The sequence below is a fragment of the Homo sapiens genome, chromosome 3, assembly GCF_000001405.40.
Source record: "Homo sapiens chromosome 3, GRCh38.p14 Primary Assembly".
NCBI classification, from domain to species: Eukaryota; Metazoa; Chordata; class Mammalia; order Primates; family Hominidae; genus Homo; species Homo sapiens.
Genome location: NC_000003.12, coordinates 184,442,473 through 184,707,803, shown reverse-complemented (window position 1 = coordinate 184,707,803; position 265,331 = coordinate 184,442,473). Strand labels below are relative to the sequence as shown.

The 265,331-nt window shown below is 49.2% G+C and overlaps 1 protein-coding gene, 3 long non-coding RNA genes and 1 pseudogene across 4 annotated transcripts, besides 38 other annotated features; 3 read left to right on the top strand and 2 right to left on the bottom strand.

Annotated features, from left to right (window-relative positions):
• Positions 16,847-17,347: an enhancer, noted in NCBI's record as "H3K4me1 hESC enhancer chr3:184408245-184408745 (GRCh37/hg19 assembly coordinates)". NCBI's record gives its function as "activates a minimal SCP1, AML or CMV promoter by ChIP-STARR-seq in primed H9 embryonic stem cells {active_cell/tissue: H9 hESC(primed)}" and the evidence as "EXISTENCE:reporter gene assay evidence [ECO:0000049][PMID:30033119]".
• Positions 17,348-17,848: an enhancer, noted in NCBI's record as "H3K4me1 hESC enhancer chr3:184407744-184408244 (GRCh37/hg19 assembly coordinates)". NCBI's record gives its function as "activates a minimal SCP1, AML or CMV promoter by ChIP-STARR-seq in primed H9 embryonic stem cells {active_cell/tissue: H9 hESC(primed)}" and the evidence as "EXISTENCE:reporter gene assay evidence [ECO:0000049][PMID:30033119]".
• Positions 28,646-29,151: an enhancer, noted in NCBI's record as "H3K4me1 hESC enhancer chr3:184396441-184396946 (GRCh37/hg19 assembly coordinates)". NCBI's record gives its function as "activates a minimal SCP1, AML or CMV promoter by ChIP-STARR-seq in naive H9 embryonic stem cells {active_cell/tissue: H9 hESC(naive)}" and the evidence as "EXISTENCE:reporter gene assay evidence [ECO:0000049][PMID:30033119]".
• Positions 29,152-29,656: an enhancer, noted in NCBI's record as "H3K4me1 hESC enhancer chr3:184395936-184396440 (GRCh37/hg19 assembly coordinates)". NCBI's record gives its function as "activates a minimal SCP1, AML or CMV promoter by ChIP-STARR-seq in naive H9 embryonic stem cells {active_cell/tissue: H9 hESC(naive)}" and the evidence as "EXISTENCE:reporter gene assay evidence [ECO:0000049][PMID:30033119]".
• Positions 34,516-35,017: an enhancer, noted in NCBI's record as "H3K4me1 hESC enhancer chr3:184390575-184391076 (GRCh37/hg19 assembly coordinates)". NCBI's record gives its function as "activates a minimal SCP1, AML or CMV promoter by ChIP-STARR-seq in naive H9 embryonic stem cells {active_cell/tissue: H9 hESC(naive)}" and the evidence as "EXISTENCE:reporter gene assay evidence [ECO:0000049][PMID:30033119]".
• Positions 43,317-43,817: an enhancer, noted in NCBI's record as "H3K4me1 hESC enhancer chr3:184381775-184382275 (GRCh37/hg19 assembly coordinates)". NCBI's record gives its function as "activates a minimal SCP1, AML or CMV promoter by ChIP-STARR-seq in naive H9 embryonic stem cells {active_cell/tissue: H9 hESC(naive)}" and the evidence as "EXISTENCE:reporter gene assay evidence [ECO:0000049][PMID:30033119]".
• Positions 43,818-44,318: an enhancer, noted in NCBI's record as "H3K4me1 hESC enhancer chr3:184381274-184381774 (GRCh37/hg19 assembly coordinates)". NCBI's record gives its function as "activates a minimal SCP1, AML or CMV promoter by ChIP-STARR-seq in naive H9 embryonic stem cells {active_cell/tissue: H9 hESC(naive)}" and the evidence as "EXISTENCE:reporter gene assay evidence [ECO:0000049][PMID:30033119]".
• Positions 46,511-47,472: an enhancer, noted in NCBI's record as "H3K27ac-H3K4me1 hESC enhancer chr3:184378120-184379081 (GRCh37/hg19 assembly coordinates)". NCBI's record gives its function as "activates a minimal SCP1, AML or CMV promoter by ChIP-STARR-seq in primed H9 embryonic stem cells {active_cell/tissue: H9 hESC(primed)}" and the evidence as "EXISTENCE:reporter gene assay evidence [ECO:0000049][PMID:30033119]".
• Positions 47,473-48,435: an enhancer, noted in NCBI's record as "NANOG-H3K27ac-H3K4me1 hESC enhancer chr3:184377157-184378119 (GRCh37/hg19 assembly coordinates)". NCBI's record gives its function as "activates a minimal SCP1, AML or CMV promoter by ChIP-STARR-seq in primed H9 embryonic stem cells {active_cell/tissue: H9 hESC(primed)}" and the evidence as "EXISTENCE:reporter gene assay evidence [ECO:0000049][PMID:30033119]".
• Positions 50,394-50,453: an enhancer, noted in NCBI's record as "active region_20912". NCBI's record gives its function as "activates an Ori minimal core promoter by ATAC-STARR-seq in GM12878 lymphoblastoid cells {active_cell/tissue: GM12878}" and the evidence as "EXISTENCE:reporter gene assay evidence [ECO:0000049][PMID:35858748]".
• Positions 77,402-78,073: an enhancer, noted in NCBI's record as "H3K4me1 hESC enhancer chr3:184347519-184348190 (GRCh37/hg19 assembly coordinates)". NCBI's record gives its function as "activates a minimal SCP1, AML or CMV promoter by ChIP-STARR-seq in naive H9 embryonic stem cells {active_cell/tissue: H9 hESC(naive)}" and the evidence as "EXISTENCE:reporter gene assay evidence [ECO:0000049][PMID:30033119]".
• Positions 93,621-94,121: an enhancer, noted in NCBI's record as "H3K4me1 hESC enhancer chr3:184331471-184331971 (GRCh37/hg19 assembly coordinates)". NCBI's record gives its function as "activates a minimal SCP1, AML or CMV promoter by ChIP-STARR-seq in primed H9 embryonic stem cells {active_cell/tissue: H9 hESC(primed)}" and the evidence as "EXISTENCE:reporter gene assay evidence [ECO:0000049][PMID:30033119]".
• Positions 94,122-94,622: an enhancer, noted in NCBI's record as "H3K4me1 hESC enhancer chr3:184330970-184331470 (GRCh37/hg19 assembly coordinates)". NCBI's record gives its function as "activates a minimal SCP1, AML or CMV promoter by ChIP-STARR-seq in primed H9 embryonic stem cells {active_cell/tissue: H9 hESC(primed)}" and the evidence as "EXISTENCE:reporter gene assay evidence [ECO:0000049][PMID:30033119]".
• Positions 97,512-98,013: an enhancer, noted in NCBI's record as "H3K4me1 hESC enhancer chr3:184327579-184328080 (GRCh37/hg19 assembly coordinates)". NCBI's record gives its function as "activates a minimal SCP1, AML or CMV promoter by ChIP-STARR-seq in naive and primed H9 embryonic stem cells {active_cell/tissue: H9 hESC(naive and primed)}" and the evidence as "EXISTENCE:reporter gene assay evidence [ECO:0000049][PMID:30033119]".
• Positions 103,458-104,190: an enhancer, noted in NCBI's record as "H3K4me1 hESC enhancer chr3:184321402-184322134 (GRCh37/hg19 assembly coordinates)". NCBI's record gives its function as "activates a minimal SCP1, AML or CMV promoter by ChIP-STARR-seq in naive H9 embryonic stem cells {active_cell/tissue: H9 hESC(naive)}" and the evidence as "EXISTENCE:reporter gene assay evidence [ECO:0000049][PMID:30033119]".
• Positions 109,749-110,043: a silencer, noted in NCBI's record as "tiled region #3316; HepG2 Repressive DNase matched - State 9:DNaseU, and K562 Repressive non-DNase unmatched - State 21:Repr". NCBI's record gives its function as "represses a minimal TATA promoter and a strong SV40 promoter by Sharpr-MPRA in HepG2 and K562 cells {active_cell/tissue: HepG2 | K562}" and the evidence as "EXISTENCE:reporter gene assay evidence [ECO:0000049][PMID:27701403]".
• Positions 112,549-113,170: an enhancer, noted in NCBI's record as "H3K4me1 hESC enhancer chr3:184312422-184313043 (GRCh37/hg19 assembly coordinates)". NCBI's record gives its function as "activates a minimal SCP1, AML or CMV promoter by ChIP-STARR-seq in primed H9 embryonic stem cells {active_cell/tissue: H9 hESC(primed)}" and the evidence as "EXISTENCE:reporter gene assay evidence [ECO:0000049][PMID:30033119]".
• Positions 113,171-113,793: an enhancer, noted in NCBI's record as "H3K4me1 hESC enhancer chr3:184311799-184312421 (GRCh37/hg19 assembly coordinates)". NCBI's record gives its function as "activates a minimal SCP1, AML or CMV promoter by ChIP-STARR-seq in primed H9 embryonic stem cells {active_cell/tissue: H9 hESC(primed)}" and the evidence as "EXISTENCE:reporter gene assay evidence [ECO:0000049][PMID:30033119]".
• Positions 123,438-123,953: an enhancer, noted in NCBI's record as "H3K4me1 hESC enhancer chr3:184301639-184302154 (GRCh37/hg19 assembly coordinates)". NCBI's record gives its function as "activates a minimal SCP1, AML or CMV promoter by ChIP-STARR-seq in naive H9 embryonic stem cells {active_cell/tissue: H9 hESC(naive)}" and the evidence as "EXISTENCE:reporter gene assay evidence [ECO:0000049][PMID:30033119]".
• Positions 123,954-124,469: an enhancer, noted in NCBI's record as "H3K4me1 hESC enhancer chr3:184301123-184301638 (GRCh37/hg19 assembly coordinates)". NCBI's record gives its function as "activates a minimal SCP1, AML or CMV promoter by ChIP-STARR-seq in primed H9 embryonic stem cells {active_cell/tissue: H9 hESC(primed)}" and the evidence as "EXISTENCE:reporter gene assay evidence [ECO:0000049][PMID:30033119]".
• Positions 124,470-124,986: an enhancer, noted in NCBI's record as "H3K4me1 hESC enhancer chr3:184300606-184301122 (GRCh37/hg19 assembly coordinates)". NCBI's record gives its function as "activates a minimal SCP1, AML or CMV promoter by ChIP-STARR-seq in primed H9 embryonic stem cells {active_cell/tissue: H9 hESC(primed)}" and the evidence as "EXISTENCE:reporter gene assay evidence [ECO:0000049][PMID:30033119]".
• Positions 125,006-125,572: an enhancer, noted in NCBI's record as "H3K27ac-H3K4me1 hESC enhancer chr3:184300020-184300586 (GRCh37/hg19 assembly coordinates)". NCBI's record gives its function as "activates a minimal SCP1, AML or CMV promoter by ChIP-STARR-seq in primed H9 embryonic stem cells {active_cell/tissue: H9 hESC(primed)}" and the evidence as "EXISTENCE:reporter gene assay evidence [ECO:0000049][PMID:30033119]".
• EPHB3 (EPH receptor B3) lies at positions 125,396-146,019 on the bottom strand. Its single transcript, NM_004443.4, has 16 exons — positions 145,451-146,019; positions 136,422-136,486; positions 134,628-135,300; positions 131,819-131,974; positions 130,621-130,962; positions 130,337-130,461; positions 129,987-130,146; positions 129,798-129,906; positions 129,338-129,390; positions 128,205-128,327; positions 127,870-128,117; positions 127,187-127,402; positions 126,926-127,075; positions 126,639-126,832; positions 126,396-126,551; positions 125,396-126,290 (listed from the first exon to the last, which is right to left on the bottom strand). The coding sequence occupies exons 1-16, from the start codon at positions 145,566-145,568 to the stop codon at positions 126,182-126,184; spliced, it is 2,997 nt and encodes a 998-aa protein (NP_004434.2). The 5' UTR covers positions 145,569-146,019; the 3' UTR covers positions 125,396-126,181.
• Positions 131,283-131,885: an enhancer, noted in NCBI's record as "H3K4me1 hESC enhancer chr3:184293707-184294309 (GRCh37/hg19 assembly coordinates)". NCBI's record gives its function as "activates a minimal SCP1, AML or CMV promoter by ChIP-STARR-seq in primed H9 embryonic stem cells {active_cell/tissue: H9 hESC(primed)}" and the evidence as "EXISTENCE:reporter gene assay evidence [ECO:0000049][PMID:30033119]".
• Positions 136,689-137,635: an enhancer, noted in NCBI's record as "H3K4me1 hESC enhancer chr3:184287957-184288903 (GRCh37/hg19 assembly coordinates)". NCBI's record gives its function as "activates a minimal SCP1, AML or CMV promoter by ChIP-STARR-seq in naive H9 embryonic stem cells {active_cell/tissue: H9 hESC(naive)}" and the evidence as "EXISTENCE:reporter gene assay evidence [ECO:0000049][PMID:30033119]".
• Positions 137,636-138,582: an enhancer, noted in NCBI's record as "H3K4me1 hESC enhancer chr3:184287010-184287956 (GRCh37/hg19 assembly coordinates)". NCBI's record gives its function as "activates a minimal SCP1, AML or CMV promoter by ChIP-STARR-seq in naive H9 embryonic stem cells {active_cell/tissue: H9 hESC(naive)}" and the evidence as "EXISTENCE:reporter gene assay evidence [ECO:0000049][PMID:30033119]".
• Positions 138,925-139,437: an enhancer, noted in NCBI's record as "H3K4me1 hESC enhancer chr3:184286155-184286667 (GRCh37/hg19 assembly coordinates)". NCBI's record gives its function as "activates a minimal SCP1, AML or CMV promoter by ChIP-STARR-seq in naive H9 embryonic stem cells {active_cell/tissue: H9 hESC(naive)}" and the evidence as "EXISTENCE:reporter gene assay evidence [ECO:0000049][PMID:30033119]".
• Positions 139,438-139,952: an enhancer, noted in NCBI's record as "H3K4me1 hESC enhancer chr3:184285640-184286154 (GRCh37/hg19 assembly coordinates)". NCBI's record gives its function as "activates a minimal SCP1, AML or CMV promoter by ChIP-STARR-seq in naive H9 embryonic stem cells {active_cell/tissue: H9 hESC(naive)}" and the evidence as "EXISTENCE:reporter gene assay evidence [ECO:0000049][PMID:30033119]".
• Positions 143,287-144,039: an enhancer, noted in NCBI's record as "H3K4me1 hESC enhancer chr3:184281553-184282305 (GRCh37/hg19 assembly coordinates)". NCBI's record gives its function as "activates a minimal SCP1, AML or CMV promoter by ChIP-STARR-seq in naive H9 embryonic stem cells {active_cell/tissue: H9 hESC(naive)}" and the evidence as "EXISTENCE:reporter gene assay evidence [ECO:0000049][PMID:30033119]".
• Positions 145,994-146,053: a silencer, noted in NCBI's record as "silent region_14969". NCBI's record gives its function as "represses an Ori minimal core promoter by ATAC-STARR-seq in GM12878 lymphoblastoid cells {active_cell/tissue: GM12878}" and the evidence as "EXISTENCE:reporter gene assay evidence [ECO:0000049][PMID:35858748]".
• Positions 146,274-146,463: a silencer, noted in NCBI's record as "silent region_14968". NCBI's record gives its function as "represses an Ori minimal core promoter by ATAC-STARR-seq in GM12878 lymphoblastoid cells {active_cell/tissue: GM12878}" and the evidence as "EXISTENCE:reporter gene assay evidence [ECO:0000049][PMID:35858748]".
• LOC124909469 (uncharacterized) lies at positions 147,096-149,969 on the top strand. The gene is made up of 2 exons (XR_007096194.1): positions 147,096-148,482; positions 149,845-149,969. It is a non-coding gene; the product is annotated as an uncharacterized LOC124909469 (long non-coding RNA).
• Positions 149,970-150,885: 916 nt separating this feature from the next.
• On the top strand, positions 150,886-161,090 carry LINC01840 (long intergenic non-protein coding RNA 1840). The gene is made up of 2 exons (NR_046593.1): positions 150,886-150,992; positions 160,627-161,090. It is a non-coding gene; the product is annotated as a long intergenic non-protein coding RNA 1840 (long non-coding RNA).
• On the bottom strand, positions 154,941-231,904 carry LINC01839 (long intergenic non-protein coding RNA 1839). The gene is made up of 8 exons (XR_924788.3): positions 231,732-231,904; positions 216,422-216,573; positions 203,917-204,044; positions 202,625-203,368; positions 199,401-200,369; positions 199,105-199,278; positions 157,609-158,197; positions 154,941-156,932 (listed from the first exon to the last, which is right to left on the bottom strand). It is a non-coding gene; the product is annotated as a long intergenic non-protein coding RNA 1839 (long non-coding RNA).
• Positions 181,201-182,003: an enhancer, noted in NCBI's record as "H3K27ac hESC enhancer chr3:184243589-184244391 (GRCh37/hg19 assembly coordinates)". NCBI's record gives its function as "activates a minimal SCP1, AML or CMV promoter by ChIP-STARR-seq in naive and primed H9 embryonic stem cells {active_cell/tissue: H9 hESC(naive and primed)}" and the evidence as "EXISTENCE:reporter gene assay evidence [ECO:0000049][PMID:30033119]".
• Positions 182,004-182,808: an enhancer, noted in NCBI's record as "H3K27ac hESC enhancer chr3:184242784-184243588 (GRCh37/hg19 assembly coordinates)". NCBI's record gives its function as "activates a minimal SCP1, AML or CMV promoter by ChIP-STARR-seq in primed H9 embryonic stem cells {active_cell/tissue: H9 hESC(primed)}" and the evidence as "EXISTENCE:reporter gene assay evidence [ECO:0000049][PMID:30033119]".
• Positions 193,707-194,207: an enhancer, noted in NCBI's record as "H3K4me1 hESC enhancer chr3:184231385-184231885 (GRCh37/hg19 assembly coordinates)". NCBI's record gives its function as "activates a minimal SCP1, AML or CMV promoter by ChIP-STARR-seq in naive H9 embryonic stem cells {active_cell/tissue: H9 hESC(naive)}" and the evidence as "EXISTENCE:reporter gene assay evidence [ECO:0000049][PMID:30033119]".
• Positions 193,709-194,003: an enhancer, noted in NCBI's record as "tiled region #6101; K562 Activating DNase unmatched - State 20:ReprD". NCBI's record gives its function as "activates a minimal TATA promoter and a strong SV40 promoter by Sharpr-MPRA in K562 cells {active_cell/tissue: K562}" and the evidence as "EXISTENCE:reporter gene assay evidence [ECO:0000049][PMID:27701403]".
• On the top strand, positions 207,531-208,222 carry TEDDM3P (transmembrane epididymal protein 3, pseudogene; annotated as a pseudogene).
• Positions 214,945-215,888: an enhancer, noted in NCBI's record as "H3K27ac-H3K4me1 hESC enhancer chr3:184209704-184210647 (GRCh37/hg19 assembly coordinates)". NCBI's record gives its function as "activates a minimal SCP1, AML or CMV promoter by ChIP-STARR-seq in naive H9 embryonic stem cells {active_cell/tissue: H9 hESC(naive)}" and the evidence as "EXISTENCE:reporter gene assay evidence [ECO:0000049][PMID:30033119]".
• Positions 215,889-216,833: an enhancer, noted in NCBI's record as "H3K27ac-H3K4me1 hESC enhancer chr3:184208759-184209703 (GRCh37/hg19 assembly coordinates)". NCBI's record gives its function as "activates a minimal SCP1, AML or CMV promoter by ChIP-STARR-seq in primed H9 embryonic stem cells {active_cell/tissue: H9 hESC(primed)}" and the evidence as "EXISTENCE:reporter gene assay evidence [ECO:0000049][PMID:30033119]".
• Positions 240,906-241,405: an enhancer, noted in NCBI's record as "H3K4me1 hESC enhancer chr3:184184187-184184686 (GRCh37/hg19 assembly coordinates)". NCBI's record gives its function as "activates a minimal SCP1, AML or CMV promoter by ChIP-STARR-seq in primed H9 embryonic stem cells {active_cell/tissue: H9 hESC(primed)}" and the evidence as "EXISTENCE:reporter gene assay evidence [ECO:0000049][PMID:30033119]".
• Positions 241,406-241,907: an enhancer, noted in NCBI's record as "H3K4me1 hESC enhancer chr3:184183685-184184186 (GRCh37/hg19 assembly coordinates)". NCBI's record gives its function as "activates a minimal SCP1, AML or CMV promoter by ChIP-STARR-seq in primed H9 embryonic stem cells {active_cell/tissue: H9 hESC(primed)}" and the evidence as "EXISTENCE:reporter gene assay evidence [ECO:0000049][PMID:30033119]".

The window sequence follows — 265,331 nt, the reverse complement described above, 5'->3', positions numbered from 1 at the left end:
TGTATTTTTGCTCAAACTTAGCATATTTTGCCCTTACAAACTGTGTTTCCTCAGTCTTTAGTCTGCCCTCTCCACTAAACCTCAAATTAATCTTTCATGCCATGGAATAATCAAATAGCATTTGTGGATCTGCAAATATGACTCCCAGCACTGTTTCCAAATAATACAAAGGGCTGGCAGAACTGGTACCCTTGCCTCAGGATGAAAGACCTCCATTGCAGATGTTGTTATCAGCTTCCCAGAAGTGCTAAGAGTGTGGCCTCTGGGCCCGTATGTGGAGCAGACATTGGCCATGTTAAGGGCAAGACATAGATTCTTCTGTTGCTTTTGGCCACTCACATGAGGGAGAAGGATGGCCTAGATCCCCCATCCTGCCCCCTTCAGACACAAACAGAACTAGATCTTCCTGGGCGAAACACTGTGTGTTTGGGGCAGGGAAGATTTAGTTGAGGGAGTGTTGGCAGATGGATTACTCCAAATCATATTTATTATAGTACAACCAGAAAGCAAAGTCAGTGAAGGAAATTCCCTTGAAAACTATGAATCAGAGACTGATTTGAGTAATAATAAAACTCTGGTCTCTCGCACAGCCAGCTCTGCATGAATTACTCTTTCTCTATTGCAATTCCCCTGTCTTGATGAATTGACTGTCTAGGCAGCGGGCAATGTGAACCCCTTGGGCAGTTACAAATTTGGGGGCTTATCCGAGATACATCACTGGAGGAGGCCCAGTGAACCACGGGCAGGTAGCCCCCCTCCAGTGATGGATCCAGAAGCCAGCCCAAGCAGCCACCTAGTTCTCTTGGACTGGGGCTGACTCCCGTACTCTGTACTGGCGGGGCACTGCCAACCCAATGTGCATGGATTTAATTGCAATGGAGAAATAGTTCCAGGGAGACATCCCTTAACTGTAGGCCTATCACAGGGTGTCTATCTGTAGCCCCATTGTGGGATATCTGATTGGTGAGTATCCTAGGTGCTGCCAATGCCTCCTTCCTTCTCCTGACTGGTTCTGTAGCCCTATGGTGGGGTGTCTGTAGCCCCATTGCGGGGTGTCTGTAGCTCCAGCATGGAGTGTCTGTGTCTGTAGGCCCACCATGGGGTGTCTGTTTGGCTCCTGGGTGGGGGTCTTGGTTGGCTCTTTCTTTCTAGTAGGAAGAGTCCCGGTTTGGGAGACTTCTCCTCAATCAGGAAGATTTCGAGGAGGTTTCTCAGATGGAGAATAGGAGAGTAGCTTGGAAAGGATACTCTTGGAGTTCTTGGTTAGGGATCTGATTTGGAAGGCCATCTGTCTATCTCATCTTTGTGTGTGTTTGTGTATGTAGCAGGCATCTCAGAGGGGTTGCTGATGAAAGTCCAGCAGGCCTAAATCAGAGAATCCTCCTTATTTGTCTGGTCGCATTCAATGGGCTCTAAAGAAGGTTCAGCAGGCCTCTCGGGGTGACTATCTGCTCTTCCCCTTGCCTAGAGACCCCATTGTGAATTAGCGTTCAGAGGTCATCCATCCCCACCTGGAGTGGGTCAAAGACAACAGGGACCAATGGAAAAATTTTGAGCTTTGCCAGGCTGATACTGGGTGCTGCACGAGGTGACTAATGTCTGTTTTGTTATGTGTATTTTGCTGGGATGGAAAATGTTAATTCAGTTCCCCATGCAGCCCGTTGGGCAGCATCTTGCAATTTGAGAATCTTGTCTATGGTTCCATAAAGCAGGAAAAGGTGATTTTCTCTTGTAAAGTGGCTTAAACCCCGCAGCTATAGCACAAGCAAGCAGGGTCATCAGAAGCTGCTTCATTCTTCTGGAAGCTCCAGAGAAAGGGAATGCAGAAACCTGGTATCCCAAAAAAAAGGGCAAGAAATTCTTACCAACCAAGTTTCTGGTCTCTCTCTCTTTGGATAAACAGTAAACTATTTGTCTCCTCTGCAAGGATTTGATTAATAGAAAAAAGGACTTGTGAGACTAGTCTTACGCTGTAACACATCTGGTGTATTTTGTGCAAAGAATTTGTCTTTCTGTGTTCTGTAAGGGAGACAGGGGTATCACAGGATAGAATGTGGGTTTAGGACCCCTATAAGCCTCCTTTTCAAGTCAGCTTGGCAGGCTGGTCAGTTACAAACTTTGCTACCGGTCCCTGAAACCAATACTGTATGAAATTTCTCTGTCTTGTTTTGTGTCCTTAAGAGCTTAACCTTGTGACCATGTGTGGGTACTTTCTTTTGGTTTCCACCATCCAGAGCACAGGAATTTTGGGGTTCATGTCATAGTCCTAAACGTTTTTCTTGAGCAGTTAAAAGGCTTGCAAGCTTGAAATTGGCTTCTCTAGGCTCCTTCTGGGAAAAGCAATAGAAGCTGCTCCATGCTGTATAACTCAGTAGCTAAGGCTTTATCTTTTGACAGTGGTGGCCTGGGTTCAATTATCGGCTTCTGGAATGATTCCTTTCTGGTTTGTTATTTGTGGTTTGCCATTTATTGAGATTTTTTTCCCTTATAAATAGCTTCTGATTTCCTCTCTTGAATTTTCCTTTCTCTGAACTACCTTGTGGAGATTCTAAATCTTGTAAAAAACAAACAAACAAACAAACAAAAACTGCTTACCATGTCTTCGAAGCACCTAGGAGGTTACCTTTGGTAAAGTTCAGAAGCTAGAAATATTGGCCACTTGGCATGCTAAAGTTGGGTAATAATAGTTTTAAAAGGATTTCTTTTTTAAAGAGCACTATGGTTTAGAGTCAGCTTCATTAAAAGTGGATAAACAAGCTGTAGATGCATTTAAAAGACCTTTATGTGTTTCTCTTCTTGGAACTTGTTTTTCTGGAAAAATTCTTTCTTCTCAGTCGGCTAAATTATTTTTCTTCATTTTTTTTGTCTTGCCACTCTTAATGCACACAAGAGGCCCTAACATAACTTCTGGTAGCCTGGTAGCCTGGGACTCCTTGGGAAAAACAGAGGAGGCACCACACACCCTGTTTTGAGAAAACAAAAACAAAAACAAAAACAAAACCTCTGTTTTCCTCATGAAATGCCAGGAATTAAAAACGGATAGATCCCTCTCAAAATCAAAGGCTCTGTTCTCTTTTGCACTGTGTTATATCTGATGGTTTTGAGTTTTGGGGGTATCAGAAATTACTTCTCATGAGAGAGCTTTGGTGTGTAATAACTAGATAGGAAGTATACTTTAAGGGATGGCTAATAGTAGTTATGGAGGGATACTTGACTCTTGGCACACTTGGATCAGAGAAGCATGCTCAAGTTGGACACCTGGAAGATAAGGGAACATCCCCACCCCACAATGGAGATGAGACTCCCATGAGGGATGGGCTGATTGCAAAATGGGCTGATTGGCTTTGGGCTGCCTTGCAAAATGAAATGCAGAGTGGAAGCACTGCACTGTCTTCTCCCATAGTATTTGCCTCCTTTTGGGGATTCAGGAACCAGTATAAAATGGCACCGTTAATTTTGGGGATCTGTCTTTGCCTTCAGCTGCTTATTTGCTGCTTATTTGGCCCTGGAAACGCATGCTTTCCTGGCCCTGTTCCTCCACAGGCTCCACCCTGAAGCCAGTCATCCAATTAAGAAACTGGCAAATGAAAAATCTTACAAGTGCTGAATCTTCTGTCTGTTTGTGTATTTACATGTGTCACATGTTTCTATATAAAACAGCTCTGATTAATTGGCTTAGAAAAAGAAGTGCTTAAATCAAATATTTTGTCAGAAAAATAGAAACCTTAATGTCTTTTTGTTCGTGTGACTTTAGTACTCTTTGGGAAATAAAGACACTTTTAAAGATTATTGGTAAAATAAAATGTCTCAGAAATGTAGACATTTGATCTAAATTAAGGTCAGATATCAGATTTGCTAGATACTTTAAGGTCAAACTGTTTCTTTGACTTTTGAAAATTATTCAATTTACCTACTTTGGCGCATTAGATTATAGATAAGGCCTGGGGACATCTGGAGAGCCATGGCCACTAACTATGCTACAAGGATTCAGACCTTATCTTCATTTCTGTCTGATGTCCTAGGCTCCACCCCTAGTACATAATTAAAATTGCTTACTTATCAGGTTTTTCAGTAAAAATTAAAGTTGCTAAGAGTTAACATTGTAACATGTAGTTGAGACCACTGGAGAAACAGTTTTACACACAAGGTGGGTAGGGAATGTGTTTTTGGTAAGAGATTATAAGAAGGCATGGGAATATGGCTTCTGTTAAAGGGAATATAATTTTGTCTAGTTCAGAGGGTTTTATTTTATTTATTTATTTTTGAGACAGAGTCTCGTTGTTGCCCACGCTGGACATGATCTCGGCTCACTGCAACCTCTGCCTCCCAGGTTCAAGCAATTCTCCTGTCTCAGCCTCCCCAGTATCTGGGACTACAGGCGCATGCCACCATGCCTGGGTAATGTTTTTGTATCTTTAGTAGAGATGGGGTTTCACCATATTGGTCAGGCTGGTCTCGAACTACTAACCTCAGATGATCCGCCCGCCTCGGCCTCTCAAACTGCTAGGATTACAGGCATGAGCCACTGAGCCCAGCCCAGAGGGTTTTAAAGATTGTCTTAACCTAGAAGAGTAACGGAACAAAACTGAAGGTTTAAGCAAAGTGAAAAGGGCTTGAAAAGTGTTGATCTTGTAAAAATTCTGTGGGTGTAAACAAGTTGGCTAAGATTTAAAATAAACTGTTTAGCTTTTTTCCGTAGGTTAAAACATTAAAATCATACTGATGTGGGGCCAGAATCGGACCCATTTGTCAGAATAACAGGGTTTTCTTAGAAAATTGATCTGCTGTTTGATGGAAAGTTGTAAAGGGTTCTAAAAAGTTGAGGAAAATCTTACCTTATGGTCAAACTAATTAAAACTGGATAGAGATATAAGATGTTATTTTAAAAACTAACTTTAACATTAAAGATGCACTAATGCAAACATGAAATTTGGTTTTCTCTTTTGAAGATGATTTTTATGTAATGTTAAAAGATAATGAAAGGGTTTTGTTTTCTCCTTTGGGTTAACAGCAGGGGACAAAAAAGAGGAGAGAGAGAAGAGAAGATTCAGTTGGCCTCCTGCTATCTTCATTGGGTCTTGTTGGAAAGCTAAGTCTCCTCTATCAGAGTAAAGGTTTTTCTTTTTTTTTTTCCTTTGAGACGGAGTCTCGCTCTGTCGCCCAGGCTGGAGTGCAGTGGCGGGATCTCGGCTCACTGCAAGCTCCGCCTCCCTGGTTCACGCCATTCTCCTGCCTCAGCCTCCCGAGTAGCTGGGACTACAGGCGCCCGCCACCTCGCCCGGCTAATTTTTTATATTTTTAGTACAGACGGGGTTTCACCATGTTAGCCAGGATGGTCTCAATCTCCTGACCTCGTGATCCGCCCACCTTGGCCTCCCAAAGTGCTGGGATTACAGGCTGAGCCACTGTGCCCGGCCAAGGTTTTTCTTTTTAAAAAATTTTATTGGAATTATCATTTGGCCAAATGAATGACTTTATGGTGACCTGTGATTCTATTTTAAAACACTATCTGGTGTTTTAAACCTTTGATATTTGACAAACTTTCCAAAATCAGATCATAAATTACATCTCTTTCTAACCTAATATTTTAGATATTAAGTCCTCTAAAGTCCAGAATTGACATTTGGCTTATTTGCTACAAAAATCATACAGGAAGCATTGTCCAATATGAAATGGTGTTTGGCTTTCTTTGGTCTATATTTGTGTTAATGTGTTATTGATATGTGTTCTGAAATTATGTAAAATTCCTGTAATTCTAATATGACTTAGTATATGTTATCAGTAATAATTATAATTATTATGTTAACAGGCTGTATGCCACAGAGGTAACACATTTCCTTGTCAATCATGTCTTTAACTGTTGCTGCCCTAAAATGTTTTTGTCATTCACAGACAATTGTTGTCTTGTTTTGGTCTTCTTTAAAAGATGGTTTTATAATCAGCTATAAAATTTAACAGGTGCTCTTAAATTCAGGATTCTGATTAATAACTCTGGAGATTGTGACATTAGAATAGAGGAAAAACTTTCAAATAGAAGAGTGAATGGTCTTTGGTTCACTTTGGACTGCATTTGTATAAATATGTTATTAGTATGTATTCCAAAATTATGGGAAACTTCTATAATGTTGATATAATTTAGTGCACATTATTAATAATTATAATTATTATGTAAAATCGTATGCCACAAGTGGCCAGGCACAGTGGCTCGTGCTTGTAATCCCAGCACTTTGTGAGGCTGAGGTGGGTGGATCACTTGAGGTTGGGAGTTTGAGACCAGCCTGACCAACATGGAGAAACCCTGTCTCTACTAACAATACAAAATTAGACGGGCATGGTGGCATGTGCCTGTAATCCCAACTACTTGGGAGGCTGAGGGAGAAGAATCACTTGAACCCAGGAGGTGGAGGTTGCGGTGAGCCGGGATCGCACCATTGCACTCCAGCCTGGGCAACAAGAGCGAGACTTCGTCTCAAAAAAAAAGAAAAAATAAATGTATGCCATAATCAAAATTCTTAGTCAATTGTAGCTTTAATGGTGGCTATAGACTTTTGTCATCCACAGATATTTTGTCTTGCTTTGGTCCTTTTCAAAAGGAAGTTTATAATCAAATATAGGACTCTTAAGTGCAGGTCTCAGATAAATTTGATGACTTTAAAAATTGTGCTATTGGAATAGAGGAAAAAACCAAACTTCCAGGACTCTCATGGAGAGCTAAAGTGTTAAACATTGCTAAACTTTTTGTTTTCAGAGTCAAGAGAACTTATTTCTTTAGAGCTATTTGCAACTTTTAACAAGTGAGTAAAATGTACTCCTGTGAACAAAATTTGGAGCGTATTTGCTCTTCTCTACCTAATTTCTCCAGAATTTGGTAACTATTTGTGAACATTCTCAATTTATGGCAGTATGGTTAATTGCATAAGTGCAAAAAGAATCTGTTTTCTTTTGTAACAGGACACAATTGGAGAAATTGGTTATTTTACCAAGGCTTTGACCGGAATGGCATGCTTCCTTTAAAGAATCAAAGTTGACTTATAGAGCCAATTAAAGCCTGTTGGGGCCTCTGGTCTCATACCTTGTCCACACAGAGTCCCTGTACAAAATTCCTGACCTGTGTTAAGTAAAGAATGTCACTTTCTAACAGGCCCAGGAACCGCAAGTTATCTTGGGACCTCAAGAGGAGAGGAATTTGCCCACCACATAGGTATCTGAGGGTACAAACCCATGGCTGGGCTCGGCTTCTAAAAAGTCTTATCTGAGAGTCTACATGGAACAGAGTTCTGTCATAAGCCAATTAAAAAAGCCTAAGTGAAAAATAATTATTCTTGCTGTACATTATGTAAATAATCGGTAAGACTAAGGTTTATTTTATAAACAAATCAGTTCTATAGTGATTCGTGTTTAGTAAAAATAGGGACTGGAGAGAGAAAAATTATGCTTCAAAAGAAAAACTGTAGTACACTGTTGTTAGCTGTTCTTTTTTTTCTGCAGTTTAGACTAAATTCTTAATTCTTTGTGGGTTAGAAGTCCCCAAACTAATGCTTTCAAATCTTTGCTTTTAAAATTGGGAATTGTACTCCTCATCCTAGGACTCATTATTTACCTTATAGTAGGCTGTTTCACTTAAACACTGTAGTAAAACTGTAGATGAGAGTGCTAATGTTTTTGCCATGAAAGCTGACCCAGGCCTGCACGAGTCACTCAGAGAGTTGCAAAGCAGTTCCACTCTTCTCACCTTGGGGTTCACTCCCATTCCCACTACATCCCCTGTTAGCAAGAAGAAGACAGAGCAATCGATGGCCTTTTCCATCTTCACATCCTATACCTTAAGATTAAGGTGTTATAAAACCCAAAGGGAGGACTGAAACGGCCTTTGCAAAATTATGACTGAGACAGTGGAAGAGATCTGACTTAATTGACTCCATCTTGCTTCTAACCTCCAAGCTGTCCTTGTTCATTCCTGGGCGTAGGCTGAACTAACTTTGGGAGAAACTTAGTTTATAGTTTAAACAAAGACGGTAACAGCCCTTTCTCAAAGCAGACCTCCTTCTTGCCTGGGGACTAGATTGCCTTGGTAGGACTAACATTAGCCATTAGAAACCATTAGCCATTTCTGACCATTAGAACTTATGGTTTAGGAGTCAGGCAGCTGGAGGTTACAAGGTCCTGACCCTCCCTAAACTGCTCCTAAGATCAGTGCTTGAGATATTTTGCAGACCCTGCACTTGACGGATCAGCTGGCACCTCCCAGATCAATAAACTGGCTCATCTGATCCTGTGGCCCCCACCCAGGAACTGACCCAGTGACCAGCTCTGACTCCGTGTGATTTCATCTCTGACCAATCAGCACTCCCAGCTGACTGGCTTCCCCCACCTACCAAGTTGTCCTTAAAAACTCTGCTCCCCAGGCCAGACGTGGTGGCTCACGCCTGTAATCCCAGCACTTTGGGAGGCCAAGGCGGGTGGATCATAAGGTCAAGAGATCAAGACCATCCTGGCCAACACGGTGAAACCCTGTCTCTACTAAAAGCACAATAATTAGCCGGGCGTGGTGGCGCGCGTCTGTAGTCCCAGCTACTCGGGAGGCTGAGGCAGGAGAATCGCTTGAACCCGGGAGGCGGAGGTTGTAGTGAGCCGAGATCATGCCACTGCACTCCAGCCTGGCGACAGAGCAAGACTCCATCTCAAAAAAATAAAAATAAAAAAATAGAAAAATAAAAAAATCTGCTCCCTGAATGCTTGGGAAGACTGATTTGAGTAATAATAAAACTCCAGTCTCCTGCAATAAATAAATAAATAAACAACTCTGAATCATGTCTTGGACAAGGGGACGTTCTCTCGGTTCAGCCACACACTCTGCAGGGATCATGACACTCACCAAAGTCAGGACTTTTGACGCATTGGAACCGAGAGAGCCAGTGTTTGGAAACAGGCTCAGGTTGATTACAGACCTATATCCAGTAGGCACATAGTGCTCCAGAGGTGGCGGCTCATTTGTGGTCCCTGCAAATCCGGCCTCAATTCACAGCCTCAATCACAGTTTCCACTTGAGGTAATTATGCTTCATGCCTTGGTCATGGTGGCAATTGATACTTGTGCAAATTATTCCACAAATTGTGCAGCCCAGCAGAGAGGACAGCTACCTCCCAGCAGAAACAGTGTACTGACTAAGGAGGTTAGCTATTCTGAAAAGTGTCCCAATCAAAGCCTTTTCAAAGTCCACTATGTGACCTTGATCAGGGAAATTCAGTGTAAGGACTGAAGATTTAGGAAAGAGGTTAGTGGATTATTGGAGTAGGGGTCAGATGCCGTCCACATGCCACACACCATCCTACCAGCTGGTTTCAGACTGCCGAGTTCCCAAGCCAGCCATGACCAATAACAGTAGCAGCCAGCATTTATTAAGCTTTGTATGCCAGGCACAGTGCTAAGTATGATTAGCCCATTATCTCATGCATCTGCATGACAGCCCTATGAGGCAGGTTCCACATTTGCCAGCATTAAGATACTCCAAGGAAACCATGAGGAAGGAATAATTTCTTCCATTCTTTCAATGCACAAGTTAAATGACTTGGACAAGCTCACAACATAACCAGTGAGTGGCACATCCAGAACTTCAACCTAAATCACCTGGGATATTGCTGGCACTCCACCCTCAGAGGGTACTTAGGGAGCAGCCAGCTCCCATTACAGAAGCGGGGCTGTGGAGGGAGGAAAGAAAACCTCTGGCAGTGTTCATGTGCGTCACAGCCTAGAGCACCCAAACCGGAGGGCGGAGGCAACGACGAGGGAGCGGGGCAAGTTGGCTTCTCTGATTGTAGGGACCTTACTTGGGAGAGGAGCCCATTTTTAAGGGATGATGCCTCTGAGGCATCTCCCAGACCTGCTGCAGTAGCCCTGTGGGCCATGCGCTGGGGCAACCAGTGCAGAGGAAACAGCAACCTCAGCCTAAGAAAGACTTGGGAGGGCTGCTGTGTATCGAGCACGGTGACGGACAGCCACATACCCAAGCCACAAAGGTAGAGGAGGGCCAGGGGCAGCGGCTCACTCCTGTCATCCCAGCACTTTTGGGAGGCCGAGGCAGGACTGTTTGAGGCCCAGAGTTCAACGCCAGTGTGGGCAACATAATGAGACCCTGTCTCTACACAGAATTTAAAAATTAGGGGTGGTAGCATGCACCTGTATTCCCAGCTACTCTGGAGGCCTGGGCGGGAGGATCTCTTGAGCCCAGGAGTTTGAGGTTGCAGTGAGCCATGATTGCACCACTGCACTCCAGCCTAGGCAACAGAAACAGGAACCCTGTCTCAAAAATAAAAAAATAAAAAAAAAAAAAAAAAAAAAAGGAAGCCTCCTGAAATGGAAAGCTCCCAGAGCAGACGCTCCATTCCCGCTTGCCGTGTGATAACAGTGCGGCGTCAGCAGAGTTATATCTGACCTTTCTGAGCTCGGTTTTTCTCATCTTTAAAATGGAGATAATGCTGCCAACTCCTCAAAACACTGAAGACTGGGGGCGTTACTAACCACCTACCACAGGGTCTGGAATGTGGTAACTATAAATGTTGATGGAGCATCTTCCAAACGCCAGGCATGCACATGGGTAGTGCGATTACAGCAGACAACCCGAAATAGACGAAAACCCTTGCCCTCATAGAGCCTACATCCTAAGGATATAGATGATGACGTGTGTCTTAAGGAGAAATGAAGCCGGCAAGGGGGAAAGAATGCTGGGAGGGTGTACAGTTTTAAATAGCTTGGTCAGTTTGAAATGGCTTGGACCCAATAGAAGGGTCCTTTCCCTTCCAGCTTGGGAAAGCCTCACCGAGAAGTGACGTTGGAGTCACAGATGAAAGCCATAAGCAGGGGCCCAGAAGCTGTCTGGGGGGACTTGGGGGAGGGGAGCTGGCAGAGTTAACAGCAAGTATGAAGGCGCAGGCTGGGAGCAGGCCAGGCGTGTTCTGAGAAATAGCTCCAGCAAGCAGAGTAAGTGGGGGGTGGGGTCGGAAGAGGAGAGATATTCCTGATTGTGAAAGAGCTGGCAGAGCTGGCGCATGTACCTGCAACAAGAAATAGATGCTCATCTGCCCGGACTGAGTGTCAAGGCCCGCACCTGGGAGGTACTGTCGGCATGGCCACAGGCAGCGGGAAGGGGAAGGAAAGATAGAGTATCTTCTTTATTCATAGCTTTTGTTTTTCTAATTACAAATACTTATGGTGGAAATATTGGAAGGTTTCACAAAAATACAAAGAAGAAAAGGAATTCTCTACAATACTGGCACCCAGAGGCAACCATGGTTAACAGTATAGTATGGCTTTCTATCTCTAGTAATCTTGTTTTCACTTGCCCAGGGTATAAATGACTTATCGCTACTTTAACAGTGAGTTACAATGACACTGAGCCCACCTTGTACAATACTTTCCGCAAATACTTCTGAGAGCTCTAGTGGATGTCTCACATGATGTCACAAACCCATGTGTCCACTGCAGTCATAACTAGGGCTCATGGAGGCCCAGGAAAGGACCCTCTGCTGGGAGTGTGCCTTGAGGGGTCCCCAGCATCCATGGCTGCCGCTTCCTCTAATGCCAGTGGAGTTCTGGAGAGATGCTGGGTTCCCTCCAAACTGGATACAATGTCCTTTCCCGCAGTCTGTGCCAAGATATGTCACCTAGATCCCAAAGCAACAGTGCCAGGGCCCTTCAGCCTCCTCAGGAAGGCTGTCTCTGTTTCTATCTCTTGCATCAACTCTCCCAAATTCAGCTGAAAATAGCCGCCTCCATCGGGACAAGTCTAGGCTCCCTCCGTCCATAATTTCTCTCCTCAAACCTCAGGGTAAAAAAGAAGGGAAGGCAGACCAGGTTCCCAAGGCAGGGCCATCTCCATCGCTGAACCAGAACAGTTAACATCTGTATTTAGGCTGACAGTAACTATAGAGTTTTAGGTTCGTGTTGATTTTCCCAAAACAAAGCAAAAGTCTGCCCCAGAGGTGAATTAAATTCTCTACCTCTAGCAAACTGCTAGCAGTTTTGCTCCCTTCCCCCAGCTTTTTTTTTTTTTTTTTTTTTTTTGAGACGGAGTTTCCAGGCTGGAGTGCAATGGCACAATCTCGGCTCATTGCAACCTCCACCTCCCAGGTTCAAGTGATTCTCATGCCTTAGCCTCCCAAGTAGCTGGGATTACAGCTGCACACCACCACGCCTGGCTAATTTTTATATTTCTAGAGACAGGGTTTCACCATGTTGGCCAGGCTGCTCTCGAAGTCCTGACTTCAAGAGATCCTCTCACCTTGGCCTCCCAAAGGGCTGGGATTACAGGCGTGAGCCACTGTGCCTGGCCCCTTCCTCCAACTTTTCTAGCCTTCTCCTCACCCTTTTTTAAAACCTTAGGGTGCAGCTTAGCCAGGGATGTCACCTAGTGTTAAAGATGGTGAAAATGTAGGGGAAAGGTTAGAACGGGGAAAAGGATTCCAGGCAAGGGAAACAACTCCGCCAACAGTGGAAGGGTAGCCGGAGTGTGCATTGTGCCCCAGGAACAACGAGGGGACTGATTATGCTGGAGCCAAAAGTCTGGAGGAGAGGAGAGGGTGCTGTGGATGGAGAGGAGCCCCTGGGGGAAGCGGTGGAGGGAGGGAGGGAGAGCAGTGAGCTCATGGAGATGCTTGAGGAAGATGGACTGGCTGGTTGTGAAGGGGGAGGTTGGAGGCATGGAAGCCAAGTGGGAGGCCTCTGCAATAGTCCAGATGACAGCTTGACCAGGGCAATGGCAGCAGGAATGGGTGTGGGAAAGGATTGGCTGGGGGAATAACTTGAAATGGTTTGATAATGGATTAACTGTGGGAAATGAAATGGAGGAAGATGTAAGATATGACTCAGTGTTTCCAGCTGAAGCACCTGGAAGCGTGGCGGAGTCACTTGTCAGAACAGCTGGATGCCTGGGGAGATCTGGTTTGGGGGCAGGAAGGTGGATATGGCTTCAGGCACACTGAGCCTCAGTTGCTGAGTTGGACAGTCAATGGACACTTAGAAATGGGGCGGAGGAGGGACAGTGAGGCTGGGAGTAGACACTCTGAGTCACCTTTTTAGAGAACATAACCAAAATCATGGGCTTTCTCCTTGGGAGACAGTCTAGAGCAGGGAGAGCGGGAACGGGACTCACCTCTCTTCTCACTCTGCAGGAGGAAGCAAGAATGGTGGGAGTCCTAAGCGGATCACTAAACAATGCAGTTCTGCTCCCACAGTTGCCTGTTGAGGGCTGGTCCTGGGTTTACCTTCTAGATCCACTTTTACAAGTGACCTGGGGGATTCTGGGAGGGTCTCAGCAGGGAGCAGCATGGCCAAGATGTCACAGAATTGGGAAAGAAAAGCTGCAAGTTGGTGTAGGTGGGTGTCAGCAAGGGGTGGCTGAGGATTCTTTGTGTGCACTACAAACAGAACTGCAAGCGAGAGTCACGCTGCAGCTGGAGAGACTCATGACAGACCTAAGCCAAGGCTTTAACGGGCCAACTCCTAGGATTCCAGACTGAATGACCTTTTCTCTCTATTAGTGGGCCTCCTTGCTCAGAATGGAACAGGCAATGAATGCCACCTTTAGTGAGACCTGAGATATCTCTACAGCACAAGGCACATCCTGGGGGGAGGAGATTATCACCTGGGGAGAACCCACACATTTAGACCTCTCAGACACATGGGACACCCCACCCAGACACAAACACATACTTGGTATATACATGCAGAAACAGCTCCACCAACTCCATAGGAAACATGAAGAAAAAACATCGTTTGGCAACTATCATGTATCAGGTATTTTGCTTAGAGCTTTCCAAGCATTTGCATATTTAGTCTCACAACAGTTGTGAGAGAAAGAGATTATTTTCCCATTTTATGGAAAACCAAGGCTCAGAAAATATTTTGCCCAAGATCACATGCCTGGAGAATGGCAGATGTTTCCTGACCCAGGTCTGCCTGGGCACGTATGTGTTATTCTCCATTCCTCGCCTGTGTGTGCACCGTGGACTCATACACACAGCACTTACCCATCCCCTCCGGACACGAAATTCCCATCGACCTCACATTCCTCGAGTGCACGGATCTTCATTCTGTTCACAGGTGTATCCCTAGCATCTAGAACAGTGTCTGGCACATAATCCACACTCAGTAAATATCTTGTTGCTGTGTGAATGCACACACACACACACACACACACACCCTTCACATACACTTACATACACATACAATCTAGCATCTGAAAGGAGACCCCTGCTGGGAGAACCAGGCCTTCCCGGCTGCCCCCACTGGCCTACTCCTGGAAGGGAGGCCTCACACCATCAGGCCACAGCTGGTCCCCCAGTCTCCTTCCTGGAACAGGCGACCAGCTCTCTCTCTAGCCTTAGGAGGGTCCACCTCCTTCTTTTTTTAGCTCAGTGAAAACGAAGAGTTTCTCTAAAACATCTTTGCTGAGAGAGAAAGTAGAAGAAAATGAATCAAGAGACTATAAGCACTTGAGTGGGTGAGTTTACAAGATTCTTATCTTAAGCGATCCTGGCTGGGCTGCTGGAGCGATGGGCTCACGGAGACCGGGCCCTGGCTTGGATGCTCTGGCCTCATTAACTCAGAAGTGAAGGGGGTGGGCACAGCTGCTCAATCTGGGAGATCCTCTCTTCCTCCAGATCCTGCTGCCGCTCCTGCTCTCAGGCCATAGACCCTTCTGCCATTGTGGCCTTGAGCTAATTGCAATTTTATACCCTCCTTGCCATCTGCTGTGCCTTAGGCTGTAAACCAGGCAGCTCCAACCCAAACCATTCAGTTGGACTGTGTCAGTCCCCTGCTGAAAACCCCAGCAGTCTTCGTTCCTTCCTAGAGACCCAAGGCTCTGCCTGGGGTGACTCCTGCCTGGAGCCGCCTCATTCCACTCCACTCCTTCACTGGGTCTCCAGCTCCATTTGCAAAGCAGTTCTGAGTGATTTACCAGAGCCTAGGAAATAATCCAATCCTTCTCACACCCCTGCAGCCCCTGCCACCAATACACAGACACACACACACACACACACACACACACACACACACCCCAAGCCTTCCCAAGGCTCTACTCATTCAGACACCTCAGATGACTCCAGATCAGACTCTGGACCAACATGTCAATATCGCCAAGGCCTCTGGATTAAAATGTAAATTCCTGAGCTCTCCCAAGATCTGCTGAAACAATCTCTGCGGTGAGGCCCAGAAGCCAGCACTTTTAGCAAGCTGGGGAGCAGTGCTCACACTCCAAAGTCCAAGAGCACCACCCCGAATCTAATAATTCCACACACATCCCAATGCATATATAATAATAACAGCTAAAACATTTATTGAGCACTTACTATGTGCCAGGAAGTATTTTCACGTATTAACTTGTTTACCCTCACAGTGGAGTTGGGGGGCATGCTGTTATCCCTGCTTCACAGCAACTTGCCCACGTTCACACAGCCAGTTGGTGGGAAAGTCAGGAATGGAACCCAAGTCCCGTGGCTTTTGAACCTCCATACAGCCACCACACTTTTTCTAGTACACATAAGGGTACACCCATGCGGACTCCAACACCTACCACACACAGGACCCCACCCCTCAGATCTGCTCACCAAAGGGAGCCCGAAGTCCAGGGTGTTGTAAAAGGCTCCTGGTTTCTCTTTCACCCCAAGTCTGGCCTACTCGTGTCTGAGCTGAGAGCCAGCAGCCACAGCCAATGGGGCCAGGGAGTTGGTGAGCTGCGGCTCCAGGACTTTGGCAGCAGCCACAGGCCCCCAGGCCCAGCACTGCCTGCCTCAGTGAGTGTGCCCACCACAGGCCCTGACTGCCAGGGGCCCTGCACCCTGCCCGCCGGCCCCCCCTGCCCAGCGTGTCCTGGCTTCCCGAGACCTGAGCCCCCTGACAGGGCCCTCCCGGAATGCTGCAGTCAGAGAGCAGATGTGCTTGCAGCGCTCTCCAAAAACGAGTCTTCTTAGGAATCCTGCCATGGGGGAAAGGCAGGGGTTGGGGGAGGGATTGGAAAAACAACCCAAATACCATAACACAGAAAAGCAATCCAAATAAAAAGCAGCAACTGTGTGTCTGGAAGGAATAAACTGAGGAGGAGAGGCGCGGAGTTGTGCAGCGTGGCCGTGAGGCTGCCAGCCCTGGCAGCCCGCAGATGGGGGCTGGGCAGCAGCTGCCAACAGGCCACGGGGCTGCTCTGGCCAGGGGCTGGGGCACTGGTGGAGCAGAGTCTGGGCTGACTCGGGGGCATAAGGCGTGACTCGCAACCCGAAGCTTCCTCCTTCCCGGGGCTCCGGGTGCTGCCTTCGGCAGTCCCCAGTGGGCCACAGAGAGGAAGTGTGGTCTCAAAGGGGGCTTTTGGAGCCCCAGCCACCCCATGACCTATCTGGAGGGTTCTTCTCACCCTTCTCCACCTAAAGGGTCTGCTTGAGACCATGGAAAGAGCCAGAATGATGCCCCTTCACACTGGCATTCTGAGCATAGGGCAGGCGGCAGGGGTCTCACAATAAGGCAGGGGAGCCCTGACTGTAGAGGAGAGAGTGGGAACAATTTATTCTGGGGCCACAGAATGCAGAATCACAATGCTGGGGTTCCCACCCAGCCCTCTCCTGACGAGCAGGGTGACCTTAGGCAAGTCACTTACTCTTTCTGAGCCCAAATCTCCTCGATGTCAAATGGGTACAATGAAGTTTTCTCTGCTCACCTCAGGGTAGAACAAGACTGATAATGATCGTGAGAAGCATTTGGAAGCAGGAGCTGCTGTCAGCTCCCGCTGTCCTTAGAAGCTGGGTATGAGGTGCAGAGCCGGGCGTGTATCGCACCGCGATGCCTGTGTTTCTCTGAAAGAGGTGTCACTCCCATTTCACAGATGAGAACCGTAAGGCTCAGGGACGTTAAGGAACTCTGAGAGCTGGCAGATGACAGAGTTGACTCTGGAGCCCATGTCCTCTCTCCTGAGCCACATTGCTGGAGGGGAAAGTATTCTGATATTGCAGTCCAGTGGGCAGGAATGGGCAGTGTCACCACTGGTGAGCCCAGGGAAGAGGCAATGCCTAGAGCCCGGGCAGAGGAGACTGGCTGGGAAGGCTGGCAGCTGGTGGCAGGAGCCCTGTTTGGGCTCGGGCCTGGGTGAGAGGCTCAGTGGAGTGAGCTGTGCCCAGACCTGGAGGAGCCGAAGTCCCCAGTCCCCTATGAAGGCCTGGAGGCTGGCACACCAGCCGGGGTAGCCAGGAAAAGGGCAGCACCCAGGTGACAGAGGGTGTCAAGGCGCTGTGAGGAATTGTGATACAGGTCAGGGCTGAGGAACCAAGCAGGGAGCACATGATCTGCGAAGCGAGGCAGCGCAGCACCAGAGTGTTAAGAGAGGCGGGAGGAGCTGCACCGTCGATGGGGCCAACATGAAGAGAGGCCTAGGCAAGTCCCCGGGTTGGCCCAGGAATAAAATCCACAGCTGCTGCGGGGCCCTCCTCTCACATCACCTTCCTTCACTGCTCCGGGAGGAGGAGGGGGCTTCTCCAGGCCTGGGCTCGAGCACAGAAAGCAAGTCAGTGGTATGTCACAGGATGTGGAGCTGAGGAACGGGGTTTTAAGATGTACTTATGAGCTCTGTGACCTTAGAGTACACACTTACCCTCTCTGTGCTCAAGAGAGCCAAAACCTGGGCCAGGTGCAGTGGCTCACACCTGTAATCCCAGCACTTTGGGAGGCCAAGGCAGGTGGATCACCTGAGGTCAGTAGTTTGAGACCAGCCTGGCCAACATGGTGAAACCCCGTCTCTACTAAAAATACAAAAAATTAGCCAGGCATTGTGGCGTGCACCTCTGATCCCAGCTACTCGGGAGGCTGAGGCGGGAGAATCGCTTGAACTTGGGAGGCAGAGGTTGCAGTGAGCCGAGATTGCGCCATCGCACTTCAGCCTGGGTGACAGAGTGAGACTCCGTCTCAAAATAAATAAACAAAGATAAATTTTTTTAAAAAGCCAAAACCTAGACAGGAGCAAAGCCGAAGGTGCTTTCCCTCCAAGCCCCTGCCTGTTACCTCCTCCACGAAGCCTGTTTCTCTGGCAAAGTGAGTGAGCGGCTCCCTTTCCAGCGCCCTGTAGTGCCCCGCATGTCTCCCACAGGCCTTCCAGGCAGTTGTGACCGCTTCATTCTGGCAGCAGGTAGCAGAAGCGCATGTCTGTTGCCCCATCAGGGCTGTGGGCATCTTAAAGGAACCCCAGCTGGTGCCTGACAGAGGGGCTGGTAAATGCTTGAGAAATGGAGGGACTAAATGAACAGAATTTTATTGGGGAGCTTCCTAAAGGTAGTGGTTGGATCTTTAAGGAGTTGATGTTTTTGGATCATACTTTTTCTTTAAAGAAATCAAAGCTCTTTCTCGTTCCCAATGCTTGGTCTTAGCCGTACCCGTTTCTAAATGTTAGAATTCTCTTAACAATGTTTATTTATTCATTCCACAAATGTTTCTTAAGCATATACTATGCGCCAGGCTAGAAAGCAAAATCTTAGAAGACATGGCCTCTGTCCTCAAAGATGTAACTATGAAGTGGCCAGAAATGGGTGCAGACAAGCACGTGGATAATTTTAAGCTATGACCCTCTGGAGGATTCTATAGGAACCCATGAAGGAGGCTCCACCAAATCCATCCAGGAGGGACCAAGGAAAGACAAGGCTGCCACGTGTGGCTGCACAGGTCGTGCACTGCACAAGCCAGGATACCTCTTGGAGTTGTGTGATGCGGCGGTCTAGTCCTTCCAGGCCAGGAGCAACTGAAGCGCTGTTGCTGCCCCCACCCCAATGCCCAACCCCATCCATCTATCTGGTCCCAGAGCATCTTTCCCCTCTGGCTCCTCTCCTCAATAAAAATTCCTTTGTCCGACCTTCCAGAGGTTTCTTTAGAAAAACTCTCCAGTAGTTCTTGCTGTCCCCTTTCTCCTGCCAGCTCTATAAAGCAAGCTGGCTCCTCTCAGAGATTTACGTTTTTGGGGAGTGTGAGTCACGGGGAAAGAACTCTTTCCACAGCTTTCTAACCTTTGATGTGACCTCCAATACCCTGTGGCTAATACAGAGTGATCTAAATCTCACAAAGCTCATACACACAAGAGCTGCACTGCATTGGGCCGTGAAAAAGGCCTCTGGCTAGCCAGCTCCTGCCACCAGCTGGAGGAATGTTCTCCATTCCCACCTACACCAACAGCCCTCCTCCAAGATCCTTCCACTCTCCTGGCAGCTCCTGCAGGGGCAGTGGCCCAGGGCCCCAGTGGCTGGGAGAGAAGGTTTGCTAAGCCCTCCCCCGACCCCATGTCCCACCAGTCCATAGCTGGACCCAGAACCTCAGCTCCTCCAATTCTGGCAAGAAAGGCCTCAGTTGTTGAGCAAGAGAGAGAAAGACTGGAGAAACAGACATCTAAAATACAGCCTCCTTGATGAGAAGAACAGCTGGGACCAGAAAGATGCTTGTGAATTATGGGTGACATGACTGTTGAGGTCATGCCTGATGTGGACACAGGCGGCTATGGGCCTGGCTCAAACTGAACTTTCTGGAGGTTTTCCTGCAAAGCAGAACGATGTAAGTGAAATCTACTTTTTCCATAAAAATGATGGCTTTTTGAAGACCAATCCATCAGCAACAAATTTAATGAGCTAGAAATGACATGCCTGCTCTCCACACACTATACCTCTTTCTCAAGCAGGATACAGAACAAGCAAGGCAAGGTGGTAACTAATGAGATAATATCAATGAAACGCCTCGCCCAGTGCCTGGCCTATAGTAGGCGATCAATAAATGCTCACTGTTACTATAATGTTTTATTTTACTATTTGAGCAATCCCTGAGAGAGGAACTGAGTAGTGCAGAGAGAGGGGCTATAAAGTTTCCAGGAACTAGTCTGAGGGCCTGCCTGCCCGCGCGCCCGGGGAGGGGCCCGGGAGACCTCCGGCTAGGGTTTCACATCAGGAAGTTGGCTGACTGCGCAGAACGACACTTGCGCGCTACTACTGCTCATGCTGAAAATAGCACCACCACACAACCGGCCACAAAGGCAGGGGGACAGGCAGTGGCAAAACCGAAGTCATGGCCGGCTTCAGGATACTCAGTCTGGGATGGATGCCCTTTCCTTCCTCCCTCCCCTCCTCCCCATTCCCCATAGCAATCTGGAAGTCAGAGGGACTCAAAGCATGTCTTTGTCACTGGGTTTGGGCCCCACAGGCTGTGGGGTCCTGGGCCACCACACCCTCCCAGGGCAGGGAAATGGAGCCTGGGCTGGCTGCCAGCAACCTTCTCCTGGTCTCCGCAAACCCGCCCCATCCATCCCTCCCGTTCTAGGAAGTAGGCCACATGGACATTTGACCCAGACTCAAGTCAGGAGAGGGAGTTCCTTTCCTGCCCCTCTGAACACTGCGGGGGTCTTGCACCCTGGAAAGCCTTTTCAGAGGTTTCTCTTCTCCCATGGCCGGGATGCATCAGAAGGGACACAACAGCAGGAACCTTGGTTCTCTTTCCCGAGGGTTGAGGCTGGGTTGTGGGAAGGACTAGGTCATATTCTGCTGGGCAGCCACCTAAGAGGCCCCAGATGTGGCACCAGCTAATCCTCCGTACTCTCAAAACACCACCTTTGACATTGAGGCATCTGCCTTCTCAGCCTGTTAATCTCTTACCCAATACCCGGGGAAGATTACCCACTACGAGTGCAGTGGCGCGATCTCAGCTCACTGCAGCCTCCGCTTCCTGGGTTCAAGCAATTCTCCTTCCTCAGCCTCCTGAGTAGCTGGGATTACAGGTGCCCACCACCAGGCCAGGCTAATTTTTTTTGTATTTTTCGTAGAGATGGGTTTTCGCCATCTTGGGCAGGCTGGTCTCGAACTCCCGACCTCAGGTGATCTGCCTGCCTCAGCCTCCCAAAGTGCTGAGATTACAGGGGTGAGCCACTGCACCCGGCCTCTTTTTTTTTTTTTTTTTTTTTTTTTTTGAGATGGAGTCTCACTCTGTTGCCCAGGCTGGAGTGCAGTGGTGCGATCTCAGCTCACTGCAGCCTCCACCTCCCGGGTTCAAGTGATTCTCCTGCCTCAGCCTCCCAAGTAGCTGGGATTACAGGTAGTCCCACCATGCCTGGCTGGTTTTGTATTTTCAATAGAGACAGGGTTTCACCATGTTGGGCAGGCTGGTCTCTAACTCCTGACCTCAGGTGATCTGCCTGCCTCAGCCTCCCAAAGTGCTGGGATTACAGGCGTGAGCCACTGAGCCCAGCCTCCCCTACCACCAGTCTTGTTTCCCCACCTCCCTTTTAGTGAATTGCTCCCTTTCTCTACTGAACGGAGAACCAAAAGGACTTCCTTTGGGCATGTGCAGGGGCTCCAGACACAGGGAGAAGCCCCAGGAGGCTTCCTAGAGTTCATGTTTACTACACTTATGTTTAAATTCCAGGATTTGTGGTCAGGAGACATTGTTTTATCACTTACCTCTCATCATCATCGTCATTTACCCTTTAGAACCTCTGTGGCCTCATTTGTGAAATGGAGATAATAACGTCACCCACAAGGTTGTTGTAGAGAGGAGTAGATGAGGTACGAGAAAGTACTTTCCAAACTGAGGGGCCACATAATACTTATGATTATTATATTGCTGTGAGTTTATAAAAGCAGCCACTGTCCCTCAGAAATACCTCCAACGCTTGTGTATGTTGTTCAGGGAAACACTCCCAGAGCCTTCTAGACTGGAGACTGGAGTCTGTCCCCTAACTCTGAGATCCTATGGTGGGGCGTGGCCGGGGCTGGAAGGTGGGGAGGGGGCAAGGTCAGCCCCCTCACTGTCCTCATTCAACCTCCAGCAAGGACAGTGATTATAACCCCCTAAGAAACAGCGACATTCTCTCCCCAGGAAGAATGCACTTCTGAGGGATTACCTCACCCCTTCAGAGCCAAAGAGACACAAAGAAATGGCTAAATAGCCAGCCTGAAGTCACATGGCTTTCCCAGCCCCAGCCCCCCACACTCAGCCGTGAGAGCAGAGCATTAAAAGAGGCCAATCCCTAAAGTCAAGTCCAGGGTCCTCCCCCAGCCCCAAGAGCCTGGCTTAGGAGGGGCCAGGAAGACAGAGGCACCAATAACAGCTATTGTGTGTCGAGGCTGTTCAAGGTGCTTTATGTCCATTTTCTCTCCCTTGACCCAAATCACAGCCCTGTGAGACAGGAGTCATTATGTCATTTTCCAGATGAGGCTCTGACTGCATTTAATTTTCCTGAGGTTGTTCATTTAGTAAGTGGCAAAACTGGATGAGATTTGAACCAGGGTCTGATTGGGTCCAAAGCTCATGACCACTCCACCCACTGCCTGCTTTATCTGGGGACCAACCTAAAATGCCAGGGTGGGCAAGGCTATCTTCTGGGTGGGGCCTCCCACCACGCCGGGAAGAGGAGAGAGCCTCAGAGAAAAGGGAAAGTTGTTGACTCTCAGTGACCACAGTTCTGGACACCTATCAGCCCTGCAGGCACCAAAGACCATAGGGCTGCCTTTGCACCCGGCTGGGAAAAGGGTCAAGGTTGGCTTGCTCCAGAGCTGGGCTCTGAACCCAGGGGAGGCACTAGGAGCCCCATTAGGGGAAAGTACACCTGCTGCAGTGGTCTCCCACTTCCCCTCCTGCTCCCTGCAGAATGACAGGGACCTGTCCATGGGACCGAAAGGACCCTGTTCCTGGAGCACAGTTGGAGTGAGGATACAGCCCTTCTGTCTTCCACTGCCAGACTGGGTGTGGGAAAATCTGACCGAGTCACCACCCCAGAGCAGGGCCTGGTGGCCTTTCCAGCGGGCTCACAGAGCCTCCCACCTCTGTTCCTGTCCTCTTCTAGGAAGGTGTGGAGGAGACAGAAGATGAAGGAGTGCGGGTCAGATTCGATGGTTTTTGTTGGGATGGATTACCCCCAAAGGAATTTTTCTTTCCCTTTATTTAAGTCCTATAGACACATTACAGAAAATTTGGCAAATAAAAGAAATAGAATTACGTGTGATTTCACCATCATATCACAACTGCTGGGAACATTCTCATGTATTCCTCCCCCGCTCTCCTACCTCTTTATTTTCCTTTTTTTAGTGTTTAGTAATGGTGATTATGCTACTTTTAGAATGTGGATCGGATGCTGCCCCCACTTCGCGGCCATCATCCTTGTCTTTCCGTGCCACTGTGCGGTTTGCCCGTCCTCCTTCTGAATGGCTGCAGGTGAGTCCATCATGTGGGTGGAGGCACCTCTGACTTAAGAACATTTGTATTTGAAGTCTTACAAAAGTAGAAAAACTGAATCCCGTTTAGTCAAGCCTTTAACACACCACCTATTTTGAAAACAAAGCAATTACATGGACTCAGAGCTGGTCCAAAAAATCCAGGCAGCCCTTGGTGGTGGCAGATTGGGGAGGGGACCTGCAGGTGGTGGAGGCACTAGTAGGGTAGGGTTAGGGCACCTGCCACCCACCCAGGAGCCACCAGAGTCAGGTCTCTTGCCTTCTTGACCATGAAGGACCTGTGCTCTCAATAGTGTTCCTGGGTCAGAGAGTTGCTAAGAGAGACTGAGTGTGGGAGAATGATACATTAGAATCCAAGGAGCCTCTCTCATTCGCCCACTGTCCTTTTCAGAGCTGTCCTGTCCTTGTTAGAGGCCTGCCTGCGGAGGGCAGCCCTGAAACTCCCCTGGCTCTGAAACTGCTCGGCGCACAGCAGAGCGCAGCACAGACCCGAATCCTTATGGGCCCCGAGGCTAGCTCTCCAGCCTCTCAGCCTGCTTTTGGATACTCTCAAACAGGTACTCTGGGATGGAGGTGGCGGCACACCTGTAATCCCAGCACTTTGGGAGGCCAGGGCGGGTGGATCACCTGAGGTCAGGAGTTCGAGACCAGCCTGAGCAACATGGAGAAACCCCCGTCTCTCCTAAAAATACAAAATTAGCTGGGCATGGTGGTGCATGCCTGTAATCCCAGCTACTCAGGAGGCTGAAGCAGGAGAATGGCTCAAACCCAGGAGGCGGAGGTTGTGGTGAGCTGAGATCGTGCCATTGCACTCCAGCCTAGGCAACAAGAGCGAAACTCTGTCTCAAAAAAAAAAAAACAAAACAAAAATTAGTTGGGTGTGATGGTGCCCACCTGTAATCTCAGCTACTCGGGAGGCTGAGGCAGGAGAATAGCTTGAAGCCAGGAGGTGGAGGTTGCAGTGAGCCGAGATCATGCTACTGCACTCCAGCCTGTATGCTGTACGCCCAACCTGGGCAACAGAGCGAAACTCCATCTCAAAACAAACAAACAAACAAACAAAAAACAACTCAGGTACTCTGAGGTTTAGTCAGTATTTATCAAGGGGCTGCTGAATGCCTCATTTGAGAACTGTTGCAAACAGGAAGAAAGCACCCTACCCCTGGACGTGTAGATTCTTGTGACTGAATCACTGAAAGCAAAGGCAGCATAGTCTAGGGAGCAATGGCTGGAGTCAGGCTTGCCGGGGGGTTGAGTGCTTCCTCCTGGCTCCCCTCCACTGATTTAACAAGTAAGTTACTTTAACCTTTCTAAGCCTCAGCTTCTTCATCTGCAGAATGGGGTTAATCTAATTTACCTCGCCGAGTTGTGATAAGGATTAAAGATACTATACGTAAAGTGCCAGATGTTCAGGAAAGGTGTCCAGGTAGGCATTCAGGAAAGTTGGTTATCATTAAAGTAGCACAAAACACATGTAAAATGCTAAAGGGACAGCATATAAAGCACAGGGTCAGAGCATTGAGGGGTGAAGGAGCAACTGGTTCTTCTGGCGCAGGAATTCTCAACCCTTGCTATGCATTAGATTACCTGGAGCCCTTTAAACTATGCTGATGCCCAGGTCCCAACCTGACCAATTAAACTCACCCTGACTCCGATTAAGAATGGAGTCCGGCTGGGCGCAGTGGCTCACGCCTGTAATCCCTTCGGGAGGCCAAGGCGGGCGCATCACCTGAGGTCGGGAGTTCGAGACAAGCCTGACCAACATGGAGAAACCATGTCTCTACTAAAAATACACAATTAGCCAGGCATAGTGGTGCATGCCTGTAATCCTGACTACTCAGAAGACTGAGGCAGGAGAATTGCTTGAACCCAGGAGGTGGAGGTTGCAGTGAGCCAAGATCACGCCATTGCACTACAGCCTGCGCAACATGAGCAAAACTTTGTCTCAAAAAAAAAAAAAAAAGAGTCCACTCACGCCTGTAATCCCAGCACTTTGGGAGGCCGAGACGAGTGGATCACCTTAAGTCAGGAGTTCAAGACCAGCCTGACCAATATGGTGAAACCCCATCTTTCTAAAAATACAAAAATTAGCTGGGCATGGTGGTGTGCACCTGTAGTCCCAGCTATTTGGGAGGCTGAGACAGGAGAATTGCTTGAACCCTGGAGGTGGAGGTTGCAGTGAGCTGAGATCGCACCACTACACTCCAGCCTGGGCAACAGAGACAGACTCCCTCTCAAAAAACAAACAAACAAACAGAAAAAGAATGGAGTCCAGGCCTGGGCATATATATATATATTTTGTTGTTGTTGTTGTTGTTTGTTTGTTGTGTTTTTTTGTTGTTTTTTAATAGAAAACTTCCCAGGTGATTTCTGGGTGCATCCAAGGAGAACCAGTGCTCTAAAAAGTGTTTTGAAATGTGATTTGGAAAGGACAAGGAAGGAAACCAACACGTATTGAGTTAACTGCTCTCTGCTAGTAGATTTCACAGCTGTTGGCTTATCTCTTTCTCCTAGTAATCATCTGAAGCAGGTACTTTTAATCCCATTTGGAACAAAAGGAAATAGAGGTTTGGAAAGGTTACATACCAAATAGCACCGAAAGGGAAATCTGCCCACAACCCAGCCCAGGTACTTTCACTGCATGGTGCTCCAGAGCAGGCTGGCTGGTAGACATTACTGCAAGCCAACATGGGAGCCACATGGGTAATTTCACACATTCTAGTAGCCACATTTAAAATGTAAAAAGAAACAGGGGAAATTCATTTTAATAATATATTCTATTTAATCAAATATATCCATATTATTTTAACATGTAATCAATATAAAAATTATAAGCATTACTAATGAGATAGTTTACATTTCTTTTTTTTTTTTTTTTTTTGAGATAGAGTCTTACTCAGGCTGGAGTGCAGTGGCATGATCTTGGCTCACTGCAACCTCTGCCTCCCAGGTGTTCAAGTGATTCTCCTGCCTCAGTCTCCCGAGTAGCTGGGATCACAGGCGCCTGCCATCATGCCCAGCTAATTTTTGTATTTTTAGTAGAGATGGGGTTTCACCATGTTGGCCAGGCTGGCCTCAAACTCCTGACCTCAGGTGATCCACCCACCTTGGCCTCCCAAAGTGCTGTGATTACAGGTGTGAGCCACCGCGCCCAGCCTACATTACTTTTTTCATGCTGAATCTTCATTATCTGGGTGTATATCTTACAGCACATCTCAATTGGGATTGGCCACAAGTGCTCCATAGTCATGGGTGGTTGGTGGCTGCCATATTGGACTGTCTAAAGGGACGGGTGACCTGGAGCATCTTGAGCAGATAATAAGAGCAGGTGGTGGGGGCTGAGGACTTTCAGGCAGTAGGGAATAACCGCGGGTTCTTGAGTGAGAGAGTATCCTGGCACAGCGCTCTCACGCTGTGGAGTTTGGAGGCTGCCAAGGAGCTAGAACAAGAAGTTCAAGGACAATGAGAGATCGAAGGAGGAAACCCCAGCAGATGACCAGCCCCACAAGTAGGACTGGGAGCCTTGGCCCTTGCCCTCACCTGAGACTGGAGGAGACCCCAGACGGGGACTGTAAGTATGAATTTACCTCCATGGGGAGGTAGGCAGGTCACCTTGGCAGGCCCTGGTTGGGAGAAGGCTGTTGAGGACCCAGGGGCTGTTTTACGGTTCCTTTGGCTCCCCATTCACGGAAGCAGACTCACACCAGATCCCTCCTGCCTGCTCCCCCCACCACTCCTGCAGCCCATAAAGGGTAATGAAGCTGAAGTTAAAACAGTCACATGAAACCCACTCATTTGAAAGGGCACCTGCTTTAAAGGCCAAATTTCCTGAGCCCAGGTTTATACATTAAGCTACAGAAAGACCTAATTAATTCAGACCCCACTCACTCTGAATTTGGGATAAATTCTGCCTCGGGCTGGTCTGAAGTCTTTCCTTTTGCACTATCTATGAAGAAATGGTTTGCTAAGCAAATAAATAGTGCAGGCCAGATTACAGAGACAGGTCTGGCTTACTTAACTGTTTTTAAGAACTTTAAAAATCACTTTAGCAGCCTCATTCCCAGAAAGTTAATGAGATCATTACAGCTGGTCCTTATCTATTTATTTCAGCATTTCAGTTTTCCAAGCACCTTTATACCCATTAGTTAATGTGACCTGGGGTGGGGAATCCTGTTATTTCTCAGCTTCCAGCAACAGACTTAGTGCCTGGCACACAGTTGGTACTTAATGTTTGCTAAATGAAGGAAGTAGGCCTGGTAAACAATACTAGTCCCATCTTACAGATGAGAAAAAATGAGGCTCAGAGAAGTTAGTTATAATATATTCTGTCCTGGCCACAATGGCTTTGGGGTGTCCCTAGAGCTAGACCAGCCACATAGCTAGTTAGTGATGATATCAGAGCTTGAACCAATGCTGGTTGCGGGTTTCTCTCCACTCTATTACATGTTACCAGGGCTGCTGCTTGACAGCAGTTTATTATCTGAGTTTGAGGAACAGTCTGTTCTTAGGGACCACAACAAAAAAGTCCCATTTTTTTTTTTTTTTTTTTTTTTTTTTGAGACGGAGTCTCGCTCTGTCGCCCAGGCTGGAGTGCAGTGGCGCGATCATCTCGGCTCACTGCAAGCTCTGTCTCCCGGATTCACGTCATTCTCCTGCCTCAGCCTCCCGAGTAGCTGGGACTACAGGGGCCCGCCACCACGCCCGGCTAATTTTTTGTATTTTTTAGTAGAGATGGGGTTTCACTGTGTTAGCCAGGATGGTCTCGATCTCCTGACCTTGTGATCCGCCTTCCAGAGTGCTGGGATTACAGGTGTGAGCCACTGCGCCCGGCCCATTTTTCTTTTGTAAATTGCATTTTCCCCAGGGAAAGGAATCACTGCGTTCTGGAATGTGTGCCTCCGCACTAATCAGCAACAATCCCCTTCTGTGCAGCACCTGACTCTGACACAGGCCTCCTGACACCCGTGGCCCTTGGGATGTCAGGGCCAGTACAGGTCACTTTCCTCCCTGGGGTGGAAGAAATGGGGGCTGCTGCAAATCTATCTGGTCCTGGCTCCTCCGGGGAGTGCTTCCCGAGGCACAGGCCTCCCAGGAAGGATGGTCTTTGTCCTCTGGGTATACCCTTCCCCCACATCAGGGGAGCAGCCTCTGTGGGCTGGGTCTTTCTTGCCACTTATGGGGGGATAGGAAGAGGCCGGTCTCTGTCTCTCTGCCCTTTGTTCTGGAGGCTTGGCTGACTTGGAACACTGCGCAGGGAAAATTCCCTGACCGTGAGATCTGCAGGCTGCAGGGTCCCTGGGGAAGGCTGGCCAGGGGCTCTTTCGAGCTGCAGCTGGAAAGAGGGGTTGGGTTTCAGCGAGCCGGGCTCGGGGACGGCAGCCCGCCTCCCTGGCGGTAAGGGAGCTGGCCCGGCGAGCCAGCTGTGCCTGACAGCTTCCTGTCGAGAGCTGAGGGCCCACATGACCGCTCCCCACTTTGTGGATTAGGGGGCGAAAGGCCCAAGAGGGAGGGAGAGCAGGAGGGGCACTCAGGTGCTCTCTGGCCCAGCTGGGGATGGGGTGAGAAGCAGAGCACCAAAACATTTTTTGTGAAATGAATTCTGCGGGCTCCCGGTCACACGGTCCAGCAAGCTGGCTCGCCCTGGAGAGGGGGTGTGGGGCTGGGGATGCGGTGAGCCTTGGCACTGACTGGGGCCATGGACTGTTTGTTTAAAGTCCCCCTCCCTGCAACCTGACTACACACATCCCCACAGTGTCTGCCAGAGAGGCAATGTGGTAGCCACAGCGCTATGTGTTGAAGAGGAGATGGGATCTGGCCGTGACGCGGGAAAGAACCCAGGCCTGGATTAAAGGGCAGTGCACGCTCTGACCACCCTGGTCTCTCCCGAACTGGACCCCCTGAGCCAAGGGCAGCTGAGGCCAGAGAACTGGGCCTCCCACTGAAGCCGTCCTGACCAGGGATGCCAGGCCTGGCCTAGAGATGCCCCGTTCTGTCCAACAAGCGTTTATTGAGCACCTACTGTATATGGAAGTGTGCACAGAGATAAGTCAAACACAGCCCTGTCTTAAGGAGATACGCTTGAGATGATAAGCTCTGAGTATGACAGGGTGCAGTGCAGGCACACAGAGAAGCTTGGCACCCCAGGGTGCAGCCTTGGGGTTCACAGAGGGCTTCCTGGAGTCAATGATGCCTCAGAGGGAGGAGGAGGCCAGCAGGGCGGTGAAGTCCCTAAGGACCCAGTTTAGCAGTGGGTTTCTGGGGACAGTTGCAGATCCCCACCTCATAGGCAGACCTGTGCACACCTGCCCTGCCATCACCACGTAAGAGTGGCCTAGAACCCCAAAGGTCTCCGGTGAGGAACAGCAAACTGGGCACAGGCCTTGCCGGGGTTTCTGGGTCAGCTGAGCTCACTTCCCCTGTCCCTGGTCCACACACCTTGAGAATGATGCAATAGATGTCAGGGAGAAGGAGGGGGTGCCGTGCAGCCCACCAGGTGTGGGCCTTCCCCTTCACTGACCTCTAAACAAGACCCCACAGCCCTGGGGCAAAAGCCCCGGGCACCGACACTTCACTAATATCTGAGCTTTTGTGCTGTTGAACACCAAGGAGCCTTGGCCTCCTCCCTGGAGGGATTTCTGGTGCAGCTATCGGCCCTGTAGGTGATTTTTGTTCCAGCTCTATCTCTATTGTTTACATAGCTCAGAGTTCCATGGAGTGAGAGAAACATGCTTTCCTTTCCACTAAAGGTGCTATGAAAAACAGCCGGTCTGTGGAGGGGCAGGAGGGAAGGCCGTGTGTGCTGTTCGGCCCCTCATTCTGACAGGCTCTTCTGGTCTCCAGAGTCCTCTCTGTCCAGGATACCTGTTTGTCACGCTCTCCCTGGAGCTGGCTCAGCTGGAGGCTCTGGGACTCGGAAGGAGCCCCCATTCTAGAACTCTCACTGGGAGTTCTGGCTCTACGAATGGAGTTGTCCCTGCATGGAGTCCTACAGGCCTGGATGCCACCAAAAGAGGGGGCAGTGGAATGCTACTCCCCCTCTAATCTGGCCACCAACTGCCACCTTATCTGCAGGCCCTGACAAGGGTGACAGAAGCTGATGCCTGGATGTCCAGCAGGCAGGACGATGGGAGAGCGGAGGGGGCAGATGGTAGAGAAGGAGGCAAAAAGCAGCCCCACTCACCCTGGGGAGGGACCGAAATCTCCTGCTTTAAAGCCAGCAGGTTCCGCCTCTGGGTATTCTCTCCAGCACCATTTTTCCTTCTTCACTACAGAGATTTTATTTCTCTCTTGCTTGGTTTGAGAACTGTCCTGATGCAGCGGGCAGATGTCTGAGTACTTGAGGGCTCCGGTGATGACTCCTCAGGGTCTCCGCCTGAAGACTTGGTTCAAAGCTCCCAGCCCTCTAGCAGACCTCACCCCTGCCTCTTACCGTTTCCTCTTTCCTTCCTCCTGCAACTTCCCCTTTCTCTGCCTGCATGCAGCCCCTGTGTCTCCAGCACATTCTCCTTTGGGTCTCCGCGTCTTTGGCACTCACGTTCTGCATGTTACTTATCCTGTCCATCGGCCAACAAGCAATGGGTCATGTCACTTTACTTCCCTGGTTTTCATGTCTATGAAATGGTAAAAGTCATGGATGGTGGTGGGTTGTCTGGTGGTCTTGAGAGTCCCTGCAAGACCTTCTACCCTAAGATTTGAAGTATTTACTTATTGATGCCCTGATGCCTGAGCGGGCATTATGGAAAAAAAAAAAAAGAGGCTGCCCAATACCAGCCTGACCAACATGGAGAAAACCCGTGTCTACTAAAAATGCAAAATTAGCTGGGCATGGTGGCACATGCCTGTAATCCCAGCTACTCAGGAGGCTGAGGCAGGAGAATCGCTTGAACCCGGGAGGTGGAGGTTGCAGTGAGCTGAGATTGCACCACTGCACTTCAGCCCGGGCAACAAGAGCGAAACTCTGTCTCAAAAAAAAAAAAAAAAAAAGAGGCTGCCCAATATGTGCACTGGGACTCTCTACCCTTCTTCATTCGAGGCCAGCCTAGGGCTGAGGAGTGATCCCTTTACAGATTCAAGCTGCCACAGGTCAAATGATAGAATGGCGTGCAGCAGGATGGGGAAGCCCAGTGGGAAACGGGGCAGCAGGATGGGCTGGAACAAGCCTTCAGCCCTACCTCTCTCCTTTGACTACTCCAAATATTCTTGACTTCTGAAAAATTCCCAAATGTTTCCGAGCCAAGAATCCCCCAAAGGAGTGGCTCAGTGTCTGGGGTTACAGAGACTTTGTTACTGCAGCAAAGCATACTACAACCCATTTACTGGTTTAATTTAATTATTTATGATAACACTTCAGAGTAAAAACTACACTTGTCAAAATAAAGGGGACTTTGTGCTGCAGTGACCCAGATTTTATTGTTGCATTACCTAATGCACCGAAACCTGGTAATCGGCACCAGATCTCCCTGCCACTTGGGCAAATCAGCACTGAATGAGGAAGGCTGAAATGGATTACTGCTTCCTGGGGGAATTATTTTCAACGATTCAAACAAAATGGCATTTTGATTTTCTTCCTCCCACTCTAGTTGCATCCCCTTTCCCCCAAATAACCTGGTTTCTACACATATATTTGACTGTTTGCCGTTACCTCTGTGCCCTTAGATCACCTCCCTTTCTTTGCACATACAGTTTCTTCTGCCTAGGATGCCTTCTCCACCACTCACTAGACAAATCATTCCTAACCATGTCGGCACAACAGATTCCCCCATGCATTTGAGAAGAAATTCAGATTTGGCCAGGCACGGTGGCTCACGCCTGTAATCCCAGTATTTTGGGAGGCTGAGGTGAGTGGATTACCTGAGGTCAGGAGTTCAAGACCAGCCTGGCCAACATGGGGAAACCCCGTCTCTACTGAAAATACAAAAATTAGCTGGGCATGATGGTGCATGCCTGTAATCCCAGCTACTTGGGAGGCTGAGACAGGAGAATCGCTTGAACCCAGGGGTCAGAGGTTGCAGTGAGCTGAGATTGTACCACTGCACTCCAGCCTGGGTGACAGAGTGAGACTCTGTCTCAAAAAATAAATAAATAAATAAAAGAAACCCCGCCTCTACTGAAAATACAAAAATTAGCTGGGCATGCTGTCGCGCGCCTGTAATCCCAGCTACTCAGGAGACTGAGGCAGAAGAATTGCTTGAACCCAGGAGGCGGAAGTTGCAGTGAGCTGAGATTGCACCACTGCACTCCAGCCTGGGCGACAGAGCAAAACTCTATCTAAAAAAAAAAAAAAAAAAGAGAGAGATAGAAATTCAGATTCCCGGGAGCCACACTGAAGAACTCCCACCGAGCTTAAATCTTGCCTCTCTATGAAGCCACCCCTGGGGTCCATGCCCTGTCCAGCACTTTCTCCTCCGTGGCTCACCAGCCCTCTGCCCTTTCCCCGACAGCTTCTACTCCTTGACCATAAGTCCTCTGAGGGCAGGGTCTTTCTCTTTTACCTCTGTATCCTCAGCAAGCATAGTGTCTGCCCACGTGGAAGTTCAATAAAAGGTGGCCGGTTGCATGTTGGGCAGTATTTTGAGGAATTAAGACTTTGCTGGAGTTATTCATACTAAGGTCAGAGCACCAACTTCTGTCCTCACCCAGACCCTGAGCCCCTCTCCTTCCCACCTGGAACCTGCAGGTCCACATTCTTCCTTGGGCAGAAATGGCCTTTTTTTTTTTTGGTTGAAAGACCTTTGAGGGTGAGAAATTCCCGGCTACACTGTGTGATGGGGCTTAGGGAGATGTGGATTCACAGCAGGGTACAATGGGCATGTAATCTGGCCTCACCATTCACAGCAAGCCTGTCAGGACCAGCTTCAGATGCTTACTCCTTATTAATGGCCCTCCCCTGAGTCCCAAGGCTAACAGGTTCTCTCAATACCCTACTGCCTCCCTCAGCTCCTGACACTCCATTATTCACAGCAGTGACCGTGGTGATGACAGCCTAGGTGACCCATGGCAAAATCTAGTGATAAGTAAGGAAGGGAAATTCACCTGTGGAAGGCCCCATCCACCCATCCATCCATCCACCCATCCATCCATCCACCCATCCATCCATCCACCCATCCATCCATCCACCCATCCATCCATCCATCCATCCACCCACCCATCCATCCACCCACCCACCCATCCATCCATCCATCCATCCACATAGTCATTTATTGCTAAGTCAGGAGGACACACACACACACACACACACACACACACACACACACACGACAAAGGAGACCTGGTCTCTGCAATTAAGGTGCTTACAATCTAGTTGGGGAGACAGATAGGAGTTACAATTCCAGTGCCCCAATCTCCATCCTCAACAACTCCATCTGTAGTAATTTCCCAGCGTTGGTGCTTTACGTTCACAAAGCACTTCCCGTCTGAGCTGGGGGTCCTCCCAAGGAGAGGAGGAGCACTCCCCAGTTTTGCCATCTCTAAAACCAAGTTGGAAAAGGTGGGCTCTGGGGTCCCTTCCTGCTCCAGTCCAGGTGGGTTTCTTTAGGAAGAACTCCTGGTACAGGAACTTCTTGGGACCCACAGTCTGCAAACTGATGGCTTCCTGGAGGTGTTTCCTAAGCAGCCAGGACTTTTCAAAGAAGACCTGATAAGCCATGAGGTCAGAGACCTTGGGGCTACTCAAACCGATTGCTGCATGCTAGAATTGCTTGAGGGCCTGAGGGGAAGAAATGGCAGTGCCTGGAACCCAACTGAATCAGTAGTTCCTAAAAGTTCCTCTGGTGACCCCAGTGTGCAGCCGGGGTTGAGAGCTGTGGACCTAACAAACTCTTCTATGCTTGAGGGGTCTGAAGCCAGGAGAGGCGTAACTTGAGTAGAGACACATGTAGAAAGTGCAAAGCTCAGAGCACAGATGCAGCACAGCTGAGGCCCTGTTTCCCATGCTGCTGGCTGCTTCTCCATGTCTTGTGAAAGCTTAGTCCTTTCTCACCCCACTTCCAAAGACGACCAGGCCCTGCTGGCCCTGGAGATCCTGCTCTGTCCCCATTCTGAGGACAGTGGCTAGAGCTGCTCCTGACCCCTTGATGTGTCCTTTCCTAATGTCCAGAGGAAGAGGGACAGGTGGGTGGCAGTTGAGGCAGGCCTGGGCCTTGAGTCCAGGGAGCGGCTTTTGCCAGAGAAGATGGTGATCATTTGATTTAAACAAACGGGGCTTGTTCCTGGAAGACGTTTGTCTGCACGGGGCAGCAGCGCCATTCATCATGGCAGCTCTGAGGCTGGGGGCAAGAAGTCAGCTTTTCAGGGCCCCGGCCCACAGGGAGGAGCTTGGGGGCTGCTCTCCCAGGACCAGCCCCGAGAAGATGTTAGGAAAGCTAATGAGCAATGGGACAGCTGCAGCTTGTTACAGAGCGCCCGGGGCCCATTGTAACTGAGACCTTTAAATATACATTGTAGTCAAATAACCAGCATCCTCCCGCCCAACTGCAGGTCCACCAGGGCCAAGCTGGTCCACGCCCGGCCCACCCAGCTCCTCCCTCCTAGCCTCATCCTTCTGTCTGAGGGAGAAAAACCACTCTCCCACCCTCTTTGACTGGAAAGGAATCGATTATGACTGCAAGAGCTGGGTGTAGCCAGGTTCTCTGACCATCCTCACTCTTACTTCCCTCTAAATGGACACAACTGTAGCTCCATCACTGCCCTTGTCACCCTACCTAAGTCCCACTGGATTTCAGAAAATCAGCATGGCACTGTGGGTCTTTGGAGAACCTCTATAGGACGTATCTCCCACCAAGTCAGAACCTCCTGAAGCCACTGACAGCCAGCCTAAAATGCCTGTTCCGTGGTCCTCCACTCATATGCCTCCTCCAAAGCCCACTTCGGAGATTACCAACTCTGTCGAGCCTTCCCCGGCTTACCAAGGCAGAGCTGGTGGCCTGTCCCCTACACTGAATAAGTGTGTGGGTCATACCTCTTAGCCCAGGTGAAGCCGGGGGCCTGTGTGAGCTCCTTGAGAACAGGGACCAGTTTATATTCCCGTCTGATCCCCAGAGGCCAGCAGGTGCATGACACCTCGAAGACCTCAGGAAATGTGTGCGAAATGGACTCCTGTACTCCATCCATCCCATCCTTAATGGACGCATCCATCCAACACGTGGTAAGTGGGCTCTGCACAAAGGGAACTCTCACCCAGCAGCACACAGTGCTGGGAGCCAGGACCCCAGGTGAGAAGCCACTGGTTGTCCTCAGGGTCATGTCTGTAGGAGAGGTATTTTAGGTCGATTTCTAGGGAAGGAATCCTGAGCAGCGATGTCTAATTTGAAAGTGGAGTAGTAGAGGCAGGAAGAGAAGGCAGGGTTATGAAGCAGAAGGTAGCACTGCTTCTCAACAGAGCATCTGCCCTCACCAGTGAGCCTCCATTTACCACTGTACTCCACTACATCCTGGGGTACTCACCTGCCACGGTGTGCCCCACTTCATCATGGGGTACCTCAGCTCCCCACACTGTACCCCACTTCATCATGGAGCACCTCAGCTCCCCACACCATACTCCATCATGGGTAGCTCAGCTTCCCACACCGTACCCTACTTCATCATGGGCCTCCTCAGCTCCCCAACCATGCCCCACTTCATCATGGGGTACCTCATCTCCCCACACTGTACCCAACTTCATCATGGGGCACCTCAGCTCCCCATACCATACTCCATCATGGGTACCTCAGCTCCCCACACTGTACCCCACTTCATCATGGAGCACCTCAGCTCCCCACACCATACTCCATCATGGGTAGCTCAGCTTCCCACACCATACCCCATTTCATCATGGGGCACCTCAGTTCCCCACACCATACTCCATCATGGGTACCTCAGCTCCCCACACCATACCCCACTTCATCATGGGGCACCTCAGCTCCCCACACCATACACCATCATGGGTACCTCAGCTCCCCACACCGTACACCATTTCATCATGGGGCACCTCAGCTCCCCACACCATACCCCACTTCATCATGGAGCGCCTCAGCTCCCCACACCATATGCCATCATGGGTACCTCAGCTCTCCACACTGTACCCCACTTCATCATGGGGCACCTCAGCTCCCCACACCATACTCCATCATGGGTACCTCAGCTCCCCACACCTTACCCTACTTCATCATGGGCCTCCTCAGCTCCCCAACCATGCCCCACTTCATCATGGGGTACCTCATCTCCCCACACTGTACCCAACTTCATCATGGGGCACCTCAGCTCCCCACACCATACTCCATCATGGGTACCTCAGCTCCCCACACTGTACCCCACTTCATCATGGGGCACCTCAGCTCCCCACACCATACGCCATCATGGGTGCCTCAGCTCCCCACACTGTACCCCACTTCATCATGGGGCACCTCAGCTCCCCACACCATGCCCCACTTCATCATGGGGTACCTCAGCTCCCCACACCATACCCCACTTCATCATGGAGCACCTCAGCTCCCCACACCATACTCCATTCATCATGGGCACCTCAGCTCCCCACACTGTTCCCCATTTCATCATGGGGCATCTCAGCTCCCCACACTGTACCCCACTTCATCATGGGGTAGCTCAGCTCCCCACAGTGTACCCCCTTCATCCCAGGGTACCTCAGCTCCCCACACCATACCCCACTTCATTATGGGGTACCTCAGCTCCCCACACCATACTCCATTCATCATGGGCACCTCCGCTCCCCACACCATTCCCCACTTCATCACGGAGTACCTCAGCTCCCCACTGTGTACCCCCTTCATCCCAGGGTACCTCAGCTGCCCACACCATACCCCACTTCATCATGGGGTAGCTCAGCTCCCCACACCATACCCCCACTTCATCATGGGGTACCTCAGCTCCCCACAGTGTACCTCCTTCATCCCAGGGTACCTCAGCTTCCCACACCATACCCCACTTCATCATGGGGTAGCTCAGCTCCCCACACCATACCCCCACTTCATCATGGGGTAGCTCAGCTCCCCACACTGTACCCCCACTTCATCATGAAGTACCTCAGCTCCCTACACCGTACCCCACTTCATCCCAGGGTCGCTCAGCTCCCCACAGTGTACCCCAATTCATCCCAGGGCCGCTCAGCTCCCCACGGTGTACCTCACTGCATTGCAGTGCCAGTCAGCATACCACCTCATACTTCAGCATAAGTGCCTGAGAGGTGCCGTGTCCGGCGTGTGGCATGCTCTGTGAGGCTGTGCCGTGGGCAGCAGAGGAGGTCTGTCTCTAAGCCTGCTGGTTGGGAGAGGAAGAGAGGAGAGATGAGGGACCTCCGAGCAAGTGGACAGTAGGAATTTCTCTGCTGCAGATAAGAGTCTTTCCCGTCACCTGTACCAGCCCCAATGATATGGGCCAGGTGTCAGACCTCACTGATGTGGACATCCCAAACCAAGTGGTTGTGCACACGCATGTATTTGTGCATGTGAGAGAGAGAGAGAATGTGTGTGTGTGTGTGTGTGTGTGTGTGTGTGTGTGTGTGTGTGTGTGTGTGAAATGACATCCCCTGAACATTGGTTAGTTTGTACAGGCATTGTGCTGGGTGTTTTATAAACATCAACACATTCCATCTTTATCAACTCCTAGGGGGATGGTATAATTGAATCCATTTTACAGGTAGGGAAACTTGAGACTTATCCAGGATCACTTAGCTTATAAATTGTGGAGCTGGAATTTGAACACTGCTTTCTCCGACTCAAAAGTCTGTTACCCCGTGTCATAGATAGCCCAAAGATCATTATCTTGCTTGTGCTGACAGTGGGGAAGGCAGCACAAATCAGATGCAGCCAGGCCTGCCGGCCTCTGGTTAAAATTGGTTACAGGCATTCTGCCCCAGGGATAATTCAGAGGAGTCGAAGTTGACCGGCTCTCCCTGTATACCAGGCTTAGTACGGAGAGGCTTCACCTCCCTAAGGCGACCAGCAGCAAGTTGACTTCTCCAGGCAGCAGGCAGACTTCCTGCACACCTCACACAGGTGTGTAGTGTCCAGGTGCCTTCCTCCCCAGCCAAACCGGGCTCCTCCCAAGCCTGGACACCAAGTCAGCCCCTTCAGCCCCTCCCCACACCCCCGTGGCCTTGACCTGCCATTGGGTTTGCAATGAAGGCCCAAGTCCAGTCCCTCCTGCCATCTTTTGCATCCCTGCTTCCTGGCCTTAGAACCCCACAGAAGCAAAGTGCATGAGGTTCAGGGTCATGCTGTCGAAGACCTCCTCTCTCTTCCCCTGGCTCCTTCAACACTTGCAACATTAGATAGTTCAGAGCACGGACTGGTCTTCTATAGCTAAGAAAACTCTGCAGAATCTAGCACAGTGCCTGGTACACAGGGCTGATGATGCATCTGTGTAAGTTGCTTATAATATAGAGGCTGTCAGCCAAGTGGCCAGGTAGGGGTTGAACTCCCCCCTCCCACAGAGATATTGTTTGCTAGCTAAGCCCTGCACCCAGGAGACTGTATCTGCCTGGGAAAGAGGTAGTGTTTGTTCTCTGATTCACGCAAAGGCGCTATGTGTATGCTGGTGCTGAAGTACTGTACCTCGTTGAACAAACGAATGGTGAATAAGTCCAACCTATTCTCTAAACCTTAGCCATAGCAGGTGGGGATAGACCTGGGCGCTTGGGCTCACTCCCGTTCCCTCCTCCACTTCTATTTCTGTATCTCCCTTTCCCATCTTCACTCTGTGCTCTGGGTAGATAGGGTTCTGTTTTTTTGAGATGGAGTTTCGCTCTTGTCGCCCAGACTGGAGTGCAGTGGCACTATCTCTGCTCACTGAAACCTCCGCCTCCTGGGTTCAAGCGATTCTCATGCCTCAGCCTCCAGAGTAGCTGGGATTACAGGCGTCCGCCATCACGCCCCATTATTTGTTGTATTTTTAGTAGAGACAGGGTTTTGCCATGTTGGTCTCGAACTCCTGACCTCAGGTGATCCACCCACCTCAGTCCCCCAAAGTGCTGGGATTACAGGCATGAACCACTGCTCTTAGCCAAAAAGTGTTCTTTACACATTTCCAAAACCATCCCTGTTGGGACACTCAGGGACGGTCCTGCCATCCAGGAAGACTTCCTTCCCCACTTCTCCCCTACTTCTCTGGGAAGTGGGGTAATTCTTTCTACTTACCTATTTATTTTTAATTTGTTTAAATTATGATTAAAGTATACATAATATACAACTGACTATCTTAGCCACTAAGTTATAGATTGTTGTGCAACCGTCATCACAATGTCTCCAGAACTTTCATTTTCCAGACTGAAACTCTGTACCTGTTCAACAATAACTTCCTATTCTTCCTTCCCTCAGTCGCTGGCAACCACCATTCTGCTGTTTCCATGAGTCTGACTGTTTTAGATACCTCATATAAATGGAATCATACAGTATTTGTCTTTTTGTGGCTGGCTTATTTCCCTTGGCGTAATGTCCTCGAGGTTCATCCACGTTGGGGCATGTGTCAGAATTCCCTTCCTTCTTACGGCTGAATAATATTCCATTGTGTATATGTGCTACATTTTGGTGATCCATTCATCTATCGATGGGTGCTTGGGTTGCGTCCACCGTTTGTCTATTGTGAATAACGCCGCTGTGAACATGGGTCTTCCCTGTTTCTTAACATCCTCTCTATCTTTTTCTTTACTTGTTCCTTCCCCTCTGACTGGAAACCCACACGATAAACAACCTCAAAGCCTAGATTTGCCAGGACAATCCCACTTTCATAATTCTTTTTTTCTGTTGTCTCTACAATCCACAGAAAAGTCCTAGAAATTCCAATAAATTTTCTCCTTCTTTGCCTTTTATTTATTTATTTATTTATTTTTTTGAGGTGGAGTCTTGCTCTGTCACCCAGGGTGGAGCGCAGTGGTGCAATTTCAGCTCACTGCAACGTTGGCCTTCCGGGTTCAAGTGATTCTTCTGCCTCAGCCTCCCCAGAAACTGGGATTACAGGTGTGTGCCACCGCGCCCGGCAATTTTTTTATTTTTTATTTTTTATTTTTAGTAGAGACGGGGTTTCACCGTGTTGGCCAGGCTGGTCTCGAACTCCTGACCTCAAATGATCCACCCACCTCGGCCTCCCAAAGTGCTGGGATTACAGGCATGAGCCACTGCACCCAGCCCTTCTTTGTCTTATATTCAGAAAAGGCACAAAAGTCCTTTATAAGATCCTGATTTTTGATGCAGGAAATTTTATCACTTTCAAAAGTCCCTCCCACATTAAATTAAGAATAAACATCCCTACCTGGCCTGGCTGCCTCCGGAACCGCCTCTGCCCTTCCATGTCCTGCCAGCTCTCTCTCCGAGTGTTCCACGCACTTCTTCTGCTTCCTCACCCCCTGCTACTTTCTTAATGCCCTGCAATCTGGCTTGTCGGTACAGCTCTACTGAATCCACTCCTGCCAAGGTCACCAATGACTTCTTTTTTAAACAAGTTTCAATTGTTCTATTTCTTGGTTATCAAATAAATGCTCATTGTAGGAAATTTGGCAAGTGCAGAGCAGCCCATAGGAGCAGGAAAAGGATCAGGCATGCATCCTCACACCACCCAGAGGCAACCATCATGAGCATTCTGCTATATTTCCCTCCAGTCTTTTTTCTCAATGCCAAACGTTGTCTTATTTTTCACCATCCTCATCTTTCCTGATCCCTGTAGCACTTAATGCTATTGAATATTTACTTCCTGAAACTCCCTCCTCCAGCCTCCTTCTCTGGTTTCCGTTCCTATCCCACCAGCCATTTCTTTTGTGAGCTGCCCTCTAACTGAGCCTTGCCAGGATGTAGACGGTGCCTGAGTTGAGTTTCCACAGGGGTACCAGGACCCTCCCTGAACGCCAAGTAATAACCTCGGGCACGTCCTTATCAGAAGGCAGGAATAGAGCTCAGGTGATGCACCCCAGCCAGCAAATCTCAAAGTAAACAACAGTCGAGTGCTCCCATCCTCTTCTGTGTATGACAAACTCCCGTGATGCTTCACGTCACTTCTTCTGTAAGGTTTCATCCGACTGCCCCCGGCAGGGTTGGTCACTGTATCCTCTGATTCTCCTCATTTCCTCTCAGTGTGGTGCTGTTCATCTTTCTATTGCAGAAATAACTGCATTGACTTACAGCAATCTGTTTCTTTGGCTGTGTCCCTCTCTAGACTGTCAGCTTCCTAAAGGCAGGGACCCTCTATTATTGATCCTTACATTTCCTAAACCCAGGGGAAAGCTCACTGGCCAGTTTTGAGTCCCAGAAGCAAGAGGTGACTTACCCAAGTTCACAAGGCCACACGCAGGCTGAGAAACCACCACAGCCCGGTGAGACTCCTGGTCCTGAGTTTGTTCTTTCTTTCTTTTTTTTTCTTTTTCTGAGACGGAGTCTCGCTCTCACTCTCTTGCCCAGTCTGGAGTGCAATGGCACGATCTCAGCTCACTGCAACCTCCACCTCCCAGGTTCAAGCAATTCTCCTGCCTCAGCCTCCCAAGTAGCTGGGATTACAGGCACTCATGACCATGCCTAGCTAATTTTTTGTTTTTTTAGTAGAGATGGGGGTTTCACCATGTTGGCCAGGCTGGTCTTGAACTCCTGACCTCAGGTAATCCACCCACCTCAGCCTCCCAAAGTGCTGGAATTACAGCATAGCCACCGCGCCCAGCTGAATTCTTCCTATAACACCATGTAGGAGCCACAGATACGCAGCATTAAGAGGAAGGGTTTTGGTGTGGCCAGCACGAATCTCCAGGCCTCCACATGCACAGGAACACTGCGGGACTGTGAGGAAGGTGAGGGAAAGCAGAGGCCCCGCCGGGTCTGTACCTGTGCCTGATGCTGGGAGTGGGGGCAGGCTGTCCCCACACTCAACTCACCAAGAGCAGCATTTCTCTATGACTCACTCAAGCTTCCCAGATTGGGACTCAAGAATCCCCACTCTGAAATTTCATCCAGGAAGCACTTCCTTAAACATAACCCACCCTCTCTCTTCCAACCATTTGAGCCAGATAAATAGGGGAGGCCCCAGGTCCTACCTGCTACATGAAAGGCAGACAGAGAGTTGAGGGAGGGGGTGCACAGCTCTGGTTAGGAGATCAGCGGGGAGTTATGAAGAAGAGTCATCGGCGTCCAGTCCTCAAGGATGGGTAGGATTTGACATGAAAACAAATGCAAGAAGGAAACAGCACGAGCCAAAGCCTGGCCGTGAATTGGCCTGGGGAGCTGGAATACAGCTAGTCAGTCAGCAGCCTCCTGGGGCAACCCTCCTATGCTCTAAGGACATTCTCAGAATGACTCCCGGGTCCCTCCCTAAACTCCCTTCCCATAGATAAGAGCTATGCTGGGCCCTGGGCAGTGGGAGAACAAGACAAGGATTTCCAAAACGTTGACTGAACACCTGGGGTGTGGCGGCAGGAGCTTTAACACACCAACATGTAGGCAGCTCCAGCAACCATATGCGGGTGTGCAGAGGGCGGTGCGGGGATGGAAGGCAGAACAAACCCTTCTGCCCTTTATTAGTTCCCTGACTGTGGGCGAGTCTCTGAGTCTCTGTTTCCTCATCAGTAAAATGGGGATTATAATACTTACCCTGGGAAATCGTTGTAAGGATTAGAATGCCACAAACGTAGGCCAGGCATGGTGGCTCACCCCTGTAATCCCTGCACTTTGGGAGGCTGAGGCCAGCGGATCACGAGGTCAAGAGATCGAGACCATCCTGGCTTAACAGGGTGAAACCCTGTCTCTACTAAAAATACAAAAAAATTAATCAGGCATGGTGGCGGGTGCCTGTAGTCCCAGCTACTCGGGAGGCTGAGGCAGGAGAAGTGTGAACCCAGCAGGCAGAGCTTGCAGTGAGCCGAGATCGCGCCACTGCACTCCAGCCTGGGTGACAGAGTGAGACTCCGTCTCAAAAAAAAAAAAAAAAAAAAAAAAGAATGCCACAAAGGTAATAGGTACTCAGTAAAGAACAGCAACCTCACTACTGTTCCTGTTTTGAGAACGACCCTTTCACACGTAAACAACCCTGGGGAAATAACGCAGTCCCTGGAGGGGCTCGTTCAGGTTTCCCTGCCCGCACCCTCGCCCTTGGACTCCAGCCTTCTTCTGTCACTTCTGCTTTTGCTCTAATGAGGTAGAATCAGAAGATCTGGGATCTTATTCCATTTGGCTATGTGACTTTAAGCAAATAATTTCAACTCTTGTTTTCAACTCTTGTTGAACACTTGTAAAAACGGAGCTAGTGTCTCCTGCCCCATGGGCTTGTTGGGGGGATTCATGATGTTGGTGTGTTAAAGCCCCTGCCACCACTCCCCAGGTGTTCAGTCAACGTTTTGGAAATCCTTGTCTTCTTCTCCCACCTCCCAGGGCTCAGTATGGGGTCCAGGGCTGGGCTGCAGGTCTGAGTTGCTGGGTGGTGGAGTGGGGTGGGGTAGAGGCAGGGCCCAGAGATGAATGCGCAAATAACCAGCCATCCTGGTCTCGCTTCAAAAGTCCTGGTCTCCAACCCTTTAATCATGGAGCTGCTCTTCCCTGGCCACCTTCCAGGGCCCCGCCCGCCTGCTTCCCATGCAGAGAGAGCCCATGGAGGGAGCCTGCATCTTTTCAGCCCGCCTGCTTTGCGTGGCTTGCTCGCTAATCGATCCCAGGAACCCAAGATGCTGACTCTCTCAGCTGACTCACCCCATACCTCAAATCCCTCACCCCACGTGGCTCCCCCCGCCTCATAGGCTTGCCTCTGGGCTCCCCACCGTCACCACCCTCTCTGACCAGCTTGCCCTCTGACCAGGCCTGCCAGGGTAGAAAATGGGTTTGACAGGACAGCATCCTCCTCTTCCGGGTGACCTTATTGTACCAACCAAAACATCAGTCCCCAAGGCCCCAAGTTCCAAGTGTTCTTATGGGACAATGGAAACCTAATATTAGAAAGTGAGCCAGTCTCAGAAAATCCTGGACATGTGTTTGCCATGTTGGTTTCCAGCCCCGCTCACTGCCGGCGAACCTCTCTTTATGAAAGGCGGAGTGTTCCTTTGGGATCAGGAGTGAGAAGTATATTGGGGGTGGGGGTCGGGAGGAGGGTTGTATATGAAATCACATTTGGCAACTTGAATTGTATTTTAATGCACTAATAGAGTTGGCTTCTTGAAGAAAAGAACCAGTGATTCATTTTCGTATGGGAATGAATTCATATGGGAAAGAGCTCCAATAGAAGGAGCTATTTTTAGATTTGGGTATATTGGATTTGCTTAAACTGAGGCACACCGGTATTCAGTTTGCAACCCTTTCATGTGAGGTTTCCTTCTCTGAGTTTCCTTGGTACTAGAATTCAACTGCCGGTTCTGTGATTTGCACTCCTCCCTAATGGAGATGAGGTGTGGGTGGCATGGCACAGTGGATGGCACCTGGCCACTGACACCAGCGGGCCTGTGTTTGCATCTCTGCCCCACTATGTCCCAGCCAGGTGACCTTACTTCCACTACCTGATGGACTGCTGAGCTGGGATGGGGGAATACGGGGAGACACGGGGTGGGAAGTAGGGGGCAATATGCTCCCCTAATAGATCAGGTGGGATGATTAAATTAGGTCATAGGAGAGACAAGACCATAAGATTCCCTCCCCGCAGGACTCTGCCTTCAGAAGTTCTTAAGAAATAACATCTGCCAGCCGAAGGAGCACATCTGCCTGTTCCCCCCAGCACACCGTCGGGCCCCGCTAACCTGCGCACAGCTTCCCTTTGTAAATCATCTTCAACCAGGGCTCCCCTTATCCCAGCGGAGCTCCCCCCTCCTGAGTTCTGAGCTCTGGCAGACAATGAAACCACAAGATTAAGGCAGACCGAGGCACCTTTTCCATGAGAATCCCCGCTGATCACCACCTCCCTGCACCCAGGCATAGCTAGCCCAAGGCACTCTCAGAAGTCGCAGAATCCTAGAATCCCAGGGCCGGAGTGCTCTTAGAAAACCTTATGCCTCCAGCTCCTTGTGGTGCAAATAGAGAAACTGAGGCCAGAGGGGCATCCCTTCCTCAAGGCCCCAGGGCTGGTTAGTGGCAGAACCAGCAGGAGGGCAAGACTCCTGTGAGATGCAGTTTGTCCTCTCTCACTCCCTTTTCCCCCTGGAGGGCTGGCTGCAGGTCTGGCCGCCCTCAGAGCCTGCATTCTGCCCAGGCGAGGACGAGGACAGTGTCCTTCATTAGTCCACGCCCAGAGCTCTGAGTAAGTGGTGTTGGCTGATGGCTGACAACATTCTTCACAAAGGAAGAAGATTTTAAAAGAGCCCTGGAAACGTGGTTTTCCATCCTTGTCTTTGAGAGGCAGTGTGATGTTGGGAAAGAATGTGGACCTGGAGCCAAGCCACTTAGGTTCTGGTAGAAATGCAACAAGCTCACATATGCAAAGGACCCAGTGCAGGGCCCAGCACATGGCAGATGCTGGACAGTGGAGGCCGTTACCTGGAATGTTAGTCCTGATTCTGCTGCTGAGTGACCTCAGGCAAGTCAACCAACCTCTCAGAGTCTCGATTTTCTGGAAAATAGGAACAATAACACATCCCCAGCCTCCCTCCCAGGGGAGTTAGTTCTCCCAGGGACTCTACAGGCCTTCATAGAGCAGATGACACTTGAGAACTGAGATGAGCTCGCTACAAGTTCAAGGTAAAGGTGGGAGTTCCTAGGCTGGGCACGGTGGCTCATGCCTGTAATTTCAACATTTTGGGAGGCAGAGGCAGGCGGATCACTTGAGGTCAGGAGTTCAAGACCAGCCTGGCCAGGCCGGGCACGGTGGCTCATGCCTGTAATGCAAGCACTTTGGGAGACCAAGGTGGGCGGATCACCTGAGGTCGGGAGTTCGAGACCAGCCTGACCAACATGGAGAAACCCCATCTCTACTAAAAAAAATACAAAATTAGCCAGGTGTGGTGGCACATGCCTGTAATCCCAGCTACTAGGAAGGCTGAGGCAGGAGAATGGCTTGAACCTGGGAGGCAGAGGTTGCAGTGAGCTGAGAAAAAAAAAAAAAAAAAAGCAGCCTGGCCAACATGGTAAAACCCTATCTCTACCAAAAATATGAAAAATTAGCCAGGCAGGCGTGGTGGCGGGTGCCTGTAATCTCAGCTACTTGGGAGGCTGAAGCAGGAGAATCACTTGAACCTGGGAGGTGGAGGTTGCAGTGAGCTGAGATTGTGCCACTGCACTCCAGCCTGGTGTCTCAGAAAAAAAAAAAAAAAGATGGGAGTTCCAGGTTGAGGGAGCCACAAGGCAACAGTGATTCAAGGAGGAAACTATGGGATGGAGAAAGAAGGCCCTTTGTGGTAGCCACTAAAAACAAAGCCCTGAAGCTCCTATGTGCGCACTGCCAACCCTCGTGCCCCTCTTTGTCATCTAAGGACTGCGGTCCCAAGGGGAACCAACACTTCCTGAGCCCCTCCTGCCTGCCTGGCATGCAGCATAGCTTTTCAATCCTCCCACAGTCCTGGTGGGGTATCTATTATTCCTACACAATAACTTCACTTGCCTCAAAGTCACACAGGTGGAGTGTGGAGAAGCTGCAGTTAAACCCCTACCTACGGGCTTCCTGGTCTGTGGCCATCTTCCTGTGTGTCACAGGCCTGAACTTCCTCAGTCTTTCAGACCCTCCTCAGCTCCAGAGAGCTCTCCTCACTGCTATCTCGCACCCAGCCTCTGCGGCCAGAATCCTGCTCCCCTGGAAGGACTCCTAGCAAGGCAATGTCCCTGCCAAGACTCAGGAGCAGGACTTCACCTAGCTCCTGGAACACGCAGAACAGGTGTTTGTAAGACCTCTACACTCATGTGCAAACCGTGTGTGTGTGTGTGCGCGCGCGTGCACGCGCACATGTGTCTGCACTTTTCGATTTTTTTTTTTTTTTGAGACGGAGTTTTGCTCTTGTTGCCCAGGTTGGAATGCAGTGGTGTGATCTTGGCTCACCGCAACCTCTGCCTCCTGGGTTCAAGCAATTCTCCTACCTCAGCCTCCCGAGTAGCTGGGATTACAGGCATGTGCCACCATGCCTGCCTAATTTCGTATTTTTAGTAGAGACGGGGTTTCTCCATGTTGGTCAGGCTGATCCTGAACTCCCGACCTCAGGTGATCCACCCGCCTCGGCCTCCCAAAGTGCTGGGATTACAGGCATGAGCCACTGCGCCTGGCCTGTGTCTGCACTTTTCTGATACGCAGCCTCTAGTCCTCACCAGATTTTCTAGGAAGGCCGTGTCCCAGAATGGTTAGGAACCCCCAGGCCCCACATTCTCTGCAGGCTCAGTTATTGTTCCTCCACCCTGACACTGTGGGCAGGCCCTGGGAAGTGCAGGTGAGAAACAGGCTTGGCCCCTGCTGACTCCAGGCCCTGCAGCAGGAGGGCAGCGGAGGAAGCCTACAACTCCTTAGGCTTCAGGAATCTCTAGCCACCTCCGGACAGGCTCCACGCCCCTGTGCAGGCTGTTTCTTTCTACCGCATCCTATGTGGAGCTGGGTCTAGGCAGCAAGAGGCTGGGGAAGGCTGGCAGGTCCAGCACACTGGGACTGCAATGAAGGGGCAGGTTGGGTTTGGGCTTCTGGAGGCATCCGGGCGGGGTGTGCTGTCAGAGGAGCAGCTGGCCCTGGGCTGTGGGCACTGACAGAGCAGACAAGATCTGCCCTTCCCCCTTGGGTCTGGGCAGATGAGGAGTGAGTGACAGCAGCAGGTCCAAGCCAAGTGGCCTCTTCAGCCACCACGGAGGCCCCGGAAATACCGAGGCTGGGAGTGGCCATGGGGGGACAGAGGCCAAACCGCCTGTCACTTGGGTCTCTGCCAGGCCATCCTTCAAGCCCTGGACACACTGCCTGTCCCTCCCGGGCACCCTTCTCTGCCATCAGACCCCTGCCTTTCCCCCAGCCAGGCCCTGAGCTTCTTTTCCTATAGGCTCCAACACCATACTCAGAAAGACCTTGTATGTTTTTCGAATTAATGCAATTAAGAGCATTAAAGTTTGAGAACGATAGAGTTTTTCATTTTCCTTTTATTTGATTAGAGAAATTCCCACCGCACAGTTCCTCCAAATGAAACCCAGACCCGAGGCCCATTATTCTGGGGGCTTCCATGAGAATGTGTTACCTTTCAATCTCACACACTAATGTGTTTAGCGTTACAGTCCCCCCCAGGCGGCTGCAGGAAGGATCTGGAGGCTTGATTAAAGCGGCCTTTGCCGGGCAGGAATGTGGGCTTCTCCGCCTGGGAGTCACAGAGGGGCTGGATGTTTGCTCGGCAGAGCCTCTACTCAGATGGCCGACTGGGGACTGGGCTCAATGGCCATCGTGCCTGGGTGTAATCAGGCCTTTGTCCTGCTCGCTTGTCTTTCGACTGGGCCTCCTGCACCTCCTGCTGAGCCCCAGCACAGTCACGTGTCTAAAACACAATCCCAACCTCCCCCCAACACACACACACACACACACACACACACACACACACACACACCTCTCTTTTCTTTCCTCTCCTATCATCCTCCTCCCTATTCTTTTTCTCCTCTCTTCTTCCCATCTTCTGGTCTCCCAGTGGTCGCTTGGGCTTCGCGGCAGCCTCCCTTTGGCCAGTTCTGTTCAGAGGCAGGATTCAAGAAATCAGACTGCTCCTCCCTCGGTCAGGCCCAATGCTCCAAGGTAAAGGGCAGAGTTAGAGCCAGAAGTTAAAAATTGATTAGAGGAGTATGTAAGGAAGGCCTGGGAGAGGGAGGAGGGGGGTCATAACCCCTGTTAAAAAATTCGGCTAATGCCAAATTTAAACAGGATGTTAAGTCTACGCCCCTCCCACCCCAAATCACCAAAGGCTCAGCACGGGGAGGCCCAGGTTCCTTCCTCTTCCAACTGGGGCAGCTGGTCCAGGCCCCAGGGTGTCCAATGCCCTGGGACAGGAAGCTGGTGGGACTTCCCTGCCCCAAGGCTTGAGTCCTGCAGACCTTTCACAGCCCAAGCCAGGGTCCTAGGAGACACCACTAGGACCTGGCCCAAATTAGGCAAAACGGAAAAACAATCCGGCTTGCGAACTAGAATCCAAACTAAAAATAAGCCTGTCAACTCTCAGAGGCAGCTCTGCTACTCCTGGGTCCCATGGAATTGGGGAGAGCCTGGGAGAGAAATGAGATACATTCTCACCCCCGACTCCAAATCTGCCTTGACCCTGGGGCATTCCCAGATGCCTTAGAGTCATTCCACAAACATCCAGGGAGGCCCACACCTTGCAGAGCCCAGACAGTATTGTAGGGGCTTTAGAGAGGAGTGTTCTCCTCTAGGGGAGTTAAAGACATGGGCAGATGGCCGGGCGCAGTGGCTCACGCCTGTAATTCCTGCACTTTGGGAGGCCATGGCAGTTGGATTACCTGAGGTCAGGAGTTCAAGACCAGCCTGGCCAACATGGTGAAACCCTGTCTCTACTAAAAATACAAAAATTAGCCAGGCATGGTGATGCGCGCCTATAGTCCCAGCTACTCAGGGGGCTGAGGCAGGAGAATAGCTTGAACCCGGGAGGTGGAGGCTGCAGTGAGCCAAGATCATGCCATTGCACTCCAGCCTGGGTGACAGAGCAAGACTCTGTCTTAAAAAAAAAAAAAAAAAAAAAAGTGGGCAGCTTATGACTTCAGGTTGTCCCTTGTGATAACATTCTCAAAGGGCGATGAGTCCTCCCCCAAACCCCAACCTGGATCAGCAGGGACCAACCCACACTTGGAGACAGAAGACTTACCTGGCCCCTTCGCACTAAGGAAGGGGCCTAACCCAGACTGAGCCTCCACCTGCAATCCCCCTTCCAGTCTTCTGCTGAGCTGCGCATCTGGTTGTTCTTGGGTATAAATCCCAAGCAATCACATGCACAGATTTACTTTTTAAAAAGCTTACCCTAGGCCAGGTGCCATGATCCACACATGTAATCCCAACACTTTGGGAGGCTGAGGAAGGAGGATGGCTTGAGACTAGGCATTCAAGACCAGTCTAGACAACAGAGAGATCTCATCTCTACAAAAAATCTAGAAATTAGTCAGACATAGTGGCGCATGCCTGTGGTCCCAGCTGCTCGGGAGGATGACGTGGGAGGATCGCTTGAGCCCAGGTGGTTGAGGCTACAGTAAGCCGTGATCACCCCACTGAATTCCAGCCTGGGGAACACAGTGAGATCCGTCTGAAAAAAAAAAAAAAAGGCTGCCCTATAGGGAAGCTTGGAGATACAAGAGTGGAGGCAGGAAGACCAATGTCTACCTGAGTCAAGGAGGATAAAGGCTGAATTAAAGCTATGATGGAGGGGCAGGGATAAGTGGGAGGGAGAGAGGAATGACTCAGCCAGGTCCTGAACCAGATCTCCTCCTCCTACCTGGGTTGCTGCCTCATTTACTCTTCTCAGTGTCAAGGGAGATAAATAACATCACCACATGGGCTGGGCAAGCGGGGGGACTGATTTGCAAGGCTAAGAGAGGGGAATTCACTGTCCTTTTGTTCATTCAGACACTCAGGCAACACTTGGCCGATTAGATAAATCCACCTACACCTTTAAGCTGTACCTCCCCACGCAGGGCCTAGAAGGTCTAACCCTTGAATCAGTCCCAGGGTTCTGCCGCAAACATCTGCCAGGGCCAAGAGCCCCCAGGGAGCAAATACATAATGTGAACTGCATTTGGATGAAGAAGCAGTTAGAGAAGGCAGCATGAGGGAATCTGGAGCACAGTGGAAACTGCTCAGGAATTTGGCTTCATGTCTAAGTTGATTCTTCCTAGACAATCACCTGAACATGGGTATCTCCAGGTTACCCATGCTGCAGGGAAGACTGGGAAGGGGGCTGATGATGCCAAAGGTGAATAATCCAGAGACTATTTCTGATTATCCCTATTGGACTTTACCAGTTGGCTTTTTTTCCGCCTCTGCTGGGAAATTTGCTTCCCTAAGCAAGAATTTCTTTGACTATTTTTCAAAATTTACTCATGATTTCCAACCACGAGCAATACTTCCCCCAAGATGATCAGGCTTGGCTTTATCCTGAGCTCCATTCAAACCACACAGACAGAAAGCGGAGACAAAGAACCATGCAGGGCCACACAGAAGCCAGTGCCCATGCCCTGGGGTCCTCTGTGGCACCAGGAAAGGGCGGGGAAGACACAGTTAGTTCTCTAGCCCGTGCACATTGCTCCCTCCCCATTTAGCCCACAGTCCAAAAGGCACTGCAGCAAAGATTCATCTCTGAGTTTCAATTTTCATGGAAATGAACCATTTTATCTCAGAACACAGGGGGAAAGAATGAATTCCCTTTTTTTTTTTTTTTTTTTTTTTTTGAGATGGAATCTTGTTTTGTCACCCAGGCTGGAGTGCAGTAGCACTATCTCGGCTCACTGCAGCCTCTGCCTCCTGGATTCAAGCAATTCTCCTGCCTCAGCCTCCCCAGAAGCTGGGATTACAGGCGAGTGCCACCATGCCCAGCTAATTTTTGTACTTTTAGTAGAGATGGGGTTTCACCATGTTGGCCAGGCTGGTCTCAAACTCCTGACCTAGTGATCCGCCCTCCTCAACCTCCCAAAGTGCTGGGATTACAGGCGTGAGCCTCCGCGCCCAGCCGGAATTCTCTTTCCTTGACACAGATAGACTAAATCCCCCTTCACTTTCTTGCTTAAAAAAAAAAAATCCAAAAGCTGCTGCCATTTGCTGCGTTGGATGCTGGCTGATCATTCTGAAAGGCAGGCAAATAAATCCAGAGGCCAGGCCAGGCTCCTTCCCTGGTCCTAGTGGAGCTTCCACAGCCATCTCTTGGGTTTGGCAGGGGCTCAGGAAGGATGGGAGGAGGGCCGGGGAGCAACCTGACTTAGGAAAGCAATGGCCTTGAGAAGGAGGCCTGTAACTCTGAACCAAGAGCCCAAGTGTCCTCAGGAGGAGTTTCACAAAATACTGTCTGTCTAGCTGGTTGCCCAAGTCCCAGCCCAGGCCTGATGTGCTCCACTTCAACCCACAGGAGCCAGAAGCTTTGTCAGCCATGTGCCTTCTGCCTAGTGCTCCATGGCAACCCTGGTGCTGGCTCCTACTGGCTCTTACTCTGTGCCAGGCTGCATTCCCTCACTAAAGATCCTTAGAGTGGGTACTAATATTAGCCCCAGTTTACAGATTATGGAACCGAGGCTCTGAGAGTTTAGATCATCTCTCTTAGGTCACACAGCTAATTAGAGGCAGACCAGGATTTGAACCCATGTCTCTGATTCTGAGCGTCTGCTCTTCATTTCTAAGCTAGCCCATGTTTGACTGGGGTTCTGGTCCACCTTGCCAGCCTGTTCTGCCCTGTTCCTTAGACGGACGTTGCAGTTCAGCTCCATAAATGAGCCCCCTAATTTCCTCCTGGGCTGCCTCCTCTACCTGACATGCCCCTCAGCCTCACCTGCAACTATGTCATTCTACCCTGCTTCTGCGTGCCAAAAAAGACATCTCCCTCTTCTGGGCTCCTGTGGCATTTTGTTTATCTTAGTGGTTTTCAAAGTGTGTCCCTGGACCAGCAACATCAGCATCAGATCCCACCTCAGATCGGCTGCATCAGAAACTCTTGGCATGGGGTCCAACAATCTGGTTTGAACAAGCCCTCCAGGTGATCCTGATGCATGCTCAAGCTTGAGAACCACTGGGCTACCTCTTGTTTCTCCAGACCCCAACAAGTCTAGGTGACCATTAAGGGTAAGGTTAGCTCTTGTTGTGGTCTTTGACACCTGAGCCCAAGTCATCAGGTCTTTTATAAAGGAACCCTGAGTGACTAATAATGAAGTGGGTAAAGCTTTTTTTGGCCTCTGCTGCTGCTTTCCATTCCATTACCTGGCATCCTCTTCTGGAACAGCTGACAAAAGTAATCATTGCCATATGGACACTATCACCATGCCCTTCAGAACTGGTTCAATGCCTTCAACCATTGCTTCCTCACCCCAAGTGGGGCCTGAGGCTCTCCATAAAAATCACCTGAGACCATCAGTGTCTCAGCCTCAAAGAATCTTTCCAGTCTTTGTCATTAACTGCCTGCCTGACTCCCTCCTGGCCTCTTCCCTGAAGTGTCTTAACACAGCCCACAGCCCACAGCCCACAGCCCAGCCTTGGCCTAGGGAATGGCCTCCCAAACCCATATGTCCTGAAGGTGAAATCAGACTTCACCCTTACTGATGGAATCTCCAACTTTGATCATGGTATTTTCTGTTTCTTCCTTTAATTCTGTCAATTTTTGTTTCATGTCTTTGAAGCAGTGTTAATAGTTGCATACATGGTTATGATCGTTTTCCCTTCCTGATGAATTGACCCTTTCACCATAACAAAATGTCCTTCTTTTTCTCTGGTAATACCCTTTGTCTCAAAGTCTATTTTATCTGATATTAATGCAGCCCCACCAGCTTTTGAATGTATATAATTTTTCATCCATTTATTCTCATCTTACTTGTGTCTTTATATTTAAAATTCATCTCTTGTAGACTGCAAATAGGTCTTTTTTTAAAAAAAAAAAATCTTTTCCAACAATCTCTGCCTTTCAATTGGAATGTTTATCCTGTTAACATTTAATGTAATTATTAATATGGTTGAATTTCATTTTATTTCCCCCCTCTGTTTTTTATTTCTCTGTTCCTCCTTCCTGCCTTTTTTTTTTTTTTGGATTTTTTTTAGAATGCCATTTATTTTTTATTTTATTTTATTTTTTTCATTTTTTTTTTTTTGAGATGGAGTCTCAGTCTTGTTGCCCAGGCTGGAGTGAAATGGCGCAATCTCTCGGCTCTCCCATGTTCAAGCAATTCTCCTGCCTCAGCCTCCTGAGGAGCTGGAATTACAGGCGCACACCACCAGGCCCAGCTAATTTTTGTATTTTTAGTACAGATGGGGTTTCACCATGTTTAGCAGGCTGGTCTTGAACTGCTGACCTCAGGTGATCCACTCACCTCGGCCCCCTAAAGTGCTAGGATTACAGGCATGAGCCACTGCGCCCAGCCTGAATGCCATTTAAATCTATCTATTGGATTTGTAATTATACCTCTTTATATTAATTTTGAAATGGTTGCCCCAGGGATTACAACATATCGTTAAATTTTCACAGTCCACTTAGTTACTATTTCAAGTAAAATGTAGAAACCATTGCCCGCTACCCCCATCCTTTATGCTATAGTTATCATATGTATTACATCTACATACATTATAAAACCCATAAGACAATGTTATATTTTTTGCTTTAAATTATCATGTGAATTCTAGAGCAATTAAGAGGGCTCACTGCCAAAGGGAACCTCAAAATTAGAGGAGGCCTTTCTCAGGAATCTGATTTCGCTCATCAGTAGGAAAGGAAACCTGGATCTTTCAATGTTCTTTCACTTAATTCTAGCTGAAGGTGAGTTCTGGGGCCACAGATCAGAGCCACAGCTGATTCATCTTTATCTCGCCTTTGAGAGTCTTCATTAAGTCTCCTGGGCCCCGATCATCCTACCCAAAGTCCTTTACACTGTTTCCCACTGGTCCTTGGTGGTCAGACATGATGACCCAGAGTGACTATGCAGATTAAGACTCATCAGTATCCTGTCTTCCTCTCCTTCTCTCATAAGAGGCACTTTTGCTGATCTTTTTATGAGTTGTGTTTTTTTTTTCCTCACCTCTCCTCCTAGGTTATCTAGTTCCTGAAGGTAAGGAATCTGGTCTTATGCATAGTAGGTACTCAGACAACTTTACTGAAAGAGCAAATGAACCCTAAATGCATTTTCTGGCCCTTCTAAGGGCAGTCATGCACAGAAGGCAAAGTGTACAGGGAAGAGAAGGAGGCACATGGGTATCTGCCTCAGGAGTGACGGGAAATCATTTCCAGGGGCAGGAGGTATAGCCAAAAACATCACCGCGGATTGATGGCGGGATTGCAGAGAGCCTGGAGTTGACTGTGATGAAATGTACATGTGGGCGTTGAGAATGTGAAGGCTGCAAAACGGGGGAGGCTACCAGCCCAGGATGTGTGGGTGGAACCAGGATTTTCAGCATGCTTGTGTGTACCTGGAGGAAGTATGTCCTGGGCCACCCAGAGCTGCTGACACTGCAGCCTGGAGGGCTGAGGCTTTTTAGAGAAACCATTAGTCTGGTGACAGGGAGAAGAAGGAGAAAGTGGCCAGGGCCAGGGTAGGCACAGGGCTGGTTTGCAGGGCTGTGGGCCTCACCATAAGGGAGGCAAGTGGAGGGCATTCATCTGGGTGCTTGTGGGAGACATAGAGAGTCGGGGTTCAAGGGAGTGGAACTGAGACTGATCAGAAAAGGTCCTTCGTTCTGGAACAAAGGGTCCCAAGAGTGTCCTTTGACCTAAGCCTCAGGAGGAAGAAGGTTGTCTTGGCACAACAGGGTCTCCCCGGGGTCAGGATAAAGGAGGAGCCCATGACTGGGAAGAGGTGAAACTGGGAGTGTCTCTGAGTCATGCCCTCAGCCTGTGCCAAGCTAATTGAATGACATGAGACTTGCAATACCTAATTTCATACGAAATATGATAATGGAGTAATGGGCCAGATTTTTGCATGTGGCTTGTAGAAAAGCTGAGAAGGAGGAGAGATGGAGCAGGAACAAGCCGCAGCACGTTTCAGCTCATGAGAGCCAGTTAGCCAGTCTGCTGGGCACTGCCAGCTGCGGTGAATGAAGTGCCTGTTGTTTCAAGGCAGGGGAAAATGGGTGACCGTTATTTTTAGTGAGGAATTCATATCCAACATGGTGTAAGGTTAAACAAATCTACAAGCGAGACTCGACCTGTTATAATAATCTTAAGTGGTTTTGGCCCACAGCAGGAGGGAGAGGCAAAGGTACAGCTGCTTGTGAGACCTACTGTGTGCCCATCCCCACAGCAGGCTGCCTACTAGGAGGGTGCCACGCTCAGGCTTTGTGGGAGCTGGAACATGGACATTGTGAGAGTTTGGGGTTGCTGGAATTTTCCTATTTTATAACACAGACTAGCTAGCTCTTTAATGTATTAAACTTCTTCCCAACACTATATGGTCAGCACAATTTTGCAAAAAGACGGTGTTAGGCCTTCCATGAGGTTTCTGGGTATTCAAGCCAAGAACAGTGTGAACCCCTCCCCGCAACCCCTTTCCCATAAGGAAATGCCTGAGTATTTGAAAATGCTCTTTTACTTCCAATCCAGTCTAACTGCAGCTTCCCTTACATTCAAGGTGACTGCCATTGTGGTTAAGGGCCTGGACAAACTGGATCTTTGCAGAATTTAAAGCGGATTCAAACAACTCCTGAAGGCCACCAGCCTCCGTCAGGAAGCCTCCTCCAGTGTGGGAGTGTGGAGGCCACTGCTTCAGACTGATCTCTTGGCTCAGGGACAGATGTGGTGAGCTCTTTCTTGGCTGGAGCAGCTGATCCAATTCTGTAAGGTGGCCCTGCTTCTCTGCCCAATACGGGAGACAGCAGGGCTTATTCCTAGTCTTTATAAAGTGGGCTGCTCATCACTATGGGGAATTCTGAATGCAGCAAGGGTGGTCAGGATCAGCTGGACAGGAGTCCTTTCTGGACTCCACCATGAATGGTTCTGCCTGGACACTTGGAAGTTTAGGCAGATCCATCCTGCTTGAGGTTCTTCAGGGTCATCTTTACAACAAAGAAATTACTAAATTCCTGGTAAATAGCCAAATCACAGAAAAAATCAACTACAACTTTATCAAACGACTAAAGTAAGCATTTTGCTTAATTACAGATGTGCAGCATGGTTGTCTTTCTGGTTCTCATGGCCCATCCCTGCTCCTCCAGGCAGGGGTGGGTGAGCCTGCGTTCTGACCTGGACTCAATCGCCTCTCCATGTTGTCAGTTTGTTTTCTTCATCTGCCCATGTTGCCAGGGACCTAGAGACCCTATTTCTATCTCTTCAATACATGGTGGTTATACTGCAATGCCTGGCTTTGCAATTGGCAGCGGCTCATGAGGGCTTTTCTGCTGCCAACTCTGCGTGCTTCTGACCCCCGTCCCTCATCGCGTCACCCTCTGCTGGTTTGTCCCTCTGGCCTTGCTCCCCGGAGGTGCTACATCCAACCTCTCTCAGCGTCCCTCTCAAGGCTCCCTCCTGCAGGTCCACACTGTCTATGGCCCTCAGCTGTGAGGGCTCTGGAGGCTGGGTCATTGCTGCACAAAGCCACTTTATGACAGAGAGCCCTTCAGCCAAGCATGGAGGTCAAGGCTAACAGTTGGCATTTTGACACCTGCATGCTTATTTTTTGTTTTCCACTACACATCAGTCCTGCAATCACAATTATATACCTCAAATGTTTTCTAATTAGTCTATTGGCACACAAAAAATTCCTTCAGTATAGCATTATTGCGGTGACCGTCACGATCATCCCAAGCCATTAATTCATAAGTATCATCATTAGTAGTTTAATAGTTAACCAAATAGTAATATATTTTGTTTAATAATTAAAATAATTAATAGTGATTTATTATTAAATTATTACCATCGGTCTGTGCCTCTGCCCAACTCCATGAGGGCTTTACCTGGCCCTTGCAGGTGGCACCTGTGACAACAGGTCACACAGTGGAACTCTGACCGCAAGGGTGGCCAGGAACCTTTTGTCCCTTGTTTGGTGCTGAATGTTCATATTGCGCCCCAGCACCCACCACTTCCTGTGCCTCCTCCCCATGGCTCTCTTCATGTCATGACTGTGTGACCATCACAAGCTCCCGCACATGCACGTCACACAGGTCTAGGTGAGTGCGTGACCCCTGAAAAACAAAGAGGATAAAACTCAATGTTTCTGAAGGCTTGTTAGTGGGAAAACTCCCTATCTGCAGTGTGTATGAGGTCGATCATCTAGGTTAGATCTAGATGACCCATCTAGATGACCCATCTTACGTTAGCACACTCACCTAACGTTTCTGTGTGCAGGACTGTGAGGAAAAGGGGACAGGGACAGGCCTTTGGAAAGTACAAAGTGCTGGCTTTGATACTCACATCCCCGCTGTGAGGCACTCAGGGTGGATACCATCCCCCATTTCACAGATGGAAACTGAGGCCTCGAGAGATGTCATGACTTGCCTCTAGCCCCACAGCTGGTGGGACCAGGAAGAAAATCTGGGTCTTCTGTCCCTCCAGCCAGAGGTTTCCTATAGTTTGTTTACTGAAATGGAAGATAACACTAACCTGTTTCTTTTTTCTTTTTCTTTTTCTTTTTTTTTTTTTGAGATGGAGTCTCTCTCTGTTGCCTAGGCCGGAGTACAGTGGCACGATCTCGGCTCACCGCAACCTCCACCTCTCGGGCTCAAGCGATTCTCCTGCCTCAGCCCCCCAAGTAGCTAGGATTACAGCCACCCACCACCACGTTCGGCTAATTTTTGTATTATTAGTAGAGATGGGGTTTCACCATGTTAGCCAGGCTCATCCTGAACTCTTGACCTCAGGTGATCTGCCTGCCTTGGCCCTCCAAAGTGCTGGAATTACAGGCATGAGCCACTGCGCCTTGCCTTGCCTTCTTTTCTTCCTTTCATTTCTTTCTTCCTTTTTTTTTCTTTTGGTCCCTGGTTTCTGGGGAGATATAACTAGCTCCCAGTTGCTGTGAGGAGTGGGAGAGGCAAAAATCACACCGGCTAAGTGGGCTTGGGGCACTGAAAAAAGAACTCCTTTGCTTTCCAGAGGCTTCTAATAGGAGCGGGGGCAGGGCTCACATGGGACTAGAAGAGCGGGTGGAATCACTTGCAAAACGCTAATAAATCTGCAGGCCCAGCTGTTCCTCGTCCGATGATCCTGAAGGGAAAGTGTGAAATAGTAGAGATGCTGATGGGTCTGGGGGGCCCCTTCAAAGGCAACCCAGTTTTCCCAAGGTCCCTGGAGCTGGGGTGGGAAGTATCCGGAAACGTCTGAAGGGTGTTTGTTAGCATTGGGAGGCCTGGGCCCCTAGAGACCACGTGCACACATGGAGTGTGCCTGGGAACGCCCCAGGCTTGGAAGTTCTGGAGGGGTGGGCAAGTCCCATTTCCCAGAGCGAGAGAACAGGGCTGGCAGTTCGGCAGACCTGAGTTTCCCTAGCTGCTCCAGCACTGAGCGGCTGTGTGGGCTTCAGTGAGGTCTTTAACCTCTCTGAGCTTCCTGCCTGTCACTTATAAAGGGAAGATCATAACCCGCCCTGTGGGGTTGCTTGAGGATTAAATGTGCTAACGCATAGAAAGCCCTGGCACATGCTAGGTGCTCAATGTTCTTTCCCTGTCCTCATTCCCCTTCCCCTGCCCCGAATCAAGAAGGGCCTGGATAGGAAGTTCTTGTTAATATAGTGGTGAGTATTCCCACCTGTCATGCGGGAGACGGGGTTCAATTCCCTGATGGGGAGGCTGTTGATGATGCTTTGGCTGGGCGTGGCGGCTCACGCCTCTAATCTCAGCACTTTGGGAGGCCGAGGCAGGCGGATCACTTGAGGTCAAGAGTTCAAGACCAGCCTGACCAACATGGTGAAACCCCATCTCTGGTAAAAATTCGAAATTAGCTGGGTGTGGTGGTGCACACCTGTAGTCTCAGCTACTACTTGGGAGGCTGAGGGAGGAGAATAGCTTGAATCTGGGAGGCGGAGGTTGCAGTGAGCCAAGATCGCGCCATTGTACTCTAACCTGGGCAACAAGAGCGAAACTCCATATCAAAAAAAAAAAAAAGGTGGTGAGGGGAGCTTGGTCATGCTGACCCCTGAGGCCAAGTCCAGGGAGGAGGAGGGGCAGCCCCCAGCATATACAGTTATGTACAGACAGACGAGGTTCCCATCCTTGGTCTCTCCAGCCAAGAGCCCTGTGGGAGCAGGCCACAAGGAGAGTGCAGAGTGGCTTTGACCACTCTCAGCAGACAGGGTCTATGAACCTAGGGGCTGAATCCTGCTTGAACTAGAGGCTTCCGAGGCAAAGGGCACCCTCTCTGTAGCCAAGGTCTCTGGCCTGAGTTGAAAAGCTCTTAATTGGGTTCTAACTTCTCAATTCCCCAGAGCAGAGCCATCAATCCTCCCAGCAGGCAGGCCAGCCACAAGCCCAGCCTCAGAGAGCAGGCACAGGCCAGCCCAGGGGGATCTGGAGGCTACGGGCCAGCTGCAAGATCCCAAGGGTTGGGAGCATCCCAGGCTATTAGAGCTCGCAGCGGATAGAGCCAAGCCAGGCTTCTGTGCCTGGGTGCATGAAAACTCTGTGTTCTCCAAGGCCTAGAACCTGCTCTGGGCTGGAATCCGATCGTGCTGGGTCTAAGACTCAGCTGCCCCTTTCACCAGATGGGGAACCCTCAGGCAAGCCACATGAGCCTTCTGAGCGAGGATTCCCATTCTTTTTTTTTTGTTTTTTTTTTTGAGATAGTCTTGCTCTGTCGCCCAGGCTGGAGTGCGATGTCACAATCTCAGCTCGCTGCAACCTCCACCTCCTGGGTTCAAGCCACTCTCCTGCCTCAGCCTCCCAACTAGCTGGGACTACAGGCACATGCCACCACGCCCAGCTAATTTGGTATTTTTAATGGAGATGGGGCTCCACCATGTTGGCCAGGCTGGTCTCGAACTCCTGGCCTCAAGTGATCCGCCCGCCTCTGCCTCCCAAAGTGCTGGGATTACAGGCATGAGCCGCCGTACCCAACGCCCCATCCTTAAAATAGTAACACTCCCTGGAAGGGTGGCGAGGATTGCTGAGATCCACCTCAGGGGCCCCATGGATGTTAACGTCTGCACCCACGTATGTTAATTCCCTCTTGCATTTCTTTTCCACTTTTTCTTTCTTTGATTTTTCTCTCTTCTTGTTTCTTGGGCCTTTTTCAGCTCCAACTCTCTTCTTGGCACTTTCTTCAGTTCCTTAGGCTAGTTGCTTTTCTCCTTTCCACACACGGCACAAGTAGGGAAGCTGGAGAAAAATCTTCACATCTTAAACCATGGGACCCTGGACTCACAGGCCTGGCTGGCCCTGGGTCAGCTTTAGCCTTCCAGCTCCTGAGCAGATCATGATACTGCCTTCAGCACCTCCTTCCCTTCTCCTTCCTTCTAGAGATTCTACCTGGCCAAGAACAGGAAAGAAGTCAGGAGAGAGCAGGCTGAGATGCGGAGCAGAGGTGGTGCTCCTCTCAAAACACAGACCAGGCCGGGGGCAGTGACTCACACCTATAATCCCAGCACTTTGGGAGGTCGAGGTGGGCAGATCACAAGGTCAGGAGTTCAAGACCAGCCTGACCAATATGGTGAAACCCCGTCTCTACTAAAAACATAAAAATTAGCCAGGCATAGTGGCGTTCACCTGTAGTCCCAGCTACTTCAGAGGCTGAGGCAGGAGAATCACTTGAACCTGGGAGGCAGAGGTTGCAGTGAGCCGAGATCACGCCATTGCACTCCAGCCTGGGTGACAGAGCAAGACTCCATCTCAAAAAAAAAACATAGACCAGGGGAGGCTGCAGGAAGTGAACATGACCCCCTTGGGTGGCCGAATAATAGGGGGAAGAAGTCAGTCCATCTCTTCCCCTCCCCACATCACCGCCTGCTGCACCCCAAGCCCAGAAGAAAGTCCTTCCTCATGCCTAACTTGCACCCCTTCTGCTGCAAGTCCCGCTTACTTCCTTTTGGTCCATGTGGATGATGCTATCTCATCATCCCTCCACTGGTGCCTCAAAAGGCCTTCTCCTCAATCTCGTTCAGCTAGAAGCCCCAGGGGAGTGAAAACGAACTTTAAGAGGATGTTTAAAGTTTGGCTTCTCATCACCACATCTCAGCTGAGTCCATAAAACCGCCTTATAAAGCCCACTGGCCAGCCAGCTGCCCTCAGCCTCAGGGGCCTCCTGGTTTTATGATTGGCCCCAATTCAGACACCAGCTGGATGTAGGAACTCACTGGCTTTTATGAAGAGATGTTAACAAGAAGCATCTCTTCCCCTCTGCCTTGTTCCCAGAGCCTCCACTCCATCCCTCATTCACGTGTTCCTTCAGTCGATAAACATTTACCAAGGGCCTCCTCCAGCCAGGTTCTGGTGTAGGCCCTGGGGTGGGGGTGGGCACAGGTAAGGGCTGGGGGTGGTGCTTTCTTCCTTGGAAGGGCTGGCCCTGCAGGAATCAGCACCTGGGTGGCACCTCTGCAGTAGCTGGATCACACTGAGTTGTCAAGTTTGTAAATTGCACAGTAATTGTGAAACAGTGTTGGAAAAACAAACAATTACCAAGCAGCCTGATAAGAGCTGCCAGGAAGTGTGAGCCCAGAAGCCTGGAGCAGGAGACTCCAGCTGTGTTGGGGATCAGGGGTATTTCCCCAGAAGAGGTGCCCTTGCAGCGGGTGCCTGAAGAATGCTTAAAAATGTTCAGAGCAGGCAGGTTGGGGCAGGTGGAAGGCCTGGTGGAAGCCCTGGGCTCTCCTTTGCTAATGGACAGGAGGGAGAGATGGGTAGTTGGGGGCTGAGATGGGAGCAACACAGGGTCAAGTTTCTCCAGGGTGCTCAGTCTATCTTTAAAATGGATATAGTGTTGGTCAGTTAAAAGAAAACCCAGAAATTTATTTTTATTTTTGAGACATAGTCTCGCTCTATCCCCCAGGCTGGAGTGCAGTGGCACGATCTTGACTCACTGCAACCTCCGACTCCCAGGTTCAAGTGATTCTCCTGCCTCCCAAGTAGGTGGGATTACAGGCACACGCCACCACACCTGGCTATTTTTTGTATTCTTGGTAGAGATGGGGTTTTACCGTGTTTGCCAGGGTGGTCTTGAATTGCTGACCTCAAGTGATCCGCCTACCTCGGCCTCCCAAAGTGCTGGGACTACAGGCATGAGCCACTGCACCTGGCCCCCAGAAATATTTAATGACAATACCTGGCACATGTTGATAGACTTTTACCAGGTCCAACTACTTTCCTATGCATCATTTCCCTTGATTTCTGCAATAATCCTGTGAGATAGGCAGGACAGGTATTTTAACCCCCATTTTACAGTTGATGAAACTGAGTCTCAGACAAGTACAAAGACTTGTAGCTGGAGAAACAGCCAGCAAGTGGCAAATGGGGAGCTCTTATTCTCAAGTCCCTGCTCTTTCCCCTGGGGATAGCTTAGAGCTGCTTAGGGAAGTTCTGAGGGTTACAGAGATCCGTGGGGAGGGAGAGGCAAGGGAAGCAAAAGTGTCCCCTCTCGGCAGCATCTGTCATGGTGGCCAAACTCTCCCCCTCTCAGTTTGCCACCTAATGGGGAGGGAGGACTCAAGCAGGTAAGAGGACATGGACATGGACTCAAGCAGGTAAGAGGATGTCTTGGATCCTCTGGAGCAGGGGAAGAAGGAGGACTCCCTGAAGGGCAGATTCTGGAGAAGGAGGGGACTGGGAAGAATCACACTTACAGGAGATTGACAAAAAGAGGGGCTGCAGGCTTGGCATGGTGGCTCACACCTGTAATCCCAGCACTTTGGAAGGTCAGGGTGGGTGGATCACCTGAGGTCACAAGTTCAAGACCAGCCTGGCCAACATGGTGAAACCCCGTCTCTACTAATAATACAAAAATTAGCCAGGCGTGGTGGTGCTGGTGCTCACCTGTAATCCCAGCCACTCGGGAGGCTGAGGCAGGAGAATTGCTTGAACCCGGGGGGCAGAGGTTGCAGTGAACCGAGATCGTCCCATTGCACTCCACTCCAGCTTGGGTGAGAAAGCAAGACTCCATCTCAAAACAAACAAACAAACAACAACAACAAAAAAAACGAGAGGCCGCAGACTTGGAGGGAGAGGAGCTTGGGCAAAAAAACAGACTGAGGGTCAGTCATGAGCCCACAGGGCAGCCACTGTCCTCAGGTGGGGGTGCTGGGGGACTGAAGGCCTCCTTCCAGCTTGCTCCAGGTGGGAAGGTAGCCTTGCCACCCCCTGCCCCACTTTCCCGTTCCTCATTTGTAAGTGAAGCCCCAAGGACTAAGGAAAGAAGCAGACTACTTGATGCACCTCTATAGTGGGGCATTCAGAACCGAGGGGTGGTGGGAACAGGCCTCACACACAAGAATCCTTAGTCATGCAGTGTCACCTCGTTCAGACACTGCATGCAGATCTAGCCAACAGCAGATGCGTCTCATGCCTGCTCTCCCAGGCTCCAACACACACACCCCAAAGACACTCTATATACACCCAAACTCACACAACCAAACCCCTACTCCCCCCCACACAGGAGCCCACAGGCTCGCACACACATGTGAACAGTGCACACCGTGATTCACAGCTTACAAACTGCTTGTACTCACAAGCACAACATCCCCAGATTCACAAACAAATCCGTATTCACTTGCACACTGAGGTAGATGAATATGCGTGGAAATAATGCTCACACACACAGCCCAGGGGCCTTAGATAAGGGACCCAGAGAGCTCTGGAGTTGGGGAGTGGAGGTACTCAGCAAGGGTCCCCAGCCTGGCTTTCTTCAAGCCTGTCATTCTCTTCTCCGCCCCTCCACTCTCTCTCACCTCCAGCAGATAAGAGTTGACCAGATTGTGACCAGGTTCCCAATCCTATCTCAAGTCCCCATCAGAGGGCTTGGGACACACCAGGGACTCTGTTAATAGTGGCCTCCCCTCCCCCTACCATTCTACAGAGAGCCTGGGGCCTGAAAGTGTGGGGTCAAGAATGGCTGCCTCATCCTAAGGCCACTTGAGGGGGGTGGAAGTGTCACAGGAGCAGGAAACACTCCCACCAGGCCTCCCTCCCCAGGCCTAGGACTCCCAGGCTTCCCTCTGTGAAGCATAGGGCCTGGGAGGGCTGCTGAGGGAGGCGGCAGTACCCACGATGCAGAAGAGGTGGTATCTCCCGGCCAGCAGCCTCTGTCTACATCCCTTCACTCCACACGCACACACTTGCGCGCACACTTCCCCCACTGTAATTAGAATGGTTGCTCCAGCACCCGGGGAATGGCTGTGATTTATGAATGGGAGTTGGTGTAGAGAGATTCCGGCACCATCTGCTTGGGAGCAAACAGGAAGAACTTCAATGTGCTGCAGACCTGGGGGAGGGGGCCAGTTGGTGTAACAGGCTCATAAATGTAGTTCCTAATGGCCACAGGTGCTCCCCCACACCCCCATCCCCCAACCCCATTGGAGATCTACATCCCTGGAAATAGTTACAGCCTCTGCCAGGGTCCCGTGGCACATGCTCCCCAGCCAAGGCCAGGCTGCCTGGAGGTGGAGCACTGGGGGAAACAGCATGGAGTGTCCAGACCACCTGAGTGCAAATACCTACAGCTGCTTACAACTGGGCTTCAGTGTGTTCATCTACAAAACAGGATGATGGCAATAAAGAGCTGCAATGTATCACACATCTACCCTGTGCGTGATAGGGTACATCATCTTAGCTCCATCTCACAGATAAGCACCTTGATGCTGTGAAGGTTAGACTGTCCCAAATCTGCAGTAGTGAGCTGCAGGGCCAGGACCTGAAGTGGAGTCAGTGGAGGCCACTGCTCTGAACCATTTGTTTTCTGCACACAGCTCTTCATCATGGGGAAGTTGTAGAGATCAAATAAGATAAATACTCCAAGTTCTGGACATGATAGGTGCTCAGCATGCATTAGGTTTCTTCTTTCTAGATATCTAGCTCTAGAAACTGGAAGATTTAAAGACAGATTGAGAAAGAGAAAGAGATAGGGGGAGAGCCTCAAAGCACACTGAGGTTTCTTATTACTGTGATTAGCACTCATGCCTTGAACGATAGCCAGTCCTGAGATGCTTACAGTAAAATCTAACGTCACCTACAAAAACTGACCTTCACCTTTTAATGCCATGCCCAATTGTTATTGTGCTTTGCAGTGATTGGTTTTGGGTTGTGAGGAGGGCTCATAAGTGACTGTCATTTGCATACCCAGCATATGGCAGTGAGTTCAGCTTTTCTTTTACTACTTTGTTAGCCCCACAGCCAAGGCGGGTAGATCACGAGGTCAAGAGATCGAGACCATCCTGGCCAACATGGTGAAACCCTGTCTCTACTAAACATACAAAAATTAGCTGGGCGTGGTGGCCCGCACCTGTATTCCCAGCTACTCGGGAGGCTGAGGCAGCAGAATCGCTGAGGCAGCAGAACACTGTATTTCCCCAAATCATGGTTCTTGACCAGAAGATTCAGAACCACCAGAAGTTTCTACAAATTCAGAGGTCCTGACCCTTCCTCGCCCCCCTCATCTATCATATCAGAATCCCTGGGTGTTGCCTCTGTAATTTTGAAAGTTTCTCCAAGAGGCTTCATGGTATTCCCACTCCCCTCAACCTGCCCCTGGATCCACTGGTCTTCAATTTGCAGATCCTAGCCCTGGAGATCCAAGAATCAATTCGAATCCACCAACACTATGTTCAGAATGTGAGCTCCTTCCCAAAGGACCATGTCTTATTTGTACCCATGGCCCCTTCAGAGGCACTGACTTCAAGAATGAAGTCTTGTAGATACCATCACATAGAGGATGATGGTTAGTATCTCCAACCCCCAACTCCCCTTCATTAAAAAAATGAAGTCTTGGCTGGGCACGGTGGCTCACACCTGTAATCCCAGCACTTTGGGAGGCCGAGGCGGGCGGATCATGAGGTCAAGAGATTGAGACCATCCTGGCTAATATGGTGAAGCCCTGTCTCTACTAAAAATACAAAAATTAGCTGGATGTGGTGGCCCACGCCTGTAGTCCCAGCTAGTCGAGAGGCTGAGGCAGGAGAATCGCTTGAACCTGGGTGGCGGAGGTTGCAGTGAGCCGAGATCATGCCACTGCACTCCAGCCTGGGTGACAGAGCAAGACTCAGTCTCAAAAAAAAAAAAAAAAAAAAAAAAAAAAGAAGTCTTATAGAAAACACAGACTCTTAGCAACCAACTTTAAGATGGGTGAAAACAAATGCCAAATGGAAGGACCAAGAATCTAGCCAGCAAAGTAATTGACGTGGAGAAGGGAAGATCAGAAAGAAGGTGAGGCTCCCTTGATTGGGCCTTGAAGGCTGAGCAAGATTTTGATAGCAGGTGAAGGGAATCAGGTATTGCAGACGGGGTTCCAGATGCCATCAGGCCTCAGCCCATGCCTTAATATTCTTGAGGCTTTTATTGGCTTAATTTTCCATGTGCAAAATGAAGGGTAGAAAAGCTCCACATGTCCCAGGGAGATGGGGTAGGGGTGGAGGAGCCCAGCCTGCTGGGCCCAAAGTAGATGGTGTGGCTTGGCCCAGAGCAGCCCACACTTTCACTAACCCAAGCTGCGGTCAAGGCCTCTTTGTCCTGTGTCCATGGCCCATTTCTCAGAATACACTGGGGCCACAATACACAGAAGCCACAATCCACCCATGGGAATTCTGCCCAGTGATCTCTGGAGGAGAGAAGCAAATATTGGGGCTGTGGATACTCAAGGGTTAAATGGAGTCTTTCAGACTCAAAGAACAATGAAGGTCAAGAAGAGAGTGATCAGACGAGCTTGCTGGAGGTGGCACCTGGCCAGGCCGGACAGTCAGCATTCTTCCACCTCTCTCTGCCACCCAGTCCATGACTCTTCCTCTCCCACTCAAAACCAGACCTCCAGGTTCCCACCATCCAGCCACACACCCCTCACCCAACCTGGCTGGGATCACCCATCCACCCAGAGGTCACTCAACGTCTTTTGAGGACTTGGGCGCCTGGCTCAGGGTCTTCTTCTGTCTCCCACCTCCTGCTGTCAGTCTGGGGGACCTGAATGTCCACATGGACTTCCCAACACCCTCACCCTTGGCTCTCCTATCTCCCCTTCCCCAACGACCTTCTCTCCATTTCTGCCACCCACATATCACCTGAAACGTCTCCTGTGAAATCTTAAACTCCAGCACCCCCATCTTGGGCCACAACTTTTTCCTTCCTTTCCATAAAACCTGGTCTCCACTCGCAGAGATTCTCCAATTCTCCCGTTCTGTCTCACTCGTTCGAGCACCGGTGCTGCAGTGCCGGCTTTGGACAAGGCCTTCCGCCAGCGCATCTGCTCCTTCCTGGCTCTACTTTCTCCTCTCTTGACCTGCCTGTGATTGGCCACATCATTCATTTTCCCGACACCCTTGATTCCCACACCCCCTCACCCTGCCTTTCCCAGCCCTGGAGGACTCCAGTCATCTGCTTTGTCCATTGCAATTCCCAGGCTACTAGAAGGCATAGGAAAACCACTCAACCGTGCAAACTAGTGCCACTCCAGATTTATGGTCCCTGACTTCAGCCTGGCCCTTCAGCTCCTGGGCTGCTGGTGATCAGCTCCTGTTCTGAAACTTACCACCCTTTCAGGCTTCCGGCCTGTCCCCTCCGTCATGTGTAATTGACAGAGAAAATAGAGATTCTCAGAACTCCCTCAACTACCCTCTCCTCCTCTTCTTTGCTAACCACAGACCCAACCCCACCTCTTCCCAAGACCTAGTTTTCACTCACAGACCACCCAGCCCTGGTGCAACTTGCTCCTCCCTTAGCTGCTGCAGCACCACCCTCTCTTCTGGACCTTCTCTTATTTTCCATCATCCCTTCCCTCTCTCTCCCCTGCTTCTCCTCTGTCCACTGCCTCTATGTTGTGGTTCCTAGAGCTCCAATTCTTGTCTTGCCCTGCTCCTGCACCCCTGATATTCTCATCTAAACCCATGGCTTCTTGCTCTAGTAATTCTGATATCTGTGGCTCATGTCCAAGCTCCACATCCTGGTGAACTTGGATGTTCACCTGTGTATCCCTAGGCACCACCAAAGCAGCATGTCCCCAACTAGTCCTCTTAGCTCTTGCCTCAAACCTCCACCTCCGCAGTCTCTGGATGTTGAGTTAGAGCATCACCTTCCACCCAGCCGGCCAGCCAGAGACCTGGGAGTTGCCTCAGCTCCGTCCTGACCCCTCCCAACACCCCACACAACATCCTATGTATTCTGTCTCAGACATGGTTCCCAAATGCACCCTCTCTCTTCCGCCACACTGCTATGTTTCTTTCCTGCTGCATCATCTTTTGCAATAACCTCTAGTTGCTCCTTGCTTCTGACTATCTCTCACTTTTGTATTTAAGCCAAATTTCCTTCGATGGCCCACAGAGGCCTTCACATTCCAACACATCCAACCTCTCTCTGCTCACCTTCCCTGCCTCTCTCCCTGCCAGCCCCTAATCCAGCTGCCTCCTGGACAAGCTAGAACTGCTCTTAACCCCATGATCATCCATCTGCTGAACCCTCTGGATGGGATAACCTCTCTCCCGCTTCCTTGACTGGGAAACTATTCTTCCTCCAAGATCCACCTTCCCAGACACCCCAGCCCCTCAGGCAGAATTAACTGTGCTCTTCATTCTGTTTCTCTGTACTCAGTTTATCCAATCTACAGCTGTTGGATATTCACTGGTTCCAGTCTGGGGCCTTCATGAATAATGCCTGCCACGAACATTCTTGTACACGATTCACCTCTGGAGTACACATGTCTGAATTGACTGCTTAGATGCTGACCGGCTGCTTCTGAAGAGATATTTGAGAACTCCTGGTCCAGATCTTCACCAGCCCTTCGTTTTATCAGACTTTTACATTTTTGCTAATCTGGAGGGTATGTAGTAGAATCTTCTTGGGATTTTAATTTGCATTTCTTTGATTCCTGATAAGGTCACACACCTCATATATTTATAGCCATTTGGATTTTTCCATATTTATGCATTTGATCCAGTTTTTCCATTGAGTTGCCAATCTTCATACTCATTTGTGGGAGTTCTTTACACATTCTGGAGCTGAGCCCTTTGTCAGTTGCATGTGTTGCAAAACCTTTTCCTGCTCTGTGGCTTCCCTTTTACTCTCTTCATGTTGTCTTCTGAAGAACACAGCTTCTTCATTTTAATGCACCCACATTTGTCAATCTTTTTCTTTATGGTTAGTGTTATTTTTGTGTGTTGTTTAAGAAATCTTTCCCTACCCTGAGGTCACGGAGATTTTTTTTACATTGTCTTATAAAGGCTTTCTTGTTTTGCTTTTCAGATTTAGGTCCTTGCTCCACCTGCAACCCCACGGCACTTGGTACTTATTTCTGTAGCACTGCTAACTCCATCTGTTTATATGTCTGCCTCCTCCACTAAACAAAGACCTCCTTTAGGGCAAACTACAAATCTGTGTTTTAAATCTTTGTATTCAGAGGTCCTAACACAGTGCCCGGCACACAGTAGGCACTTTATCAATGCCCTTGAGTGCCTGGATTGCAGAACCGAGGTACAGCTGCTTCCAAACAGGAAGGCCCTCTCTTCTCAGGAGTCCCACTTTTGCTGACTCTTGCCCTCCCATCAAAAAGCACATGTGTATACTGAGTTCATGTGTGCTGAATGTATGGCACAAGTGTGTACTGAGTGCCTACTGTGTGTGGGTGCTGGGCACAGTTTTAGTGATGCAGAGCCAAAGATGGCGAAGTCTCAGCCTGTACAGTACTCATCACCTGGCACCTGCTTTCCTGACGCAGTTCAGAAACCCCCACACTGATCTGGAAAGCAGAGAGTCCTGGGTGCAAATCCCAGCTCTGCCTCCTGTCATCTGCACCACTCTGGGCAAGTCAATTCAGTATACTGGGTTTCAGCTTTCTACTTTGTCAAAAGGGAAAACAACAGATAACTTTGTGGGTTGTGGTGAGGACAGAGTGGAAGAATAAACATGAAATGCCAAGCGGGTGCTGGAGGCATGGTAAATGTCTAAAGATTGTTGAGTTGAGTAAATGATGGAATGGATGAGTCAGTGAATGAACTGGTTGGGAGGGGGGATGGGCAAGGAGAGCTAGAATTGGGAGGGGCAGTAGGCAGGAGGCAGGGGCTGCTGGGTTCTCCTGCAGGCCTTCCTTGTCATAGTAACTGCTGTCAGCAAATGTTTCCCAGACAGGAATCCCCTTCAGGGCTCCCTTCCCCAACCCACTGCATTTGTTGACTCAAAACCTCCCCACTGCCAATTTAGCCTGCAGTAAGGAAGCGGGGTGGGGAGGGGGAGAGAGGTGTAGGAGGGAGTAAAGCTGTGCAGAAAGGGGTCTTTGTCTGAGCACTGTGTGGCATTTCAGATTTCGGTGGAGGGGTTTTTGTTGCTTTTTTTTTTTTAACCTCCTAAAGAGTTGAGTGGGCTGCACTTGCAATAAGAGGTATCAGAATGAGACAGCAGGGAGGACTTCCAGTGGGCTCTCTGTATTGGACGGTGGAACAATGGAATGGACTGCCAAGGGCCTGGGGAGTCTCTCTGAGGCTTAGACACAGATGCAGGTGCGCTGTTCCCATGGAGGAACTCTGAGGGTCTCAGCCCTGTGCTCCCTCCACAGCTCCTCTCCTTGCTGAGGTGAGAGGTTCCATGTCCAGGAAGCTGTTTTTTTTTGTGTTTTTTTGTTTGTTTGTTTTTTGTTTTAAGGAACAGGGTCTCACTATGTTATCCAAGCTAGTCGTGAATTCCCGGGCTCAAGCGATCAGCCTCCTGAGCAGCTGGGACTACAGGCATGTGCCACGACACCCAGCTCCCAAGAAGCTGTTCTGAACCCAGTAGCCACTGGGCCATCCTGCTGCAAAGCTTAACTGGGGCCTCTTGCCACGTGCTGTTCTCTGGTTCCAGCTCCCTCTCCTGGGGCTCCTGTTGGGGCAGCCCTGGATCCTGGAGGGTTCACAGCTGGACCCAGGCTTTCCCCTGACCCCGCAGAGCCCTTCCACGCAGCCCTACTTCAGGCCTGCCCCATCAGCCTGCCCACCACCCCTGACTCACGTCAAGGAGAGGAGCCGACAGGCCCAGCCTCCCGCCACCCAACCCCAGGCCCTGAGCGTCAGGCCTGTGCCTTCTCCTCCCCGACACCCTCCCTCCACCTTTAGGTGGCTTCGTGCCTCCTCCACGCATGTGCGTGCCTGTGTTTATGGGCTTCTCTCGGGCTGCCCTGTGCCCTCATGTCTGTCTGTGTCTGTGTTTCTGTCCCTGCCTCTCTCTCCCCACGCTGCCTCACTCCTTTCTGTCCTCTCTGTCTGCCTTCCTTTTTGTCTTCTGGTCTGTGTGTCTCTCTCGGACCCTGTCTTTCTTTCCATCAGTCTGTTTCTTTGTGCGTGTCTCTAAGTCACTCTGTCTCTCAGTCTGTCTCTGAATCTGTCTGTCTCTCTTTCAGCGTATGTGTCTCTGTGCCCCCCTCTCCTCTTCTCTGTCTCTGTCCCTGTTGCCGTGTCTCTCTCTGTCCCTCTCACTCAGCGTCCCTGCCATGTCTCTCATGCTCTGGCTCTCCCTCTGAGCCTCTTTCTTCTGGGCACTCAGCAGGCCAGTGTCAGAGTCAGATCCTGGCCAGCCGCCAGACCACTTGCCCCGGTGGCCCGCACCTCTGGCATCACCTCTGGGAGCAGGTTTCCTCACAGCTGCCAGGCGAGAGCAGGCCTTGTGGCCCCCAGTCCTGCCCTGAGAGTGGAGTCCCAGGGGCCTACAACCTGCCTTCACTCAGCGCCTGCTAAGGGCTCCTTTCTTCCCGTCCCCTCCTCCTCCCTCTTCCCGACTTAAATTCAATGCCCTGCAGCCCCAGTCCCCAAAGTCGCTGAGTCCTGGCTGTGAGCCCAGTACCACTCAGAGCTCCACAGGGGCATGGCTGCAGGAACTCCACCCTGACACCCTCAGGAGCTCCCAGGCCAGCTGGGGTGGCCCCACACCCGCACGTAGAAAACAATGTGGACAGCACAGGGCAAAAGAGTCAGGGCCCAGTGTGGCCACAGACTGAAAATCCCAAAGGAAGGGAGACACGAGTCAACATCAGGGAGGTTAGATTCAAGCTGGACAGGACTGTGTCAAATGGAGATGGCCAGAGAGGACATACGCATGACAGGACCCTGCCTGGCACAGGCGTCGAGGATGGACTCATTAAGGGACCCTGAGCTGAAGGGTAGTGGTTTCAGGGCTGGAATTAAAGTTTGTACACACCCTTGAGAGTAAAAAGATTAAAAACGATTCTCATGGAGGTATGTGTGGGGAGGCAGAAGTTTTCAGAAGTGAAGATGATATCTAAATTGGATTCCAAATCCACTCAAGGTGAAGGAGAGGGAAAAGCTATTTCAGGCTAAAGAGCCAGCAGAGAGGAAGGGAAGGGCTCAGAGAGAGTGGTGGGAGGGACATGGGACAGAACGGGGGCCCTGGTGCGGCACCCCAGGGCTCTAGACTCTATCTGCAGCTGCCAGGGGAGCGTTTTGAGAAGGAGAGTGACACTATACGCTTTTATTTATTTTGGCTTTTTAATAAGTTACTGGCAGCTGTCTGGAGAAGGGATGGGCAGGAAGGGAGACTGAGGGTGGGAAGAGCAGCTAGCAGCTCCTGCAATAGTCCTGGCAAGAGCCGAAGAGGGGCCTGCTGGGGCTGGGTTCATGGGAGTGGGGACAAGAGGACACCTTCAGAGCACCTTCTGAGGCAGACCAGAAAGGGTGGGGCAAGGAAGAAGTGGGGGTTGTCTGAAGCTTCCGACTTCGGGACACCAGGGAGAAGGAGAGGTTTGGAGAAAAAGACCAAGCACCTTGGGGTTGAGATGTCCACGGGACTTCCTGGGGTGGAACTCCCTCCTTTCCACTCAGGGCAGCTGGACATAAGATATGGAGGCCTACAAGTGGCCCGGGTGGCAGAGAGAGGTCTAGGAGTTGGTGGTTCCTGAGGCCAAACAGAGGCTGAGCTTGGGGCCGGGCGAGGTGGCTCACACCTGTAATCCCAGCACTTTGGGAGGCCGAGGCGGGCGGATCACCTGAGGTCAGGAGTTTGAGACCAGTCTGGCCAACATGGTGAAAACCCGTCTCTACTAAAAATACAAAAATTAGCCAGGGGTGGTGGCGGGAGCCTGTAATCCCAGCTACTCAGGAGGCTGAGACCAGAGAATTGCTTGAACCCAGGAGGCGGAGCTTGCAGTGAGCCGAGATGGCGCCGCTGCACTCCAGCCTGGGCGACAGAGCAAGACTCTGTCTCAAAAAAAAAAAGAAGCTGAGCTTGGGTCTGATCTATTATGGCTGGTTCCAGCTCCAAAGCAAGAAAGGGGTACACAGTCACTCCAGAAAGCCCTGAGTCCACTTCCCCAGTGTCTTCTCACCCACAGCCCCACCTTCCCACACCCTACACACACACACACACACACACATATGCACACACGTGTGCACACAGAGAACCGGATCAGCAATGGCACCCAGTGTTTCAGGCCAACCAACAAGCATTTTCAAATGCAAATTCCCTCCTTCCACCCCCACTCGTTCCTCACACAACTGCTCTCTGAGCAGCTGGGGGCAGAGTCGGGGAAGGGGGGGATGAGGGGCAGCAAAAATAAATCCCATTTTCTGCTCCTTTTCAATGCTGGGCAGCAATCCCCTGCTGCCTCCCCTCCCTCTCCACAGATGGGGGATTAGACTGGCCTCAGGTTCGGCTCTGCCCGAGGGGAGGGTGACAGGCAGGGCAGGGGCTGAGCTGGGGAGGGGTGCAAGTGTTCAGTGACAGGGCTAAGAATAACAGCTTCCATCAGGCCTGACGCCCTCTCCCACTTGCCATGGCTCAAGTTGTTCCTGCGTGAGGGAGACAGACAGACAGATACAGGGCTGGGTGTATCTGTGCATGAGACAAAGACCAAAGCTGGGGGTGCAGTTGTAGGGGACAAGCTGGCAGGCAAATCGCATGGATGTGACTGGGAGAGGCTGGAGACAGAGTGACCGACCCATGTGACAGTGAGATGGCAAAGGAGGGAGAGCATGTTCCATGTGTTTGAGTGTGTGTGTGTCAGAGGCTGTGTGAAGGCCCTTGTGAGAGAGGCTGTTGATATGTGGAAGAAAAGGCCGCAGGCAGGAGCAGGTGGGCAAGGCTGGGTCTGAGCATGTGGGCATCCTCAGGGCATTTATGAGTGACCGAGATGGGGGCAGCAGGGGCGGCCTGGCAGCAGATCTTGCTCTGCTGGGGCTGGGAGGCCTCTGTGCAGGGCAGTCAGGTGGCGGCAGAGAGCGCCGGAATGCTGCCTTCTTCTGTCTGAAGGGCAAGTGGGGAGGGAAGGTGTGTGTGCACGTGGGTGTGTCTGAGGGTGTGGACTCAGTGAACAAGTGTGTGCTGCATATAAGGGTGTGTCTTGTATTCGTGTTAACTGTGTGTCTGTGTGAGAGTGTGTTAGGGTATGTCTCTCTTTGTACATGTGTGTACAGTTTATTTCTGAGTGTGTGTGCTTATGAGCATTTGTGAATGAATGTGTGTCTGTGTGTGAGTGTGTGTAGATAAATGGGCACATCTGTGGGTGAACATGCATGTGTATATATGAATGTGTATACATGAGTGTGTACATGTATGTGTATGTGTGTGTATGAGTGTGTGTATGAATGTGTGCATATGGCTGTGTGTGTCTGTGTGTATGTGTGCTTAAGAGTGTGTGTGGGGGCTGGGAGCGGTGGCTCACGCCTGTAATCCCAGCACTTAGGGAGACCAAGGCCGGTGGATCACTTGAGGTCAGAAGTTTGACACCTGCCTGGCCAACATGGAGAAACCCCATCTCTACTAAAAATACAAAATTAGCTGGGCGTGGTGGCACATGCCTGTAATCCCAGCTACTCGGGAGGCTGAGGCAGGAGAATCACTTGAACCCGGGAGGCAGAGGTTGCGGTGAGCTGAGTTCGCACCATCACACTCCAGCCTGGGCAACAAGAGCAAAACTCCATCTCAAAAAAAAAAAAAAAGAGTGTGTGTGTGTATGCATGCTTAAGAGTGTGTGTGCATGTGTGTGTAGGCACACGATGGGATCCCCAGGCCCTCAGCCTGCCCAGCCGCCCTCACTTGCCTGTGGCACCCAGCAGCTGGTGAGGGACTGTGCAGCCGGGTCTCTAAATCCATCTCCTGGTTTCCAGTGTAGAGCGAGCTAAAGATCAGGGCCACGGGCAGGAGGCTGCCTCATTCTCCTCCTTTCCAGGATGGAGCAGGAAGAGCCAGTGCCAGCGTTCCGAGCTTGCAGTGAACGCACCCAGCCGCCCGCCTCAGCCTGCAGTCATTAGCTGGCAGTGCAGCGATGCCTCCGTTTACTGACAGCATGTGTTCGGGGAGGGGCATACCATTTGAATTTTTGTACGTGAATCACAAACGCCAGGGGAGATCCTTAAAACAGACCTAGACCTACGACAGACCATTTCTCCTCCAGCCAGCGCTTCACGTAGCGTGTGGCGCCCTGGCCTCGTCCAAGCAGCTGTCTGGGAGGATGGCTTCTTCCCCGGATTTGCCCAATCTGGGCCCTCCGCCTTGACTTCAACAGCCAGTGAGGGTCCACCTCGCCCAGGTATCTGCCCATCTATAACATCACCTAGAGGGGTTCTTTAATTCAGGACCTTATGAAGCCAACTAAATGGTTCGTTGAGAATGACTAAACTCCACCTTGGAAAGAAAATCATAAACATTCTACTACCTGGCTAAGCCAAGCATGATTACATATGGAAACTATGGACGCTACTCAGTGGGATTTTTGGTATTAATTTCCAATTTCCTCTTCACTGAGGAACTGATGAAAACCCAGTCTCTGCGCTATCCAGGCTAGAGTCAGCTTCTTACATTGTCCGTCTAAACTCCACTGCTTCTGGCCGCGGCTTCCCCACTCCGGCTCCATGCTGGCTGCTCCTGAGTTCAGCTTTGGCCCTTAGTCTCCAAGGGGGCTCACTGGGGGTTCACTTAAGTACAACCTCTGCCCAGCATATTAAGGAGAGCCTCCAGCGGCCATTCTGTATGCACATGCCAGCCGCCTGCTGTCACGAGGAGTGCCTCCCCCGTGGGCTCCATGCTGAGCTCCTGCGCTCTGTCCCAGTCCTAGCACCTTGTGTGCTGTTTGCCAGTTTCTGGCCTGTTCTTCCTGCTCCTCGTAGGGATGCCATATTCTGCGCCCGTGGAATAAAGGCAGATGCGTGTTATTCCCTGCTTTGAGCAGGAGGCTGAGAACAGCTTGCCCCTTAGGTGGGAACAAGACACATCGGAGCTTTCTGTGTCATTCCCTCCCTCTGCTCTCTCGCCGAGGGGGCTGCCAGTCCATGAGCAATGTCGGGGGACTCCACTTCACCTCCGCATCGCATGAGACAGCAGCTCCAAGCGGGACCTAACTCTGCAGAAGGGTCTAGAACAGGGTTTGCGGGCAGGCACACCTCAGTTTGACTCTCCGCCCTGCATTGTGTCTTTGGGCAAGTGGTTTATTCTCTTGAGCTTGAGTTTCCTCATCTATATGAAGGTATATTCACACCTTTCTCAAAGGGACAATGAGAGAATGTATTAGCAGATAAAGCGCCTGCACCTCGTAGGCATTTGGAAACCGGGCTCATCGCTGTGACTACTAGACTGACTCAGGGGAGCCTGGACAGCATCCTGTGTTTCCCAAGCGTTGGAGGCGCATCAGAGCCACTTGGAATGCAGCTTAAAATGCAGATCCCTGGGCCCAAGGCTTTTGCATCAGTGCGTCAGGCCTCAGGCCCTCCATCTGCCCCGGCTTTGGAGTGCCAGAGCTACTTGTGGGAAGGCTGGGCTACCCCAGCCTCCCAGCCCCTTCCTGCATTTATTTCAGAGCTACCGAGGCCTCAACGTGCATAGGGCTCCCAGAGAAGCTGTCCCAGGTGAGGGCCAGATTGAGTTTGACATCGTCGTTGCCAGAGAGCACCCTGGCCGCCGCTTTGGTTTTGATTACAGGCGGCCCGGCACCGGGCTACTAGCCATGGCCTCTTCACCTGAACTGCCGGCATGAGGCACAGATGCTAATCACACGGGTAAGTACTTGCAGATTTCCCAGGAACAACAAAAATAATTTGTTTGCTCCATGGCTTGTGAGGAGGGAAGCTGGGCGCTGGTGACTGGGTGGCTTGTAGATTAGGCCCATGGCCTTTCACCTCCTCCTCCCCCTGCAGGCTGATGCTCCCAGCGGTGCTGATTAGAAGCAGGAGAAATTAAGATCCCCTTCTCACTCCCTACCCCCGACAGGCGGGAGAAGGTGGGGGAGGAGAGAGGGGCTCGGCTGAGAGGCTAAGCCAGGCTGCAGACATGTAGCCGCGGTCCTGCCCGTGCAGCCTGGGCCTGTGGAGACAGTAGGCCGTGAGCAGGAGGCGGGGGCCTTCTCCGCCTTCCCTCTGAGCGTGCTCAGCCTTGCTGTCAGTGCTGAGTGCGATGCCAACCGGCACCTTTCTTGGGGTCACAGCAGCTCAGTCCTTCTTTAGCTGAGCAGGGCAGGAGAGGGACAAGAAGGGATCACTCAAGGGGCTGCTGGGACTAGGGCTGCTAAGATCTCACAGAACTGTTGGGATTAGGGCAGCTGAGAACTCACGGGGCCGTTGGAACTAGGGCAGCTGGGATGGGTCACCCCCAGCAGCCCCAGGTGGTAGCCTCCGGGGCCTGATTATTATGGGGGGCAGAAGCGGCACCCTACCCAGCTGAGAAGAAGGTCAAGCCATCTCCTAGGTGTGAATGGCGCTATGCAAGAAGAAAGTGAATGTGGAAATTAGTCAGAGCCCATCTGCCCAAGAACAACAAGAATCTCTCTATGAGAAGTCAGTCATCAGGCTGGAAGGACGGCAGCGTCCTCCCTCCTGGCTTCCTTCTGCCTGGGTGTAAGGAGGAGGGCAGGATAATTGCCATAATTATTATTATTGTTGTTAGCTCTTATACTTTTATGTGCCTTAATGGTTTTTACATACTAATGGTCACTACTTATCAACGGCCTACTGTGTGCCAGACAAAGAAATCGGGGCTCTGCATGTATGATCTGGCCTAAAGGGTAGAAATCACTAGGTCCCTGTTACAGAAGAGGACACTGATGCTCAGTGAGACTACATACCTTGACTGAGATCAGAGAGGAAGATGCAGAAAAAGGATGTGCAACCAGGGCCCCCTGTCTTCCCCTCGTGTCAGGTGACAAGCTGTCCTTCGATGGGCTCTTCTCCGGAGGCCTGCAGGGGCCAAGTCACAACCAGAAGGCATCCAAACACAGGTGAGTGAGGGGACTGGGGGTACATGTCCCCTAAAGCAGTGCAATGATGAGCAGGCTTACGGGGGTTCCAACCTTATTCTGGGCTGGTGGAAACACCCTCGGAATAAGCTTGCTATGCTGCTGAGAAGAGGGTCCTTCCCAGGCCTCACACCGCTCTCTCCCTTCCTTCCCTGCCTTAGGCTGCAGGTGGCTATGGAAGGGAAATGGAAATTGTCTGTGCAGGGTAGGAACCTGGCCTCCCCCCAGTGCAGAGCTGGATAATTACACAGGTAAAGGGTCAGGGTAGGTGCAGGACCTGCTCTGCCAGTAAACTGGGGGCAGGGGTGAGTGAGTAAAACAACACTGTGTCCCTCCCACCATCAGCTCTCTGTGGCCCCTGGACTGACTTCTTTCTTTCTTTCTTTCTTTCTTTCTTTCTTTCTTTCTTTCTTTCTTTCTTTCTTTCTTTCCTTCTTTCTTCTTTCTTTCTTTCCTTTCCTTCTTTCTTCTTTCTTTCCTTTCTTTCTTTCTTTCTTTTCCTTCTTTCTTCTTTCTTTCCTTCCATCCTTCCTTCCCTTCTTTCCTTCCTTCCCTTCTTTCTTTCCCTTTCTTTCTTTCTTTCTTTCTTTCTTTCTTTCTTTCTTTCTTTCTTTCTTTCTTTCTTTCTTTCTTTCTTTCCTTCTTTTTGAGTCAGTTTCACTCTTGTTGCCCAGGCTGGAGTGCAATGGGGCAATGTCGGTTCACTGCAACCTCCACCTCCTAGGTTCAAGCGATTCTCCCGCCTGAGCCTCCCAAGTAGCTGGGATTACAGGCACACGCCACCATGCCCAGCTAATTTTTGTATTTTTAGTAGAAACAGGGTTTCACCATGTTGGCCAGGCTGGTCTCCAACTCCCGACCTCAGGTAGTACACTCGCCTTGGCCTCCCAAAGTGCTGGGATTACAGGCCTGAGCCACCACGCCCGGCCCCCCAGACTCACTTTCACACTGTATCCATTTACATCTTTTCATTCTGGTTTCACTAATCAATAGGCCTGTACAATCCCTTCAAAAATTGTTGAAAAGCTGCTAGTTTTGGAGAATTTGTTCAAGGCAAGTAACTTCTGACCAGGGCCCACCCCCTTCCACCTCTCTCCTTCTGCCCCTGGGCCGAAGACTTCTACCTCTCAGCCGTGGAGAAGGAGGTCTCTCCTGACATCATTCAGCCTGTCTGAGATGACCCTGTTTGCCCATATTTGTGTTCCTTCAAATTAAGGTGATTCATTAAACCTCTGGCAGATTTCATTTTTATTCCTTGATAAGAACTTTCAAATAAATATATTCAGCCATGGAAAGAATCCTTTGACAGAGCCATGTCCTAATTTTGGCTCGGGTACTGTAGTTGTCAAGTTGTCAGCTGGGAATGTGCAGGAGAGACCGGGGCTGCTTCCCACCCCCACCCCCCACCCCCACACTGCAGACTTTGTGGGAGGGAAGTGAGCAGGTTGACCTTGACTCTGGCTACTTGGAGGGATGCAGGGGAGGTCTGGCTCTACCTCCAGGGGCTTAGGAGCAGCACCAAGGTCTCAGCAGGCCCTGCAGTCCCCAGAGCCTGGAAGAAGACGTTCCTTCTTTCCCCTGGGAGCCTGTTCAGAACGTGCTAAACCCAGCCCCAGAGTAGCCTAGAGTTGCCTGCCCAGGGACAACCCCCGTCTGCAATTTCTATTCTGAGCAGGGCAGAACCTGCGTCACTCCCAGCATCAGGTGTCCACAGAGGAGGCCACATGCTATTGGAAGGCACCTTGACAGAGGCTCCACACGCTAGAGTCTATCCCCAGTTTTGCTACATGATGGGCTCTATTTATTTATTTATTTATTTATGTACTTTTGAGACAGAGTCTCACTCTGTCGCCCACGCTGGAGTGCAGTGGTAAAATCTCGGCTCACTGCAACCTCCGTCCTCCAGGTTCAAGCAATTCTCCTGCCTCAGCCTCCCGAGTGGCTGGGATTAGAGGCATGTGCCACCACGCCCAGCTATTTTTTTTGTATTTTTAGTAGAGACGAGGTTTCACCATATTGACCAGGCTGGTCTCGAACTCCTGGACCTTGTGATCCGCCCGCCTCGGCCTCCCAAAGTGCTGGGATTACAGGCATGAGCCACCGCGCCCAGCCTGTGATGGGCTCTTTGCCACACCTCTTTGAGTGTTCAAATGGAAGACATTTATTAGGCCCTTACCATGTTACCAGATTGGCAGTTCTAAATCTTCCAGCAACTCTGGCATCCCTATTTACAGGAGAAGACTGATACTCAGAGAGATTAAGTGACTAAGACCATACAACTGGGCTGGGTGCGGTGGCTCACACCTATAATCCCAGCACTTTGGGAGACCAAGGTAGATGGATCACCTGAGGTCAGAAGTTCGAGACCAGCCTGGCCAATATGGTGAAACCCTGTCTCTACTAAAAATACAAAAATTAGCTGGGTGTGGTGGCACACACCTGTAATCCCAGCTACTTCGGAGGCTGAGGCAGGAGAATTGCTTGAACCCAGGAGGCAGAGGTTGCAGTGAGCAGACACTGCGCCACTACACTCCAGCCTGGGTGACAGAGTGAGACTCCATCTAAACAAAAAAAAAAAAAGAAAAGAAAAAGAAAAAAAGACAATACAACATACAACTGGTAAGGGAAAGAGCCAGAAATGAATCCAGGACTCTTGGCTCAAAATTCTCTTGAGACCTCAAAGGGAGCCAGCAACAGTGTATCTTGAACACAAGGTCCTTTTTCAAGCTGCTCTTGAAAAAACAAACAAGGCTCAGGGACTATAGAAGCAGCTCTCAGACTCTGAGGGCTGTTGGGAGCATCCAGCATCAGAAAGAGGATTCCACCCACACTACAGGTGGGCAGGTGGTAAATGTCTTGAGCTGTGGAAATCCAAGTCACCAGTTCCGAGAGAAAACTTAAACTCTATCAGGACGGGAATCTGAATCCCAGGTGCTATCTGAGAGAGACAGGGCAAGGTGGTGGAGCCTTGCCTCTGTTAGGAAGCATTTGACTGCAAGTAACAGAAAATCTGACTAACAAGGGTTTAATCAAATAGGGAGGATAATTACCCCCCCAATTATCAAATAATGATTATCAAATAATCAAATACTTCTCCCACATAATAAAAAGTTAGAGGTCGATGGTATTGATTCAGCCACTCAAATGGTGATATCAAGAAACCAGGGTCTTTCTGTCTCTTTTCTCTCACCCTCCTGTGTTGCCTGTTTGTGCTAACGCTTGTCCAACCCTATAGGTGTCATGTGGCTGCCGCAGCTCCAGGCATCACATCTGCATTCAGGGCAGGAGGAGGAAAGAGAGATGGCATCAATGACATTTTCCCCTTTAATTGGGATATTAAAAACCTTCAACTTCCTAGTTCAAAGATTTAATAAACTGGTTAAAAACCTGAAAGGAAGGAAAGAATTCTTCCACGAGCCCAAAATGGAGTCACATGGTCACTTTTAGCTGCAAAAGAAGCTGGGCAAGAGATTATCTGGCTTTTACCTTCTATGGTGGGAGAATAACATGAAAGAAGGAGACTGTGAACGGCTTCTTAGTTTGCCAACCAGCAGAATCTGCCATAAAATTCTACATCTTGGCCGTGTCATGGTATTCAAAGGATAAATTGCAGAAGTCTGTCCTGGTCAATGCACCTTTATACATGCTGTTTCTTGGAATTGGGACCCCCATTCAATTTCTATACCTCTCATATTTGCCTAACAAAGCCCTCAGTGTATTCTGAAACTACTTTTAGAAGCAATTTGGCAACATGTTTCAAGGGCCATAAAAGTGTTCATAAATTTTGACCCAGTATTTCCACTTCTGAGAGTTTATTTGTTCCAAGGAAATAACCTAAAAGCGGGGGGGGAAAGACCCTACATGCTCAAGGATGTTCATTGCAGCATTAGTAATAAGAAACAACCTAAACAGCCAACAATAGGGGAATAGGTAATTAAATCAGAAGCACACTCACTGGATGGCAAATTCCATAGTCATTAACAGATGATGACGATACATATCACTTAGTAATGTAAAAAGAGGCTGTGATATGATGTTATACTAAACAACAACAACCAGCCAGGCACAGCAGAGCACACCCGTAATCCCAGCTGAGGAACCTGGGGCAGGAGGATCACTTGAGCCCAGAAGTTCAAATCCAGCCTTGGCAACATAGCAAAACCCTGTCTCTTGAAAAAAAAAAGAAAAGTGTGTGTGTGTGTATATGTATATATATATATATATACACACACACACATATATACACACACATATATATATACACATGTATATATACACATATATATATACACATATATATAATCAAATGTATTATTTGGATTGTATACTTAAATGATAAGTGTCTTGTGGACAAAGAATTGAAGGGAATTTACAAAAGTTGTTGGGTTAGGGCAGTGAAATTATGGGTGAATTGTTTTCTCTCCATTATTCAAAATTTCTGTGATGGTGTTATGTAGTTTTCAACATAATTGAGGTGGGGTTTAGGATTAAAATTATCCTGCTTTCAAGTCCCAGCTCAAACGTCACCTGCTCTAGGAAGCTTTCCTTGCATTTTCCAACCACATCTTTTCTGAAGTTTGTTTATTTATTTATTTACTTATTTATTTATTTATGAGATGGAGTCTTGCTCTGTTGCTCAGGCTGGAGTGCAGTGGTGCCATCTTGGCTCACTGCAACCTCTGCCTCCCGCGTTCAAGCGATTCTTATGCCTCAGCCTTCCGAGTAGCTGCCACTACAGGCACACGCCAGCACACCCAGCTAATTTTTGTATTTTTGGTAGAGACAGGGCTTCACCACGTTGGCCAGGTTGGTCTCGAACTCCTGACCTAAGGTGATCCACTTGCCTTGGCCTCCAAAGTGCTGGGATTACAGGCGTGAGCCACTGCGCCCGGCCTCTGAAGTTCTTCTTTTGCTGGACCATGTACTCTCCTGGGGCCATATGACCATGTCCAATTCTCCCTTATTCCCAACCCATGATAGGCACCAGGAATCAAGAAGGCCACACGGCACAGGCCAAGAACCCAGACTAAGAGCCTAGTATGATGGAGGTGGCGAGGGGTCAGGGATGGGGACAATCAGGAACAAGGCACAGGATCTAAGTTACAGGTCCAGGGCACCGGCAGTGAGTAGGGCTTGAGAAGTAGAGGCATAAAGCTGCCAGGCATTGAGTGACAGCTGGTCTTTCAAGTTATTTTAAATGCATTATTATTATTACATAAGTACAACACATATACATACGCACTGTAAAAAAGTTAAATAGTTCAGATAAAGCCCCCCTTGGCTCTCACACAGTCCCAGTCGCCTCCCTAGGGAGTGTCAGTTTGGTAGGTACCTTCTAGAGTATCTTTTCTCATGCACGGTTGTGAAGTGCGCATCCATGTTTATACAAACAGATCCATATTGTTTTGTGACCTGTTTTTCTCTTGTAATGAGACCTTTTCATTTCAGGATATAAAGGTCTCTCTCATTGCTTGGTCCCCAGAAAATCATTACTAGTGTACACATTCAAAGATGTATTTAGGGCTGGGTGTGGTGGCTTACACCAGCACTCTGGGAGGCCAAGGCGGGTGGATCACCTGAGGTCAGGAGTTCGAGACCAGCCTGGCCAAGGTGGTGAAACCCCATCTCTACCAAAAATACAAAAATTAGCCAGGTGTGGTGGCACGTGCCTATAGTCCCACCTACTTGGGAGGCTGAGGCAGGAGAATTGCTTGAACCCAGGAGGCGGAGATTGCAGTGAGCCAAGATTGCGCCATTGCACACCATCCTGGGCCACGGAGTGAGATTTTGTCTCAAAAGACAACAACAACAACAACAGAGATGTATTTGGCCCTTTCTCTACCGAGGAACATTTCAGTTGTTTCTGATTGTTCACATTTCCATCACTACTGCCACGACCCGAAGTGAAGGCGGCCCCTTGTACACTTGGAGCGTTTCTCTCGGCAGAGATTTGGAATTGCTCTTGCGAAGAGTTTGGGTGTTTTCCACTTTAGTAGGTACCGCCAGATCACACTCTGCAAATGCCAGGACAATTTCCATTCTTACCAATGGTGACGAAGGTATTCATTGCCCTTAGATTCTTCCCAACCGTGGCCATTGCCAATCTCTTTTATTTTTTATTTTATTTATTTATTTATTTATTTTTCAGATGGAGTCTTGCTCTGTCCTCCAGGCTGGAGTGCAGTGGCAGGATCTTGGCTCACTGCAAGCTCCGCCTCTCGGGTTGACACCATTCTCCTGCCTCAGCCTCCCGAGTTGCTGGGACTACAGGTGCCCACCATCACACCAGGCTAATTTTTTTGTATTTTCAGTAGAGACGGGATTTCACCGTGTGTTAGCCAAGATGGTCTCGATCTCCTGACCTCATGATCCGCCCGCCTCCGCCTCCCAAAGTGCTGGGATTACAGGAGTGAGCCACCGCGCCCGGCGCAAATCTCTTTTAAATTTTGCAAATCTGACAGGTGAAAACCATTAACTTGGCGTTATTTTTACTTGCATTTCTTTGATTACTAGTGAGGCTGGGCACGTTTTCATATGTTTATTGACTATCTGCAGTTCCTCTTAGGTGAATTGTCTATTCCATTCCCAGCACCCATTTTTTCTTTGGGGTTGTTTATCTTTTGCTTGTTATTGTAGGAATTCATTACAGATCCTGAATATTAATCTTTTTCTGTTGCATATGTTCTAGATACCTTCCAGTCTGTCACTTGTCTTTTAACAGTATTTACAGCGTCTTTTGTTATACACCAGTTTTGAATTTGGACATAATCAAATTTAGCAATCTTTTCCTTTATGGTTTCTGTGTTTTGTGTCTTGCTAAAGGAAGCCTTTCCTACCCCAAGGTTATAAACAAATTCTCCTATATTTTCTTTTAATAGTTTTATAGCTTTGTTTTTTTCACATTGAGCTCTCTAATCCATCTGGAATTTATTTCAGTGAATGGTGTGAAGCACGAATCTAACTTTATGGTTTTTTTCCACAAGGATAGCCAATTGTCTCTACAATACTTGCTGAAGAATCCCTCTTTTCCCGATTGCTTTTTTCTAGCTTTATTGAGGTCTAATTGACAAATAAAAATTGTATATATTCAAGGCCTACAACGTGATTATTTGATATACATTACATTGTGAAATGATTACCACAATCAAGCTAATTAACACGTTCATCACACAGTTACCTTTGTGTGTGTGTGTGTGTGTGTGTGTGTGTGTGTGGTGAAAACACTTAAGATCTATTTTCTGGGCCAGGCATGGTGGCTCACGCCTGTAATCCTAGAACTTTGGGAGGCTGAGGCGGGCGGATCACGTGAGGTCAGGAGTTCAAGACCAGCCTGGCCAACATGGTGAAACCCCATCTCAACTAAAAATACAAAAATTAGCCAAGCATGGTGGCACGCACCTATAGTCCCAGCTACTCAGGAGGCTAAGGCAGAAGACTCGCTTGAACTCGGAAGGCAGAGGCCACAGTGAGCCAAGATCGCACCACCGCACTCAAGCCTGGCTGACAGAGAAAAACTCCATCTCAAAAAATAAAAAATAAAAAACAAAAGAAAAACCGATTTTCCTAGCAAATTTCTAGTATACCATACAGTATAATTAACTATAGTCACCATGCTATACATTAGATCCCCATAATTTATTCATCTTATAACTGAAAGTTTGTTCTGCTGCTTTTAAATGCTACTTTATTACACACTGAATTCCTCTTAATGCAGAACCCCTTTTTCAGCTCTCTGTTCAGTGACATTGATCCATCTGTCTTGTCTCAGGCCAGCACACGATTTTAAAGAGTACAGCTTGGTAGTGTTTTGATATCTGATAGGGGAAGTCTCCCCTCATTGTACTCCTTTTTCAAATATTTTTTGTTTATTGCGACACAGTTACTCTTCCAGATTCGTTTTAGAATGGCCTTGTTAAATCTCTCCCCCGCCCTGCCCCAAAAACCCTGTTGTGATTTTGCCTGGCATTACTTTTTGAATTTAAAGAATTATTTGGACAGAGCTGACACCTGCACAGTATAAAGTGTTCTCACCCAATGGCTGCCTGTTTGCTTAGGGCTTATCATCTGTCTCAGGCCTGAGTCTGACTCAACCTCCCTGAGCCCCGGCTCAGTCATCTATGACACAGGAATACTATTTCCTGTCCCAGAGTTGGCGGAGGATTCAGTGAGAGCAAGCGTGAGAAGCACCTGATGGTGAGCTTCTAGAGGGCAAGCCTCTTCCTATTTAATTCTACAATCCAAGACAGGGAGTTCTTTGAACAGCCCCAAAGGGAACACAGTGTTTGTATTTAGGTAGACTCAGGGGCTATGGGGTGGAGGCAGGGGCCACTGGCATGGAAAAAGCAAACAACAAGCACATCAATTACTGTGTTTGCTACTTTACATATATTATCTCATCATATCATTTGTCCTCAGAACAAGTCTGTGAGGTAGGTACTGTCATCCTCATTTTATAGCTTAGAAAAACAAGACTCAGACAGTGGCCTGTCTGGACTCCGAGTCCAAGGCTCTAACAAGTTACCACCTGCACCCTCTGTCTTGCCTAGTTTGGGAGCTGATGGGAGCCTCTCCTTGTCATAAATGGTCCATAAGTGCTAGATGGTCAGCTGCTGCCTGTCCGAAGTCTAACAAGCCTAGAGTAGATTTAGCCCCCAAGATACCCACAGGAACATACAGCACTCAGCAGGATGTCCAGCCCATATGAGGAGCTTGTTGAATTGCGTGGAGACAAAGTTGAAATGCCATAATGTGAGTGCTCCAGATAGTGCAGGGATTGCTAGCTGCGATCAGAGGAAGAAAAGAGCTACATGGGCTAGGGAAACCGGGGAAGGCTTCCAGAGAATGTGGGACTGGAACTCGGCCCTGACAGAGAGAGAGGATTTAGACAAACAAGAAGAGAAGAGAGGATTCCAGAGTCAGAGTTAGTATAATGATTGCAGGTGAGCCCAATGGGCAGGATAGGCAGTAAGAGTAAGTAGAGAAAGGCATTTCCTGATGACCGAGGGCTGGCATGGGCTGGCAGTATCTCCAGGCTGGAGCAAGGCTGGGAGGCTGGAAAATCATGGACCTGATATCTTTTAGGCTCATTTAGCTCCCCACAGTGTCTTAAGGTTAAGCTTCACTTTCCACGTACAGCCCCCACAGCCAGTTGCCATGACACCAAAACATACAGACCAGCCTGGGAAGTCAGCAGGGAGGGGCAGGAAGGGGCTGCTTTCCTCGTGCCCTTTGTCTGCCCCACACTACATCCTGACCCTGTCTCTCCACCCTAACTTTGTCTCCCCATCCCATGCATGTGTGTGTATCTGTGTGGGCACTCAGGCATGAGCTGTGTGGCCTCGGGTGAGTCCCTCAGCCTCTCTGAACCTCAGGAGGCATAGGTTTTCTGGTATGTGCATATTCTCCTGGTCACAGGGCAGTCCACCTTGCTCCCACTGGAGACAGAAACAGCCTCACAGCATGGCCACTGTTAACACCCACACTCTGAGAGGAAAAGAGAAGAGAACCTAGTATGTGCCAGGTGCTTTACAGACAGGTTGCCAGGTTGAATTTGGAGGGTTAAAAATCAAAGCACATTAGTTCAGGTCCTGTAAGAAGCCAGATCCCAAGACAAGATTAGATATGCAAGAGATTTACTGGGGAAAATATCTGCGAGGGGAAAAGGGAAATGAGCCAGCAGAGGCGGGAACTTTCAGACCAGGCTGTGGGTCTGACCCTTGCCAGGAAGAGGGAGAAGGAAGGAGGGTTGGATGAGCAAAGTCTCAGACTCAGCACAGCTCTAGGAAAGTTCCGGTCAAACCAACTGGGAGTCCTTGAGCTAACGATGTCCTCAGAGCAGCCCTGCATCTCCCAAGATTGGTCCTGTCTTAGCGCCCCTGCTGTGCTCAGCCTTGGGTGGCAGGAAGCCCATGGGAAGCATGGCCTTAGGAGCCGTGGCCTTGGTCGATGACACTCCCAGCAGTAGGAGATCTGATGGGGCATTTTCATGGCTGCCATCCAAAGCAACGTGCACACCACCTGCTTGATACTGACATGATTTAAGCCCAAGGGAGGTCACATTTTGAGGTATAAAGATGGTGAGTTTGGGAAGACCAGGTTGTGGGGCTCCTCTGTTACTGACTGTGCGATCTTGATCAGGTTTTTTACTAACATGACTAAGTTTTTCTACAAAATGGAGCAACAATGCCTTTTTCATGGGTTGTTAAGAAGATAATCTGGGACCTGAAGCCTTCTCCCCCTACTCCAGTGGGGTAAAGCTGGATGGAATGGACTGATTGACAGCCTGACTCAGAGGCCCAGAGGAGGAAGCCCTTTTCTTTTTCCTAAGGGAGGGTTGAGAGGTCCGAAGACTGAGGAACAAGGAGAGAAGGCAGAAGCTCCCTGAGGCACACTCTAAGTGGACATGCTACGGCCACGCTAGAGGACAGCTCCAGATGGGTCTGCACCATCATCTGGACATCAAGTGCTTTATAATCTCATGAAGATTTACAGTTTCTACAATTATCCCAAAATAAAAAGTTTACTCACAAAATATATCAATTAAGAGTCCTTCAATTGCAAATGTCAGAAAATCCAACTAATTGTGTCTTAAGCAGTAAAGTCATTTAATTACCTCACATAATGGGAAGTTGGAAGGAGGGGTGTTTAGACCCTCACTGATGCCAGGGTTCGGGATCAATGTTTCTGCACTCTTCTTCGTCTCTGCCTCATGGTCACCAGGTGGCTGCTACAACTCCAAACATCATACCATCACACAATAGTGTCCCAAATAAGAGGAAAGAGGAAGGCATAAAATGGAGCATTTGCTTCTGGTTTCTTTTTTTTCAGGAAGAAAAAGCTTTCCCAGAAGATGTCCTCTTAACATCTCCTTGGCCGGAATTATACCACTCCTCAACTGATCACTGGCAAAGCTATCTCTAGGCACGTGGTTGCCTGAACAAGATCAGGGTCTGTTAGCAAAGAAGACTGCTGATTTCTCTGCTTCAGAGAGCAAGAAGACCCAGCAGTCTTCTTGGGTAGGCAGCAAGACTGTCTTGCTGCTGCTGCTGCTGCTTCTCCTTTTCCTCCTCCTCCTCCTCCTCCTCCTCCTTCTTCTTCTTCTTCTTCTTCCTCTTCCTCTTCCTCTCCTTCTCCTTCTCCTTCTCCTCCTCCTCCTTCTCCTCCTCCTCCTCCTTCTACTTCTCCTTCTCCCTCTTCTTCTTTCTTTTCTCAGGCAGAGTCTCGCTCTGTTGCCCAGGCTGGAGTGCAATGGCGTGATCTCAGCTCACCGCAACCTCCGCCTTCCATCTTGCTGCTGCTGCTGCTGCTGCTTCCTTTTCTTCCTCTTCTTCTTCTTCTTCTTCTTCTTCTTCTTCTTCTTCTTCTTCTTCTTCTTCTTCTTTTCTTCTTCTTCTTCTTCTTCTTCTTCTTCTTCTTCTTCTTCTTCCTCTTCTTCTTCTTCTTCTCCTTCTCCTCCTCCTCCTCCTCCTCCTCCCCCTTCTCCTTCTCCTTCTTCTTCTTTCTTTTTTCAGGCAGAGTCTCGCTCTGTTGCCCAGGCTGGAGTGCAATGGCGTGATCTCAGCTCACTGCAACCTCCGCCTCCCAGGTTCAAAAGATTCTCCTGCCTCAGCCTCCTGAGTAGCTGGGATTACAGGAGCCTGCCAGCACGCCCAGCTAATTTTTGTATTTTTAGTAGAGGAGATGGGGTTTTGCCATGTTGGCCAGGGTGGTCTCGAACTCCTGACCTCAGGTGATCCACCCACCTCGGCCTCCCAAAGTACTGGGATTACATGTGTGAGCCACCATGCCCCGCCTGTCTTGCTTCTTGTTGCACAAGACTGATGGTTCAGTTGCACAGTGGAGTACTTCTTGGGTAGGCTCTTGGGTAGGCAGCATGACTGTCTTCCACGGGAAGAATTTCTGGAAACAAAATGAATCTTTCTATCCCTCTGAGCATAGCTAAGTGAGCATAGCTAAGGGGTTACACAAGTCCATAAACACATACAGTGCAGTGGGCACAATGATAAATGACATGCAAGACACAGCACTCACACCGAGAAAGGAATCCATTCAGTTGATGCAGGGCAGGGGTTCTGGGTGTCGAGAATAGTGGACACAGTCCATTATAGTGCAGCTGACAGACTCTTTGTCCTGGGGGTGGGAACAGGTCAGAGAAAGCCTCACACAATCTACATGTGAGCGGAATGCTGCCGGATGAGTAGGAGTGCACCAGGCAAACTGTGTAGGAGTTAAGGGATTCCAGCTGCAGGACTCAACCCATGAAAAGCTACGTTTGTGCAGGTGAACAAATGGCTCAGTATTCCTAAAGGTGAAAGTTCAAGGGTAGGCAGTGTGTGAGATGAGTCCAGATCATTCAGGGGCCTGGAATTTGGATAACGGGGAGCCAATGAAAAGTTTTAATAGGAGACTAATTTAAATAAATACTCACTTTTAAGTGATTGTGATGACAATGTGAAGGAATCTCAAAAGCATTTTGCTGACCAAAACAATGCAAACTATATGATTCCATTTGTAAGAATTTCTATAGAAGAGGCAAAACTAATCTAGGGAAGAGATCAGAAGAGAGATTGCCCATGGGAAAGGGGATTGATTGAAAAGGATTCTAAGGAACATTCACAGAGATAATGGAAATTTTCTCTATCTTTATTGGGGTGGTGGCTACACGGATGCAATATATTTATTAAAATTCATCAGGCTGAGCGCGGTGGCTCACGCCTGTAATCCCAGCACTTTGGGAGGCTGAAGAGGGCAGATCACCTGAGGTCAGGAGTTCAAGACCAGCCTGGCCAACGTGGTGAAACCCCGTCTCTACTAAAAATACAAAAATTAGCTGGGGGTGGTGGCGGGTGTCTGCAATCCCAGCTACTCAGGAGGCTGAGGCAGGAGAATCACTTGAACCCAGGATGGGGAGGTTGCAGTGATCTAAGATTGTGCCACTGCACTCCAGCCTGGGTGACAGAGTGAGACACCATCTGAAAAACAAAAAACAAAAAATCATCAAACTGTACACTTAAAATATGCACATCTTATTGTATTCAAGTAATGCCTCAATTTTTAAAAAGGTATCCTGGTAGATGGATGGTAGGAGAATCTAAAGGTGTGGAACAATTGAGAAGGCTGCAGGTGTCACCCAGAAGGAGGACACCATGGCCTGGCTATAGCAGATGTTGGAGCAGAGTAGGACAGGGCTGGAGGAAGGTGCTGGTACCATCAGGAATAAGGCTGCTTAAGGGGCTGGATATGGAGGTAGGGGCGGGAGGGCAAAAGACTCAAGACAGCTTCTGGCTGCTGGCTTAGGTGACAGGCAGTCACTGAGACAGAGACCCCAAGAGGAAGAAGTTTGGGGGAAGAAAAAGTGAGCTCAGATGTGGCAACATTGAGTTTCTTTTTGTTTTTTCGAGATGGAGGCTTGCTCTGTTACCCAGGCTGGAGTGCAGTGGTACAATCTCGGCTTACTGAAACTTCTGCCTCCTGGGTTCAAGCGATTCTCCTGCCTCAGCCTCCTGAGTAGCTGGGATTACAGGCGTCCTCTACCATGCTCGGCTAATTTTTGTATTTTTAGTAGAAATGGGGTTTCACCATGTTGGCCAGGCTGGTCTCGAACTGCTGACCTCAGGTGATCCTCCTGCCTCCTGGGATTACAGGCGTGAGCCACCGCGCCCAGCCACATCATTGAGTTTCTGATGGAGATGTTCTTTAGGCCCTTGACTATGTGGATGCAGATTTCAGGAGAGATGGGCCAGGGAGAGTTTGGCCCTCAAATCTATGGAACTAGATGGGTCATCCAAAGGAAACAAACTGAATATGACAAGGTGGGAAGAAGCAGAGAGGAAGCCGGGAACAGAGGCCTGGAGGGTACTGACATGAGTGCTGGTCAGGAGAAAAGTTTCCAGTTCCAGAAACTAAGAAGGAAAGGCGAAATATGGGAGAAGTGCTGGGCTGGAGGACATCGTCTGAGGCCCAAGGAAGAAGAGGTAAATAATGGGGAGTGGTCAGTTGTGTTCAATGCGCAAAAATGCCAAACAGGATGGGCTCAGCAAGATGTGTGGATAGATCTGAGACCCGCACACACGGACGAAAGAGCCTGCATTCAAACTCACATCTTGACCAGCGCACTTTCTATACATTCAAAACACTGGCTCCAAAGGAACATGGAAGATGCAGAAGAGGAATCTACAAAGGCCCTTCCTCATTTTTGTTCATTCAGTCGGTGCCCTTCATCAAGCTTCCAGGTTTAAATAAGTGATGGTTCAGCTGCACAGTGGAGTACTACGAAGCTGTTTGGAATCATGGGCCAGATATATACATACTTCTAAAAGATGCCCGTGACAGCTGCCTATTTTGTAAAAGGAAATGATACATCTGGGAGGATATACATCGAAATGTTGACAAGGTTAACTCTGAATGATGGGATTACGCATTTTTTTTTTTTTTGGAGATGAAGTTTCACTCTTGTTGCCCAGGCTGGAGTGCGGTGGCACAATCTCAGCTCACTGCAACCTCCGCTTCCCGGGTTCAAGCGATTCTCCTGCCTTAGCCTCCCGAGTAGCTGGGATTACAGGCATGCGACACCATGCCTGGCTAATTTTGTACTTTTAGTAGAGACGGGGTTTCTCCGTGTTGGTCAGGCTGGTCTCCAACTCCCAACCTCAGGTGATCTGCCCACCTTGGCCTCCCAAAGTGCTGGGATTACAGGCGTGAGCCACTGTGCCCGGCATATGCATACTTTTTGAAGCTATTTTAACATTTTTACTACTCTGTATTTTCTAGTTTTTCTAGACGTAAAAAATTGAATCTATAATGTAGAGGATGCTTAGCTGGATGCTGGGGGGAAGAAAACAGGGCGGAGTGCAGGGAAGATTCAGAGCGTCCCTATTGTCGTAGCCATGGGGGAAGGGAAGGGACTAGGTTTGGAGCCTCCAGTCAGCACTGGCCAGGCTGGATGGAGAAAGCCTTCACTCAACAGGCAAGTTTGGAGCTGACAGCAGGTGGCTCTGGGAGCACTGGGCGCCCCTGGGGAGGCACTGAAAGGGCCCTTCCCAGAGCCATCTTGACGTGATCCATCCAGACCAGTGGAGGGTTGGAAAGACAACAGGCTTTCATGGGGTTTGGAGACTCCGTTTGCCTGACGTGGCCAGTCCCAGATGGCCCTCTCTGCATTTGCACATCCTGTTCTGCCTGGAATGCTCCTCTACATCCCCCTTCCTGGCAAACACATTCCTAAATGTAAAGACCCTGCTGGAATATGGCTTTTGTGGAGCAGCCTCCTGCAGTAGACTGGCAGAGCGCATCGCTCCCACACCACTGTCTACAGGCCTTGCACTCACCACCTTCTACGTCATTAACCTGATTTCTGTGTATATTACTAGCTGGTGCACTGCACCAGGCCATTATTGACCTAATATTCAAGAAGGCTCATGTGCCCCGTGAGCCCACAGCGGGCAGGACCCCAGACTAACACAGAGGTTCTGGAGGGAATGAGGGAATGAGGGAGTCTGAGAACGAGGAAATGGGTCTGTGAATGGAAGGAGCCCCTTATGGTAACCAAACACTCCTGGTAAGTGACCCCATCCACACTCTGGGTATCAGAGGCCAAATGCAGCTGCTGGTCCCCTCCCCATTCTGGTTGCCCGGTTTGTGAGGCCTTGGGGAGCAGGTCCTGACTCGGTTTGCTACTCACAAACTGAAGACATTGGGGAGCTGGGCGCAGTGCCTCACACCTGTAATCCCAGCACTTTGGGAGGCCGAGGCGGGCAGATCACGAGGTCAGGAGATCGAGACCATCCTGGCTAACATGGTGAAACCCTGTCTCTACTAAAAATACAAAAAAAAATTAGCTGGGTATGGTGGCGGGCGCCTGTAGTCCCAGCTACTTGGGAGGCTGAGGCAGGAAAATGGCATGAACCTGGGAGGCGGAGCTTGCAGTGAGCCGAGATTGCGCCACTGCACTCCAGCCTGGGTGACAGAACAAGACTCTGTCTCAAAAAAAAAAGACTGGGGAATGGAAGGGAGCACTGAGAAAAGCTAGCACCATCTGAGAGAAAGGAAGAAAAGCAGAAACTCAAACAAGATCCAGATATTGGCCCTTCCTGAAAGCGTTCTGCACCAGGCTTTGAGACTCAAGATGAAAAACACAAAGACAAAGTTTAAGAACCATGGGCACTCTCTAAGGAGAACTGGACATTTCCACATAAGGCAACAAAATTAGGAAAAGAGAATGAAACTATCCCGATGCATAAAGCAGCTAAAAGGAACCCAGCGATTCCATGTTAGTTATGCAGAAAGCTTCCCGGAGAACTAAAATGATAACGGACAAGCCAAAGAAAGTGGAAATTAGGGCAGGTTCCGAAGGAGGGGTACACACAAAGAAATACAAAAAAAAAAAAAAAAAAAAAAAAGGCTGTGGAGATAAAATCAGAAAACTTGTTCAGAAAAGAAATGGGATATAACTTGCACAAGGCGGCAAAAGAATGAGAAAAACATTTGCTAACTATAATGGGCCAAAGAAAGGGGATAAGGGGATTGCTGGCACGTTTTTCGCTGGGGAGAGAAAGCCTATAAGCAACGACACTGAAAAAGCAGAGCCTTTTAATTTTTTCTTAGCCTAAAAAGGTCAGCTGTGATCTGAAAACTGAAAGAGGCACCATGTGGAATCACGAGCAGGCAGGAAGCCAGGGGGATAAGGAAAGAACTTGTGTATTCCCATCCACAGGCCCTGATGACTTACATGCTTAGGTACTTAAGAAATTGGCCCACATTGGAATCCAATCACTAGCTCTCACTCTGAGGGGATTTATGGAGAACTGGTGAGGGGCCTGGAGACAAGAGACCCAGGCAGCCGGTCCCTGCCTCTTTCCAAACCTGGGGGAAAGCAGATGCCTCTGCAAGTGCTGGGCCTATCCACCAAACTGCTATAATAGAAAACTACTGGGACACGTCGTCAAAAAATCAATCTGCAAACACTAGGTCATAAGGAATTAGGTAATAACCAGCACTGCTTTCCAAAGAATACATTCTGTCAGAGTAATCCAATTTCCTTCTAGGACAGAATGTTGGGCCTGGTAAATCAAGAACGGCAAGAGACACATAATCTTCCTCAACTTCAAGAGCAAGGCATTTCATTTCATCTTCCAAGAGAAGTCTCAAAAGAGAAACTGGAGAAATGGGGTCTATAGTTGGCCTTTCTGGGGTTGGGCAAATGAAAAGAGGTTGAAGGGTTAGCCCAAATGGCAGTTCTTTATGTTATAGGTAGCATGGATGGATTCGAATGGACAGAGGTTGGGGTGGGTGGGGTACTGTGCTGGCGGTGGTTAGACGTGTCAGGGGAGGTAAGAGGGGCAGTGGTGGTAGAAATGGTGGTGATAATTGTCATGAAGGTAGTGATACTGGTGGAGGTGGTGATGATGGCAGAGAGGGCAGTTGTTGGATGAAGATGCCGGTAGTGATACTGGCGGAGGTAGTTGGTGATGGTAGTAAAGATGGAAGCAGTGGTTATGGTGGAGGCGGCAGGGGCGGTGCATAGTGATGACGGTGGAGCTGGAGGTGATGGTTGAGGTGGAGATGATGGTGATAGAGATGCTGATGGTGGCGGGTGTGGAGGTGGTGATAATAGTGGAGACAGAGAGGGTGGTTGAGATGAAGATAGCGATGGTAGAGATGGAAACAGTGATGGTGGTAGAAACGGAAATGTGACAATGGTGGTGGTCGGTGGTGGTCATGGCAGCAGCAAGCAAACCCAGGCTAGCGATGGTAAATCTGGGCTTCACAGCCCTCCTGCCTGGCATCTGTGATGGCCGCTCACACTAGCCTGTTCTTTCCATGTCTTAGCTGAGAGAAGCGGGTACAAGATTTTGGGCCCAGCCTCGTTCTGGTGGTCACTATCCAGTTAGTCCTGGGGCAGTGAGCCCCTCTCTGCCCACACAGGATGACTAGATATGGGCCCTGAGAGGCCTGTGTGAGGGGAGACTTTTCTCTAGACCCAAAGGGGTGGGCCCAACCTGAGAGTCCCCCACAGCCAAGAAGAGAAGGCTCCTGGGGCTTGGTGGAGGCAGGCTGTCTGCCTAAGCCTGGAAGCTTCCTCCCCTGTTAACTGAAGGCTATCAGAGCCCCGCCCCAACCCCCAAGAACTAGGGGGCTGGGAAGGGTGAGCTAAAGACCTCCCTCCAACTTGGCTTCCGTCAGGATGTGGCTGTTTCCTTGAGTGAAAATCAGATGAAAACGCCCCCCAGGTCTGTGGGCCTCAGTAGCCTTGGGGGCAGGAGAGACGGTGGGTTGCAGAGCCTGTGTTAGGCTTCATGGAGTGGGTGGTGGAAGAGGGGGTTGCCAACATGGGCTGGACCCCCCGAAACATTCCTGAGGCTGGGAGCTCAGCTCCAGATGGAAAAACATCTTGCCTACCTCCTTGTTCTCAGCAGGGCCCCCAGCTGGCTGTGTGATCTTGACGAGGCCCTTGAGCCAATTCAGCCTCCTGACATTCCCCTAAATCCTAAAGAGTTGGCTGAGATGATCTCTCAGGTCCTTTGGCTACAGGTCCAGTTCCCTAAATACACATCACACCCTGACTCTCCCCACAAGCCTGTCGCAGCCGGTCCGCTTCACCCACCCTCTCTGCCTGGAGGGCTGGCCTCCTTGCCTGCTGTGGCCCCATCTCAAGGCCTAGCTCAAAGCCAGTTCTGCTGCAAAGCCCCACTGCACCCAGCAGGCAGAAGTGACCTCTTCCTCTGCTGGACCCCCATAGCCTTTATCTCCCCTCTGCCTTGAATTGTCAGACAGAAGGGTGCCACGTTTGGCACCTTCACCAGCTTGGCCTTGTTCATCTCCTACCCCTAGCAGCAGCCAGCACAGGCCTGACAGAGAGGACGCTGCAAAGTGGAAAAGAGTGAGTGAATTTTCAAGTGGAGAAACTGAGGCACCAGTGGTCAAGTGACCAAGGCTAGAACCCAGATCTCTGGGTCCCCAGCACCTTGGCAACCATGGCACTGGGGCTGAAAAGGCTCACACCCATCTAGTTCTTGCGAAGTGTCTCCCAAACCCGTGTAATGAGCAAACCTCTTGAAAGGAAAAGCAATTCTCACAGATCCCATCTGTGAATTCCCAGAAGTTCACAGACCCATACTGGAGCAACGCCAACGTAAGGAACTGAAGTTCTAGTCTATGAAAATGTTTAACTGCAAAGAGTTCTGTCTTTATAACTGCTAAAATATTTTAACATCATTGAAATTTACATCCAAAATTTAAAACTCTTCAGAGCACTTAGGAACTCTGAAAGTAGATACCCTAGTTTGAGAAACACTGTCCTGGCTGAGAAACTAATTCACAGGAAGGTGTGAATGACTGATACATCCTTTTCACCATGTTGCTAGGTCCAAGGGCAATTTGCACTTTTACATATACCCTTAGAAAGAGCAATGCGTCCAGTATGGGCAACATGGCGAGACCTTTCTACAAAAAATTTACAAATTAGCCAGGTATGGTAGTGCATGCCTGTAATCCCAGCTACTCCAGAGGCTGAGGTAGGAGGATTGCTTAAGCCCAGGAGTTCAAGGCTACAATGAGCTATGATAGCACCACTGCATTCCACCCTCAGTGACAGGGTGAGACCCTGTCTCAAAAATTAAAAAAAGAAAGACAGCCAGGTGCGGTGGCTCACACCGGTAATCCCAGCACTTTGGGAGGCTGAGGCAGGTGGATCACGAGGGCAGGAGATTGAGATCATCCTGGCCAACATAGTGAAACCCCATCTCTACTAAAAATACAAAAAAATTAGCCAGGCGTGGTGGCATGTGCCTGTAGTCCCAGCTACTCAGGAGGCTGAGGCAGGAGGATCGCTTGAACCCGGGAGGCAGAGGTTGCAATGAGCCGAGATTGTGCCACTGCACTCCAGCCGGGGTGACAAAGTGAGACTCCATCTCAAAAAAAAAAAAAAGAGGGAGAGAGAGAAAAAAAGAAAGAAAGAAAGATAGAAGGAAAGAAAGAGACGATGCTTAATTTAACAGGTAACGCATATAAGGTGAAATGGCAGTCCTTCTTGGGTCAGCCTGTAGGGTGACTTGGGGGTCTTCAAAAACAGCTCTTTCCAGGATACCAACTCATGCTTTTCTTAAGCTGGAGGTGGATATGGAGCGGATGGGGGTGGAGAGAGGTTCTAGGTTCCAGTAACAAAAGGGATGGCTTCCCCAGACTTCCCTCCCAAACTGCCACTCTGCTTCCCAGTCAGCCCTGCTGATAGAGGGGAGATGGTCTCTCCACAGCACTGCATACAGCCCACTGTTCCCCCTTGCCCCCACTTTCCCCCACCACACAGTGCACAGATGCTCCCTCCAGGCTGCCCTGACACACACTCATCTCTACAGGAAAGAGGTATTTTTGGGGGGATGACTGTTCTGTGATTGTGTGATTTCCTTTCTCATGTTGCAAAAGATCCTGTAGTGATATGCAAGGGGCAGGGGCTTTTGATTCATAGAGATCTGAGTGCAAAGTCTGGCTCAACTTCTTTTTATGTGGGTGATCTTAGCCAAGGTGCTCAGCCTGTCTGAACCTCACTTTTCTCACCTATAAATTTAGGGTAGCACCTTCTATTTCAAGCCTTGTAAGCATTAGAAACAAAGAATTGAATGTTCTTGGTCCACTCTTAATTAATGGCAGTGGTAATTCTACTGGCTAAGGAAGGCTGTGAAAAGCCACATGTGAGGTGGTTAGAAGTGTGGATTCTCAAGACCCTGGCCTGGGTCTGAATCCCCGCTTGGCCACTTTCTAGCTGTGTGACCTTGGGTAGCAACTTAAGCCTATGCCTCCATGTCCTCATCTATGAAATGGGGATCATAATTACAGTTATCTCACATAATTGTTAAAAGGATAAAGTCACTCAAAATATTGAAACACTTAAAGCAGTATCTAGGCCGGATGCAATGGCTCACTCCTGCAATCCCAGCATTTTGGGAGGCCGAGGCAGGCAAATTGCCTGAGCTCAGGAGTTTGCCACCAGCCTGGGCAACACGGTGAAACCCCGTCTTTACTAAAATACAAAAAATTAGCTGGGGGTGGTGGCGTGCGCCTGTAGTCCCAGCTACTCAGGAGGCTGAGGCAAGACAATTGCTTGAACCCAGGAGGCAGAGGTTGCAGTGTGGGGAGATTGCGCCACTGCACTCCAGCCTGGGTGACAGAGCGAGACTCTGTCTGAAAAAAACAAAACAAAACAAAAAACAAAAAACAAAAAAAAGCAGTGTCTAATAGTCTAATACAGTAAAGGCTCAAAAATATGAGTCATGTTATTATCATCAATAGGCTGGGGTGGATATGCCTATGGGACGGGGGAAGTGCGGCCACAACTGCCCAGTCCCACCTTTGCTAAGCTTAGTTTGGCATCCCGTTCCCTCCCATCTGCCACCTCCTCAAACTACTGACCTTCCTGTTTTCATTTAGTACCCAGGGCCAGCCTGCCCCACCATGGTGACCCTCTTCTTCCCTGGTTCTTTCAGAAAGCTGAACCCATTCCTCTGCCCTCCCTGAAAACTGCCATCTTCTGTCCCATGCAGCCTGTTAGCTTGTCCCTGCAGCCCATGGGGAGTGGGCATCACTCAGTGTCTGGCTGACTGCCATGAGACTCTAGGTAGCCAGCCGTCACCCCGAGCTACTGGGGTCGTGCGATCCTCCTTGGAGTATAAGAATGTGCACCGAGAAAGGAATTCGGGTGCCTCCGTTATCTACAGAGTAAGTTCCTCCTCAGAGCTGCCCTAAATCGCTGCTACTTGTCTTGGGCTCTTCTTCGCTTCTTCACAATGCTTTCTTCAGCTAGTGGACCTTTGGCAGAGCTGTAGAGACTCAGGGTAATACAAATGAAAACAAAAGTGAAAAACTCTTTTTCATTCAGTAGATTGCCCCCCACCCCAAACTTATCTATATGGAGAGAGAAAGAGACAGAGAGAATACCCAGTAGTAGCGAGGGTGTCAGTGGGTGGGCACACTCATAGTTTAATGGAGGCAGTGGAAACTGATAGAGCATCTTTGGAGAGAAGTCTAGTACTATCTATAAGAATTTAAAACAAGCATACCATTAACCCATTGATGTCATTTTTAAGAATCTATCCTCTAGAAGCACTTGTGTCATTACAAAGATATTCTCACAAGGATGTTCAGTGGGCATTACCTGTAATTCCAAGACTGGAGACAACACAAATGTTCAGTGGTAGAGGAATAGATAAATAAGAAATGAAATATTTATGCAAAGGAGTAGTACACAACTTAAAAACAATAGGCCTATATATATAAGCGTGGAAATATTAAGAGAAAAATAGCATGTTGCAGAATAAAATATATGGTTTGATCTCATTTGGCTTGGTGGTGGCACAGCCTACCATTTCCCCCTCTCCTCTCAGCTGGGTTGGGGGCTTCCTGCTAAGTTCAAGCTGGCTCAGGGCAGCCTGTACTCAGTTGAGAATGCCCAGCCCCTTCCTTCCAGCCAAACGGGTCAGTGCTCCCAGGATGGCCACACCCAGGGAGGGAAGGACTGCCAAGGCCCCAGGGTCAGGACTCTTGCCCAGAGGACCCCACAGGAAGCAGCCTCATTTTGGGAGCAGACAGACCTGGGTTCAAACCATTCTTTCATCTCATTATCACTAGCTGAATGATCTTGGGCAAGGTTCTTTACTGCTCCGACCCTCAGTTTCTCTATCTGTAAAATGGAAATAACACAGACCACACTGGGTGGTGAGAATTCAGTGAGACCATGAATCCCAAGTCAATCTCAGTAAGCGCCTTCCCTTTCCCATGAGCTCAAAGGTTTCTATTACTTTGCTTTCAAATTCCTGTAACCCACCCTCAGTGGCAGCCCTGCTCATCAGCCCTTTCTGTCCAACCTACCCTACTCCTGCTTGAGTCTCCATGGTGGATTCTTCCAGATGCACTCTTTTTTTTTTTTTTTGAGATGTAGTCTCACTCTGTCGCCCAGGCTGGAGTGCAGTGGCATGATCTCGGCTCACTGTAACCTCCGCCTCCTGGGTTCAAGCAATTCTCCTGCCTCAGCCTCCCAAGTAGCTCGCACTATAGGTGTGCGCCACCATGCCTGGCTAATTTTTGTATTTTTAATAGAGATGGGGTTTCTCCACGTTGGCCAGGCTGGTCTCTAACTCCTGACTTCAGGTGATCTGCCCGCCTCGGCCTCCCAAAGTGCTGGGATTACAGGCATGAGCTACTGTGCCCAGCCCAAATCTGCTCTTGGTTCTTTAGTCTGTGAAGAACACCGAGGCCTCCTCCAATACTGAGCTGAGTTGAGTAAGGCCAATGGAGGGTGTTCCCTCCCTTCAAAATACCCTGAATTTCACCCTTCTTTCTTCGTCTCCTCTTCCACCACTTCCTCCTCTCCCCTTCCTCCTCCCCACTTCCAACCTGTCTCCTACTTCTTCCAACCTGCACCCTGCCTGGCTCCCACCCACTAGGCCTTCTTCAGGACTTGACTCAATCAGTCATCTCCCTTTTCTCTCCTTGGCATCTTCAACCCACCCTCCCCTCCACCCCAACTCTATGATTAAGCTCAAGTCGGTCCCACCATAGAATACCCACTCCTCTACACTACTCCCCATCCACCTCCCATTTTCTTTTACAGCGGAGCACCTCCTGACACTCCGTCCAACAATCGGAGGACCTCTGTTCGACCTCCCTCTACTGCCCACTCTCCACCTCTGGGCAACAGTGAAGACAGTCGCAGGCCCTTGACAGTGTGCACCCGGCTCTCCTAGGACTCTGTCCCGCGACGCACACCTCCCACAATTCTGTCCCCTTTCCATCCTCCAAGAGCCACCCGAGGGCTGGCTTTCCATCTTTTTGCTGACAGAGTGACTGAGCTTGGGAAGAAACTTGACCGTGTTCTCTCTTTTTCAGAGGAGGAAACTGAAGCTCCTACACGTCCCTAAGTAACTTCCCCAAGGCCACACAGCGGGTGAGCAGGAGAGCAAGAGTTGTCTTTTATCCAGGAATCAAGTGCTTCCGGAAGTTTCCCGCTCTCCGGAACTTCTTCCCTTCCACTCCACACTTTCTCAGCCTCCAGAAAAGCCCAGCCAGGTGCATATTAGCATAAAAACGTCCCGTCCCTAATTAGTAGCTATTTCCTCTTGGGTGGGTCAGAGCCCTCGGCCTGGGTCTCTGCCTTTAGCCCAGCCTCCCCACACTCTCCGCCCAGGGCCCGGGAGTCTCCGAGCACCTTCCCCAAGAGGGGGCGGGAGGCGCCCCCCAGGCCAGACCCCCCACCCACCCTCGCCCGGCCCCGCCGGGACGCGCCCCTCCGGCCCCAATCCCCGCTGCCTAGAGCACGCAGCGCGCGCCTCCGGAGCGTGGGAGGGTTTGATTGACCTTGGCAAGGGGCGGCAGCGCTCTCAAAGGCCTCGGCCCCTCGCGGTCGCCCCGGCGCGGGGGCTCCGGTTTCTGCAGCCACCATCTCGGTTTCTCGCCCAGCCAGGGCTCGGGGGAGGGGTGCTGGGATCGGCCCTGTCCGACCCCCGGCAGCAGCGCTGGGCTGCGGGAGACGAGATCTGATGAAAATGTCTCGGGGCTGTCCACCCTGTACCGTCAGCAAGCCCGGAGCACTGGGAGCCAGGGCTGGGAGGCGACGCGGGGCGGGGGCGCTGCAGCAGCAGCGAGGCCTCGGCACCGTCCTCCGCTCCCCGCGGCCCCCCTTCCGCCTGCACCGAGGGTCAGGCCGGCTCGGAGTGGGAGGGTGGAGCCCACCGACCTCTGCCTCTCAGAAAGAGTGGCCGCTGTGCCCTCCGTGGCCCAGGTCCGACTACTGAACGTTTCCAAGCCACCTACCTTGCTTCTACCCCTTACCCGCTGGGAGAAACCCCCACTTCCCCAAAGCTCTAGAGGCGAGACCCTGGGTTCCTAGTCCGCTTTGTGGTCCTTGGACAATTGCTTCCCCGTTTCCCCAAGTGTAAAACAGGACGTCAGGACCCTTTTCGTTTGGTTGTTGTGAGGATTCACAAAGCACCCGCCGCAGTGAGCCCAGGGTCCCACCCAGCATCAACCAAAGGTTTCAGGAGCTCTAGGATCGCCTTCCCCCTCAACCCATTGTTTGCAAATGTTGCCTATGTTTGCGTTTTTCTGCGAAAAGCCTTCACCCTTAGATAAGAGGGGTCAGCAATGGTGCGAGAGCTTCAAGTGTATTTGGAGGAGAAGGAGGTAGAATTTTGGAACACAGCTGTATCCTGGAAAAATCAGAGTCCAAGATTTTCCCCAGGAAAACAAAAAGTAAATGCCTTAATGAAAGAACACAATGTTTCAATATTGTTTAATAACGATTATTATGCCCATTTTATAGATGACAGAACTGAGGCTCAAATGACTCCCTGGAGATGGCAGAACTGTTTAAACCATGGAGTTAGTAGTTGAATCCAGCTCCTTTCATTCCAAACTGTGTGCTCTTTGCTGCTCTGCGCTGCCCTTGGACATGACTATTTTGTGCTATTTATAGTTTCTGAGCTTATCACTTTTTTCTTAATATTGGTGAATTTTTTTAAGGGACTCCAGCCTGTTCTAACTGCGCTCAGGGAGGATAAAGAGGAAAGTGTGTCTCTGCACTTGTGCCGGGCTTCAAAATACCAGGCACGGGGTGTTGGGGGAGTTGGGGATGGGTGGAGTGGCAGGGAAGGAGCCTCCAGGGAAGGCGAGGTTCCACCAGCTGGAGTGGAGGGTTCTAGGGAAGCCCCTGGGGATCTCCTCTGGCTCTAGCCATGGAGAGCCTTAAACACAGCTCTCCCACACCTCCCACACCCAGGATCCGGAGTCAGCCCTGCAGTGCCCAGCCACAGGCCTGCCCAACTCAGCGGGAAAGGATGCTTGGTCCGGAGGTGGCCCAGCAATAGGTCTGCTCCCCTGGGGGTATTTGCCTGGCAGCCAGGGTAGGACACACCTCTGGGAGGACAGACAGGCATTCAGAGGTTGAGACAGGGAGAGACAAAGGTGGGGAGGAAGCACTAGAATGAGAGGGATAGACAGGAACACAGAGAGGGAACAAGGGAGCTATTCAGAGAGTCAGAAAGAGAGGGGAGGCCGCCAGGGAGAGAGAAAAGACAGAGAAAGAGGGGCGAAAAGAGAGACAGGCAGGCAAGGGGGTGGTGGGCAAGAAGGGGAGGAGAGCAGGGGGAGAGAGAGGGAGGAGTGAGAAAGCTGGGCAGGAACAAGAGACAAAACAGAGATGAAGAAGAAACGGGAGAAAGGGGAGAGGGAGAGGTAAAAAAGAGAAGTGGAGAGGAGCAGAAAGGAGGAAGAGTAGAAAATGGGGGAGAGGGAGAGGAGAGAAGCCCAGGGGCAGGAAAGCAGAGGCAGCGCCAAGAGCTGGAGAGAGGGAAAGAGTGAGGGGCGACGAGGAGGACCGAGGGGCAACAAGGAGGATCGAGGGGCGGTGGGTGGGACCGTGTGCTAAGCCTTTTCTTTCTCCTTTTTGGGGTGGGCGGCGGATCTCCGCAGAGATAACCCAGTCAAGCCCCCTGCCCCCCGTCCCAGCGAGGGGCCGCAGCTGTATAAATACCGGGGGTGGGGGAGCTGGGCTGCCGCCCAGGGGTCAGCGACACCGGAGAAGGCTTTGCTGTCATTAGCTAATTGAGCCCCAGATGTTAAGAAAAGGTTACGTCCTCCTCCGGAGAGTTTTTCTTTTTAAACACTTTACACAGATTCCCCGGCCAAAATGGCCAGGAGGGGCCCGCCGCCCCCAGCCTCCCCTCCCGCCCCGCCCGCGGGCCCCAGCCCCGGGGCTCCCCGAAGCCGCCAGCCGCGGCTGCTGCCCCTGTAATCCAAGTGGCCTGCCCGGAGGTGCGGCCGCCAGGAGCGGCGGGGACCACCGGCGGCGGAGCCGGCCCCCGGCCCGGGCGGCAGACTGGGAGGTCAGCCCGGAGGGAGGGCGTTGGGGAGCGGGGTACCCCGGGGAGGGGGGCTCTCAGGCTCTTAATCCCCCTGAAGGTTGCAGATCAAAGGTGCTTGTACGAGGCCGAGGCGGGGCGGGTGGGTCGGGGGCCGGCTCGGGCCGCAGCCTTCCCCTTGCTCTGCGGGCTGGGGCTCCCGGGCCAAGGACCCCAGACCGACAGCCCTCGGGAGGTGGCTCCGGCTGCGGCGAGGACTGTGGGCCTCTCTGGCTCGGGTTCGCCTGCGGGAAGGTGGCCAAGGCGCCCCCACGGGCCTTCGTGGAACTTCCCCCTACCCGGGTCGAGGGAAGGGTGTAGGTGCCTGCCTCCCCCCACCCCAGAACAGAACGCTACAGTGCCAGGCACTTGACAGATATTCTTTCATTTAATCCTCACTGCGATCTAATGGGTTTTTAAAAAATTGTTATTATTATTAGCTCATAAACGAGGAAACAGGTTTCTAAGAGGTTAAAGCCGCTTGCCCAAGGACATACACCGCTAGAAAGTGACAGAGCTAGCATTCTACCAGGCTCAAAGCCCCGCCCTTCCCACCTGGCTACCCCCGCAGCCCCTCCACTCTTTCCTCTTCTCTCCCACCCTCTTCGTCTGTCCTCTCAGGCTCCTTCAGTTCCACAAGAACAACCCACCCACCTGTGGCCCTGGCGAGTGAGGCGGGGGTGGGGGGAGCAGGGCAGTGCCAAGGGTGCGGCCCATGTGGCAATAGCTACAGGCTAAATGTGAGGGATGGGGCTGGGCAAGCATGTGCCTGGGTTGAATCTGTGCTGAAAGAATGTTCGTATTCCCCCTCCCCAGAGGTGGGGCTCCCTGCTCAGAATAGAACCGAGCAAGTCAGAGCTAGAAGGGGCCTTCAAGACTGTGGGATCCAACCCTGTCTTTGAGATGAGGAAGCTGAGACAGGGAGAGGTAATGAGTCCTGCCCAAAGTCACACAGCCAGTTGGTGAGAGCAGGAATGAGAGGTCAGGTGATCAGTGAGTGCCTGTGTGGTGCCGGGCACTGGGATAGCTGCCACACTGCAAAGTGGGCACTATCTTCTCCATTCTAGAGATGTGGAAACTGAGGCTTAGAGAAGCTAAGTGTGCCCAGGGTCTCTCAGGTAGAAAGTGGAAGAGCTGGTTTTGAACCCAGATCTTTCTGACTCCAAAACGCCTTCCCTTTCCACCATCCCAAGAACACTGGGCTAAGGAGTAGAGATTGGTTGAGAGAGGGTCATGCACTGAACAACTCTAGAGACAGGAGGGAAAGGGGATGCAGGCTGAGGAGCATTCCATTCTGCAACCTGAGTAATCAGGTCCCTTCTCCACGGCCTCCTCGCTAAAATGGCCTAAATACTGAGGTCCTTCCAGAATCCCCTCTTGAGAGTATTGGTGGGAGGGGAGAAAGTGCTCTTCTGGGTTGCAAAAGTCTCCTGGGGTGGTGGCTCTTCTGGGTTGCAAAAGTCTGGAGATACAAGAGAGGGCTTCATCCACAGGCTTCCTCTGATTCCTGACCTGCAGGAGGCCACGGTTCAGCTCCAGGCAGGTGAAGGGGCCTTACAGCTTAGCTCCTTCATGCCAGAACCATACCTGGCTTCCCAGGGGCCACCAAGAGTGCAGTGTCCCTCCTCCCTGTCCCTATTGGATATGCCCTACCAGCCCGGCTCCATCCACAGACTCCTGAAGCTTCATCCTCATATTCCTCCCGCTTCGTAGTCCTGTCTACCTCTTCTTAGCTTCCTGCTGACTCCATTACACTCATTTATCCATAAGTGCATTCAACACAATTTATCAGGGGCCTGTACTATGTGTCAACACTGTGCCAGGCACTGGGGATACAGCTGAAAGCCAACTGTCCTTTTCGAGCTTGCAGCCCTGGGAGAGGGCAGAATTAACCAAGAAAATATGTGTGTAAGTGTCTAATAACAAATTGGTAAGCAGTGTGAAGGAAAGTACCCAGTGCTTTGAGAAGTTACATCAGTAAGGACACTGTGTGTATGGGATGATTATTGAGACTACAGAGGCTAAACATTACTATTACTAATAATTACCCAAAGAATGGGGCCAAGGCACCCCACTTGCAATCGTGCCCACACGCCATCTGTGATTCCATAGTGGATCTTCAGCCTTCCCCCAACGGTGGACTGCCCAGTCTGTCCTGGAGGGCCCAGCTGATATGGGCGAAAGTGGGGTGATCTGATGGTGGCCTCAATGCCAACAGTCCCCTCCATTTCCTGGGGCAGAGTTTGGGCTGGCCTGGTCCAGAGGTGGTAAGGAGGCCGAGGGAGAGGTTGTTCACCCAGGTAGCAGAACAGGGCCCAGGCTTGGGACTAGGAGGACTGGGTGCTGGGAGGGGGTGCAGCTAGAATGGGGGAAGGTGTCGTGCGCTCACCTTATGGGTATTTGGCATTGTCACTCAAGGAAAAATTACTCCCTGCTCTGCTTCCAACCAGATCCTCCCATCCACCCTCACACTGACACACATGCACTCTCTCTGGCCCTTGAGACAGGCCTGCCCAGTATGGTGAGCAGACCTTAGCGTGGGAATCAAACAGCCTTGGGCCTAAGTCCCACTCCAGCCAGTTCCTGACTGTGTGACCTCAGGCAAGGCTCCTGGTATCCCTGAGCCTCCTGTTCCTTTGTGTTCTTTGAGATGACATTAGCCTGTCATCTCCATGTGTGGCTGTAAGCATTCAATGAATCCTGGATAGAAAGCACCAAATACAGTACCTGGCCCATGGCTGGCCATTAATAAATGACAGCTGACACTCTGATTATATAACAGGATAATTAATATATAATGGTAATAAAAGAAACCTCATTCATGCCCTCTGGGCTCCCACCTGGTTCCCGAGCCTCTCTGGGAGGTCACTTCCACAGCCGACCTCTTGTGAAAGGGAGTTTTACAGATCTGTGAAAAATGTCTGGGCAGCCCCAGAACCTGTTGCGATAAAGGCAGGAGAGTCTGGGAGCCCCCCGTGTGTGCTGCTGGGCGTGCGGACAACGCCTCCTGATTTTGAACCCAAGGCCCTCTGAGCACAAGGCTAACATCTGTCCCACCATACTGGGTAGGGCCTGCTCCAGCTCTACAGTTTTCATAGGCTGGAGGTCTGGGCTAGAGAGGACTGGCCTAGCTGGGTCTTCTCAGCCAGCCAGGCACAGTCACAGCCACCACCACTGCTGCCGGTTCAGCCGCTGCAGGGCACAGAGCACACCTGGAACCCATTAGGCCCGGCCAGGAGCTTGTTCCCTCTCAGCATAAATAGAGTGAGTGGAGTTTGTTTTGACTACTTTAAATTGTGCAGATTTTAGAGCCTGAGAATTGGAACCCCCCAATGCCCTGATGGACAAACAGACCAAGAGACAGAGGGCTGAGGCAGCAGGAAGAGCCGAGTCCCGGCTAGTTCCTTGTCACCTTCCCTGCTTAGCTGGGCGTCTGGTCATGATCATCGCAGCCACTCTTCGTGGAGTGTGTGCTGCGCGCATGATGCTTGCTCGTGGGCCTTATCTTCCCAGCAACTATGCAAGGTAGAAATTACGGTCACTGACTTCCAGATGAGGAGGGGCAAGGACTTGCCCAAGGTCATTTGGCCTGTAAGTGGCAGGTCTGGATTCCATACCAGACGTGCCTGATGCCAAGGCCAGTGGGGGTCTTTCCAAGGGACCACCAAAGTGGGGTGGGGGAAAGAGCTCTGGGTCACTGTCAGAAACACAAGGCACACAGAGCTGATGTTGCTCAGACCCCGACCCCAGCCCAGAGGACGGGAGTCAACGTCTGTGCTGGGCTCCTTCTCAACCAAGTTGCCAGCGCCTGACCCCAACCGCCCCAGGCAGTGATGCCCCCCAGGTCAGGGTCAGGTTGACCTTGGCAGGAGGGAGAGCCTGCGGGCCCTGGGCGGCTGCCAAGACCTCTTGAAATGAAAGGGAACCTTGTCCTGTCCCACACAGGGCTCATTCTCTGAGCACTCTCAAGCCAGCCCAGCCCTGTGGACCAAGGCCCGATCCCTCTGTGCCAGCTATTCATAGACTCACGGAAGAGCATCCGTTGCCAGGGGCAGGGCCCTGAGAAGTCCCCGAGCCCAGCCCCCAAAGTTTACACTTGTGGAAACTGAGGCCCAGGGAGAGGAGGGACTCCCTCAAGGCCACACGATGAGTTAATGGCAGAGCAGAGACTCAAATCCCATCCCTGGCTTCCTAGGCCTGGGCCTTTTCCCCAGGATCCTGGGCCTCACCCCAAACAGGCAGCCCTGCCCCACCCCCTCCCTCATGGAGACATCCACAGCTATGCTCCCTGACCCCCTCTTCACTCCCACAGAGGGACCAGCAATAAATGCTTGTTGGAGTCTCCACTTTGAACTCTTCAATCATCCCAGCTACCCCAGCAAGAGGGGGCTGCCTTGGGAGGTCATGAGTACCCATCCCCGGGAGTGGCCAAGCAGAGTCTGGGTGCCATCTGTCATGGGGGTTGGAGAGGGGCTTTCTGCCCCTGGGAGAGGAGTGGGGATGCCACTGTCAGAGAAATGGTCTCTCTGGACCTTTCCAGCTGGCCTGACTGGGCTCCTCAGAGCCCTGGGGCAACAGGTGAGACCTAGAAAGCTTGAGGCCCAGAGGCCCAAAGGGCCGCCCCCGCATAATGTATGGACTCCATCCTTGAGGGACTGGTATGCAGTGGGGAAGACAAATCTGGAAAGATTCTGTTTGGGGAACTGTGCGCTGCCCACTCTCCCCCAGGGGCTTCTCACACCTCTCACCATTGAAAGCCCACACCTGCCAACGATGGCAGTTCTGGTCAGCACAAGAGCCACCAGGCATGGTCTCTGATTCCATTGTCCCTTGCATCCTGGGGCATGGATCCCTGGGGCGGCATCAGTGCATGGAAATCCTGGAGGTAGACAAGACTTCCTGGGAAACCCAGCTAGAGGTGAAACCCAGCTAGAGGTTTCAAGGGGGATCAGACCAGCCCAGCCAAATTATCCCCAGCCTGTGCCCCAGGTTTGGCCCAGCCCAGTGGGTTTGTTCAAACTCAAGAGTAAGGACCTGGCTGGGTACCGAGGCTCACATCTGTAATCCCAGCACTTTGGGAGGCCGAGGCAGGCGGATCACCTGGGGTCAAGAGTTGGAATATAGCCTGGCCAACATGGTGAAACCACGTCTCTACTGAAAATACAAAAATTAGCCAGGCATGGTGGCACGTGCCCAGCTACTCAGAAGGCTGAGGCAGGAAAATTGCTTGAACCCGGGAGGCAGAGGTTGCAGTGGGCCAAGATTGCACCACTGCATCTAGCCTGGGCCACAGAGCGAGACTCTGTCTCACAAAAAAAGGAAAAAAAAAAAAGAGTAGGGACCTGGAGTGGCCCGACTCGATGCCTCACCACACACCACCTAGGGATTTCTGTGAAGAGAGAACCTGAGGCCTGGAGAAGAAGGTGAGCCTTCGGGGATGGGAGGGGCAGGAGAGTGGGGGAAGGTCAGGGCAGGGGAAGGGTTGGTCAAAGTTATAAAATCTAGTTGTGAGAAAACATTATTACCCAGGAAATGAACACACTGCTGCCCTTCAGCCTCCCCTCGGAGGAACAGAACATAACACAAGTGTCAGCCCCTTCTGCTGGTTGAAATATCTCAGTGTACCTGAATGGGGATCTGGCTGAAGCCAGGTAAGGCCTGGGCTGAAGCAGGGACAGGAGGGCAGTACAAAGGGGTGCCGGGTGCTCAGTCAACAGCCACAGGAACCTGGATGGGGAAGGAGTGAGGGGGCAGGAATGAGACATTGGAAGGGGAGACTAGAGGGGGAGGGCACAGGAAACGACCTGTGATGGACCTTTGTGGGAGCAAGGACAGCAGGTGGTGAGACTTGGGGGTTGGAACAGCAGTGGCAGTTCATGTTCAAGTGCTCGTTGTTGGCGGCCCCCGGCTGGCTGCATCCTTCCTCCATGGTGCAGACCTTGGTGATGGCCAGCCAAAGCACATCCTAGGCCTCACGTGTCCCCTGGGGCAGTGGCCAAGTGGGGCAACACTCGGTGCAGGAAGACACCAGCCATGGCAGGAAGGATGAGTGGGCGCAGGAGAAGCAGGCATCTCAAGACTCTTGAAAATACTGAGGGAGTGGCTTGCGAAGGTTTCCTATGTCACCAGTTTGGGAGCTGCATCCACTTAATTAGCATCAGTAAAGGAAAGAGGGGATCTCTGGATGCCGTAAACACCCAAGAGGCAGACACAAAATAAACAATGGCCTTCCACTGAGAATCTGCGGGGCCAGGCACTTTACATACTGGCATTTCACTCACTGGCATAGGAGCGCTGCCAGGGAGCCAATATTTGCCCATTTCACAGATGCAGAAGCTGAGGATCCGAGAAGTTCTATGATCTGCCCATGGCCACAGTTACTAAAAGGTGGAGCCTAGACTTCTCACTGTTGTCCTACCAGCTCCAGAACAATATTCTTTCCTCTGCCAAGCATTGAGAGGGGCTGTGGTGTAGTGTCAGAGGAAGCCAAAGTGAGGTGGGACCTCTGTAAACATCCACTTCAACCTCACGGCCCCCGCAACCTGCACCCTGGGGGACAGAGACCAAGGCCCGGAGAGGTGAAATAACTTGTCTGAAGTCACAGGGTTCCCCAGGAGTTGAACCAGGCTTCAATCCATGGCAATAAAAGTGTTCTGAATTGTAGACAAGTGGGCCCCCCCCTTCCCCAATGATCTGTCACAGCCATGAGGGCTGGGCTCCCGTAGTTGTGAGGCCTAATTCTCAGACCCTTCCCCCACCACACACACACCTGTTGTTCTCGGGGGCTGGAGGCAGAACCCTCTGGGCAGGATGCTGCCCCTCGAATCAGCCTTTCCTCTCCTAAAGTCCATCTGATGGTCTGTGCCCCACCCCCACATTGGCCCCCAAGGGACCCTGGGTCTCTGGTTTTTGTCAGGCCTGAGACGTTGGTGGGATTGATTTATGAGAGGAGCCCCTACCCCCACTCACCCTGAGCCCTTGGTCCTCCTCCCCCTTCTCCTCCTCTTCCTCTTCCCACTCCTCCTCCTCCGCCTGACTGCCTGCTCAGTTTTCCACAGAGTCAGGATTTCCCTGGGGCTGGGGGCTCCAAGCCAAGAACAACAGAAGACCGGTTCCCCCACCTCTCCTGCCCCTCCCATCCCCCTCCAGCTCACTCCCCCGAAAGAGCAGGTCCCCCTTCGTTGAGAGGAGGGGTTGAGAGTGGAGGTCCAGGTCCAGCCTGATCCTTAAGGAAGGGCCAGAAGGGAGTCCCCTCCCAGCAGGCGCCAGGGCTGGCCACCCCCTCCATGGCCTGAGAAGCGCCTTTCTTCCAGGGCTCCCCTGGAAGTCCACGCTGGGGTGTGGAGACAACAGAGAGAATCCTGAGGGCTCGCTGGGGTGGAATAGGGGGTGTTGAGAGTAGTGAACGAGACAGACCCACACTCGGAGGGGCAGGTAGGAGATCCTGGGAATCCACGTGGTGGGGAGCAGAGAGGATTCTGGAAGCCTCCACTGGGGCTGGGAGGGGGAAGGTCAGAGGCCTCTGAGACCCCACACTGGAGGTGGGTAGGAAGTAAGGTCCCCTCTGGATGCTTAGTGGGCACAGAGAAGAATAAGAAGGGGGGTCCCAACCAGTCTCTGGTTCCCTCTCCATGGGGCGAGACTTGAGTCAAAGGAAAGGCTATGGGGACAGAAAGTGGGAGCGCCTGTCGTGGAAACAAGGGCAGAAGCCTGCACGATGAGGGCAGTGTTTAAGGAACGGGATGCCAGACAGACCCCAGGATTGGGGTCGCAAGAGGGAAGGGTCGGGCAGGAAGCGGGAGGTCACGGCTTGTGTCTGAGTTCGGCTTCTGTCTGGCTCTGAGGCTTGATTTTGGCCCTTCAGTCTAGAAGAGGAGGTGTGGGGACTGGGTGGCTAAGGAACCCTGTTTTTCTCCCTGAGAAGGGGCCCAGACACTCAGACCACTATAGGCAGACAGACAGAGCTTCTCCCTAGAAAGCGCTCCCTGGGGCTCTGCCTGCAGCCTGCCAGCTGGACAGGAGAAGCCTACTGTCCTGCGCCTGGCCACTCCCCACTTAGTCAGTCCATCCCCAGCTGCCTCCACCACTCCTCCATCAGCCCAGGCCTCCATCCCTCTCAGCGGCGTGAACCTGGCTGACCCTCCAAGGTTGCCTGTCTCACACAGCAGCTCCTTTGATAGGTCTCTGAAGGCCTCGTTTTCCTCCATGCATGCTCTTGCCTGGCCCCGCAGTGAACCCCTGTGTCCACCCTCCCCAGTGTGTGACCCAGGCCTATCCTCAGCTCTGACTAGGGAGGAGAGGCATTCCCCTAGCAACCCTGCGAGAGGCCCCCAGACACCCCCCTAGTTAGGACAAGGAGTGAGAACCCATTTGTTAAGGCATACCCCAAAGCCTCAGAGATTCACCCCTCCCTCCCTAGCCCCCAGCCCAGTTCATCCCTGGAGCTGTTGGCATGGGACTTAGAAGGGAAACAGAAAAGTGAGAATGAATACTTGCTGAGCTGGGGAGCCACAGGGCCTCCTCTGCTCCATAAAAAGGCAGGGACAGGACTGTGGCAGGGTCACAGCTGGGTGGCCCTGGAAGGTGTCAGCAATGGACTGGATCCCTTCACTCCAGGACAGGCCAGAGGGTGGCTGGGGTGCCTGGCAGCTCCCTCCTAGGTCATGGCAGGCAGACCACAGAGTGGCAGGAGGAACAGGGATGACTGCCCCCTTTTTCCCATCACAGCCCAAGGCTGGGCTCCTCCTGGGGCCACACATCAGAGTCCTGTCCAACCCCTCCCCTGCTCAGCCAGGGCCCAACCTCCTCCACTCCCCCTGTACTCCCGGCCCCAGGCCAAATCTGGCCAATTTGTTCTGAGACAGGGTTCTGGTTTCATAGCCTCATTTGAATGATTTCCAACCAGAATTCCTGCCTCCTCCTTTGCAAAGCTCTGCCCTCACCTCCCCCCAGACTCCCTTCTGCCTGAGCTGCCGCCTCAGCCAAGGCGGGTGTGGAAGGAGAAGGGATGACCCACACACACACTTGAAATGACACCACTGTCCCCACCACTCCTTCCTGGGCACTTCAGCCTCTACACAACTTACAGCCCCCAAAGAGAGGCCCCTGTGGGCTGGCCGCTCGCGCTGTCTGCCTCAGCCTTGAGAACGTGGGAGCTCAGGCTCTGCCGGCCGCCCCTTTGAGTACCTCAGTCACCCTGCCTGTGCCAGGAGCAGATGATCTAGAGCTGAGCCCAGTGTCCGGCCTTGACCATAGGAGAGTTTAGCTGCCACAGCAGAGCCGATCACTATCCCAGGAGCCATCCCTGCCTGCCCCTTAACACACTCTCTATTCCCGCAGGAGCAGAAAAGGCTCTGTTTCAGATCCCATAGCAAGGGTACGAAGAGGAAGCAGCTCCTTATGCGCAGGCAGAGCTGTGAAAAAAAATTCCAGGCAGCCCCCAGGGTGCTGTTTCGTGCTGCCTAACACTCCTTACCAATGGGAGGATCGTGCAGAGCTCCCGTTCCCCCACCTCTTTCCAGAGACTGGGTTGTGATCCACAGTTAGATCCCCATGGGGTAGGAGGTCTCTTTCTCCAGGCCCTTTGCCCAGAAGGTAGACAGAACACATTTTCTCCTTTTGTTTACAAAAGAGGAGTATGAGGCCCAGAGATATTTAGCAAATTGTCTAAGGTCACACAGCAGGACCTGACCCACAGGCCCATGTGCCCACCACACTACATGGCAGGGTCTGGGCTGTGGAGGGCACTCCTCCACCCAGGAGGCCTGGGCCTCCTCCCCGCTAGGGGCTGCTGAGCCACCATCTGCAAACCCTTCCCCTGGGAGGTGATGCTGGAGATGGGTCCAACAATCTGTTCTACATTCAGGTGTGTCATTTCCTGAGCCCTCTGGTGGGGGCTGGGGCTGGGTATGGCCCTGTTGGCACTGCTTCAGCATCTTCATTTTGCACACAGAGACCTGGGGCTCCTGGCGCAGAGCTGCATGCGGAGCCAGGAGTCCTGCCGCTGAGTCAAACCGAACAGTACCCGGGTCCTCATGCCTCCAGAGCCTCTCACCTCCTCTCTCAGACCCCAGGGGGTCCCTGTCCTCAAGGCCCTCTCTCTAAGGTACCACTCTAGTCAAGAGTCAGACACCCTGGGTTCTATCCAGGCTTTAACCCTTACCAGACATGTGACCTTGGGTAAGTTACTTCCCTGAGCCTCAGTTTTCTTGTCTGTAAAACGGAGTGGCCAGGCGCGGTGGTTCACGCCTGTAATCCCAGCACTTTGGGAGGCTGAAGCAGGTTGATCGCTTGAGCTCAGGAGTTCGAGACCAGCCTGGGCAACATGGTGAAACCCCATCTCTACTAAAAATACAAAAAAAACCAAAAACCAAAAAACAAAAACAGAAAAAAAAGTAAAATGGAGTAATAAAGTCATCCTTGCAGGATTGCTGTGAAGATGAAATTACATAAAAAGTCTAGTGTAAGACACAGTCTTTCTCCACCTATCCTATGTTCAAGGTCAGTACAAGCCAGTTTAGGAGGAGGAAATGCCTCCAGCAGAGCCAAAAGTCCAGGTGTTGAATATTGTCAATACCTGCAAGACCCAAGGCAAGCTTCCCAGCCTCTGTTCTTCCATCTGAAAACATGTCAATGTGATGGAGAGAAAATGAAACAAGGGAGGTAAAAGAAAGTCGTGGGGAGGAAAAAGGTACAAATCCCAGTTCCTGGCTCCCTTTAATCCACATCCTCCACAGCGAGGTCCAGCTGTGGGAGAAGTCCTGTTCCTGGGGATGGGCTGGGGGAGGAGCCCTCTCCCCACTTCCTCCCAGGGCCATTCTGGGGTCTCCATGACTCATCCTCCACAACAAGCAGCTCTTCTTTGTTTCATACAGAGCTGGGTGCCCTGTCTGCTGGCACCTGGCCCAGAGAGGGAGGGTCGGGCTAGAGGGAGGGGCTCCAAGGCTAGCTCCTGCCCCCACCCGCACCCTGATGCTACTTCCTCCAGCTCTGGCCTTGGGAAATCTCCAAGGACCCGAGCCTGCGGGAGCAGGAAGCAGGAGGGGGCTTCTCGAGGAGAACCCTATGAGGCTGTGCTAATGCCCAGAGGCCATGGGGACCCTAGACCATGATGCCATCATCCCCGCACACCAAACTCACACTTCTTCCTAAACAGACACAAAGTGAAGCTTCCTTAGTTTATCTTCCCCTACCAAAAATGAAATCTACATATTTTATTATTTCTTGAAGGCATTTGTGCTTTCTTTGCAACATCTTGTTTTATTCTCTCAGTGACCGTGTGAGGTAGATGTTGCTGGTTCATTTTACAAATGAGGAAAGTCAGAAAGGTTAAGTGAACTTGTCCAAGGTCACACAGCTCCTAGATAGTAGAACTGAACTGAAGGCCTGCAACTGGGCCTATCAGACTATGAACTGGGGATTGCCACCACTTCCCCAGATGCCTTTGGAGGTAGGTCCTATTTTTTAACTCAGCAAGTCCTCATTGCTTCCTGCCTGCCTGAATGCTACTTCCTAAAAACCACTTTTTTACCTGGGAATAGATATGGCTGTCCTGGCAGCCCCACAAAACACTCCTCCTTCCCCTGACACTTCCTGTGATGCCAATAAGTTTCCCACTCTAATCACAACCCTCCAAACCTGGCATCTGCTTTGGTCCTGGGGTTTCTGGATTAGGACTGTTAAAGCGATTATAACAGGGGAGAGAGGGAGAAGCCATCCACACATCCATTAATCCATCCATTTACTCATCCACTCATTGATCGAACCATTCATTCATCTAGCGATCCTGCTATCTAGTCCTTCAATTATCCATCCATTCATTCATCTTTTCATCCATATTCCCATTGTCTATCCATTCATCCATCCTACCATTCATCTTTCCATCCACCCATCTATTTATCTATCCATCTATTCATTCACCCATTCATCTACTTATCTATCTTCTCATTTCTGCTTGTGTATTGATTTAGTTTTCATTTCTTCTTTCTTTTTTCATCATTCTTTCTACTCTTCCATTCTTCTATCTATTCATGTATTTTTCTACCTACCCCTCCATCCATCCACCCATTCATCCATGCATTCTCTCATCCACACACCTGCCTGTCTATTCTTTCATCCACCCTACCATTCATTCAACCCTCCATCCATTCACATGTCCACTTCTCTGTCCACTCACCTACCCATCATCCATTCAGCCAACTATTCATCATTCATACATAGTTTGTCTATCTACTCCTCTATTCATCCTTCCATTCATCTTCTGATCTGCCCATTCATTCACCCATCAACTTACCTACTTGTCCATATGTACATCAACATATACATATTTTACTCATACATCCATCCAGGTACTATATCCTCACATCCATTATTTCATTCATCTATTAATTCATTTATGTTAAATGGAATAACCTAATAAGGTTCTTAGCACAGTGCCTGACACAGTAAGCATTCAGTAATGGTAATTGTAGTTGTTCTTATTCTAAGATTTCATTTGAGAAGCTGATGGTGTGGGAGTAGACAAACAGGAACATTTACAATGCAGTGTGGTGAAAGCTCTTGGAGAGGCATGAACAATGCCTGCATGAGCAGCCAGGAGGCATTCCCTCATACCCACCTCAGCTTCTACTCTTCTCTCCACAACTCTCCCAGGCAATCCTGCCCACTATCCGTACTTCATCCCGGGCTTCCATGCTGTGCCTAGTGGCTCCAGATCAGATATTCAATGGCTTATGGGGCATCTCTCCTGGCAAGCCTCAAACTGAACTCATTATTCTCCTTCACACTTACTATTCCTTCTCCTGTACTTTCTGGATCCACAAGTGGTACCAAAGTATGCCCTACTGCCAGTCCCCAAAATCACCCACGCTCAGACATCTATTATCTCTCCCCTCCCACATCCCATCAGTCACCAAGCACGTTGCTACTTACCTTTGCAAGATCATTCACACCCGTCACCTCGGCAGCACCTCCTCCTCACCCCATCTCCAACCAGGACCTTCTTACCCTTCACCTAGACTGTGGCATCTTTCTCTGCCTTCCTGCCACTATCTCTACATCCTCCAGTCCCTCCCACACCTGCCTCACTCCTCTTCCCTAAACACTGTCCTCATGATGGCACTATCCTCAAAATCCATCAGTGACACCAAGAATATTCCTATATCACCCTGTTGCATTTCCTTCTCCTCCACTGGCCTGTGGACTCCTTGAGGGGGCTCACTTATCTCCATTGCCTGGCAAAGAAGTCTCAGTGAGTGTTTGTTGAGAGGCTGCATTATTTTAGTACATTTGAAGGTGAGAAACTCTGCTGAGAATGGAAGAAGGTACAACTGGGGCCTTGAGTAGTGTAGAAAAGCCTGTACCAGCTGTTGTGGGGGAATGTTCCTGGAAATTAGCAAAACAAGAAAAGGATTATTCAGAGAGATGGTGGTGGGGATGTTTGGGAGTGGGAGTAATCCAGGTTGGGCTAGGAGAGAAGAGCATCTCAGAAGGTCCACAGGTGGGGAGAAGAAGGGGTTTGGGGGCCACATTTTGAAACTAGGCAGAGAGGAAGAATGGATGAGAGCCTGCAATATCTGACTTGCAATCTTGGAGGAGATGGCTACATGATGACCAGGCTCAAAGGGTAGCCTAATGTGCTGTCAAGAGGCCAACTAGGAATGGTGGAAGTCATGGCAGGTGAGAGGTCAGCATCTGGGTAGGAGAGCCAAGAGGCCGGAGCCAAGAAGAATCTGGTCAGCCAGATACCAAGTTTCAGAAGCCAGAGTGTGAGCTGACCTGGGCTTGGAAAGGCCATGGGAGGTGAGGCTGGGAAGAAGGCAGGAGCAGGGAGTATAAAGGAAGACCTCTGTAACAGAGGGGGCTTCGAAAGGAAGTGTAGGGGATGTTTGGAGAACAATGGCCGGGAGTGGTGCTGGGGTGGCAGTGGGGAAGGAGTGGCAGGGTGTGTGGGAGGCAGTGGTGTCTGGCCAAAGCCAACTCCAGTACCCCTCACATTCCTGCAGACACACCCTTTCTGGTCCCTTCAGGCAAGTGCCACCTTTCTTACCTGTCCCAAGTTCGGTGCCCCAGAAGGGAGAGGGATTCAGGGAGAGTTGACTCTTGCCTTTCTCCTTCTCTCTGCCAAGCCAGGACAAAGTAGGGAAGGAGGTCTCTTCAGCCCCCAGTAGTCAGGGTCAGGGCAGCCACCTCTGGACTGATGTCACCGAAGGCCTCCAGCCAGATCCTGAGTCTGTTTTCATTCCTGCTTTATGAGATGGGAATAATGAATGAGAAACAGAGAGGGGCAGGGAGAGACGGTGGAGGGAGAGAGCCCCTTGCCCGTCTGCCCCACCCCCAAGCTAGAACCTGGGCTGTGCTCCTGACAAGTGCCTTCAGTGCCTGGGTGCCCAGCTTCCCTCCAATCTCTCTCCTCCCCTCTCTGAAAAAATGAAAGCTGAAGCAGCCCTTAAAATATGTGCAACTAAGGGGCAGGAGGGGTCACTCCGAAGTGGGCAGGAAGGGCCGGAGTGTGTCATCCAAGTGGAGCACTTCTGGGTTTCCCTGGACCCCCTTCCTAGGTATCCTGTTGTAGGGGAAGAACACAGAACTGGGGACAGGGTAGATGGGATCTGGATTTTGTCTCTGTCAGGGACTGGCTCTGTGATCTTCGGCAAGTCATTTAACCTCTCTGAGCCTTTCCTTGGAGGCACAGAGTGCATCGCGTATTCAGAAACCCTTGTGGACAGATGTGCCTTGCAGCAGAGAAGACGTAGAACAAAGGGCTGAGGAAGTAGCAACATAGAGGGTGCCCGAGGAACTCTGTGGAACCAAGAACTGCTGAGGCCAGAAGCCCAAGACTACTCCTCTGATCTGTGAGAAGCAGGTGGCCCCCGCCTGGGGATGACTTACGGAAAAGGGAAGGCTTGGGCAATATCATATGTTCATGACCGTGTTCCTTCCTCATCCTCTGAGTTGGAATGAGGGCCCCTAGCCTGCCCTGCTCTCATGGGCCCTAGGACCTTTGCATATACCACTCCCTTCTCTCTTCTTGCTAACTGCAACAGAGCCACCAAGATTGAATTCAAGAATTGGGTTCAGTGGCTCACGCCTGTAATCCCGGCACTTTGGGAGGCCAAGGCAGGCGGATCACTTGAGGTCAGGAGTTCGAGACCAGCTTGGCCAACATGGCGAAACTCTGTCTCTACTAAAAATACAAAAAAATTAGCCAGGCGCAGTGGCAGGCCCCTGTAATCCAGGCCACTTGGGAGGCTGAGGGAGGAGAATTGCTTGAACCCGGGAGGCAGAGGTTGCAGTGAGCTGCGATTGCGCCATTGCACTCCAGCCTGGGTGACAGAGCAAGACTTCATCTCAAAGAGTGAAAAAAAAAAAAAAAAGAATCAACTTCTCGGAGCCCTTTTTGACAGTATTTTGGCCTAGGTCCCTTCCTTACAGCACTTGGAATGCTTACCCAGGTATAGAACTTACCCTGTGGCACTTACCACATTGCATTCATTGGTTTATATATCAGGGACCCTCTCAGCTGTGCACACCTCCAGGGAGTGGGGGCTGTAAGCTGGTTTATCCCCATTATCCCCAGCTCCTTACACTGGACCTGGTCTATAGAACTCCCCAGTGAAAGTATGTTGAATAAATGAATGAATGAGTTGGGGAGTGAATGAAGATATGCTCAGGGTCAGAGACTAAAAGGTTAAAAGGACCTGGAGGGTAATGGGGGGGGAGGTCCCAGCTCCCTCTGCTGGGCATCAAATAAAGGGTCAGAGAGCCCCCAGCCCTGCCCAAGACTAGCTGAGGTCCCTAGAACTGTGATTTAGTTCCACAACACTCAACTTGGTTTCTGTAACATTTACCTCGACCTGTAATTAGATACAATTATCTGCATGTATATTTGAATCACATCCCTGTTCCCTATTAGACTTGAAGCTCTTTGAAGCATTGATCTTCTATGTTCTTGCTCATCGCAGTATCCCCAGTGCCCAGCACAGTGCCTGGCACACAAGAGTTCTCTAGTACACACTTGAAGAATGACTATTGGAGGGAAACAGTTCCATTTCCCCAAGCGGGCCCAGGATCAGTGTGCTGAGAAAAAGCCAGAAGGCTTGAGCCACACTTGCCCTCTCAGCAATGTGCCACATTCCCGTGGCCTTGAAACCATCCAGGCCCCAGCAGCCCTACCCCAAGAACTGATCCAGGGCCCGGGCTAGGCCTGCAGCAAAACGTCCAGGAGCCCCGTGGGTGGGACCTCTTTCTCTGCCCCTTTAGCTTCCTCACCCTCTTCCCTTCCAGAGAGACCTGAATGGAGTTGGTGGATTTCTCCTAGTGCCTTGGTTTATTCCATCCCTGCTATGTGCCAAGCACTGTTCAGCATTTTCCTATTTGCTTCTATATTTTCTTCAAACTTCATACAAATAAAAAATAGCTAACATTTTTGAGCACTTACTACAATCCTGGCACATACTTTACATGTATTTACTGATTTAACAATCTCATGATATAGAAATGATAACTAGACCTTTTTATAACCGAGGGCATTGAGGCAGAGAGGTATAGAAACAAAAGAGATGGGCTTTGAACCCCGGTCTGCCCGTACATAAATAGGCAGCCCTTCCCATGGCACTACCCACATTTTCTGGGTTATAATCCAAGGTCTGGCCACTCAGGCTTAGGTCTAAGGACTGCTATCCAGGTCCCTCTCCCTCACCTGCTGTCCTGGGCACCTCTCCCTGTGCTCAGGGGCTGAGCACAGACTAAAGCACCTTTGCTCCCTAGCTGTTCCTACTCTCTGAGCTCAGGCATAGTGAGGGCAAGAAGTGGTTCCTTTGGGGCTATAACTGCCCCCATGGGGCAAGTGGAATGAGGGAATCAAGGGGGAGCAGCCCCTTCCTAAGCCTCAACAACCCCTCACTCCCACCGACTTCCTTTTAGCCCTAACTTGGGAGATCTAATTTTCTGCCCCCAGGAAGTGTGAAAGTAACCAACACTAGGCCTACTAAAATCTCATTCCCTCTCACTCCTTATCTGTCCCCAGAAGAGCCAGACAACTCCTGAGGCGCCCTCTCTCTTCTGTCTCTTCCTCTGCTTTAATCATAGCCCTCCCTCCTTGCAATCCTGCTGGGGGTTCTGAGGACTCCTCCCAGCCCTTTCCAGTGAGACACAGGTTAGTTAGGTGAAGCGGTTCCGGTAGGAAGTGCGCTGGGGGCGGGAGGCGCCTTCCAGGAAGGGGATGGCTTTTCTTCCCTCTCTGCATCCCTTCCCCTACCCGTTCTGCCATGGGAGACTCTTAGGGCGTGTGGGCTTGGAAGGTGGGGCCTAGAGGGTCAAGTGACTGAGGACGAATGACCGTGAGTGAGGGAGTAAGGGCTGTGCTGTGCTGTAGCTTGGGTCAGTGAAGTGTGCCTGTCAGCTGTTTCCGTGGGCAAGTGGCAGGAGAGGGCACGCATGCAGGCGAGGATACCTGGATACAGGAGGAGCGAGGTATGCGTGGTGGCTGCACAAGGCACAGCCGACAGAGTACCTTACTTCCCCCGGACCTCTGGGCTCAAGACATCCCTCGAGATCCTCGACCTGGGGCGCACAGTCCAAGAGTTCCCCTGATCGTGTGGTTTCCAGGGCCCCTCCCGCCTTGGCGCTAAACGACCACGATCTTGCCCTCCCTGCGGACCCAGTAGAGGGCGATGTCACACCTATGCGAGTGGAGCCCCCACCCCAGCATCTCCGCGCCCTCCACCCAGACTCCCGCTATAAAGGTCAGGGCGATGGCACAGGATGGCGAGGAAGGCTTCGCAGGACTCCCGGGCCACGGATCCCTCCCCATTCCCTAGCTTCGAGAGTAGGAAGTGGACCCTTGAGCAGGAGCTCCGCGCGCCCCCTCCGCTTTATTTGCGCCTGCAGCCGGGGAATGCTGAGCGGCTGTGCAGGAGGCCACTCGGCACCGCGTCCCCTCCCCCGGCCGCCCGCCACACCTCGCCCCGTTGACAGCTCCGGCGCCTAGTCCAAGGGCCACCTTGGGCCCCCGCATCGCCCGCCCCTGCCCCCGCACAGCCCCTCCCCCCCACTAGGGGAGGAAGGAGGCCTCGGCGGAGAGGCTGCGTCCCTTCCCCTCCCCTCCCCGCGTCCGCCCCGGGGACGCAGAGAGCTTAGCCGTGCGGGGCGCCCCTCCCCCGGGCCGGCTGCGGCGGCGCGGCTGGGCTCCGTGGGGGGAATACTAAGGAGCGGGCGCCGCCGAGCAGCCCCAGCGCGGGAGCGCGCGGTGAAGGACGGGGGCGGCCTGAGGAGCCCGCGCCGCCGCCAGCTGTGCCAGGGCCGCTGCCAGGGCCGCTCCCAGGCTCCTCCGATCGCCGTCGGCTTCCGCGGCCGGGAGTGCGCCACGCAGCAGACCCTGCAACCTTCGCCCGCGGCCTCCTCCGCGCGGCCTCCCTGGGCCTTCACCCCAGAGCCTGAAATCACGGTCGCATGCTTCCAGGCCTGCGGCTCCGCAGACCCCTAGGTGCAGCCTCTCGCTTAGATTTCCCCTGGGAAGCTCTGCGCTGCCTGGACGCGTCCAGGGAGAGGTGTGGGGCCGCGACACGTGAACCTCTCATCTACATGGCGTGGTGTCTGTCCATGCCTCTGTGCCTACCCAGGGACCCTACCCAGGGTATGCAGGTCTCTCGGAAAGCACAAAGCTTTGCTGCCCAAGGATGCCTCCCGATACTGGGAACATGACTGCACTTCCCCCCTCCCCCGCCTGTTCCTGCGTCCGAAGGGCCTCTGAGGGCCCCCCACCACGCTTTCTCCTTTGACATTTCCAGAAGCTGTTTTCCTAACCCTCTCCCCGGTTCTTGTTATTTATCCTCTGAACCTTTCAAGTATGCAGGCAGTCTCTGGGTGGGAATCACAGCCGCGGGCCTCACTTACTGGCTCAGCGACTTTGGGCAAGTTACTTAACCTCTCCTTTTCCTCTTCTGTAAAAAGCAGTTAAAAATACTTCCTTGCCTGGCTGGGTTGTTGTGAGATTAAATAAGATCCGTGTATAAATGGAGCATTTAGCCCAGCGCCTGGGCATAGGAAGCCTCAGTGAGGAGCAGCCGAACTTCCGGGCCTCAGCCTCTGAACACCAGTGGCTCTCCTTCCCTTTGTCCTTGGTCATGTGACCCTGGGAACTGATCAACCCCCTCTACCCTCAGCTCCCTTAAAGACAAAGGCTGGGAACCGACTCAGTAAAACACCATCCAGACACAAGAGCCTGCCCCCACCCCAGGAAGGTCTCTGCCTTAGAAGGAAGGAGCTCTGGGGTAGTTAGCTCTCCGTTGCCACTGACCCACTTCCAAGAAGTGCGTTAGGTGTTCAAAGCAGTGAGGGCCAAGCACAAAGGGGAAACTGAGCCTGGATGGGCCCAGATCTGGTTTCCCAATGCCTCCAGGGAGTTGCGAAGGGTTGGCAGCCAGGGACTGTGAACTCTGAATCAGGGAATCTTGCTTTGGGAGGAGGAATAAGAAGGGGCAAGAGAATCATCTTATTGCCTTTATTCTGCTGTCGGCCCAGCTGGCCCCATTGTAGGGCACAGGGCCAAGCTTTTACACGCTCACCCATGCTCTCTGTGCAGGCCAGTGCGTGCACACACACACGCGCGCGCGCGCGCACACACACACACACACACACACACTCACACATCCCATCTCTGGCTCTGAGAGTCAGTCTCTGGGGGGCAAAGGGCAACTCCTCAGCCTGCCCCTGCCTGCCCTTTTATGACAGCACCAAGGGCGGGGGTGGGGACAGGGCCCTCAGCCCCCAGAACAAATCCCTGTGCAAACTGGAGGTGCAAGCTGGCTTCAGGATGGTGGTGTCACATTTCCCCATTCCTGGAGTCCCCTCCTCCAGTTCCTGAGGGAGGGACTGCTCTCCGCCTACCTGGGGGGCCAGACCCCTGCCAGGGCTGGGCCCTGTGGAACCCCGGCTTACCCCAGCCTGACCCTGCCAGGACCTCCAGCACTGAAGAACAGACAAGTGTGAGGTTGTGGGGATCCCCTGCTGGAGAGCAGGAAGGTCTGGGCCCTGAGGGGCTTGGGGAGGGGTCATCACCCCCTCTCCTAATCCATCTTCAATATGAAGAGGTTTGGGGCGCACTTCCTGGGGAGGGAACACAGGCCTGGAGAAGTCCCAGCTTGGGCCTTTCCCAAACTTCCAGCTTCTGGGCCACAGCCTAAGGCCAGGCATCCAAAAGTCCAAGAGTCCGAAAGTCCAGCCGGCTGCTTGGCATCCCTGCACGGTCCTCAGGGTCCCCGTGGGAGCCGGTGTCAGACCTGCACAGGCAGCGTCTGGTTCATCTGCAGCCGCATGTCCTGGATACTGCTCAGGATCTTCTTCTGGTGGCCGGCCAGGGTGACCCCAATACGGAGCAGGTCTCTGCAGGTGGAGCCAAATTAGGATCAGTCCCTTTCCTCGTGCCCTCAACTCTGGGCCCAGCCTAGGGCCCCCTGCCCTGCTCCTCCAAATCTGAGGCACACTTACTCTGCCGTCATCTGGGCCACCAGGTCAAAAGATGCAAACCCCGCACTGACGAAGCTCTCCTTGTACCGCCCCATCTTGATGGCATCCAGCCAATCACCAACTGTCGTGAAGGTTGTGTAATCTGGGACCGTGCGGTCCAGGAGGGGCTGTGACATGCTGTGGGAAGAAGAGAAGGACCTGGTGAGTCTTGAAGGTGGGAGATAGGGCTACTGGCTTGGCGGGAGCAGAGGCAGAGGTACTAACCCAGACTGAGCGCTGGCAATGACCTTGAGGCTGGCAGCATTGCGGATGAGCTTGTCCAGGGTATTGACAATCTGGGAGAATTTGGGCCTGAGGTTCCGGTCCCGCACCCAGCAGTCCAGCATGAGCTGGTGCAGTGCTGTGGGACAGTCCATGGGTGGTGGCAGCCGGTAATCCTGCTCCACGGCATTGATGACCTGGGCCGAAGGCAGGGAAACCCTGAGTGAGCCACTGCCATGATCCCCAGCCAGCACCCACCTACCCAACCACTCTGGCGTAGCCTCACTCACATCCTGGTTGCTCATGTCCCAGTAGGGTCGCTCTCCATAGCTCATGACCTCCCACATGACAATTCCGTAGCTCCAGACATCACTAGCAGAAGTGAACTTCCGATAGGCTATGGCCTCTGGGGCAGTCCAGCGGATGGGGATCTTCCCGCCCTGGTGAGGGGGGCACAGGCCCTTCACCCTGTGACTCCGGGCTGCCCCCCAGGCCCGAGCCCCTGGCTGATAGGCCCCGCCCCCAGTCTCCCTCCCAGCGGCTTCCTGTACCAGGGAACTGGTGTAGGTAGGATCGGAGGGGTCATCCTCCAGGAAGCGGGAGAGGCCAAAGTCTGAGACTTTGCAGACCAGGTTGCTGTTGACAAGGATGTTGCGAGCAGCCAGGTCGCGGTGCACATAGTTCATCTCGGACAGGTACTTCATGCCGGCAGCAATGCCCCGCAACATGCCCACCAGCTGGATGACCGTGAACTGCCCATCGTTGAGCTGCAGGCAACAAGCAGGCTCAGGTGAGCCCATTGCTCCCATCAGCCCATGGCCTGCCCACCTGCCTTCCCTCTCCGAGTACTCAGACTCTACCTCGTCTCTCCTGCAACCATGTCCAGAGTGCCCTGAGGGTAAGTGAGCTGCCCTACTATGTGTCAAGTATCTTATAGACAACATCCCAGTTAATCCCCATGAGGACCCACTAGCTCTTACCACTGCCATTCTACAACCAGGCAGCTGAGACTCAAAGAGGTTAAGTCACTTGCCTGAGGTCACACAGGCAGTAAGGAACAGTCAAGATGTGAACTCCCATACTTATGGCTATGAAGGCCCTGCCATTTCCCTGCACCAAGCCACCTCAGTAAATGCTTATGGACTTGAATAGGGGCTGTCTGACTTGTGGGAGGGGATGGTGAGCCCAATCCAACTCTCTGGGGGAGGGAGAGGGCCTGGGGGCTGGCTCTTACCCGGAGGAAGGAGTCCAGGGCGCAGTTTTCCATGAACTCAGTGAGGATCATAACTGGCCGACTTTTGGTGACCACGCCCTCGAGCCGGATTATATTGGGGTGATCAAACTGACCCATGATGGAGGCCTCGCTTAGGAAGTCCCGCCGCTGCCTCTCGGTGTAGCCCACCTTCAGCGTCTTGATGGCCACAAACACCTCTCGGCGGCCAGGCTGTTTCAGTCGACCACGGCACACTTCCCCAAATTCCCCTGCAGGGCACAGGGCACAAGCTATGACTCACTCCTGTACCCAGCCCGCCTCAGCTTCTCATCTCTACTGTGCCCCGGGAGACTCACCAGCTCCGATCACCTCCTCGATCTTGACGCAGGACACGTCGATCTCCTTGGCAAACTCCCGAACAGCCTCATTAGGGTCCTCGTAGGTAAAAGGGTCAATATAAACCTTCATTCCAGGAGCAACTGGAGGGAGAAGAGGTGGGCGTGAGAGGGTAACGTCAAGCCAGCCTCTCCCTGCGATGGGCACAGCTCCAGCAGGCTCCCTGCTGAGCCCAGCCCCATATTCCTCTGTGTTGCTGCCCTAATCCTCCAGCTCCCATGAGAACTCCTGGTGACCATAAAGGCTAGACACCTAGGATTCTACTCCTAGTTTTTCTCTCTCATCTCTCATCACATCCAGACCTCTCTCAGATTCATGCCTCCCCTGGTTCCCACTGCCCCGACCTTGTCCAGGCCTTCAACACTCACACTATTCCAATAGCCTCCCAGCTGGGCTCTCTGCCTCTGGACTTTTCCCACCGAGCTATCCTGCATACCGCTGTCTTCCTAAAACAATCCTTTCATTGTATTACTCCCCAGCTTGAGAGCCTTTCCAATTACCTATGGTGGAGTCAAGTCCAGACTCCTCTGCCTGCCTTTCAGGACCCTCCGAGGGCTGGCCACAGCTACCCAGCCTGGCTTCCCAGCAGCTGTCAAACCAGTCTTCTCGCTGCCCCCACAGTTGGGCTCCTTCCCCACCCCGCCCACTACCTTCCAGAGGCTCCTCTGGCCAGGAATGCTCTCCCTCACCTCCCAACACCCTGCTCATCCCGCCTGGCTCAGCTCAAGTCCACCTCCTCGAGGAAGCCTTCCTCTTCTCTAAACTCTTAGTGCCCTTTACAACAGGAGCACCCAGCTCAACCCTTAATTGTTCTCAAATTGTTTCCTGTGTGTTTGCATCTTGTCTTTCCCACAGGACTAACTGCCTTTAGGGGGAGAGGTCACGTCTCAGTCATTTCTGGGGCTAGCAGGAGTGAGTAGGGGCCCAGGGTACCCGGAGTGAGATAGGGGTCAGGAAATGCCACTTGACTGGAAGTGGGAGGGGGCATTCAGGGTTTATCTCTAAGGAATGAAGTCCCAGGCAGGGAGAAGGGTGTCTGAGAGCCCTGCAGGGGGCTGGGAGAGCTTGGGGAGGGCGGCGGGGACAAACTCACTGTACTGCTGCAGCTTCTCCGTGTACTCCGAATCAGAGCCGTGTCGCTGCTTCCTGTAGGGTGGCAGGGTGGAGGGCAGGCCTGAGACAAGTCATCTGCCTCCCTTTGTTCAGGGCACCCTTGGGCTCACAGAAGGGGCGGAGAGGATACAGGGGATGGCCTGGGGCCTAGTCCCACAATTGGTGGTCACAGCAGTCTCTGGGTGTCTGAGCAAGGGGTTCAGTGGACTCAGTCCCTAGGGAACCTGCCCGGAGATTCAGGGAATGGGGTATGGAGAAAGGGCGGGATGAAGACACAGGCAGGGATGGGAGAGGGCTTCTCCAGCAACGGCTGGCCCCAGGAGGGCTAAGGCCCTGGGTCTGAGGGAAGTGGTGGCGGCTCATCTCTGTGGCATGAGGGCTCTAGGATGCTAAAGGGCAGTTCGAGGCGGCCCATGGAGCAACAGTGGGCCTGGGAGTACCTGAGGCAGACGATAGCGATGACCACGACAGCCACCACGAAGACAAGCCCAGCTGTAGCGGAGCCCACGATGAGGGGAAGCTGCTCCTGGAGCTGCTGGGCCCCAGAGCCTGGAGATAGAGAAGGGGCTGCTGAGTGGAGGGACAGAGAGTGAGGGCCGCGATGGGGACAGGCGCAGGGGGCTACTAACCTCTCTCACTTGTGGTCTCAAACTCGGCAGGGCGGCTGTACTGCCCATAGCCAGCTACTGTGCGGGCACGGACCTGGACCACATAGCGGGCGTCAGGCCGAAGCCCGTCCAGCTGCACGGAGTTCATCTGGCTGGTCACTGTGGAGGCGATGCCCTCGCTCTGCAATGCCAGGAGAGAGGGGGCACCCTCAGGTGGGTCCTGAGGCCAACCAGCCCCTATTCACACCCAGGCCTGCCACATGCCCCCTCCATACCCAAGGCCTTGCTCCCAAGGGCCCCATCATGATCCGGGGGTAATTTTCTCAGCCCAGCTCAGCCCAAGGCCTCCTCCTGCCCCTTGAGGTTCTGACCTTCTCAAAGTACTTCATCTCGTAGTCCAGGATGACTCCGTTGGGCCGCTCTGGGGGTGCCCAGGATAGGGTGAGGCTGCTGCCTGAGCTGCTGTGCAGGCGTAGTGTGGGCACTTCAGACGGGGCTGGGAAGAGCAGAGGGCTCACCAGGGGCTCCCTGGACCCTGGCATCCTTCCCAAAGACCCACTTCCCATGGGACCCCCAGTGGTCCCTTAGCAGGTCCTGGGACACCTCATCCAGGAGAAAGTGACCCAGGCCCTACCCTCCAGTGTCCCCTCCTCACCAGCCTGGTTTGTGGTGATATTCACGGCCGCATAACGAGGCGGCAGAGGGCTCTTGCCCGAGACACCGTTGACCGCCTGCACCTCAAAGGTGTAGCGCGTGTGGGCCAGCAGATGGCTGATGTGGACCCGGCGCTCCGTCAGGCCCAGCTGCCGAGGCACAAACTCCACGTTGTCATCACAGCGTGAGCAGGCTGAGGCCCCTCCAGCCCCATGGCACTTCTTGCAGATGACATTGTACAGGAGGTCATCCCGGCCACCCAGGTCCCGGGGCTCACTCCACTCGAGGATCAGTGAGGTTTCATTCACATTGGAGATCACACCTCGGGGTGGAGATGGCACGGCTGTGAGGAATATGGAGGGAGAAGGTAGTGAGCTGGGGGCTCTAGGACCATCCCTCTGCCCGGAGTTCCAGCACACTCCAATCTGCTTTCTACCTCCTTGCCTTGCCTCTGCTTTGATAAGCAGAATAACGTTCCTACATTTCTTCACCAGGCAGACTCCTATTTATCCTTCAATACCCAGCTTGTGATATCACTTCCTTTTGGAAGCCTTCCTTGATTCGTCCTTGCCCTATACTCTACATGTACATAAAACAATTCCTAGACAGCCTTCTAGCCCAGCTCTTAGTACATTACGGTCATTATCTGTTTTTACACCTATTTCTCCCACCAGGTTGTGAGCTCCTTTAGGACAATGACTGTATCTTATTCACCTCCTCACCCTCGATACCCAGCACAATGCCCGGCACACCGAAGGCCAGGGCAGAGAGGAAGTGGAGCACCAGGCCACCCTCAGGATGTGAGGCCCCCTCCATGGTTAGAGTGGGGCTGGAGAGAGGCACTTCTATACAGACGGAGGGGCAACGGACTAGAAGGCCAACTGCTAAGCTCCTAGCCAGTTCCTGAGCATGGCTAGGAGCCAGTTCCTGAGCATGGCTAGGAGCAAGTTCCTGAGCATGGCTAGGAACAGGTAGGTGCTTAGCAAGCGTTGGTGGAAGGGACGAGCCGGCTGACCTGGATTCTGGCTCAGGGGCAGTCACCTCCCAGTTGTGCCATGTTGAGCGCAACATCTAACTTCCCTGAGCCTCAGCTCCTTCCCTGGAAAATGGGGCTATTCATAGTGACTGCTTAGGCTTCCCAGGCTGGCCCCCCAGAGGGAAGGCCTGCAGAGGGAAAGAGAGGTCACGCGTTCACTCACTGGTACAGGCACTGTCCGCAGAGTCCGAGTCTGCACGGTAGAAGTTATTGTGGCAGGTGCAGATGCTGGCGGCTGGGGAGGTGGTACGGCTGTTGGGGGGACATGGGAGGCAGGGCCCCTCTCCCTGCTTCGCCTTGTAGCTCCCAGGGGGACAGGCTGTGGGAGAGAAGAGGATGAATGGGGCTCACCTCCCTTCCCTGCAGACACCAGACCTCCGCAGCTCCATGAGAACCTGGCTTCTCCCCAGCCTAGGTCTGGCCCCTCCACCTCCTAGACTGTGGGGGCAATGCTGGGATTGCCTAACTCCAGCTGCAGCTACAAAAGGCCCTATTGCCCCATGGAAACCCCACGTCAGCAGATTCCTCCCCGCCCCTGCCCCCCTCACCCCTACCCCGGGGCCTCATGGACGAAGACGTCAGCCCCATCACCTGGACAGCCTGGGCTTGTTGAGGCAGGGAAGACAGAGAAAGACAGAGGAAGAGGTGGGGTGAAGAAGAGACCACCGGTGGGCTAGCAGCACCCGGCACTGTGGAGATGCCCCACCTCTCCCCGAGGCTCCAGAAAAATCATTCCTGAGGACCCTGAAGGACACCCTAGAACAGCCAGGAGACGGGACCTTCACAGTGAAGCTCTCGCCCCACCCACCAGGCGCAGGCAGCAGCTCCTGTCTGCCCTTGGGCAGGGATGGGGGCTGAGGACGGGTGAGAGGAGGAGAGAAAGAAAGCAGGCAGGAAGGCTGGGGTCACCTGGAGTTCAGAGGCCTCAAGTGTCCACAAGGGGACTCACCCCAGAGCAAGCCCAGGGCCTGAGCATCCCTTCTCCCCAGTCTTCCCTCCTGCCATCTACCCTTGGGCCCCTGGACACAGGCTCTGTGGATTGATGGTAGCCTTATCGTGTATTCTTCACACTGGAACATTTGCAAGTCAAAGGAGGCACTAGTAATAACTGTGTTAGGATAATGGGCATAAACCAAGACCCTCCTAGACACTAAAGTGGGTCACTGCCTCTCCATATGACTGCCTGTGGAGGGGGACACCCATAGGGGAGAACGCCCAGCGCTAGGGCTTGCCCTTTTCTGGGGTTTCATCTGCCCTCACGAAGGTGATATTCCACCCTAGCTCTTTTGAGCCAGTGGGGGAGGGGGCAGAGGCCAGGCCAGCCTGGTTGCTATGGGAACCAGCATGCATTTCCTGCCGGGGACCTGCAGAGTGTTAGCCCCTCTTCAGGCTGTCAGGCTCATCACCCCACCCCCTTTCTCCACTTAGGAAGAGGAAATCTCAGGACAGATTCCCATCGAGAAGTGGAGAGGGCCCGGGAAAGGCACTGTTCACCTTCTCATGACAACATGGCCTCGCAGCCAGCTTCATGCTGCCAAGCCCCTCTCACGCCTAGGGCTGCCATAAGAGTCATCACCTACCCCTCAGAGCTGTAGGCTGCAAGCCCCAAGGAAGAGAATCGGGCAGAGGGAGCGAAAGACAGGGCCCTCAGCATGCCATCCTGCATGGCAGAGCACAGGAGGAGGCTTCCGTGCCAGCTTCCACATTCCCTAGCTACAAGGCCTGTGCACAGAGCTTCTCCAAGACTCAGTTTCCTTATTGGCGAAATAGGGAGATGGCAGGAATCTACCTCACAAGGACTGGTGAGGCTCAGTGAGAGACCCCCTAGGTGGACAATTTTGATAACTCCGAAGCCTAGTACATAAGTCTTGGCAAGCCATCCGAGGCAGGCTTCCTGAACTCCTCATGTATACAATAAGGGCAGAACAGCCCAGCTCTCGTGGATGCCAGGGCTCTGGAGACTCATGGCCAACACTTAGCTGGTGGCTGTGCTCCCATGTGCCAGACACTGTTCTACGGGCAAAGCATTGCTCACATAAGAAGCCTCGCTACAGCCCTATGAAGGAACCTCTATTATTTTCCTCATCTTGCACATAAGGAAACCAAGGTTCAAACAGTTAAGTAACTTGCCCAGGGCCAGGAGTGGTGGCTTACACCTGTAATCCCAACGCTTTGGGAGGCCGAGGCGGGTGGATCACTTGAGGTCAGGAGTTCGAGACCAGCCTGACCAACATGGTGAAACCCGGTCTACTAAAAATACAAAATTAGCTGGGTGTGGTGGCACATGCCTGTAATCCCAACTACTCAGGAGGCTGAGGCAGGAGAATTGTTTGAACCTGGGAGGTGGAGGTTGCAGCAAGCCAAGATCGCGCCATTGCACTCCAGCCTAGGCAACAATTGTGAAACTCCATCTCAAAAAAAAAAAAAAAAAAGTAACTTGCCCAAGGTCACGTAAGTGGTAAGTGACAGAGTCAGGACTCAACTTCAGGGACTGGGCCCCTAACCACTGTGCCATTTATATACTGCCTCCCAAGGGGCAGAGAGCCCAGGGTAAAAAGCCATGCACAAGGTACCCACAGCCCCCGTGCCCTTGGCCCTGGGGCCAACCTACCACTTTCAGGGTGAAGCATACACTCAGGCCGGGACAAAGCGAGCATCTCTGCCAGCCTCCTAAGCTTCTGACTGCGTTCTCCAGGTGCCTGCTTGCCAAGGATTCTGCATGCTTCTCTTCCTCTCTCTTTAATGTCATTTTTTCTCTTACTATCCTTGTGTCTCTCCTCATTTTCTCTCTCTTCTCCCTCCTTACACAACATTCTCTGCATCTGATCCCCACTCTTCCCTCTCCTGCCTCCACTGTGGACCTGCTCCCAGACCTCCTAGTCAGATAGCAAGCAGGGGTGGGGGGCGGGGCGGTAGGTAGCTGTGGCCCAGGCCCTCCCGACAACCCTTTCCCCAGGACAGTCCCCACTCACGGCGGCACTGGGACTCCTTGGCAGCTGGCTCATGGCCGGTGGCACAGGTGCAGGCACCCACAGGCACCATCCACTCCCCATCGCCGTTGCAGTAGAGCTTGAGTGGCACCGACACCTCCACGGCGTTAGGGATGCAGGTGCCAGGAGCAATGACCAGCGAGGTGGGCTCCGCCCCAGTGAGGGTCTCGGGGAAGAGTGCGAAGCCTGCGGTGGTGGATGCACACTTCTTGTAGAAGGCGCGCACGGAGATGAGCGACATGCAGGCGCCCTGGTCCTGGAAGGCCAGGTAGAAGCCAGCCTTGGAAAGTGGCCCAAAGCTGCGCACCTTGGTGTTGACACGGCCGGCATCCAGCCGCGAGAAGCTCTCATCGGGTGCAATGGTGTCCACTTTCACGTAGGGGTTCTCCATCCAGAAGGGGGAGGAGGCTGAGGCCACATCGCTGTCAGCCTCGTAGTAGAAGAGGTTGAAGGTCTCCTTGCAGGAGCCGGGGATGTTGGGGATGCTGTTGCAGTCACGCACAGTGAACTTGAGCTCCACGTAGACCCGCTGCACATCCCGCCGCCAGATGAACCCCGTGCGAAGCCAGTTGTTCTGGCTTGACTCGCGCACATTACACACCTGGTATGTGCGGATGGGATTCATGGCCTCATCGTAGCCACTCACCTCTTCCCACTGTGCATGGACCAATGAAAAAGACAGAGTGAATGCCTGCATTTGCCAAGTGCTTCCCTCGTGCCCAGATCTGCTCTATTTACTTCACAGGGATGCTTCTATGGTGTGCAGTGGCTGAGCATACAGGCTATATGGGCTCAAATTCCAGCTCTCTGCCTGCTGTGTGATTATGGGTAAGTCACTTAACCGCCATGTGCCTCAGTTTCCCCATCTGTAACATGGGGATAATAAAGATGTGTAAGGAATAATGACTTTAACTGAATAAAGCATTTAGGACAGGACTAGGAACTTGGTAAGTACTGCAGGAACATCAGCTATATTTGTTATCTTTATACCTCAGTTTTGTCATCTGTAAAATGGGGCTGCTTGGAACTAAACGAGGCTGTGAGGAATTAAATCAGGCTAATAAATGTAATGGGCTTGTAGCAGTGCAAGCACTTCCGGGCTACTGGCTGTCACTATCAACATCGCATTCAATCTTCACAACAGCTCCATGAGGAGCCGCATCTGTTGTCCCGACGTTTAGAGATGAGGAAGCCAAGGCTCGCAGAAGGGAGTTTTGCCCAAGGTCACACAGTCAGGCCTGGTGACTGCAGGGCCTGTAGTGCCATCGTACTCCAGGGTTCTAGGGCTTAGAGCAGCCATGAAGGCCATCTAGGGAGATTAATTAGAATATGTGAGAGAGGTCCGGACTGCGGGAATTTAACAGTCAAGAAGTGGCCACCCAGAGGGGTAAACGGCCTTGCCCAAGGTCACACAGCAAGTTAAAGATCTGGAACTAAGGTTTCCAAGCCAGTGTTTTCTCCAGGGACCCAGGGAGGAGGGAGATGGTGGGGATGGACATGCAGAGGGCTGTTAGGAAGAGAGGGAGAGGGAGCGGGAGCTGGGGGGCACAGGCAGGCAGAGGGGTGAGAGATAGAAATGCCCACAGAGAAGGACCATGAGGTGCTTCAGAGGGTCACAAGTGAGGATGATGGGGATGGCACAGGAAGTGAGGGTGACAGGCAGAGGGCAGAGGCAGCCCTCCTCCAGGCCCTGGTGAGATGAGGGGGCACGGAGGCTGGAAGTGGGGGGAGGCCTAATGGCAAACAACACTCAGGAGAATGATGGGAAAGCCTCACCCCACTTTCTGGATGAGATGTCCACGCCAACTCAGATGTTACCCATTTTGTGTCCATGAGGGTCTCTGGAGGAACAACGGAGAAAAAGGTCAGGGACTAATCTCAGGTTGAGGAGACAGAAGAGATCACAGATGAGCGAAGTGGCTCACACCTGTAATCCCAGCACTTTGGGAGTCTGAGGCAGGTGGATCACTTGAGGTCAGGAGTTTGAGATCAGTCTGACCAACATGTTGAAACCCCATCTCTACTAAAAATACAAAATTAGCCAGGCTGGTGGCGCACGCCTGTAATCCCAGCTACTCGGGAGGCTGAGGCAGGAGAATCGCTTGAACCTGGGAGACGGAGGTTGCAGTGAGCCGAGATTGCACTACTGCACTCCACCCTGGGCAACAGAGAGAGAAACTCTGTCTAAAAAAAAAAAAAAAAGAAAGAAAGAAGAGATGGCTCAGGAAAGGATTCCCCCCAGGCTCCACTTTCCACAAGTCCTGAAAGCCCCCAGTTTCCCTAGCCTACAGGAGACCCTGCGGCCATCCCCAGAGATGTCACAGCCCCAAAGATGTCAGGTCGGGCAGGCTAGGGGTGAGTGCCCTGACCCCAGGCCTGGGTTAATGAGGCAGGAGCAGAGGCTGGTCCACACACCTACAGGCTCTGCTAATCTCCACACAAAGGGGCCGGCAGGGCCTTTATCCTGGAACAAAGGGCTGTGTGCTCCAGACCCTGGCCCTGGCCTCCCCTGACTCCGTTCCCAGCACAAAGGCCCAGCCCCACACAAGGCCCAGGGGAAGGGGAGGGCAGTGACAGGCCAGAGCCAGCTCCCACGCAGCACCTACAGGTGATGGGGCAGGGATGCGCTTTGAGGGTGGAGAGGGGACCACCAAAGCCCCAAACCAGCTCTTAGTTCAATTCTTCCTGCAATCCTTGGAAGAAGGTACTGTTGGTGTATCCCTTTTACAGAAGAGAACACTGATGCCCAGACAAAGAAAATACACTGCCTAAGGTGAAGTTGCTAGGACTTGGGGTGAGGGGACAAGGGTGGATCAGGTTCAGGTGTATCTGACTCTATAATTAATCCCTTGCACTCTGACTGCAATATGCCCCTCTGTAAAGGAGGGATGAAAGAAAGCCTAGAAAACTGCCTATCATTTAAGTCCCAACAGAGCTGTTGCCTCCTCCAGGAAGCCTTCCGTGAACCTCCAAGTCAGGGTAAGATGCCCTCCTTTGTGCATCTAGGGCCAGGGGCTTTGTCACAGTACCCGGCCTGTGTTCTGAGCTGGTTTCTTGTCTGTTTCACCTTGTTTGGTCATAGGAGGGGCCCGTTAATGTTTCTGACATACACTTGCTCCCTTAGGAACCTGGTTCTGCGCTCTGGCTGGATGTCCCTACTCTCTGAAAGACAGTGTGACCCCCAGATTAGACCTGGGTCAGGAAAGGAAGGAAAGAGGTGCCAACTCCTTTCCCGTGGCCTGGAAGACAGTGCAGCCAGCTCTGAAGCTGGAATGGGGCAGGGTTGCCCCAGGACCTCTGGAGGCCTCTACATCATCCCCTCTGGGTGCCCAAGTGGGGAAAAGCCCAAACCCCGCGGCCACAGGCTTGCAGCCTTCAGTGGTTTCCCGGAGGCTGGGTCTGAGCCGAGGACGGCGGAGGACCCCGTGGGTGGACAAGGCAGCTGTGACCCCAGCCCCCCGCCATGTCAGGCAAAGGGGCTGCAGGCAGCAGCCATTCACTGCAGGGAGGGAGGCTCCTCCCGCTGCCGCAGCCCCTGGTCCCCTGAGGGCCCGGCTGTAAGGGGAGCGATCCTGGCCTCTGGCAGACAGACAGACAGACAGACAGACACAGACATTCGGCCTGGGGGGTACTCGAGGGAAGCCGAGATGCTCAGAAGCCGGGGCCCACAGAGACAGGCGGGGAGGGAGGCGGGCGGGGCAGCGACTGGAGCTGGCGGGCGGTGGGCGGCACGGAGCCGGAGGGATGTGCGGAGCCGGCTGGCGGGGATCCGACAGCCGGGATGGCCGGCGGCTGACTACAAAGACAGGGAGACCGAGAGACGCGGAGGCCCGAGGAGACAGGGACAGAGGGAGGTTGCCAGGCGGCCTCGTCCCCAGCCGGCAGCGCGAGTGTCAGTCCCGGGAGCCGGCAGAGCAAGCGCGCCCTGCCCCCGCAGCCAGTCCTCCCGCCGGTCCGCCCGCCGGTCCGCCCGCCGGAGCAGGCCGGGGCTCCAGCCGCTCCCTCGCGCCGCCTCCCTCCTCCCTCTCCCTCACTTCCTTCTGCTCAGCCTGTGCCAAACCCATCTGGAACTGTTTAAACCCAAATATTCAGCCCCCTCCCCCTCCAGCCAGATTCCTCCACAGTTTAAAACAAGCCCTGCGCTGGCTCCGGGAGGAGGGAGCGGAGGGAGGGGACGGCGGAGAGGCGGCGGCGGGAAGGAGGGAGGGAGCGAGGGAGGCAGGGAGGCTCTTCATTTCTGTTTAATTTCTGGGGAGCGAGAGAGGGAGGGAGGGAGGGGATCGGCCCTTGGCCATCGCTCAGCCTTGGCCATCGCTCAATCTCGCCACATTTTTCCCATTAATGAAGAGAGGACTTGGGTTTCGAGTCATGTGTGCCCGAGGAAGGGCTCGGTCACTCCGGTGGGGAGGGGGCCGCGTGCTCTCGGTTTCCCCGTTTCTCAGGGGGAGAGGAGGAGCCTGCTCCCTTCAGCCTGCCCAGGCACAGAGGACGGGGCAAGGCCCTCCTCAGCCCTGGGGTGCCTGGTCCCTGCCTTCGGCAGGAGGTGAGGGGGATGTGGGGGGGGGGTCATAGAACCCATCTGTCCGTGGTATTGGGAGAAAGAGACCCAGCCCACCTTTTCTGTGCTGTGTGTGCGGCGTGTGCATGTGTGTGCACGTGTGTGTACGTGTGTTGTACATACACACGTTGGGACGGGGGTATGAGGGGCAGCGGGTAAAGACAAAAGAGGAGTGAGTGAGCAAGTTCTCAACTCCCCCAGCTGCCTGCTGCACCCCATCCCTCGCCGTCCTGCCATGTATCTGCAGGAGGCAGAGGGGAGAAGAGGCTGGCCACCCTAGACACTGGGCTGTGTCAGGCAGGAAACCACAACTGCCCAGCAAAGTCACCAGGGAGGTAGTCACCAGGCCTGGGGTCTTTCGGGGACTGGAGCTTTGATGCTCAGGAGCTAAGCAATACCTCTTTCAGGTTTCCACAGGGCCATGGAGAGCAGCCACGTGGCAGCAGCTGTGTGGCCCTCACCCATGCACAAACACACAGATGCACGCGCAGCATCCAGTCCTGGGGGCTGGGCTCACTCCCCGCCACTGGGGCTAAAGAGTGACAAGTCAACACATATGGTGGACAAAAACACACAAAGCCACAGCCGCCCACAAACACACACCCAGCTTCACACAGAGCCATGGTCTGTCTTTCTCAGACACACGGATGCATATGGTACAAACAGATTAGTCTTCCTTAGACATTCATATACAGTGAATCTTTCCTACACAGAGATCTGGCTTGCCTTAGGCGGACCCACGCTTCCAGCCTACCTATGTGCAGATTTCCTGAAACATATGCGCACACAGAGGGCACTCACCCCCAACCCTGCAGTATGTTCTCCTTACACACCCAATTGCACATGCTATCACCAGCTGCAAGTCACACAGTCTTCGGTGTAAAGTGCAAACACAAACACCAGTTTCCCTGTATAGACTTGGCGACATGCTTTTAGTCACACAAACTACAATCAGCTGCAAAGTCACAGATGTCCAATGACACTGAAATATGCCACAGCCCCTGCAAAGGAGCACCCTGACATGGTGTAAGTATCAATACCTAGATTTGTGTAAAGCCTCAGAGGTGCATCCTCCATGCACCCGCAACACACACACACACACACACACACACACACACACCCTGCAAGCATGGTTCTGTTTATGGGATGTCTTCCAGTGGGGTAGAGGAAGAGTTACTGGGAGAGGGTGGTACCCCTCATCCTGCCCCCAACACTCTGGTGCCTCTCGCTCAGGCAGGGCAGCCACATGGGCCACTCTTGCAAGGGAAGCAGAGGTGCTGGGGCAGCCTTAGCCAGAGGTGTAGGGAAACAGCCCCAGCCCTGCTTCCTGTTGTCCTGGCTTGGGCAGGAGCTGTCAGTCAGGTCACGAGGCTGGGGTGGAGCAGGGGCATGAAGATGATTCTGGGTGTGGCTGGGTGCGGCCTCCCCAGGTATAGCCGCTGCCCAAGTAACAAGCCACTTCCCTGCCAGCACAATGGCACTGTCTCCAGGGCCCCTGAGCCCTTGGTAGAGGGTAGCTCCCTGAAGAGATTTGGCTTCAGAAGCTCTGGGCAAGGCTCTTCCGCTTGCAGGTCGAGGACCTTGAGCAGGGCATGAGGAGGACATCATGGGCACCCTGGCCTGTGGGAGGGGCACCAGCTGAGGGCCTACCACCTGCCCTGGTGGAGGGCCAGGCCCCATAGCACCCTGGGAGCAAAAGTGTCATTGAGACCCAGAAAACAAACAAACAACAGAAAAAAACAAGCCAAAACAAAAAACAGAAACACAAAACAACTAAAGACAGAAGCAGCAAGGCTTCAGCCCAAATTCCAGACTAGGGACTTAGAGGTGGAAGGAAAGGTCAGCACCAGGGCTGGGCCCGCAGAGTGTGCAGCGGGGCAGGAGGGCAGGGGGCCAGGGTCTGCGCAAGGAGGAGCAGCCTGGAGCAGTGCTATGCCACCCGAGTTGGACACCCTCCTCCTCTTCACGGAGTCCCTTCCTCAGCCACCAAGCTGGCTCCCCTCCCATGGGTCAGGATGTGTACACACGTGTGCCAGCCTGTACACACAGGGAGGTCAGCGTGAGGATCAAGGCGTCTTGGGGGGAGCCTGCCATGGGACTGGAGAAGATGCATGTTGTGGGGAGCCTAACTCACCCAGGGCCACCTCCTCCTTTCCTGCCACAGCCCCTTGGCCCCCATGTCTGGGATGGGGTGGGGGGAACATCTCAGAACAGAGAACACATTTTGTTTTTCATTCTTCCCCTCAGATCATGGGGGTTTCTAATTAAATAAACCTGAGAGGGAGAAGAAGGGGAAAGAAGCCCAGGGCGGGGAGCCCAAACGCCTCGGTGCTCATCCATGCCCCCACCCCACTGTGGCCCTGCCAGCAGCCAGAAGGACGGGTGGACAGCTAGCCCTTAACCTGAGCCCTTCAGCCCTTCCTTGTGATGCTGGCCACACTGGGTCTGGCCAGGAGGCTGGGGGCAGAAGGGAATAGGAGACCTGGCACCAGGGCTAGCCCTTGGGCAGGGGGCCTCTCCCACCCCATCAGGTGCCCAGCTGTATCCAGTCTCCCTCCACCCTTCACCCCCCCCAGCTGCCCAATCCCGACAAACCAGTTTGACTCAGCACAACAGGCAGGGCTACAATTTTCAAACTATGCAGGCCTGGTGATTCAGCCTCTTCATGCTGTTTAATTAGTGGAAGGCCGTGCGGCAGAGGCCTTGCCCACGGCAGCTTCGGCAGCTTCGGCTTCAGCTCGCAGCAGCCGCTGAAGCTGCAGTGGCAGCAGCAGCAGCTGTGGCTAAAGACAGGGCAGTGCTGAGCAAACTGGTTCTTCCAAATACCTGCCGGCCCCCAGCAGCTGCTCAGAAGGCCAGCTCCTGACAGACAGGGATGGGGTTTGGGGGTGCCAGAGGCAACTCAAACAAGTGAGCAAGCCCTCCAAATCCTGGCCCGCTGTCCCCTCTCAGTTCCCGTGTTCTCAGGGGTCACTCCTGCTGCCCCTGTGAAGGAGGTGGGCTCTATGCTGTCTTGTTCCTTCAGAGACAGGTTCCACTGCAGTGACAACTCAGCTACCAAGGCTTGGCTGGAGGGGGACGTGCTGGCCCCACCTCCTGCGATCTGGTAACTGTTTCTCTTTTCTCAAAAGGATATCTTCCCAGCGGGGATCTCTCCATCCTATCCCAAGTATAGGGGTGCTGGGGTTCAGACACCATTCCTCATCTCAGGCCCCATTCCTAGTCTGTTCCCCATTGGACCCCACCCCCTGACCCGTTGATGGTCCTGAGGGGAGAATAATCTTGGCTTTGGGGAACTGGGGAACATTACTCAAAAGACCAGTGGGTGACAAGGTGGCCCTGTTTCCCTGTGGCTGTGCGTAAAGCCCAGGGCAATTTGCATGGGGGAAGGGGACAATCAATCAGAGGGCAAGGGGAGGGCATGTTTTCAACCACGAGGACAAGCAAGGACCCAGGCTCCATCCACATGGAAAACTGATGACAGCCTTGGATGCAGAGTCTTGGTGACCCCCAAGTGTGCAGGAAGGGAAGAGGAACCAGGTGCTAGACAGCATCTAACTAGGGGGTACATGAGAGGTAGCAGCCAGGGCTCAGGGACCCTGGGCCAAAATAAATGTCATGCCCCAGACACAAAGAGCCACAAGGCCAAGGGCAGACCAAATCCTGACGAAACCAAATGGTAGGTTGGATGGAGAAAGCTAGACCCCCCACCTGTCAAGCTGGAGGGGCTGAAGAGATCTTCAGTGCTATGGAACCCACATATCCTGGTCACAGCCCAGGACCTCGAAGTCCACCCATCCACATGCCAAGCCCCAGAATACAGGAGGGAGGACAGGCAGAAAACAGCTGCCCACTGGGCCAGCTCTCTCCCCATTCCTTCCCTCTCTGGAGCTGCAGGGAGATGTGGGGCAGACAGCCCCACCCCCAGCCCCCTGCACCAACCTTCCCTTTCATCTTTCCTCCCTCTAACCTCCCTCCAGCAGGATAAGGGCACACACTCGTTTCACTCCTGAAGCTCCCCAAGGAGCAGACCCTAGGGTAACAATAATAATAACAGCTAATCCTTGAATAACAATGCCTATGCTAAGCACTTTGCACACATTAAGAATTCAGTACTCAGAAGAACTCTGCGAGGTCGGTGCGGTTCCTATCCTGTCTCCCAGTGAGGGAGAGCCAGAGGGTGGGTAGGTGCAATGTCTGCGCTGGGGTCAGCACCTTGCATTTGTTCCCTCACATTCTCCCACGCACGAACTGGAGACCAGAGAGTCTGAGGTATTGCAAAAGTGAAGGAATTGGTGAAACCACCCTTGTAGGCACCGCTGCTTCCCAGAGGCATCCCATGCTGGCCTGGCCTCACAGCCAGGGAGTAGCCCTAGCTCCCACTTCACAGTGGAGGGGAGGTGGGCAGGCCGGGAATGGGGAACGAAAGGTCCTGCTGCCCCCTCTTCCCGGGCCGCCCCAGCACATCAGGACTCGGCCTTCTGGACAGCCCCCCAGCTGCTTGGCCTGGAGGCTTGGAAGCTTGGGCTCCTGCTAGGGCCTGGACTCCTGAGGGTCCAGTAGGTGATGAGGGTTGAAAGACAGAAAGGAAGGGAAGGGGGGAGGGAGAAGTGAGCCTCCTCAGGTAGCCCCTGTGCACCTGACCCAAACCACACTCCCACTCCACACTCAGCACCAGCACCCACCACACCCACAACAAGGGCCTTGTGGCCCGACACACACAGGTGACACATAGCCCCGTAAGTGTATGAGTGTGTGTGTACCAGTGTCGCCTCTCCTGGACTACGACACAGAGACCCAGACACAGATCTGGCAACTAGAACAGGCTCCCTGGCTCACACCCTCAAGGCAATCAACAACAAAGCCCCACACTGGGTTCTCACGCCTGCGATCCTATCACACACATGTGGGTGAGTGTGTGCGAGTGTGGGCGAGACCTCGGTGTGTCAGTCTGAATTTGCATGTGTCCACCCGTGGGACTCGATCTGTCAGCACAGCAGGCTCAGAGATGAGGAGGGTGGGGGATCATAGGAGGTCTTTCCTCTGGAGAACATTAGAACGCACCAGAGGATGCCTTTCTCTCTGAACTGTGTTCTTTTTTCCTTCCAACCTTTAAGTTTACCGACTGTGAACATAAGAACAAGCCAAGTTCCACAGAGTTCGTGTTTTCGTTCCTAAACTAAGAAAGTAACTAGATCTGTTAAAGATACCCCAAATAAGTACTGCCTTTATTCCAATTGCCCTCGAATTTCTGTGGCGTCCCTCCCTCCACTTTAGGGAAGGTTCTGACCCTCTCTCATTTAATGGCTCCGAAATTCTTGGAAACGGGGCGTGAGTGTGTGTGGGCCTCCCTATTGTTTGTGGCTGGTGTTGGGGCCTCTGTCCGCGGCAAGCTTGTGTCAAGTGGCATGCGTGTGAGCTCTCCTGCCAGCGCCAACAACGCCGGGCTGTTCATCCAAGTACAATCATTTGGAAGTTGGAGCTGCCCCCCACAGCAGTCTTGGCAGGTTTCACAGAACCTATTGAGAAGCCTGGCCTTTTCCCACCAGCTACTGAGGAAGGCGCCGGGCTCTGCTGCTACCTGGGGCAAATCCCGCAACTTCAGGGGTTCAAATGGAGACCCAAGCCCTGCTCTAGCAGGCGGAGAGGGAGCCTCCACAAAGGGTGCGGGGGCCCGCCCATACAGCACCTCGGGTGTAATTGGCGCCCGGTAAACCATAAACAATAACAGGCCCCCGCCTGTCCGCCCCCGCAGCGGTCCCCTGACAAATCGGGGTGCTCGCACTCACACTCTCACAGTTAACTCCAACGGGCTCCTCATTAGCGCCCCCCAACCCGGGGAGTCCCGCTTCGCCCCCACCCGCCACAGCCCCGCGGCCCTCGCCTTGCCTGGGGGGTCGCCCACACGTCCTCGACTTCGGGGGGTGCCGGGAGCCCCACTTCTCTGCCGTGAGTGTGGGGGACTCCCGCGAAAGCTCACAGCAGGGCCAGGACTCTGGGGGACGTTCGTCCCGAGTCTAGCTCCCCGCGACCCCCCAACCCGCGGGCTGCCTGCCTCCGAGCCAGCTCCAGCCTCCGAGGCGGCTCCAGGGGCGGCCTCCCCACCCCATCCCTGGGCCCCGGAGCGGGCGCCGGTGGCGGGGCCTCCTCCGACGTGCGCTCAATCCGGGTCGGACCCACGCTGCTAGCCCGCAGCCCCGCGACCCCAGGCACCTTGTTCCCGGGCGCGCCCCCCGACGCCGCTCACCTTCCAGCGCCCGGCAGCCGGCGGGCAGCAGCAGCAGCGGCAGCAGCAGCAGCGGAGGGAGCAGCGGCAGAAGCCCCGGCGGCGGCGACGGCGGCGGCGGCGGGCGGGCTCTGGCCATGGCCGTGGCAGCTCTAGGAGCCGAGCCGGGCCGCGCCGGGCCGGGCCGCGCCGGCGGGGCTGCAGGCACCCGAGAGAGGGTGCGCTCGGCGGGCTCCGGGGCAGGCTCGCGTCGGGTCCCAGGAGATCCAGGAGAGGAGGGAATGCAATCCAGGCGGGCGGCTCCGGGACCGAGGCGGTGCACCGAGCCCGGCGGTCCTGGGGATGCGGACAGGTCGGTCCCGCGGGAATCTGGACGGACCGGTCCAGGAGGATCCGGGGCGCCGGGGAGCTGGGTGCCTGAGGACTTGGGGGGCGGGCCGGGGCAGGAGGGTGCAGGTGGTCGTGATTCGGGATGCACAGTAATCTGGCGGTCAGCTGCGGGCCCGACTGGGATCCGGGGCTTCGGGGGCGCGCGCCGTCCGGGGTCCGAGCTGGGATCTTGCTGCGCCGCTCACGTACTCACTTCTGCTGTCCCCAGCGCTGGCGCGGCCGCTCTGGGCGAGAGGGGTGGGACGGCCTGCCTGCCCGTCAACGCTGAGGCCCCGCCCCTAGCGGCTGGCCACCCACTCACAGACCGCCAGGCCCGCTGGTTCGGCCTCGAGAGCACTCAGCTGGAGTTCAGTTGGCGGTGTCTCCGCCAGGCCCACCCTCGGGGTCTCAGGGGCCGGAGTGGGCGGGGCTAAGGAAAAGATGAATTAGATTGGGCGGAGCGATGCTGTCCATCAGAGGGAGAACCCCGCCTCCTGGCGCCCATTGGCGATTAGTAACCTAAACTGAGTCCGAGGAGGTGCCAACCAGCTAAGACGGACCGGGGGCGCCCCCATGTGGCCCGCGTCTGCCCTGCGACGCCCTCATGTGGCTGTAGCTTAGTGCTACTTGGGGGGACCCCCACCGCGATGTATCCTGTGACAAGGGACTTCATCGTTTCTTCATTCTTTCACTGGGCTGCGTATTTAGTCATTCATTCAGCACATCTTTGTGAGCGCCCACAATGTGTCAGACTGTAGTACCTGCGGGTGCTACCGCAATGGACAAGACAGAGGCTTGTGTTACTAGCTTAGCAGTGGAGGACGTGGGATTAAGTCATCGCTGTAGAGTGTAAGGAGCTTTATTGCAGAGGAGGAAGAGTTCCTCGAGCGTACGTGAGGGCGACGGCCAGTGTCCGGCCCTGAAGAACTGGCATTCAAGCTGAAATAGGAAGGATGAGTAGTGAGTGGCGGATTGTGTGTTCCGGGGGAGTGAGGAGGGGAGCAAATACTCTTTGTGTGAAGACCTAGGGGCAAAAGAAACTGATTCACTGGAGGAATCCGAAAGAAGTTCAGAATAGCTTGAGTGTAAGAGGGACTGAAAGGAGTTCTTAGAAGTAGGTGTTGGGGGAAGAAGGAATTTTTTTTGGACTCATGATAAGGCCTTCCTGAGAGCTAGGGTTTGAAGTAGGGGCATGACCTTGGATGATCATGGCTGCTCTGGGGAGCATGCATGGGCAGAGGCCATGGTGGCAGCAGGAGACCAGTGAGGGTGCTGTGCAGTGCGCAGGCAAGGGAAGATGGTGGCTTGGGCTAGCGTGGTGGCCCTGAGGAGGGAGAGAAGCTGGCAGGTGTGAAGTGTATGTAGGAGGTAGAGTTCACAGGAATTTGTGATTGGTTGGTGGAGAGATGTGGTAGGTGAGGACGTCAAGGAGAACAGTAGGTTTCTGGTTTGGGCAAATGGACTTCTGCCCCATTTATTCCACAAACATTTACAAAGTGCAATCAACACTCTGCAACAGTAACTCGAACTTATTGAAAGTTATTTTATACAGCCTCATTTTACAGACAAAACTGACATCCAGAAAGGCTTAGTGACTTTCTCAAGTCACATAGCTAAAAAGTGGCAGAGATGGGATTTGAACCCAGGACTTCATAGCTTTTAAATACATTTCATCAGAAACCTACAGAGGACCTAGGTACTCGTTTAAAACTCAGAATTCTAAGCCACCCTTTCCTACCTCAAATCTTGGAACTCAGAATCTCTGGGGGTTGGGGCCCAGGGTTCTGCATTTTTAACAAGCAGGTGGTTCTGATGCACCTACATTCTGAGAATCACCATCATCGTGCAGTTCTCCCATCCTAACTGGAGAAACCTCTCTCCATGGTCCCTCAGAGCCTTCCCCAGCTATCTTGATTTCTGCAGGCAGAGAGTGAGAAGTTAGATTCTGAATGACCTCAGAAGCAAGACAGGCACACTTAGTCCTCTCACCATGAAGTGCCCTAGCTCTAGTCCTGGAAGTTCCATGAAAGTGAATGAGGTCAGAAATCCAGTGGTCAAGGACATTTCTCTGAAAGAGGTCAGTCCTGCTGGTCAGAGACAGAGGCATGTGTGGGTACATGGGGCTGGGGTCCAGGACTACCATGAGTTAGAGGCCTGGCTTCCAACCCCACACCACCCTCAGCATTTCTGCCACCAAGATCTGTTCTCAAGCCCTAGGGGCTTTCAGAAACATCACTCAGGGCTCCAGACCACAGAAGGGCTCTTGGAGATCATCTTATACAACTCTCCCATTGTAGAGCCGAAAAGCCTAAGGCTCAGAGATGTGTCCCCTTGCCCTGCAGTCCCCCATGCCCCGGAGTGCTGGCTGGGGTTGGACACAGAGATATTTCAGCAGGTGTCCTGGCAGCAACACATCCCCTAAAGCCCCGCTCGTTGTAAGGCGGATCTGTGAAGCCGCACTTCTGTTTGCTCAGCATCTGTGCCAGGCGAGGCCTCACCCTGGACAAACACAGCCAGCCAGGCGGCAGGCACCAAGCTCCTTTGTTCTTGGGTCTGATAGCAGAGGCAGCAGGGCCAGCAGGTAACGGAGGGCCTGTCCTCACCGGATGTTGGCACTGTGGTTCCCACGGGAATGCTTCCTGGAGAAGACTGGGGTACTGGCTATAACAGCCCAGGGCAAGAAGGTGACCACCTGGCAAAAGAAGGACTTGGGAGGGGGCAGAAGGAAGGATGAAGACTGAAAGCTAGGCAAGATAAGGAGAGCTGGGATGCCTCATTTCTTTGGGGATAGGTGGGCAGAAGGTCCTACCCTTCCTGTTTCCAGGCTGAGGCTGAGGTCCCAAGGAACCCAGGGAGCAGGCTCTGACCTTTGATTTTGGCATAAAAGGGGAACATCCGGACCGAGGTTGACGTGTCTTTTTCTGAGCCCATCATTCTTTGCCCATCTGAGTCTAGGAGGAAACTTGATGCAGAAGTAAGAGCTTGGGCTTTGGCGTCAGAGAGACCTAAGTCCAAATCCTGGCTCAGCCATTTACCAGCTCTGGGACTTCTGATAAGAAGCTGAACCTTTCTGAGTCTAAATCTCCGCATGAATGAAAGTGGGATGGTAATCATGCCGTCCCTGCAGGGCTATTGTGATGCTCTGGCCAGGGAGCCAGGAGCACTGCAGGAGCCTGATAAATGGTCCTGTGATCATTAATACCCAGTCCTCATATCCACTCTGGAAACACTGTCTGTTTGGGGGCAACTAGAGGAATGTGTGTGGATTGAATTGGTGCTTAGCGCTCTCATGGCTATAACCAACTTCAGATTCTCTTTTTAAAAAGATGATAAAGTATCTATCCCTGGGTTCGTGGGTTCATGGGTTAGGGACAGCTGCAAAAAAGACAAAACTGGGAGGAAGAGAGCCTTGGGCAATAAGCAATGAGGGGATTGGTTTGATGAGTGCTTTGGGGGCTTCTGTAGAGGATTAGGGGGAGGCTGCAGGAGAGAGTTGATGGTGACGTGGCCAGGGTTGTAGCACAGTGGACCAAGCAATAGGGTGGGCAAAGATGTCATTTGCTGGGAAGGGAAGGGAAAGACTTGGGGAGGAGCAGGTTTTGTTGTGCGTGAAGCAGGGGTGATTGGGAGGGGGGACTGAGAGTGTCGTGCTGGACTGGCTAAGTTGGGGAGGCCTGTCAGACATCCAAATGCTCACACTGAGCAGGCAGCTGGCTTTCTCGCTGCTCCCACCCTCTCCACTGGCCCCCTTGCTTGCCCTCTAAACAGCCTCAACTCTGGTCTCTCTGTCTCTTGGAGAGTCTTTGCATTGGCTGTTCCCTCTGCTGGGACGCTCTTCCTCCATCCTCACAAGGAGGCCTCCTTCTCAGTATCTAGGTCTCAGCCTAAATGTTGCCTGCTGGCTGCCTTGATCTCCTCCCTCCTCTCCCACACCATCACTGCCTATCCCATTGCACTATTTTATTTTCCTTATACTTCTTAGGACTAGCTGGGATTATATTATTTAGTCATTTGTTCACATATATATTGTTTGTCTCTCCTTCTAGAATGGAAACTTCCTGAGAGCAGGAGCTGCTCTTGTTTATCACTGAATCTCCAGTATAAGGACCAGTGCCCTACATGAAGGAGCCTCTCAATAACAATTTAATAAATAATTAGTAGTTACAGTAAATATGTGGTGGTCTTGCTGCCATTTCCTCTTCCCAAGTGTGTGCCAGACATTGCTAATAGATCAAAGACTCTTTCCTCCACGTGATGCTCCCGACAGCCCTTGCCAATCTATCAGAGTTGGGCATGAAGTTAAATCTACCTGCCATCGCTGTGGTAGAGAAAGCTTCCATGCTCACTACCTGTGTGACCTTGTGTGAGTCTTTTAAAGCTCGTTGGGCCTCGATTCCCTCATGTGATGAATCATACAAGATGTAGGGGTAGACCTGCCACCCCTTTTATATCTGGGCCCCCAGTCTAGAGCCTGGATACCACTGTGAGGACATGCCCTATCCCCCACACAGGGGCTCGGTGCCCGTCTTTGAGTTACAACCACTCCTGGGCTTTCCTCTCCTGCTTCCCTGTTTTCTCACCAGCCCCAGAAGGCAGTGCTGAAGAGACCTTTGATATGTGGTCCAAAAAAACTCTCATTTTCAGATAAGGAAACTGAGCTAAGAAGAAACGTCAATGGAGCCAGAAACTCAGCAGAGACCACTTGTCCACACCCAACACTTCAGCAGCAGCCATCGCTGTCCCCCAGCTCTGCCGGGGCACCTCTCAACACCTCCTCTCAGTAATGGGGAGATGGGGGCTGCAGCTCCTTACACCCGGGCACATTCCCAAACCCCAGGAGGTGAGCCGCCTGGCCCCCCTCCAGGCCCCAGGCAGCTGGCGGGAGAATGATGCCCTATGGATTCCTGGCCCTCTTTCCCACTTCCGAGCTGCCCATTCCAAGGAGGTGAGAAAAGGGGCAGGCCTCTTCCTCCACCGTTGCTTTCGGAAATTGCCTCAGGGTTTTTGGGCCAGGGTGAGGCTCTTAGCTGTTCCAAAGCCAATTAATGCCCTGTTGGCAGCTTCTCACCTTCATCTTCTTCCACTCCAGTATGTATCATCCCCTCTACTCTATTGAAGCCGTTCTGCGGTCGGTACCCTCTCTGACAAGAGCTCAGTTCTGGCTTCCCTTAAGGAAGGGTGGAGGAGGAAATGGGTGAGTATTGACTAAACTTCTCTGTGATCTTAAATGAAGGTGCTTTAAACATCTCCCAGAGAGGGAACCGCTTCAGTTGCCTTTGAGCCTGCCTGCGCAGAGCCCTTGTTTGCAAACTGTCTTTTCTTGTGGAGAAGCCGTGCTTCCTTTTCTAGGAGCTATTTGGGGAAACACTAATGTCTGCAGGAACAGAAAGCCAGCTCCCTGCTCAGGAGGACAGGGAGGATCCAGAGGGATTCAAAAAGCGCTAATTAAGGGCCAATATCCATGGACATTTGGGGAAAGTTTAAAAATGGAAAAGACGTGGGCTTTCATGTTTAATTAGGAAGATGGGAACATCGGGAACTAAGGGAAATTTTTAGGAAGACAGATTTTAACTTGATACTTAATATTTCAGCCCATTTATTGAACGGTCATCATATGTCAGGTGCAGGAATGCAACTGTGAACCGCTAGATAAGGCCCCTGTCCTCAGGGAGATCACAGTCACAGGGAGAAAGGTGAGTGTCAGGCATTTCCGGACAATCACAGGGTGCCATGGGAACACAGGCACAGATGGGCTACCCAACCCATTGTGCCAAATACAACTCTGGGAGAGGGGTCAGGGAGGGTTTCCTCTGGAATAGACCCCGCACAGAGACCTGGCTGAGGCCTGGAGAATAGGAGGACTTGGGCAGGAGAGGATGACGGAGAAGGCCGAGCGGCAGGGGTCTCAGCCCTAAACACGCACGGAATCACCTGGGGAGGTTTTTAGGAAGAAGGACGCCACCCGCAGAGATACTGGTCTGCAGTAGGCCCTGGGCAGGGGTGCGTTTCCAAAGCCCCCAAGGTGGTTCTGACTCTGGGGGGAAGGGGAAGGGAAGTCTCGAGAACCACTGCATCATGAGGTACGTGTTGGAGACAGGGACAGTCAGGTGGGCTTAGCAGCGGCCACAGCGCACAGGGCTTTATTAGCTGTGTTAGGAGTTTCCAGTTCAGCCCAAGAGAGACACGAACTCCTCGATGGGTTTTAAGATTTCAAGCAGAGGCCTCAGTCAGTCACAATGCTTTATAAAACAAAACCTTTTAGGAAAATCTCAGTTACCTCTTTCTTCTCCCTCCCTCTCCCACTACTGATGCAGAAGATCCCTGGAGAGAGGTTCACTCAGGGCCACCAGGGCCAACTGGACCTTCAAGGTCTCCTGGTTCATCTCCTTCCCAAAGGAGGCCTCCTCGGGGCTTCTCCTTTCCTCTGCAGAGCTAAGGCCTTTGCCAGGCCCTGCCCTGTGTCTCTGGGCAGCACGGGTCCTTTGCACCTGCTTCCAGTGGGGAATGGCCATCTGAATGTTGGGCCCCTTCTCCCCTTTTGTCCCCCCTCTGCCCAGGTCCTAGGTCTGGCCAGGTTCCCCCTGGGTTTCTTTTTTTTTTCTTTTTTGAGATGGAGTTTTGCTCTTGTCGCCCAGGCTGGAGTGCAGTGGCGCAATCTTGGCTCACTGCAACCTCTGCCTCCTGGATTCAAGTGATTCTCCTGCTTCTGCCTCCTGAGTAGCTGGGACTACAGTGGCACCCACCACCACGCCTGGCTAATTTTTGTATTTTTAGTAGAAATGGGTCTTCACTATGTTGGCCAGGCTGGTCTCAAACTCCTGACCTCAAGTGATCCCCCCGCCTCGGCCCCGCAAAGTGCTGGGATTACAGGCTTGAACAACCACACCTGGCCGCCCCCTGGGTTTCTTTCCCAGAACAGCCAGAAGTGGCTGGCACATGACCTGGCCCAGCGCGCAGTACAAATGAGGCAATTCCTTTACCCTGGTTTCTGAAGCTGCCCCTCCTGGGCCAGGCCTAACAGCCTCTTCCTTCAGAATGCCTTTTGTCGGGCCTGTCTGGGTCCCTCCTGCTACACACAGAATCTTCGCTGCACCTCCTGCCACCAGCTGGAAGGAGAACAGCACAGTGAAAGGAAGAAGGCCTTAGAGAGGGATTTGGGTTCGAGTCCTTGACCCCATTTCCCATTAGCTTTGTGAACTCCAGCAAGTCACCTATCTCTCTCATTCTCAGTTTCCTCATTTGTAAAATAATGGCACCAACCTCACTGGACAACTGCGAAGAATGAGTGAGAGAAACATGTAGAAGCCTGAATGGAGTACCTAGCACATAGTAGGTCTTCAGGCAATGGTAGCACAATTTACTATCATTCATTACTGTTAATTATTGTTACTCGTGCTGGGTGCTTTGCCAATGATAGGATTTCTTTGAGCTTATGTTCCCTTTTGTAAAATACGATGGGCCAACCAGCTTGTAGGGCTGATGTGAATTCCAGCACGTAGGCAGTTTCAGAGACTTTTAAAGACATTTTATTAGATCTGGAGGCTACTTATGGGCCAAGAAAATGCTGAATATCCAACAGACCCAGCAGCCGTTCCGACCTGCGCTTAGTTTTTATTTTTATTTTTTGAGACTGAGTCTTGCTCTGTCACCCAGGCTGGAGTGCAGTGGTGTGATCTCAGATCACTGCAACCTCAGTTTCAAGCGATTCTTGTGCCTCAGCCTCCCAGGTAGCTGGGATTACAGGCACCCGGCACCAGGCCCAGATCATTTTTGTATTTTCAGTAGAGAGGGGGTTTCACCATGTTGGCCAGGCTGGTCTCCAACTCCTGACCTCAAGTGATCCTCCGCCTCAGCCCCTCAAAGTGCTGTGATTACAGGTCTGAGCTGCTGACCCAGCCCAACCTGTGCTTTGGTTGCAGAGGTTTACACCACTGCCTGACTGGCAGATTGACAAAGAAGTCTTCTAAATGCATGAGGGTGAAGCCTGGGAACTGCTGTAACAGGCCCCATCGTCTGCCATGCAGCGCCATAGGAGCAAAGCCCTAGATCCATATAGTATCTGAATGGTCTAGGACTAGATCTCCCCAGGGACAGACGCTCGTAAGTGATCATGACTCTAGAGTCGAAGCTCTGCTCTGTGCATCTCTTTCCTCCTTTCCTTCATTCACTGAGCAGGGGTTAAACAAGGGAAAGCATCTATTCAGTGGGATTTCACCAGAGGACCTGGGAATGGCCAAATCTTGGCCTCCAGTGATCCCTCTTTCCGTAAACTTCCCAAGGCTGTGAGGGTAAAAATAAACGAGAAACCAAAGCGCCCCTTTGTTACAAGTTTGAGTGACTGTGTGATTCCCCAAGGCAGGCTGCTTTTGGCACAGGGTGGGCCATGTGCTTCAGCCTCACAGCCCAGATTGGGTCTTACCAAGGACTGCAGCCCAAATGAGGATCCCTGCCAAGTGCCCAGGCACTCTGTGGGAAGACAAGAGAGAGAAGATGCCAGCTTGCAAGAGAGCCCAGTCTGTCTTCCTAACCCAGTGGGCCTGATGAAGGAAGCTGAAGAAGGACCACAGAAATGTGGGTCAGTTTCATACACTGATTGTGATTCTGTCCCTGTCTACGCCTTGGAAACTCACAGTCAATCCACATCCCTGGAAAAGGTGGGGCACAGGAAGAGAGTGAGAGGGGGAGTTTCTACACCTCCTACAGGGATACAACAGTGAGCATGGTGGGCATGGTCCCTGTTTTCAGGGAGCTTACAGTCCAGCAGGGGCGATCGTCACGGACATGATTTTGTTATTGCAAGGTAAGAAGTCCTGTCCTGGAAAAGTGTGGGAGCCTATGAAAACATTCTTGGGAGGCCAGGCAAGGCTGTGCCGAGGAACGGCTGTGGATGCTAAAATGTTAAGAATGACTTACCCTGGCCGGGCGTGGTGGCTCATGCCTGTAATCCCAGCCCTTTGGGAGGCTGAGGCGGACGGATCACCTGAGGTCGAGACCAGCCTGGCCAATATGGTGAAACCCCGTCTCTACTAAAAATAAAAAATTAGCTGGGCTTGGTGGTGGGCACCTGTAATCCCAGATGCTTGGGAGGCTGAGGCAGAAGAATCGCTTGAACTAGGCAGGCGAAGGTTACAGTGAGCTGAGATTGAGCCATTGTACTCCAGCCTGAGTGACAATAGTGAAACTCATCTAAAAAAAAAAAAAAACAATGACTTACCTGGGTAAGGCAAAGTTGGGGGAGTAGACAGGGAAGGAAGAGGCAGACAGAATCAGACTCATGCAAGGAAAGAATGAGCTACTGATGCTTTCTCACTTGAGAAGGCTTCCCTGCCCCTAAATGCCATGATGCCCAGGCTCCGTCCTCAGGCCTTTGCCAGCCTCATACTATACCACGCCATTGGGGGAATACCAGCTCCACCTATGGCTCTCTCCCATGCTCCACACCCCACGGACCCACTGAACACTGGGCGTTTCCACTTGGGTGTCCTGCAGGCACCTCAAATCCAACATTTCCAAAATGAAACTCCTCTCTCTCCCACCTCCACTGCCACCGCTTCCTCCTCCTGGGCTTTGCACCTCAGTGAAGGACAGTTCCATCCACCCACTGCCCAAACCAGAAGCCTGAGGCCAATGTAGACCCCACTCCTTCCTCCCTTCCCAGTCCTGTGAGTTCTCAATCGTGACAGATTTCTTCTCACACTCTCTGGCATCTACTGATTCATGTCCTCCTGTCATCGTATCTACTGTCTTGGGACAGGCTAGTCCTTTCCTCTCTTGCCTGTTTGACTGTAGTGACCTTCTAACAGGTCCCCAAACTCTTAACCACTGTGTTATTTTGTTAAATTACGATTTGTGATCAAATGAGGTGTCCCCACCAGGCACCCATCGTGATTGGGTGGGGAGCAAACACAGTGATTAAGATGTGGTACTGCAGTCAAGCTAGTTGGGCTGAAGTCCTGTCACTCACTGTCACTGTGATGTTGACAAGTCCTGCCCCCTCCCTAAGCCTGTCTCCTCACCTGGAAAATGGAGCTAGTGGTGCCTGAGAGCTGCTGGTTTTGTCTGTCCAAAATATACTTCCCTCCTTCTCACCCTTCCTTTGAGTTAGTGGCCCCTCCTCAGCTCCGCATGGTGGGGTGGTCAATCACAGAACCTGATCCCTGATCCCAGGGGCAGGTACCGGCCCGCGTTAGTCCTGGGAACTGGACTTCCGGGGCAGTCACAGGGACTGAAGGGGGTTGGTCCTGGGTCGGCAGAGCAGCAGGCTTTGGTCCTGCCCCAGTCTATCCCGAAAGCGGCTGTTCGTCTTTTCCTTCAACTGTCCCGTGTCCTTCCAACACTTTCTCTCTCTGCCTCCCTTTATCTCCTCAGTCTCTCCTCTTCTCTTTCCCTCCCACCCTTTCTCTCTTTCTGTGCTTAATTTAGGGCCTGTTTCTGATTCTAAAGCCTAAAATCCACATAACAGCACTGTTGGCAGGAGGCAGTGGGGCAGTGCCCAGGGAGTCTGGTTCCCAGAATGTTAGCTACTGCTGTGAGGGCCACCACCCAGTCATCCCAGAGCCAGCCTGATGGGAGAGGGCCCTCTGTGGGGCCGCTTAGCGGACCACGGACCCCCAGCAGATGAGCAGGGGTTGGCTGCTGACTCCTGGTCCTGCACGGGACCTGGCCTCTGGGTGTCCCCAGTGAGGGTCCATTTGCTGCTGCCTCATGCTCAGAGCCTGCAGATCAACCGCTCGCGGTCCTTTCTGAGGCAGTGGTCTTTGTAAACCTGCCCAGCCCAAGCTCCTCAGCCTGTGGTTGTTGGAGATTTCAGTTGTTCCTCTCACGGGAGCCCTCCAGGTCTCCAGGTCAGAATGTGTCCTCCTAGAGGCCCCTCAAGCTCCAGTGATTTTCTCCTGGATGTCTGTTGTTTTTTCCTCTTCAGGGCCACCTCAATTGCCCCACTTTGGGGAACTGCTGTACCCTCACTCCAATCATGGCATTCTAGTGGACTCTCTAGTCACTGTACCCCACCCTGTGGCCACACGGGTAATCAAGGGATGGGGGAAGAGACCGTGGAGCTGCCTTCATTTCCAGAGCTGCAATGTTGCCAGTTGGATTGCTGGTGACCATCTTCCCTAACATGGAGAACATTCATCTACAGTAACAGAAAAGAAAAGAAACAGAGAAGAATTCAGGGACAAAAAGAGATGAGACAATATCATCTGAATTCCTCCATCCAGTCTGCTTCTGGGCCCAACCACCTCCAGGTGAAAGACTGACTCCGTTCTTTATTTCACAAGCTTTTACTGAGCTCCCAGTGCAGGAAGGAGAATGCAGAAGAGTAAGGTAGTGTCACTGTCCTTGGGGGAGTGATTGTGCTGTGACAGACATATGTACATGTGCATGGATGCAGATACACATATGCACACACTCATGGGGGTAACACATGGGGCACAAAAGCAAAAGTGTGCAACTCTCATCTGGGCAAACATCTGGGAGGCGGTGGCTCCACAAAGACTTCATGGAGTTGGTGGCCCCAGAGGAGTCTTGAAGCTCCATTGGCAAGAGCAATCCTCAATGGGCCTGCCCTTCCAAGTAAGAGCCTAGGTTTCCAAAGCTGCTTAGTTGGAAATCCTTTGTGGACCTGTTGCTAAGAATAAGCCCTTGTCACATGAGCACACTGCTGAGCTGAAGGCCTTCTCTCAGAGGTGGCACAATACTGGAAGGGAACCATCGAATGCGGATGCCCTGAGCTGTCACCCCCACAGATTCCCATTGTGTCCCATCATTTCCTCCGGAAGTTTCAATGTTGGAAGGCCGACCTGACCTACCTCTTCAGGTTGAACAAATGGCCCAATTATCTGTGTACGATCTCAGATTGTCTTGAGCTGAATGGATGGGAATGGGGGGGCGGCTGTCTTGAAAAGAAAATGCCAGAGGGAGTCCAGCCATCCGCAAGCTGTTAGCTGGAGCCGATTGCCCACAAAGGATCCCTTTGTTATTCCAGGAGGTGTTGTCACAAGAGCTTGGCCACAGCTCTCGAAGCACATCCAGGAACAGTTCTAGTGAGAGCGTTGGCAGGGAGCTCTGTCTGGTGGCCTGGAACAGATTCTAATCTTGAGGAGACTGGGAGGGGTAACACCCGCCAACCTGCTTAGCACCACCTGCCCGGGAGCTGGCCGTCCCATGGGCAGTGACCAGGGAGCATGGCCAGCACTCCGCAGTGATGGGGCCAGAGCTTCTCAAGGAAAGGGCTTGTGAGTTTCTGGCTAGCTTCTTCTCTGAAAGCTTCCAGGGGCTCCTGCTTCCATCTTAAACAACTGTGGGACAATAGCAGAAACAATGGCAAGTGTTCCCCTGTGGTTTGTATAACAGGCTCTCCATCATTCAGTCTTCCCCACGTTGGCCACAGCAGAGTATCTGTGGATAGGAAATTGATGTGAATTCCCACCCTCCTACAGTAGGTGGCCATATAAATTATCTTTCAAGCCTGAACACCTTGAAGAGTCAAAGGTGGTGCTATTAATAATTACACTGGGACAACTGGCCTGAATTGGGACCACCTTGGGCAAATCTAGGAGTTTGGGCTCCCTACTTAGTCCTTTAAACAAAAGGTCAAGACGAAAGGATGATGCCTTGAGGCAGATTGTTGGTGGAGATGGCCAAGAAACCTTTCCAAAGGCCTCTTTTGCTTCATGTCTTTCACTCCATGTTTTGCAACAGGATGTTCTGAATCAATATTGGCTCAGCTTTGCCTCAGTGACCTCCATCCAGGCTTTGCCGAGGATGTCACAGCCAAGAACATGGTCTAGCTGTAGTTCTCTGTGCAACTATTCTCCCAAAAGGTTGTTAGGGACTGTATAAAGAATATAGGCTTGTGGCTGGGTGCAGTGGCTCATGCCTGTAATCCCAGCACTTTGGGAGGCCGAGGCAGACGGATCACCTGAGATCAGGAGTTTGAGACCGGCCTGGCCAACATGGTGAAATCCCATCTCTACTAAAAAAAAAAAAATACAAAAATTAGCAGGGCATGGTGGCGGGCACCTGTAATCCCAGCTACTCTGGAGGCTGAGGCAGGAGAATTGTTTGAACCCAGGAGACAGAGGTTGCAGTGAGCCGAGACCGTACCACTGCACTCCAGCCTGGGAGACAGAGCAAGACTCTGTCTCAAAAAAAAAAAAAAAAAAGAATGTAGGCTTGTACATGTGAAATGTGGCTATACTAAGTGTGAGTGAGGGCACAGAGCAACAGAAACTGGCACACGCTGGCATGAGGGTAACCTGCATGACAGACGGGAAAAGCACCATACCCTCAGCCCAGTAACCACCCCGGGTGTACACCCTTGGGAAAGTCTCACACATGTGCAGGATATCAGAACAAAAATCGTTGTAGCAGCATTATCTATAACAGTAAAAAACGGGAAGCAAGGCCGGACGCGGTGGCTCATGCCTGTAATCCCAGCACTTTGGGAGGCCGAGGCGGGCGGATCACGAGGTCAGGAGATCGAGACCATCCTGGCCAACACGGTGAAACCCCGTCTCTACTGAAAATACAAAAAATTAGCCGGACGCGGTGGCGGGCGCCTGTAGTCCCAGCTACTTGGGAGGCTGAGGCAGGAGAATGGCGTGAACCCCAGAGGCGGAGCTTGCAGTGAGCCGAGATTGCACCACTGCACCCCAGCCTGGGAGAGAGCAAGACTCTGTCTCAAAAAAAAAAAACGGGAAACAACCTGAAACTTCATCAGCAGAGTCATGGATTTTGAAAAGCAGTAACAATACACAAATTAGAGATATATGTATTCACATGGATAAACGTCACAGACAATTTTAAGAGACAAAAACAAGATGCAGGAGGAGGATTTCTTTCCCATGATGCTGTCTCTACAAGGCTGAAAAACATGCCATCAGATGCAACGTACTGGGTATGGAATCTTGCATGTATGGCAAAGGTATATAGACATAGATGAAAATGATCAACACAAATTCAGGACAGTGGTTGGAGGGGAGAGAGGTGAAGAGGATCAGGGGGGAATACAGACAGCTATACTCTAATAATTTCCTTTTCCTTTTTTCTTTTTTTTTTTTTTTGAGATGGAGTTTTGTTCTTGTTGCCCAGGCTGGAGTGCAATGGCGCAATCTCGGCTCACTGCAACCTTCACCTCCCAGGTTCAAGCGATTCTCTTGCCTCAGCCTCCCCAGTAGCTGGGATTACAGGCATGCACCACCACGCCTAGCTAATTTTTTGTATTTTTAGTAGAGACAGGGTTTCATCATGGCCGGCTGGTCTTGAACTCCTGACCTCAGGTGATCCGCCCACCTTGGCCTCCCAGAGTGCTGGGATTACAGGCATGAGCCACAGTGCCCGGCCAATAGTTTCCTTTTTCACTTGGGCAGTGGATATGCAAGACTCATTCCAGGCTTTTGTATGAGCTAGGTCTGCATTCTAGTTCCAGTCCAGTCCTTCATTTCACATGGCCTTAGATAGACTATGTAACCGTTTCCTTCTCTGTAATGGGGGTACTCAGTTCCCATTTCATAGGGTGGCTGTAAAAATCCTTTCATGTTTTGTAAGGATTTATTTTGTTGCCTACATAAAGGTGTGATCTTGGCTCCTTCTGCAATAAACCCTGACAGCAGGTGCTCCGCAAAGGAAGACGACTGAGCGGGTGCCACAGCTGTACTGGTGGCCTGGTGTACTGGGGTGCAGCTAGGCCTGGTGTGACGTGACCATTTGCAAAGACACCCCCAGCCCCGCCCTGGTGTTTTATGGCCAGGTGCACTGCTCAAACTATTTCTCCTTGTTTCCCTTTCTCTCACTCCCTCCTTCTTTTTTCTCCTGCTCATTCACAGGACTAGAGAGGCAGATCCATGGCCACCAAGCTGTTAAGCGGCAAAACTGGGGATTCGAATCCTGGTGTCTCAGAGATGAAGCACTTCCCAACTAAGCCAGGGGCCCATGACTGTAGTCACCTAACTACCTGGGAATCTTTAAGAAACACCAAAGCCGCCGGGCGCGGTGGCTCACGCCTGTAATCCCAGCACTTTGGGAGGCCAAGGCAGGCAGATCACGAGGTCAGGAGATCGAGACCATGCTGGCTAACACGGTGAAACCCGTCTCTACTAAAAATACAAAAAATTAGCCAGGCGTGGTGGCGGGCGCCTGTAGTCTCAGCTACTCAGGAGGCTGAGGCAGGAGAATGGCGTGAACCCAGGAGGCGGACGGAGCTTGCTGTGAGCCGAGATTGTGCCACTGCACTCCAGCCTGGGGAACAGAGCGAGACTCTGTCTCAAAACAAAAAACAAACAAACAAACAACAACAACAACAAAAAACAAAGAAAAAAGAAACCCCAAAGCCTGGGCCCTGCCCTCACAATCTCTGGATACTCTGACCCCGTGGGTGTGGGAGTTTTCAGACCTCCCTGGGTAATGCTGATGCCCAGCCAGGGCTGAGCTCTCCTACACTCCAGTTCCTGCATGCTCTGCCCTTTGCAATACCCCGTTGTCCTCGTGGCGCTCCTGCTATGAATGAGCCAGCTCCCTCTAGTCTGTGAACTTCCTGACAGCAGAGTTCACGTTTTTCATCTTTATGTCCCCAACATGCAGCACAATCTCTGGCACACTTTTGGAAGAGTGCTTAGAACTCTGCAAGAGAGAGGAACTGAGACTGAGATGAGGAAGTTTCGGGGAGGCAGACAGACTTGGCCTGCCCAATACATGAAGTGTTGACCGAAAGGAAGGGCTGCCCACCATGTATTGAGCTCCCCACTGGAAGAAGTAATCAAGAAGAAGCAGAAGCTGATGCTTCCTAAGGGACTACTGCCTATGTTCAGATTCTATTTGTTTCTCTCCACCATCACCAAAGTGAGCATTTCCACCTCACAGTTCTTATTCCTAGAGGCACAGAGTCTCCTACAGGAAAGCAACAGGGAAATCTACTTCAGCCTCCAGCCAACCCTGTGCAGAAATCCCCTCAGCTGCAGCTCCATCCTCTCTGTAGTGGGGACCTTATTCCACATCGCGAAGTCAGCTTGGACAGCTCTGATGACTAGAAAATTCCTCCTTTCTTGGGTCAAGGTTCATGCTCTGCAACTCCTGTCATTTGGCCCTGGTTCTGCCCTCTGGAGTGGCATCATTCCTTCATCCCACTCATAGGGTTGCATAGGCTGCAGAAAGGACTTTGGATTTTATGTCAAGTGAAATGGGGGCCACATGAAGTATCATTAAACCAGGGGGCAGGGATGGCAACGTGATTTGATTTCTGATTTCAAAAGAACACTGTGGGCCAGGTGCGGTGGCTCCTACCTGTAATCCCAGCACTTTGAGAGGCTGAGGCGGGTGGATCACCTGAGGTCAGGTGTTCGAGACCAGCTTGGCCAACATGGTGAAACACCGTCTCTACTAAATACAAAAAATTATCTGGGTGTGGTGGCGGGCACCTGTAATCCCAGCTACTTGGGAGGCTGAGGCAGGAGAATCGCTTGAACCCAGGAGGCGGGGGTTGCAGTGAGCTGAGATTGCACCATTGCACTTCAGCCTGGGCAACAAGAGCAAGACTCTGTCTCAAAAAAGGAAAAAGAAAAGAAAAGAAACCCACTGTGTTACTGTGTGGAATCTGGATTACAGGGGAGTAACAGGAGAACCCAGCCGATGGGTTGGGAAGCTCCTGGAATCATTCAAACAAGAGATGATGGTAGCTTGGGCAGTGGTGCTAGCAGGGAAGATGGATTTGGGATGTGTTTTGGGTACAGAGCCAGCAAGACTTGCTGATGGATTGGATGTGCATATGCTAGTATTTGCCTAGTATAAGAGAATCTTGGCCTTATGTGTCATCTTTATTAACAAGAAATAGCTAAATTTAAAATATTCGTATTTTCGTATGCAGAGGATGGATAATTTAATCTATTCATGATTACTGAGATCGCTTTTGTTTTGATTTCTATCTCTGCGTTGTTGTTGCTTTTCTGGTTGTTATCTTTATTCTCATTCCTGATTTTCTAGATTTATTGTCTTGTTTCTTATCTCTTCCCCTATTTTCTTTTCCCCTTTTAAACAAGTTACTTGTAACATATCTGACATACAAGCATTCATGTCTTTCTTCCCTTTCTACATGGATAATAAGGGAATCTGTGGAGGCATTTCTGCCTGAAAAGAAGAGAAAGCAGAGGAGGAGGAGGAAGGGGAGAGGAGGAGGAGGGGGAGGAGGAAGAGAAGCAGAGGAGGAGGAGGAAGGGGAGAGGAGGAGGAGGGGGGAGGAGGAGGAGAGGGAGGAGGGGGGAACAGGAGGAGTAGGAGGAAGAGGAGTAGGAGGGGGAGGAGCAGGAGGGGGAGAAGGAGGAGGAGAAGGAGGAGGAGGGGGAGGAGGAGGAGTAGGAGGGGGAGGAGGAGGAGGGGGAGAAGGAGGAGGAGGGGAGGAGGAGTAGGAGGGGGAGGAGGAGGAGTAGGAGGGGGAGGAGTAGGAGGGGGAGAAGGAGGAGGAGGAGGGGGAGGAGGGGGAGGAGGAGGAGGGGGAGGAGGAGGAGGAGGGGGAGGAGGAAGAGGAGGAGGAGATGCTTCCTAAGGGGTCGCTGCCTATATTCAGGTTCCATTGGTTTCTCTCCACCATCACTGAAATGGGCATTTCCACCTCACAGTTCTTATTGCTAGAGGTACAGGAATAACTGTACCTCCGGACTCCCAACATCAGTCTCCTCCCCAGCCTGACCCCAGCCTCACCCTCACACAGCCTCAGCTCCCACTGAGCCCCACTCTCTGCAAGGCGGAGGGCTGACCAAAAGCGAAGAAGGCCAGGCGGTTGGATTCTCAGGGCCGGCTTACCTGTCAAGGACAAGCGGAACCTCAAACCTAGAGAAGTTCAGAGAAAATCCACCAGAGGGCACTGCAGCACTGCCCTGGAAAGAACATCCCGCGACCGCTTTTTCCCAATTAGCAAAGCACTACCGTATTGAGCACCCGTTAGCACAAAGCCCTGGGCGAGAGGCTGAGATGCAAAGATCAGGGCACAGGTGCTGCCCACTGCCACGTCGCGGGGGTGGGGGGGTGCTCAGAGCCCCTGGAGAGGGGTGAGAAGGTGGCACCCAGGCAGGGTGCCCTGCTTCTGGGGACTTTAATTATAGGACACACGCATACGTACAACCACACAACACATACATACACCAAGTAGACAACACACATATGAGCAACACCCACACTCACACCACACAAACAACACACACACACACACATACACACACCACACAAGCCACATACACACACCCTGCAGCCCTGGGCACCTGTGAGGGGCCAGCTGTGGGCAGACCCTGGGCCACAGAGGAGGTAGGGTAGAGACTCTGAGGAGAATGTGGAGCAGAGCATCGGTGAGTTTATAGCTTGAGAAAACAACCCCCATGGCCCCCAGACAATCCACACATCATTAGAGTTGCTGTAAAATAGCCCTATTAAAACGCACACATGTTAACCACATGCTACCCAAGGGTTATATGAACTCATCGATACCCACTCGCACATTAGCACAGATTTGCTGGGCGCTGAGGTTGGGGTGGGGAATCTTTTGCCAGAGGGTCACAGGGGAGGAGAATGCTAGCCAGCGTTTAAGGAGTGCTGATTGGGTGCAGACACTGTGCTGGTGGGGAGGGGTGCTTTCCTTCTCTTAATGCTCACAGACCACTGTGCTGTGGGCTAAAATATTATCCCCATTTGGGGCTGGGCATGGTGGCTCATGCCTGTAATACCAGCACTTTGGGAGGCCAAGGTGGGCAGATCACGAGGTCAGGAGTTCAAGACCAGCCTGACCAACGTGGTGAAACCCCGTTTCTACCAAAAATACAAAAATTAGCCAGGTGTGGTGGTGCGCGCCTGTAATTGCAGTTTCTTGGGAGGCTGAGGCAGGAGAATCGCTTGAACCTGGGAGGCGGAGGTTACAGTGAGCTGAGATCACATCACTACACTCCAGCCTGGGTGACAGAGTGAGACTCCATCTCCAAAAAAAAAAAAAAAAAAAAAAAAATTATCCCCATTTTACAGAGGAGGACACCAAGGCTCAGAGAAGTGAAGTGGCTTGCCCAGGATCACATAGCTAGTAGGTGGAGGAGCTGGGATTCTAACTCTGCCCCGAAGGAACTCACAGTTAGTTGGGGCAATGTATACAGAAAAAGACCCTAAACGACACAAGAGCATCTAACAAAGAGCAACTTCATTTTCTTTCTTCCTCCCCTTTCTTTCTCTTCTCCCTTTCTTTCCCTCCCTCCCTCCTTCCCTTCCTTCCTTCCTTCTTTCCTTCCTTCCTTCCCTTCTCTCTCTCCCCTCTCTGTCTCTCTCTCTCCCCCCTCCCCCCTTCTCCCATCTGTTTCTCTCTCTTTCTACCTCTCTCTCTCTCCCCTTGCCCTGTCTGTCTGTCTCTCTCGTCTGTCTCTCTCTCTCTCCCCGCCCCCCCCCCCCCCACCTCTGTCTCTCTCCCTCTCTCTCTCTTTCTCTCCTTCCAGGACTTAACATGCCCCATTTGCATTCACAAGAGCTTCCCCTGAGAAGGAAGTGGCAGCCCCTGCTCAGGCTGCCCTACCCTAATGACTCCAGGTAGCCTTGTGTCATCTACAGATGCAGCCTGTCGCCTGAAACCTCTGGCCCAGCAGATATTATGGTGCTGAAAGATCAATGGCGGGGAAAGACGCCTGTGGCGATTGTGCAGGCTCGGGTGGGAGACTCACAGCGAGCCCTCTGAGATCTCTAGCAAGGCCATGCCAGCTGCAGCGAGGACTACATGCCAAAAAATAAATTAAATAAAATAAGAAACTGCCACGGAGGACCAAGTGACTGTGCAACCAGAACTGCCCATTGTGAGCTGGGTCTCGTCGGTCCCATTGTGAGCTGGGTCTCGTCGTCCTCCCAAGCTGTAAGGCCAAGCAGGCTCAGCAGCAGCCCGTTGTAAGATGGAGGTGCGTCCTCCAGGATTGAAGTGAGTGGACAGCAAGCCGCAGGGCCCCCACCCCAGCTCATGCCCATGATTCTATGGGTTCCTGTCCAACCAGCCAAAGCGGGGAGGAAAAGCCTGAACTTGGGGTACAGATGGGTCAGCTCCACATGTATGTGCAAACTAAAAATGATGGCAGCCTCACTCAGGGGTGGATTGGAAAAAATTATTGGAAATCATTTTGGAATTTTCCAATAGTTTTGGAATTATTTTGGAATAATTTTCCAATAATTTTGGAAACTATTTCTCCAAAATTATTGGAGAAAATCCTCCAATAAATAGGCGGAGTTTCAGATGGTGCAGCTAATCATCCCCTTTGTGTGGAAAGAGAAGGGTCCCAAAGTTAAGATATGTACAACTCATGGGTAGTGGCTGATGGCTCAGCTGAGTGGTTGGAGGCTGGGACCTGAAGGAAAAAGGCTGGAAGATGAGGAGCAGCAGGTCTGGGCTGGAGGATGTGTCTGGACATTTGGGAGTGGGCCCAAGTGTGAAGGTCTTTGTAGCGCATGTTCACAGCTGCCAGAGAGCATCCACTGCGGACAGGCACTGAACAACCAACTAGACAAAATGACCTGGTCAACCTCCATCAGCCTTCCTTTGCCATTGGACAGCCCATTGCCGGCATGATGGGCACAGTGGCCACGGTGCAGAGATGGAGGCTACTCGAGACCCAGCAGCTTGATTCCTCCTCACCAAGCCCCATCTAGGTGGATCTAGATACTTCCCTTAAATTCCAACCTGCTCGGATGCCAGTGAAGACAGGGCGCCTTGTAAGAGTCACCAGCAGGGGGCGGTGGCAGAACAGGTACAACCTTTGGCAGCAAAGGACTCACCTGTGGAGAAACTCCAGCGGAGGGAGGACGCATGTTTCCCTTTTCCTTGTTACAGAGTAGAGCCATGGAAACTTCAGGAACTGGGGAGAATCCCAGTTCTACCCAGGGTGGGCCAAGTAAAGAAGGCTCTTGATACGTTCAAGAGTAGGTTAAAAAGCTTGACTAATGCTGAACTGAGGGGCTAGAGGAAAAGGTGATTTCTATTTTCTTTTTTATTTAAAAACCCATTATATTGTATTAGAGTTTTAAGGTCTTTCTTTCTTTCTCTTTCTTCTTTCTTTCTTTCTTTCTCTCTCTCTTTCTCTTTCTTTCTTCTTTCTTTCTTTCTTTTTCTTTCTTTCCTTTTAGACGGAGTTTTGCTCTTTTTGCCCAGGCTGGAGTGCAATGGCGCAATCTCGGCTCACTGCAACCTCTACCTCCCTGGTTCAAGCAATTCTCCTGCCTCAGCCTCCCAAGTAGCTGAGATTACCGGCGCCTGCCACCATGCCCAGCTAATTTTGTAGTTTTAGTGAGACAGGGTTTCACCATGTTGGCCAGGCTGGTCTCGAACTCCTGACCTCAGGTGATCCACCTGCCTCGGCCTCCCAAAGTGCTGGGATTACAGGTGTGAGTCACCGCGCCTGGCCAGGGTTTCAAGGTTTTCAAAGCACCCTCAGGTAGTTTTTTTGTTTTTTTGTTTTTTTTTTTTTTTTGTAGTGAAGCTGCAAAACAATCTTGAGAAGTGGATATTATCATCCTCAAGAAAATACAGGCTCAGACACGTTAGCCAACTTGTTTCAGGTCACAGCTGGACAGAGAGGCTGGACCTGAACCCGGGCCCTTCCAAGTCAAATGACTTGGATTCAGACTCAATTTTGCCACCGCTGGATTTTTGGTCCTAAGAGAGAGCCTCGGCTTTCTCTGGACCTTGGTTTCCCTCCCACTGAGGGAGAACAGCAACCTTAGTCATCAGTCCTTAAGCTTTGGCCTTACCACACCTGTGCAACCGGTGGGGGCGCTGGAGCCTGCTGGTACCAGGCTGCCCCAGAGCCCCTTGTTGAACGTTCACAGCACCCCACTGCGTGCAGGCCAAGGTGGAAAATGGTTGACATACTTTTGAACCAAGAAATAGATGTATCGTGTACAAAATTTAAAAAAACAAATGTCCCTCCCTGTCTTGCCCGTGGTAAGCCTTTCCCCTCCCAGGAGGCCACTGCTGTTACCAGTTGTCTTGTGTGATCCGTGTTCATATCAAACAGCGAGCTCTGCTGGGCCAGGCGGTTCCCCTGCGGCCACAGGCGTCCCAGGATGTGCCAGGTTCAGGTTCAGCTGCCATGAAGCACTTCTCTATGGTAGGCTCTTACACCGATATTGCCACTATTTTTTTTTTTCTCTTTTGAGACAGAGATTCGCTCTTGTTGCCCAGGCTGGAGTGCAATGGCACAATCTTGGCTCACCGCAAACTCCGCCTCCCAGGTTCGAGCGATTCTCCTGCCTCAGCCTCCTGAGTAGCTGGGATTACAGGCATGCGCCACCACACCCAGCTAATTTTGTATTTTTAGTAGAGACGGGGTTTCTCCATGTTGGTCAGGCTGGTTTCGAACTCCCGACCTCAGGTGATCCACCCACCTCGGCCTCCCAAAGTGCCGGGATTACAGGCGTGAGCCACCTCGCCTGGCCCTGCCTCTTTTAATTCTAAACAAAAACACAAAACCTGTAAGGTAGCATTAAGACTCCTAGTTTGGCTAAAGTCACCCAATAAGACAATGATTCCACCTGGGCCCAGCTCTAGGTCCTGTAACGCCTTTGCCTGAACCACTGCTCCAAAGCCACCTGCAAAATCAGCCTATGCATGCCCCCACATCTCCCACCCACAAGCAGCAGCGGCACTGCTGGAGCCACCACAGCTCTTGAGTTTGCCAGTTGTTAGTTCTCGTTATGTGCTGCGTGTGTGCATGTGCTGTGTGTGTGTGTGAGCCAGCGTGCACCTGCACGTCTTTCTATGGAGACTGTGAGCTCCCTGAGGGAGGCAGCCTGTGATGCCTGCTGCCAACCTCCCTGCGCCAAGAGCTAAGGTGCCAATGACTCCTCAGTGACAAGTGGAGGGAGGCTCGTGTGGCTGGAACCAAGGCCCCCTTCCACAGCACCTCCACCTCACGGCACACTCTGGCCCTGTTTTTCCTGGAATCTCCTCCCCTGCCCCAGAGTAGGCTGCCACAATCCAGGTGGGGACACCAGAGAACATGGGGCCCCAAATGTAGGGCGTTATCCTAAAGCCAAGCTCTCATCCAGTGTCTGGCTGTTCTCAGCTCCACCAAGTACACACAGGAGCACTGGAAAGACACCACAGCTCCTTATCCCCGGAGCCTGCCTGCACCTGTGACTGCCTCCCAGTGAGAGCTCAGCCTCCAGTGGTGCCTGAGCTGAAGGACAGTCATCAGGCCAATCAACCGCCCATGGGGCACACTTCTCCTCCACGCAAGGCACGAGTGCTGTGCTCCTGGGATAAGGGTTGGCGTCTGGGGAGGAACTGCTCATTTAAATAGTTGGAACCCTTTGGAAGTCAGCCTCTCCTTTCTGAGTTCAAGAAGGTTCCACAGGTTTGTGGCTTGAATGGCAGGGAAGGACTGAGGTAGGTAGGGAAGGCTGGGCCTGGGAAGAGGCTCTGGGAGAGCATGTGGGAAGAGGGGAGAAAGAAAAGGAAGGAGGGAGGGATCCCGACACTTGGTGGGAGGGCTTTGAAATAGAGAACAAGCAAGTGACAGAGAATGAAACTCTACAATAGACTTCCTGGGGGCCTCTTCTCGAAGGCTCATCAATCAATCAATCAATCAATCAATCAAATGTCCTTTCCAACCTCAGCTTTCAAGAAAATCTAGGTTTTCACCATACTTGTTAGCCTTCTATATTATCCTTTTTTTTAACCTGAGAAACTATTAATTTTAGAATTTGGGAATTATTTACCTGAGTGGAATCCCCACGCCATCTCCAACCTTGTCAAAGAATCTAAGATACAAATGATGTTAATGGATTGCATGAACTATTTCGTCGGGGTGTTTTCTGCTTTTAAAAGTCATCCTTATTTAACCTCCCTAAGCTCGTTTCCTCCTTTGTACAATAGAGATATTAGCAGTATGCACCCCCTAGATGGGCTGCAAGGATTCAATGACAGGAAGTCTGTAAAGTGCTGAGCACGGTGTCTGATGCGCAGTTAAGCACTCAGTAAATGTTAACTATGATTTGGAAACAGCCAAATCACTTCAGAAGCTGAGGCCCAATTTGTCAGCTTGCAGTTTTCATCCTTTTCTGCATCTCAGCTTTAATGGCTGCTAATTGTTCACAAGCTAAATTTTCACTTACTGAAGCATTTGTCGTAGGCTCTCTTTGAGAGCAAGTGTGCTGCATAAGTAAAAATAAATGTGATTCAATTTATAAAATTTCTATTTTCGTTCAGCTGTTTTTAGAACTATCTTTCTCCAGTGGCTAAGGAATTGGACCAGATAAGCTGTGAGATCCTTTTCCAGTGAAAAATTCTGTTTCTCTCTTGCCTAGGATGAGAAACTCATGTCTATCTACTCAAATATCATGAGGGTTCAAACATCAACAAAAAGAGATTAATATTTTATACAGAATCATTTGCAAGCTGAGATAGATGAACCAAAATATTTAATATCTAATGATGAATGTCTTGTCAATAACGAGATCATTTCCATGCAGTACATAATTCGGAGAGGAAATAGACTTTTTCAGCCTAATTTTGTGAACTTTAAGAACTAAAAAATTAATCCTAAGGAATCAATTCATAACATAGGGAGAAAAAAACTTTAAGATGTTAGCTATGGCCTGGGTGCGGTGGCTCACACCCATAATCCCAGCACTTTGGGAGGCGAAGGCAGGCAGATCATTCGAGGTCAGGAGTTTGAGACCAGCCTGGCCAACACGGTGAAACCCCGTCTCTACTAAAAATACAAAAATTAGCTGGGCATGGTGGTGCATCCCTGCAATCCCAGCTACTTAGGAGGCTGTGAGGCAGGATAATTGCTTGAACCCAGGAGGCAGAGGTTGCAAGTGAGCCGAGATCGTGCCACTGTACTTCAGCCTGGAGAGAGAGTAAGACTCTGTCTCAAACAAACAAACAAACAAACAAAGATGTTAGCAATGCATTATTTGCAGAGCCCCAGTCAAGATGTAATCTACATCTCTAGCGATATGAAAAAGGTTAAATAAAATTTGGCTCATCCAAAAATTTGGAAGATTATGCAATCCTTACATGGCTGCAGCATGGAGTAGTGGTTACAAACACCTGCTCTGGAGTTAGGCTGCCTGAGTTCAAACCCAGGCTTCATCTTACCAGCACTGTGCCTTGGACAACTCCTTGATTTCTCTATGCCTCAGTTTCCTCGCTTGTAAAACAGAGATTAAACTAGTATGTACCTCAAAGAGTTGTTGAAGACGACATGTAAAGTTTTTAGAACAGTTGCTAGTGAGTAGTGTTTAATACAAGTTAGCTTTCGTGATATTTTAATAACAGTGTGGCAGAGACTGCTAACAATATCAAATCATGTTCTCTTCTTCTAGAGCTCCTAGCTAGACTACGGTTCCCAGCCTCTCTTTCAGTGAGGTGTAACCACTTGACTAAACTCAACGCCACAGGATGAGAGTGGAAGTGATGTGAGCCCATCAGGCCTGGCCCATGAAAACATTCTATGCACAAGCTCTAAGCTTCAACCTCCCTTCTTGCTTAATGTAGACAAAGGCAATGAATTTGGAAGCCATGTTATGGAGATGGTGGAGGCCATGATAGATTCTTTTTTTTTTTTCTTTTTTGAGATGGAGTTTCACTCTTGTCACCCAGGCTGGAGTGCAATGGTGCGATCTTGGCTCACTGCAACCTCCTCCTCCCAGATTCAAGCGATTCTCCCATCTCAGCCTCCCAAGTAGCTGGGATTACAGGTGCCTGCCACCACGCTTAGCTAATTTTTGTATTTTTAGTAAAGACAGGGTCTCCCCATGTTGACCAGGCTAGTCTCGAACTCCTAGCCTCAGGTGATCCATCCCCTCGGCCTCCCAAATTGCTGAGATTACAGGCGTGAGTTAAGTCAACACTTGGAGAACTCCCTATGGATCATGAGCACCCATTAGGGGCCTCATGTGAATGAGAAACATTTTTGTGCTAAGGCAGTGGGATTTAGGGATTTATCAATTACAGCAGCAAACATTGAGTACTGCACAAAGGAATTTTTTAATATTAAGTGAAAAAATAAAGGATATTTAATGATAGACCAGAAACTGAGTTAGCCCCTCAATATTTGTTCTTCCCTTCTTTTCATTGAGGAATACTTATGTACTGTGAGTGAAACGCAAAGATCTTAGTGTATGACACAAAAGGTTTTGATGAATTACACCTATGTAACCAACACACAAGTCAAAATGTATTTTCATTACCCTAGAAAATTCCCTTATGCCCAACGCTTACAGGCAACCATCATTCCAATTTCTATCACTACAAATTAGTTTCGCCCCTTCTTGAACATCATATGAATGGGATAATACATTGTGTACTCATTTGTGTCACTCAGCATAATATCTTTGAGATTCACACGTCACACCTATCAGTCGTTTATTCATTTTAATTGTTAAATTGTATTCCATTGCTTAAATATGCCACAATTCGTCCATTCTCCTATTGATAGACATTTGGGTTATTTCTAGTTTTAACTATTGTGAAGAAGGTATTACAAATATTCATTCATGTACAACTATTCTTTTTTTTTTTTTTTTTTTTTTTTTTTGAGACAGAGTCTCACTCTGTCGCCTAGGCTGGAGTGCAGTGGTGTGACCTCAGCTCACAGCAAACTCTACCTCCTGGGTTCAAGCGATTCTCCTGCCTCAGCCTCCCAAGTAGCTGGGATTACAGGCATGCACCACTACACCTGGCTAATTTTTGTATTTTTAGTAGAGACGGGGTTTCATCATGTTGGCCAGGCTGGTCTGACCTCAGGTGATCCACCTCGGCCTCCCAAAGTGCTGGGATTACAGGCATGAGCCATCGCTCCCGGCCTGATTTCTAATTTAATTGTATTGTAGTCAGAAAACATACACTGTGAAATTTCAGTCTTCTGAAATATATTGAGACATATTATCCTCCAGCATATGGCCTATCCTGGGAATAATCTGTATGCACTTGAGAAGAAAGTGCAGTTGTTGGGCATATTGTCCTATATATGTCAGTTAGGTCCTGTTGCTAGTATCATTCAGATCTATATTCTTACTGATTTTTTTTGTCTAGTTATTTTATCAATTACTGACAGAAAGATGTTAAAATTTCCAACTATAATTGTGGATTTGTCTATTTCTCCCTTCAGTTTTGTCTTCCTATGTTGCCCAGGCTGGTCTCAAACTCCTGACCTCAAGCCATCTTCCCACCTTGGCCTCCCAAAGTGCTGGAGTTATAGGCAGGAGCCACTGCACTTAGCCAAAATGTCTTTCTTTTACCCATATGTTTGAGGGATCTTTTCACAGAATATAAAACCATGGGTTGTTAGTTTTTTCGGTCAGCAATGTGAAGCTGTTCTCCTATTGTCTTGTGGCCTCCCTTGCTTTTCTTTTCTTTTTCTTTTTCTTTTTTTTTTGAGACGGAGTCTCGCTCTGTCCCCCAGGCTGGAGTGCAGTGGCGCCATCTTAGCTCACTGCAAGCTCCGCCTCCCGGGTTCACGCCATTCTCCTGCCTCAGCCTCCCAAGTAGCTGGGACTACAGGCACCCACCACTACGCCTGGCTAATTTTTTGTATTTTTTGTAGAGATGGGGTTTCACCGTGTTAGCCAGGATGGTCTCGATCTCCTGACCTTGTGATCCCGCCTTGGCCTCCCAAAGTGCTGGGATTAGAGGCATGAGCCACCGCTCCCAGCCTCTCCCTTGCTCTTCAAGAGAAGTCAGCCTTCATTCATGTCATCCCTTATATATAACGTGTCTTTTATCTGGCTAATTTTAAGACTTTCTCTTCTTCTTTATTTTTATTTTTATTTATTTATTTTTTGAGATGGAGTCTTGCTCTGTCACCCAGGCTGGAGTACAATGGTGAGATCTCGGCTCACTACAACCTCCACCTCCCAGGTTTAAGTGATTCTCCTGCCTCAGCCTCCCAAATAGCTGGGACTACAGGCGCCCGCCACCACATCTGGCTAATTTTTATATTTTCAGTAGAGATGGGGTTTCATCATGTTGGCCAGGCTGGTCTCAAACTCCTGACCTCGTGATCTGCCCGCTTTGGCCTCCCAAAGTGCTGGGATTATAGCTGTGAGCCACTGCGCTGAGTCAAGGTTTTTTCTTTATATTTGATTTTCAGCAGTTTGACTGTAATGAGCCCAAGTATAGTTTTTTTTTTCTTTTTCTTTCTTTTTTTTCTTTTTTAATCCTGGGAGTTCACTGAACTTCTTGCATCTGTAGGTTGATGTTTTCACTAAATGTTGGGAAAATTTGGTCATTATTCCTTTGTATGCTTTTTATTCTATCCCATCCTCTTTGTCTCTTTTCTTTTTGAGATCTCTGCTTTAAATCTGTTAATTATGCAGAAGAGATTTTCATAGAAAACTAGCAATCACAGCCATAACATTCCCACCAGTAGAAAAAGAAAACAAAGGGAAGCAGAGACACACTCCTTTGCTACTGCTCATATTCTATTGGCCAGCACCCTGGACAGCTGGGAACTGAATAAATTCCCTAGTTACAGAAGGAAGGGGAAAAGACTTCCAATTATAGCTCTGAGGGAGTAACTGATACCAGGTTCCCACCATCACCACCATAAACAACTATAAAATCAGACAAAATATTTGAGACAACTGTTTTCAGGCACTGGGCAACAGGCGATACCAGACTGTGACCCTTGAGAGAAAGGAAACGAAACGTACGAGGTGAATTCTATATTGGCCCTGGCTTTCTTTCTGGGGGCGTTTCTGAGTCACAGTATGGGGAGATGAAGCTTACACAGAGCAACACATTCTTGCTGAGCTCAAGAGGCAGAAATTGGAGTTTGGTGCTGCCGAATTGGCTGGAATTTGCAGGGCAATACAACAGAAAGGAGGATCTGCATGGGGGTGAGGGTGCTTCCAGTCTACTTTGGGTTTCTCCAATGACCTTTGGCTGAGGGCTTGGCTGAGCACATGCCAGCAAGACACCGTGAAGTCTAGAAGAAGGCTGCTAAGAGCTGGATAGGGCTCAGAGCTGGATGGGAATGCCAGAGGTGGCACAGTGTTGGGAGTTCCGGCCAATCCATAGTTAGGAGTAAGGACCATGTTCTGTCTAGAGTAAGGACCAATTCCTAAGACTAAGGACAAAACCAAAACAGACCAAGCCTGCGGGATCAATAAGATCCACTGGTAATTTAACCACCTACCAGAATAAAAGGGGCAGAGTCAAAGTCAGTAAATTAAAGAACAGACTTTTCCAGTGCAAAAGCTGTGCCTAACGAAGAGCTGCAACTGTGGTTACTTGCACGTGGTAGCAACACAGAACCTACTAACTTTTGGAAGAAATTTTATTGCCAAAGAAACCATGGATATGGCTGGGCATGGTGGCTCATGCCTGTAATCCCAGCACTTTGGGAGGCTGAGGTGGGTGGATCCCCTGAGGTCGGGAGTTCGAGACCAGCCTGCCAACATGATGAAACCCTGTCTCTACTAAAAATACAAAAATTAGCAGGGCATGGTGGCGGGTGCCTGTAATCCCAGCTATTTGGGAGGCCGAGGCAGGAGGATGGCTTGAACCTGCGAGAAAGAGTTTGCAGTGAGCGGAGACCACACCATTGCACTGCAGCCTGGACAACAAGAGCAAAACTCCGTCTCAAAAAAAAAAAAAAGAAAAAGAAAAAGAAAAAAAGAAACCACAGATATGGTCTACAAAAGCCTGGGATGGTTTTGACTCCTAAAGTAACTCTAGGGTCCCCAGACAGCACAGGCTGAAAGAGGTTGTGGAACCTATGAGCTCCCCCTTCCTCAAAGGATATAGTCTCCAGTGCCCACTTGAGATGTGGCCAGAAAAAACAACTGACAGAGAATAACCTCCCAGAAAACAAGCCCGTCCTCTCTGGGGCCAGTGGACAAGGGACTTGCTCCCAGACAGCGATGCCAGTGGTGACTCCATGCAAGGGAAGGGAGTCTTTGTAGGATCTCATTATCGCTATGAACCAGTGACTAATGCATGTTTTCCGTTCTTCCCTTTTCTGAAAGTTTTTATTAGTTATCCTGTTCCTTCTCCCCCAGCGCATACTGGGTTTATATGTCATAAGAAGCAAGAGAAGTAACTTTTCTTTTGGTTTATAGGTCAGCAGAGAGAGAGTCACATCTGGACCTTTGGGAGAGGATCCAGAGAGTCTGCACTTTGCACAGATGCCATCACTGTAGACCTGTCTTCCTTGGGGAGGAGCAAGTGTGTTCTGTGAGTGAGACAGACGGACATTTGGGTGGCTGCCCAGGCTCCTTTCCAGCTGGATGTAGCAAAGTTACCTAGTTCTAGACAATGGAATGGGAGCATATGTGATGTGTGCTACTTCCGGGTCATGCTCTTAAAGGGAATCGGGAGGAGTTTGTCTTGATTTATTGTTTTCCCTCTTCCCACCAGCTAGAATCCAAACATAATGATAGGAGCTACAGCAGGTATCTTAGAGCACGAGCTAGAAGTCCCACGTTGCGAAAAGCACATAGAGCTTCAGTCCCTGACCCCATCCAGCTGCCATGCCTAGTCTGCATTGCCCACCACCTGGCCTGTTTTTTGTTTTTTTGTTTTTTTGTTTTTGAGACACAGTCTCACTCTGTCATCCAGGCTGGAGTGCAGTGCTGCGATCTCGGCTCACTGCAACCTCCATCTCCTGGGTTCAAGCGATTCTCGTGCCTCAGCCTCCAGAGTAGCTGGTGGGATTACAGGCATGCGCCACCATGCCTGGCTAATTTTTGTATTTTTAGTAGAGAGGGGGTTTTGCCATGTTGGCCAGGCTGGTCTCGAACCCCTGACCTCAAGTGATCTGCCTGCCCCGGCCTCCCAAAGTTCTGGGATTACAAGTGTGAGCTACTGCGCCCAGCCCACCTGCACTTTTATCTGAGAGAGAAACCAGCTCCTATTTTTTAAGCCACCATCTTCAAGATCTTTTTGTTGCGGCTACCCGACCCATGATCTCAGCTCATCCTCCTCCTGCTGCTTATTCTCTGAGATGGCATTTGGGGTGTGGGAGGTGGGTCTTAGCTGGTCTAGTGGTGAAGGTGAAGAACAGGCCTCAGTTCCTGAGCACAGATTCATGTGCTGCCCTATACCTCCTCTGATTTCTGTAGCCAGTTTCATGTTGACCCCATCACAGGGCATGAATCTCGCTGACATCTGTTGCTTACGTTGATAGCTGAGAAACTCTAGCTCCTCCGAGTCCAGGGGTCCTTTCAATTGATTCTTCTCCACTTTGGTCCTACTACTGTGCTTGATCCCCCTCAGGGAACTTCCATTAGGCTCCCAGCCTGAGTGACCACCCAGCCGTCAACTATAGGGTCACCTCTCCTCACAGAAGCTCTTCCCCTGCAAGAGTATCCAGGAAATTCTCGACACTTTTCATGCCAATGAATGGGCAGCTAATTGTTGGTCTTGTCTCTGCCTAATAGGCAGACAGATTGATACAGGGCAGGTACCTGGTGAGGCTTCTCTTCCCAGAAGCCCAAATTGAAACAGAGTCAGAGGCTTCTCTTCTGCTTTCGGTGTTTCTTTCAATCTGCCTGTGTCTAGAACTGGGGCTGTCAGGACACATCTCTCACAACTGCTTCTCCCTGCTCCATCTTCCTCTTCCCCCTTCCATCTTCCTCCTCCCCCCTCCATCTTCCTCCTCCCCCCTCCATCTTCCTCCTCCCCCTACAACCCTCCCAGGGAAGGGGGGGCATTTTTCCACTTCCTCTTGATAGCGCATCTCCCATGTGGACTTTCATGATTAAATCTACCAAGGTTGGCCAGGTGCGGCGGCTCACGCCTGTAATCCCAGCACTTTGGGAGGCTGAGGCGGGCAGATCACCTGAAGTCAGGAGTTCCAGACCAGCCTGACCCACATAGCGAAACCGCATCTCTACTAAAATAAAAATTAGCCAGGCATGGTGGCGCATGCCTGTAATCCCAGCTACTCGGGAGGCTGAGGCAGGAGAATTGCTTGAACGTGGGTGGCAGAAGTTGCAGTGAATTAATGGGTGCAGCACACCAACATGGCACATGTATACATATGTAACAAACCTGCACGTTGTGCACATGTACCCTAGAACTTAAAGTATAATTAAAAAAAAAAAAAGAAGTTGCAGTGAGCCGGGATCACTCCATTGCACTCCAGCCTGGGCGACAGAGTGAGACTCTGTCTCAAAAAAAAAGTCCACCAAGGTTGAGCCTTGATCTATTAGAGGACGAGCTTCAGGATAAAATCAAAATCATTCCTTTTCTTTTTTCCATAAAGGCTTGCATTTGAGCCTCTGGTCTTGCTAAATGGGTTAAGGAAAGTTAAGAAAGTCTCTCAAGGGTGCCTCTGTCCCAGGCAGTACCTGCCCTTCTTTCCCTGGGCAATGAGCTTCATGGCTCAGCCTTGGGGAGGAGAAGCTGAAAGAGTGTGATTTACAGGGAAAATAAAAATATGTGGATTTAATATTTTTCCTCTTGCATATTTTATCTCAGTTTGGCACTTGTATTTTTACTTTGTTTATGATGTCTTTCAAGGACAAGCTTTTTAATATTTATGGTGTCAAATCTGTCAGCTTTTCCCTAATGGCTTCTGGGTTTGGTGCCCCGCATTGGAAATCTTTCTCCACCCTAAGACCGAACATAACTTTTAATGGCTGCAAAGCATGCCATTGTGCAAATATGCAAATAAGCCCTAATTTATTTACAGATGAATATTTAGTGTGTTTCTACTGTTTAAGTCATAATAAATAATGCAGCAAACATCTCTGTAAATACATTTTATCTTCTGCAATGCACAGTTTCTTTAAGGATAGATTCTTAGGGAATCCATGGGCCTTTTTCACCATTTTAAAAGCCTTTACAACAATGAAAGAATTACCTCTTACAAAGCTGCACAGGTCAACTAAAATGTCAATTTTCTTTTGCATAGAATTGCACCTGCTCAGTGTGGTTATATTGCATTTCAGGTTGACTAAAAGCTCTGGTAGTTACAAATGACTTTGATTAATAAAAATATGAAAAATTATGAGTTAAAAAATGCCACTTGTCTGATAGACTAAAACTTTCCGAAGACCGAGGGGGAACTTAATAAAACTGTTTTCTTTCTTTCTTTCTTTCTTTTCCAGACAGGGTCTTGCTCTGTCACCCAGGCTGGAGTGTGGTGGTGTGATCACTGCACACTGCTCACTGCAGTCTTCACCTCCCAGGCTCAAGCGATCCTCCTGCCTCAGCCTCCTGAATAGCTGGGACTATAGGCACGTGCCACCATGCCCGGCTAATTTTGTATTTTTTGTAGAGACAGGGTTTTGCCATTTTTTCCAGGATGGTCTCAAGCTCCTGGGCTCAAGCGATCTACCCACCTCAGCCTCCCAAAGTGCTGGGATTACAGGCATGAGCCACCACACCCGGCCAAAAGTGTTTTGTATTGTATAGAGATGTCCAGAGAAGAAAAAGACCATTTCAGGGATAACCAGTTAATTCCCAGGAATCAGGTTCTAGATTTCTTATTCACATTATCAGCCCTTCATTTAAACAAATACAGTCAACATCACCATCATCACATCCCCACCACCATCCTCACCATCACCCACCCCATGCACCTGGCTTCACTCATAGAGAACCCATCTCTCCCCTCACTGGAGCTTGAGCTGTACAAGAGAGATTCCACCACCCCAAGCTCATACATGAGAAAACAGAGTTTCAGTGATGTGGAACTGGAAGAGTGGGCTTCTGAATTTGAAGCTAGTGTTTTATTGATAATAAGAAAGTTAAGTTTCTAAATTAAGAAATTAGGTGCTAGAGGCTCGGCGCAGTGGCTCATGCATATAATCCCAGCACTTTGGGAGGCCGAGGCAAGCGGATCACCTGAGGTCAGGAGTTCGAGACCAGCCTGGCCAATGTGGTGAAGCCCTGTCTCTACCAAATATACAAAAATTAGCTGGGCGTGGTGGCGTGCGCCTGTAATCCCAGCTACTCCGGAGGCTGAGGCAGGAGAATCGCTTGAACCTGGGAGGCAGAGGAGTATAGGGCACAGGAGGAGCAATTAATTCCAATTGAGGGAAATCTGGAAACGTCTGCCTGATTTCTCTCATTGGGGATCAGAAAACAAAATGAGCCTAAATGAAGGCCTCAGATGCAAAAGTTTTTCTCTGATCTTCTCCTGTCCTCCTGTCTCTGGCCCCTCATTCTCCCCTGCAGCTAGCCCTAGAAACTAGAATCTTTCTTCCCCAAGACAGATCATAGAAACCAGAGATGTGGCCGGGCCCAGTGGTTCACGCCTGTAATCCCAGCACTTTGAGAGGCCGAGGCATGTGGATCACCTGAGTTCAGGAGTTTGAGACCAGCCTGGCCAACATGGTGAAACCCCATCTCTACTAAAGATATGAAAAATGAGCCAGGCATGGTGTTGGGTGCCTATAATCCCAGCTACTCGGGAGGCTGAGGCAGGAGAATCACTTGAACCTGGGAGGTGGAGGTTGCAATGAGCTGAGATGGCAACACTGCACTCCAGGCTGGGCAACGGAGAGAGACTCCGTCTCAAAAGATAAAACAAAAAGAAATGATCTAACCTACTGTTTTTTTCTTGTTTGTTTGTTTTGTTTTGTTGAGACATGAGTTTCGCTCTTGTTGCCCAGGCTGGAGTGCAATGGCGCAATCTCGGCTCACTGTAATCTCTGCCTCCTGAGTTCAAGTAATTATCTTGCCTCAGCCTCCTGAGTAGCTGAAATTACAGGCATGTGCCACCACACCCGGCTAATGTTGTATTTTAGTAGAGACAGGGTTTCACTATATTGGTCAGAATGGTCTTGAACTCCTGACCTCAAGTGATCCACCCTCCTCAGCCTTCCAAAGTGCTGGTGTGGGATTACAGGTGTGAGCCACCGTGCCTGGACTACTTTGTTTGATTGTAGTTCATAGGACCCCATTCCAAAGAGGGGCCCTGCCCCATCCCCAGAAGGAAAGGTCAGGAGTTTGAGACCAGCCTGACCAATATGGTGAAACCCCGTCTCTACTAAAAAATACAGAAATAAATTAGCTGGGCGTGGTGGCGCGCACCTGTAGTCCCAGCTACTAAGGAGGCTGAGGCAGGAGAATCGCTTGAACCTGGGAGGCAGAGGTTGCAGTGCGCCGAGATCGCACCACTGCACTCCAGCCTGGCGACAGAGAGACTCCGTCTCAAAAACAAAAACAAAAAACAGCTTCTCTTGTATCTTTGGGTTGTCATTCTAAAGGCTCCCATGTCACATAAACTGTGATCAAATAAATTTGTATGCATTTTTTCCCGTTAATCTGCCTTTTGTCAGTGATTTTTAGTAAACCTTCAAAGGAGGCTTTCCCTTGACTCCTACACTCTCCTTGAAATAAGTAACTTCTACGGTTTTGCGAGAATCTTTTTTCTTACAATAGGAATGTATGTTTACTGAAGAAAATTCAGGAAATAGAGATAAGCAAAAAGTAGAAAATTTAGATCGACTAGAATCCCATCTCTTAGGGAAAAACATAGTTGGTGTTTTCTTGTTTTTTGCATCTTATTTCCTGCATATGTATATGTGTTTGTGTGTTTGTGTAAGAAACACATTTTTCAAAGAACCAAAATGGGCTCATCCCACACCTACTGGTTTTCCCTTTACCGTACAATCTAAAGCTAGCTCTACATCAATAGCAGGAGCCAGGGGGCTTGTGAGAAGAGCAGAATGTCAGGCCCGAACCGGAATCTGCATTTTCGTAAGCCCCCTAGAGGATTCCTGTGCCCCACACACTCTGGGGAGCATCGCCATTTTTAATGGCCACAGAGTCTCCCAAACAGGGCTAGACCGTGATTCACTCATTGCATCTCTCGGTGGTGAGGATTTTCCCTGTAACAAGAAGCTGGTCCCTCTGGGATCTCTGGGCTCTTCAGACCCTCCCCCTCAGTCCGTGCCCAGGAGACTCCAACAGCTGGGCAGGCGGCGTCCTTGCCCGTCCTCCACGGGCGAGATGCGCTGTCCACCTCCGCCCTCCTCTTGCTCCACCTGGCCAGAGGCCTGGGCTGCGCGCTCCCCGCGCTCCTGCGCAGGCTCTACTGGGAGCCCCTCCAGGGCGCAGTCCGGACCTGACGGGCAAGCCCTGACCTGCCTTTCATCCCGCTGATGCTCGCGCCCAGCTCCCTGTGAATACCCACTGATTGCCCCCGGAGTCTCCCCGTTAGGCCCTCCCGCACCTCTTACCCCTTCCTCCCCTTCCTGGCCTCCCCAGCTCCCTCACCCGCCTTCTAGAAGCATCCTCCCCCTTCTCACCCACCTCTCTACTCCTCCCTTCCCGACTTCCTCAATTCCCACCTCCCCCCCAAATTCCAGTCCTCTCCCTGGGAAAGAGAAAGCGGCCGGGGTCCCACCCTGGCTGTGTGTGGCCCGCGGTGGGGTGGGGCAGCCTGCCAGCCGCCAGGTAGCGCGAATGGAGCGCGGGGCGCCGCGCGCTGCGGGCGGGTGAAGCCGGAATCGGGGCGGCGGCTCGGCCCCCGGCCCCCGGCCCCGGGGAGCCCAGAGCGACTAGTCGGGCAGGAAAAGAATGACGGTGACGTGACCACTCTGACCCCGAGGACTCTCTGGGCTCTGGCGGGCGCTGGGCTCGGCGGATCTGAGTGCGTAGGAAGGGCGATGGGCGCTCAGTCCCCGAGGATCACCTGCGGGACCCTTTGGGGGCACCTGCCGGAGCAGCTGGCCCTGCGACGGGTCCCACCGCGCCCTCAGCAGCAAGGCGGTTCTCCCTTTATAGAGGTTTTACGTGCGTTTGTGGGGGGTGTTCTCAAAACAATACAAATAAGCTTCCATTGTCACCGATCAAAATAGTAAGGGCTTTTTAAAAGGAAACTGTTTAGGGCTGACAGAGCTACAGAGGAAGTGGAGTGATCCGGGCACAGTCAGGGACGGGGGAGGGGGGCGGAACTGGTCTAGCTGTTTTGGCAAAATGTAATAATACAGAGTTAGAGTCTTTGAATGCTCACACTGTTTGATATTGTGGTTCTAGTAGTGGTCATGCATCAGAAGAAATAATCCCAAATATTCCCCCAAAGCTTTTATGGACACAGACATTCTTTGCACTGAAAAATGAGAAAAAAAATTATCTAAAATTGGAATCAACTAGTTGGGCACTGATAAATACATTATGGTGTATCCACAGTTGTGATATCATTCTGTCATTGATAACATTTCTGAAAAGTTTTCGATAGTATAAGGAAATTTTCTCATTCTGTAAAAGGCACAAGGTGAGTTTGTATACACAAGATAATCACAAGTATATAAACTAAGCATAGTGGAAAGACTGGAAGAAATACATTTTAAATAGGAATGGGTGCTTTTTTTTTCTTTTGAAAAAACTTTTTTATGAACTATTTCAGATACATATCAAGGTATAGAGAAGAACTTACCCATCAATAATCATGGGGAATGGAGCAACCTCACTGCTGAAGCCCCTTAGGGACCCTCTTCACCACCTTCCTCACCCTCATCCCTGAGGTGACTTCTCACTATCTTTATTACATATGAGTGGATTCCTAAACATTATATAAGTATTTCAAACTTGACATATATGACAAAGTATTATGCACACTCCTTTGACTTGCTTTTTTAAGTCAACTTGGTGCTCTGGGGATTCATCCATGTCGACTCATGTTGATGAATCTGGCTCTGGTTCATTCAGTAAATATGACTTAATATTTCTCAAAAACGTAGAGCAGAGCCTGGCACATGGCACTACATATGTTTGTTGTTTTTTAAGAAATAAAAAATCATTTTCACTGCAGTATAGTAGACTTGTTAATATCATACTAAATGTATTGATCCATTCTCCTGCTGTGAAAATTTAGAATGTTTCCATTTTGTTCTTATTACAAACAGTGCCGCGATGAACATTCTGGTCTGTGTCTTCTTGTGCACATGTGAGTTTCTATGGAGTGCACCTAGCATTGGCCACAGACATTGCAAGGGATGCCTAACTTCAGTGCTACAAATTACTGCCCAGTCGTTCTCCAAAGCGATCTTGCCAGCAGCAGATGAGTCATTGTAGTAACACTCCCAGCCCTCAACACTGCCTCTCATCACGTCAGTTCTTTTCCAGTGTAATGGGTGTGGTTACTTCTCATGGTTTAAATTTGCATTTCCCTAATTACCATGGGGTTAGAGGTCAGGCATTTGTTCCTATGTTTATTGGTATTTTTTATACTGTAAAGTCTTGATCATAACTTTTTCCTATTTTTCTATTGGTTGTTGACATTTTCTTGTTGGTTTTTAAGAATTCTTTATAAATTTTGTATCTTAATCTTTCATCAGATGGATGAGTTGCAAATATTGTCATTCACTCCATGGCTTATCTTATAACTATTTGTGATGTCTTTCAAGACACAGAAAATTTACATCTGCACATATTCTAATTTACCTCTTTCTTTAAAGTTTGTACTTTGGTTGACATGGTTAAAGTACCTTTTCCTCTTCCAAGATATAAGTTTCCCTACACTTTCTTCTAAAAGTTTTTAAATTTTGTCGTTTTATATTTGGTCTTACATCTATCTGGATTTGATTCTTTGTAAAGGTGTGGTGGAGAGATCATCTTTCTCCTTGGATAATAATTGTCAAAGCATTTATTGGACAGCTCATCCTTTTCCAGTCATCTGCAATGCTGGCTTTGCCATAAATCAAATTTCCCAGTAAGTGGTGGTCTGTTTCTGGGTTCTCTATTTTGTTACATTGTTCTGTCCTCTAGCAATACTGCACTCTCACATACTATAACTTGATAATAAGTCTTGATTTCTGGATGAGCATGTATTCATACATTTTTTTTTCAAGACTATCTCAACTATTTGGAGTTCTCTGCATTTTCATACATATTTTAGAATTAGCTTGTCAGTTCTATAAACATTTTGTTGGGATTTTGATTTAAACAATGACTTCCTAGGTTAATTTAGGGAAACTGACATCTTCATGATATTGAGTCTTCCTATTGATAACCATGGAATATGTCTCATTTATTTAGGTCTTCTTCAAAATCCTTCAATAAAGTTTTTCATATATATCTAACATCTTTTGTTACATTTATTCCTAGATACTTGATTTCTATAAAATTTCAGCAGTCTCCAGGATTTACTTTCATAATTGGAAAACAACACCTTTACGTATGGTTTTAATTGTAAACCTTTTCAGTTATAATCCTTAAAAGTATTTAATGATTTGTATCAACATGCAGATTGGGGTCATGGGAAGATGGCCTCTACAGTGAGTTTTCTCCAGTTTGACAAAAAGTATTAGAACCTTTGGAGAAAGGAAGAAAGCAGGAGAATTTTTATGCACTTAAGAATTTACAAAGTTTATGTGTGTGTAATAGAGAGGCAAATAGAAACGGAGACAGAGAGACAGAGCGAGAATATAGGGCAATAGATTTATAAAAAATGGAAAATGACATGAGCACAGTGTAGTCACGTTAGAAAGCTGAGGCAGGAGGATCACTTAAGCCTAGGAGTTTGAGGCTGTAGTGCACCATGATGGCGCCTGTGAATAGCCACTGCACTTCAGCCTGGGTAACACAGCAAGATCCCCATCTCTTAAAAAAAAAGTACAAAGCGTACAAATGGAACTCAGCTGCCCACCTGCCCACCTCAGGTTATCGGCTCCCCCACCAGCAGGCTTCCGCTGCTTACAGGTTCTTGTGTAGCCTTCCAGAAATATTGTAGTCTCCTACAATTATGCATATGATTATATTCTCTCCAAATCTATCCCATCCATTTTTTTGACACCAATTAAAGTATAAAATACAGTTCAGCACTTTGCTTTTCCCTTTGTAATCTTCCCATGTTAGTGCATAAAGTTTAGCTCATTTTAAAAATAACTACACAGTTCATTTTCCAGTTCCCTGTTAACTTGTGTCCAGTCTTTTGCAATAACAAACAACACTGCAATCATCATTCTTATACATACAGCTTTACAACAATGGGAGCATCCCTATAGGAATGGGCAGAGAATAAATGCATGTGTAATTTTGATAGACTGCCAAATCGCTCTCTAAAAAGATTGCAACAATTTACAATTCCAACAAACGCATGAGAATTGCCTATCTGCATTGCCCTCATTCACGCTAACACTTTATATTATCAAATTTTAAAATGAAGAACTTATTTTTTCTTTAATATGCATTTTCTTAATTATGGTTGAAATAGAACCCATCTTTTTGTATGTCTTTAAGCCATTTATACATCTTTTCTTGCTGTATGCTGATTTTCTTTTGGGCTGTATTTATTCCTATGTTGATAGTAAGAGCTAACTATATATTGAGGAAATTAGCTATTTATATAACATATGAGTTGCCGTATTTTTTCTAACTTTTCATTTTTTTTTACTTTTTTTGTTTTTTCCATACAGAATTTTGCTTTAATGTATTTGCACATGTTCTATTTTTCCTTTTTTGTCTTCTGAGTTTTGTCCTTTACTTAGAAAGGCTTTCCCCACTCCAAGAGTTCTATTTTTAAAATTGTTTCATCTTTTATTATAGTACTTTACATGCATTTTTATTGTGAAATGTACATTTTTTTAAAGTTAGCATACCAGTTCTATAAAAATCTTTGTTGGGAATTTTGATTAAAACAGTAACTTCATAGAACTTGAGGATAAGCGGTAAAAAAATAATAATAATAAAAAAGAAAAAGAAAAAAAAAACCCAGTAACTTCAGGGCCAGGCACGGTAGCTCACACCTATAATCCCAGCACTTTGGGAGGCCGAGGCAGAAGGATCATTTGAGGCCAGGAGTTCAAGGCCAGTCTGTGCAACATAGCAAGGCCCCATCTCTACAAAAATTAAAAAAAAAAAAAAACTTAGCCTGGCTTGGTGGCGTTCACCTGTAGTCCCAGCTGCTCCAGAGGCTGAGGTGGGAGGGTGGCTTGAGCCCAGGAGTTTAAGGCTGCAGTGAGCCATGCTCACGCCACTGCACTCTAGTCTGGGTGACAGGGTGAGATGCTATCTCAAAAACAAACAAACCAAAAAACCAGTAACTTCATAGACTAATTTGGGGAAGTAGACAACTTTATGATATTGAGTCTTCCTATTGATAAACATGGTATATATCTCTATATAGAAAACTAGGATTTTATACATACGCATATATATATACACACATATATATGGCTTATGATAAATATAAAGTGAACAGTTGTGTAACTACAACCCAGGTAGAGAAATAAAATATTGTCGGGCCGGGCGCGGTGGCTCACGCCTGTAATCCCAGCATTTTGGGAGGCCAAGGCAGGCGGATTGCGAGGTCAGGAGATCGAGACCATCCTGGCTAACACGGTGAAACCCCGTCTCTACTAAAAATACAAAAAAAATTAGCCGGGCATGGTGGCGGGCGCCTGTAGTCTCAGCTACTCAGGAGGCTGAGGCAGGAGAATGGCGTGAACCCAGGAGGTGGAGGTTGTGGTGAGCCGAGATCGCGCCACTGAACTCCAGCCTGGGCGACAGAGCGAGACTCCGTCTCAAAAAAAAAAAAAAACCATTGTCAACACCTTAGAACTGCTCCTCCTGCTCCATTGTGCCCCTTATAGACAATAATCTCCCTCCCCACCAGGGAGGGATTTCTAATTTCTGAAATGCCTGATTTCTGTAATAAACAGTATATGTATATCTCTAAACAATATATCTTAGTTTAAAAAAATATATTATTCAAATAGAATGAGGCTGGGTGTGGTGGCTCACGTCTGTAATCCCAGCACTTTGGGAGGCCGAGGCCGGCAGATCACCTGAGGTCAGGAGTTAGAGACCAGCCTGGCCAACATGGTGAAACCCCGTCTCTACTAAAAATACAAAAATTAGCCAGGCATGGTGGTGCACACTTGTAGTCCCAGCTGCTTGGGAGGCTGAGGCCCGAGAATAGCTTGAACCCAGGAGGCAGAGACTTCAGTGAGCTAAGATCGCACCACTGCACTCCAGCCTGGGCAACAGAACGAGATCCGTCTCAAAAAAAAAAAAAAAAAAAAGAATGAGATGATGCTGTATTTGTTTTAATCCTTTGCTCCTTTCTCTCTGTATTATGTTTGTGGGATTATTTCCTGTTGTTACACGTGGCAATAATAGTGAGCTACAAATCAGTGCTATATTTGGTATATCAACCTTGGAGCCAGCATTCTTGTTAAATCCATTCATTAAATTAAACATATTATCTTTAGATTGTTCTAGAATGTTTACATACACAGTCACACTGCCTACAGCTAATGATAGTTTTATTTCCTTCTTTTAAATAATACAATTTTTATTTTATTTTATATATATATTTTTTGAGATGGAGTCTCTCTCTGTCCCCCAGGCTGGAGTGCAGTGGTGCAATCTCAGCTTACTGCAAGCTCCGCCTCCAGGGTTCACGCCATTCTTCTGCCTCAGCCTGTGGAGTAGCTGGGACTACAGGCGCCTGCCACCATGCCTGGCTACTTTTTTATATTTTTAGTGGAGACAGGGTTTCACCGTGTTGGCCAGGATGGTCTCAATCTCCTGACCTCGTGATCCACCCGCCTCAGCCTCCCAAAGTGCTGGGATTACAGATGTGAGCCACCGTGCCCGGCCTAAATAATATAATTTTTTATGTCTTTGTTTTGCCTTCTCTCACCGGCTTCGATATACAATAATATGTTAAGTGGAAATAGTGAAATTGAGCATCCTTGCCTCATTCCTGACCTAAAGGTGAAAAGTTTCAGCATTGTACCATTAATTATGATGTTTGTGATAAGTTTTTTTTGTAGGTAACCTTACTGTATTAAGGAAGTTTCCTTATATTACTAGCTTGATAGGAGGTTTTTGTTTGTTTGTTTGTTTTTGTTTTGTTTTGTTTTGCCACAGCCCTAGGGTCTAAGGGATGATAGACTAATAACTACAGATATTAAGAGAAAGGACAGGGACCTATGAATCTTATACACAGGTAAAAGACCACTTACCTGTCAAGTAAAAGAAAGATGCCAAGAATAACCAAATAAGAAATGAATCTAGAGACTTCAACAAAAGGAAATATGAGAAAGAAAGGGAGACAGTTACTGAGAAATGATGTTTGCATTATATATTGTTAGATTTAAATGGATGAGAATAGTGCGAAAATTTGTAATATGAGTGTGAAGTAAGAACGGTTTTATCATAAGGGACAAACTTAATATTAGTTATAAGTCAGGAACACTGAACCGTCTTTGAAAAAAACAAGGAGTTGAGAATATTTGGGAACAGTGAGGAAGCAAAGGTGTTTTAAAGGATTTATCTCACTGGGAGGAGGGCGCCCAAGCAGTGAGCACCTGGGGGTGTGGCAGCAGGTTGTTGCCATGTTTTGATACAACAGTAAATAAATCTAGTTTTGATTAGGAAAGCCCATGAGTGCTTCTAATTTAACAAAGGGGGAGAAAGAAATGAATAGTAATGAAAATACATTAGAAAAGAGGAAAAAGATAAAAATTAAGACAAATAGTAAAAATAAAAAAAGATGGAAAGAATAAAATCAAATATATCGGCTGTTACACTAAGTGTGAAAGAGCTGAATATTCATATGAAAGATAAAGACTCTCAGGTTGGATTGAAAAACCAAATTAAAATGTATAATTTTTGTAGGAAGCACATCTAAAACAAAGTGATGGTTAAAGAAATACCAGGCATACATATATTGTGATATCTGATAAATGACCTCAGGGCATTTCCCTGTGGAACTGCCATAGATGATATAGATTAATATAGATACTATGCTACAATATCTGTATTATCCATAGTAGTTCCATAAGGAAATGCTCTGCAGTCATTTATGAATCTTCAAAATTTTTTTAAAGAAAGTTTTCCATCATAAAACAGAACCACTTAGGAAGAAAGTCCTTTTTCACATTAATCTTGTCTCAGCTCAAAGTTGCCCTCGTCTGGGGAGATTTCTTTGAGCCCCTCTGCCTGCTTAAGATGCCCTTTCTATGTGGTCTAGCATTTTTACCAAATTGTCATATCCACGTCTCAGGATATTGTAATTATTGATTTATTTATTTGTTTCCCAGAATATTGTAAAATCAACATATGCTGGTGTCCACAATACCTACATCTATGTGCCTTATGAATGACAACCCATAAGAATTTAACAAATGAATAAAGCAAATGTTTTCTGAAAGAAAAAAAGAAATACCAGGCAAATACAAAGAAAAAGCTAAAATGACAACATGAAATTGAAGGTTAAAAGTATTAAATGAGACAGAGATAATATGTAATGATAAAAGGCACACTTTAAGAAGATGTTAAACGTAAATCTCTAAACACTAAACATCATGGCAGTCAAATCTATAAGGCAAAAACTGTTAGAAACGTGGAGAATGTTATTTAAAAACATGCACACGTAAACTGCGGTGGAAGATTCTAATCTACATCTTTCAAAATCTGACAGATCTAGAAGATAAAAATTAGCCAGGACATAGAAGGTCTGAGTATTACAATCAACCAGCTCAATTTAATAGATGTGTATAGAACTGTGAAACATGCAAATATAGAAGATGCTTTTTTCTTATGTAAATAACACATTGGTAGATGATAGATATAGATGGATAGATATGATAGATAGATAGATAGATGGATAGACAGATAGATAGACATCAGTCATGTACTTGGCCACAAACAAAGCTTGAAAAATTCAAAAAAGTGAAGATTTTTGCAGGGTATTTTCTGATAAATATTTTAGAATATAAGAGAATAATAATAAAAAGATGACCACTAAACTATTAACTGCTTAGAATAAAAAAACCCTGGATCAATACATAAATCAAAATTGGAATAAAAACTATCTAGAAAGCAATGAATCCTATTTTTTGGTATGCTAAACTCATATTCGAAGGAAAAATCACAGTCTTAAATGCCTTCATTGTTAAAGAAAACTGAAATTAAAGGAATATGGAACTCATTTTAGAAAATTAAAAATGGAACAAATACTTCAGTCATGGTAATTAGCAAAAGTAAATGCCAAAACTAGTGAAAGTGTCAAAAATAAATGGAAAGAATTTTTTAAAAAAATCCGAAATCTAACTTTTTATGGTGGTAAAATATACATATTTGTCATTTTAACCTTTCATAGATGTACAATTAAGTGGCATTAAATACATTCACAATGTTGTATAACCATCACCATTATCTATACCCAAAACTTTTTTATGATTCCCAGTAAAAACTCTGTATGCATTAAAACAATAACTCACCCTTCCTCCCTCTGCCCACCAGTGGTAACCTCTATTTTACTTTCTACAGTGATACAATAGTTGTTCTTCTGTGTCTGGTTAATTGCGCATAGCATAATGTTTAAGATATATTCATGTTACACCATCTTGGCCAACATGGTGAAACCCCGTCTCTACTAAAAATTCAAAAATTAGCTGGGCGTGGTGGCACGCGCCTGTAGTCCCAGCTACTCAGGAGGCTGAGGCAGGAGAATCGCTTGAACCCGGGAGGTGGAGGTTGCAGTGAGCCGAGATCGCACCACTGCACTCCAGCCTGCGCCACTGCACTCCAGCCTGGCGACAGAGCAAGACTCTGTCTCAAAAAAAAAAAAAGACATACTCATGTTACAGCATATATCAAAATTTCATTTCTTTTTATGGCTGAATAATGTTCTATCTCTGTTTATACCACATTTTGTTTATCTATTCATCTGCTGATGAACTCTTAGATTGCTTTCACCTTTTGACTACTGTGAATAATGCTGCTATGAACATGAGTGTACAAATATCTGTTGAAGTTCCTGCTTTCAATTCTCTTGCATATATACATAGGAGCAGAATTTCTGGATCATACAGTAGTTTTATGCCAAATCTAATTTTTGTAAGATAAATAGATATCCCCTGCCGACCATTAGGAACAAATGAAAGAAATCAAATGCAAGCAATATTAGAAATTAAGAGGGTGATATAATGCCAGATACAAAAAGAGAGAAAAATAATTATAAGACAATATTACATACAACCCTAGGGCACCCAACTTGAAAATCTAGAGATTTGTTTCAACAAATCTAGGAATTGTTGAATTCCTAGAAAAACATAAACTGATATCAAAAGAGATTGAAAATTTAAATAGGTCAGTTACCCAGGAAGAAATTGGAAAAGTAAAAGTAATGTAGGAATAGAAAGACATTTCTTAAATATGATGAAAAATATTTACCAGAAGTCAATAGCAAATATCTTTCTTACTAAAACCATGAAACCCTCAAGCTATTTCCATTAAATTAGGAAAGTACAAAGAAGGGATGCTTACCATGATCATTATTATTCAACATGTTTTAAAGGCTCAATTGCATTATTGGGGAAAAAAGAAAGTATAAGAACGAATTCTAACAGCAGAAAAAGTTATATTTACCTGCAGATACTATGATTATACATGGAGAAGAACCCAAAAGACTGCAGTAAACATTCTACTAGAGAAGACATAAATAAGCAAATAAATAAACAAGATATTCACAGACTGTAAAAAGTACTCTGCAGGAAATAAACAGAGCAGTGATGAAGAGTAGCTAGGCAAAGGGCCTCACTCCAGACACAGTGGCCAGGAAAGGATTTCCTCCAGGGGAGATCCTGAAGCTAGGACCCAGGCAAGGAGAGGAAGAGCTCCAAGAACGGCATTCCAGCCAGAGGGAACAGTGTGTGCCAGGGTGGGTTTGAAGAACAGCAAGAAGGCCACTGGGACAGCAGCTAGAAGGGAAGAGGGTGTTGTGAGAGAAAGTGGGGTGGTGTGGGGGCTGTAGGCCAGAGTAAAAAGGTTGAACTTGACTCTAAATGCCATAAGAAGACATTGAAGGACTTTAGCCAGATTTATGCTTTTTTTTTTTTTTTTTTTTTTTTTTTTTGAGATGGAGTCTGGCTCTGTCGCCGAGGCTGGAGTGCAGTGGCAGGATCTTGGCTTACTGCAACCTCTACCTCCCAGGTTCAAGCGGTTCTCCTGCCTCAGCCTCCCGAGTAGCTGCGATTACAGGTGCCTGCCACCACACTTACCTAATTTTTTGTATTTTTTGGTGGAGATGGGGTTTCACCGTGTTCGCCAGGATAGTCTCGAACCCTTGACCTCCGGTGATCCACCCACCTTGGCCTCCCAAAGTGCTAGGATTACAGGCGTGAGCCACCACGCCCAGCTTCTTATTTATGTTTTTGAAAGAATATTATATGTGCTTTGTAGGGAGGAAGGCAAGGGGGGCTAAGGACGCCAATTAGAAAGCTATAGCTATGGGACAGGTGGGAAGTCACTGTGGTGTGCCTTAGGAAGTGGCACCGGGGCGAAGAAGACACACGGGTGGAAGTGAGCTGTATTTTAGAGTTAGGCCCCCAACTGGAGGGATGTACAGATGTTAGCCCTTTCCTGGTATATCCTCACTGACCTCTTTATTTTGAAACTCTAAATGTCACTTTGTTACAGCTATGTATCTTAGAAGCTAGGTAGATAGGCCGTTTTAGGCTTTTTACTTTTTTTTTTTTAATAGGGGAGTTTAATCCGTCTGCAGTAATTTTGCTCTGTTCTGTGGTTTCTCCTTTTGTCCTTCCTTTCTATTTTTAGTTACCATGGCTTCCCTGCCCCTTCCTCTTTTGCTTCCCCTTGCCTTGGTCTTTTGTTCCTGATTCCTGAAGGACTGTTGGAGTTTTCCCGGTCTCGTCTTTCTTAACGCTCTAAGGGTTTGGAAGTTTAACGTCCTATCTCTACTCCGGGTCTAGTGACCGTTCAGGGTCTTAAGACATTTTCAGTGCTAGCCCGTGCGTCTTTGTTTCCCCATCTTTCTTTAGTTCCCTTGTAAGCCTTTGTGATCACTTCAAATCCTTTTTAGAAATAGCTTCCAGATGAAGAAGTGAAGCTGCCTGGCGCATAGATGTGTTCAAGTCTCCCTTCTTTTCGCTCAAGGAGAGTGAAGAGTGGATGGTGCCAATTCTAGCTGGGAGGAGTGAAGGACGGGGAGGGGGACGATGAGGCAGGAGGAGACCACGCCGCCCTCCTGGGAGGGGGCTGACTCGACCCAGCTGGTTCGGGTGTGCACCATCCTCACTCTCTCCGCCCTTCCAGGGCTGCACTGCGCCCCGCTCTCGGCAAGACACGGGTGACGCTCCGGAGATTTAATTCCCCTGCTCAGGTCAGTGTAGGGCCTCAGGGAAGTTCAAAGCTCGCCCACTAGAGGGCATTGGCGCGTTTCCCAGAAGACACGGCCCCGGGAGCTTTCGGGCTCTCCAGCAGCCCAGGGGGACTCCGGCGTCCGCGTAGACTGGTTCTGCGCAGGGGGCTGGGGCTGCTGGCGAAGGAGGTCGGGCGCTGCAGAGGAGCTCATAGACCCTACAGCGCAGTCAGGGTCGGGGAGGCCGCTGATTCTCCCGCTTCAGGGCGTTCAACTGCAGGACGAAGCGTCCCCAACGCGCACACCCGACTCTGGAGACCCGAGTGTGTGCGGGAGGCCAGCCCCGCCGAAGCGCCGTCCAGGATCTGCCGAAGCGCCGTCCGGGATCTGCCGAAGCGCCATCCAGGATCTGCCGAAGCGCCATCCAGGATCTGCCGAAGCGCCGCCCGGGATCTGCCGCCGCACGCAAGAGCCCAACCATAGAGGACAGCGGGGGCACCTAGTACCCGTGGAGATCCCAAACTCCTCTCACCCCAGCCCCAAAGCACTTCTCCCAATGCTGCTGCCGTGCCTGAATCCCGCCCACGCGTGAGAATCACCCCATTATTACAGAAGACCCCTGTCAAATGCACACGCGTTAACCACGTGTTACCCAAGGACGACTCAGTCATCCTTTAGGACTCGGTGATACATTAGCACAGATGAACCTGGCACTGAGGTGGGATGAGGTGGGGAGATCTTTTGGCCGCAGGTCATTTAGGATATTGTTATTACTGCAAAGACCACAGAACAGCCATGGTTTAGTCACTTATTCCTTGCCAGGAGCTTCGTCTCATTGTCTCTTTTAATAAACAATATTTTGAGATCACTTTGTTATAGTGATGTCTGCTGGTTTCCCCACTGTAAAATGACTAGTTTTCCCTTTGTAATTAATAAATATTTGGGGGGAGATGCTTTGAGACTGTGACGTATTCTGTTTCTTCTCAAACTCTTCCCCTCTCCTCTCCGCCCCACGTTTCTTGATCTCCTCTCTCTGCCTCTGGAGCACCGCTACATGCTGCCATTGATGGTTTGGGCACTTGGCTCGCCTCACCTTGGCTACTTTCCTCTCCCTCTCCCCTGGTCGGCCCTTCCTTGGTAGCTCCTCTGTTGAATTCCCACATCCTTCGAACTCTGCAGGTAGAATCCCTTACATTTTCCTGGGAATGACCTAGCCTCCAGCCTGAATTACTTCAACTTCCTGTATTCTACAATATCTCCAAACATCTTCACTTCCACACTCATCCTCTCTTCCTTGCATCCTATCTCAGACAAAGAGGAGGCCAGCTGGAGCTCTGGAAGCAGCTGGTAGAGTGGAAAGGGCACAGGCTTTGGAGTAAGTCAGACCAGATTTTGATCCCACTGCCACCACTTACTAGCTATATGACCAAGATTTTTTCTCTCTCTCTCTTTAGAACATCAATTAACATAAGGATATTTGAATAGAAATACTCATCGTTAACGATTATAAGAATTAGTATCAATGTGTGACCAATTTCCTGAGAGAGCTCTGACATGTAATGCTCAGTAAAGGATAGCTGTTATTATTTTCATAGTTTCGGTCCCTGTGCCCTCTAAAAACTTCTTCATGCTTCATGAATTACTCCTCCTCTCTCCTGTGGCTTCAGCCTCTCCCTCTCAATTGGTTTATTCTCTCAGCTTTTCAACATAATCAAATCTCTCCTATCTTCAAAAACAAGCAAACAACAAAACCAAAAACTCTTCTGCAAAGAAACCCACCGGCTCCCTCAAGTGCTTTCTTCCCTTGTCATGAAAAGGGAACTTCCACAGGAGACATTTATGCTTTAACAAATGCCTGGTTCCTGAAGCTTCCTAGTTCTTGTAGGAATCTCTCCTTTGGTTTCCTGAATCAGTGGATTGTGTTATTTCATCAATTTTGGAAAATTCTCAGCCATTATCTCTTCAAATATTGCCTCTGCTCCATTCTCTCTCTCCTCTCTTCTAGAACTCCAATTAAACGTATATTGGATTATCTCCCTGTGTCTTCTATTTTATTTATCTTCTTATCTGTATTTTCCATCTTTATGCCTCTCTGGACTTCATTCTGGATAGTTTCTTCTGACTTATCTTCCTTTCCACCAATTATTAGCTCTTAACTCTTCTATAGAGTTCTTTATTGAGTTATCATACTTTTCAGTTCTATAATATCAAATGGTTCTTTTTAAAATCTTCACCGTTGCTTTCAAAATTTTTATATCCTTACATAAAATTTTAAATTCAATTTTTATCTCCATGAACACAGTAAGCACGGTTTCATTACAGGTTGTATCGAGTTATTCTAATATCTGGGATCCGGTGGGTCTATTTCTATGGTCCACAGTTTCTGTTGATTCTGACTTGTGGTGTTTTGTCTCATGTAGCTCTTGTGCCTCTGTGCTTTCTGGACAATTTATTTGAAATGGCTCTTTTGAGAGTTAATTTGAAATCTAGGATCCTCTTCCAAAGAGGATTTTTTTTTTCCTTTTTTCCAACACCTGAGGGAACTAGCAGTCCGGGAATAAGGCTTGAGGCTGTTCTGTATGTCCACAGGGCCAGTACCCACCCCCTTTTCCAGATGCAGCCCTTTGGGGCCACTACTCAGAGCACATAGTGGGCTCATACTAAGTTTCCTTCTTTACTAACAGTAGACACCAACTGTTCCTCCAGCTCTAGGGAGCCCCCCAAAAGTACTGTTCACCCTGCTCACCTCACATGGTTCTGAGGATTGGCAGACAGCCCAGGGTAAACATATCAGTGGGGTACAAGTGACTTGCACATCTCCAGGACACTATGTAATGCAATATGACCCCTCACACTCACCCAAGGACCTTGGCATGTCAGCTGCCTTCTCCCAGGAAGTGAACACATCCCAAGTAACCAGTTTAGGCTCTTACCCCTCCCTGTTCGGCTCTATTAATGAGGCCTGCAGTGCTATTAAGAAGATAGTTTGATATCTCCTCTAACTTTTGTAGCTGTCTTTAGAAGTAATGGTGATTTATCCCTTAGTCTACCATTACTGGAAACAGTTGGCAGGGAATCTCTAATGCCCCTTGGTACCACTTCTTTCCTGGCTGAACTTAGATCCTTCCTTTTATTCACCCACAGTTGAGTTTTATAAGGGGACTAAATAATGCATTATAATACAGAGAGCAATTTATAACCAGCCACTCCCTATGGCCTATGACCTAGCCCATGCCACTGGGCCCAGCTTCGAGGCCATCTTCCTGTCTCCATGACCATCCACCCATGTATGAAGGCATCTCTGATGACTGGGCTTCCCAGTGGTAATCAGATATGGATTTGGTCCCAAGGTCTCTATAAGTGGGTGGACAAATTCCTCTTTGAGTAGACCTCTCCGATGTGAGCCACCTGGAAAAGGCCTGTTCTTAGATCATTACATTAACTCAAACATGATGCCTCTTTGTTAAGCCTGCTCTGATTCTCCTAACACAGGCAGGGTCTCTCCCTGCCTTGTCTCATGTGGCCATTTCTCACACTCCATCTTATAGAATCGAGATGTTATGTACATATCATGTACCTGTTGTTTTTGTTTGTTTCATTTGTTCGCCTGGGTGGAAGGGGTTTGAATTATTCCAGTTTCTATACCCACGATGTATAATTATTCTTGGGTTGCACAAAGCCATTTCATTATTGTATTGACTGACTTCTCTTTTATCTCTAGTCCCTATTCTCATTCCCCTTCCTCCACAGGTAGCTATTTTACCATGTTAATGGGCAACTTTATTTGAATGTGTTCTTGCAAATGTGTACTGTTGATTTATTTGCATACATTTAAAAAACCTGTTTGAAAGCTACCACATGATAGGTCTTATTCTGTTTCCTCCTTTTTATATTTTTAACACCCAACCACGTTGCAGTGTGACATCTAATTCAAGGCGTCTAGTCTCTGCATAATACCCCAGGGAAGTTCTCATGCGGACCCATAGGGAGCACATATGAAGATGTTATCACTGCTTGTTTTTTATGGTGGCAGGGAGTTGAAGATCACCTGAGTGCCCATTGCGGGGAGAATGGAGTGGTAAAATGTAACAAGGTGCCCATGGTGGGGTATTATGCAGAACTGAGCTCTGCCTCCTACCTGCTTATGAGATGGGGAATTCCTTAGATAGAGGAACAAGGCTCAGATGCTGAACAGCCAAACAGAATAACTATGTCCACAAGGCCCCTCCTCTCCCATAAGGTCTGTACCTGCTGAACTGTGTGGGGGCTGTTCAAAGAATTTGAACTTTGTTAATAGTCACAGTTCAGAGACAACTGATACCCTGGGCATCCCTGATACAAGCCATTGTAAGAAGAAACAGCATGGAACCAAAGAGAACACTTACTTTACCGGACAAAGGTATCTCCTGTTACAATCCACATTCGTCTCCCCACTCTTAGGGCCTAAGTGACTTTGGGGTTTCAGAAACTCTGGGAGGCTGATCCTCAACCCGACCCCAACCCAGCCTACCACAGCAGCACGAACGTGCTTTGGGAAGATGATCGTCTGGGTGGAGGGTGGAGGAGAAAGGTAGAATCCTGCAGAACTCAAAGAACGTTCCTGTGTACCCCCCACCACCCTCCAGGGATAAAAGAGCTGCTTCCCTCCCTCTTGGCATAAGCATCATTCCCTACAGAGACTGGCAGAGATCTGAAACCATGCAGGGACAGCTGTGGAGGCTGCTGTCAGTGGAGACCCAGGCTCAGAGACCCAGCCCAGCCGGTAGTAAGAGCGTCCCCCATGGCGATGGCAGCACTCCAGGCCACCTGAGGTCAAGAGGGCTCCACCCAGCCAGCTGCAGCTTCCCTGGGAGCTGTGGAGGGTGGCGAGTGTGGGATCAGTGCCCAGCCGTCAGCACGGGCAATACCTTTGCACCTGACCAGCAACCCACTGCCAGAGCAGCCACAAGGACTGATTCTTGGGCCGGTGAGATTCCAGAGTCTCCCTCAGCGCAGGTGCTGAAGGGAAACTCTGCAAGACCCTAAGAGCCTCTGTGATCAGGTGGGGGCTAAGAGGCGTCAGAATGTGGATGCTCCTGTGAATCAGACTGGACTTGTAGTTCCAGGCCGCAGAGTCCTGGCATGCGGGCACCATGGTCATAATGATGATCTTCATTGCCATGGCACACACCATTCCCATGTATCAGCTTTATGCCTGGGCAGAGCAGACGGGTGTGACTGAAGGCACAAGGGCAAAATGCCATTATTGAGGCACCTCCTGCTGCCCCGGGAAGCACTTACCTGAGTGGTGAGTCCACCTGTCTACTCATTGGACCGCCGTTATGCTCCAGGCAGGATAGAAGAGGCAGTGGTTCCCTGCCTGTGACGAGTCCCTGGGCTCTTCTCCTCAGGGCAAGTGGTCCTGCCCTGCTGGAATTGTGTCTAACCAAGGGTAGAGGTATCAGCAGCAGGTACCTGTGGAAGAGACAGAGAAAGCGGTTGTCTCCTTAATATCATCCTTGCTAAGTTCTTTCATCCTCCAAGGACAAAACAGATGGTGAGGAAGAACAGGGAGGACCTTGAGGAACTGGTCTTACTTGGAATGCTGGGGCAGCCGGTCACCGGGTTTGGGATTCTTCCTGTGGAGCGTGGAGCGGCTGTGATCCACCAAGGCAACTAGCGGTGCACGGAGCTGGGCAGGGTGGCCAAGGCCTTGGCCGTTGATGTAGGTGTTCGAGGCACGGATGGCCTGTTGATCTATGTGCAGCTGCTGCGGCTGTGTGTGTTGATGCGTCCCACCCACCAAAGGCCCCAAGCTTCCTCTCCACCTTCTGCTGGCACCGTCTGCAGCCTCTGACAGCATAGATACTCTTCCTGGGGTGGGGGCTTGGGGGGCAGGTGCCCCAGGATGCAGTGATAGAGTTCCAGAGGCTCAGGGCTGGGGTGGGCTGCAGGATGGGGCTGTTCAGGCTGAGCTGTCCTTCTGTCCTTAGCCTGCACCTTTCTTTTTGGCCCCATCATAGACCTTTAAGCGTGCCCCCAGATGGACAGGCTGAAGTCCCCTTGACCCACAGTTTGGCTTTCTATCCCTGCAGCCATGTCCTCATTTTCTGGGGCTGGTCAGCTCCTGGTATGGCTTCAGGACCTGTCCACAAGTCTGCCACCTCACTGTGTGGAGGTGGCTTCAGACCTCTCTGGAAAGTCAAAAATGGAGACGGAGACACTCTTCTGACAGGTTTGGGTGGTCCAAAGGATGAGTTGCTGTGGAGAGGTGGAGGGAGTAAGGGCGGGCCAGTGGGGAGCGGGCACCTGGGCGAGTCTTCCCAGTTTTCACTGCTGTGATTGCTATGAGGATGTGTATGAAGCAGGGTTTGTGACAGGCCAAATCTGCACAGGGCCCACCATCCACAAAGTGCTTGTATGCCTGCATTCTCTTGGTCCTTTTTGAAAACATTGCTAACAGGTCAAAACCCAAAAGCGACCACAGCCATGTCTGACTTCAGGGGTGCAGATGCTGGGTTGGTAGAAGACCCTTCTGTCCCTCTCTGCAGAGTTGAGTAACCTGCCTGCACATGAGGTGGTTGGAGACTTCTTATCTTTTCTTTAGTTTTTAACATAAACTTTATTATTGAAGCATAACATAAATACAGAGAAGAGCACAAATCACGAGTTCAGTGGCTTTTCCAAAATCACATGTGTAACTAGCATCTAATCAAGAAATTGAACTCTACTAGAACACCAGAAGCCCCCTAATGCTTCCACTCAGTCACTCCCCCACCATGCTAACCACTCACCTGACTTCTAATACCTTAGCTTCCTTTCACCAGTTGGGGACTTTATAGGAATAGAATCATCTGATATTACTGAAGGACTTTTAAGAACAGAAATATTGAATACCCAATATTGAGAACTTTGCTTTGGGATGATATCATCATCCTCATACACATAATAAAGCCTGCTGAGCGAACAAATGTCTTTTGCATGTGTTTTTGTTTTGCTTTGTTTTGTTTTGTTTTCCAGATATTAGAGGTGACAATCCGTGGAAAGGAGCCGAGTCTCCCATCTGGGTCAGTGCAGAAACGGAGCAAAGGGAGCTTCTGCAGAATGTGTTTGCAAGTAAGGCACCGCTTGAGCAGATTCAGACACTCCAAGCCAGACGGGAGGGGGAACATTGGGCAGAGCATTGGACTTCCCCTCAGAAGGTAGGACAGGGGCTGAGTCAAATTCATATACTTTCCACTAACAATGGAATTATAAACTAGATAAGCACATTTCACTGGAAAAGATACAAAGAACTAGTCATCCCCATGGACATATGGTCGTCCCTATTTGACATTAACTGGCTGGTTATTCTTGCATGATTTATACCTTCATGAGTCAGATTATGTGATTGAATCAAACGAAGCATGCGTAAGTCTGGAAAAAGAGAGGAAGGGGAGGAGGCTCCAGCCATAGATATCAGAAGAGACCAGAGAATAAATAAAACCCCTTCTGGTATGAGATTGCCATTCTACTCTCTATTGTGAAAAGTTGCTACTGGATGCAGAGACGCTTACAGGGGGCATCGAGAGGGTTTCCAGAACCAGTCTTGGGCAGCTGACAGGCCAAATCTTAAAAGAAAAGTGAACTCCTTTGCCCTCCAATAGCAGCAAAAGCTGAAACCAGAAGGGCACTCAGCTGAGCCTCCCGGGGCAGCAGGGTGGGAAGAAGGAGGACCCAACTCATCAAGAGGACCCTCCCTTTCAACAGTCATCACAGGTAGTATAAGGCAGCTCTGGACAGGATTTCACAGTAGAATCACCACAGGAGCTTACATACTTCACTTTGTTTAGTGTGGTGAAATATATGTGACATAAAACTGACCACTTTTACCACTATTAGGTATACAGTTCATTGGCATTAAATACATCACCATTGCTGTGCAATCATCATCATCGTCCGTCTTCAGAACTCTTCCATCTTCCCAGACTGAAACTCTGTACATTAGGCCACAATTCACTCCCTTCTACTCAGCCCCCTGGCAACCACCAATCTATTTTCTTCCTCTATGAATTTGACTACTCTGGGTACCCTATATAAATGGAATCATACAGTATTTTTCCTTTAGTGTCTGCAGGGGAAGTTTTAAAAGCATGAATGCCCAAGCCCAACCCCAAGCTAATTAAATCAGAATTTCTGGGGGGAAAGCCCAAGTAATTGCTGTTATTTTTAAAAGCTCACCGGTGATTCTAATGGGCACCCATGGGTCAGAAGATCTAAATCAGATTTGCACTCAAGAACCCCTCCCCCATGACAAACACACCTCAGCACCTGCTGGCTGATTCCCCAGATTCCTTTAGCTGTGGGTAAAGCTAAGGGTTCTCCTTCTTCAACTGGAGATGAGAGGCTTAAAATGACGTATTCGGGTATCACAGCGACTGAAACTCATGTGCTAAAGATTAATCTACCAGTCAAGAGGGGTAAGTGATTATTATGAGACACTGTCTCCTTCTGGAAACTGGGAGGGCTCAGAGTAGCAGATGGTAAGTGACTGCTGATTTGGGAGATGGGGAGAGACAGACACACTGGGACCCATGGCCGCTTTTTAGGGAGCAGTGATAAAGGTTAGTCCTATTTACCTTTAGTTACCTTGTGGACACAATAGGATTTGGGAGGAATTTACGACCAGCACATCTGTGGATTTGCCTTGTTCATTGGAATGCGGCCACTCGGACATATGGTTCCCATCAACTGTATTTTTGCATGATTCTTGAATTTCGCCCCCCCCCCAACTTTTTTTCATTTAACTGCACTGACTTCATTACAAAGGAACTTCACTTACATGGGTTCTAATTGAGGCATGACCAGTGCCTTACTCAAGCAAGAGCTCCTTCTGTTCCTTCTTTCTGCAGAATTAGAAATATACAGAGAATGATCAGATAGATAGATGATAGGCAGATAGATAGGTAGGTAGATAAACAGATAAAGAGACAGGCAAATGTATACAAAGTGACAAAATGATAAGAAAGATCCACACCAAATCATGATATTGGTTCTCCCAGTGGAGGAAGGGAGGTATGGGAATGGGATCAGAAGAATTTGAATGTTTTATTTACTTAGTTTTTTAAAACCCTGGAAACAAGCAGGACAAAATGTTAACACTTGTTCTCTCTGAGTTGGCATTTGTTGTGTTATATTCACTCTTTTTACTCGTCTTTGTGCTTTTTGGTATCTTTAACAGTTGTCAGTATTATATATATAGGTATATAAATAATCATACACATAAAGACACATGTATAAAGAAATACTTTGGCCAGGCACTGTGGCTCATGCCTGTAATCTCAGCACTTTGGAAGGCTGAGGCAGACAGATTGTTTTAGCCCAGGAGTTTGAGACCAGCCTGAGCAACATGGTGAAGCCCCATCTGTACAAAATACACAAAAATTTGTAAGGTGTGATGGCACACGCCTGTGGTCCCAGCTACTCCAGACGCTGAGGTGGGAGGATCGCTTGAGTGCAGGAGGTCGAGGCTGCAGTAAGCCATGATTGGGCCACTGCATTCCAGCCTGGGTGACAAAGTAAGATCCTGTCTCAAAAAAAAAAAAAAAAAAAAGTAAAAAGAAAAGAAATACTTTGATGACTGAGAAGAGCTCTTATAAAGAGTTTCATATTAATAATTTTACCATAAAAATAAAATTAATAAAGTTTCAGAACATTTGAAAAATACAAAAAAGCGTAGACAGAAATTGCCACATTTTGGTGTCTTCATATCCTACTTACTTCTCCATGCATTAAATAATTGTGTCATTGATTTCAAGTTTTCACATAGTCCCTAATTACAAAGGTAATACTTATTCATTGCAAAATGCAGAAAAAGATGGATAAGGAAAGATACATTACCCCATTGCCTTATTACCTGGAGTGCCCCACTATGGTTCATCATGGCAAAAAACAAAATCAGATTCTGGCTAGGAAGACAATTACTGAATGTTATGATTTGAATGTGTCCCCTCCAAAATTCAGCTTTTGCCAGTGTGATAGTATTAAGAGATGGGGCCTTTAAGAGGTGACTAGTCCGTGATACTCCTCATGAATGGGATTAAGAATCCTTATAAAGGTGCTTGACAGAAAAACCTGGTTCTCTCTTGCACTTCTGCTTTTCCACCATGTGGGGACATGAGGTTTCTTCCCTTTTGTCCTTCCACCTTCTGCCTGCATCACATGGTAGTGCCTTGATCTTGGACTTCCCAGCCCGAAGAACTCTAAGAAATAAATTTCTGTTCTTTATAAATTACCCAGTCTCAGGCATTCTGTTATAGCAGCACAAAACAGACCAAAACACTGAAAATATTAAAAATAACATATTCCATCAACAGAGGTTATCAGGGTCTTGGCTTTTATTGAGCTCCTCCTTTGTTTTTTATGTGATGGAGTGACTCACACATGCAGTCGGATATGGTATGGCTGGCCTCTAATGCTAATTTAATCTTGGATTAAATGTTACTTTCTTAGACATCGTCTCTGATGGTTCAATCTGAAAGAGCTACTCGCTATTTCAATAGCCTTAATTTAAGTATTTTTTGGCAGGGAGGAGGGAGTTTGCCATTATTATTTATCATTCTCTATCATTTTTTCTTTTTTAATTGTGCATTTATTTGTTTCTTCCCTGTCTTTTTCATTATTGTATCCTCGGGGCCTAGAAAAATGTCTGGAATTTGGAAGTTTTATTATTGAATAAATAAATAAATCAAATATCCTTTAGTGATCATGCCTACTTAGGATTATGGAAGTGTCTTTCTTTAACTACCACTGGACCCAAGCCTAAGAAAACAACCTGGTGAAGCACCTGGATTTCGGCCACACCCCTCTGCCTCCTCTGGATTTCGGCCACACCTCTCTACCTCCTCTGGATTTCAGCCACACCTCTCTACCTCCTCTGGATTTTGGCCACACCTCTCTACCTCCTCTGGATTTCAGCCACACCTCTCTACGTCCTCTGGATTTCAGCCACACCTCTCTACCTCCTCTGGATTTCATCCACGCCTCTCTACCTCCTCTGGATTTCAGTCACGCCTCTCTACCTCCTCTGGATTTCAGCCACACCTCTCTACCTCCTCTGGATTTCATCCACGCCTCTCTACCTCCTCTGGATTTCAGCCACACCCCTCTGTCTCCTCTGGATTTTGGCCACACCTATCTACCTCCTCTGGATTTCATCCACGCCTCTCTACCTCCTCTGGATTTCAGCCACACCCCTCTGTCTCCTCTGGATTTCAGCCACACCTCTCTACCTCCTCTGGATTTCATCCACGCCTCTCTACCTCCTCTGGATTTCAGCCACACCCCTCTGTCTCCTCTGGATTTCAGCCACACCTATCTACCTCCTCTGGATTTCAGCCACACCTCTCTACCTCCTCTGTAGCAGCAATTCTATGTCTCTGTGTTAATGAAAAGTCCTTGCCGCAGCCAGTGGAGAAGAGAGAGAGAAGGGCAGAGAGAGTATTTAAGGAAATAGCTGAAAACATTCCAAATTTGATGAAAGACATGAACATAAATATCTAAGAAGTTCAACAAGTAGGATGAACTTAGAGATCTACATTAAGGTACATCATCATTAAACCATCAAAAGACAAAGACAAAGAGCGACTCTTGAAAGCAGCAAGAGGGAAGCCACTTGTCATATACAAGGGATCCTCAATAAGATTACTAGCAGATTTCTCATCAGAAAGTTTGGAGACCGGAAGGCAGGGGGCTGATATATTCAAAGTGCTAAAAGAAAAAGGAAAGCCTGTCAACCAAGAATGCTACAGCCCCCAATTTTTTTGCCTTTCATGTTTATGAGGCATCTATAGTTCCCTTGGCACGAATAGCCACTTTCTGTCCTTTGTCCATTTTTCTCCTGAGGTGTTTATTTATTTTTTATTTTTTATTATTTTTTAAATGGAGTCTTGCTCTGTCACCTAGGCTGTAGTGCAGTGGCATGATCTCAGCTCACTGCAACTTCTGCCTCCTGGGTTCAAGCAATTCTCCTGCCTCAGCCTCCCAAGTAGCTGAGATAATAGGCACGCACCACCATGCCTGGCTAATTTTTGTATTTTTAGTAGAGACAAGATTTGACCATGTTGGCCATGCTAGTCTCGAATACCTGACCTAGCGGTCTGCCCTCCTTGGCCTCCCAAAGTGCTGGTGTTACAGGTGTGAGCCACGGCACCTGGCCATATTTTTAACTTTTTTCTTTGTAAGTGCTTTCTATGTTGTAAGGAGACTAACACTTTCTTACATATGGGGCACAATTTTATTTTGTTTTTCTTTTGAAAATTTTAAACTGTAATTTTAATCAGTACATGTTTAATTTTTATTAATAAATAACTTACAATTTTTAATATAATTAAATATGTTACTGTTTTTCTTTATGACTCTTGCTTTGGTATCATTCAAAGAAATACTTTAAAAACTTCAGGATCATAGAAATTTAGCAAGGACTGCTAGTAATAACAATAGGAGGGCCGGGCGCAGTGGCTCACGCCTGTAATCCCAACACTTTGGGAGGCCGAGGTGGGGGGATCAAGAGGTCAGGAGGTCGAGACCATCCTGGCTAACACGGTGAAACCCCGTCTCTACTAAAAATACAAAAATTAGCTGGGCACGGTGGCGGGCGTCTGTAGTCCCAGCTACTCAGGAGGCTGAGGCAGGAGAATGGTGTGAACCCAAGAAGCGGAGCTTGCAGTGAGCCAAGATCGTGCCACTGCACTCCAGCCTGGGTGACAGAGCCAGACTCCATCTCAAAAAAAAAAAAAAAAAGCTAAATTATTCATAATCACCATCATTATTCACTATGTATCAGACACTTTATATATAATCCCATTTAATTCTCATAACAAATCTATGAAGTAATTATTATTCCCATTCTACACATCAGGAAGCTGAGACTCAAGAAGACCAAGTAAATTCCCCACAGTCATGATTACGGGGTTGGAAGTGAATGTCAGTAGTTTTGCTGTGCATAAACTTCAGGCTTTGTTGGATGAGCAGACCCGGGTCCACGTCCTGGCTCTGCTGTGCCAGCTGGCAGATGGACCACTTTGTGCATGTCTCTGCACCGCTCTGGACCTTCATTTCACTTGTAAAATTTCACCTAATAACACCTCCCTCATAGAGTTGTTAAATGAGAGAAAAGTATGTACTGTGCCAAGCACTGAGAGAAAAGTCAGCCTGAGAGTCAGCCCTACTCCTCTTTGCTGGAGCTCCTTCACTCTCTTTGTTTCCTCTCTGCAGGGGTAGGGCGCTGTGGCAGAGGGGCTGGTGAAAGAAACGCTGAATCAGCATCTGTGAAACTGACATCTGCAGTGAGGTGCACAGATTGAAATGCTGGGCCTAGCCGATTTAAGTAAGGAGCAGAGCAAGGTGGCTGCAGCGGTCCCACCCTGGAGGACCCTCTTAAAGGCGTCCCACCCTGGGGTGTGGCTCAGGTTTCTGCAACAAGACCTATTCCTTTCTGTGTGTGGGAGGCAGGGGTGGGGCTCGTCAGCATGATCTCTCCGTGGTTCAGAGGCAGCCACTCCTGCCTGTGAGGATGCCGGTCATGTGTGTGTGAGGTTGCTGCTCATCTACCAGCTCTCGCCCCGTTGGCCCCAACACACACACTAAAGCCATGGGCACCCTCGAGGGACACCTGCTGCCAGCAATGTTCTTCCTTCTCTACTCACTCTACTATATGGTGCTGGTGTCTCTGGCCCTGCTACAGGAACAGAGGCTCCTCAAACTCCCTCTGCCCTCCAGGGAGAAGTGAGGACACAGGTGGTGGTAGCTGGTGCCACTAGAAGGTGTGGTGAAGGTGGTCATCACCCTGGCTGGCATCTTACCCAAGTTATTCTACCCGTCTGGAGTAAATCGGCTGATGGTGGTAGACTGGGAGGATCCGCGGTGGCCATTCGTGTTCAAGGACAGCTGGCAGCACATCACCATGTACGAGTTCTTTATGCTCACTGGCGTGGTGGACATTGTAAGCCAGTCGTGTCAGGAATGGTAGAATATGAAGCTAGAGCAAGCAGTCAAGGCCTTGGGCTCCTATGTGCTGGCACTACTGATGGCAGCCCACATTGAGAACAAGGGCACCCTGGAGATCCGTGTGCGTGAGCTCTTCAGCGTGCCCCCCTTCCTGGTCTCCCTGGTGCTCACCATCAAGGTCTGGGTCCCTGACCAGCCCCAGCTCTGGGTGCTCAAGACCTGGGTGGGGCTGGGGCTCAGCAACTGGATGCTGCAGCTGTGTGTGCTGATGTTTGCGCCTCCCTCCGGACAGCCCTGCAGGTGGAGAACCCCATGGACCTTGCCTTCCTCACTCGCTTCTTCTCCTGGCACCTGGGCTTGGGGGCTGCCGTGCTGGCTGCTGTCTATGGCCTCTGCAGCCTCTGGCACCGTCACTGCTCCTCCTGGACAGCGTTACCAGGGGCCAGGTACTAGCCGTGCCTCACCAATTCCAGTGGTGAAGAGCTTGAGAAGCTCAGGGCAGAGGCTGTGCTGCTGGATGGAGGCGTCTAGGTACAGAAACTGTCTTTGTTCTATGCCTTTTGTAATGAGAGTTTCAAGGGTGCCCACAGCACGCATAGCATGGAAATGCCTTAGAATTCACAGGCTAGCTTCTATCTCGGGAGCCATCTTTCTCGTTCCCAAATAAACCTGCCAGCCCCTGGGGTAACTTCTCATCCATCATTCTCTTCTCTCCAGGTCTGTCTCTTTTCTCTCTCATTATTCTGGCCAAGCACATACATGAAATGAGAACAGGAGTGCTGCTTTTTTCTGGCAGTTTTCAGGATCCAAGAGGAGGAAATGAATTGAGGAAGTAGACAGAGAGGAAAGAGCGCCCGTAGACACCATATTTCTTAGATGGGGCAGGACTACGGTATGCACGGGTATGCCTGCAAATGAAGTCTCTCAATGTGTGAAAGACAGGGGGTCCGTTTTTCCATAATGGTGAAGTCTTCTGTTTTCTCAATTTCTCTGTTTTTTATTCACTCTCAGTATGGCAGTATGAGGAATTTTCATGTTTGTTTTTTGTTTGTTTTCGAGATGGAGTCTCACTCTGTCACCCAGGCTGGAGTGCAGTGACTTGGTCTCGGCTCACTGCAACCTCCGTCTCCTAGGTTCAAGCAATTCTCCTGCCTCAGCCTCCTGAGTAGCTGGGACTACAGGCACCCACCACCATGCCCAGCTAATTTTTGCATTTTTAGTAGAGACGGGGTTTCAACACGTTGGCCAGGCTGGTCTCAAACTCCTGACCTCAGGCGATCCTCCCACCTCAGCCTGCCAAAGTGCTGGGATTACAGGCATGAGCCACCGCACCCGGCCATTTTTTGTGTTTTAAACCTAAACTAAATGAGGCCACTTCTGCCTTATGAGAGAGGAAGGAATGAGAAGCTTGGGCAGTTGCAGGGGGGTGTGGTTCCAATCAATTTAGCAGGGGATCAAGAAGAGGGAGAAAGGAGGCCACGGAGGAATTCCAAAGCTGCTTGTCAGAAATGAAGGTGATTTAAATATGATTTTAAATTGTTTGTGTTTTTCTGTGATACAAAACAACTCCATTGTTCCAACTCATTCAGTAAAGTCTATTACATGTGTACACGTCTCATGTGAGTGATTCTGAGGGAAGCCAGAGAAAGAGCCCATATCTCAATTGACAGGAAAAGAACACGGAGGAGGGGGAAAGAATTGCCATGAAATGGGGTGCAAGTGATCTCAGTGCTTCTGAAGACACAGGAACTCAGAGCTGAGAGAGAATCTGAGGGTGTCAGTCCCCTGGAATGTGCAGGAATATTTTCAGATCTTTGGTCTTCTCTCAGAATGGGATGCTAATAAATTCACATATTTGGTGAAATATATGAAAGCAAATTATATAAAATTACATATCTCTGGGTACAGTTAGGAAGCCATTGCTTCTAATAGTATGAGTCAGCTTAAGTGAGATGGACACACCCAGCATTTAGAAATCTGAAGAGGCAAAAAGAAAAGAGATGCTGGCCATAGATGTGGAGAAAGAACCATAGAGAAAAGTCCCCATGATGAAGCTGCTGCAATTACAACACCCCGTGTGCAGCCTGGAATGCTCTCCTCAGACCATGAGAAGCTTCAAGAAGCACAGAGAGGTTTGCAGGATGGCAGACAAGACAGACTGCACACTGTTATTTGAAAATATCATTGGATGCACTCTAAAGAATCGGTGTAGACCAGGCGCAGTGGCTCACACCTATAATCCCAGCACTTTGGGAGGCAGAGGTGGGCAGATCTCTTGAGGTCAGGAGTTTGAGACCAGCCTGGACAATATGGCAAAACCCTGTCTCTAAAAACATACAAAAAAAAAAATAGCCAGGTGTGGTGGCACAGACCTGTGGTCCCAGCTACTCAGGAGGCTGAGGTGGGAGGATCACTTGAGCTTGGGAGGTAGAGGCTGCAGTGAGTCGTAATCATGCCAGTACACTCCAGCCTGGGTGAAAGAGTGAGACCCTGACTCAAAAATAAATAAATAAATAAATAAATAAATAAATAAATAAATAAATGAGAGAGAGAGAGAGAGGAAGGAAAGAAGGGGGGGAGGGAGGGAGGGAGGAAGAAAGAAAAGAAAAGAAGGGACAAGACAATTGGGTGCACTCTAAAGAAGCAGTACACAAGAGCACAGAAAACAGGCCGTGGAGACTCTGGGACAAGGGGTTGATATTAGAGAAGGGGAGAAGGGAAAGGGATAAAGAAGGAGCCAAAAATCTGGCCACTCACACTGGCAGGGCTTGGATGGGAGGGAAGACTCTGGATCTTAGAGGAAAACAAATGTGTCTCTCAAGCAGCTGGAACCAGGCCAGCCCCAACTTTCCTCCCCAGAGGAGGAAGAACCAACCCAGGGAGAGGCCAGCACCTGTCTTTCTCTCCCCACCCCAAAAAGCCCTGAAGCAGAGCCAGATATACCGGAACTAATTAAGTTTAAGCTTCAAGGCCCTTCACCTTACTCATCCTGTCCAAGGCCCTGGGAGAGGCTTTAGCAAGGTGTTCGCATGATCCGCATATCACTGAGAATTTGCAAATGTACTATTTTTGTGTATTCTTTTTTCCTAAAGAGGGTCCTTTAAATTGTGTAAGCATTCGGCCTCACAAAGCCTGGCTCTGCCCTCACCCTGGAGGCTTACCACAGATATACTTCAGGATGCTTTATGATAAACACATCCCTTCACCTGTTCATGGAACATTCTTTGTTAGAGAATCCTTCCTTCTTCAACTTGAAAACAAGATACTTATAACGTTAATGACCTCAAACACTGGCTGAAAATCAACGGCTATAGTATAATCCCTCTGACAAAAAATGTGAATAAGTGTTATATGATCCTAGGTCTGAATTGATAAAGAGGAATTAGAGTTGCAGAAGACTAGAGGGAAAGGTGGGAGTGAGGTAAAGAGGTTAGTCCTGCATACACTCACTTGTGCTGTTGTGGGGAGAATTTTTGTCTGCACATCTGGCCCTTGCCCAGTGTATTAGGGTTTTTCAGAGAAACAAAACCAACAGGATGTGTAGATAGATGAATGGATGAGTAGATAGACAACAGGGATTTTAAGGGGCAGGCTCATGCAATTGCTGGTAGTTAATAGGGATCTTAAGGAACCATCTCATGCGATTGTTGGGGCTGGCAAGTCCAAAATCTGCAGGGCAGGCCAGCGGATGGGAGAACAGTGAAGGGTGATGTTGCAGTCTTGAGTCTGAAGGCAGTCTGGAGGCAGAATCCCTTCTTCCTTAGGAGACCTTATCTTTTCTCTAAGGCCTTCAACTGACTGCATGAGACCCATGCACATTATAGAGGGTAATAGGCTTACTCAAAGTCTACTGATTTAAACATTAATTATAACCCAAAAATACCTTTATGGCAACATCTAGACTGATGTTTCACCAAACAATTGGGTGCCAGAGCCTAGACAAGTTGACACATAAAATTATCCTTCATATCCTGCATATTGGAGTATGACCACTCCGGCATGATTTCCATCAATTGTATTTGTCGTGATTTTTGGAGCCCTTCCATAATAATAATAATAATTCATTTTTACTTATTTATTTATTTTTGAGATGGAGTCTCACTCCATCACCCAGGCTGGAGTGCAGTGGCAAGATCTGGGCTCACCACAACCTCTGCTTCCCGCGTTCAAGCGATTCTCCTGCCTCAGCCTCCTGAGTAGCTGGAATTATAGGCACCCACCACCACACCTGGCTAATTTTTGTATTTTTAGTAGAGATGGGGTTTCACCATGTTGGCCAGGCTGGTCTCAAACTCCTGACCTCAGGTGATCCACCCACGTCAGCCTCCCAAAGTGCTGGGATTACATGTGTGAACCACCGTGCCCGGCCAATAACTTCACTTTAAAGGAACTTAAGGCCAGGCATGGTGGCTCATGCTTGTAATTCCAGCACTATGGGAGGCAGAGGCTTGTAGATCAAGAGGTCAGGAGTTCAAGATCAGCCTGGCCAAGAAGGTAAAATCCCATCTCTACTAAAAATACAAAAAAAAAAAAAAAAAAAAGGCCCAGTGTGGTGGCAGGTGCCTGTAATCCCAGCTACTCGGGAGGCTGAGGCAGAACCCTGGAGGCGGAGGTTGCAGTAAGCCGAGATTGCTGCACTCCAGCCTGGGCAACAGAGCGAGACTCTGTCTCAAAAAAAAAAAAAAAAAAAGGGAATTTAATCACTATAAGTTCTAACTGCAGTTCTGACTGTATAATACTATATGGACCTCTTCCCTTACATATTCTCCCTAGTGCGAGAGAGAGTGCTGGGTGTGCAGGTAAGTGACACTTACTTACTTATTTATTTATTTTTGAGATGGAGTTTCACTCATGTTGCCCAGGCTGGAGTGCAATGGTGCGATCTTGGCTCACCGTAACCTCTGCCTCCTGGGTTCAAGCGATTCTTCTGCCTCAGCCTCCTGAGTAGCTGGGATTACAGGCATGCACCACCATGCCTGGCTAATTTTATATTTTTAGTAGAAATGGGGTTTCTCCATATTGGCCAGACTGGTCCCGACGTCTTGACCTCAGGTGATCTGCCAGCCTCAGCCTCCCAGCATGCTGTAATTACAGGCGTGAGCCACCACGCCCGGCCAGTGACACTTATTTTTAAAGATTAAAAAATAATATTTAGAGGCCAACAGCCTCAACCAGGGCATACATGAAGCCTTTCCCTTTTTTCCACTATAAAGCTTTCCCACTCCTCTACCTGCTTTGGATTCTCTGTCAAAACACAAGTGATGGTGGCCAACTCCCTTGCTATAGCAAGCTCTGAATCAATCGTCTTTGCTTGTTCTCATTTGGTTGATCTTCATTTATTTCCAGCAATTCAATTCTTCCCTTTATTCATCTAAGTAGGTATTCAATATTTATTAAGCATCTATTATATGCCAGACTCCATGCTAGGCCCTGAGAATAATGAAGTGACCCAGATGCTAGGGTCCCTGACTTTAGGCTGATTATAGTCCAGTGGGAGGAGAAAGGCAAATAAACAGTAAGCCGAGCGCAGTATGAAAAGGGCTGTGACGAGGGCCAGCTAACCAGACTTGGAAGTCAGGGAACATATCTGAGAAAAGTGATGTTTCCACAGGGGCCTGAAGCATGAGTATGGCCAGACCAAGTGGAGAAAAACTGGGGGAGAGGGAAAGAAAGGGCCACAAGCAGGTTGCCAGACCACAGAGAGCATGAACATTCAAGGATGTGAACAAAAGCGAGATGGCTGAACTTGGTGTTTGAGCTGGGAGTGGTGCCACGGAAAAGCAGACAAGGGTCAGTGTCCTTCTGGGCCACATGAAGTAACTTTGCACTTATCCTGAAGTAATTATCAAATACCCATTTTGGAATATGGCTTCATGTGGAATGAGGCCAGAAGCAGAGCAAACCTGGAAACTTAGGAACCAGTGTGGAATCTAACAGGTGATGGTGGCCAGATAAGGGGAAAGAGGAAATTGCATGCATTGGAGAGCTGATTTAAATGGCTCCTGACGGGATGTCGGGGCTTGAGACTGGTGGGCTGAACAAGAGGGGGAAGGAGCCACAGGCTGGGCAGCTGGGAGGAAAGTGGACACAATCGCTGAGATCATGAAAACCAGGGCAGGGAGGTGGAGAGCAAGAGATGAATTCTGGATGGAGAGATGCAGTTTGAGGTGTTCTGGAAGCAACTAGATGTATGAGTCTGGAGCTCCAGAGAAAGGGATGGGTAGAGAGGGAAATCCGGGCATCATGCATGAGTGAATGGCCATTAAATCCATGGAGATGGGTTGAGGCCACGAGAGACAGGGTGCAAGGAGGAGGGCTTAGAACTCTGGGAGGCACCCACATATAGTTGGGAAAGGAAAGAGAGGCACTTGGGAGCAGACCAAGAAAAAGCAGCCAGGTGTAGAAGGAAAGCCAGGAACATGTTTTAACGCAGATACTAAAGATTGGCCCTGTTTCAGGACCGGGAGTAGACAGCAAAGGCTCCTTCCTTATTTCTCCCTTCCTCCTTCCTTTCCTACCCTGTGAAGGAAACGCAGATTTGCTCAAGTCTAATGAAACTGGTCCTGCTTTGCCCCATGGTGTTGCCCAAGCTTCATTAACCAAGTGCTGGCCTTGGCACTGTCTGCAGAATACACTGGACTGGACGCCACTGCACTCCAGCCTGGGTGACAGAGTGAGACTGTCACCCAGGCTGAAAGAAAGAAGAAGGGAAAAATGAATGAAAAGAAGAGATGAATGTTCTGAAGACAAGGACTTTCCCTGAGTCTTACCCAACTAAGGATTTTGCCAATATCTTAAGGTGGGACTGAGGTTAATCCCGGGACCACGTTGAGCATTATTCTGTCTAATGAGAGTATGTGAGGTAGTTATTTAGTTCATTCGCCATGGTTATTGAGGGCTTATCATACACTAGATGGAAATCGAAAATCCAATTCCGGCCGGGCGCGGTGGCTCACGCCTGTAATCCCAGCACTTTGGGAGGCTGAGGCGGGTGGATCACGAGGTCAGGAGATCGAGACCATCCTGGCTAACATGGTGAAACCCCGTCTCTACTAAAAATACAAAAAATTAGCCAGGGGTGGTGGCGGGCGCCTGTAGTCCCAGCTACTCGGGAGGCTGAGGCAGGAGAATGGCGTGAACCCGGGAGGCGGAGCTTGCAGTGAGCCGAGATCGCGCCACTGCACTCCAGCCTGGGCTACACAGTTAGACTCCGTATCAAAAAAAAAAAAAAAAAAGAAAAGAAAAGAAAAGAAAATCCAGTTCCCTCTCTGCTCACTAGCCTGTGAGTGCAAAAGGGACCACAGGAAGGCTAGCGAGCCATATTCACGGTCCCCAGCCCTCAAAGTCTCACCCAGGCATCGGTCTGAATCCTCACAGGTTTCTCTCTCTCCGTCCTCCCCTCTCTCTTCTCTCCTCCTCTCTCTCCCCCGACCCCCTGTCCCTCTCTCCCGCTCCCTAGATACTGCTGAGGGCCGCCTTCTGGCTACCCTGGGAGCCCACATATATTGGCTCCCCTTCACCCTCCCCCTTCCTCACTGCCCAAGGCGTCCTTGGTAATCAGCCGCTTTCTTCTCTACTTTGCAATTCTTTGATGACGCTGAGCTGAGCGAGCCCGCGCTCAGCCCGAAGAACCCCTTTCTCCTCGCACTGTGTGCCAACCGCATCCTTCCTTGCGAAACCAGTTCCTAACTTCCCCCTCGCGAGCGCCTCGTGGAAGTCGCAGATCCGGAGACCCCATCTCTGATAGCCGCAGTGCGCTCTGGGTGTGGCTGCTTCCTCACGCTTTCCAATGCCAACCTGTCCAGGCGCCCCGGACTGAACCTGGGGGCGTGGGGACTGGGAGGGAGACTTCATTTTCACTTTTTAAAAAATACTTTTGATTGTTTTACCACGGACAAAAGAAAGGATATGGGTAATGCTATTGATTATTTTTATATTTGTTTATTATTATTATTATTATTATTATTATTATTATTATTATTATTATTATTTGAGACAGAGTTTCGCTTTTGTTGCCCAGACTGGAGTGCAGTGGCCCGATCTCGGCTCACTGCAACCTCCGCCTCCAGGTTCAAGCGATTCTCCTGCCTTAGCCTCCCGAGTAGCTGGGATTACAGGCGCCTGCCACCATGCCCGGCAATTTTTTTGTAGTTTTAGTAGAGGGTGTTTCACCGTGTTGGCCAGGCTGCTCTCGAACTCCTGACCTCAGGCGATCTGTCCGCCTCGGCCTCCCAAAGTGCTGGGATTACAGGAGCTAGCTACCGCACCCGGCCTATTGATTATTTTTAAATTTGAAATCAAAATATGAAGTTTGCAAAGGGCACGGAATTAGCCGGTATACTGGGGAGCGCAAGGAGCCCAGTTCTGCCAGACTGTCCCCGGCAGAGTCCGCGACACACCAAGGCCATGTCTTGTTAAAAAGGGGGTTCTGGCCTGAGAATGGCTGGGGAGCCTGGGCCCGGCACCCCTGCCCGCGTCCCTCTCCCCTAGGGTGTTGACGCGGAGGCTGCGGGTGCGGACACAAGCCCACCTCTGCCTAGCGCGATTTCCAGAGCTAGCGCCCGAGGGAGGAGCGCGCGCCACCCCGCCGCCCTGACAGAGCTTGGGAGAGGGTCCCCAGGACTTGGCGTACCCGTCCGTCCTGGGGCTGCTGCTGTCCTCAGAGCCTGGGGAGGTACCGGGTCCAGAAGGCTGAGCGCAGCGCTCCGTGTGGGTGCCCTAGTGAGGCCTCAGCCCCACTGCGCCTTCTTCCTTCACGTGGGCAGGAGAAGGACCCGACTGGTACTTGGTGAGCAGAGGTTCGCACACCCGATATGGGAAAAGGAAGAGGGAAAACAGATGAATCACTGAGGGCTGGACTGATTCAGTCATTTGTGCACGGAGTAAATATTTATTTCGCATTTTTAAAGCTCTTGACAGGCAACAGCAAACCAATCAAAAGTCCCCGCCCTCATGGACCTGGGGTGGAGGTATGGTTGGATAAAAAATAAACAATGAACTTACTAAATCATATATTAATGATTAGCCCTAAGTAATCTAAACTACCTCCTCCCACATTCTTAAAAGCAACACTTCTTTGACAAGTTGGTCTTCATCATGCACCCAGGCACAGCAAGTGGCAAAAGTATGCCGAGATGGAGAGGGTATGTCGTTGGGAAACAATGCTTACATATGTAGCTAATTTTTTTTTTATTTATGAAGCAGCATTTATCTTAATCATTGGGGCGTCTCAGAATTTCCTAAGTGCCTATTCCTCCCTTTTAAAGCAGCTAGTTTTTGAAAAGTAAGAAAGGATGTTAGTTTCATTCTGCAAGGTCATAAAAACACTTTTATCCACTCATTTACTTTAACAGTTCCTGCAACACGATTGAGATGCCAGAAGTGCTGGCAGAAGAAAAAGCACACATCTGAAGAACAAATGATAGGGATACATGAGTGTCCTAAATGAGCATAACAAGACCTAATAATGCCCAGACAATAGTATCCTATATGACAAAGGGGATCAAAGCCAGAGTCCGGAAGACAAGACTGACCTGGAGCAGTCCCTCCCTACTCATTTTTCTTAAGCTGTAAAGCAGAATAGCTTGTTCTGTATTTAGTTTGAGGACAATTTGGGCATGGGAAGGGTGGGGTGATTTAATACTAACCAATCATTTAAGTGGCATCCTCAAGCAAACCTTACCTTCACAAGCAGGATTTCTATGCAAATGTAGCAATCTACCAGGATTTAGGATTTAGCCCTAGGCAGGGTCATGATCAGAAAATTGTTATCAATGATCCTACCAAATTCAATACCCACTTTTTGTAGCAAATGCTTTGCAAAGCCCATTTACTATCTTGAAATGGAATTCATAGATAATATAATCTATCTGTATACATAATTCCAAAAACATCATTATATCTATCAACGCCTCCCAGCCAAAGACCCTTGGGAACACACTTGCAGTTGAACAAGTTCAGTTTATTGCACATTGCAAGGAGGGAGAATGCACGCCACGGGGAAATGCAGGATGTCTTGGTAAGAGGGTATTAGAAAGGACTTACTATCGGATTTAGGGTTTGGGGGGCAGCTTTTGGAAAGATTTGTGAAAGCGGTGCTTTGCTTTGGATTGGATGCTGTCAAGAAGTGGGAGCAGTTCTATGGTTGGGTATTTTAATTAACTTCATCTAGAAGGAGGGAAGACTAGAGCCAGGCTAAAGCTATCAATGTGAAAAAGCAGCAGTCACTCCTATTAGCCAGGATACGGGGAGGTTTGGTCATCTCTGTGGTTTGGAGAATGTTCATGTTTTGTCTATGTTCAGACGTGATTAGGGAATGTTCTTGTTTTTATCTAGAGCCATCCCCATCTGGGTGGCCTTATCCAATACCGGTGTTCTGTGGAATTGTTTACATGTAACAGAAAAACCCCACAAGTGAGTGCCAAGCCAACTTGGGTGTCAGGGACTGCTTTTTCTCACACTCTGTCATAAAAGGAGAAATGAAATGATCATAACAAAATAATATGCATCTTCATATGTAAATGATCCAGAACAGTTTTACTAGAATACATAATAGATCATATGGTTGCATGAGTCAGTTTGGATTTAGAAGTAAGAATATTGAAAGCATTTCTTTACACAAATACTGAAGAATGAAAGACAAGAGGTTCCAGTTAACATCAGAATTAAAATTAGTGTTCAGATACATAAAAACATACCAGGCTCATTAGTCTATAAACCAAAGAGGGAATAACCTTAATAGAAACAGGAATAACATGCCAAGCAAATAACAGTCTGTCAAAGAGGAAAAGTAAGAAAGAATAATATTCTCAGAATAACACTGGCCTCATTTATAAGAGTAATGTTGAAAACGTCCCTCTATGATGTGGAACAGGTAACGATTAAATACCTCAGCAATCTTATCTCCCTTTTTGAAATTCCAATACTCATTCAAGATATGCATCCTGCTACTTCAAAAGACCTGGAAGGCCATATTCAGTAACCTACAAGATAATGCATATTTTCATGTGATGAGGTGCACTCCGGGTTCTTGCCTTGCCTCAGTTCTCAAACGTGAGTCTCAAACTGAAGCAAACTAAAGGGATAATAACACTTACCCTACAGGGTGGGTGCTTCGATTAGAGGTAATGTTTGGGATATGCACAGCTTATGGGGCTCTGAAAGCTGGCCATTGCCATCAATTTGGTCTGCACGCACACAGAAAGAGAGGGTGAGTGCCTGCGTCGGTCTGCCTGGTTGCATTGAAGGTACTGGATTGAATGTGTGTGATCATGTTGGCAGGAGAATCGCAGGCACAGCTATTGCAGGTAATAGTGCAGGCTCAGTACTAGGGGGAAACAGGGGACACAGGGGACATGTTCTGAAGTAACTGAATTGAGGCCAGGCACAGTGGTTCATGGCTGTAATCCCAGCACTTTGGGAAGTTGAGATGGGAAGATCACCTGAGGCCAGGAGTTCGAGACCAGCCTGGGAAACACAGTGAGACCCCATCTCTACAAAAATTTGTTTTCTCTTTTTTTTATTTTGGTCTTATATTTAGTTTTAAAATTTTTTCTTTTTTCCCTGAGTCTGACACAAAAAAAAATTTTAAAAAGTAGCCAGGCATGGTGGCACACACCTATAGTTCCAGCTACTCAGGAGGCTGAGGTGGGATGATGCTTGAGCCCAGAAGTTCAAGGCTGCTGTGAGCTATGGTGGTGTCACTGCACTCCAGCCTGGGTAACAGAGAAAGACTCTACCTCTAGTAATAGTGATAATAATAATATGAAAAGCCCAAATAGCCAAAGCAACGTTAAGCAAAAAGAACAAAGCCAGAGGCATCATATTACCTGACTTCAAACTAACTATAAGGCTACGGTAACCAAAACATCATGGTACTGGTACAAAAACAGACATATAGACCAATGGAACAGAATAGAGAATCCAGAAATAAAGCCACACACCTATAACCATCAGATCTTCAACAAAGTTAACAAAAATAAGCAATGGGGAAAGGACTTCCTATTGAATAAATGGTGCTTGGATGGCCGGTTAGCCATATGCAAAAGAATGAAATTGGACCCCTACTTTTCACTACATACAAAAATTAACTCAAGCTGGATTAAAGATTTAAATGTAATACCTCAAAATATAAGAATCCTAGAAGAAAACCTAGGAAACACCATTTTGGACATTGGCCTTGGGGAAGAATTTATGACTAAGTCCTCAAAAGCAGTTGCAACAAAAACAAAAATTGACAAGTGACACCTAATTAAACTAGAGCTTCTAATTTAGCTAAAGAGTAAACCTAATTAAACTAAAGAGTAAACAGACAACCTACAGAATGGGAGAAAATGTTTCCAAGCTATGCACCCAGCAAAGGTCTAATATACAGAATCTGGCCGGGCCAGGTGGCTCACACCTGTAATCCTAGCGCTTTGGGAGGTCTGGTAGGCAGATCGCTTGAGCTCAGGAGTTCAAGACCAGCCTGGGCAACATGGCAAAACCCCACCTCTAGAAAAATTACAAAACTTAGCTGGGCGCAGTGGTGCGTGCCTGTAGTACCAGCCTCTTGGGAGGCTAAGGCAGGAGAATTGCTCGAGCTCAGGAGGCAGATGTTGCAGTGAGCTGAGATCGTGCCACTGCACTCCAATCTGGGCAACAGGAATGAAATCCTGAAGAAAAAAAGAAAGAAGAAAGAAAGAGGCTGGGTGTGGTGGCTCACACCTGTAATCTCAGCACTTTGGGAGGCCTAGATGGGCGGATAATCAGGTCAGGAGATCGAGACCATCCTGGCTAACACAGTGCAACCCAGTCTCTACCAAAAATAGCCAGGCGTGGTGGTGGGCGCCTGTAGTCCCAGCTACTCGGGATGCTGAGGCAGGAGAATGGCGTGAACCCGGGAGGTGGAGCTTGCAGTGAGCCGAGATCACGCCACTGCACTCCAGCCTGAGGGAAAGAACTAGACTCCGTCTCAAAAAAAAAAAAAGTAAGGAACTAAAAAAGAAAGCAGGGGAAGGGAGGGAGGGAGGGAATCTATAAGGAACTTAAATGGTTCAACAAATAAAAAATAAACCCCATTAAAAAGTGGGCAAAAGACATGAACAGACCCTTCTCAAAAGAGGACATACAAGCAGCCAACAAGCATGTGAAATAATGCTCTGCATCCCTGATCATCAGAGAAATGCAAGTCAAAACCACAATGAGATACCATCTCACACCAGATGGCAATTATTAAATGGCTTGTTAAAAAATCAAAAAACAACAGATGCCAGCAAAGCTGCAGAGAACAGGGAATGCTTATACTCTGCTGGTGGGAATGTAAATTAGTTCAGCCACTGTGGAAAGCAGTGTGGAGGTTTCTCAGAGAACTTAGAGTTACCATTCAACCCAGCAATCTCATTATTGGGTATATATTAAAAAGAAAAATCGTTCTACCAAAAAGACACAGGCACTCACGTGTTCATCACAGCACTGTCACAACAGCAAAGACATGGAATCAACCTAGATGCCAATCAATAGTGGACTGGATAAAGAAAATACGTGTGTGTGTGTGTGTGTGTGTGTGTGTGTGTGTGTGTGTGTATAAAATATATAAATGAATTATATTATAATTATAATATATTATATTATAATTATATTATATAATATTATGTATTCTATAATACATAATATAATTATATATGATATTATATATTATTATATACACATAATATTATATTCTATATGTATATGTTATATATAATATAAAGGAAAATACTATATCTCTCTCCCCAGGAATACTATGCAGCCATAAAAAAGAACAAAATCATGTTCTTTGCAGCAACATTGATGCAGCTGGAGGTCATTATCCTAAGCAAATGAATGCAGGAACAGAAAAACAAGTACCATATGTTCTCACTTATAAGTGAGAGTTAAACATTGGGTAATCATGGAGATAAAGATGGTAATAATAGACACTGGGGACCACTGAGTGGGGAGGGAGAGAGTGGGGCAAGGTTGAAAAACTGTTGGGTACTATGCTCAGTAGCTGCGTGTCGGGATCATTGTTACCCCAGACCTCAGCATTGTACAATATACCCTGGTAACAGACCTGCACATGTACCCACTGAATCGAAAATAAAAGTTGAAAAGTAATGAATAAAAATGAAATAAAATAACGTAATTGGGACTTGCTCAGTTGGATATATGGATAATTGTATATAATATGCTTCAATATTTTTACCTTTGTGCCTTTTTTTGATAGTACAAGCCTCCTGAAAGACATTTTTTTAAATCAACATTGAAAGAATGCAACTGTACATTTTACGTGATGAAGTTTTGGACCCTGTTTATTTCATTGTGGTCTAGGGTTATTTTATTTCATCAGGTGGTGGAGAATAAAGGCTAAGTTGGAAGAAGAAACTGTAAAATAAGAGACTACAAGAGGTCTCAGAGAGGTTAAGCCTTCAAAGGCAGATCATTGCAACACTGAAAATCTTGAAAAACAACAAGGAATTCAAAATAAATAAAATAACATACAATTTTCACAAAATGTTTGTCTTCTCAACGTGCTAAACATCTGGTGCTAATTTTTTTAATGGCCTACAAACCCATGTTGCCAAGAAATTCTAGTTGAGGCTCAATCTGTGGCACGTACAATATAATGACAATGGGAAAGGGAATTACTTTTTTCTGTGAAATACATTCCAAGGGTTTTGGATGCTGTCAGTGCCTTTGTATACATTGCCAGTAATTTTGAAAATAAATTTTCACTGTGGCTTTTTTCATTTCTTAACCTTATCCATGTGAACAGGAGAGCTTCCTCGTTCCACTGGGAGATCTTATCCACTAGTAACGAAAATGTGCTCCACTGGTCTCATTACACAGCTGATATTCACCAGTTTCACCATCTCATTGATTTTTCTTACAACAGTATCATCAGAATTCAGTGAAGAAAAAAATTTCAGTTGGATTTTTTCCTATCATTCTAATAACCTATAAACCACTGGTAATTTGAGTTTTTTCTATAATATTATACTGCTTACCATATTCTGCAATCATTTATATTATGCTGAAAGAATTAGCAACAACTTTACCTTCTACTCAGAGATTTTTCTTTAACATTCCGTGGCTATTCTAGTTTCAAACTTCTTTAAATCTCAGAAGTATGATATGCTGCCAACTTTATAAATGTATTTCTTTATACAATCTTTATTTTCTGTCTTCTTGTGGTCACTGTTTATTTTAAAAGAAGTGTAGAGTAGGCATATTGACAACTCTCCACATGTGGGAAGATATAAAAACCAAGTTTTTAACATTCAGCTGAATAATACTCACCCTTTTCCTCCATATTTGACATTTTGCCATAGAGGCTAAATCAGTATATTCCTGTGTAGAGGTAGTAGCCATGAAGAGGACAGTTACAATGGACACTAATTAGATGATGCCAATAATATAAGCAGGATCGCCATCCGTGACTTTTCAAAATGGTGAACTCTTGACAAATTTTCAAATAAAGCACTGCGCCGTATTTCCTTGATGTATGCATTTGATGCTTCCTAGGAAATTTAGTACTTACTAAACCTTGACAAAAAAAACCCACTTTGTATTCACTTATAAAATGGAATTCGTTCTAGGCTCAAATAATTAGAAGCAGGTTTTTCACCTATATAATTCTAGGTTCAGTTAGATTTTAAATTGGATTGTCATAAATAGGTTTGTTGTATTTATTTATTTATTTATTTATTTATTATTTTTTGAGACAGAGTCTTGCTCTGTCACCCAGGCTAGAGTGCAGTGGCAAGATCTCAGTCACTGCAACCTCCACCCCCCAGGTTCAAGCGATTCTCCTGCCTCAGCCTCCCGAGTAGCTAGGGCTATAGGCACACACCACCATTCTCAACTAATTTTTGTATGTTTAGTAGAGACGGGGTTTTGCCTAGGCTGGTCTCAAACTCCTGACCTCCAGTGATCTACCCACCTCAGCCTCTCAAAGTGCTGAAATTACCAGCGTGAGCCACCATGTCCGGTCAGGTTTGTTGTATTAAAAGTCCTGAGGAACCAGGAGCGGTGGCTCACACCTATAATCCCAGCACTTTGGAAAGCAGAGGCGGGCAGATCTCTTGAGGTCTGGAGTTTGAGGCCAGACTGACCAACAGGGCGAAACCCCGTCTCTACTAAAAATATGAAAATTAGCAGGGCATCGTGGCGCCTACCTGTAATCTCAGCTACTCAGAAGGCTGAGGTGAGAGAATCACTTGAACCCGGGAGGCGGAGTTTGCAGTGAGCTGAGATCGCGCCATTGCACTCCAGCCTGGGTGACAGAGCGAGATTCCGTCTCAAAATAAATAAATAAATAAAATATAAATAAAAGTCCTGAGGGACACACGAGAAATCTTTGTTGTACTAGTCTGACCCAACTAAATGCCAGCAGTAACCCCTGTTCATGATGACAAAAGAAAAAGCCATGCAAATCTCCAAAATACCTCTGGGAGCAGTACCATCCTGCAGAGAACCATTAATTTTTATAAAGATGCAATCACACTCTGTAGTTTACAATCTGAGTTATACCTGATTTACATAAAAATACAGTCACATAGAAGTGATCAGAGTTGTTTTAAGGCCTTTATGAGGCTCAGACCCTTTTACTTCTGGAAGCCCTACCCCAATTATATCAAGCATATTAAAATGCACCTTCATCCTAATAAATATAATAATAGCCAGGCTTGTTATGTGCCAGACACCATTTTAAGTACTTTACAATAACTATTTGAAGTACGCACTATTATTATTCCCATTTTACAGATAAGGAAAAAGGCACAGAGAGGTTCAGTGACTTGCCCAGAACCACACAGTGGTGGAGCCAAAATATAAAGCTTAGAACTCTGACACCAACATACTACAGCCTATATAACTCTTGTAGAGTTTACATCTAAGGATAAAGTATCATTTATGAGTTTGTCGCATTGGAGATGACTTCGCCTTCATCAATTTTAATTGTAGAGTTTTTATTTTGTATTTTGAGTCAATCATTTAATTTGAGGTGTGAAACATTATCTTAAGGCCCTTGAAAGGCCCGTGGCCCCCAGTACCATTACCTGTAAGAGCATTGCCTGAGATTCTCCACGCACATTCAATCCAGCACCTTCATGCCTCGGGGAGACCCACGGAGGCACTCACTTTATCTCTCTGTCTATTTTTTAATGTGTGCGTGTGTATGTGCGTGCGTGTGTGTGTGTGCGCGGACCAAAATGATGACGATGGCCAGCTTTTAGAGCACCGTGATTCATGCAAACATTATCTCTAATTTTAGCGCCCACTCTGTAAGATGTTGTTATCTTAATTTTTATGTGAGGTACCCGGTGTCAGATGACTGAGTGAATTTTCCAGTGTTTCATGCCTAGGGAAAGGGGGAGTTGAAAATCCAGTCCTGGTCTTTATGTCTCCAAAGCTTCTGCCCCCATCCTGCTATTAGTGGCTCCGTGTGGGCCCTTTGGGGCTTCTGTGTCTCTTGCATGACACTCCCTTCCCAGTGAAGGAACCTCAGCAGGTTTCCACTTGTCCTGCCATCCAGCTCCTATCCGGCAGGAGACGGCAGGTACTGGTTTTTCCCCTTCAGCTGCTGTTATCCTATTCCAGAGCCAGATTAAGATCTCAGACTTTCATTATAGCACAGACAACTTCGGGGAGCTGCTCTCGATGGGAACTCCAGAGGAAACAGGACGATTTTCTCAGTGCCTGGTCTTACCAGCTGCTATGGTAGTAACATCCCCTGCAAAACTCATGTTGAAACTTAATCCCCAATGTGGCAGCATCGAGAGGTGGGGCTCTTAAGAGGTGATTAGATCATGAGGACTCTGCCCTCATGGGTGGATTAATCTATTCATAGCTTAATGGGTTATCATGGGAGTGGGACTGGTGGCTTTATAAGAAGAGGAAGTGAGATCTGAGCTGGCATGCTCAGCCCCCTCACTATGAGATGCCCTGTGCCACCTTGGGACTCTATGGAGAGTCACCACCAGCAAGAAGGCCCTCACCAGATGTGGCCCTTCAGTCTTGAACTTAGCCTCCAGAACTGTAAGAAATAAATTTCTTTTCTTTATAAATTTCCTGTTTCAGGTGTTTTGCTATAACCAACAGGAAACAGATGAACACACGAGCTCTGCTTTTCCTGGGTGATTTTCCTTTTTGAATTATGCACTTAAAATGGATGCATCTTATTGATGTAATTGATATGTCTACAAAAAGCTACGACAAAATAAAAGTTAATTTAATAAGACAGTAAAAGGGATTCTAAGCTGGTGAACCCAGTGGGGCCTGGGCAGAGATTCTTACTCTGCAAACTGCCCGAAGTGGATCAAAAACTAAAACCACTCATCGTTTCTCCTGACCATGCCCTCTTCTTAGAGATTCCTTCTCCCACAACCCTGGGGGCCATGACTGGACAAGGTCACCTCTCAAACTGATTGCCTGGTCCCCAATATGAGGATGCAAAATGCATGGGGTGTGGATGTTACCAACTGGTTCCCTCTCATGAGACTGAGATAAACTCCATGGGCCCTTCACCTGTAGATCTCAGAGAATGAGGCAGATTTTATTGGGCCTGAGGCAAAGTAGAGAAAGCTAAGAGAAAGGAAAGGGTAGCGACCCAGGCAGACAGAAGAGTACTGGAGAGATCTGGCAGAGCCAGGGAGACAGAGGATGCATAGGCACCACAATGAGAGAAAGGAACTTGGTGCCTGCCTTCCAGTTCCCTAATCCTCCCGAGGGCCCGTCTCTTCCTATCCTTAGGTTCCATGCAATCTGCCAGTATCCTTATATGATAATTCCTTTCCTGCAGCCAAAGCTCCCTGCATCCCCTGCTGAGCCCACTGCAGCTCTAGATCCCAAAAGGACCAGCCCACAAGTGACAGCCTGCAGTCTCCCGACCTGGTGGGCCTTGGCTCTGAAGGGAACTGCCCCAGGGCCTGCCACCTGGTCACCCACAAGTCACAATCACCTACCCCCAGGGCCTTACCTGGGTGTGAGCTCTGCTTCATGGCCCCTGCAGTTGGCCCCAAGACTCTGCCTAGTGTCTTTACAGGACTAGCTCCACTGTGGACCATAGCCCGCTTTGCTCAAGCTAAACCCTGTCCACTGAGTGGCTGGATCTGCTCCCTGAGGTCCTCCTTTCCATACACACTCTACCAATTCCAGACTCAGCAGTGAAATAGATGGTCCAAGGCCTGCCCTGCCTGCCTGTTGAATAGTTCAGAAGTTCCTCCGTTGCAAACTAAAAATAAAATTCTAGGCCTTCTCCTCCCTCCCACCATTGACTGAATAGACACCCTCTTGGCCAAGAGGACCCCAGAAAAACCTTAAAACCGAGTTCCTGGCCATGATGGAATGTGAGGTTGGACAAGCTCTATTATATCCCCTCCCTTTTGCAGTTTAGATACAACTAACCAGCATTAATGTTAAAATACAGATCATAAGATTGACAAAACGGGCTCTTTGTAGCGATAAGATACCACATTATAAACAGCACCTAAGGCGATGCCCAGCAAGAGTGAAGTCACACACTCCTACACTTAAAGAATAAATTGAGGTAGGTGTATCACTAGAGGTCAGGAGTTCGAGACCAGCCTGGCCACCATGGTGAAACCCCATCTCTACTGAAAATACAAAAATTAGCCAGGCATGGTGATGCATGCCTGTAATCTCAGCTACTCAGGAGGCTGAGGCAGGAGAATCACTTGAACCCGGGAGGTGGAGGTTGCAATGAGCTGAGATAGCGCCACTGCACCCCAGCATGGGCGACAGAAGGAGACTCTGTCTCCAAAAAAAAAAAAAATCCAAAATCTCATGACGTCTACTAGTACTATCCCAATCAAAGCCACTGTTATTTCTCATGTAGATTATTGTAATAGCCACCCGAGCTACACTTTCTGCTTCCATCCTTGCCCCTCCCCAATCTGTTCTTCACCCATCAGCCAGAGTCATCCCTTCAAAACACAAGTCAAATAAAATCACTTCTCTCTGCTCGAAATCTTCTAGCAGTTCCTCAAATCACTCCATGTAGGATGCTACAATGAGTGGAGGAAACTACTAGGTCTGCGATCCACTCATCTTGAGTGGAGAAGTACTGAGAATAGATCTGGTGAGTCAGCACTAGCTGCTGAGGAGCCCCGAGGAAGAGGCTTTGGAAGTGCACAGGACTGGAAGTACAGTCTTGGAAAGTCACCACGTCTGGGGAGAGGAAATCAACGTAGAAGGTAAAGAAACTGAGAGGTAAAGAAAAGAAAGGAACAAACTGGTGGAAAGCCAGAGTCGCACAGAAACAAAAGAGAATCAGAATCAAAAGACATACCAACCTCTCTCTCACAAAAGCACCATCTATTCATGAAAATTGAACTTCACGGTACCAATAGAAGAGGGCATTCTTGAACGAAGAATCTTAGTAAGCCACTCAAGTCCTTCATCCCCATCTCACAAAGAAACACTTGTTATTGATAGGCCAGAAAAATTCAATATACTTTTGAGTAAACAAAAATGACATGCAGCACTTACACAAAGCCACTATGAGAAGAAAACAGAAAGTCAGAGGCTACTATCTTCAACTAATGAATTTCTTACCTGCCAAAACAACTAAGAGACAGGAAAATTATGACACAGTGTCTAATATGAATTAAATATTATTAGACAGGTATTTACAGATATAAAAGAACACCAAAATTCAAAAAATCAGGACAGAAATGGACAAAAATAACTCATGAAGTGAGTTAATAAAACTCAGGAAAAAAGTAAAAGAAAAAACTAAACCTTTTCAGAAATAAAGATTAAATCACAAGATGCCTAAAGGCAAATAGATTCACCTTCAACTGAAAATATAATAAGGGATATAGGCAGGAAAACAAAAACAAATAAACAGGTAAAATACAATCAGAGAAAAAAGTGATAGCTATAGAAAATAAACAAAAAATTATATACTGTACATATAATTAGAATTGCCTAAAAAGCAAAACAAAACGATGGGACAGAAATAATATTTAAAACTATAATCCAATAATGATTGTGGCAATGATCACACAACTATAAATTATTTGTCAAAACCCATCAAATTGTACACTTAAAAGTAGTTAAGGTTGGCTGGACGTGAGTAGTTAAGGTTGGCTGGACGTGGTGGCTCACGTCTGTAATCCCAGCACTTTGGGAGGCCAAGGTGGGGAGATCACCTGAGGTCAGGAGTTTGAGACTAGCCTGGTCAGCAAGGGGAAACCCAGTCTCTACTAAAAATACAAAAATTAGCCGGGCGTGGTTTGGGGTGCCTGTAGTCCCAGCTACTCAGGAGGCTGAGGCAGGAGAATCGCTTGAACCTGGGAGCCAAAGGTTCCAGTGAGCCGAGATTGCGCCATTGCACTCCAGCCTGGATAATAAGAGCGAAACTGTGTCTCAAAATAAATAAATAAATAAAATAAAATATAAAGTGTTTAACCATGAAAATTATAATCTAAGAAAACTTTCTGGAATTAAAAAAGGACTAAATCTAGATGTTGAATGTATTTATATACACAAGAAAATTGACCAGAATGGCCACCTCTGAGACATATCTGAGTAAAGCTATTATAAACAGAAAGAAAACATTCTGTTAGCAAAAATTCCAAATCACATACAAAGTAAAGAAAATCAAGTGGTCATCCTATGTGATAATCTCTAGTGCAAAACTCAAAGAATAGTAAAAGAATGCATAACTGTAAGTTAATACGAGAAAAAATAATTATAAAAAATATTTTATTAATCTAAAAGAAGCCAAGAAAGGAAGAAAAGAAGAGACATAAAACAGATGTGTCAAATAACATGCAAACAGAGAGTAATTGTAAACCAAACCTTATCTGGAATAACAGTAAATGCAAATGGACTAAATATTGCAAGTAAAAGGCTAATGTTGTCAAACTGGGTTTTAAAAATACTGCCTATGGCTTATGGCTGGGCACAGTGGCTCATGCCTGTAATCCCAGCACTTTGAGAGGCCAAGGGAGGTGGATCACCTGAGGTCAGGAGTTCAAAATCAGCCTGGTCAACTTGGTGAAACCCCATCTCTACTAAAAAACACACAAAAAAATTAGCCTGGCATGGTGGCAGGCACCTGTAGTCCCAGCTACTTGGGAGGCTGAGGCAGGAGAATCGCTTGAACCTGGGAGACGGCGGTTGCAGTGAGCCAAGATCATGCCCCAGCACTCCAAGCTGGATGACAGAGTAAGACTCCATCCAAAAAAAACAAAAAAACAAAACAAAAAACTGCTTATTAGCCAATGTCACTGCCTTTCAATTAAAAAAAATGTTTGTGGCCGGCCATGGTGGCTCACACCTATAATCCCAGCACTTTGGGAGGCAGAGGCGGGCAGATCACGAGGTCAGGAGTTTGAGACTGGCTTGGCCAACATAGTGAAACCCCGTTTCTACCAAAAATACAAAAAAAATTAGCTGGGTGTGGTGGCAAGGGCCTGTAATCCCAGCTACTTGGGAGGCTGAGCAGGAGAGTCAATTGAACCCGGGAGGCGGACGTTGCAGTGAGCCGAGATTGCGTCACTGTACTCCAGCCCAGGAGACAGTGCAAGACTCCGTCAAAAAAAAAAAAAATTAAGTATTGCTTACAAAAGACACACACTAAATAGAAGGACACAGATGGTTGAAAGCAAAAGGATGGAAATATTATATTCCACATAAAAGCTTACCCAAAGATAGTGATACTAATGTTAAGCAATGTAGACATTAAGCCATGAAGCTCTAGTAGAAATAAGTTCATTTCATAATGATAAAGTGGCCAATTGAATAGGAAGACATCACAGTCGTAAATCTATATGTAGCCGATAACATAGCTTTAAAATATATAAAGAAAACTAGGCAGAACTAAAGGAGAAAAAGACAAATTCACAGTCATAGAGGAAAATTTTAATACTTCTCGCTCAACATCTTGATAGAAAAGGTATACACACCAAAAAAACTGATAAGGATATAAAAGTATGAACAACACACTTAAAAACTTGACCCAGTCATCTTTCCCTTCCCAGAGCCCCTCTCTCTCACTAGAGAGAGAGCTGTTCTCCTTTCTCTTTCTTCTGCCTATTAAACCTCCGCTCCTAAACTCCTTGTGTCCTAAATTTTCTTAACAAAAGATGACGAACCCCAGGTATTCACCCCAGACAATGAAACTGCTTCAGTGTCATAATTTTGCAAAGGTGGTTTCGATCTCAATTTAATACTTTTTAATTTAGAAATGATGGTAAAACTTTATAATATACATACAATTAGCATTTTTCTTTTTTGTGTTATAAAATGTCATGGAGATACATTAAAAGATTTTCTTAGAATAATCTGTAAACTATTTAAAAGGTAACAATAAAAATTATGTGAACTTTACAAACTGGTTCTTCAGTGCTACTTGTAGGAGAGAAAGGAAAGCTTCCCCTTATTCTCTGAAGGTTTGTCAGTTGCTGTGTAACTGACAATACACAGATTAAAAAAAGAAAAAGGCATAAAAATTATTTAACACTCATGAGAGGGGAATTGCAGAATTATTACCCAATAACCCAATAAAGTCTTCATGCTTATATACTCTTCTTCATAGAGGAAAAGAAGGGAAACAAACAAACAAACAAACTTGACCCAGTTGATACATATAGAGCTTTACACTCAATAATGACAAAATACTTATCGTAGTTTTTCAAGTGAACATGTAAAATGTATTAACATTGACCGCGTGCTAGGCCATAACAGATTCTCCAATATATTTCAAAAGACTTAAACCATTCAGAGCATATTTTCTAACTATAGTGGATTAAGCTTTAAAAATCCATAACAAAAAGATAATTCAAATATTTCCAATTGCCTGGAAATTAAGCAATATACTTTTAAATAATCTGTGGATCAAAGAAGAAATACATCAAAAATTGTAAAATATTTCAGACTGAATGGTAATGAAAATATAACATACCAAAACTTACATAATTCAGCTCAAGCAGCATTTCGAGGGGAATGTAGAGCCTGGAATGCATATGTTAGGAAAGAAGAAAGGCTAAAAACCAGTCATCTAAGTTTCCAACTCAAAAACTAGTAACAGAATAGCTGTACAAGAGAGAAAATAGAAAATACATATAAGAGCAGAAATCCATGGAATAAAAATAAGAGGAAGAAGAATAAGAATAAGAGGGGGAGGAGGAGGAGGAAGAGAAGGAGGAGGAAGAAGAAGAGGAGGAGGAGGCAGAGGAGGAGGAGGAGGAGGAAGAAGAAGACCAACAAAGCCAAGTGTTCAATGAAAAGATTAGTAAGCTCTTGGTAACACTGACCAAGAAAAAAGGAAAAAAAAATACATATACACATAAAAGCAATGTCAGGAATAAAAAACGGGAAATCACTACAGATCCTACAAACATTAAGAGATAATAAGAGGATATTATAAACAACTTTACACCAGTATAGTTTGCACTTTGGATAAATTAGTCAACTTTCTAAAAAAATTTACCAAAGCTAACAGAAGAAATAAGAATTCAAAAAGTGTGCTTTTTCAAAAGTTGTACAGTAGTTGGCATTTAAAATTTCTTAACAGTTCTAGACATGAGAGACTAGTACTGGACTAGCCTTCTTGCCATTGGAAACAATAAAAACTAGATGACATATATAAATAAAATTTTTTTCAGATATTGGGCAACAGGTAGTACAAAACCGGGATCCCTGTGAAAAGAGAAATCCATGTGAGATCCATGTTCTAGACCACAGTACAGAAAGGCAGAGCCCAAGTACAGCACAGTGAGCTCATTGAGCTGAGAAGGCAGACATTTGATTTTAAGCCTTCTGAGGCAGCTGAAAGTTGTGGGGCAGGATACCGAAAAGAGAGAGTTGCACAGAGAAGGAGCTGCGGAAATCGACATAGGATTCCCCTTAAGTCTTGAGCTAAATACTCAACTGAGAATGCAGACTCATTTCTGCGTTCGTGTGCAAGGCACGGTAGAGGACAGATGTTAGGGAGTCGGGAGCTACACAGAGTTCTCACAGTACTGAGAGACACGGAAGTTCCAACTAGCCAGAGTAGCTGGGCAGTACAGAATTTGGTCAAACCTTCAGAAAGTCCACATCTTGGGAATAGAGCTATTCTCTCCTAAGGTTATTCCTAGTAAAAGAAAGGAGTAATCTCAATCAGCCCTAACATAGCTTAAAACAAGCCTCAAAAAAAAAAAAATGCTGATCTACCAGTAAATTGATTGCTTGCTAAAACAAACCCCAACACATTTTAAAGGAAAACCACATAATCCCAACAACACAGCGTCTATAATGTAACACATACAATTAAAAAAAAATCACTGAAGAGGTGAACTAGCAGTAAAATGTAACACATAATCAGGAGAAAAAAAAGTTGAGAAAAACAAACCAAGAAATGTTAGAGATGCTGGAATTAACAGACACAGATCTTAAAACATCCATTATAAATATGTTCAAATATGGTTAAGGACTTAAAGGGAAAAGCTGAATATAGTAAACAAATGGGGAAACTGATTAGATAAATGGAAACTATGGAAAAGGACAAAATGGATACTCTAGAATTAGAAAATACAGTATCAGAAGTGAAACATTTACTGAATGAGTTTAAGCGCAGATCAGACACTGCAGGAAAAAAAGTCCATAAATTTGAAGGGAAGGCAACAGAGCTATCCAAAGTGAATCACGGAGAGAAACAAAAAGATTGCAAAGAAGTGAACAGAGCCTTCGTGACCTGTGGGACATTAAGCAGTCTAACATGCGTGTAACTGAAGTCCCAGTAGGGGAGGTGAGACACTGTGGCAGGAAAAAAGTGTATTTGAAGAAATATAATGAAAAAATATCACCACACAGATCCAAGAAGCTCAAATACTAAAAACCGAAGATAAGTAAAACAATTGTAAAAGCGGTCAGAGAAAAATGAAACATCGAACGAAAAAAATGTTTAGGACGGGGTGCTGTGGCTCACATCTATAATTCCAGCATTTTGGGAGGCTGAGGCAGGTGGATCACTTGAGTCCAGGAGTTTCAGTCCAGCCTAGGCAACATGGCGAAACCCTGTCTCTACAAAAGATACAAAAATTAGCTGGGCCTGGTGGCACATGCCTGTAGTCCCAGCTACTCAGGAGGCTAATTAGGGTGGGAGGATTCCTTGAGCCCTGGAGGTGGAGGTTTCAGTGAGCCAAAATCGTGCCCCTGCACTCCAGTCTGGGCTGGAGTGAGACTCTGTCTCAAAAAAAAAAAAAAAAAAGTTTAATGAAACCACGACAAAACACTGACCTCATCATAAATAATGCCAAGAAACAATGGAACATCTTCAAAGTACCAAAGGCTGAGTGGAGACTGCCAACCTATAACCTATTTAATATCCAGTGAAAGTATCCTCCAATAATAAAGGCAACCACTTCAAAGAACCAGGGATTCTTGGAGAAGTGGCTGATTCTAGGACTAGGATATGGAAAGTACAAGATGAGTCTAGAACATCTTGTAGAGCCAGAAAGTGCTGATCAATGTAGAGGGAGTGGTTAAATTTGAAAACCATCATTTTACAACCAGCAGGATATGGCCTAGGTCAGGAAAATGGGTGATAAATCAACAGTACAAAGTTTGACGAAGAGCAGAATATCTACATAGTCTTAACATTTCTCCCCCCAAATGGCTTATTAGTTGCAAGGGAAAAATAAGTGGATAAAGCAGGCAGCACCTTGACTGGGTAGTCAAAATCAACATCAGCCATGAAAAGCAGGCGGACATGTGGGTCCCTGAGTGTGCTGCCCTGAAAAGGATGCAGCTTTATGCATGTGATGTTGCTGCTGACAGTGCACAGGCGGGATCTAATCACGAGGAAGCACCTGCTTCCTGATGTCACGCCATCTTAAAATTAACTAGGAAGTGTTCTTTAGAAAAATGCCGAACCTGCTTTATACAATTAGATAAATCCAGAGTGTAGAAATTTCCACAAGAGAGCTAGCCTGAGCTCTTCAGAAATGTAATGACATAAAAAACCACCAAAATATTGGTAAGGGGCAGGGGAAGGGGACTGTTCTAGGTTAAAAAAGAGTAAGGAAACATAATCGCGAACTATAATATGTACTCTTGATTGGTTCCAGGATCTGAAACAAATGCTATTAAAGTAACAGTGGGCACAAATGAGGAACTTAAATATGAATTGTATATTAGAAAATATTCTTCAGCCGGGCACGGAGGCTCACGCCTGTAATCCTAGCACCTTGGGAGGCCGAGGCGGGTGGATCACCTGAGGTCAGGAGTTTGAGACCAGCCTGACCAATATGGAGAAACTCCATCTCTACTAAAAATACAAAATTAGCTAGGTATGGTGGCGCATGCCCGAAATCCCAGCTACTTAGGAGGCTGAGGCAGGAGTATTGCTTGAACCCGGGAGGTGGAGGTTGTGGTGAGCCCAGATCATGCCACTGCACTCCAGCCTGGGCAACAAGAGCAAAACTCCATCTCAAAAAAAAAAAAAAAAAAAAAACAAAAAGGAAGAAAGAAAGAAAGAACAACAGAAAATATTCTTCAATTCATACTAAGTGTTTGGGGTGTGATAACAATCTTGTGGTCCTGAAGGAGAATGTCCTTATTCTTAAAGGAAATGCACAAATATTTAGGAGTAAAATGTTGTGATGTCTGCAGTTGTTTTCAAACAATTCAGCCAAAAAACCAAAAAGAGAGAAAGAAAGCAAATGTGGCAAAATATTAATTAATAACGATTAAGAAAAGGATATATAAGTATCCATTGCACTCTTCTTTCAACTTATATGTGTGTTTGAACATTTTTAAAACAAAAAGCTGAGAGAAAAAAAATGAAACAGGAAGAATGACCCTAAAGAAAACAAGGATAGCTTGGGAACAAGAGAAAACTTCATTTTTACATACTTTTTTACATATTGTATTTTCAGAGAAATTTGAGAAACTATTACGAGCACAAAAAAGAACAGAAAGCTCTAAAATAAGAAAATTTAGTAAGCAACCTAGAGCTCTCGGAAGTGAAAAATATAATCACTGAAAAATAACTTAAATAGAAGGGTTGGTAGATGAGAAAATAGATTTTAAAAACTAACAAAACAGAAAATGTGAAAGAAAAGATAAGATCTACAGAGGATCAATTCATAACTCCAACGCCTGACTAATAGTAACCCCAGAAACTAGGAACAGAAACATATGGGGCAGGGGCAAGAATTTTCAAAATATAAAACAAGAAAACTTCCTAGAACCAAAGAACATTTGACTTCCATCAAAGAATAATGAATGACAAATAACTCTGCCCAGGCACGCCCACATCATCAGCATGGAAGTTTAACATGCTGGGGTTTCAGAGACTTTTCAAGATTCCAGAGATATAAACAAACACACTAACATGTCACCTACAAAGGAACAAGAGTCATGTAGGATTCTCAATATTTTTACTAGTCATGCTTGATTCTAGGAGCACCAGAAAATCTCCAGGTGGCGAGGAGGCTGGGCTTCCCTCCAGGAAGTCCTGTGTCATATGCTTGGCCCAATACCCCAATACCCCAATCGATGAAATTATTTTTCATTCATTATTCTTTGATGGAAGTCAAATGTTCTTTAGTTCTAGCAAGTTTTCTTGTTTTATATTTGGAAAATTCCTCCCTCCCCTATATGTTTCTGTTCCTAGTTTCTACAATTACTATAGACGTTGGAGTCCTAGGATTGATGATCCTCTATAGATCTTATATTTTCTTTCACATTTTCTGTTTTGTTAGTTTTTTAAACCAGTACCCTGGTGACTTGTATATCTTTCTTTTTCACAAAAGAGTGAATTAACTGACTGTGGGAACATCTGTTTGTTTATCTTTATATCCTCTTCTCTTTATTTCTAAAGTCCTAAAAAGAGTAGACACTCAGAATTCTTTTTTGTTTGTTTGTAATTTTTCGAGATGGAGTCTTGCTGTGTCGTTCAGGCTGGAGTGCAGTGGCGTGATCTCGGCTCACTGCAACCTCCACCTCCTGGGTTCAGGTGATCCTCCTGCCTCAGCCTCCTGAGTAGCTGGAATTACAGGCATCTGCCACCACGACTGGCTAATTTTATTTTATTTTTTTGTATTTTTAGTAGAGATGGGGTTTCACCATGTTGGCCAGGATGGTCTTGAACTCCTGACCTCATGATCTGCCCACCTTGGCCTCCCAAAGTGCTGGAATTGCAGGCATGAGCCACCGCACCCAGCCCAGAATTCTTTTGAAGAAGTTGTATCAGTGTCAGTCTTTCCTTTCATATCTCACCACTTCCTTCCCTCTCATTTTCCATCCCCCTCTTACTCTGTTCTCTTATGCATTCTGGAAACACCGAGAACCTCAGTATGCTAGATAAAGGGGTATCAAATAGACGAAGATCAGTCCTGAGTTCCAGGAGCTCACAGCTGCGAGGAGAGAGACCACGTACAGGGCCATGGCCCTCCCGGGAGCTTCCTCTCCAAACCTACAGCACAGAACCCAGATGCACCTACCTACACGAGAGTTTCATGCCCTCTATTCTTAAATCTGAATTAAAGATAAGTTTTATTTTATTTTATTTTGTTTTTGAGATGGAATTTTGCTCCTGTTGCCCAGGCTGGAGTACAATGGCACGATCTCAACTCACCACAACCTCCACCTCCCAGGTTCAAGTGATTCTCCTGCCTCAACCTCCCAAGTAGCTGGGATTACAGGTACGCACCACCACGCCTGGCTAATTTTGTATTTTTAGTAGAGACGGGGTTTCTCCATGTTGATAAGGCTGGTCTCGAACTCCCAACCTCAGTTGATCTGCCCGCCTCAGCCTCCCAAAGTGCTGGGATAACAGGTGTGAGCTACCATGCCTGGGCTTATATGTTTCTAGTCCAAACATTTAGCTACCTTTTTTTTTTTTTGAGACGAAGTCTCACTCTGTTGCCCAAGCTGGAGCACAGTGGCACAATCGTGGCTCGCTGCAGCCTCAACCTCCTCAGGCTCAGGTGATTCTCCCACCTCGGCCTCCCTAGTAGCTGGGACTACAGGTACGCACCACTACACCCTGCTAATTTTTTTGTTTTTGTATTTTTTGTAGAGATGGGGTTTCTTCATGTTACCCAGGCTGGTCTTGAACTCCTGGGCTCAAGCAATCTGCCTACTTCAGCCTCCCAAAGTGCTAGGATTACAAGCATAAGCCACCATACCCGGCCTACCTACTTTTAACTTGTGGAATTTTCTATAAGGTCAGGGATGCCTGGGGGAACAAAAGTTTCCTCCTTGGTATAATGCAGGTAGAATCCACATGCTGCCTCCAGCTGCTGTACTTTCCTTTCCCTGCGAGTTATTCTTTGCAAGGGGAGGCCACAGGATGCAGACAAGGCCTCATCAGCGACCACTCCTCCCTCAGATCAGAGGTGGCCCTGAGGGTAACAGCGGGGAGCCACACTGGTGCAGAGAATGCCAAGGAAGGGAACTGGGAGGGTGAGGCACCTCTGCAAACAGTTCCCAAGGGAGCGCCTCCACCTGGTGGCCACGACAGGAAGCAGCGGTTCCCTTTGCCAAGGACATGGCCAACAAGGAGTTAAGGTTTTATACACACAGACCAGCGGACCCCGGACCCTCTGCATGTCAGAACCTGGATAATGTAGCTTAAGCTTCAGGATCCCTCCCTTACACAAGTCCCTTCTAAAGCCAGGGAGCAGTCGTAGCAAAATGCTCATTATGGACATATATTTTGTGCAAAATTTGCAAAACTAAGATTTTTCATATCATCTTTCCTAAAGAGGGTCCCACAAATTATATCCGCTTTAGACGCCAAAAAGTCTATCTTTGACCCTGATTGTCACATAGGGGCCACTTGGTCCAGAGCTCTCTGAATAGGTTTTCTTTCTTTCTTTCTTTCTTTTTTTTTTTGAGACAGAGTCTCGCTCTGTCTCCCAGGCTGGAGTGCAGTGGTGTGATCTCAGCTCTCGGCTCACTACAACCTCTGCCTCCTGGGTTCAGGCGATTCTCTTGTCTCAGCCTCCCAAGTAGCTGGGATTACAGGTGCCTGCCAACACGCCCAGCTAATTTTTGTATTTTTAGTAGAGATGGGGTTTCACAATGTTGGCCAGGCTGGTCTTGAACTCCTGACCTCGGGTGATCCACCTGCCTCGGCCTCCCAAAGTGCTGGGATTACAGGCGTGAGCCACCGCACCCAGCCCTGAATAGGTTCTTTAACCCAAATTCCAGTGCTCACTCCCCGCTCCGTCCCCGGGAGGCTACACAGAGGACCCTGGGAGAGCAGCGTGCACCAGGGTCAGAGACACAGGTTCACAGTTCAGAGAGATGTAGGTCTACGTCCCACCTCTGTCACTCACTAGCTGTGTGTTCCTGGTCTCTCTGTGCCTCTCTTTCTTCACCTGTAAAATGGGGATAATAATTGTGCATACTCCGGGCTGCTGTGAGAATACAATCAGACACACATGGTAAGTGCTCTGTTTGGTGGCTGACCTGTAGGAGGCGCTCCAGGAATGGCGGCTACGGGAAAGGTTCATAAATAGATACCCTAAACTGGGAATACCTATTCCTAACTTAAATTCAGCTCTATATATTAAGCATATACAAAATTGGCAGTATTTCACTGTTTTTTCAACTTATAAAAATAGCGGTTTCACATGATTTCCCCTAATAGAACAAGTGACAAAAATTACTGGGCATGGTGGCTCCTGCTGTAATCCCAACACTTCAAGAGGCTGAGGTGGGAGGATTGTTTGATGCCAGGGGTTCGAGACCAGCCTGGGCAACATAATGAGACCCCCCCCGACTCCACACACACACAAAATCAACGGCCAAGTAGGATGCAGGTCACTGGGAGTGAGCCTCACTCCTCTTGCTGGGAAAGGGTGTCTATGCTTTGCCTGCGGAGGCTGCGGAGGCTGAGGAAGGTTGTTTAGTCTTCTCCCTGGAGCCCCCTCTGTAACCATAAAGGCCACTGATAAAAGGGCCCATCCCTGCCCTCCCTACTTTCAGTCTTTTTTTTTTTTTTTTTTTGAGAAGGAGTTTCACGCTTGTTCTCCAGGCTGGAGTGCAATGGGGTGATCTCAGCTCACTGCAACCTCTGCCCCCCGGGTTCAAGTGATTCTACTGTCTCAGCCTCCTGAGTAGCTGGGATTACAGGCACGTGCCACCGTGCCTAGCTAATTTTCATATTTTTCATAGAGATGGGGTTTCATCATGTTGGCCAGGCTGGTCTCGAACTCCTGACCTCAGGTGATCCACCCGCCTTGACCTCCCAAAGTGCTGGGATTACAGGCATCAGCCACTGCGCCCAGTCCCCTACTTTCAGTCTTAATGGAAGAGTGACCCAGGAAGGGCTCTTCGGCCCCCAACACTCCTTGAAACACTGCCCCTTGCTGTTGGTCTCTGGGGGCACCAGCTGCTCTCCGAGTGCAGCTCCTGTTTTGGAGGTGCTGGGCTCTGTGACCACTTGCTGTCTCAGTCCCTGGAACCTAGTCTAGAAGTCTCTCTTTCTTCATCTGACCCTTAGGGAAGCAGGGGAGGATGTGGTGTGGAGACAACCAGGCCCACATGGAGTCCACACGGCAGAGTCCACACCTGACAGCCAAAGTCCTCCAGCCAAAAAGCTGTCCCTGAGAATCACAAACTCACAAGAAAACCCTCTGGCTGCTGGGGCCTGGGCGTCTCCTGTTTATTTCCCACCCAGTGGCCCGCAGGTCCCATACTCTAGAGAACGTACTCGGAATTCTGGTCCCATACTCTAGAGAACATACTCACACCCAGCTGAGCTGGGCGTTCAGCTGGTCAGTAGGTCAGACCACAAACATGTAGGAAACACGTGCTGTTAAGACAGGTGTCTGGCTGGGTGCGGTAGCTCACGCCTGTAATCCCAGCACTTTGGGAAGCTGAGGCAGGTGGATCACAAGGTCAGGAGTTCAAGACCAATCTGACCAACATGGTGAAACCCCGTCTCTACTAAAAATACAAAAAGTAGCCGGGCATGGTGGTGCGTGCCTGTAATCCTAGCTACTCAGGAAGCTGAGGCAGGAGAATCGCTTGAAACCGGGAGGTGGAGGTTGCAGTGAGCCGAGATCACGCCCCTGCACTCTAGCCTGGGAGACAGAGCGAGACTCAGTCTCAAAAAAAAAAAAAGACAGGTGTCCTCCGAGATCAGAGAGGACTGTGCCATGCAGACTGTGTCAGCGGAGTTCTCTGAGAAGCAGAGGCTGAGACAGAGTCAGGAATACCCACGCCTCATTGGTAAGCAACGCCTCTGAGAGGAAAGGGAAGGAAAGGTGGGTGGGGCAGGGAGCTGCCAGACCACAGTGCAGATGTGACAAAGCTTGGCCGGCCCCAGGGGAGCCCTGGAACAAAGGTGTCCAAGACTTTCTGTTAGAAGAGTCGTTCACAGGGCAGAAGCAGCCAGGCCCTTATCATCAAGCTCAGTCTCTGGCTGGGGCCACCCCTCGAAGAGCATGATCTCAGCTCAAAAGCTGCAGCTGACCTTGAACACCAGCCCAGACGCTGAGGCTGTCAACTCATCACACTCCTCGCGGCTGGGCAGCAATACTTTCTCAAAGGAGAATGGAGCAGAGCAGCCCCATGTCTGCCACAGTCCACATGTCACGGTAATGTGGACACATGTGGGGAGCAGCTCCCCCAGGGATCTGGGGGGCCTCTGTACAAGAGGGAAGTTACGAGCATGAAATAGAGACCTCATTCACTGCTACTGGCCTCAGGGCCACCACTGGTGCTTGGCTCCCTCCGCTATTCCTTCTAAATTGCCCTGCCCTCAGCTCCCACCTCTGTCGGCCCTCATGGTCTAGCTGTGGGGTGACCCTAGCCCTCATTCTTGATGAGTCTGAGCCCCTGGTAACAAGGAAAATGTCCTGTCCAGACCCTCCTTTGAGGAAAGATGTGCTGCCCAGCTGCAAGGAGTGTGGTTGGCAGGCAGCCTCCAGCTGTTGGCTTTGTCAGGATCTGCCTCAGTGTTGGAGCCAAGGTCACCCTATTTTGGGAGCAAGCCCCAGCCCATAACTGAGCACAGTGGCAGTCCAAGGGCCTAGCCTTTACCAGTCTTTGCCTGGAGCCGCCCCACTGGGCTGGCAGAGATTTTGTCTTATTTGCATGGCCATCTGAGCCTCCCCTCGCCCAATCTTGCTTTACTCCTTTTCTTCACAGGTGTTACTCCTCAATCAAATGTCTGCTGCCTAACTCTGTCTCACACCTGCTTTCTAAAGAGCTCAACCAAACATTTGGAACTGGGAGTGGTCCAAGAAAGCATCCACCATGGAAGTGGCCAGGCCTTCAGTGGACAAAATGACTCAGCCAGTTGACAGTAGCCAGCCTTTGTCAGTGCCTACCCCGGTCCCAGCACAATGGGCAATGACCGAGGCTATGTATGGGCCCAACACCATGAATTCCCACTTAACAAGGTCAGTCCAGCTCTTGCTGCCTCTGCATGTCCAATCTGCCAGCACAGAGATCCATGCTAAGCCTGTGGTATGGCACTACTTCTTAAAGAGACCAACCAGCCACATGGTGGCAAGTTGTCTTCACTGGAACCCTTCTATCCTAGAAGGTCAGCAGTTTTTTCTCACGAGAATAGACATCTATTCTGGGTATAAGTTTGCCTTTCTTTCCCATAAGGTCTCAACCAGCACTGCTATCCAAAGGCTTATGGAATGCCTGATTCACAGGCATGTCATCCCACACAACAGAGCATCTGTTATGCAAATGTACCCAGGATTCGTATTAACCAGATATGGCCAAATATGCAGACGTGGAAATGACTGTAATGAAGAAGGAAGTCTATCCTCACAGATCCTGGAAACAGGAGGCACAGCACACCATGCACGGCCACGTGAAGAAGGACTGGGATTGATCAGGAGGCAAAAGAGAGGTGAGGGCAGAGCGCAGCCCGGAGCCTCTATGGGGGTTCTCATGGAGAGTAGCAGACAAGGCAGGGTAGGTATGCTGAGTCCAGGATTGGAGAGATGAAATCGTTTTGGCAGGCCCTGGGCTATAAAGAGTGATCCCTGCCGGGCGCGGTGGCTCACGCCTGTAATCCCAGCACTTTGGGAGGCCGAGGCGGGCGGATCACGAGGTCAGGAGATCGAAACCATCCTGGCTAACACGGTGAAACCCTGTCTCTACTAAAAATACAAAAAATTAGCTGGGCGTGGTGGCGGACGCCTGTAGTCCCAGCTACTCGGGAGGCTGAGGCAGGAGAATGACGTGAACCCGGGAGGCGGAGCTTGCAGTGAGCTGAGATCGCATCACTGCACTCCAGCCTGGGCAAAAGAGGAAGACGCTGTCTGAAAAAAAAAAAAAAAAAAAGAGTGATCCCCAATTGTTTGGTACACGGCCCTGGGGTGATTTAGGGCGGGGGAATATTGGCTTGATATATGAGAATTTGATAAAGGACACGGTTGGGGATGTGGACTTGGATTGGTTGGTTTTCCTATCAAGGACGTGCTTGCAGGGAGGTTGTTTGCTATTTCTAGGAGTTAGCTAGCCCTGAGAGAGGCAGGATCAAGATCCCAAATGCCAGAACACCAAGAATACAAAAGATGAGGACGTGTAGTTAATGCAGCATCTGACCAGGGAATTCCCTTTACAGCAAAGTAAGGCCATGATCATGAGATCACTGGTGGTCTCACCTGCCACACCATCAGAAGCTGCCGGCATGCTAGCTCTTTGGAATGACTTGTTGGTGGCACAGTTGGAGTGCTGGCTTGGAGGCACCATCCTCCAGGGCACAGAATGCTAACTGGATCAGAAACCTTTATATGTTGCTACAACCTCAGTAGGAAGAACAGATGGACCTAGGAACAAAGGAGTTAAAAAGCAGGAGTGTAGACTGTGAGTTTCTTAAGAAAAAAAGTAAGAGTGGCTCATTTGCCATCACTCCCAATGACCCCCTGGGTGAACTCGTGCTTCCCATCCCTGCACCTCTGGGCTCCACAAAGTCAGAGGTCTTGGTACCCAAATGGGGCTCACTTATCACTACGACGAACAGGGGCCAGACTGTTGATTATGTGAAGATAAGATGAGGACCAGCATCTCTGCAGCCTTCAGATTCTTAAGTATGGCATTCATTTCCACCTTTCCCCTCAGAATGTGATAGATACTGTTTTTGATATACTGTTTTTTTACTGTTTTGTGTTTTTATTCTGGCTGGTCAGTGGCAGTTTCAGAGGATTGTGTCTGGGCTTTACCGCTCTCATGGCACTTAACCTATAGGCAAAGGTTCCAATGTGGAGGTTACCCCAACTACCAAGTTTGTCAATCTCTGTTCCACAGGCCATCAGATGAGTCTATGAACATCATAACCCCCCTGTAAGCAGAGTTTTTGGCCAGGACTCCATATGCTCTAAACTAACAGAGGCACCATGATAACACTTCAGGCCTCTGGACAGCAACATCAACTCAGACTCTGTGTCCAACTGTCCTTGAAATATCTGAATATTATCTTGGCTGGGCGTGGTGACACATGCCTGTAATCCCAGGACTTAGGTAGGCAGAGGTAGGTGGATCACTTGAGGTCAGGAGTTCAAGACCACCCTGGCCAACATGGTGAAACCCCATCTCTAATAAAAATACAAAAATTAGCCAGGTGTGGTGGTGCTCACCTGTAATCCCAGCTACTCCAGAGGCTGAGGTGGGAGAATCACTTGAACCCAGGAGATGGAGGTTGCAGTAAGCCAAGATCGCGCCACTGCACTCCAGCCTGGGCAACACAGTAAGACGTTGTCTAAAAAAAAAAAAAAAAAAAATCTGAGTATTACCCTCTTACCCAGGACATAGCACTATGGTAAATGTAAGGTCCTTTTGGGGAAGGACTGCAGATATCATTAAAGTGCATACTTGCCATGATATTGCAGGATTCTCCTATGGTTCCAACCACCTCTGCAGCCAATAGGTCCTGAGTCTGAAAACTGGCTGAGGTTCAGACACTGGGCAAGGGATCATGACTTTATTGGGGCAACTACCCTCAGCCTCCTGCTTATTAATTTTTGGTCTTTTTTGAATACAGTTGTCCCTTGGTATTTGTGCAGTATTGGTTACAGGACCCCTATGGATGCCAAAATCCATGGATGCTCAAGTCCCTGATAATAAAATGGCACAGTATTGGCCAGGCATGGTGGCTCATGCCTGTAATCCCAGCACTTTGGGAGGTCGAGGTGGGTGGATCTCGAGGTCAGGAGTTAGAGACCAGCCTGGCCAACATGGTGAAACCCCGTCTCTACTAAAAATACAAAAATTAGCTGGGCGTGGTGGTGGGCGCCTGTAATCCCAGTTACTTGGGAGGCTGAGGCGGGAGAATCACTGGAACCTGGGAGGCGGAGGTTGCAGTGAGCTGACATCACGCCACTACACTCTAGCCTGGGCGACAGAGTGAGACTCTGTTTCAAAAAAAGAAAAAAAAAAAGGCACGGTATTTGCACACACCTACACACATCCTCCTGAATAAATAATCCCGAGTACTTATAATACCTAATATAATGTAAATGCTATGTAAATAGTAGTTATACTGTATTTTTAAGGGAATAATGACAAGAACAAAAAATGTCTGTACATGTTCGGTGCAGATGAATTTTTGTTTTCAATCTTTTGTGGCAACAGGGTCTCACCATGTTGCCCAGGCTGATCTTGAATGCCTGGTCTCCAGCAATCCTCCTGCCTCGGCCTCCCAAAGTGCTGGGATTACAGGTGTGAGCTACTGCACTCAGCCACACAAAATTTAAAATATATATATATTTTCCACCCACAATTGGTTGAATCCACAGATGCAGAATCTATGGATACAGAGGGCCAACTGTACTTCTATACATAACAGTTCCCTTTGGGCTGCTTGTCTACTTTTCCACTGGAGACACTGTGTTCTCTTAGCCATCTCCATAACTGTCTGAACATCAAACCTCTGTAATTATCACTCTGACCTTCTCTGCTGCTACAGTTGTTCTGACCCCTGTCTTCTGACCGCTAAGTGCTGCGCCCTGCTCTCTATTGCCCCAGCCCTATCCTCTCCAGTACAATCAGCAAACCAAGTTCTGTGCCTGCCTCTCCCAGCATCAGTCCTGGCCTGCAGGGGAGGGCCAACACTGAACAACCTAGTCATGACCGTGGCAAATGGTGTGTTCCCCTGTCTCCCCATAGAATCCTATTCTCTTTTGCCTAACATACTGCCTCCATTCCAAATGCCCACCCACTTTCCCAAGGCTTTTGATCCCTTTCTCTGCCCTCTTCCCCGGCAATTCAGATATTTCAACCTCACTCAGCTTGACCTGCCACTTTGTCCAGGCTTCAATGAACCACCCTAGCAGTTATCTTGCACCCTCCCTGGGGTCCTTACCAGGGGGTTAAATCCTGTGCCTTATAGCTCCCTTCTCCAGTCCCATGAAGCTCTCAGAATCCAGGCCCACAAGTACTCCCACAGCCTCTGCTGGCACCTGTTGACTAGATCTTACAGCTCCTTTGGAATATAGCACCTTTCCTCCTGTATCCAACTAGCATATCCCCAGGCAAACTACGCAACGATTTAACCCAGTAGTAAAGTCTAGCTACCCACTGGCAATGAGGGCCACACCCCAGGAGTTAAGTCTAGCAGCCAGAGGATGAGGTGAAGGCAGCTGCCTAGGGACACCTGTTGCCTTGTAGGGGAAAGACCTCTGCCTTGTCAGGCCGGGTGCCATGGCTCAGGCCTGTAATCCCAGTGCTTTGGGAGGCCAAGGAGGGCGGATCACAAGCTCAAGAGATCAAGACCATCCTGACCAACATGGTGAAACCCTGTATTAAAAATACAAAAATTAGCTGGACGTGGTGGCACGTGCCTGTAGTCCCAGCTACTGAGGAAGACTGAGGCAGGAGAATCGCTTGAACCCAGGAGGCGGAGGTTGCAGTGAGCCGAGATCACACCACTGCACTCCAGCCAGGCGACAGAGTGAGACTCCATCTCAAAAAAAAAAAAAAAAAAAAAAAGACCTCTGCATTGTCCCCCAACACAGAGGAGGAGGGAGTACTCTCAAGTGTAGGGGATGAGCCACCTCTGCAGGTTCTGAGAGCCAGAGAAGCTCAGGGCTTCAGAATGTTCAGGGGCACCCACCTCGAGGTCCCATCCCATGTGTCGGGGTCCCAGAGATCTGAATCGCTAGAGCATTCAGCCATCTTTGGAGTGCAGCCACTCTATTAACTCATGGCTTCATCTTCAGTTCCTTTTCTTCACCGAGCAGAGGACATGAAGGATTCTTCATCAGCTGCCAAAGAAATCCTCTGGCTTTCACACTTAGTTTTCAATTGTTTGTTAATTGCCCTCAGCTTTTCATTATGTGTCTGTAGATCACCAATGCAATTGTTCATTTCCATGTATCTATCTATAATTCATATATTCTATATTCATATATATTATACATCATATAATATCCATATTGTATAGAATGTTTTTCTCCCCTGTGTACCTTTCAAATGCCTGACTTATCACATAAGCCAGTTCATTCCCCTTCACTGGTACATTCTCCCACGTCAGCATCAGTGAAATGTTTAACAATAGGGCCACCAACATGTGCTGGGGACTTTCCATGCTCACTTAACTCCTGGGGCGTGGCCTCATTGCCAGTTGGTGGTGGAGTGATCCAGCCCCCAAACCCCGTCTTACCAACTACTTTCTTGGACCACTATTGAAAACCCATAGGCCCGGCACGGTGGGTCACACCTGTAATCCCAGCACTATGAGAGGCCAAGGCGGGTGGATCACGAGGTCAGGAGTTCGGGACCAGCCTGGCCAGCATGGTGAAACCCCATCTCTACTAAAAATACAAAAATTAGCTGGGCATGGTGGCATGCACCTGTAATCCCAGCTACTCGGGAGGCTGAGGCAGGAGAATTGCTTGAACCCTGGAGGTGGAGGTTGTGGTGAGCCGAGATTGAACTCCAGCCTGGGCAATAGAGTGAAACTCCATCCTAAAAAAAAAAAAAGAGCCAGGCGCAGTGGTTCACACCTGTAATCCCAGCACTTTGGGAGGCTGAGGCAGATGGATCACCTGAGGTCAGAGTTCGAGATCAGCCTGGCCAACGTGGTGAAACCCCGTCTCTACTAAAAATACAAAAATTAGCCAGGCATGGTGGTGCATGCTTGTAATTCCAGCTACTCAGGAGGCTGAGGCAGGAGAATCGCTTGAACCTGGGAGGCAGAGGTTGCAGTAAGCGGAGATCGCACCACCGCACTCCAGTCTGGGCAACAAAAGTGAAACTCCGTCTCAACAAAAAAAAGGAAAAAAACAAACAAACAAAAAACAAAATGGATGCTGAGATGGAGTTAGGAATTCAAAACTTTCACTGGGGAGTAGGACTTGTGAAAAGAAAGAGGCGGAAGCCAGAGTGGGCAGAGAGAGCCCTCTGATTCGGAGGCAGACTAGCTAAGGTCTCTGACTGCCCAGTGGGAAGCTCCGGAGCAGATGGTTCATTGGGAGTCCAGCATTGGGAGGAAATGACTAGGCCATTGTAACACTGCCTTAGTCATCACTGGGGAGGCCACCCTGCAAAGGATATGATCTCAACTGGAAAGCAGAGGTTGACCCTAAAGGAGTCTATAGCTGGAGCTATCAGCTCATCACGTGCCAGGCAGCTGGGCAGTGAGTCCTTTCTCAAAGAGGTATCTAAGGTGCATCTCTGCCACATTGACAATGACAAGACAATATGAGAACAGTTTCTGTGCAAGCCTGTGCACAGTTGAACCATGTTTCTCTGGTTAGTAAAGAGGTGTTGGCTGGAAGTTTACCAGGAAGATAAGGTGAGAGGGGACTTTGCAGGAAAAGTGGACCAAATATTCAAAGACCAAGGCAATGCAAAGCATGGGTATGTTCTAGAAAAATCCAAAGAATCCAGTGGAGCAGAAACATAAATGTTAGCAAATGGGAGAATATGGACATGAATGATAAAGGAGACGAGTAACACAGGACCTTTTCTGCCTGGCCACAGAAGTTCAGATTCTGGGCCGGGCACGGTGGCTCATGCCTGTAATCCCAGCACTTTGGGAGGCTGAGGCAGGTGGATCACCTGAGGTCAGCAGTTCGAGACCAGCCTGACCAATATGGAGAAACCCCATCTCTACTAAAAAAATACAAAAATTAGCCAGGTGTGGTGGTGCACGCCTATAATCCCAGGTACTCAGGAGGCTGAGGCAGGAGAATCGCTGGAACCTGGGAGGCAGAGGTTGCGGTGAGCCAAGATTGCACCATTGCACTCCAGCCTGGGCAACAAGAGCAAGATTCTGTCTCAAAAAAAAAGAAGTTCAGATTCCACCTGCAGCTGACACAGGGAACTTGAAGAATGTTCATCAGGGAAATGACATGATGAGATGTGAATATTAACAAGACCTCTCTATGGAAGAGAAAAGCCAGGAGATGAAGTGAGGAAGAGTCAAGATGATGCTGCAATGGTCCAGGAGAGAACCAAGTTGGGGTGGTGGAATGGAGAGGAAAGTCCAAATAACCCCATAGCAGGTAGAACTGGGTGAACACAGTGAGCAATTGACCATGAGGGGTTGATATGGTTTGGCTGTGTCCCCACCCAAATCTCATCTTCTTTTTATTTTTTTTTTTGAGATGGAGTCTTGCTCCATCACCCAGGCTGGAGTGAGTGGCACAATCTTGGCTCACTGCAACATCTGCCTCCCAGGTTCAAATGATTCTCATGCCTCAGCCTCCTGAGTAGCTGGGATTACAGGCACGCACCACCATGCCTAGCTAATTTTTGTATTTTTAGTAGAGATAGCATTGGCCAGGCCGGTCTCGAACTCCTGACCTCAGGTGATCCACCTGCCTCAGCCTCCCAAAGTGCTGGGATTACAGGCTGTGAGCCACTGCGCTGGCCCCAAATCTCATCTTGAATTGTAGCTTCCACAATTCTTGAATGTTGTGGGAGGGACCCGGTAGGAGGTAATTGAATCATGGGGACAGGTCTTTCCCATGCTGTTCTTGTGATAGTGAATAAGTCTCATGAAATCCGATGGTTTTATAAGGGGGAGTTTCCCTGCACAAGCTCTCTCTTTGCCTGCTGCCATCCATGTAAGATGTGACTTGCTCCTCCTTGCCTTCCGCCATGATTGTGAGGCCTCCCCAGCCATGTGGAACTGTGAGTCCATTAAACCTCTTTTCTGTATAAATTACCCAGTCTCAGGTATGTCTTTATTAGCAGCATGAAAACAAACTAATACAGGAGTGAAGGAAGGGAGGAGCCCAGGATGATGCCCTAGTTTCTGACTTGAGCATCTGGCTGGCTGTTCACCTGGTCCCAGAAGAGACCTACACACATGCTTTCTCCCCTCCAATTTCCCCTTCCCCTTGACCTGTGATCTATTCCTCCACCCCAGGTCCCTTTCAACATTAGACATCCCTCACCCCTATTCACCTGATGCACACGGCAAGGGAGGGCACAGAAATAGGCTCCCAATAGAGGCTGCCAGGCATGGCCCTGGAGACAGCTCACTTGTTACAGTCCCTGCTGCTATGGTTTGAATGTTAATCCCCTCCTAAACTCATGTTGAAACTTAATCTCCAAATGACAGTGTTGAGAGGTGGGGCCTTTAAGAAGTGACTGGGTCATGAGGCTCTGCCCTTATGACTGGATTAATCCATTTGTGGATGAATGGATTCATGGGTTATCATGGGAGTGGGGCTGGTGGCCTTATAAGAAGAGGAAGAGACACCTGAGCTAGCACACTCAGCCCCTCACCATGTGATGCCCTGTGCCACCTCAGGACTCTGCAAAGAGTCCCCACCAACAAGAAGGCTCTCGCCAGATCCGGCTCCTTGATCTTGGACTTCTCAGTCTTCATAACTGTAAGAAATAAATTCCTTTTTAAAATAAATTACCCAGTTTCAAGTATTCTGTTATACGTAACAGAAATTAGACGAGATAACAGTCCAGGCCATCTCTCACCCCTGAGCTTGAGCTCGCAACCCCATAGAGATGGGTAGTCCAACAGTTAAGGCCCTATCCAAGTTGCCCAGACCTGCCAGTCCAGCGCCATCCACTCATCGTGCACCTTGCTTCAGCCTCACTGAACCATATTCTCCTCTTGTGATTTCCCACACCAGGCCCTCCTCTTGCAATGTCTGGACCTTCACAGTTCAATTCAAACGCCCCCTCCTCTATGAGGTCTGCTGTGACTCCCCAGCTGGGAATATCTTCCTCCTTGATCTCCACTTGCTTTGCATTTTGTTCTTATTAATCCTGCTCTGTATTGTGAGGCTTTTACGTGCTCATGGGTTGTCTTTACTAGATGTCAAGAACTCAAAGCCAGTGTCTGTTCCAGGCAGGTCCCTGCACGGAGTGGGGGTGAGGGAGTGCACAGAGAAGGAGCAAGAAGGTAGAGCCAAGACCCAGTGAGTGGGCCGGGGACTGGGGCATGGTGTAGGAAGACAGGTCTTGCCTCTCAGGACAGGAGGAGCTCAGAGAAAACGTTGCCTCTACTACTGCTGCTCCAAATGCAGACCTTATGGTTTCTAGGACCTTCATATGGACCAAACTGGGCTGTTCCTTGGGGTGAGGCTCTCCAGAGTTCCAGAAGACTCTGCTGGCCTCCAGGCCAGCCAATTCTCCCTCTCATTATTAACTGCTGCAACCATGTGCTAAGAGGGGATCTGATGAAATCCTCCCAGCTGTTTCCTGACGACCCCTGACGGTGCCCAACCTGGACTGAGCCCTTTTCTGGGACAAGGATCCCCAAGGATGTGCCTGGGTGTCACCCCTAGCAGCCCACCAAGGTTTGGTTCACTCCCTCTGGGTGTGAGCCAGGCGCCAGATGTCCCCACACTAGAGGACACCAGGTGGTTGGCATCATGGCAGGTCACTTCTAAAATGGGATCAGGAATTTTTCAGAAGAAAAGGTTGGCAGAAAAAAAAAAACCAGATTGTGACTGAAACACAGTCACCAGCTGATGTAGCATATTTGGAGCTATGTTCTTCTTGCAGATGGGGAAGGATACAGAAACTCATGAAGGGTAGGCATGGGAAACCTTTCCCCAGAATTAGCAGAGAATAGCCCAGGTGAGGTCCCCGCTAACCAATGATTTGGGCAGGTTTGTGCTTCACTTGCTCATCTATAAAAGAGGGATCAAAGGGAGTGTTGTGAAGAATTAAATGAGTTAGTAGATATGTAAAGTGCTTAGCACAGTGCCTTGGCACATAGGAGTGCTATCATGATTTGTATTAGTTTTTCTAGGATAATTAGAATTGCAGCAACATGTGTGTATGTTGACAAATCTAATTAAAGGCCCAGAAAGGTTTTAAGCACTTTCACTGTCGGATGGAAAGGGTAAGATAGTTACATTAACTCCAGCTTGGTGCAAACCATGAACAATTCAGCAGTAATTGAGAGGGTCAGCAGGAAAGGTCATTGAGGACCCTGGATGTTTGCGTTCCTTGCAATCTGCTCAAAATGATAGGTTTTTATATTTAGCGCAAAAATTATATGCTTTGTAATTTTAATGAAAAGTCATTTGTAATTTAAATGGAAACTATATTTGATTAGGTCATGAGTTGTGAGAAATAAATTAAATAAGAAAGAAAAAGGATTTTAAAAATCATGTCTGGTATCAACCCAACTACATAACCTTAAATCCCCTATATCTATATCTGTAAGATACAGTATAGTTTCTGACTTCTCTAGAGCGAAAACTCAGATATATCTAGAGCCATCTGACATCTCTCCCACAGAAGGATCTATTTAACATGAAGGCTGCTGAGACTTGTTGTGATGGTTAATTTTTTTTTTTTTTTTTTTTTTTTTGAGATGGAGTCTCGCTCTGTCTCCCAGGCCAGAGTGCAGTGGCACAATCTTGGCTCACTGCAACCTCTGCCTCCCCAGTTCAAGCTATTCTCCTGCCTCAGCCTCCCAAGTAGCTGGGACTACAGGTGCGTGCCACCATGCCTGGCTAATTTTTTGTGTTTTTAGTAGAGAGGGGGTTTCACCATGTTAGCCAGGATGGTCTCGATCTCCTGACCTCGTGATCTGCCCTGCCTTGGCCTCCCAAAGTGCTGGGATTACAGGCGTGAACCACCGCGCCATGATGGTAAATTTTATACAGCAATTTGACTGGGTCACAGAGTGCCCAGGTATTTGGTTAAACATTATCTCTGGGTGTGTCTATGAGGGGGCTTAAGGAGGAGATTAGTGTTTGAATCAATGGACTGAGTACACAGATGGCCCTTCCCAATGTGAGTGGACAGTATCCACTCTGCCAAGGACCTGAATAAAACAAAAAGGTGGAGGAAGGGAGAATTCACTCTCAACCTGACTGTTTGAGCTGGGACAATGGTCTTCCCCTGCCCTCAGACTGGGTCTCACATCAGTGCTCCTGGTTCGCAGGCTTTCAGACTCAGTTTGGAACGTACACCATCAGCCCTCTTGTTCTCAGGCTTTCAGACTTGTGCTGGAGCCCACACCGCTGGCTCTCCTGCTTCTCAGGCTTCCAGACTGAGACTGGAACTACACCACCAGTTTTTCCACATCTCTAGCTTGCAATGATAGATGGTGGATCTTCTCAGCCTCCATATGTATATATCTATTATCTGTCTCCCATTGGTTCTGTTCCTCTGGAGAACTCTGACTCATAAAGATTTTAGGGCCAAACATGGTGGCTCACATCCGTAATCCCAGCACTTTGGGAGGCCAAGGTAGGAGAATCACTTGAGGCCAAGAGTTTGAGATCAGCTTGGGCAACATAGCTGTATACTTCCATCTCTACAAATAATTTTAAAAATTAGCCAGACACGGTGGTGCATGCCTCTAGTCCTGGCTACTCAAGAAGCTGAGGCAGGAGGATCACCTGTGCACAGTTCACAGTTGAAATGAGCTATGATCACAGCACTCCACTCCAGCCTGGCTGACAGAGGGAGACCCTGTCTCAAATATATATATATATATGGCTGGGCACGGTGGCTCACGCCTGTAATCCCAGCACTTTGGAAGGCCGAGGAGGGCAGATCACAAGGTCAGGAGATCGAGACCATCCTGGCTAACATGGTGAAACCCTGTCTCTATTAAAAATACAAAAAATTAGCCAGGCGCAGTGGCGGGTGCCTGTAGTCCCAGCTACTTGGGAGGCTGAGGCAGGAGAATGGCCTGAACCCAGGAGGCAGAGCTTGCAGTGAGCTGAGATAGCACCACTGCACTCCAGCCTGGGCGACAGAGCAAGACTCCGCTCAAAAAAATATATGTGTGTGTGTGTGTGTGTGTGTGTATAAAATATGTGTATATATATTATATGTATATATTTAAATATATATTATATGTATATATTTAAATATATATATATATTTATTTTTTTGAGATGGAGTCTCGCTCTGTCGCCAGGCTGGAGTGCAGTGGCATGATCTCGGCTCACTGCAACCTCCGCCTCCTGGGTTCAAGCGATTCTCCTGCCTCAGCCTCCCGTGAGAAACAATTTTAAGAATGAGCTTTCTGAATTGGTTCTAAGATTTCTGGCATTGTCTCTCTAGTCTGATTAAATTTAAAGAGACTAACAACTCTGTTTCCAGTAAGAAAGAGAGCACTAGTCGTCCATGGCATGATCTGACAATGGAAATATGCAAAATATTCCCACTGGATACACCTAATCAACCACTTATAAGAAGCCAGGAGCTGGGTGACTATATATAAGATACTTTCTAACCTTTTTGAAAAACTAATGAATATAACAAGGTTGGCTACTTGCTCCTAGAGTCACTGGACAAAGAGGTGAAAGAAAAGAATGAGTTCAGGGATTCAAATTCCTAGTTCAAACGCGGTGTAAATAACCTAAAAGCTACTACATGTGCCCTGAAGGAGACCCTTATCTCCTGTCACCAAAGCGCTGAGATTACTGAAAATCAGGCAGAGAATCCTGTGACTGGCTGGATTACAACATGGACTGAACTTCCAGCCTCGCAGGTGTCTTTAACAGGTGTCGCTGTGAAAGTGAGGGTGTTGACTGGGGAAGAATGGGGTGGGGATGTGTAGGAAGACACGATGAAGCTGGGAACAGTGAACATCTAAGTTTTCGGGGTTTTTTGTTTTGTTTTGTTTTGTTTTGTTTTGTAAGAGACCAGGTCTTGGCCAGGCACAGTGGTTCATGCCTACAATCCCAGCACTTTGGGAGGCTACTGTGGGCAGATCACCTGAGGTCAGGAGTTTGAGACCAGCCTGGCCAATATGGTGAAACCCAATCTCTATTAAAAATCCAAAAAAAAAAAAAAAAAAAAAAGAGAGAGAGAGAGAGCAGGTCTTGCTCTGTCACACAGGCTGGGGTGCAGTGGTGCAATTATAGCTCACTGCAGCCTTGAACTCCTGGGCTCAAGTGACAATCCTGCCTCAACCTCCCAAGTAACTAGGACTACAGGCACACAACACTATGCCCACTAATTGTGTGTGTGTGTGTGTGTGTGTGTGTGTGTGTGTGTGGAGATGGGGGTCTCACTATGTTGCCCAGTCTAGTCTGGAACTCCTGGCCTCAAGCAATCCTTCTGCTTCAGCCTCCCAAAGTGCTGTGATTGCAGGTGTGGTGAGCCATTGCGCCCAGCCAGAGCCCCGAAATTCTTATGAGTCTTCTTTGCCATGGAAGTAGCCTCCCCACCTCCACCTGGCGAACTGACTCTGCATTGCCAGAGGAAACTGTGATGGCCTCCCTTGAGTCAGTTGCCTTTGCAAAACAATGCTGATTCTCTTCAGGATCCACCCCCACCACCCCTTTTTGCTTCTAGACTTCAAGTCTAGACTCAAGTCCCAGCAAGCCCCTCAGATGAGGTACAAAGGTTACCCGTGAGGAGGTGTGCTATACTTCAAAAGAACTTCTTAAGTTTTCTAATTTCTATAGACAGAAATCTGGGGAACATGTATGGGAATGGATATTGAGGATGTGAGATAATAGTGAAAAAAAACAAGCAGGGTGCAGTGGTTCACGCCTGTAATCCCAGCAGTTTGGGAGGCTGAGGCGGGTGGATCACCTGAAGTCAGGAGTTCAAGACCAGCCTGGCCAACATGGTGAGACTGCCATCTCTACTAAAAATACAAAATTAGCCTGGCATGGTGGTGCACACCTGTAATCCCAGCTACTCTGGAGGCTGAGCGGGAGAATCGCTTGAACCCAGGAGGTGAAGGCTGCAGTGAGCTGAGATCACGCCACTGCACTCCAGCCTGGGCAACAAGAGCAAAACTCTGTCTCAAAAAAAAAAAAAAAAAAAAAAAAAAAAAAAGAAAAGAAAAGAAAGAAACTAAAAAAAGAAAAAGAAAAAACATAAAGTTGTATCAGAGTGAATTTATTGACATGGGCTCACTAAGCAGAGATCCTGCATTTTAATGTTGCAGCTCAGAAAATAAGAAAAGGCTCTAACAGTTTTTGGTTGGTTGGCTGATGAGTGGATCAAAGATGGCCCACTGTTGGCCAGGCACTGTGGCTCACACCTGTAATCCCAACACTTTGGGAGGCTGAGGTGGGCAGATCACCTGAGGTCAGGAGTTTGAGACCAGCCTGGCCAATATGGTGAAACCCCATCTGTACTAAAAATACAAAAAATTAGCTGGGCGTGTTGGTGGGCACCTGTAATCCCAGCTACTCAGGAGCCTGAGGCAGGAGAATCACTTGAACCCAGAAGGCAGAGGTGAAGTGAGCCAAGATCATGCTACTGCACTACAGCCTGGGCAACAAGAGTGAAACTCCGTCTCAAAAAGAAAACAAAAAGGGTGACCCACCATGAACAAACTGGAAATGGTGGATGGACATGACTTGGTTTAATGTAGAATGGATTCAAAGGCGTAGGAAGATGGGATGTTCGCGGGGATTTGTCATTTAAGACCTACTCACCAACTAAGACATAAAAGTACATCTTCTAGACCTACTGGGAAAGGCCAGAAGTCCTGCTTTTTACCAATACTGTGAGAAATAAATTTGTGATGGAGCCTCAGCACCTTGAAAGAGCTTTGTAATCCCTCGTCTCCGTAGGCAGAACTTACAGCAGTCACTGAATTTGGAAACTTAAATGTAATGGGAGTCATGGATCTCAGGGCGCAGGGACCAAGTGGCAGCACTCCACTGCCACAGGCGAGGTGAACATGGTTACGGTGATGGACAGCAGAGTCACAGCAGCTGAATTGCCAACTCCTGCAGACCAATGGCACAGGCTGTTAAGCATGGCGTTCCTAGAAGTGAAATAGATGGGAAGCCTACTGATTACTTGATCCGTATAAGCAGAAAAGTTCTAAGCCAAGTTAACAAAAGTCTAATCTGAATCATAAAAACAGAGCCAGGCCTGGCACAGTAGCTCATGCAACAGGTCCAGGCTGCTGTGCAGGCTGCTCTGCTGCTTGGGCCATATGATCCAGCAGATCCAGTGGTGCGTGAAATGTCAGTGGCAGATAGGGATGCTCTCTGGAGCCTTTGGCAGGCCCCTACAAGTGAATTTCCTTAGGATTTGGGAGCAAAACTCTGCCATCCTTCACAGATTACTCTCCTTTTGAGAAACGGCTCCTGGCCTGTTACTGGGCCTTAGATAGATACTGTGTGCCTAACCATGGGCCATCAAGTTACCTGAGCTTCCCATCATGACCTGGATGTTATCTGACCCATCAAGCCATAAATTTGGGTGTGCACAGCAATACTCCATCATGAAACGGAAGTGGTATATACATGATTGGGCCTGAGAAAGCTCTGTAGGCATTGGTAAATTACATGAAGAATTGGCCCAAAAGCCCACGGTCCTCCACTCCTGCTACCCTGCCTTCTCTCTCCCAGCCTATGTCTATGGCCTCATGGGGAGTTCCCTATCATCAGTTGACAGAGGAAGAGAAGACTTGGGGCTGGTTCCCAGACGGTGCTGCAGAATATGCAGGCACCACCTGATGGTGGACAATTGCAGCACTACAGTTCCTTTCTGGGACACCTCCGAAGGACAGTGATGAAGAGGAATCCTCCCAGCAGGTAGAAATTTGAGCAGTGCATCTGGCTGTTCACTTTGCTTCAAAGGAGAAATGGTCAGACATGCAATTATATACCCATTTATAGACTATGGCCAGTGGTTTGGCTGGATGGTCAGGGACTCAGAAAGAATATGAATGGAAAAATTGGTGATAAGGAAATCTGAGAAAGAGATATATGGGTAGACCTCTCTGAATGGATAAAAAACCTGAAGACATTTGTGTCCCATGTCAATGCCCACCAAAAGGCAACCTCAACAGAGAAGGATATTAATAATCAAGTAAATAGGATGACTTGTTCTATGGATACCAATCAGCATCTGATGACCTAATGGGCTCATTATCATTGTCATTGCCTAATGGGCTCATAACGAAAGTGTCTGTGGCTGGGCGCGGTGGCTCACGCCTGTAATCCCAGCACTTTGGGAAGCCAAGGCAGGCGGATCACGAGGTCAGGAGATCGAGACCATCCTGGCTGACATGGTGAAAACCCATTTCTACTAAAAATACAAAAAAAAAAAAATTAGCCGGGCATGGTGGTGGGCGCCTGTAGTCCCAGCTACTTGGGAGGCTGAAACCAGAGAATGGCCTGAACCCAGGAGGCGGAGCTTCCAGTGAGCCGAGATTGGGCCACTGCACTCCAGCCTGGGCGACAGAGCAAGACACCGTCTCAAAAAAAAAGAAAGTGACTGTTGTGGCAGGGATGGAGGATGCATGGGCTCAGCAGTGTAGACTAACACTCACCAAGGCTGACCTGGCTACAGCCATCACTGAGTGCCCAGTTTGCCAGCAGCAGAGACCAACACTGAGTCTATGATATGGCACCATTCTCCACGGTGACCAGCCTACTATCTGGTCGCAGGTTGATTACATTGGACCACTTCCATCATGGAAGAGGCAGCATTTTGTTCTTGCTAGGATAGACACTTACTCTGGACACAGATTTACATACCCTGCTCACAAATCTTCTGCCAAAACCACCATCCGTGAACTTAAAGTATGCCTTATCCAGTGAAATTCCATACAGCATTGTTTCCAAACACTTTACAACAAAAGAAGTGTGGCAATGACTCATGATCATGTAATTCACTGGTCTTATCATGTTCCCCATCATCCTGAAGGAGCTGGCTTGATAGAACAGTTTCTATCAAGTTCTTGATGACTCAGTTTCAGCACTGAATAGTTGGCAATATTTTGCAGGGCAGGAAGGAGCCCAGCCAGTTCTCAGCTACCTGAAAATAGACCTGGGCCTACACAGCACCTGGGCCCGCCCCATGTGTGGGCCGCAGAGGCAGGTCAGCAGGGACTACCCTGACAGTTCAGAGGTGGCAAACTCTTAGTAGGGACAGTCACTCATAATCCCCACTCCTCCACCCCTAAGCAGACTGCCGGCTGCTGCATGGGCACTTTCCTGGGACACCTGATTCCAGCACTGACCATCTATTACTTGGGGCTTTACTATGTGGTGATGGCGTCCAGAGCCCTCCTGTGGGGCCAGCAGATCCTCTTCCCCCGACTTCCCCCAGGTCTGGGTCCCTGACCAGCCCCAGCTCTGGGTTCTCAAGGCCTGGGTGCTCCTGTTGCTTGGCTCCTGGTTGCTTCAGGGAGCCTCAGTGATGTACGCCCCACCGGACAGCCCTGGTGAGCAGTCAGCTACAAGAACCTGGCCTTCCTCATCATCTTCTTCTGCTGGCACCTGGGCTTGGGGATTGCCATGCTGGCTGCTGTCTATGGCCTCTGCAGCCTCTGGCACTGTCACTGCTCCTCCTGGACAGCATTCCCAGGGACCAGGTACCAGCCGTGCCTCGCACACCCCAGTGGAAGAGAACTCAAGAAACTCAGGGCAGAGGCCATGCTGCAGGATGAAAACATCTCATTTAAAGACTGTCATTCTGGCTGGGCGTAGTGGCTAACACCTGTAATCCCGTTACTTTGGGAGGCCAAGGCAGGCGGATCACAAGGTCAGGAGATTGAGACCATCCTGGCTAACACAGTGAAACCCCGTCTCCACTAAAAAATACAAAAAATTAGCCAGGGGTGGTGGTGGGTGCCTGTAGTCTCAGCTACTCAGGAGGCTGAGGCAGGAGAATGGCATGAACCTGGGAGGCAGAGCTTACAGTGAGCCGAGATCACGCCACTGCACTCCAGCCTGGGCGACAGAGGGAGACTCCGTCTCAAAAAAAAAAAAAAAAAAAAAAAAAGACTGTCATTCTGTCCCCAGCTGTGCTGTGCTACCCCTGTAAGAAGCTTTGGGAGGTTGCCACTGGGTGAGTGATCCTGTCATGTTCTGGGATCCACAGTGTGGATCCCCATCTCTGCAGCCATGTTCCTTGTCCCCAAATAAACCTGCCAGCTCCTAGGATGGTTTTTTACACTGTCCCTCTATCAGACTTTGTGTCTGCCTGGTTTATTCTGTGGCTGTGGTTTCCAGGACTCTCTGAGGGCAGCCAGGTGCCTTCTCTGGCACCTCTGAAATCCAGGAGGGGTACCAGCATGGAGAACTGGGAGGGTGTGAGCATAGATTGGGTGGCTAGTCAAGTTTCCCAGCTCTATTCCACACTGATATCTGCTAGGAAAGGTTCCTCTTCCTTGTTGTTCTTGAAAAGCAGATTGGCTATTCCCAAAATTGAGGATAAAGCTACTTTTTTAAAGTAAGGCAATTATAGACACAAAATTTAGAAAGACACACCCCTCAGGAGAGGGGAGGAAGGGAGGCAGCAGAATAGAACATGGTGGGAACTCAGAGGAAGAGGAGGTTCTCAATAATGGCTTAGTTCTTAAAATGAGGGGTAGGTTTATGGGTATATAAATAGGTCACTAAAATAAAAGAATAAGCACTGGCCGGGCATGGTGGCTCACACCTGTAATCCCAGCACTTTGGGAAGCCAAGGTGGGTGCATCACCTGAGGTCAGGAGTTCAAGACCAGCCTGGGCAACATGGCAAAACCCCATCTCTACTAAAATTACAAAAATACAAAAATTAGCTGGGCATGGTGGCAGGTGCCTGTAGTCCCAGCTACATGGGAGGCTGAGACAGGAGAATTGCTTGAACCAAGGAGGCGGAGGTTGCAGTGAGCCGAGATCACGCCACTGCACTCCAGCGTGGGTGACAGAGCGAGACTCCGACTCAAAAAGAAAAAGAAAAAAAAAAAGAATAAGCAAGGACCAACGAAGGGAGCGTGTCGTGAACCAAGGTCGTCATTATTCTAGCACACCGAAGGTACACCCATTTCAAACCATGTGAGCTGTGAGTAGGCACAGGGTTGGGTCGCTGGGGTGGGAAAGGCTGCATGCGCTTGTGCCTAAGGATGTTTAACATGAGAGAGCTGGAATCCATAATAATGGTTCGCATCCACCCTTGTATGATCATCAGGATCTCAGCCTTCCTCATTTTACTCTGTCCATTTCATTTTTGCTTTTATTTTTTATGTTAATTGTAGGCAAATTAACACCTTGTTTAAAAAATAAACTGGTGGGCATGGTGCCTCACACCTGTAATCCCTGCACTTTGGGAAGCTAAGGTGGGAGGGTTGCTTGAGTCCAGGAGCTTGAGACCAGCCTGGACAACATAGTGAGACCCTGTCTCTACAAAAATAAAAAATATTAGCTGAGCATGGTGGCATGCACCTGTAGTTCTAGCTACTCGGGAGGCTGGGGCAGGAGGATTGCTTGAGACCAGGAGGTCAGGGCTGCGGTGAGCCACAATCATGCCACTGCACTGTAGCTTGGGTGGCAGAGAAAGACTGTCTCTTAAAAACAAAACAAGGCTGGGCACGGTGGCTCACGCCTGTAATCCCAGCACTTTGGGAGGCCAAGGCAGATGGATCACTTGAGGTCAGGAGTTCAAGATCAGCCTGGCTAACATGGCAAAACCTTGTCGCTACTAAAAATACAAAAATTAGCCGGGTGTGCTGGCGGACGCCAGTAATCCCAGCTACTCGGGAGGCTGAGGCAGGAGAATTGCTTAAACTCAGGAGGCGGAGGTTGCAGTGAGCCGAGATTGTGCCATTGCACTCCAGCCTGGGTGACAGATGAGACTCCGTCTCAAAATAAAATAAATAAAATAAAATAAAATAAAATAAAGTAAAACAATGGCCTGGCACGGTGACTCACGCCTGTAATCCCAGCACTTTGGGAGGCCAAGGTGGGCGGATCACGAGGTCAAGAGATCGAGACCATCCTGGCCAACATGGTGAAACCCCATCTCTACTAAAAATACAAAAAAAAAAAAAAAAAAATTAGCCGGGCGTGGTGGCGGGCACCTGTAGTCCCAGCTACTCGGGAGGCTGAGGCAGGAGAATTGCTTGAACCCGAGGGGAGGAGGTTGCAGTGAGCTGAGATTGTGCCACTGCACTACAGCCTGGTGACAGAGTGAGACTCCGTATCAAAAAAATAAAATAAAATAATAAAATTAAATTAAAATTAAAAATTAAAAACAAACAAAACTAACTTTGTCACTTCACCCCTGAGGGAAAATTGGGAGAGGGTGGCATATGGCTTTTCTACAGTCCAGCAGCAGATTCTAGGCAAGGGGAGGAGCCAAGGCCCTTAGCAGAGGCCTGAGCCTGAGCAGACAGGGCACCAGCAAGGAGTCGCCAGCAGCAGGGCTGCAGAGCACTCTCAAAAGCAGGACTGTCTAACGCTAAAATGGCTTGCCTTGGGTGACCAAAAAAATCCAACCTTATCAATAAAATCTTCACTGCATTTCAGCCTGGGCAACAGAGGAAGACCTTATCTCAAAAAATTAAAAAAATAAAGTCTGCTTCTAAACCAGCCGTGTTGCATGAGCGATTCTGGAAGAACACATAGAAAAGGCTCGTATCTGGGTTGGTGGGAGCAAAGGGAAAGAATCACCATGAAATGTGGGAGGTAAATGACCTCAGCAGTGCTGAAGATGCAGGAACTCATCAGACGGCTCCTGAGAACATCCACCCCAGAGTTCATGGATATTTTCAGAAAGCCTCTGGGCTTCTCCCAGAATGAGGAGAGAAAAGTGTCCATAAACGATGATGGTAGCTGATGTATAAAATGAAATAGAGCTACAGCAAACTACGTAGAAATATGCATCCCTTGGTGCAATTGGGAGGCAGGCCACCTCTTCCACTGGCTTGAACCTGCTTGTGTGAGATGGAAAAGCACAACGTTTAGAAGTCTGGAGAAGGAAAGAGAAGGGAGGAGATGCTGGCCATCGATGTAGGGAAAGTATCACAAAGTAAAATTCCCACTAGTGAAGCTGCTACAATTCCATGAAAGAGTCTGTGGTCAGAAATGCTGTTATCAAACAAACAAAAATAAATAAATGAACGAAGTGCTGTTATCAGAGATCAGAAAGCTTCATAATGCGTAGAGAGGTTTTCCAGCTGGGCGCGGTGGCTCATGCCTGTAATCCCAGCACTTTAGGAGGCCGAGGGGGGCGGATCACAAGATCAAGAGATCAAGACCAGCCTGGCCAACATGGTGAAACCCCGTCTCCACTAAAAATACAAAAATTGGTTGGGCGCGGTGGCTCATGCCTGTAATCCCAGCACTTTGGGAGGCTGAGGCGGGTGGATCATGAGGTCAGGAGATCAAGACCATCCTGGCTAACATAGTGAAACCCCATCTCTACTAAAAATACAAAAAATTAGCCGGGCGTGGTGGTGGGCACCTGTGGTCCCAGCTACTAGGAAGGCTGAGGCAGGAGAATGGCGTGAACCTGGGAGGCGGAGGTTGCAGTGAGCCTAGATTGCGCCACTGCACTCCAGCCTGGGTGACAGAGCAAGACTCCATCTCAAAAAAAAAAAAAAAAAAAAATTAGCTCGGCGTGGTGGCATGCACCTATAGTTCCAGCTACTTGGGAGGCTGAGACAGGAGAATCACTTGAACCCAGGAGGCAGAGGTTGCAGTGAGCTGAGATCTCGCCACTGCACTCCAGCCTGGCAACAGAGTGAGACTCTGTCTCAGAAAAAAAAAAAAAAAAAAAAAAAAGAGAGAGATGTTTTCCAGGATGGTAGACAAGGTGATCTGTAATTTGAAGATAGCTCTGAATATCACCTAAATAAGTAATGTTCCTGAGCAGGAAAAACAGGCCCTTCAAGCTGGGTAGCAAGCAGGTAAGAGAAGGGGAATGTGGAAAGGAACGGGGAGCAGGCAGAGGCCTGGTGTACCCATCCTGGAGAGGCAGGCTCCAGATGTTGGAGGGCAAAAGATGCCTCGTTCTCCTCTAGCAGCGTCGCAGCTGGATCCAGACCAGTTCCAGTTTGTCCTCCCAGAAGAGCAGGGGTCCATCTGGGGACAGGCCCAGCCCCTCTCCTTCTGACATGTCCCCCAGGTGGCTCTGGAGGTCTAAATCAGACAAGCTTTCAGGAACCCTATTGGCAAACACATCCCTGCACCTGCTGACCAAAGACCAAAAGGTGAACAGACAGGGCAAGAGGGAGAGACAGCACATGGGTTTCCCAGCCAGTCTTCTGGAAAGGCAGATTTACACAGGTCTATCCTGTTGACCATCGATGGCCCTGTGGGCAAAGAGTGGTGCATAGAGAGGAATCTTTTTTCCACACATCTATGCTTTCAACCAGCTCAGCAGGAATGTGCCCACACAGACATGTGACTCACACCAGCAGGTTTCTCATGTATTTTTGAGACTTAAAATAATGCTAACTTCAGACCAGGCGTGGTGGCTCGCGCTTTTAATCCCAGCACTTTGAGAGGCCGAGGTGGGTGGATCGTCTGACGTCCGGAGTTTGAGACCAGCCTGGCCAACATGGTGAAACTCCGTCTCTACTAAAAATACAAAAATTAGCTGGGCGTGGTGGCACAGGCCTGTAATCACAACTACCCAGGAAGCAAAGGCTTGAACCAGGAGGTGGAGGTTGCAGTGAGCCAAGATCGCGCCACTGCACTCCAGCCTGGGTGACAGAGTGAGACTGCATCTCAAAAAAAATAAATAAATAAAAATAAATGCTAACTTCAATAGAAAAGAACTTCATTCTCAAATGTTAGAATTGAGAGTTTGCTTCATTGTGCTATTTTCATGGAGGAAAAAAATAATATTTATTCATTTTTTTCTGATCATGAAAGCAATGAAAGTTTATTGGATAAACAGCTGGAAACTCAGAAATATAGTAACAATAACACTAAAGGACGGGCGCAGTGGCTCATGCCTGTAATCCCAGCTCTTTGGGAGGCCAAGGTGGATGGATCACTTGAGGCCAGGAGTTCGAGACCAGCCTGGCCAACATGATGAAGCACCGTCTCTACCAAAAATACAAAAATTAGCTGGGCGTGGTGGTGGGTGCCTGTGGTTCTAGTTACTTGGGAGGCTGAGGCACGAGAATTGCTTGAACGTGGGAGGTGGAAGTTGCAGTGAGCCAAGATCGTGTCACTGCACTCTAGCCTGGGCAACAGAGTGAGACCCTGTCTCAAAATAAATAAATAAGAAGAACACTGAAATTGCTCACAAGCTGGCTATTCCTTCATTCAAATGTGTAGAGAGCTCCTTCTCACTGGCAGGTCTACTCTGGGCTATGGCGGTGAACTCTACTCTGGTGAACACAACCAGAAAGGCCTTTGTTCCTGTGCTGCTGACATGCCAGTGGGGGAAGCAGACAAGAGGCGATTCCATGGGCATAAAGTATGTCAGGTCGTCACAACGCCATGAAGAAGA

Bases quoted from the DNA above. Each gene is read 5' to 3' on its own strand.
- EPHB3 (NM_004443.4), bottom strand. From the start codon at position 145,568: ATGGCCAGAGCCCGCCCGCCGCCGCCGCCGTCGCCGCCGCCGGGGCTT. The intron at 129,907-129,986 runs GTTAGTAGCCCC...CTCTATCTCCAG, and splicing joins TGAGACCACAAGTGAGAGAG to GCTCTGGGGCCCAGCAGCTC. The intron at 126,833-126,925 runs GTGAGTGAGGCT...CCTTCGGCCCAG, and splicing joins GGGACATGAGCAACCAGGAT to GTCATCAATGCCGTGGAGCA.